Here is a 285,683-nt window from a genome sequence, read left to right as displayed (position 1 = left end):
TATCAAAATGTCATCCTACTTCTCTGCTAATGTTTTTGGTTTACTGGGATCTGGTCATCCTACAGCAGGAGGCTCCATACGTCCTTCATACCCGGTCTCTGGTGTTATTCAGTAGTCTTTCATTGTTAAAAATGAGGATGAATGGCAGTCACAAGCAGCCAAACAAAGCTGCACTGTTTTCCGTCATTTCACTAATTAGCTAATTATTTTAGCAAACAGTGAGGTGCGGACGACTTTTCATGGAAATAATCAATAACACTAAAAGTGTTATTCAGCCTCATTAAACCATGCTTTGTAATGAGCCTCCTGTACAACAGCAATTTGCTGTTTTCAGACCATTTCAGAATGAAATTCACAAACTGCATCTGCTTTGTCAATAATATTGAAAGCCTTTTTCACAGCAAAACTGCAAGATGTTACCCACCCACCACAACACAAAGCTGCACACAGCATGGGATTATTGTCATAGTAATCATCTTGTTTACTTGTAAAAAAAAGAAAAGAAGAAGAAGAAGAAGAAACAAGTAAAAAAGAAAAAAAACCACCCATAGCTATAAAACATAAATGGATAAATGTTTTGGATGAGAACTAAAAACAGAGCTCAAATACCAGTTAATGCACACTTTAAACCATTCTGTTTTGTTTCCTCCAGCAGTTTCTCTTGCCATTGAAAATCATACTAAGGTTTAAGCAGCATGTTTCACTTTCTACAGAAATAACAGTTTGAATAGTTACTTAAATATTACTTAACTGTATAGTTTCACCAAGTTTTCATGTCAGCTTTAATGTCCACAGTTGTCATGCTGCTCCAGTCTGCCTTGCTAAATGTTGGTCCCAGGCAAAGCAGGTTTATGATGTAACTCACACCTGTGACGATCAATGAACCTAGATCCCTACTGCTGTCTCTGAAAGTGTCACGGACCCGGTTCCGGGGACTCGGGGTTCGTGAACAGTGTGGACCTTTATTGTTATTAGTGTATTGGATGTATGTTTGCTGCACTGTGTTCTTGTGTTCAATGCTGGTGTGTGTATGTGTGTGAGGCTGGAGGATGAAGGACAGCCACCTGCAGGCCTGATGGGTGTGGCCCTGCCAGCTGCTGGTCACGCCTAGCTTACCACACACCTGCTTCTGATCAGGATCGTCGGGGGAGCTACTTAACAGAGCGATGGAGCTTCCTCCGGCGCAGGATCGTTGAGTTAGACTCCATGTCAGTGTTTCTAGTGTTGTTAAAGTGTATGCCTGCCGGAGTTGGTGCCATAACGGCTGTGTCTGTGTTTTTCCCCAGGAGGACAGCGGAACACAGGACTGCAAGACACACGGGGTGTGTGAAGGCACAGGGGCAGAGAGCACGGGATACCAGCACTTGGGAGAAGACACGTCACGGGAGTCGAGGGAGCACTTTTGGAGATTCAATGTGTGGTGTACAATTACCTCACTGTAAATAAACCCACTGTTCATTCCATTAAGTCCAGCGTTTGGGTCCTATTTCCCCATCTCCCCACGATCTGCCAGCCAGACCGTGACAGAAAGATGACTTATAATCTGATTTAGCACCATGTTGTTTGGTTAGTCACCCTTGACCAGACTGAACAACACCAGTAAAGCTGAAGTTAATTTACAAATACATCAGACATTCATGAAGCACAGCTGACAACAGGTCATTTTTGAAACTGTTGTTCACCCATGAAGCAAAGTACTGAATAGATGTTAAAAAATGTAAATGTTGTGTATCAGTTACTAACGATACAACCAAATCGAATGCCAAAAGTATGAAATCAGTTTCATACTTCATACTTTCATAATAAAATAAATGCATCTTTTTAACTCATATATTTTAGCCAACACATTTACTGAGTTTTCATAGTAAAGAAATATTACTTTAGGTATTGTGTGGCTTTCAGTGGCTAACTTAAATATAGACAGCAGCAGAATAAAAGTCATACAATAGCTGTGTCCAAATTCAGAGGCCGCATCCTCCTGAGGCTGCATTTGTAGGCAGATTATGTCACAGCGATGCGACAAAGGCTGTCCAAATTCGTAGACTCCGACAAATGCAGCCGACAAATGCGCCCTCCTTCTCCCCAGATTTCAACGATGGGCCGGGTGTATCTTTTGTGGCCCCACCTATCCCAGAATTCATAGCACGGACAAGCTAAGTTTTAATAGTTTTAATATTACTCTTTCTGGGTCACAAAATAAACTTTTAAGATATTTTCAGGCGAGGATGTAGCCGTGTAAACTTCAAATATCTGCTCGATTTATCAAGATATCACATATTTGCAAAAGTGCTCCGACGTTTTCGGAGACGTCTGTTACCCACCAGCTTCATAGGTGACCGGGAGGTCGAGGCTCACTAGAGGCGGCGAGAACAGTGAACTCATCATTTTCAAACCCCCCGCAGTCTTTCGCTACTCAGGTTAAACATGACATATAAGTCACTTAGATAACTTAAAAATGTTATTGGTTGGCTTTTTTTCAGTGTTTTATTTTGAGTAAATCAGTTTGGGTGAGATTACAGCTGAATAAACGTCAAACAGAAAACTGGTTAAACAGAAGTGTGAGATGGTCGAGAATTTACGCCATTGTCCTGTTATATTTTAGTTAGCAAGGAGCAGACAGCTGAGCTTATTAAACTCCACCGAGACAGCTGGTGATGCAAATCTGAAGACTAGACTGTCCAGTTTCACAGCAGATCACTTCCGGTTTTCTCAGTCTTTCTCAGCCCACGTAGACCACGAAGGCCGGGTTCTCCGAAGGATGCGGCCTCTGAATTTGGACACAGCTAATATGCTGACACAATAGCAAAAGCTAGCTTTCACAGCAACGGCGTTTGACTGAAAAAAAAAAAAAAAGATGAGTAAGAGTCACACGTGTCACTAAATTTGTAGACTTTTGTAGATGGTGATTACCAAACAAAAATTAAAGCCGAAATAAAGTTATGTTATGAGATATAAGAAAAAGAAGTGCACAACTCATAAAGGAATCAATTTCTCATCCACCACATGTGAAGGGAGCCATAAAGATCCATATGTGCACGCTGAAAAACATTCTGCACATAGAATGAACTGAAGCGCTACAAAGAGTATTGAAAGCACATGCTAGAGCCCTTACAGCAGCATCATGAATCATTGTGCAGCTTGTTCATAACACAATGCATTATTGAAAGCTAATAATAGCTTAAAGTACACCTTTATCCACGCACTGCATTTATTATTTGTCATTCTTTCAAATGGGACAGGTTTTTCACACAAATGACAGCTAAAAACTCCTCATCGTCAGTAAATGTTAATCTAACAAAATCACACATGAAAGTACATACATAGCACACCGTGCAGGTTTACTACCCATATTAATTAAAAGGAAAGCCCTTCTATGAGGTCAGTCATGGGCGATCAAAGAGGGAAGTGTTTAATTTGGTCTATATCGTATTACTTTGTCTTGTAAGAAGGGATCAGGGTTTTTTAAAATAGCCTTTAACGTGAATCCTCTTAAGCTCCCTCACTCCACTCTTAATTACAGAGGGCAGAGCATGTTTAATCCCTTCTTGATGAGGAGGAGCATTAGCTGTGGATAGAGGAGACTTTTTTAGAAATCAAATGAATTTCCCCATTGAATCCGTTTAATTAATTAGTTCATACCGGCAGAGAAACGATAGTATCACAAGTAACCCAAATACAGCAATATCAGCAAACAGGCAGCAAACAAGATATGAGCAAATGTTATATTCATAAATAGAGATCTTCCCACCAAAATAATAAAATAAAAGTAAACTTATTGTGTGTTTATTGTACATTTTTCTTATGAAACATTTGTGAATATCTTTGTCACAAAGTAGTACATTTAAACTTAAACTGATGAGCATAGTCATTTCAAGAATGCAGTCTGGTGATGAGAAGTTACAGTAGTCCAACTGTGAATGAGAAATAATTTTGTAGTGGTTTTGAGTATTTTAAAATGGCTGTGATTAGGTTGGGTTAACTGAAGGCAGCTGTATAATCACACACGTTACTTCTGTGCAGATATGTTATATACCCCAGACTCGAGATGATTAGGAATAAAAATGTTCAGTGAACAGTTTGCTTCTATTGTGTGATCGTATTTATAAGATGCAGAATATCTGTTTCTCTATTTTCTGTCTCTCTGGGCAAGCTAGGGTCGACATGTACCATATGCTACAGCCTAAGGGCAGAGTTGTAGTTCAGGGCATTGGGTTTGAGAGGACAACTGCTGTTGCCTGCTAAAGTTGTCAGCATGTGGAGTGTAGCTCATTTGTGGCATAGCTGCCATTTCCCTTGGACTGTATGTGTTTTTATCCCTTTTATGTGATGAATATTGTAGCTGGACTTGTTTCCCATTTCTCTCCATGATTTGATTCATTATAATTTAGCATTTTTACTGGTTGTCATCTTTTGCCCATGCCTGAGAGAGTTGGTCAGACCTAGATCTGTGTGGGAGATGAAGACTCCTCGTTGTTTACGTGAACACACTGGAATTAATCAGATAACTACACGCATATTTCCTTTAATAATGGTGTTCTGGCCTCTGTAGTAAAATGTTGTGAGCATCATGAGTGGAGTGCTCATTATGCTCACAATAATGAGCATAATGAGCACTGAGTTCTAGCAGGACAAGAACAGAGATGAATTCACAAGATACTTTGTAACCTTCACTGGTGCTTGTTTCTCTAGTATGATGAGCTCTAACTCCTGACTGAAACTCTTCAAATAAACAAAAGAAAGGTATTCAGAGGAATCATTCACCCTGGACTGGGGATGAACTAATAAGACACTACTTTAGAGTACAGAAAAAAAGATATGGAAATTCAGCTTGGAAAATTGTGGTGAAATAACTCAAAAAGAAAAACGTATCCTGTGTTAAGGAAAGATTTTTTATTTATTTATTTTTAAACATGTTTACGAGCTTAATTGGAGTGACAAATTGTTTTGTGTATTAGTTGAAGTTCTGATAAAACTGGTATGACACTCAGGCTTGAGACACAAATGATCTGATAGACAACCAAATAAAGAATATAATTATATACACACAGGATGGGCAACAACAGACAGCTAAATCAAATCTCTTAAGAGGACATGGGAAGTAAAACTAAAAGTAAGACACAAATGACTATCAAAACACGTCAGAGAGTAAAACAAAAAATGCATAATGGAGAGTAAGACTTGCCAACAAGATACAAGATGATAATTAAGAACTTTGAAGACAAGAGAAACAAAGACTAACCAGACGCTACTATTAAAAATAAATAGTGCTGTCAGCATTAATCTCGTTAAAATGACATTAAGGCCATAACCGCATTAACGCGGCAAAACTCTGTTAGCGAGTTAACGCGGATCGCCCCGTGCAATGGGCTGCACGATGCTAACGCTTTAAAGAGCTAACCACGCTAACACGTTGACACTGTGCACGGGGCAATCTGCATTAACTCGCTAACAGAGATTTGCCGCGTTAATGCGATTATGGTGTTAACGTCATTCTGACAGCACTAAAATACATAATTTTTTTTTAAAAACTACAAAATAATAAGTTCAACATCAACACTCAGATTGTAATTGTAACTGAAAATGCTAAATACTAAAGAATTTAAAGTTCACGAAACGCAAAACTTTGAGTTTCAAAACCAGGGCCATTGCATGCTGGTACCCTTTGGTACGCTGGTGCCTAAATAACTACATTTCTGTTAGATGACAGCAAAGCTAGCTAATATTAGCTTTCCAATATTTAGGCTGTAATGACTTCTTTTATCATTTTACTGCATCCTGCTGTGTGAGCAAACATTACTGATGTGAAAACTAATAGAATTAGTTGTTATCTAATCCCATCATTTCTAGATCCACGAATTGAAAATGTCACGCTTGGTTAATGTGAATCCTTTCATTTTTATAACATAAGCTGTATTTGACTTTAACAGCCTACTTCTCTTTTTGTATGCGTGCGTTTTCTGTTTGTTTTTTACATTTACAAATCTCACTTGTACATAATCAAATAAGTGTGTGATTTCTACATTTAATATCTGGTGCAGTAATTGTGCTTTTAAATTGTTTTTGTTGTTGTTGTTGGGGTTTTTTCCACAGTGGAAAAATTGATTTGTCATAAAAAGAAAAATCCTTTCCGCAGAGACTGGGAAAACTGTTCCACCAGGGCTCCACTCATAATATTCATATTACTGTACTGCAGTGGGTGGAAAAAATGAATTTATTTGCATTTCTTTTTGCCAGCTACATGAAAACATGTCTAAAATCTGTGCTATACTTGACTGGTCTCCCAGCGAGACATCCCAGTGAGCGCAGTGAGACTGTGGAAGTGACAAATCAACTGTGCACACAATGCAGCAATTTTGATTCTATGCCTGTGTGCACAGTTGAAATGTCGAGTGCAAAAAATATTGTCGGGGCTTCAGTGAGCCTCTCTCTTTGGTCTTTAGACTTTGAGTAAAGTGTGACAGGAAGTAAATCCATCTCTGCTTGTGATGTGATCAACAGTAAATAATGTGCAGGAAGCCGAGGGAGACGCACAAAGTATATTTAACATGCTGATCACTGGGATCCATCAATCATCCAGCACAAAAACGAAAATAATCTCTGGATGGCTGGAAATGTTTGCAGAGTCAGGCCAGTATAGCGTGTGCACTAGTATCCATTGTTTACTGCCGCTGGTACAACCTGCTTTGTCGTCTCCATGAGCAAACTGTGTATTCTACCAGTGTGGCACAAGCAGCACACGTCATAGTGAAGAACCTGTCCAACCAGCGAGCTGGCACTGTTGTGCTGTAGATCTCTGGTGCATCTATTAATATATATTGCTTGCTTGATTGAAATTCAAGTCCCCGCTCACCCACATAGGGCTTTTGAGATACTCGGCTTATCTGTCTTCTCCTCAGGTTGATGTTGGGTGGAGCAATTACGGGGATTAAGCAAGGTCATAAAGTTTGTGCAAGACTGATAAAGGCTTAATAAGTGCATCAAAACTGAGAGTATTGAAAGAAATGTGAACAGACACACCCTCCAGTCAGAAAGGCAAAAGAAATGGGGCAAAATAAGTGAAAACACCTGTTTGGGTGGAGTTTGGAGCAACATGAGTAAAGAATCACCTGTGTGACATTAAGGGAATTAAAAATAGGTTTGTACTGCAAGTCAGTACAAAGCACATTAGGACCACTTTAGCTAAAAAACAAAACAAAAACAACAAAATTGTTATCCTCTCTGCAAGGACAGTAGGAGGATCTGAAGTTTGAGTCAGCGTTAGAAGACTCATTTTATTGTTCTATAAGCATTAATATGTAATCATAATAGAGCATCTACTTTAGACATTAAATATTTAAACATTTTAAACATAATTTAATGAATTACTGGAATTAAAAAGAGTGAATGTTGTCTCCAGGAAGTTTAACTGGTTTAGAGTGGCAAGGTAGAGTGGGTTGTGTTCAAGTTAAAGAACACGGGTGCAGATTTCCAGTTAAGGTTGATTTATTCAGCTGTGGTTATCAGCAGCTTTATCACAGCCACACATGGTATATGGGTGGCACGTTTAAGGAGTGTCAGTGTTGACATGGTGATTTCAAAAATGTAGGACATATCAAACTTCTACAAAGAAAAGTCTATAAATGGATGAAACATACCACTATACACAAGTGATTGTGTGTTTTAATGATAGAGTTGTACCATTGATAAGACTGTTAACCCACACAGTTTACCTTTCAGGCAGCTTTTTTCCCACCTTCAGATATGTCAGACTTTTTTCATGTACCAGCTCTTTTCCAGTTTTATTGGCCAAAATATTTAAAGTGCACACTTTTAAAACCGCTGCTCTTTTTACTGTACTACTTTGCTTCTTTGTCTGCAGCTGCTGCACTGCTCTCAGTGTGTATTAATGTATAATCTGTTTAGATTGGTTCCCCCATGGTAGCTGTAGTTTATAGCTGTGTCCCAAAACGTAGGCTGCATCCTTCGGAGGCCGCATTTGAAGGCAATCACAGCCAGGCCACGAAGGCTGTCCCAATTCGTCGACTCTTTCAAATGTGGCCGACAAATGCGTCCTTCATTTCCCCGAATTTGAAGGATGGGTCGGGTGTGTCCTTCATGGCCCACCATATCCCAGAATTCATAGCATGGCCCAGCCAATTCCAGTTTCCAACAATGGTGGCCGCTACTAAGTTTTAATATTACTCTTATTAATCTTTCTGGGTCACAAAATAAACTTTTAACATATATTTTAACGTAAAAATTTAATTGTTTGGCTTTTTTCAGTGTTTTATTTGCTCCGGAGTAAATTGGTTTGGCTGAGATCAAAGTTATTAGATTATTAGATTAGATTAAATAAAACTTTATTAATCCATCGGGTGGGTTCCTCCGGGATTTTCACACAGCTGAATAAACGTCAAACAGAAAACTGATTAAACAGAAGTGTGAGACAGTCGAGTATTTACGCCAGTGTCCTGTTATATTTTAGATAACAAGGAGCAGACGGCCGAGTTTATTTAACTCCACCGAGACAGCAGTGACGCAAATCTGAAAGCTAGACTGTCACATTTCACAGTCTCGCACTTCCAGTTTTCTTGGTCTTCGAAGGACCCGGGCCACGTAGACCGTGAAGGCCGGGTCCTCCGAAGGATGCGGACTACGTCCTTTTCTTGCATTCATCAATGCTGGGTTAGTGAAAGATGGCAGCAGCTTCCACTCTTCTCTTAACTCCTCCATTAGCTTGTTAGCTTAGCATAGTTCATCTCGTGTTTCGCATTTGTCAGCAAAGCATTTCTCAGTGTCACTCTGACAGAGTATGTCTGCTTTAAACCTGAGTAATGCATAGCTAAAAAAAAAAAAAGTATTTCACAATGGGTTGGAAAGACACAGACAATCCCAAGAAAAAGAAGGTATGAAAAGGTGAACAGGGCTGATATTTTCATGAGCATCACAAACTGCTACAGTTTTGTTATCAGAATGTTATCTGTTCAGTCCATTAACATATGGGAAGCCCAGGAGAACCAGATGAATATTTTATTTTATCTGGTACACGCAGGCAGGCTGCCTGACTCAGCCTGCTCAGCTGGAGAAAGGCCCAAAAGTGCAGAACTCTGTGGAAACCTCCTGAAACATGGCAGACATTTCTCAGCGTATGCATCAGTGAGCAGCTCTGATAGGAAGTCATCCTGATCTTTGAATGTCATCTCCAGGTCTCCTTAACGCAGCCATGCTCTGTCTAATCAAAGGAGCTTTTACATCTGAATGTTGTTCAGGCAAAACAGGAAGGATCATAGTTGTGCGTCACTTCTGAGCGTTTAAAGGTGAGCACATCACATCCAGGGAGGAAAACTAAGAGAGCAAAGGCCATGAATTCTCACAGTAGTTGTCTGATAACAATAGTTTAAAAATTGTCCGTTTATTGTAATACTCTCTTTGGATTTCTGGAAAATATTATTGGGGTCAGTGACCACAATAAATATGCTTCAACTGTCATTGAGAATGACCAAACTGAACACCAGATAAGTGGCTCACAGAAGAGCTGGATTAGCTCCAGCTCTAACAAAATGTCAGCAGTTATGCAAAACAGCAAAGCAAACAACAGAAAAAGTGTCTCTGTGTCAGCCAGGATGCAAGCCTCTGCAGCTGTGTCAGCCTAATTGGACAAATGTTTGTCGGTGCTGAAGAAAAATCTTTGTTTTGTATATGACCTATGAAGCTTAATTCTGTAATAAAACAGTCAAAAAGTCCAAACTGGACTAAGAAACAGAGATTATAAACACCCAGAGGGCTTATTGCAAAATGAGAAATGGATAAGTAAAAAGCACATGTGAAATTAAACTAGTAACACTGATGAGATCAGAAGGGAAAAAAGCAGGAAGTAAAACAAAAACAAGATGCGTGAGGAAACTAACTTTCAGAGTAAAACAGGACGTAACCTTGTAACAGCGTTTGCCAGAAGTGTGAGATGAAGACCTAATGCCAACATGAAGACAGAGATGGGGGAACACAGAAGACGTGAGAGGAAAGCACTAAAAACTCAGTAGATATGACAGGGTGCAAAATTCAACCAAAAACAAGAGCTTGCTGGCTCAGAGATCCCCCTTTGGGATTTTGGATGTTTTGCAGTATCGATCACCTGAGGGAAGGTGTGAGTGCAGGTTGAAGCGCCTGGGAAGGGATACCAAGAGTCACCTCCACAAGGGACAAATTAGATGAATGAGGGATCACTTTTACAAATTTTTTTTCATCATCTGGCAACCACAACTCTCTATTTAAAGGAAAAAAATCAGGATGATCCACTGAGTAAATAGTGAAGTATTTCAGATCCTGGTAGATCTGCTGGCAGACGGGCTGTCATTGTCATCCCATGCTAAAAACACTCTTGACAGCGTGTGACTGTGTGTGTCAGAGAAAGAGAGGTTTTAAAGTTTAGTGGAGATGAAAAAAGCAGGTTGAGCCTCCAGCTATAGATGACTCTAAATCCTGAAACACATTAAATACATTAATGTATAATGATAGAGCTCTCTGAGGTCTTTAATTAACTACCCGTGATCCTGAGCACAGTTCGACAGGGGCAACAAAGTGGATGCTACATATTTCCAGTGACTCTAACCAGCTGAGGTGTCCCCCACTTCACGTTCCCCTGGGAGTAAAAAGTGTTAATATGGAACAGCAGTCCTACAGGAACTGCATGCTGTACATCGATCTGTGCTGCTGGAGTTTTGCTGGCCTGGAGCCTGACTCATTAAAGGAAAAACAAGAGTCAGTTTTACTCTCTCACTGCTGGTAAACGGTGAAAGTAGAGCTGTGAATGTAGCTCGAGAGAGTCAGTCTAACTGAAGAGCCAGAAAGCATTTCCCACACAGAAACAAGAAACGCAGTTTGTTTTCTACTGTACCAAAACCCTTCCTCTTCTTCATTCAGCTGCTTCTTTTCAGGTGTCGCCACATCTGCACATCTGAGCATCTGCTTCTATCTCACCCTATCCCTAGCATCCTCCTCTGTCACACCAATCATCTGCATGTTCTCTTAACTACATCCACGAATCTTCACCCTCTCCTCTTTGTGTTCAGCAAACAGTAGCAGTTTGCGGTGGCACCCTGATCAACTAACGATTGATTAGGGAATCACATTCTTCATGAGCTGCACGTTTGACTTGGCAAAGATTCTGTCCCGGATCCCATTTATCTGGGCTTGGGACCGACACTAGGAGTACACTGGCTTGTGCAGGTTTTGGGCTTATCCAAGGAACTTCAGGGTTTACTCTGCTAAGTAGGTGGTTCACTTACCAGACTATATCGCCATAGTACCTTTTGGAGCTGGTTAGGTTCCAGATTAGGGATCAACAGTCAATCCTCTGGAAAATAGCATCACCATTCCTGGAAGGTCTTTTGACCTCTGGCTGCAGAATAGACGAGTCTAAAGTTTTTCAATAGTGTCTAAAGTCTGTGTTTCCCTGATGAGCATCTGTAATAAATATAAATTCTTACACGCAAATTTATTCCTCGATTTTTTTTTTCGTTCTCCTTTTGGCTGTTCAGGATGTTGGGCTGTACAACGCATACAGAAAAACAGATAAAGTAAGAAGATGCTGTTCAGTGCATTGAGAGCATTTACATGATGAATATGATTGCTGAAATAAATCAGTGAGTTTACATGTACACAATCCACTAGGTGGTATACAATGCTTCAACCACAGTCTACAACTGCTTTCTTGTCTCATCGGTTCTTTGCAGTTAAATTGATGCTGCCTTTGACACAAACCATTAGAAAATCCCTTTCACTGGATCTTGTTGTAAATATAAACAGAAGTTTGGTAAACCACTGGTGTAATGTTCGTGATTGGTTTTCTAAACAGGCCACTTTTTTCTTTTTTTGTTTCTTTTTTGTCTGTTTCCAAAAGAACGGACAGTCTGACATCAGCGAGCACACCTTCAAATGCTTACACTAGTTATTTTACCCTGTGAAGCCATAGCACCATGTACACCATAATGGACTGGTGACATTTTTGTTTCAGAAATTTCTTGCATTTTGGTCAAATCTCAGATAAATCTGGTCCCTGATGGTCTACACTTTACTCAAAGACACCACTTTTCCGTGCTTTGAAAAATATGGCTGCAATGCTTCATATAATGCCGGTAAACTGAGCAGTCAGGTTACACATCACGTTACAGTGAACTCAGACTCTTGGAGGAGTGGTCACACAGTTTCTTTGGATTTCTGTGCAGCAGGTACAGTTCACATGTTCCATCCCAGTCCGATGTGCGTGGCCAGCAGGTAGCACATGCCGATCATGCATGTCATTATCATCATGGGGAATCCCAGCCTGTACAAAACAAGAGAAGAGCAAGTTAGTTGCAATGATCAGCACTTCAGTCAGGATTATTGGAATAAAAAGATTTACGGGCTGCAGTAACCTGCATGTGGGGGCCTGTCTCTGATCAGGGCATATACAGAAAGTCAGAAACAGCAATAAAGGAGGAGCAGGGGGACAGGTGGGTTGTCAAGTGGCTTGCAGATGTGCCCTAGATTAGCCATTTGAATTAACAGGATAGTATGAATTGTCCTGGACTAGATCTATGCTTCACTTGTTTTCTTTTGTTGAGATAAATATAGTTAGCCACTCAGAAAAGTCACAGAGCTCAACCTCCACCAATATGACCATTTTAAGGAAAATTATTTGGAGTCTCACCAAATGCTCCCTCTGTCCACCAACTCTTGTGTAATTTGTCTCTTGCCTTGGAGAAGGAGCTGGTTGGCAGTGTTTTTGTAGTTGTTGTCATCATCTTAAAATGTATTCATTGTTCCCATCAGTGTGTGTCTTCTATTATTTTGCTATTGTTGCATGATTCAATGGAAGCTGTTAGTTTAGCAGGAACGTAAGCTCCAGTACACACAGAAAAAGAAGTCAAGAAATGTTGTTTACTACTTTTATTATTTTCTACTATATACCTTTCACTCTTACTGAAGCAAACAGCAATTTGCTTCAATAAGTGTAAAGCATCGTGTAATGTCACATGAAGTCATAGCTTCCATTTATATTTATCCTGGTTTATTCTCTCAAATTTCTCCTTTAAAAAAATATATTACCAAAAATGGCATTAAAAAAATCCTGGCACTAAAGCTAGGTTTGAAAAAGTAATAAAAGACCTTTATCTTACAGGGATTTTTCTTCTCTTTATTATCACCTCTCTTTGTGAGAGACATATTTTGACCTTTGGCAGCCACAGACAGTCCAACTCCTCATATAAAGAAAACCAAATTATTGCAAAATCCAGTCTTATTGATGTGTGACACTTTGCTAAGCTCCACAACTTACTCTGTCTTCACTCAGCCTGCAGCACAGGGAGGTCAGAGCTGCACAGCCGCTCAGAGCCGTTAAAAATTCAGCGTCTTGATCAAGGACACATCAGCCTGCAGGTGAAGGCTTGTCTTCCTGCACGCTAAAGCTAGCAGATGCTCCGAGACATGCACATTGCGTACAACGGAACAATCTAAAAAGTCCTCGGCTGCATGCACACATCTCATTAGTCCAAAGTTGTTTATTGAAACAGAAATGGCTTCACATGGTGACATTTTTAAAGGCCAGCTTTCTTCTGAATGTAATGACTGAAATGTAGTCCCCTGGATGAAGCATTGGTGGTGACTGCTGCCATGTATGTTTCTGCTTCTCACCCCTGAATTAGTCTCCTTAATTAAAATGTGTCCTTAGATGACTCCTGAACTGCAGATGGCTCGTGTTTGGATGTCTACCATGTCCTATATGGACACATGGCAGCTCCGAGGGCCAGAGATCTGTTCATCCTCACTCTGTGCCACGGATCACTTTGGAGGACAAAAACTGCATGTATATTCAGCGTGCCAGCCATCAGTCTTCATCAAAGCAGAAAAGGACTAATTAAGACTAAAAAATAAGAGAACATATCATTAAAATATCATTGAGAGCAGATGTTGCTCTCACTCTGACAGCCTGAAGAGAAAAAGTTTGGGCCAAATCAGCCTGGAAAAAAAACATAAACATACAGCTGCTATATTATCTGTGTTAATCTTTATATTAGGATTAAAGACAAAATGATGACAGTTCATTCAAATGCAATTATTATGACGATAAACATTATATTTGGCTTACGTGTGGTTTTATGTGTATAAAGCACACAGATGCTTATATGAAATGGCAAGGTTAACCGTGCAAGTCTGATTGTCAGTGAGACAAAAGGTTACCTGTCTCTTTGCTGTGTGTATTTTCAGTTAACCTGGACATGACCTCTTCTTAGAGGATCTCAAGGAACTGAGATGACCATTTGGGTTCAGAATGAGTATCTGATGATCACTGCAGCTGCCCACAACTTTGTTTTCTTTTTCATTTTCTTATGTTTAGCTGCCTTTACGGGTCACTACGGTAGTCATATATGGTTGTCTGCTGAAGGCCAAGGCTTTTAAAGTTCTCATCAGAGAATTATCTTCCTCTGATGATGCAACTCAGAGAGGTGACACTGACCTTCAGCAGCTCATCAACCAGTTTGCCCATGCCTGCAGTGAGTCTGGGCTGGCTATCAGCATCAAGAAAACCAACAAAATGACTGATTATTTTAGCTGTTTGGGTTCTGTCGTCGCCAGCAGCAGCCTATAGTATCATTTACTAGGCAAAAAGACAAACAAGAGAGTGTGGGAGATCAAAAGAATCACCTAGAACCATTTCACCTTCACTGCCTACAGCAAATAGTCGCTAACATAACTGTGCTTAAACAAGCCAGCTCTCAGAGCATGCTTCTCCACCTCCTGTCAGTGTCGATCGGAGCCTATCTCGATCGACACGAACATCAGGTGACCAGATGTCCCCCAGCATCTCAGCAGGTCCTGTTTGCAGATGGGACCTGAACATCAGGGGAACGACACTAATCATCACAGTTTGGCGTCACAGTGCTGAAGGATTGAAGAAGGGCAAAACAAAAAAAGCTGCAACCAATAGCTAAAGGACAGGAGCCACAATAGCAACCAGAGACAAGCTCGAGCCCTTGATCCACACTTCAGCTATGTTTGCAGCACTTGCAAGGATCACATTACTGAACCACTGTTGATTCATGTTATATGATACTGCCAAAAAAACCTACATTACTTCTATGATAGCATGTAGGTATTTCCACCACACATCTAGTGTGTGTGTGTGTGTGTGTGTGTGTGTGTGTGTGTGTGTGTGTGTGTGTGTGTGTGTGTGTGTGTGTGTGTGTGTGTGTGTGTGCGCGCGTGTGCGCGTGTGAGTCAATGCAATATAAATATTTGCCAGTTCATCTACTGATTGAAATGAGACAGCTACCATCTATTTCCTGTTCTGTTCAAAAGCGTCTGGATGCATTTCTCTCTACCGAGATGGGTTTTGTTTTTATCCTAAAAGGGTACATTTTGTCAATTTAAGCTTTTTTTTTTGTTTCTTTGTTTTATATGTCCTCTTATAAATACAATATGGGGTTATGAGATTTGTAAATCATTGTGTTCTGTTTTTACCTGTTTTATACAGTGTCTCTACTTCGTAGGATCTGGGTTTATATGTGTAAGTGCCTGTGTGAAAACTGCAGTCAGTGTACCATGTCTGCTGCTCAAACTAAATTATGAGGTTTCCAGTGAATATGCTTGCAGAAATGGCAAATAAGTACTTGGACTGAAGAATATTAAGACTTTATAGGCACTTCAGCACTTTCGTGATTTTAAGACATTCTGCATTTTAAGTGTAACAAAAAAACAGTTTCAAAGTCTCAACTGAGTCATAATGGTCATTGTCATTTTTGAGTGATTATCATTATTTACGCATCAGTAGCAAAAGTGGGGGAACTGTGAAGAAAAGATGAAAATAATATAAGATTTACTAAAAAGATTTTAGATAATATATATTACGTTTAGAATTTATAATTTTCTTTTTTCTGATAATAAGTAAATAAGTAAAAGATCTACAGAAGAAAGCATCTTCTGTAGTACTGGTATCACATCTCTAAACTTTCAGTATGGTGAATGTCTTTTCTCTAGAAGGTGTAAGCATTTTGCAGTAGTAACATTCTTAGTTTCCTAACCAAACGTTCTTCATTTTCATGCACCTGAAAGGAACTGTCTTTTTCTTTTCTTGTCTACCATCGCCAGACACTGCTAGTTACTGTGGTGACCTAATCAGATGAAAAGCACCACCTTCAAGACACTGAAAACTCTGACTTCAGGCTCAACATATTTCAATAACCTATTAGTCTGTTTTCCTGTTGGCCCCCCAGCTCACCAGTGGTCCCTTCCAAGATTTAGATCACCATGTGGCGCTCTCAATCTTGGGGTTGAACTGCAGCTGCAGCTGCCAGAGTAGAGCCAGAGCCAAAGAAAATAGTTCCTTTTCAATGCTCCATAGAATGCCTTTCACCTTATTTTCCATATATTAATAAAGAGTTTCCTAAGTCCAGTCCTTTCTCATCAATTTAGGTTTTTGCACATGACAGTTTGCAATCAAGCCGTGGTAGATCTGCTGCATGAAATTCTGTCCTGATTAAACAAAGACAAAAGCAGCCGATGATCTGTGTTGAATTTGTTGATTAAAATGGAAGCTCTCACAGGTTTTATTAGCAAGCCAAACACACAAAACGTTTAGTGTAGCTGTCAATATGCACCCCGACAGCTACTGGAAATAATATTGTGCAAAAAGATGCAAAGTGGTTAATGCTACCTATTTTGTGCAGAGGTCAGCATCCTCATATGTTGATGAACCACAGAGAAGGCATGGAATAGAACAGGTCTGTCAGTGCTCTGAAGCACCTCCAGACTGGACAGTAACGCAGCATTCAGCTGCACAGATGTAGGGCCATTTCAGCTTTGGTGTTTATATTGATTTGTAATGTGAGAATTCAGTTCTTTGACTACACTGCTCGGTTTCTGTTAATACCACATGCTTTTCATTTAAACTACACTATAATCACATATTGCTTGTGGGAAAAATGAGCCTGTCTGGCTGTTATCGCTGTCAGACAGCCTGAGGTCACCTCTGCATGAGTGAATCCCTTTCTACGGAGCAATACCTATTTCCCGATCACAGGCACATCATGAGGGGACACGGGGCACATGAAAAAGACACCACAATATACCACAGAGAGGAGCAGGGTTCACCTTGTCTAAAAATCCCCATCAAACCTTGTGATCTCACACAATGACTTAATTGCATATGATGGGAGCTCTTTGAAAGTCCTGATGCAATCTCAAAGACTCTTTAGATAAACCAATGGGCCGCGCTTCTCTGACTGTGGAGGCTGTAGGACAGAGAGAGCAGCGCTGCTCCCCTGTGATAATGGTTGACCTGTTCTATTCAATGAGCACAAAAAGCACACTGGTGCAGTGTTTAAGCTGTGAAGCGGTACACAAAAAAACCTCCAAAAATATGTATGAGCGTGATTGCAGTGTTTATTAGAAATAAAGCTAAAACACCTGCCTCTGTAGTGCAGAGGCAGCTTTTCTGTATCGATTTCCTGCAGGTGACTGTACATGAGCAACATGTGGTCCAAAAGAACAAGACACTCTGAAGCACCTTACATTGTCTAATGTCATTTGTTTTTGTGTCTCAAAACTGTAGCAATTTGCTACATTGATAGGCATTTACAAGTACATTTTGCAGTGGGTCTATTCTAGAGTGCTTGTAATGCCACGGGTGCATTACAAGCACCCGTGGCAGTTTCTATTCAACCGACCAACATACAGAGCTGTTACTTTAGTGATGCACTTTAGGTTAATGGTTTGTGGCGAGGTGGATGATAAGGGCCTTGAGGCACGAAGGAAGCAACAGGGACCATGCTAACTGCTGAGCTATTCGAGGCTACTCATTTTCCTTTGTGATGGCTTATCAAAAAGGCATTTGTGCCCCCGTGGGCTCATCTGGCCCCTGAATTCATCCTCCTGATACAGCACTAGTCAATCCCAGCTGCCCAGACTTCGCTCCCCCTTGCCTGTCTCTCTGAACAGCAGTGACCCTTGCCACAGACATCCAATTACAGACAGTGCTTCAGCCAAGAGCAATGCTCCTGTCCAATAACTGTAAACACAGCTAGAGCGGGAGAGAAGTAGAGCTGACGGGTTGCAACTGTTCCCCTCCATTTCAATGAAATCCTTTGCAGACAGACGTCCCAGAGTCTTTTTAGTGCACTAAGAAATTTGTCAACGAGCTTTAACCAACTCTGACACATTTTCCACCAATTACTTCACTGGCTTTAGCGGCGTGTCAGAGCCAACTGAGCAGGTAACGAAGGCTGAAAAAGTAATGGTGGAATTTTCTTAATGCCAAAGGTCACCTGAAGTTGTTCTTTTTCTTCTCAGCCACAGTCTCATTAGCTGTAAATAGGAATATCAATGAAGCAACCTGCTACAGATCAGATTACAATATTAAAACGTAGTAGTAACATAGTAACATATCCTGTAGCTTAGGTATGTGGGAAGTACAATACTTCTGCAAGTCTTTAGAATAAATTACAACTCACTGAAAACAACAAATTGAGCATAGCGTTAGTTGAGTTAGGCCACAAAGTCACAATCCTGGCTGATCAGCTGAGCTGATTAGGGTGTGCCTTTCAGAGTGATGCTGTGCACAGTGTAGACTTAAGGACCCAAAATGCTGAACGCAGGAGGATTCCAACAGAAAGCTGATAGTAAAATCCACAAGGTAACAAAAAGTCCAAATACAAGAGAAAATAGACAGTGTAGACAGCAAGGCAAATACGAGGAGCCAGAGAATTTAAACAAAAGGTGAACAGGACAGCACAGAAGAAAACACACACACACACACACACACACACACACACACACACACACACACACACACACACACACAGGAACATAACAGTACAAAGAGGAAGTCTATTTATGGCCCTTGGTCTATTGATTGGAATGAGGGAAAATGGGCGAAAGAATTACAACGAGGTGAAGACACACAGGATAATCACTCAAGGGGAAGCAAAACCACACAGGGAATTGAAGAAAACTTTCACAGTAAAACAAGAGACCGGTACATGGAAACTAACTTCTAACAAAATATCAGACCAGGGAACACACTAAAACAGAGGAAGACAATGGGAAATGTAGGAGCCATTCTTGGGTTAATACCTTATGTGGTCACTAGAGGTCACCTTTTTCTGTTTTGATTATGTAATGTAAAGGTATTTAAGGTAGACGCACGTAATCGGCGTCAGGTGTGTCATTGAGAAGGCAAACAGTTTGTGACGTTGCGCTGTTATGCTAAGTCGATACAGAATAAAGACCAAAAAGGACAAGATATTGGACTGTGAACTTAATTCATGCATACCAGTGACATCGCGTCACCCCCGTTAACGACCACCTCAGTGGCTTCAAGCGTAGGCTTAGCCTCTACAGGAAACATCTGAGAACTAAAAGCTAGAACATTTGGTTGGTCCCTGTGGACCTATCCCTGACTCCTCCGGTCCACATCCTTTGGGCATTTAATGGTGTGAGAATGTGTGTGTGTGTGAATACTAGAAAGTACTGAGTAGAAGGCATTAATAAGTTCCAATCAATTTAGCATTTTCCTTAAAATCAAGCCAGGATTACACAACTTAAACAACTGCAGCATCTGCAAACCTCTTAGCAACCCATCTCTTCCTCAGCTCCTCCTTTTTATATCACAGAATTTTATCGCTGTTATATGATGAAGCCCAGTCTGTTCTGTCTGGGGGTGCTCGGTCCTGCTCTCCTCGTCTCCAGATTTTCACATGGAAGGACTGGGAATGGGAACATCAATGTTCTTTAGACTACAAACTGAAATGTCACCTTCACGGCGGCGCTTCAGAAAATGTTAGGTGGTAAGTATAGATAGAATATCAGTATAAATGTTGTCTGTGATTGATATGATGAAAGCACTGTCACTCCATCCAGTGAAAACACTTTCAGATCTTTGATGACAATAATCTACAGTAAGCCACAGACACCGCGTTCAGTCATAAGTGTCACAAGTTTAATGTTAAATCAAGTCTCTGTTCAAATCTGTTACACAAATCCCAAAAGAAATCCTCTGACTTTGTCTCTTTTCAACCCTCACGGGCATTACATTTCCACTGTTCCTAAATAAAATAGCGATGCAGTTCCAACCCAATGGCATATCAAGTCTAATCAGACTCATATTCATGCTTTTTTTCAACATAACTGACCCCTTCGGCTTCTCCAACATGCAAACCATAAAGCGTGTCTGACTGCTGTGTCGCCAGGGTGCAAATTATCAGTGAGCAGGTGGCAACCTGATAGGAAGCCTGCTGACCATCCAGCCTGCGATATAACCACATTTTCTGCCATTCATTCGACTTTTTTTCTTGTAACCACCCTAGAGTTCTGAAATCAGGCTCCACGGTTGGACGGTTTCACTCAGTATCAGTTCAATCAGTCACACATATGTTACACTGTTTATGCCTCTTTCATGGTTCAGCGTGACTGGGGGACTTCTATTTCTGTCGACATGAGAGAATATTGCTGCAGGTTGACTTCCTCCACACTCACTGTAGTAAACATTTCTCTACAGGGTCACTGAAGAGGACACAGACTCAAATCACTGCTTGCACTACATAACAAACCCGTGCGTGTCGTGTTGTTTCCTGGAGTCTGCTCACAGAACGCTGCACCTGCTGCACAAAGACAAACTAAACGTGTTCTGTCACATGATACTCAGTGCGACACGTTTTCTCTAAATGTTCTCAGGCTATTCATACACACTGTTGGCAATTTCTAATGAAACATATGATGGACATAAATGTGTAAGTAGCCCCTCAGGCTGAATAGCCTATCGTATTTCAGCACCACAAACCAAGAACAGAGGAACTTTTCAAACTTGCTGTTTATGACCTCTTTGTGCATGGGACTGCTTCGTGCTGTTAATGGCGCCTTTGCTTACTTGAAGAACTCCATGAAGGAAAAGCCATATCCATGTTGCTCAGCGATGCCTGCACACACAACGTTGGCTGATGCTCCTATCAATGTGCCATTTCCTAAACAGAAAAGAGAAAAAAGTCAGAGAAAACTTTTCTTTAATGTCAGGTGTGTTTCCAGAACCACTAAAAACTGTAATTAAACCTATACTGAAAAAGGACAATCTTGACAAGACACAAATGAGCAACTACAGGCCGATCTCCCATTTTTAAGTAAGATCATTGAAAAAGCAGTTTCTCAACAGCTCAATTACTTCTTAAAACAGAATAACTGCTATGATGCCTTCCAGTCAGGTTTTAGACAGAGCCACCGCACTGAAACCGCTCTGACCAAAGTGTTTAATGACATATGTCTGAATACAGACAGTGGAAAAATGTCAGTCCTAGTTTTACTGGATCTCAGTGCAGCATTTGATACAGTTGACCACAACATATTACTCAAACGACTGGAGAACTGGCCAGGTCTTTCAGGAACTGTACTAAACTGGTTCAAAACATACTTAGAAAACAGGAAATACTTTGTATCAATAGGTAACTTCACATCTGAGCAGACAAGTATCACATGTGGAGTCCCCCAAGGTTCCATCTTGGGACCCCATCTGTTTAACATTTACATGTCCCCACTGGCACAGATTATAAAGAACAACAAAATAAACTATCATAGCTATGCAGATGACACACAAATATATATCAGGCCCTGTACAGGCTCTTGGTAAATGCACTGAGGAAATCAATGACTGGTTGTGCCACAATTTTCTCCAGCTAAACAAAACTGAAGTAATAGTCTTTGGAGCCAAAGAAAAACGATTACAGGTCACCTTCAATCTATACACCTAAAAACCACAAACCAGGCGAGAAATTTGGGTGTAGTGATGGATGCAGACCTAAACTTAGAAAAACACATTAAGACAATAACAAAGTCAGCTTACTATCACCTCAAGAATATTTCAAGGATAAAAGATCTGATGTCTCAACAGGACCTGGAAAGACTAGTCCATGCATTCATCTTTAGTAGGCTTGATTACTGTAACAGCATCTTTACAGGTCTACCTAAAAAATCAGTCAGACATCTACAGCTCATTGAGAACTCTGCTGCTCGAGTCCTCACTAAGACCAAAAAAGTGGACCACATCAGTCCAGCTCTGAGGTCTTTACACTGGCTGCCTGTCCGTCAGAGGATAGACTTTAAAGTTCTGATGCTGGTCTATAAAGCTCTGAATGGTTTAGGACCAAAATACATCAGTGACCTCCTGACGCAGTATGAACCTTCTAGATCCCTCAGGTCATCTGGATCCGTTTTTTTATCAGTTCCCAGAGTCAGAACCAGACACGGAGAAGCTGCATTCAGCTTTTATGCTCCTTATATCTGGAACAAACTCCCAGAAAGCCTCAGATCAGCTGAAACACTCAGTTTATTTAATTCTCAGCTGCATTTGAATAAAACACCAAATCCACACTTTTAAGCTTAAAATTCAAAACTTATATTTTAACTACTGATTTTATCTACTGTTTTTTTGTTTTGTGTTTTTTCTCTGTAATCAATTTTAAATCGTGCTTTTTATTGTTTTTGTTTTTTAATGTCTCTGTAAAGCACTTTGAATCACCTTGTTGTTGAATTGTGCTATATAAATAAACTTGCCTTGCCTTGCCTAAACTGCTTTTTATTACTTCCCAGCAAACAGATAATGCTACAAAGCTGGACGCTCATATTAAACATGGCTAAAGTTGCAAATAAACAGGTCAGTGTCTCTGAAACGCTGCACTGTTTCACATCCTGTTTCAAAAACATTTTGTTTTCTATTCTTGGATCTGATTGGCATTAAATGGAGGGTCTCTCTTTGTACGGTTACAGAAGAAGCTCTGCTCTGATCACAGCACGCCCACCCACCTGCTCAGTCTGACTCAGAAATACTTCCATCAGTTTGCTTAAAAACATTTTTGGAGGTTGACCAGAAAAGAAAACTTGAAATACTATGCATTTCCTGAAGAAGTAGAGCCGTGGGTATTAGTTTTCTTTTTCTCAGAAAAAAAAACAAAACAGCTAAAGACCAGAAAGTCAGCTTCTGCAATCAGAGCCCACTATGAAGGTGGATCTTTAGCTGATTAATGTTAGAAGATGATGATTTTTTTTTTATCTGTAAAGGGAAATGAAGACGAGTTAGAAAAGCACATTTCAGTGATGTGTAAATAACCAATCTCTGAAATGTTTGTCTTGTATTGACACTTGAAACAAATCTCTACTGTAACTACTGTTTCAGAATGGGAAATTATGTTTCTCAGTTGGTTTCCTCTACTGCTGCAAGAGGAAGACACACTGCACAGAACCATCACAGCCTGTTTGCAGAAGCTCAATAGAAGTAACAGGAACGTGTGCTTTTAAGGAAGAGAGACCATAAAGAGACAGGATGCTTGTTTTAGGAAGAGAGTGGAGCGAGTGGCTGCATCAACGTTTAGTAGAAGATGAGTAAGGACTCATGTTCAACTCGTGCAATGCTGCTCTAGAAGAACCCAATAATAAAAATATAGAGCTGAGCAAAACACAAGTTAAAGTATTTCATCATTATGAGCATGAGTACTTTACAGTCTTATAATACTGTTGATCACTTTTCTGACTTAATCTCATAAAGCATTGCTTTAACAGTCAGCACGCGTACCCATCCTGCAGTTCAATACTGCCCACATCTCAAAAGGTGTCAGTGTGAGGATGGAGCTTGGCAGGGGCAACATCACACTGCCAGTCGATAAAGACCTGTCACAGTGCAGTTGATTAAACTGAAACACTATGACAGCTCTCTCTCTCCATTTGTGTCCTTCCCATCGGAGCAGAGTCACAGTCGGATGAAGGGCTGGCCACTGGGGCGCAGAATGAGCCTGACTGAGGCGATCTCTGAGAGCCCTGAGGCTGCTCCCACAAAGAGCGCAGCCTGACCTCCCCGGGGAGCGACACAGCTGTACAAAGTGTGGCTGTCACCTGGAGCATATGTTGTCTTCTTCTGGCAGCCGTCATCAATAAAGATCCACACCTTTCAAACAGGGATAAACTATAAAGTCCCTGATGTCTGTGAGGGAGTCTGGAAGGCTGTTGTGTATTTTTCCCAAAACTGACATGCAATGCACTATTTTTATAATACAGCATATGAGGCCCAAGAAGCAATACTTACCACCCAGACAGGCTCCCATAGCCAAAGCAAAGATGAGCGGTTTAACTGGCAGGTTCACATCTGCATCCTGACTCAGGTTGATGAGAACAGGAATCTGCAGAGACAGATTTAAAATCATGAAAACAGCTCTTTCTTGAAATTTTACATACTCTGTTTTTAATATGGCGAAATGTTTTTTTTGCTTTTTTTAACTACAAGAAGGATGTGTGTGTGTGTGTGTGTGTGTGTGTGTGTGTGTGTGTGTGTGTGTGTGTGGTTATGACGCAAGTGCTATACAATAACATGTTTATGGACTCCATGATGAATAAAGCCTGACTGTTCTCCTTTTGTATTATTATTATTGTAGTATTATTATTTCTCTGAATTCTTTCTAATACCCAGCAGGGGGCGACTTCTCCAATGTGAAAGTACATGTATATGAGAGTGTACAAAAGCAGAGGTGGGACCAAGTCATTGTTTTGCAAGTCTCAAGTAAGTCTCAAGTCTTTATCCTCAAGTCTCAAGTCAAGTCTCAAGTAATGTCAGGCAAGTCAGAGTCGAGTCTCAAGTCACTGGTGTAAAAGTCCGAGTCAAGTCACAAGTCTGAAACTTTGAATTTCAAGTCCTTTCGAGTCTTTAAAAAAAACAAACGAAAAAATAATGTTGCAGTTATGCTAAATGTAAATATTAGACCATGTAATTTTAAAATCTGTGTTTTTCTCAACACATGACAAAATAGTGAACTTAGAAAATATACACAAATTGTGAAATTGCACCTCTTTAAAATGCAGCTCAATTAAACCTAGCTCCAAGAATAATTTTCACCGACAGTTCTGAGATAAGCTGCATGTTATTCTTGGATGCGGTTGTAGGACCGGCTTTAAAATCGCATGACAAAAATATCATACACATTAAAAAAAACTGTATCACCAACGTAGCCTGGAAAACATTTGCTAGTTAGATGAAGTCAGCTATCTCATCGTAGCATATTTATATGCATATTTATAATCATACGGTTCTTGGAGTGAGTGCACACACTCATGAAGTTTAGTAACTTCAGGTCACTGCAACAAGCCCAGGTACAGTTTACCGCCGGATGGGTGCAGGACCTTGAAATGCACCGTGTAGAACGAAAGACCATCATACGTATCATAAGTTTACCAGTCTCACAAATCGTCTTCATAAATACACATTCGTTAACCGTTTATTAATATAACCTTTGAGCTCAACGGTAATTAATTAGTAGTGGAAATAATTTCTGGTAGCATCACAGAAATGTAGCATTGACAATAATACTGTATGCTGTAATCGTACTGGGCAATTAGTGATACAAAAAACCTGTTTTATCCTGTGAATAAAAGTATGTGTTTTTGTCAATGTACCATAATAACAGAGGCGAAACGCAATATTGTGTCAGGACAATTCACTATTTATGCACAATAAATAAAGGAGCATAGCGCGACAATTTCTGTTCAGCCCCAGACTTGCTTGTAACCTATATCACTAATTATGTTATGAAAAATGACGCATTAACTACAACAGCAGACTGACCTTTGTGTAAATGCTTGGAGCAGACTAACCTGTGAGCTGGAGTGTTCTGGGACGTTATATTTGATCTTTGAATGGCTGCAATCCAGGCCATCCGTCGCCTCTTTGTTACTTCGGAAACATGGCTGAACAATTTCTCTTCAACGACGTAATCCGATAACAACCGATCTCTTTACCCGTCGGCTTCCCGTGGCTGTCATGTGACCGGCTATTGCAGTTAATAATACAACAGCTTCTTGACATTTTTGTGTTTCTTTTTATCGCTGTGTGACTGATTTTAATTGAAAGCCTGCGTGCGCTAGTACCGCTTGCCACGAGTTCCCAGAATCCTTTGCGGTTCTACCCGTGAATGACGTCACATTTTCAATCTCCATATAATATGCATGTTAAATTTTATATTTGGGGTAAAATATCAAGTCTTTTCAAGTAAACCGGTTCAAGTCCAATTCAAGTCCCAAGTCATTGGTGTAAAAGTCCAAGTCAAGTCACAAGTCTTAGAACATTTTTTCAAGTCAAGTCTAAAGTCATAAAATTAATGACTCGAGTCTGACTCGAGTCCAAGTCATGTGACTCGAGTCCACACCTCTGTACAAAAGTATGAGAAAACAAACCTACGCCTGAGTTGAGTTAAGGCCTCCATATACCTCTAGTATTTCCTGATAGGATCTTATTTGCTGGTCTTATTCATTATTGTTCATATTTTGAAATATGTACCAGTTTTGACAGCTGCTTTATATCAATCTACATGTCTGCCCCTTGTTAGGGAAGCAAACTTTAAATGTATTTTTGCAGGAATGGGTAAAATAGTTTAAAAAAATGCATTTGAAATGATTATGAACAAACAGTTGGATGTTTTTAAGGAGAATATTTGTTTGTCCTCTTCCGATGTACCTCTTGTTTCGATGCTCTCACTGCAAGATCGGTAATTTTTTTATATACAGACATGAGTGAAGTATCAATAGTTTCCTGTAACTCTGGCACAGAAAGCAAATAAGTGTAAATGCAGAACTGTTGCTTTGAAAATGCTTCTAAATTGATTCATTCATACATAAATTTCCTAATCTCAATCACTGCGGACTGAAGGGGGAAAACAAATCTTTCCTCAGCCTCACTCTATTGTGCCAATCAGGACATCTTTCTTCTTATCAGCGGTGCACTGAATTGAAAAGTGACGCGCTTTGAAGTGCTCTTCTTTTCAGGTAGAGCAATTCTTGCATGGACCTGAAACTATGGGCGAAAAAAAAAAACAATCAGAGAAAAGGACATTTTCAAAAAACCCCATGGACACACTGACTAGTCAAAAAATGTGATGGTTTAATTCTCACAGGCAGCATCTCATTCTGTCAGTGGGATAACGTCTTTCTCCTTTCTCAGTGTCATTTTAATTGAGCACAGAGGCACTCCTCTGAAACATTGATCTCTGCTGAATCTATTAATTTGGGGGGAAAAGACAGCTGACAATAGACGTGGTGAGGCAGTAGCTGTTCAGACAGTTTTTACAGAAATAAACCTCCAATTATGAAATGATTAACACATGTTGAGCCTGTTTTTTTCCTCCCACATCTGATTAATACATAATACAGCCCTAATCCCTGGTTGCATCTCTGCCTGTTATGTATTTTTTAATAAGAACCCCCCCTCCCCGAATGATACACACCTTTTAACTTCTGTATCAGCATTTAATTGCTGTAGCTACACATTATAAATCGTCTCTCTTCCATGTCACAGAATCTGCATGTGACTTGTTTGTGTAAGAGTGTGATATGCTGCAGCTGTGATATCAGGCTCAGGGCTCTTACCATGGTGGCAGTGAAGGGAATGTTGTCAATGAGAGAAGAAGCCAGAGCCGAGACCCACATCACCAAGATAATGGCTATAGCCAAGCGCTGGTCTTCTGGCACCGCCTGACAGGGGAGATAAGAGTGACAGATAACTGCTACTTTTATTGCCGCTCACACGCACACACCCTCTCTCCGCCTTCGCTGATTTAAATCAAACACAACAATTATGTTCAGTCTCTGACACCGAACCCCTCCTCGGGGAGCAGAAGCTGAGAGGATGAAGCTGTTTGAATGTGTGACACAACCACAGGTGGTGGCTTTGAGTGTTATCTGTGCTGTAGGCGCACAGCGAGGCTGGTTCACCGCATGCGGTGTGATTTGAACCCTCTTCATGGCGACAGTAAGGAAAACAGAGTCTCCTCCTTTATTTCAGCTGTCCTGCAGCCCTACGAAGAGAGAAAGGCCATGCAGCTCTCACAGCATGTTGTCCATGGTTCTGGGACACCGAGTGGGTCACAAACCACAAATAGCACACTACCTGTCATGTGTCATTATTAGGCTCGCAGGGGCCCGCAGTCTAAACACAAGCTGACGTAGCTATTACTGGTGCAATTCTCTGCTAAGAGACACCTCGCTTGCATGACGCACAGAGGCAAGAATATGGGTGAAAATTACTTCAGACCCCTTCAGCTGCCTGCAGGAGTCAGATGCAAAGAAAATAATTGAATTCCGAGCCAGGCAGAACAAAAGGATCGATATGCATGGAATGCAATATCGCATCACCTGTGCCCAATTATCAGCGATGCCAGTCGCACAGAGACCTGAGAGATGACTGTAAAGGTTCAGAATCAAAGGGGAAACTTACTTTTATAAGCAGTGCTGTCTGTTCTCCGATATAGTCAATAAGCTGCAGCTGGGCTAAAGCCTGAAAAGGGAAGAGGAGAAGATTAATAAGGGAAAAAAAATCAGAAGAGAATCACTTAAAGGTGAGATTAAACCGAAAGAAGAAAAGCAATTTGGTTTCAATTTAGTGGCTATTAAATAGACAGAGACAGATGTATCCTTGTTATCATTCCTGAGATTGAATATTATTCATGTGCTGGTGAGCACTGCTTCACTGACTCTACACTGTGTTGTAGTTTTGCCCACAAAGAGAGAAACAACAAAGCCCTCACTGTGCTGACAGGACACTTTTCTTTGCATCCTTTCATTGAAGCTCATGGGTGAAAATACAGATAATTACTTTGCACATTGCGAGCTGACTGCCAGCTGCACTGTCAATTGAATCTATGCATTGATTCTGTTTTTCCTTAGTGTCCTGTGAAGCTGCTCGTCAGAGCAGACCCCAGCTAAACCTACATTTATCTTTGATCTGGATGCTTCAAGTGGCTCTAATTAAAAGTTGTTGTTTGGCATCAGTTCTTAGTTTTCAATGTTCAATTTGTGGTCCAAAATTTCCTTGGAAAAAAATAGAAACAAGCTTTCCGTTAAATGCCAGAAGCTTGGCCTGTATGTTAAATACCTCCATCAAAACGAAGAGGCCGGCAAAAAACAGCAGCGTGGCCCACTCCACTCGGTGCAAGATGATCTCAAAATCCTGAATGTCTGCCAGAACCAAAAGCCAGAGCGCACCCAAGATAGCGATCCAACCTGAGAGAGAACAAGAAACACCATCTGACATCTCCCTTTACAGCAGGAAAACATGTTCATATCCATAAAAACTCTGAGCACTGACTAGCAGATTTTCACAGATTTATATTAGCAGATTGCTCACACAGTAAAAAACAAAACCTTTATCACATGTTACACATGCAACCACTGTTTTTAAATATCTAGATAGATAGATAGATAGATAGATAGATAGATAGATAGATAGATAGATAGATAGATAGATAGATAGATAGATAGATAGATAGATAGATAGATAGATAGATAGATAGATAGATAGATAGATGCCATTAATGATTAAAAAAAAGAAACTAGCTGGTCTTCGACTTTCTCTCAAATGGATGAATTTTTATGAAGTTTGATGGATTTGTTTTTAAGGTCCCACCACAGGATTTCAGTCAGGCTGAGGTCTGGACTTTAACTAGACCAGCACCTTGATTCGTTTCTTTTTCAGTCATTCTGTAGAATTTTTGCTGCAGTGCTTGGGATCATTTTCCTGTTTCATGAATCGGTTTAGGCAAGTTTTAGCTGTCAGAAAAATGGCCTCATATTTGATATGAGTTTAGTACACTTTGGTATACAGAGTACTTCTTGGTCAGCGTTTGTAGTGTTTGTGTTTGTCCTGATATCATGTGTTTGGTTTACTTCAAACATGTTGCTGTGCACTATGGACAAAGATCTACACTTGGGCTTCATCTGAAATTGTTCCAGAAGTCGTGTTGTTTGTTTAGATGTAGCTTTGAGAGCCTAAGCCTTGCTGCCATGTTTGTCTTAGAGAGAAGAGGCCTTCTCCTGTCAACTCTTCCAACCAAGCCATACGTGTTCAGTCTTCTTCTAATTGCTCTGTCGTGGACTTTACCATTTTAAATGGCAACCAGGGCCTGTAGACTCTGCAATTAAACTCTTGGGTTTTTTCCAGTTACTCTGAGCACTGGACAATCTGAGCTTTTTGGTGAATTTATTGGGATGTCCAATTTTTTGGAAAACTGGCAGCTGTCCTGGATAGAATGAGCCTTATAACTGTTCACAGATTGGTGGACAGCAACAGTTGCTTGGCATGGTGTTAACACACACCTGAATGACCCAGACCAGCAAACCACCACAACGTCTGCTTTTATGGAGGTGCTCACGCTTACTGATGATCAATCAGCTGCATTTGATTAGCAGCACAAGGCTGCTACTTGCCCTCTTAATTCCTATGGAAAAAGTAAGGATGCACTTGGTTTTTCAGCACGTTGCAGAGTCCTGTGAAAACTACATCCACAGTAAGGAGACACTAGATCAGGGGTCCTCAATCCCAGTCCACGAGGGCCGGTGTCCCTGCAGGTTTTAGATCACACCTAAATCACATGATTAGTTCATTACCAGGCCTCTGGAGAACTTCAAGACATGTTGAGAAGTTAATTTATCCATTTAAATCAGCTGTGATGGATCAAGGACACATCTAAAACCTGCAGGGACACCGGCCCTCGTGAACTGGGATTGGGGACCCCTGCACTAGATGAACAAAACTGTCTGAGAATATTGAGAATATTTGGGTTTTGGCACATGTACTCAGTAGGATCTAATAAACAGATCATCGCAATGAAGTGCTACCCGCTGGAAACAAAGACCAAAGTATTTGGTTCGTCTGTGTGGGACTGATGAAGTGTTCATTATCACAAAAATGTCATTTCATGACATTGCATTCAGGTGGATGGGAGTTGGCACCAGCCTGCTGATATTTACAATCAGTGTTTCTGAATGAGGGAAGGGGGTGCATCCACTTGGAGAAAATTTGATTAAACAGGTGAGCACCAGTAATTGCCTTGGGTGAGGCCTTAGGGGAAATAATTTCACAACTAAAGGGAATTAGTGAAGAAGGAAGTGCCATGGAAGGACACAAAAGAGAAAGCAACAGAGGGTGGTTTATGTTCAGAGAGGCTGATAAGAAGATGGAAAAACAAACAATATTGCAGTTTAACAGCATGTTTACATGTTAATAACCTGCTAAATTTCTGTTTTTATCACCAATTTTAGTTCTCCAAAATGCCTTTACTCTGAAGGCAATAATAAAAATGAAAAAATCATCATAAAGTTAAAAATAGAAAGTGATTCTGAACAGCTGGGCAATGCGAAATGAGGTGCAGAGAGAAACATAAAAAGTTACATATCAATATTCAGTTTTGGGATTCGTAGCTTCTGTTTTGCTCAGACTGCACCCACCTTACATGTATAATCCATACACTGCCTAATTTATTTATTACATTCATATAGCCTTAACCAGAGCCTTTAATTCATACTTCAGTGGGGAAACAAAGAGACCCTGCAGAGGCAGGATGACCAAAGTTCATTAGGCAAATAGCATGAGTCCAAACGGGGTAAACACAACAGGAGGAACAATGAGTAAAGTGTACACAGGGCACTTTGGGAGATAACGATTTAACAGACTGAAAAAACACTAAGGAGAGGAGCATAACAACACACAGGAGACACTAATGAGAGCAGGAAAATGAACACAGGAGGGAAGTACAAACACAGTGAGAAAGACTGAAGGAACAAAGACAAAAAATAGGAATTTAAAATTAGCCAGAAGGGCAGAAAAACAAGTCCCGTATGTGAGTGACTGCTGTCTGGGGTTGTTTTACGCTACGCCTTTAAGCACTTCTTTTACCAAAATACTCAGGTACTGATGAATGCATTGGGGGGCTATTTGGGGTTCAATATTTTGCCCAAGGCCTTTTTGTCATGCAAACTGGAAATCAAAGCACTGATGATTGAATTGGTAGATAACCTGCTCTATGTCCCAGGCCACAGGCTCCCCCTGAGGTTCTGGCCTCTTCAGGAGTATCCTGAACTACCATCAGGCAGAGTTATGCGAGTCTGTAACAACATTACCCTGGCCGTGCATGTCAAAATCACATGAATGCCACGATCCACAGGGATGCTGGGCACTCATCAAGTGTTTCAGTGTTGCAGCTCATCAGTGTAGTTTCATTTGACACATTTTAACGCTCAGTTAATGAAAGTCAACTTCCGCCATAAACTTTAAACTAGCTCTGGTTCAGCTAACGGAAAATAATTACAACTCCACTTCATGAATTTCTATTTCTCATCACTGTAAAGACACCTTTGATTTCCTCTGTGCTGATTTTTACCTGATCTGTCTTCTGTACGGGAATAAGCCGCAGACACGCCTAAAGAGCTCTCCAATTAAGAAGAGCTTTAAGGTGAGTCTGAGCAGCTGACAGCTGCTGGGAGCACAGCGTCTGAGACAAGAAATATGCTGTAAAAACGTTTCATCACTGCTGTCTTTAAGGCATAGACCAAAGAAAGTGAACACAAGGCATCCTTTAAATGTTAGAATTTAACCAACATAAACAGTTTCAGTCAAGTAAAAAAAACTAGAAATTCTCATGAAATTATTCACAAATTACAGATGTAACCCACAACACTGCAGACACATTAGAGGGATCAAACGAGCAGCCAATAATCAGACTGAAATGAAATCTTAGCGTGTAAAGTTAATGAAGCTTTAGTGAGGCTCAATTTTTAAAAGCCATGTAAATGAACAGCCTGGGACTGCTGCAGTAGTCGAATCTGACTCTCACCTGCGTGTAATGAGAGCTGTGTTTGGACCTGCTCCTGTCCCTCCACGGGGACAGAGAACATGCAGCTGTGGGGTCATTCCCATTTAACAAATGTCGCGGCGCAGCGACCTGAGCAGCACCTGTAATTAACCGAGCGTGTTTGGTGGCTGAGTGGCCTCAGCGGCAAGGCGGGGGGATGACAGCAAGTGTATGATGACGGCCATCTTCATTTAGGGACAGTGTTAGCATTATTAAGATGCTGTTAAGATCAAGGAAGTGGGACAGAGGATGAGGGAACGTGGTGGGAAAATAGAAGAGAGAAAGAGAGGATGGGGACAAAACACATAACAGCAGTTAAAAATAAAAAGATACACACAGATATACAAAACACTGGGAGTAAAAAGATGTGATGGCAGATGATATGCTCAGTGCATCATGGGAAGCGCTCCAGCAGCCTAAGCCTATAGCAGCATGAGTAAAAGATGGCGCCGGTGAGGTCGGCTGCCGTCACGACTGCTCCGACCACTTTTTCTTTGTCTTTGTTTTTTAAGTTAGTTTTCAGCGTTTCTAAATCGGCAAAATCATCACCATTGGGTACATTAGGTATGACAGTGACACTCTTGTTTCTATTGGTATACAATGTACTCACAATTCGAAGTTTTTAACTCCGGATCCGAGCTGGCCGAGTGAGCTCTCGAGGGAGAACAAAGGGAAGCCGCGGCGGCCTAGAGGGAAGCGAGCCGGCGTCAGGAACAGGCTGAGAGCTCGTGCACACCGCACACCTCTGCCTAGCATCCTGCTCGCCAACGTCCAGTCACTGGAGAACAAGCTTGACAACCTCAGGGCCAGGATAAAGTTCCAGAGAGACATTCGGGACTGCAATCTCCTCTGCTTCACCGAGACATGGCTGAACCCAGCGGTGCCGGACCACGCCATCCAGCCGGCCGAGTTCTTCTCGGTTCACCGCATGGACAGGACACGGGACTCGGGGAAGTCAAGGGGAGGCGGCGTGTGTTTAATGGTGAACAACAACTGGTGCAACAGTGCGAACGTTGTTCCTCTCACACGCTCCTGCACACCAAATCTGGAACTACTGTCCATCATGTGTCGTCCTTTTTATCTACCTCGGGAATTTACATCGGCCATTGTAAGTGCCGTTTATATTCCACCACAAGCGGACACGGTCACCGCCTTATGCGAGCTGCATGAGGCACTCACACAGCACCAGACACAACACCGGGACGCTGCGCTTATTGTGACGGGGGACTTTAATAGCGCCAACCTCAAACGCGCAGCGCCGAACTTTTATCAACACATCACCTGCCCCACCAGGGGTGAAAGGACACTGGACCACTGCTACACTATGGTCAAGGACGGCTACAAGGCACAATCCCGCCCTCCGTTTGGCAAATCTGATCACGCCGCCATCTTCCTCATGCCAAAATACAAACAAAGGCTGAAACAGGAAGTTCCGGTTCAGAGGAAGGTCGCGCGCTGGACGGATCAATCGGTGGCCGCGTTCCAGGACGCACTCTATGACGCAGACTGGGGCATGTTCAGAAACAGCTCCGATGATGATGTCAACGTGTTTACGGAAGCGGTTGTGGGATTCATCGGGAAACTAGCGGATGATACCGTGGAGACAAAGACTATCACAACGTTTCCCAACCAGAAGCCGTGGGTGGATAAAACCATCCGCAACGCTCTGAGATCCCGCACCGCTGCCTACAACACGGGACTCACAACGGGGGACATGGACCCGTACAAAGCCGCGTCATATAACGTGCGGAGGGCGGTAAAAGAGGCGAAGCAGCGCTACGGGAGGAAACTAGAGTCACAACTCCAACAGAGTGACTCTAGGAGCCTGTGGCGGGGACTAAGGACAATAACGGACTATAAAGCACCAACAACCGGTATGACGAACGCGGCCGTGACTCTGGCAGACGAGCTGAACACTTTCTATGCTCGCTTCGAGGCTGCAGCTAAGGTCTCCAACAATGCTAGTGTTAGCGGCGGTAACGGCTGCAGACAGGAAGATACTGCCAGCACCGGAAACGTGCTCGTCATCTCCGAGCATGAAGTAAGGAGAGCCTTCAAAAGAGTGAACACCAGGAAAGCAGCAGGACCAGACGGCATCCCAGGTCGTATCCTAAGAGACTGCGCATACCAGCTAGCTCCTGTGTTCACTGAGATATTCAACATCTCTTTATCTCAGTCGGTGATCCCCACATGCTTCAAAGAGTCCATCATTGTTCCTGTCCCGAAGAAACCCCACCCTGCTTCTCTCAATGACTATCGCCCTGTAGCCCTCACCTCAGTAGTGATGAAGTGCTTTGAACGCCTGGTCAGAGACTTCATCATTTCTTCACTACCAGACACACTGGACCCACTACAGTTCGCTCTCTCATCTCCTCCACACATCACTCACTCACTTGGACACTAGAAGGGGGAATTATGTTAAAATGCTCTTCATAGACTACAGCTCTGCATTTAACACCATAATTCCCTCCACACTCACCACCAAGCTGGAGCATCTGTCATGGTCGGACGGTCCTTCCCGGAGCGACCTGTCTGTGTGTGTATGTGTGTGCTTCTCTCTCTCTCCTCCTCCACCCAGTGGCTGACACACCTGCACCTAATTTGCCGTCCAGCTGTCACTGATCATCCTCGTTGTGGACTGAGGTACTTAACTATGTGTCCGGATGGCAGTCGACGCTGGATTGTACTGGAGGCTCGGTAGTAAAGAGTGTTTTCTTACTTTTAACATAGCCTTAGCCGGCTACCCTTCTCACCTGTAGCTGTCGTCACTTGTTTATAGGAGGAAGTGATACGGAGCAGAAGGTTGGAGAGAAGGAGTCCGCTGGATTAAGCCCTCGGAGGAGAAACACACTCAGATAATCACTTGGGAGACTCACCTGCACACCACTGGGAATTTGGAGATGATCACCGTTGGATTTTTGTACTTCGCTTTGTGACTGTTTTTGAGCACTGTAAATAAACGCACTGTTTGCTTCGCATCCAGAGCTCCGCGACTGAGTCTGTATTTCCCCCATTACCCGTGACAGAACAATCCAGCCAGCTATGGACTCAGCGGACTCAACCCCCGTCCAGCGCGAGCTCGCGCTTCAAGCTGAACGGTTGGAGCGGCATGAACAGATGCTGCAGCATGTGGCCAGGGAGCAGTCCGCGCTACTACAGGTGGTATCTGAACTGAAAGGTATGTTGCTTGCTACACCTAGGGCACCCATTCAACCACCAGAGCCCAGTACACCACCACAACCACCAGTGGAGCTTCTAAATATAGCGGCGGCCTGTCCCCTTCCCCCATCTCCGCCTCCGCCTCAGCGAGAACACACGTTCCCTATACCTGAAAAATTCAGTGGAGAGTTGGACAAGAGCCGGGGGTTTTTGGCTCAATGCTCTCTGATTTTTAGGCAGCAGACTCGAGCTTATGCCTCTGATATCGCCAAGATCACCCTCATGGTGGAGCTCATGACCGGACGAGCGCTACTCTGGGCTCAAGCAGTCCTGAGCGCCCAATCCTCCATCTCATATAGTGATTTTTTGAGCAAATTTCGGTGTGTGTTTGACAAAGGCTCTAACCCTGACAGTGCTGCTCATCGCATGTTTACTTTAAAGCAGGGCTGGCGAAGCGTGGCAGACTTCTCCGTGGACTTTTGGATCCTGGCCGAGGAGACGGGTTGGGAGGAAAAGGCGCTCCGAGGAGCATTCCTAAACAGCTTAAACGAGAATGTCAAACGTGAGTTGGCCACTAAAGAGCTTCCTAAATCGTTAAGTGCCCTGGTTAACATGTGTATCAGTCTAGACGACCATATGCGGGAGTTTGGCAGGCGGACTGGAGATGGGCGACGGTCAGTAGGGGTCGTAGGAGTTTCGACTGGACTCCCCTCTCTCGAGTGGAGAGAGGAGGGAATGGACTCACCTGCTGACGAGGAGCAACCCATGCAGCTCGGACGGACTAAATTCACCCGGAGCAGAAGACAACTGGTGGGTGAGTGTTTTGTGTGCGGGAAGAAGGGGCATTTCGCGGACTCCTGTCCCTCACGGCTAAAAGACTCAGCCCGTCAGTAAAGGTGGGGATACTGACGGGTGTGCCGGTGAATACATTCCTCCACCTCAGCTGCCCTGCTAAATTATGGTTTCTTTCCCGCACCCATTCTTGTGATGCACTAATAGACTCAGGAGCTGAACAAAGTTTTTTGGATGAGGCTTTGGCCCACAAGATGGGTTTGCCTGTTGTTCCTCTCCCGGAAACACTCCAGGTGTCAGCGCTTAATGGCAGGCCTTTAGCCGCTGTCACTCACCGCACTCAAGAAATCACACTCACTCTCTCCGGCAACCACACTGAACAGATGTTCCTGTTTCTCTTCAAGGCACCTGACACACCCTTAGTTTTGGGATTCCCCTGGCTCCAGCGACACAATCCACAGATTGATTGGGCCAAGGGATGTATCGTAGGGTGGAGCACCCGTTGCCATGAGCAGTGTTTACGCTCTGCTGTGCCGGGTTGCATGTCAGACGATCTTGCGGGGCCGCCCTCTCGCCTCGACTTGTCAACCGTGCCAGCCGAATATCATGATCTAGGTCGAGTCTTTAGCAAAGACGGGGCCCAATCGCTGCCCCCCCATCGTCCGTACGACTGCGGGATTGATTTGCTCTCAGGCGCCCCCTTGCCCACTAGCCGACTCTACAGTATCTCGAAACCTGAGCGCGAGTCTATGGAGAGCTACATCACAGACTCCCTGGTAGCAGGCATCATCCGTCCCTCCACCTCTCCCTTGGGTGCAGGCTTCTTTTTTGTTAAAAAGAAAGATGCGTCCCTACGCCCCTGCATTGACTATCGGGGACTGAACAAGATCACTATCAAAAACAAATATCCTCTACCTCTGCTCACCTCAGCTTTTCAACTCCTTCAAGGAACCACCCATTTCACCAAACTTGATCTCCGCAATGCTTATCACCTGGTCTGCATCCGCGAGGGGGACGAGTGGAAGACGGCCTTCAACACCCATCTGGGCCACTTCGAGTACCTGGCAATGCCGTTCGGACTCACTAACGCCCCTGCCATTTTCCAAGCCCTGGTAAATGACGTCCTACGAGATTTTTTAAACCACTTCGTGTTCGTTTACCTTGATGACATTCTGATTTTCTCCAGGTCCAGAGCTGAGCATGTTAAGCATGTGAGACTGGTGTTGCACCGCCTGCTGGAGAATCGGCTGTTTTGTAAAGCGGAGAAATGTGAGTTTCATGCCTCAACTGTCTCTTTTCTGGGTTTCATCATTGAACAGGGCCGGTTGCGAGCAGACCCGGCTAAGGTCAAAGCTGTGTTGGAGTGGCCTGTGCCCGGCACTCGGAAGAAGTTGCAAAGTTTTCTGGGATTCAGCAACTTCTACAGACGCTTCATCCGGGACTTCGGTAAGGTGGCATTGCCTCTTACCCAACTCACGTCGCCCAAACAGCCGTACCAGTGGTCTCCAGCGGCTCAGCAAGCATTCGACCGTCTCAAGAGCTTGTTTGCCTCGGCCCCCATCCTGGCCCAGGCTGACCTCGCCCTGCCGTTCGTGGTGGAGGTGGACGCTTCTGATTCTGGAGTTGGGGCGGTTCTCTCTCAGCGCAAGGCAGGTAAATTACACCCCTGTGCCTTTTTCTCCCGTCGGCTCACTCAGGCTGAAAGGAATTATGACGTGGGCGACCGGGAGCTTCTTGCCATCAAGTTGGCGCTGGAGGAGTGGCGGCACTGGTTGGAGGGGAGCGAACATCCTGTTGTGTGGACGGACCACAAGAACCTCGCCTACCTCCAAGCGGCTAAGCGCCTGAATGCCCGACAGGCCAGGTGGGCACTGTTTTTTGCACGGTTTAACCTAACCATCACCTACAGGCCCGGGTCCCGGAATACGAAGCCAGACGCCTTGTCGCGCCAGTTCGCGCCAGACACGGACCCTGAGGAGAAGGAGAAACCCATTCTGCCAGCCTCATGCATCGTGGGGACCCTCACCTGGGAGATAGAAAGGGTGGTCCAAGATGCTCAGCGACAAGAACCCGACCCCGGCACCGGTCCAGCAGGTAGCTTGTACGTTCCCTCAGCGGTCAGGGGTAAGGTCATCCACTGGGCACACACCGCACGGTTTATCTGCCATCCGGGCAGGAACCGAACTGTCACCTTCTTACAAAGGCTGTTTTGGTGGCCCTCTCTCTCTCAGGACGTCCGGGAGTATGTGGCCGCATGTCCTGTGTGCGCCCGAAATAAGACGTCCAACTCCCCTCCACCGGGACTCCTCAGACCACTGCCTGTCCCCAGCCGGCCGTGGTCGCACGTCGCTCTGGACTTCATCACTGGCCTCCCTCCGTCCTCTGGTAAAACTGTTATACTCACCATCGTTGACCGTTTTTCTAAGGCTGCCCATTTTGTTGCCCTTACCAAACTTCCCACCGCTCTAGAGACTGCCCAGCTCTTGACCCAACATGTTTTCCGCCTTCACGGCATTCCTCTGGACATTGTTTCTGACCGTGGGCCCCAGTTCACCTCGCGGGTATGGAAGATGTTTTGTACCGAGCTGGGGGTCCAGGTCAGCCTGTCCTCTGGGTTCCACCCGCAGACTAATGGGCAGACTGAGCGAGCGAACCAGGAGCTGGAGGCCATGCTGCGCTGCGTCGTTTCCTCCAACCAGTCGTCATGGAGTGAGCAGTTGGCGTGGGCCGAATACGCCCATAACTCTAGCACGTCGGCCGCTACGGGTGTCTCTCCCTTCGAGGCGTCCCTGGGGTATCAACCCCCGCTCCTCTGCATCACGGAGGGAGAGGTGGCCGTGCCTTCCGTGCAACATCACATGAGGCGCTGTCGACGGATCTGGCGGGCAACTCGAGCGGCACTGCTGCGTACGAGCGCTCAAAACAAGAGACTGGCTGACCGCCGCCGCGTCCCTACACCGGCCTATCGGGTGGGCCAGCAGGTGTGGCTTTCCTCTAAGAACATCACTCTGCGGACTGAGTCCAAGAAGCTGGCTCCCCGGTTCCTTGGACCCTTTTCTGTGCAAGCCATCCTGAATCCAGTGACTGTCCGACTGGCCCTCCCGCGCAACATGAAGGTACACGACGTGTTTCATGTTTCTCAAATTAGGCCGGTCCGGACCAGCCCGTTGTGCCCGCCTCCCGGGCCCCCGCCACCCGCCCTGGATATCGCTGGCGCTCCGGCGTATTCCATTACTCGCATAATGGATGCCAGGCGCCGCGGTAGGGGCTTCCAGTTTTTGGTGGATTGGGCGGGGTACGGTCCGGAAGAGCGTTCCTGGGTGCCGCGGTCTGCGGTTCTCGACCACGCTATGGTGAGAGAGTTCCGCCGTCGGCACCCTGACAAGTTTCGTGGGTCGCCCGGGGGCTCCCGTTAGAGGGGGGGTACTGTCATGGTCGGACGGTCCTTCCCGGAGCGACCTGTCTGTGTGTGTATGTGTGTGCTTCTCTCTCTCTCCTCCTCCACCCAGTGGCTGACACACCTGCACCTAATTTGCCATCCAGCTGTCACTGATCATCCTCGTTGTGGACTGAGGTACTTAACTATGTGTCCGGATGGCAGTCGACGCTGGATTGTACTGGAGGCTCGGTAGTAAAGAGTGTTTTCTTATTTTTAACATAGCCTTAGCCGGCTACCCTTCTCACCTGTAGCTGTCGTCACTTGTTTATAGGAGGAAGTGATACGGAGCAGAAGGTTGGAGAGAAGGAGTCCGCTGGATTAAGCCCTCGGAGGAGAAACACACTCAGATAATCACTTGGGAGACTCACCTGCACACCACTGGGAATTTGGAGATGATCACCGTTGGATTTTTGTACTTCGCTTTGTGACTGTTTTTGAGCACTGTAAATAAACGCACTGTTTGCTTCGCATCCAGAGTCTGTATTTCCCCCATTACCCGTGACAGCATCTGGGACTCAGCTCATCTATGTGTCAGTGGATCTCCAACTTCCTAACTGGCAGACCACAGGCAGTAAGGATGGGCGGACATGTCTCAGCCTCCACCACTCTCAGCACTGGAGCCCCCCAGGGGTGTGTTCTGAGCCCCCTGCTGTACTCTTTGTACACATATGACTGTGTGGCCACTACCAGCTCCACCACCATCATCAAGTTTGCTGACGACACCGTCGTGGTGGGCCTGATCTCTGATAACAACGAGACGGCCTACCTGAAGGAGATTAGGAATCTGGAGAACTGGTGCCAGAGGAACAACCTCCTTCTAAACGTCAGTAAGACAAAGGAGCTGATAGTGGACTTCAGCACTAAGCAGGAGAGGAACTACCAGACCCCCGTCATCAACGAGTGCCCAGTGGAGAGAGTGGACAGCTTCAAATACCTCGGAGTTCACATCACGCAGGACCTGTCATGGTCCTGTCACATCAACACCGTGGTGAAAAAGGCCCGTCAGCGTCTCTACCACCTCAGACGCTTGAGAGACTTCCAACTGCCCTCCAAGGTGCTCAGGAACTTTTACTCGTGCACCATAGAGAGCATCCTGGCGGGAAACATCTTAACCTGGTTCGGGAACAGCACCATGCAGGACAGACGAGCTCTAGAGAGGGTTGTGCGGTCAGCTGAGCGCACCATCCGCTCCGAGCTCCCTGACCTGCACTCAATCTACAACAGGCGGTGCTGGACCAAGGCCGGGAAGATCGTGAAGGACCTCAGCCATCCCAACAACAGACTGTTCTCTCTGCTGAGGTCAGGAAAGCGATTCCGCTCCCTGAAGACCAACACAGAGAGACTGAGGAGGAGCTTCTTCCCGCAGGCGATACGGTCTCTCAATCACACCACCACACAGTACTGACCCACACATATGGTTCTTACACACACACACTGGACATTCTGGACATTGTTTTTGCACAACACTGGTCACTATATTCTTCATTTCCGGTTAATACTTGTACAGCTGCTGTTATTGTGTATATATTTATTTATATTTAGATTTCTTCATACATTCTTATATAGTTCTATATTGTGTATTGTGTATTTTGTTGTACAGTTATTTTATTTTCAACTTTAATTTATATATTTTATCTTATTCTTTCCCAGTTAAATTTACCCTTCATTCTAATTTGTGTTGTACAGTTATTTCATTTTTAACCTTAATTTATATTTTATTCCTTCCTAGTTAAATTTACCCTTTTTAATTTTTCATATTTATTTCCTATCTTATTCATAGACTTTTCCTTTTTTGTTTTCTTTAGGTCACGAGCAGTTGTCCAAGCATTTCACTACATATCGTACTGTGTATGACTGTGTACGTGACAAATAAAATTTGAATTTGATTTGATTTGATTTGAGTAAGGGATGTTTCCACAGCAGTGGTACCTGATAGCTGAAGGCTCTGCCTCCCATTCGCAAACTCTAGAAGCACAAATAAACCTGCAGTCTAAGAGAAATGCTCTGTTAGGATAATATGGGATCTTTAAAATATGACAGAAACTGATTATCCAGGAGAAAGGTTTTAAATTCAATTCTGGACTTAACAGGATGCCAGTGAAGAGAAGCCAGTATGGGGGAAATGCGGTCGCTCTTTCTACTCTCTGTTCAGGAGCTTTTAGTTACTCTGAGATGGGGTGTTTCTGATTTTGGCAATATTGCACGATTTTAAATGTATTTTTGATAGGAAGCATTTTTCATGTCTGTGGCTCTTCGGGGAGAACCCGGACATCCAAGTAAATTGGGTCTTTCAAAGAAGTGGTAGTAAAGGTGGTAATCCATGCCAAGCAGCACGAATCAGAATATTAGAGATGACTATTTCGCAAACTGCTGTGAGATTGTATTGAACTTGATAACCTGTTGGTGATAATCTCATGTTAACTCTACATGCTGCAGCAGATATTGGATACTGAGGAGCAAAGTCATGGTTTTCCTGTTATTCTCTTCCCATGTGTGCTGTACTCTCCTCTTTCTGTCTTTATCTGTCTTTGGGTTACTTTATGTTTTACGTCATCGGTTTGTTTTCTCGTGTGACTTCAAAATCAATGCCCAGCTCACATTAACTTTAATCTGTGATTGTATGCTTTCAGATTTGCATCACTGAAGTGTGGTTTTAAGCTATATTTTACACAGCATCCTAACTTTTTATTATTTTGTCTTTTCCTTTGATCTCGTCGGATTATTTGCTTGCCTTTCATGTGCTTTCTTTACTTGTTTCCTGGTTTCTGTTTTTACCTTTTGTAGCTGTTTTCTTGGACTTTGGTTCATCATTTTATTTTATTCTAAATTCTGGACCACGTCTGTACCTTTGTGCAATCTCCTAACACAAACAGCTGTAAGTGGTTAAAATTTCTTCTGGAAACCTAAAATAATAATACTTAATTTTTAAAGCAGCTTTTTATGTTTTTGGCTTTAAGGAAAAAACATGCAAAGCTGTCTCTATTAAGAGAAGCAGAGACATATGTGCAATTATGCATCTATGGAACAGCAGAGACAATCTTTCCAGCACTCGCTGTTGTTTAATCAACATTTTATAATATACTGAAACAGAATGGAATAGATGCAAGTCGTAGTTACTGCTTAACCCTGATCCAAATATATAACAGGCGCATTGGTTAGTCAAGCACAAACCCTGACCTGCAGACCTATTATCAGCATTGAAAGAAATGATCTTTGGAGAAGCTTTGGAAAAGTGAAAAATCCCACCGGGCAACAGAACCTTTCTCTTGTGACTGTGATTACACACCTGAGAGAGTTTTTAAAAAACAGAGAATTCAAAGGGATCGAGAAAGCCCGAAAAGAAAAAGGGATTTGATTTCCAGCAGTACGCCTGAACATGTGGATCCACTGGGACCCCGGGTTATCCGGCACTGCTCAAGAGGTGCAGTGAGAGCTACAGAGACAGAGATTTCCACTTGAATGAGGGAGAGAGCACCTCATCTAGCTGTAGGGGAGGCAGTGGGTAGCAGCTCACTATGAGAGCAGGGATAAAAGTCCAAGCCAGAGGGGGGGTGCTGGGGGTGGAGTGAGACCGCACCGCAACAAATCAGGATTCAGATTTGGGGGGAAAAAACTGAGGATTGTAGTGGGTTAAGGTCGTAAACTAGGCTTCATGGCTTAATTAGATAGAATAGCAAAATAATAATGTAATAGTAATATAATGGTTCCCTTTCAGTCGATTCACTCGGTACAACACATAAGTATGGGATATCACGCCCTCGCGTGTCCTGGCTGAAGAAACCTTTATTCACGCCTTTACGGCAGATGACGTGTGATGACACGCGCAAGGCCCCGCCCGCACATATAGCCGCTGCCATCACCGTCATCCCTCAGTTCTTACGCTCTTCACCTCGCTGAGAACACCTCTGCTGAGTTGGGCTAGCTAGCTACTGCTAGTTAGCTCCGTTGTCTGCCAACTTGAACCTAGCTTAACTGCCCCTGTTGGTGTTAGCCTCCACCGCCCAGCTGGTGCGTAGGCTGCCCGCGGAGCGCTATTTTCAAGTTTTTCTTGTGCAGCGTTTCGCTTTGCGTTTTGGGAATGGACTCCAAACCGAAGCGAGCAAAGCAGAAATCTTCTGTTCGCCCCTGTCCTCAGGGATGTGGTTTCTCTTTGCACGACAGCGACCAGCACGATGCCTGCCCTGTCTGCCTGGGGATCGTCCACGCTAGGAGAGCGTTGACGGAGCCCGAAGCTTGTGCGTTTTGTCGCCAGCTCCGACGCTCGACCCTGGAAAGACGGGTGACGTTTGTGGAAAGAGTGCTGGGACGCTCGGCTGTCGCACGGCATGACCCTCTTCTTTCCGAGTCTGGAGCCCCGGCTTCGTCCGAGTCCGACGACGAAAATTTTCAGGTCGATGTCCCCGCGATTAGCTGGGCTGACCACATGGAATACGTTGACGGGTTAGCCGATGACGGACCGGAACCATGCAGGAGCGCTGACGGGCTTCAGCCTGGGTTGAAGCCCGCCAGCGCTCCCCAGGAAGACGATGACGTGCTGGACATCGGCCTGGACATCCATGGTTTGTCGGAGGATGAGCAGGAGAGCTCATTGTCGACCCAATATGCCGCCGCTGCTGCGCCGGTCGGCCACGATGACACCTCTCTTTTCTCCCTGTTTCGCCGTGCCGCTGAGAAGCTGCAGGTGGACTGGCCCTCTCCTCCACCAGCTCGGAAGCCGTCGCGGTTTGCGGGTTTTTTCCTTCCACCGGAGCCCGCAACGGCCAAAAACTGCCTCCCCATGTTCCCAGACTTTCTCTGCGAGCTAACAGCGTCATGGGACAAACCTCTGTCTACCCGCGTCACTGTGCCCGGCTATGGACAGTACATGGAATTGGACGGCGCCGAGGGAGCTGGTTTAGCTAACCCACCCCCTATGGAGCCGTCTCTGGCTGCTTATCTGGCCCCGTCCCATAACCATGGTGTCGGTGGCCCCGCAACTCTGCCGTCCAAGCACTGCAGATTCTCGGCCTCGCAGCTGGAGAAGATTTATCGGGCTCAGGCCGGCACCGCTCGAGCCATGAGCTCCGTCACCATGCTCCAGACGTACCAAGCAATGTGCCTGGCGGAGCTTGGATCGCTGGTTCCGGAGGACAGCCCGCTGTCACCTCTTCTTAACGAGGTTAGAGTCACCACGGATTACATCCTCCGTGCGTCTCGCTGTGCAGCGCTCTCCCTGGGCAGAGGGATGGCTTCGACAGTGGTGGCGCAGAGGCACCTGTGGCTGACCCTCTCCGACGTCCCTGATAGAGACAGAGCTGTGTATCTGGACGCACCAGTGTCTGCGGCTGGGTTATTCGGACATTCACTTGAAGCCATTCAGGCTAGATTCGATCTGAGGAAGAAGCAGACGGAAGCTCTGCGCGACATCATCCCCAGACGCCAGCCCCAGCCCAAGCCCACTGCTAGCTCTCACAGGCCCGCCGCTCCTCTGACAGCTGGCAAGAGACCGGCGCCCACTGCTGGAGTGGGAGGGCCGCCGGCGAGAGCACGTACTCCGGCCCGAGCTCCACGCCAGTCGGCCTGGGGCAAAGGCCCTCCCCCGGGCCCCCGACGGGACCCGACGCCCAGGAGGAAGAAGCCTCAGCCCTCCTAGCTGTGATTGCGAGTGGGGAAGGGATCCGGCAGCAGGGAGACGCTGCTCTTACCCCTCTGTTGCCGCACAAGAGGTGCCGCTTAAGTTCTGTTCAGGTTGTCAGCCCCAGAAGGCGCTGCACTTCCCTATCGCGGTCTCCCAAGCACATAACCCCTGCACACGGTTCAGATGTGTTGAATGTTCAAGCGACCACATCGAGTGTTCCCGCTGTTTTTCATTGTTATGCCCCGGAAAAGGTGCACCCAACAAAATGTATAAATGTACATGTTCCCATGTTGCAATCAATAAAGAGTGTTGTTTACTCTCAAACAATCTCAAATGCTCAACCTGCAGGCGAAATGAGCCAGGTCAGGCAGGGGATGCAGTCCCCTGCAGACACACTGGGGGGCGACGGCGCCCCGCCGTCAGTGCTGCAGGCCAGCCGGCTGGCTGCTCACTTCCCTCAGTGGCGCGCTTGCGCCCCCTCTCCGTGGGTGCTGCAAACCGTTGCCATGGGTTACCGGTTGCAGTTCCGGGTCAAGCCGCCTCGTTTCCAAAGAGTCGTGAACACGATTGTCAACCCCGAGGCAGCCTTGGTACTCAGAGAGGAAATACAGGCGCTATTACAGAAGAGAGCAATACGGGTGGTCCCCGCTTCGGAGACGGACAAAGGTTGGTACAGCCGTTATTTTGTCATTCCGAAGAAAGGGGGAGGGCTTCGTCCCATCCTCGACCTGCGAGTCTTGAACACGTACCTGCGAACGTACAGGTTCAGGATGCTAACACTCAGACAGCTCCTGAGTGCAGTCGGCCCGGGAGATTGGTTTGCGACAATCGATCTAACAGATGCTTATTTTCATGTCGCTATACACCCGAAACACAGGCAGTTTCTGAGGTTTGCATTCGAGGGCGTAGCCTACGAATACCTAGTGCTGCCGTTCGGGCTGTCGCTCGCTCCCCGCACCTTTACGAAATGTGCCGAGGCAGCGCTAGCGCCCCTCAGGAAGAGGGGCATCCGCATCTTGGCCTACCTGGACGACTGGGCTCTCGTGGCTTGCTCCAGAGAACAGGCGGAGACGCAGCTGTCGCGGGTTCTGTCACACATTCAGACACTGGGGTTCTCTGTGAACTTTCAGAAGAGCTCGCTAATCCCAGGTCAACAGATCGCTTTTCTCGGTCTGGAAATATGCTCTCTTTCCAGCCGCGCACGGTTGTCAGAGCACAGAGTGGCCGCGTTTCATCGCTGCCTCGCTCAATTTCAGCTGGGACGCAGACTGCGTTTCCAGACGATATTGCGCTTGTTGGGCATGATGGCATCTATGATCGCCGTAGTGCCGCTTGGGCTGTTGAAAATGAGAGCGTTTCAACGCTGGACTCTCTCTCACCGTTTGTGTGCTTCGCGTCACCTCCGGAGGAGGCTGCCGGTGACTGCGTCTTGCATGCTAGCTCTCCGTCCTTGGAGGGAGCCCGGGCTACTGCACCAGGGCTCTCGGATTGGGAGGGTGTTGTTTCGCAAGGTGGTGTCCACAGATGCTTCCCTAAGTGGGTGGGGAGCGCTGTGCGAGGGTGCGTCAGTGAGAGGGATCTGGTCCGCGGCTCAGCGCCAGCTGCACATCAACCACTTAGAGCTGTTAGCAGTGTTCTTAGCTCTAAAGCGTTTCCGTCCAGTCCTGCAGGGCCAGCATGTCTTAGTCAGGACGGACAATTCAACAGTGGTGTCTTATATAAACAGGCAGGGAGGAACACGCTCTCTTCCCCTGTTGCAGCTGTCTCGCTCTCTGCTGTTATGGTGCAGTGTTCATTTTCTGACTCTAAGAGCCACCCATGTCCCGGGCCACCTGAACCTGGGGCCGGACCTTCTCTCCAGGGGGGGTCCTCTGGTGAGAGAATGGAGGTTACACCCTTCAATAGTGGCTCAGATTTGGGATCTATTTGGCGAGGCGCAAATAGATCTTTTTGCTTCCAGGGTGAATGCTCACTGCCCCCTGTACTTCTCCATAATCGACCACGATGCACCCTTGGGCTTGGACGCGCTAGCGCACCAATGGCCAGACGTGCTCCTGTATGCATTTCCCCCAGTGGAAATGATATCTCCAATTCTGGAGAGGGTGCGTCGGCATTCCCTCTCTCTGATCCTGGTGGCCCCTTGGTGGCCCGCGAAGTCGTGGTATGCAGAAATAATCAGCCTGCTTGCAGCAAGTCCTTGGCAGCTTCCTCTCCGCAGGGATCTCCTCTCTCAGGCGGGGGGGGAAGTGTTTCATCCGCGCCCGGATCTGTGGCACCTTCATGCTTACCTGCTGAGAGGTTAAACTTGGTTGCTAAGGGTCTGCCACCTAGTGTGGTAGCGACGATTCAGAGCGCCAGGGCCTCGTCTACTAGGGGCTTGTACGCTTACAAATGGCGAGCCTTCGAGCGATGGTGCCAGGACCGCCACACTCTCCCATTTCAGTGCTCTATGGTGGATGTTTTAACATTCCTGCAGGAGCTGTTGGATAAAGGCCTTTCGTTTTCGACGATCAAGGTTTATTTAGCGGCTATATCTGCTTGTCATATCGGTTTTGACGGGGTGACACCAGGTGCGCATCCCCTCGCCGTGCGTTTTCTGAAAGGGGTTCGCCGGCTGAGGCCCGTGCTTAAGTCCAGTGTCCCGGCTTGGGACTTGTCTTTGGTGCTGGAGGCCCTTTGTGGCCCTCCGTTTGAACCCGTTGAGTCGGTAGATATGAAACTTCTTTCGTATAAGACCGCATTACTTCTCGCTTTGGCCTCGGCGAAGCGAGTGGGGGACCTTCATGCGCTGTCTGTGCATCCTGCCTGCACACAGTTTTCTCCTGATGGCCGCAAGGTCGTATTGCGTCCGAATGCCGCCTATCTTCCCAAGGTCATGCCTGCATCTTATAGTTCAATGGAGTTTGAGTTGCTGAGCTTTTGCTCCCCTCCTTTTGAATCTGAGGAGCAGAGGAGGGTGCATTCTCTTTGTCCGGTGCGTGCGCTACGCACCTACATTGAGCGCACTCGGGATGTGCGTTTGTGTGACCAGTTGTTTGTCTGCTTCGCTAATCCGAATAGGGGTAGAGCTCTGTCCAGACAGAGGCTGTCCCACTGGATTGTAGAAGCTATCTCGCTGGCATACAGCACCGGAGGTTTTGCGTTGCCCCACGGGGTGGGAGCTCATTCCACCAGGGGGATGGCGACCTCATGGGCTCTTTTTAGAGGGGTGCCTGTGGCTGATATTTGTGCAGCGGCTAATTGGGCGTCGCCGCACACTTTTGTGCGGTTTTATCGGTTGGACGTTACAGCCCCTTCGGTGGCTCATGCTGTCCTTTCTGCTGGGTCTACCACTCACTAAGGATGTGGTGGTCCCGTTCCGGTTCGGTGGCTGCTCTGCGGGGCGTGTATATAGGTCCCATACTTATGTGTTGTACCGAGTGAATCGACTGAAAGGGAACGATTAGTTATGTCTATAACTTCTGTTCCCTGAAGGAGAGGAACGAGGTACAACACAGGGTGGCCCCACTGAGCAGTTGGCTCGGTGAAGAGCGGCTATCGAACTGAGGGATGACGGTGATGGCAGCGGCTATATGTGCGGGCGGGGCCTTGCGCGTGTCATCACACGTCATCTGCCGTAAAGGCGTGAATAAAGGTTTCTTCAGCCAGGACACGCGAGGGCGTGATATCCCATACTTATGTGTTGTACCTCGTTCCTCTCCTTCAGGGAACAGAAGTTATAGACATAACTAATCGTTCGCTATCACACACACACTCCAAAGGATGTATGAGCAATTACAGGGTTCAGTTTCTTGCGCCAGACTGTGAGGAGCCAGGAATCAAACCACCAACCTTTGGATTAATAGGTAATCTGCTCTCCCCTGTGGCTCAGCAGCCATTGACTCATGAGTCATCTGAAACAGTGGAGGGGAGTTTCCACAGCAAGCTCCTCCTGTGTGTGTCTGGGTTTTGAATGCTAGTTACTCAGAATCTGATGGATTCATAAAACTTAAAGTTTAAAGCCCAGATTCAGGGTTCCTGCGTGGTCTGCAGGTTCTGCCCAGACTATTAAAAAAAAAGGTGCTGCTGTTGGTTCCTTCAGCTTCTCCTCTGCTGCAGAGTCCATGAGAGTCATATATCTGCTTAAAAAGGCAATATTTGCTAAGCAGATGATGAATTGCTTTTGAACGAAATGCCACAGGGAGTTTGCCACACTGAGGAGCCAGTGTGACCAGCTAACTTACTTCCACCTATAAACACTTCTGCAGTAGACCCTCAAGAATAAAGTGCACAGTAAAAGTTTTACAGGTGGCATAGCTCCAGAATGCAAAATGTAACACAACAGCAGCAATTAGACTTTCAAAGCGATAAGTATTTTACTCTTTAGTAAATATGTATATGAGGACGAATCAGTCAGGGGTGAACGGTTCTGAATGTAAGCAAAGAGTGTTTCGAAATCGTATGATGCTTTACAAAATGTATCAGAAGAGAGAGATTTTCTGTAAAAATGACATGGGAGCTTGAACAAAATAGAGATTCTGACATATCTTTTTCAATATGTTACATCTAGTGGAGGTTTGTCAAACTTTGCACTGCCTATTTTTGCCCCAAATTTTGGTTGAGTGTCTTAAGACAGCCTTTTGCAGCTTTACTGAAATTTTGTTCATCAGTACAGGCTTAGAAGCTCGTGGAGGGATGGAACACGGTGGCCTTAATTGCAGCTTTGTAGCCATGTAATTTGTTGGTTTCATTTGCTAGTCAACCCATTATTTACTCTCTTTTAAATTGCAAGGGCAGAGGAAGCTGTGCTTCATAATTACATGACGGAACCCATAACCACCCAGTGATGCCCGTAACAACAGTGCAATAATGAGAGAGTGCGGGGCTTACCAAGATCGAGATGAATGCTGGGAACGAAGGAGTTGAGAAAGAACATGAAGATCACAACGGCAAGGACGGACACACACTTCACCAGCAGAACTTTGTCAGTAATTCTGTGCTGCGTAGGAGGAAAATGTATTTTTTGTGAATGGTGGAAAAGCTGATGTTATCAGAAGAATGACAGGATTTGTCTTAAGCGAACTTTCAAAGACTAGACCTACTTCATTACTGAGATTACATCAATGCACCAGTCACAGTGATTGAGGAAAATGTGTGAGGTGAAGAATCAAAGCCTACCTTCTTCTGCAGTTCTTGGATGTTTTGCTCCCAGTTCTTATCCTCCTGAGAAATTTGTCTGTCAGACACAACAACATTTAAATCTCACATTAGGCGAATGCACAGTGTCAAAAAACAAACAAACAAAAAATGGAAAAAGTATCATCTCATAGAAACAGGGTGCTTATTTTTTAGCAGTTTATAACCGTATGCTGAGCGTTGTGTAGTGTGAAGGATTTATTTCTGCATTTCCTGCCCTTCAAAATTTGTGTTTATTTTCTGTAATTGCTATGATGGTCCGGAAAGCAGGCACAGAAAAATAGGAACAGGAAAAAAAAAAAAAAACTATTTCTGGACTGAATTGAACATGTCATGCTTGGTGCCATGCTTGTGTTTTAAATAATTAGAGGGGACCTATTATGCTCTTCTCCAGCTCCATATTTCTAATGTTGGGCTGCTAGAGTTTACAGCTTTGTGTGATTCAGAATTAGGAATAATCCTCATTTGTTTGAGCTTGGATTTGGAGCAGCACCTAGTTCATCCAGTGTCTGAAAAAGATATTTAAGCTCCTCCTTCCTTTAGCTAACTTTCTTCCGATATATTGATATTGCACAGATCCAGGAGCAGTCTGAAGTCTGAGCTTCAGGGTCATGGGTCTAACATACATGCACTGACGTTAGGGTTGCCAACCGTCCCTTAAAATACGGAATCGTCCCGTATTTCGAAACAAAAGTACACGTCCCGTATTGAGCTAATAAGGGACGCACTTTGTCCCGTAATACAGTGAGAATCAAAAGTAGTCTATAACTTTTAATGGAATTAACGCTTTGTTTGAAAACATAATTCCCAGCCCCTCTCCTGCTTTGTGACCAATGAGCTGACAGCACACTTACGAGTATGACAATTCAGATTACCGCTCATCTCATTGGTCAAGGAAAGGTCGCTTACGGAGAAAATACCGGAAGACAACAGATGACCACAACAAGAAGCATGGCCAACAGGGAAACAAACGCCGACACTGCGGTGCAAGTCTTGGACGACAGTACACCTAAAGCTGGGCAAACACTGTGCGATTTTTTCAGTCACGTTATTCAGCTCCTGCTCAAACTGCACGATTGACTCGCAGGGGTTAGAAGTTGGTAGGTCACGATGCAGGTCTCACACTATACCGCCCGATGCTCTGATGCGACCTGAGTGCTCACACTGTGCCTCCATAAAATGAAGGTTATAACAGAAAATCTGTCGCGCTCTCTCTCTCCGTCTTTCACTCACACAGACACGCACACCACCACCATCAACTTTGCTAAATTGCTAATGAAAAACATTGATCGGGCAGCTGTGATTGAGCAGCAGTGTAGATCCAACTATTTTCACGGTTGTTGTGTCGTGATAATTTCTGAGGCCACATCGAAAAGGCTCGGATGAGCTTTCCAAAGTTCTACAAGTTGTACCTCCATCGCTTGTGTCCAGATCACACGCTGCACAGCCGTGCTGCTCCGTCTTTTTCGCCGACATTTGTGTTTGCGCGTGAGCAGTGTGACAAACTGCGGTGACACCCTCACGACCAAGCGATTGATGATCGGGAGCTGGTCGTGAGGTGTTAATCGCGTCTCGTTACCCCACGTATACTACACGATACACGACGCACGATGAAGGCCAAAATCGGGCCGATCGCCAAAACGGTCGCACGACTCAAAAATCGGCTCAAAATGGGCCAAAAATCGCACAGTGTAAGCCCAGAATTACACTCACACAGACACACACACCACCACCATCAACTTTGCTAAATTGCTAATGAAAAACATTGATCGGGCAGCTGTGACTGAGCAGCAATGTAAATCCAACTATTTTCACGGTTGTGTGCCTCCATTGCTTGTGTCCAGATCACACGCTGCACAGCCGTGCTGCTCCGTCTTTTTCACCAACGTTTACGTGTTTGCGCGCGAGCAGTGTGAGCGGCTGTGGTGAGACCCTCACGAGCGATTGATGATCGGGAGTTGGTCGTGAGGTGTTAATCACTTCTCGTTACCCCACGTATACTACACGAGGCACGATGAAGGCCAAAATCGGTCCGATCACTCAAAAATCGGCTCAAAATGGGCCTAAAATCGCACAGTGTGAGCCCAGCATTAGAGCAGCAATGTTTGTTCAGAGAAAGGGAAAAATGGGAAAAGGAAAACACCTGGCTGGAAAAAGTTAATATGGGCATGTGCAGTGAATATCAGTGCTATGTGGCCAGAAGTGTGATAATATAATTTATTTTGTGTAATAAACAACTGTAAGGATAGATGATTACAACAAATAGATGACTAATACATAAAAGTAATACATGGATGAATAATGATGATGAGTTAAGATGCGTAATCATGGGAACAAGCGGGTTTACAAACAGGAGCAGCTGATTAGCATTAAGCCAATTGTACTAAATGCACTAAATGTGCACTGTTACAAGAATGTTTTTCTTTCTATTGTTTTCTATTATTTTAAGTTAAGCAGGACAGAGTTCTTTTAAAGAAAGATTTACTTATATTCTCAAAAGTTAAGCATGACAGGCTTCTGTTTAAGAAGGAGACCTGTTTTATCGTGTTAATGTTGTCATTTTGAGCTAAAAATAAATGGCTAAATGATCATTTGTTTCACATGTGTTCATATCACAAAGAATACACATCTACTTAAATCAAATTCAAGTCAAATGGTTAAAAAAATAATTTCACACACAAAAAAAGAGCTAGAAAATTCACCACACTGGGAAGGGTGAAGACAACTGGGTCGCCCGGCCCTGGCCACGAGGTGTCCCTTATTTATTTTTCAGGGAGTTGGCAACCCTAACTGACGTTAGGGAGACACACTTCTAGATTTATACTTAATTTCAGAAGTAAAAACAAATGCCGTATTTTTCGGACCATAAGATGCACCGGATTATAAGGCACATTAAGCGAAACAAAACAGTCAGATAAGTCAAACTTTACTCAATTCATTATACTAATATAGCTGTGTCGCTAGCGATCACGTAGCACATCATTATATACCAGCTAGCCCAGCTTCAGTAACGCTACAAACGTCACTGCTGTTTAGTTTTCTATCTTCATTCATGTTGGAAGTGATAGCAGAGCTGTACGTTTTAATTTTTTCAGGAATCTCTCAGTCAGAACATGCAATATCATGTTTAGGTGGAAACTAGCGTGCTAACTTCCTGCTAACTTCTAACTCAGTTAAATTTAATAAATTCTGTTTTCATGGATGCCTGGATGTTAAACTTAATTGTTACACCTGGCAAAGTAGCAACGCTGATTAAAGATGAAAGAATTTAGACAGTTTTTAACTCTCAGTGATGCCGTAGTGTTCGTTTGACTTGGGGCCTGAAGCGGATGGAGTTTGGACTCAGATTACTCCACGAGGCTCCTGAGTACAGTAGCCATAACGCTCCGACAATCCATCAAGCGGTGTGGCTTCGTAGCTTACCAAAGTCAGACTAAAACATTTTTGACAGATTTCTGAGCGGCGTGTACTACATAAAATCCATTCGAGGTCTGTAAGCACAACCAGAATTCATACATAAGGTGCACCGGAATATAAGGCCCATTGTCAATTTTTGAGAAAATTTAAGGATTTTAAGTGCGCCTTATAGTGCAGAAAATACTGTAACAGTGGAAGTGGAACGTGCAGTTACAGTGTTACTATTGCATGCAAGAGTTTTATATGATTGCTACTTTGTAACCGACCACACATCGCGGTGCTATCGTGGCTATGTCACATTTCTAGGCTTTAATGAGCCTTTTCCTTTTTCCTTTGTTACTACAGCGGCCCCTTGTGGTCAAAGTCAGTCTTATTCGTCTGTTTTCTTGGTGGTCTCGATGTGTACACCAGCCAGGTTGCGTCAGTGACGTGTGTCATCATCCCAGGTCTTTTGTTTAGTTTTTATTGAGTTCTATCGAGTTCTTCTTGTGTTCTGTCACCTGTTATTATACAGTGGAACCCCGACTTACGAAATTAATTTGTTCACAAAGTATTTGCAGTGTGTGCTTTCAGTAATCACACCAGCCATGAATTCTCTTGTTAAATCATGTATTATTGATTAGTACTGATAACTGCATCTAGTGAAAAGATCTGTACGAAGCAATATACAGCAGGTTGGCTTTTGAAAAACGACATTAACAGTACAGACAATGTGATTCTTAATGTTCTGTGTTCTTGTGCTTTCTTTAACCTTTGGAAGGTCTTCATCATGTTTCGCAGCAGACTCTCCAGGTTGAGGACTTTTTGCATTAAAAGACATTTCACAGCTGTCTCCTCTCGGCTGGCGGGGTTTATGCGCTGAGCCGTTTGCCTCCAAACCAGGATCTCATGCTTGAGTTCTGCAGGGCAAAGAGAGAACAGCACCTGTTCAGTGCATGTACGACACACAGACTTCAAAGTTACAGTGATGAAGCTCAGCAGCAGAATGCAGTACGCTTATAACGGATATTTGTCTGGTAATATCTTCTACAGCTGAGAGAACATGGTGATGTTTTCAGTCAATATGCCCAATATGTGAGCCCCCACAGAGGGCCTAATGCAGCCTGGCGATGGGTGCATTGACCAACCCAGGAACCGCCAGTGCTCAAACACAGATACAGCCTGAGGATATGGGACCCTTATGTAGATATCAGTAGGTGCCATCCTTTTTCAGGAAGGTTGCTAGGTGACCATAATAGGATCTAAGCAGTGCAGGGGGAAAGAGGAAATAAAAACATTTCCTGTTAGCAAATCTGCACAATTACCAGCCGTGGCGGGGGGTTTGAGCTGATCCAGCCACATGCACTCTTAGCAAGACCAGGCTGGCAGGAGAAGAAGAAGAAACTCCACGGGGTCAGATTTAGGCCAGCATCGAACGGTCACCGTGGTGATGGGTAAAAGCTTGCTTTAGTTTGCCCGCTGCTCAGTGTGACAGAACAGCTCCGAACAGTCGGTGTTGCTCACAGCTTAAATGTGAGGATTGTGGTGACCACTGAGCAGCCTCATGGTCTCTGCTTCAATCATCCCATGCTGGGGTCATCTCAGAGGGGGGAAGTCTGATAGTGTGGGTAAACAATGATAGGAGGTGACTGTGTTTCCGGAAGAATTCTTAACAGTTTCAAACAAATATCTTTTTTCTTTTATTGTTGTTGTTGTGTTTTGTTTTGTATGCTTATTATCTATCTCCCCAGAGTCTTACAAGCCAGATCTACAGTAAGACAGAATGATGGAGGACAGTCATGCTCCAAACCACCACAGTCTGTCATCCTTTCTCTCTCTCTGAACATTGTTCCAAGTCTTCAGGGATGGCCAAATCATTTTCTTTCCTGTTGCTGGATAATTAAGAAGATACATAAAAGGGCTGTGGTACACCAGATTAGATGAATAGTTTTTTAATAGAAAAGAAAGGAGTCCCGTGTCGCTATCAGGCTGCTCTCTGGATGAGTGAGTCTGTTCACTGCCAACTAGTCAGAGCAACTAAACATCAGAGTAAAGGGGTTTTCTCACATGAGCCATGTGGTGTCGGACACACTGTGAGTCACCAGACCCTCGAGGGATGTTAGCTGGTGAAAAAGGAGATAAAGGCATTCTACCCCAGTAAATGATGTCTGAGTTAGGTTATCATCACAAATACTTTTGAATTTTAAAGGTCAAAAAGTTAGTTTTATCAAATTGATTGTAAACTTTGTTCACCAAGAGGCCCAAACTTTGGCATCGAGGCTCTGAGCTCATGTTTCCACCGCTGAATCCCGTGCAGGTGTGTTTTTAGAGTTTCTTTAACCTGCCTACATTTGAAGAGCATCTGCAAGCCACTTTGCAACGCATCTTCACCCCACTTCATGTCAAACCTTTATACTGCTGCACTCCCCACTTTCATGCTCATGCGTACACATGGAAGGGTCCCACAGCCCTATCACCAAATATACCGTTATGTGAAAAGGTTTTTCACAGGTTTCACAGTAGCTTGTAGATTCAGCTTTAGTTTTCTTTTTGTTAACTTTAATACTTAGCATGCTAACGCTTGGGGTTTTTCCAGTTTCTCTGAGCATTGCACGGTCTGATCTTGGGACCGTCCACTCCTCGGAAGATTTTGGGTTCAACAATCCTGAATACTCAAGAGCAAAAAACTGCACAATTTTTGTTTTTACAGAGGTGTTCACATTGTTGATGATCAGTGCACCTGACTTACCCTCTTATTCCCTATTCAAAGAGTAAGGCTTTACCTGCAGAGAGTCAGGAAAACTTTCTTTTTCACATATAAATGACTGCAGAGGGAAATGAGCATCTTTCAACTGTAGTGGTCCCGACTGAGGTAAAAACGTTGAAGACAGAGGTGGTGGATGGATCGAAGCAGCAGGCAGAGATGGAGGGCAGCAGCACTGCCACTGAGGCTTTAATATATGATGTGAAGAGATTGAAGAATGTTACACGTGCATGATGGGCAGCTTGGTTTGACTGTCGAACTGGATCACAGGCTTTGTTCCAATTATAAACTTTTTTTTTAAACCTTGACTGATGTGGAAATCTGTATCACCCGGCTCTGAAGACTACTCTTCAGCAAAAAGTATGAATATTTTACAATTCCACTCCCTTCTCAATAAGGCGAACACGGTACTTTTTTTGGTTATTTTGTATGTTTTTGTTTTTTGTTTTTAGTATAAAAAGGAACAGGGAGTTCTGTCCTGTGTTCCTAAATAACAAACCTCCAGGAGAGGCTCCATTGAGCATGACCTTTTCAGACCTCTCCAAATTAAGTAACCTACTTTAAATAATACAATAAAAAAAAATCACGCACACACACAACCATGAACTATTACATCACACACAATCTTTTTGCAGCAATATATGATCCAGAAATGTAATATCGGAGATGGCAGAGATATCTAACAGTGTGAGTGGAACAGTGTGGAAATTGAAAAAGTGAAAACTGAAGGCAGCACGCATCTCAAGTGGAAATTAGAGGGATGAGGCTGTAATGCCGAGTTAATTATGTTTGTGTGAGGCCAGTGCCTGAGAAGGTTTATTGGGAAGCTATTGTGTGCAAAGATGTTATTGGGAGTTAATACTCTTCTTAATAATACTCAAAAACCATCACAAATGATTTCAGGTTGTGCTGTATCCAGCAGGTAACTATATTTTTTATAACTCAAGTCCACTCAGCTTAATAACCATCTAAAAAAATATTTTTCATGTAGAAAAACATAAATTAACCCAAAAAACTACTTTTTAAACTGAAAAAATGTTAAACTCGGACATGTGACATCACCATTTTGATTGTTTGAAACCATGTTTGACCATAATCAGTGGATCTGACTGAGAAACAGAGGGATGCTGGTAGAGTAGCATCTTGTCAGTCAAAGCTCCGCCCTAAGACACCACAAGTATTATCATCTTTTTTTACTCTACTGCAAACATTAGAACATTAGAGCCAGAATTCATGAAAGTTAACTTTCTTACAGTGTTTAAAAAATTACAAAATTACATGTAATTACATGTAATTATATTACTTAGAATTTTTTGAGTATAGGTGTCACCCTCAGCAGTCTACAGGATTAGAGTATCAGTCTATGAAAAAAGCAGTGCTACTTACCAACTATTTCAATGGACTCTTTGTTGTAAAGTTTTTTGTTCCAGTAGAGCATCCGCAGGAAAGGAAATGAGGTAAAAAGGACGAGGCATATTCCGAGGAACATGTAGCCTGTGAAACTGGCAAAATCAATCCCCTGTAGGAAACATAATGAAAATGTGTTAGACATTTGCCGTCTGGTCGAATTTCACCCAAACGTGACAAACTGAGCCTGGGCTTAGGCAAAAAATGTGTGCATGCAGCGATGGACTTTTATGGAGAGACACAGTGTGAAAAAAGTCGTGTGGTGTTCTGAGGAAAGAAAACTCAGAGTTCAGGAAAGCAGCTACCTAAAGTGTCCTCCCACACAAGTGCATTATAATGATGTCAGACTATGTTCCTTACTATATAAAGGGCCTTGAGAGCACTGAACTCTTGAGGATAGCAGGAGGTGCATTCACACTCCAAACTGTAAGTATGAGCCGCACAGCGTACCTGGAATTTTTGATTTAAGAGCGAAATGACACAGAATTTGATTATTGCACACAAATCGGTGCGATCTTTCATGTTCTGTCTACACTCTCCTTTGTAATTCCTGCTGCTCTATTTTCCTCGTCGCTTCAGTTTCCCACGCTGTCAGATTCACTTCACTCATCAGCCTCTGTTCCCCGATCAACCCTCCTCCTTCCCGTCTCCACCTCACTCACTGCATTTCACTCTTTATCTCCATCAGCCATCTGCTCCACCACCTCTAGCCACTATCTCCTGCCTTCATTTGGGATTCTGCTCACTGATGGTCCTCTCATGTGACTCCCAAAAAATACATTTTTGGGATAAAATTTTCCTCTTTTTTTCCAAATGGTCTCTCCCTGTTGTAAGGAAACTTAAAGTGACAGAAAAACAACAAAATATAAATAAACACTTGGGTGTTTCTCATTGAGCAACATTTAAAGACACTGCAAGTAGCTCACGCTGCCTTTATTTCACATGCTTTCACAGTATAAAGAACACGTTTCTGATATTCAGTGATAAAACTGGTTAATAGTAAAAGGGTGATGCAACTAAACATGAGTGGAAGTGTCTGAATTATTAAACAGCAGATTTAATCCACATATTCCCTTTGGATCACAGAGTTAATTTTGTCACTTGTAGCACATCCCGGCTACATCCTGGTTTATGCGCACCCCCATGGAGACCTGCTTTCCATCTGCAGTGACCTGCAGGGCAGCCTGGTGGACTGAGAACAGCTGCTTGCATGAACCTGCTGTTTATGAAAAAAATTCACAATTCCTGTTAAAATCTCGGTTTCAGCGATGAAACTAAAAGCTGAAGAATAATAAAATGTTGTGTGCCCGCAGCCTAATGAATACAATATGTGCTTGCGACGGTCACAAGACCAAAAAGAGAGAAACTTAAACTTGTTGATGTGATTGTATTTCTGTTTGCAGCCATAAACTGCGACCCCGGTATGTCCATATTTCAGAGCCAATGTCAACGATTCTGGTTGGAGGGGATCCAATTGGCAAGGAAAGTCCCTCTGTGAAATGATACCAGAGTTTTCATATGCACAATGGTACCTTGGATTGCAACAAGCTAAAGAGACGGACACTGTGATGAGGAGCAGAACCTAAACGCATACACACTTTACGGACGTGCCTTTCTTTCCATCTCCAGATCCCTAAAATCCCCTCGCCACATACAAGCCAACAGGCAAACTAACTAACGGGTAAGCAGACCGCGCACGCACAAACAAGCTGTGCTTATCGCGGGCCAGACATGACTGAACGAGTGTGCCGTGGCTGTAACCCTGCAGTTCTGTCACCTGGGAAATGGAGCCAAGACAAACTGGACAGTGGGCTGTGGAAACCTGGCGCTACAGGAGCTACAGTAACCCGGAGACCACATATTGCTCGCGTCGGCAAAGGCCAAAATGTCACATGCACTGAACAGATGTCACATCAAGCAGTTGTGAAAATGTCATGTCTTGTAGAGATTTAGCATCATGCTCCTCTGAGTATACAAAGAGTGAAGGTTATGAGAGGAACATGCAAGTCAATGCCCTTTTCAGACAGCGACACTCTGCTCTGATTAGCTTAGTAAAATGTTGTCACTGCTGTTTCAGCTTTGTCCAAACTTGTGCAACAGATGACAACTTGTGTCTAAGTGGGTTTCCAAATGGCTGGATTTTAGTTAAGCCAGAACATGGATCATCATAGAATACAGATCAACTTGACAAGGCAGTACTGGTGTAGTACTGGGACTGCAGACTGTGGCAGCTTTTCACTGGGAGTGAAAAGCTGCCACAGTGATGGAAAAGATCATACATCAGAGGGACAGCTGAACCTGAAAGTTATTGGATGTTTCTAAAAGTTAGAGGCAAGGATGAGATAGTGTAACATGTGCAAAGGAGGGACACGGTAAAAGGAAGACTACAGAGAAGATTTATGAATGAAGGAGGAAGTAGGGCATGCAGGGTTGGTGTGACAGAGGGCTAGGATGAGATGGAGGCTAATGATCCTAAAGGGAGCATCCAGAGGAAGCAGAAGGAGAAAGTAGTTATAATGTGCTGTAGTAGAGAACTCCCAATTTCTAAAAATGGGAAAAGTTCCACTTTCTGACTTCTTGGGCTTTCCAGAATAAATGGAGCCCACAAAAGTAAAAACAAGGGTTAAGACAATTAACTTTGGATTTTGTACCTGGTTTTGATTGCAGGAAATACTGTTTCTGTAAGTATGAGGGACATAATCCAACCACAAGCCACGTTACAACATTCACAAAACAGGAAGGAGCAGAGAGTTTTCTATCAACAGCTACATGGCGCAGGTGTCCATCACTACAGGCTGCTACTTCCACACACGTGGAGGTTTCTGCTTTGCTTTAACCACACTCCTAACATCCTGTCATAAAACCTCACTACACCGATCAGGATACGTAAGCAGGATGCTGGCATTTCATTAGCAAAATCAGCTTCATTGTAACAGCAATCATCAATACCGATTCAATATGCTATATTCCTGAAAACCAAAATAAAATGTGGGCTACTTAATAGAAGCACTCTGATTCATTGAGGCCTGACTCATTGCAAATACTGCTGGTTCATTTTGATTAACAGGAAGGGAGCCGGCTCTCCGTGGATCTCTCAGAGGCTAAGCAGAGTGTAACAGCCACTTTTGAGGGGTTTCTGGTGCAGCCAGCAGATATCCTGCTGTTCATTCTGAACTTTATCCACTAAAATGATTTAGTTGAACTCAAACTGAAAGAGGGCTGCAAACCAGAAAGCTTCCGATACTAAAAATGTTTTCCGTTGACTGCAGATCCTGCATATCCTGACACATTAGCAGAGATGGGATGATTGAAAACACTTTTATAACACATCATCCACCACTGGAAAAAAAGCTGGGTGTTACATGGTTTCACACATTATTGCATCAGGAGTGGCAGTCTTCCTCACAGGTTTAATCAGAGACTAACCCCAAAGCTGGGGTCACATCACATGTAGATGGCTTTACCAACACACTGTAAGCTTATACTGCTACAAACGTCACAGGAAGGTGAACGAATAGAAGGTGTTATGCTACACAGCTGTCACAGCTGCTGCAAATGATTACATGTAAGAAAATAAGGGAAAATGGCTGTATGGACTTTCACACAAAACACTGTACATGTGTAAATGCAAACCTTTGACCAGGAACAGAAATAAAATCAACCTGTAACGCTGGTCAGCTGCACTGAAATAAGAGGAGGTAGCAGCTTCTTTTCCCACCGACATCTTGACATCTTTAATTCTTGTGATTTATGATAGCTGCTGCAAAAATATAAATTGGATTCATTGCCACTACATCTCCATTCATCACCTACACATCAACGTAAACAAGGGTCACCACTCACGACTGTATAAATACATGGACAGATTGCGCTAAACAAAGATTGCAGATGTACAACCCTGCAAACACAGATGATTACATTTGCTCACAGGACAGGAAAAAGTCTATATGTACAGTGTACATGCGTGTGCGTGCTGGAAATGCAGCATCAGGCTGTTAATTCTTCAGTTTGTATGAGAAAATATGAAGGCTTAAAAAACATGCAACCTTTAAGGAAACACTAACTGTACACAACTGAAAAATATTATTTTCATTATCATCTCCTGTAGATCGAAGTTACATTCAATTAAAAAAAATAATTCTGTCCCTTCAGACTGAATTATTGTACAGTCTAATACCAAGTTAAATATCATGACTGAATTTAGCAAACATTCTCAAAGCCTGTTTATAAAACCTCAGTATTCAGTCTGTTCATGCTGTAACACAGATGCTTTTCCTCCTCCGTGCAGAGATTTTACCTGCTGACTGAAATCCTCACAAGGTCCGGTTTGAAAAACAGATTTAAATAAAGGAAAAAGAACAGCTGTTCAATAAAATTTTAAAAAACTGATAATGATAAAAGAAAAGGTTTGTCATTATTTTTTAACCATTATTAATCATCATTTTTAATCATGAGCTTATAACTTAACTTTCTACCCCATAGCCCTCCAGTTGTGGTCCCCCCCAAATTCAGTTCAGTGGGTCATTCAGTAGGTCATTCAATGGGTCTTTCATTTGGTCACTGAGTGGGCCATTCACGGGGTCGTTAAGTTTATGGAGGAGGTTGAGTAGACATTTCCTGTGGTGATCATCAATGTTCAAGTGCATAGTGTGGAGGATGTCATGATGCCTTGAGGCAATCAGATGTAAAACACAATATTTCTGAGTGTTTTAAGTCAGATTTGACCCGAACACGACAGGGAGGCTAAGCTAAGTATGGTTACTTCAGGCTCTAAGAAGCCAAAAACGCAAAATGTGAGATTTGAAATTAGGAGTTCACAAGCCAGTGTGATATGCATCGTGTAAACTTTTACCAAACACTTGCAAGATGTTTAGCCTCAATCCTTTTTTCAGCCAGTACTAACAAGTAAATCTACCTGTCAGTGTTGTACACATCAGTAATGTCTTTGCTTTGCTAGATGATTACTGTATATTCGAGCTGTGAAGGTGCCTACTTCTCTGCGCAGGTCCTGATTTGATACTATAATCACATTGGGCGGATCTCCGACAGCTGTGGCGGCCCCTCCAATGTTGGTGAAGATTACTTCTGCAATCAGGACATGTCTGGGGTCTAGATTAAGCACCTCACACAACCTGCAAAATCAGACAGACAGAAAAGCCCTTTAGTCATGATTAGATTACAAAGGGTGGGGTAAATAGAGAAATATGAAAAGGATGTTGGTATTGATCCTTTAACCTTTTGTGCAGGACAGCCACACACAAACCAAGTGGACAGCAGTATGTGTGTGTGTGTGTGTGTGTGTGTGTGTGTGTGTGTGTGTGTGTGTGTGTGTGTGTGTGTGTGTGGAATGTATTCCACCTGAGAATTAAAAAAAAGGCACCTTATGGTGACGGGAGTAAAAAGCATCATAGTGGTCACGTTGTCCAGAAAAGCAGATAAAATGGCAGCAATGAGACAAAGGATGATGATCATGGGCCACACTCTTCCTCTGGCTAACTGGTAAGCCTGCCAAGTGGAGACAGATAATGGAGAGATGAGGTTAGGTTGTTTATTATCGGCACCGCCAAAACAGCTGACTCAGAAAACACATCCGGCACAGCTTCGGACCAGTTCTGACTGTTCTTTGGTGTGTTTAAAAAATCTAAAAATATGTAAATCTTTCCATAGTAGCACAAGATATAATATCATTAAGATTCATAAAGAACTGCACATGGATTCCCACTTTAAAACAGCACTCTTACATCACCAGGTCAGGATGGCCACCTTTCAAAGGTAACGGTGTGATGTGTGAGAGCTGCTGAGCTCTTCTCTGAGAATACATTTTAATTTGGCGTGGCTGCTTCTTCTCCAGGTCGCACTTAAAATTTACATGCTTGCATGATCTCACTGTTTTCCAGGACTCGCTGTACCTGACGCACAAAAGTGCGTCAGGCACAAAAGTGCTCGTCCTCGTTCACCATGTACAGCGCACATTCGGTATAAAAGATTGCTGTTTTTCTTTGAAAAGAGAAGACGGATGTGTTATCTTCAATAGTAGAGCAAAAGAATAATTTGAGAATGTGTATTCCTCTGTCATATGGAGGACAGATAGGACTGTGAAACTGTAGCGCTTTTTTTTTACAGTTGCAGTTAAAGAGCACTTCTTCCCGGAAAAAACCCCATAAAATCTGATTATTTTGAAGATTTAGTTTTCTGAACTTCACCTCGAAACACAACGAATGTCATCCTTGTCAGCCTTTACTGCTGTTACTGTATTTTTAGGTCAGGATGTAAAGATAGATTTGCAAACTTGATAGGTTGTCTGACATTGGAAAGGTCCTCCTTTGTGAACCTTTGTGACATTGGATAAGTCAAAATCAAAACTACAGTCGTGTCGTGTGTTGCTGCTAATTTCAGAAATAGCTCAAAGCCTGTCGAGACATCTCACAAGCGGGCAGCTTATTTCATACACTTCCGCTCAGCATCCTACAGCCCCTTAAATATCTTGAGGTTATTTTTTTAATCTAGCGAGCGCACACAAGACATTCATCAGAAGTGATCATCTTGTGCTAAAATTATCTTATGCAAAAAAAACAAGAAATATTTTGTATCGACAAAAACTTGTCACCTTCCAAATTTAAGTAGGTTGAACAGGATCCCACGTGATTGAAAGTAAACAGAAATTTAAAATCAATTCGATGCTGTATGTGGGCCTTTGTGTTCTTACTTACAGTCATGTGACAAAGAGAGTTGTCATCAGCTTGTGGAACCAGCAGCAATAACCTGAGGTAAATGTGACTTCATCAATCTCTTTTGGCCCGTTTTTCTTTGCAGCATCGCTTCAGATCATTGAGGATTGTGGATATTCATGCAAAGCTCATTTCTTTCAGATCGGGGTCCATTCTGTTGTACGTTTGCTCCTGTGCTTGAGATCAATGTCCTGTTTCATGACTTGGTTTGGGCCAAGCTTTAGCTGTAGTACAGAGATGGCCTCTTATTTGACTTTAGAATACTTTGGTTTACAAAGAAGTCCACGATTAATTCAATGACTGCAGGGTGCCCAAATCATTACCCCTCCACCACCGTGCTGACAGTTGGTATGCGCTGTTTGGTTTTCTCCAAACATGCTGCTGCACATTGTGGACAAACTTCTCCACTTTGGTCTCCTCTGTTCAAAGAACATTGTTCCAGGAGTCGTGAGGTTTGTTCAGATTCAGCTTTGCTAACCTTAACCCTGCTGCCATCTTCTCTTTTAGAGAGAAGCTTTCTCATTCAGACTTTTTCTAATTTTCTCATCAACATCAATTATTAATATTATCATTATTATTATCATAAATCAACTTACCTTCACTGCACAGTAATCGAAGAAGCCAGTCTCTGAGAAAATGGCCACCAGCACCATCTGTGTTGTTGAAAAGAAGAATTTTCCTTTAAGTAAGATTATATCTCCCTGTGAGATTTCAGAAACGGCCCCCTAAGATAATAAGATGCTGCTTATCTTGGATGAGATGGTCAGAATGAAATATGTGCCTGAGTTCCAGGGTTCATTAATACGGTACTCGTGTCTCTTTATTACCTTCCTTATTATCATCGCGATGAGTTCAAAAATGTTTTTACAGGTAAGTTCGAGGATTTGAAACTGCTTTTAAATGGATTCCAGAAATGTCTCAAACTCCCTCTTCATAATTTTATACCATAACTGACATATTTAGGACATGTTTGTTTCCATGGAGACTGGATTTTTTTTGTTGTTCGTTTCACTCGCCTCCATAGAAATGTATTTCGCTGTCAGACATTCAGAAGACTGATAGAAAGGGCGCAGAGTGCAGTTGAGAGAGTCAGAGAGCTCTTTTTTTAATGCTCTGAGATTTGTTGAGTCAGTGAACATGTGAGGAGTTAATCACCATGCCAAACAGAAGAGCCAGCGTCTCATAGTCGATCCACTCCACCACTGTAACAAGGCTGGGTCTCTGTGGGAGAGACAAAGAATGTAATTACACAGATTTATCAAGAATTTCTGGATCTGAAGGGGAAAAAACAAAAGGACAAGCTTAATAAATGATGATCAGACTCGTTAACAGCGTTAAACTTTTGGGTACGGCTGTGTCTGGATGCTGCTATAACTCCTCGCTGGCCCAGTTCCTGCTTCATTTGCCGAAGCAGACAAAAGCACAGGTGGAACTAGGACCACGAATGACTGCTCTGTTCCCAAAGCGTCCCGCTGAGGTGAAAATGTCCACTACTCTCAAACTTGGGCCAGTGACTACATTTGGAAACACATAGATGTTAATGAATGACAAACTTTGAAATTAATCATGACATTTCAGAAATTAATCCTGCAGTTTCCACTGGTTTTGTCTGTATTGTGTGGCACAAAACGTACTTACGCCTGAATAACTGTTCAACCATAACTCAAATACATGAATCATATGTTAAAGCGTTCATAATATGTTCTGAATGTACCACTGCATCCCTAAAAAATCAGTAAAATCAAATAACGAGAGAGACTTACATTCCCGATGATAGACAGAGCAGCTAAGGCTGCCAAAGATCCCAGCATGGCAGCCAGGGTGCGGTGCACAATCTGAAAGGACAAAACATTTACCACACTCACTTCTAAACAAACGAGCACTCACCTTCACATTAACTCTGTAAATATTTTTAAGCAGTGTAACATTCCTGTTCGTTCTGATGCCGTCTCAGTCATCTCTCGACTGATCTGTGAGGCATCTCTGGAGGAAGGAATGGTTTGAAAAAAAAATTCTGCAGCCATTTCTTGAAAACGTTTATTGTTATACAGTAGGAGTCACATGCCTGGCTCTTTTGTCCATCTGCATCACCATCCTCCTGTGGCTTTGACTAATGAAAATAATAATCCTAATGTGAAAAAAAACACTGTTTTTTAGGACATTTTAAATACAAATTAGTTTGTTTTGTTGGTAAATAAAATACTTCTTCATTTTAATTGTTTAATTTGAGGGAAAAGGGCAGAAAACAGTATTAGCGCTCCAAACAATCACAAATAGGCAGGCAAACACTGATAATTATTTACATCTGTTATTCTTGTGTGTTCTGTTTGATTTATTGTTACAGAGGAGGTCTTCTGTGAGGTTTTCTGCTGCTAGCATTACTGATATTATTCTGAGGACTATTATATATAAGAGAAAGCACCTGCGTGAATGACAGCTGCAGCGACTGGGACGAGGAGTCAAGAAAGTCTCGTGATCCATAAGATCTATGATGTTCTGTCATTTTCATCTATCAAAGTCCACAGTGCTATTCAGAGGCGCTCATTACCACACATGCAAAAATATAATGCATCTTAAAATGAGTGCGTGATGAGCACAGATGATCCTTTAACATTTCATGTTGTGTTCAAAGGAGAGACGCTTGTTATTTTGGGATTTAACAGTAACATTTGTGTGAATTATTTATTATGTAGAACAACTACTGTGTATATAATGAATATAGAAAGCAAACTGTTTAACGATGAAAACGCTGCTTTTTTTTAGAGTAAATCAGAAATATTTTACTGACACAGTAAAAGTGCATTCGTGTTGCAAAACCATCAACATTTGACTCTAGGCACAAAAAGAAATGAATGAATGTTTTTAAAAGTCAAAAAAGACATTTTGACATCTGAATTACTCTTGATTTTTAAGCTTTAATTGCATAAATTAATGTGAATTTAAATGTGCTTAACATTTTTACAACATTTTATGCCACTCTGTGTGTTTCTTGCACAGCGTAAGAGGCTTTCTTTAGTCTATTTTATTTCCTTTAGTTACCATGTTTTTATTGACAGATCTGAATCTAATTTTATTGGTAAAAATAAGTTAAAAACAACAGCATCACAGTCGCAGTGTCTTTAATGCATTACCGACCTTTGTGAACTGCTCAGCACTAAACTGGGTCTTTTCACTCACAATGAATAATAGCTCAGACGCTCTGTAGACATTTATAATCTATTTGTCTTAATACTTCTGCTTAAATAATGAGTAAAGTGGAACAAAAGCAGCGAAACTTTCTTCAGCCTCAGCCTGTCTCAAAACTGACAAAATAAAAATTACATCACAGTTCTTTACTTCAGATCTTTTAGAACATTTCACTGAAATGCCCATTTAAAAAAAAAAATCACAAACTGGTGCCCAATTACCAACACTGACAAATCCCTTTGTTTGAGCTCAGCATTCAGAATACCCTAAATGTGAGAGACTGCATATGCACTCACTCATTCGGAGGCTGCGTCAAGTTATCAGACTAGAGACTAAAAGCATAATTCTGTGGAGGAGTGAGACATTAGCAAATGGAGACCTGACAGCGCCGAAGTCAAACAGCATCCTGATGTCTGAGCGCTCGTGCACTGCATGCTCATCTCTTTCTGAGACGATCCCTCTGTCTTTGAATTACAGCTTCTGTGAGAGGATCTGTCAGTTACACAAGCGACGCATGAGCGAGCGTGCAGAGTAAAACTGCGCTGTCATCTCTCAAGGCCTGCGCTTGACTTTCATGTCCCAGCGACCCCGTCGGTACAGTTTAGTGAGTTCACATGCTCTCAGACAGAGGAGTCTGTCTGATTTAAACAAGCAAACGCTGAGTGGAAGTAAAACTCATATCTAAAGCCACAAACCAAGAACCTCCTCAAAGTGATAGCGGTTTCAGAGATTGATACTCATCTGATTATATAAGTCATATATTAATCATCCATTAATGATGCAGATCAGAAAAGTATCTGACTGCTGCCTGAAACATGCATTCTTCTTAGTGTCCAGCAGGGGGCAAGTGCTCTGGTTGCAAAAAGACTTGGTTGCGTGGATGTTAAAAAGCTCAACCAAAACAAGACATGATGCACTGCTGGTCATATCATATCAAGGTCTTGAGTCAATTTACAGTGTTTTGGGAGTTTTGTTTATCTAAATACTCTTGGTTTTCTAAGTGTTTGTATTGTTTTATGTATTTTTCCACTTAGTGCATTTAATCCGCTCTTGTTTTAGAGTTTAATGCATCTGTGTCAAGTCTAATGTTCACTCTCCCGCTGAAGGAGGGAAGCATGCAATCTGTTCTGTTTGTTTGTTTGTTAGCAGTCTATGGTCTACAGTTTCCAAGATATCCTGCTCAAATTTTGTGTGATGGTAGATATCAATAACAGCTTGAGCTGATTTAATTTTGGCAAAAATCAGGTCAAGGTCACACCAAATTTGAAATTCAGTACGAGCATTTGACCTTCATTATTAGCACCCAAGGTCAAAGTTATCCTTGGAAAAAAATTCAAGAAACCACCACTTAGTTTTTTCAATCCAATGCCCTTTGATGTCACAATGACTACAAAATATTGCAAAATCACACACTGGATATCTGAAAATGTCACGTTTTAACAGCTGAAGATTTCAGCCAATTCTGTTCCAATCATATGGGTAAAGATAATAAAATATATATGACTTTATTATGTAATGCTTAAAGCTCATAGGTCAAAGGTTGCATGTTAGCATGCTGCGATATAAACATTGTAAAACATCGAAGTTTTAGTATAGCCCTTGACCTTTAGGGGGAGCTCTATGAGCTTATTTCACTTCCTGCTTTATTTTGAGCTTCAGCGTTCCTTGTGCTTTGCTTTTGTCTCCTCTTCTGTGATTTAGTTCAGCTGTCTCTCGTTCTCCCCACCTGTTTCCACTTCCTCTACTGCCATACTGTGTGTAAATTTACAGTTGCTGCCTCCCCCTTTGTCAGAGCATCTGTTCTCCTTGGTCTAGTGATTCTCCTCAGTATGTTATCAGGTTTTCCTCATTGGGCTCTGTTTTGCAATCAATCAATAAATGACTTTCTTTAAGTTCAGCACAGAACAGAGTTCATCTTTTAGTTAAGTGAATTCTTATTGGAAAATACAACATATAATATGAGGAACACAGTCATTTTATAGTAATGACACAGAAGTAGCTTTTTTTAAAAACTAATAACATAGCTCCCCATTTCTGTTTGGCTGCTGTCATCTGTCTGATTTAATTGTGTTGGGAGCGGTCATCATTCAGTGTTGCCAAATCCCAGTCCAGTACTATGTGCAATCATAGACACACTTCAGCACCATTAACTGAGGAGGGCAAAGTTTAGTCAATTGTCCCGCTCTGACAGGTGCATCGAATCTAATAAAGTTAACACAAGTGGGGCGGCGCTGCCACTGAGGCACAGACTGCACATGCTCACTGGCAGAAGAAGTCTAATCAGGCGAAATAAAAACACCTGTGTGGCAATGAGATACCGGTGAGGCTCTTTTTTTTTCCATGACTTGGCAGAGTAGGAAAAGCACAGGTGCTGCTTATACCGTTAACGATTGCTCTGCTCTATTTCAAGTGTCCCTGCAGGCCATAGGAGTGTGACAGTGAGCCAGCATGAACAATACCAGGAGCCTGAAAGTGGAGCAGCTGAATGGAATTCAGCCATAATCAATTTTATAAATCCCACCTGTTTTCTTTTTCTCTGACAGTGAAATGTTTTTAATTCTCGGATTAAAAAATGATGTCTGAACTAAACGCAGCTCTGGAGATTCAGTTTCCCGGTCCTCATTCTGACTCAATGAGCATACTTCTGTTTACTTTGTGCTCGTAGCATAATATCACACATGCGGTCCAGTGTTCTTGTGTGAGTGTGTCGTTGTTGTTCGCGGGCCGCGCTGAACTGTGCGTTTCACATTTCAAACTCTTCCACAGACACCGAAAACAAGCTCGTTCATCACCCGTAGAAGAGCGTGAGCACCACAGGCTATTTACCTCAAAGATGATGAGAACATAGACCCCAGCTAGGATGATTCCAGCGATGGCCACCTGTGTCTCCACGCTGACGTAAAGCGGCTGGTGGGTCATGGATAGCGGCACCACCTCGTTATCCTGCAGGAACGCCTGAATTGTGATGGCGATGGGATCACTGTGCAAGAAATGAAATGGCAACAAGAATGGTGGGAATGATCATCTTTCATTGCTTTTGCTGGAATTACGACCGTCTGTCAGAAATCTATCAGCAAAGACAAAACACCAGAAACACCTTAAGTCAAGTTATATTGTTTAATTTGCTCCTTTTCGGTGGGTATCATAGCGCTTTCAAAATCAATGCCACCTATCAAACACATTTTATTCAATTAATTGTTTTTCATTTACATTTATTTCTGTGGGACTAATTCACAACACCAATCATTATAGTACATCACATTCAGTAAAGTCTTTATAAAGAGACAAAAGGACAACACGCTATGCAGAATTCCCTTTCAACAGGAAGAGACCTCCAGCAGAACCAGGCCCAGAGAGGTGCAGCCATCTGCCATAACTGGGGGGAGTGAGGGGGAATAGAAGAGGAAAAGAGGGACCACAAACAGCACAAAACTCGAGCTGCAGAAGAGAGAAGTTAATGACGACAAGGCGCAGCAGTGAAAAAGGTCTCAGTGCATCATGGGAAGTCTCCCACCAGCCTGAGCCTATTGCAGCAAAACTAAGGGATGGTTCAGCCATAAATATATGACCTTTATCAAAAAGGAAAGTTTTAAGCCTAATCTTAAAGAAGAGAGGATGTCTGTCTCCTGAATCCAAGCTGGGTACCAAAGAAGGGCCTGAAACCTCTAGGCTCTGCCTCCATTTCTATTTTTAGAAACTGTAGGAACCACAAGGAGCTTCTTAAAGCTGATAATAAAGAATTACATCAGTCCAGCATAGAGGTAACAAATGCGCGAAATACTTTTTCAGCATCCCTCTGAGACAGGATGTTTGTAATTTCAGTGATATTGATAAGATGAAAGAAGGCCATCCTACAGAGATTTGTTCAGTGTTTGAGCCCCAGAAGCCTCAGAGCTCAGACACCCAGGAGGGATCTAATCAGATGCTCAAGCTGGCTCCTTTTAAAGTGAAGGAGCAGCAGTTCTACTTCAAACTCTCCCAGAAACTCATCTCAGCCATTTGTATCTGCAGAGCTCCTGACCAAAGGAACGTAGATCAAGTCGAAAACATGTCCAGGCTTATCAAGCAAAAAAAAAAAAAAAAAAGTCAAAGAAAGTGACTTTAAAAAAAACCAGAACAGAGAGTAAAGAGTTGCTCTCTTGAACCAGCAGACTTGCTCGCTGGATATATTGTGCATGTCTCTGACACCAGTGGCTTCTAACTGGGATAAATGTTACACACTCTAAATGATAAATGCACACACAAAGAGTCAGAAATATGACAGTAAAGGTGGTAGAAAGCGTGCAAACTACACTGCTTTGAAAGTCAGAAAGGTTAGCTTTAAAATTATTATTGGTTTTGTTGTTTTTGTATATCACATAAACAACCCCAGTGATAACCAGAACTACTTTTAGGCCCATGTGACCATTAAAACCGAGGCGGTCATATCAATACACTGTCACAGTATTCTGAGTACCTGTTGAGCATCTCAAAGGTTTTTGTTTCCACTATCTGGTCGCTTCTTTCTGCATGTAGAGGGATGGTCCAATTATGAGTCACCTGTTTACAAACAGCACAATATAAACGAGGCAGAATCTCATTAGTGTAATAATACTGCGAGGAAGTTGGAGCTCGAGGCTGCTCTCACCTGCTGAGTCCTCCTCCGCCGCTGTCCTGGCTGCTCGGTCTGCTCTACCTGAATGAGGATGTACTCCTGAGTGGTCAAATCTATCATCCCCCCTGCAAAAGGCCCGGCCACCTGTAGCTTCAGTAAAGCATTGTCCCGAAAATCAGTCACATTCATTGCTGTGAGACGTGGGCGGTCAAGAGAAAAATCCAGACACATTGAATGTTTTGTGCATTTGAAATGAACGGGGGCATTAAATCCACACCTAGAGTGTGTTAGCATGGCTCATACTCGATGTAAAACAACCCTGCTTCATTTTCCAGCCCTCTCCTCTTTGCTGTGATCTCAGAACTAGTAGGGCATGTCTACGGTAAGTCACTGGAAAGGATACAGAAACTCTCTGTGGAAGAGACTGCCAGCATCCTCCAGGGGTTGTCTCGATCAGGATACATGCTGAAGAACAGCTGGAACCAGAATAAAGTCATCGATATATTTTATAAAGAACATATTTTAAACAGGATCATAGCAGGTAATTTTAGTGACGACACACTGTGCTTTATTTACAGTGTTTACAACTGAAAACAGCTCTGATGCTCTGCATGGCTGGAGCTGCACTGTCTCTGCAGACAGCTCCGCTTCCCCCCTGCATCCACTACCAGCCAGTCATCCTGCCACACCTCTCCCTCCTATAGCTGAGCCACAAACCACACCCTACCACCACAAAGATGCACTACACAGATTCAGTGAATGCAGTTTTTATGAAAATGGTCTAAAATGTGGTGTTTTATTTGATTTAATCCAGTGAAGAGTAAACAGACCAAGAGGTGATTAGCTAAGGTTAGTATTAAAAAACAGAGGAAAGCAGCTGACCTAGCTATCATTAACTTTCAGTGATTTCAGTAATACCAAACAGCTTTTTTTGTAGTAATTAGGTTTTTACCATGTTATACTTTCCATTTTATTATGCGGTGGTGTCTGTTCTACGGGGACATATATACTTACACTGCAGAGAACAACAAATGCAAAGATGGTGGCAGTTTTGGAGACTTTGAAGCAGCATCTGGAAAGACCAAAAAGTGGATAGTGAGTTAAATTGAATGAGCTTGGTGTGATACTATTGGTTTTAAACCAAGAGGCTCAGGCCCCATAAAACGGTTTCAAGATTAATCTGTAACATGATAATAATTATCTTTTTCCACTGGCCCTACTTTTCCTTAAGCACTTTTATCTGTTTCTCTGAGGAATAATGGCATCACACTGAGGGATCAAATGGAGAAAAGAAGTTGGGACTCACTTCACATTGCTTGTGAACCTGAAGCTGAGGTTGAGGTTGTCCAGAGGGTCGTACTTCTCCGAGGAGCTGGAGTGCGATAGCGACAGGCTGGTGACCTCGCTGCCCAGCCGGTACCGCCTCTCCACGTCCAGGGAGCCGTTGTTCCAGGGCTCCTCCCCTCCAACAAAGCTGGGGTCATGTAGGGTCATGTAGGTTATGCTGGAAAATGAATAATCACAGTCTCAGCCCCTCATCAATCACTACACCTCAATATAAAAAAATAAACACAACACTCAGCAGCTGCAGATCGCAGAGGTCTAAAATTAAAAAATGTTTCTCCCATCATCCCATAAGTCTGTTGTACAACCCTGTAAGAAGGGCAGTACAACACACTTGTAGGATGAGTCATTTCATTTAATACAACCACTAATGTTCCATTGTATTTGTGCCTAACATGAGGCATTAAAGACATACACACACATACACACACGCATGTTGGGTATTCATATCTTGTGGGGACATAATGCTTTCCCTAGCCCCTTAGCCTTAACCCTAGCAATTAAAAATGAATGCCTAACCCTAAACCTAACAATAACCCAATTGTAACTTGTCATTAAAACGACATTCTGAGTGTCAAAAATGCCTTCAAACTCGTCGGGACCGGGATTTTGGTCCCCCCACTCGTTGGTCCCCACAAGTATTCAATTCTTCACTTCAATTCTTTATTTATTTGTCACATGTAGTTATAACTAGTACAACACACAGTGAAATGTTTTTTCCGGCTAAAAAGTACTCCCCCCCCCCCCCCGACTGTGCATCTTACTAAACTTATAATAAAAAATATCTATATAAAAGTATAAAAATGTATAATATCGTGCAAAATATTACGCTGTAATAGTTAAGAGCTAAAGTGTACGTATTTACATAAATACAGATGTATATGATAAAATACAAATAAAAATAAGGATAAAACTCAAAGGAAAATTATATACTGTGTATGGAATTGTCCATCATGTTGTCCGATTTGTGTTTTGATTGAGGAGTCTCACTGTTTGTGGGTAAAAACTCCTCCTGAACCTTTCAGTTCTTGTTTTCAGGCTACAGAGGCGTTTCCCTGACCTCAGTGGCCTGAACAGTTTGTAAGCGGGATGGCTGGAGTCGTTAGTGATCCTGATGGCCCGGGATCTGCACCTTTCAGCGTAGATGTCCTGCAGTGTTGGTAAAGATGTTCCCATAGTGCGTTCAGCTGTGCGCACGACCCTCTGCAGGGCTTTCTGTTGCTGTACTGTGCAGTTCCCGTACCACACCGTGATGTTATTACACAGGATGCTCTCAATGACCCCGGTGTAGAATCTCCTCTGGATGTTCTTGGAGATCTTAAACCTCTTTAAACGCCTCAGATGATAGAGGCGCTGTCTGCCTTTGCTGATGAGGAAGTCCGTATGTGTGTTCCAATTAAGGTCCTCGTTGATATAAACACCGAGGTATTTAAAATTAGAGACTTTCTCCACAGGGTTTCCATTGATCTGAATTGGGGTGTGAGTTTTCTCGCCTCTCTGTCTCCTAAAATCAATCACCATCTCCTTTGTTTTGCTGATATTCATGGAGAGGTGGTTTGCCACACACCACTTTGCTAATCCGTCCACCTCGCTTCGATAGGCCCTCTCGTCATTCCCGGAGATGAGTCCTACCACCACAAGTATAGTAAACTTCCAATTTTTGGTCCCCACAATGATATGAATGCACATTCACTCACTCACACACACACACACACACACACACACACACACACACACACACACACACACACACACACACACACACACAGTCCCCTTTTAAGGAAAAATATTCCCGATTATAAAACTGCTTCTGTAAAAACCTTGGAGTTTAACAATGACAATTTCCAGATAACATATAATAAGACATTACAAAAAACATGTTTATAAATTTTTTTTAAACTTATTAGTCATTTAAGTGTGTTTTTTGATTACTAAAGCTTATTTTTCTTGAAGCTACAGCAGATCATCTGCCTCCACCTCACCGTATTCCAGCATCCTCCACTGCATGTCCTCCATCACTACATCCATTAATCTTCCCTGTGGTCTTCCTCTCTTCCTCCCTCCTGTTACACCTGTCTCCCTCGCATTCACACACATATATTCTGTCTTGCTTCTACTGACTTTAATCCTCTTCTCACCAAAGTATCCACCTCTACAGGCTCTCTTCCAGCTGCTTCCTTTTCTCACAACAGATCACAATATCATCTGCAAAAGTTAATCGTGACTCCTGGCTGACATCATCTGTCACAAAATGGGCTGCATGTCCACATCTGTGTAACTGTTTGTAGAAAGCAGTGTCACAAATGATAGATTCTGATATGACCGTTGTACAGGTCAGTAGTAGATGGAACAAAATTATTATAAGTGAGGTTCTAATATCTCAATTAGCTGCTCAGTATTAAAAATATATATTAACTTTTGCAGTATTAAAAATACTGAGCATGTCAATGTAGCATAAAACTTGAAATTTCTAATACATTAAGTTGCTGGCTGGTTGTATGTTGTCTGAGAAGCCTCCTTAGAAATACTGCATAAGTAACTCTGATCATATTGTCTTCACTCTGATGCTGACTGATAACCCAAGCTCAAAACTAGCAGAGTAAATTTGCACAAGTTTTTGTTAAGCTCAAATGAAAATGCTGGCTTCACACTGCATGTTTGTATGCGTCTGCGTGTGTGTGTGTGTGTGTGTACATAAACTATGAAGCATCAACCTAAAAAGTCAATGAAGCCCAACAACCTGCAGTTCCAGTTCTGTCCACTAGAGCTGGCTCCAAAGCTGAGCCAGTGCCCGCACACTCCCATCTTAAAATTCCTTTAAAAATAGTTTCATTCTACATGACAGCTGAACTGAACTGTGCCTGTTTGTCCAAATATCATCACTTCTGGCTTAAAATAAAAGCCTGACAGCAGCTAAGACTCACACAGCGAGACTCCACAATCAGGATGACCTTGTTTTGTTATAAACTTATATCCAGTTTATGACTCATGCACTGTAACAGCTAAGAACTGCTTGCTAACAATTGCTAAGTAGCTAAATACGGTGGAGGTTTTATAAGAATCAACTAAATAAACTGATTATTTATCTTTTTTACCTAATCCCACGTGTAATTATTATTTTTGTTTCATTTTGAGCATCTTAGGGTTTAGAGCAATATGCCCATGAAAAGCCTGAGGAAAGACTCACCTGTCATCTTGAGAGAATCGCAGCAGAGGCGACCTCTCTGTGAGGTTGGCTGAGTTAGTTTTTCCTCTGAGGATGTTGACAGCACTGAAATTTTTCCTGAAACTACAAATGCAACAGAATACAATTAGTTTTTTAAAAAAGGGGTTAGAAAGTAACCAAACAAAGCGTTTCTGAAATATGATCCATTGAAAGGCTTTATCACCCTGCTGCTGCATCCAGTAACCTCTTATAATCAACAGCCACGCATACACACTATATTTGTTTTCATCTATCATATTATCACATGCTGAAAGTGCAGCATCAGTGGTCAAGTTTAAAAAAAAAACCTGTAATCCACTGTTTCAGGGAACCTATGAGGTGACGGCTGTTATAATGTGTCCAAACTGACGTAAACCTTTGAAAATGTAAAGTCCCCCACAGCTAATCCTATAATCTTCAGGTATTTTAACCTTTGCTTGCCAAAAGTTTTAGGTGATTAAACCAGTCTGTGACAGAATCAAGTTCTTTTCTTTTATATAACAATATTTTTTTACAATGTAATGGGCATTGATTACTGTATTATTATAAGGCTCAAGAAGTCAGGCGTCTTTTTTGTGACATTTCTATTAAATTTCTATTGTACTGAGAGAGAATTCTCCAGTTATAAAATATACCTCCTGTATTTGTTGTTATTGAGTTAGTGGGCATCATTGAACTCCTCACAGACAGTTTTGTGAAGGTGTTTTGAAGTAATGAATGTGGCAAGTTTAGTGGATAAAGGACAAGATTACATCTGGCAAGTCCGCCCCATTAATCCCTCTGATACTTTTATACACCCATAAAGAGATTTACTGCATGTCTACAAATGTTTTCACCTCCCTTTTTTCCATATTTCCACTCTGATCCTGTCTAGTAGATGTGACTTAGCAGAAACATTTCCCTTCACTGCGGAGTATTTAAAGGATATTAAGCAAAAAATAGTTGGTCTGTTTGGAACACCTACAACCAACAGCCATCGTGACCAACTCACTGATGATACTAGACTTAATTTTCACTTGAGAAACTTCTACCATTTGAATTTCCTGCAAAAACAGTGTCTGTTTTTTCAACTTTGTCTAAACTATTGTTTTACCTTCTCTTTGGAAGTGGCTTAAACCTGTATTCTATCAGAAGGTCACTAGGGGGTGAGAGCAGATTTTGATCCTGTAGAAGTTTATGGGAAAATAAATTTTTGACCTCTGACCTCTGTAAACACTTTCCTCTTGAGTTAAATATTTTCTGTAAATTTTGGTCATACGATGTTTCAAAATAGGGGATTATCTATGATGTGAAACATCAGTAAGCTTGCAGGTTAACAGTTCCTCTTCACATTTTCTTTTTTTTCACTGCGCACATTTTTCAGGTCAAGAATTCAGAACACTTGTCCTCTAAATGAGCATCCCTTTATGTTCCCACGGTCTGTCATATTTCCTTGTTTTAGTCTCCCTTTTGTTTTTTCCTGTTTTATTTTGTCAGTTGATTTTCCTGCCTCCAGGAAATCTTTGTATTTCCTCTAATTCCTTCATTGTTTCTACTTGGGTGTTGTCCTACAACCTTGTGTATGTGTAGTGGGAAAAAAAGTCTGTCTAGTTTTTTTTTATTATTAGTCCTTTATTTAATAAAAAATAGCTCAGCTCACCATCGTCTTCTTATGTCTGTATAACTGTTAATACTAAAACTATAGCTAACTATAGTTAGCTTCGTAACCATTAAGTCATGTGGCCCGATCTGTCACATGACAGATGTTCAAACCTCAAAAAGCTCAGAGAGAAAGCTGCCCTCTGCTGGAGAGCACCACTTATTTTATTGAGCACCTACTGTCATGGTCCTGAGTCTTTGACCCATTGTTGTTGTGGTTTTGGACTTTTTGACTCTTTGGATTCTGGTTTATTTAGTATTCTAAAGTGTAGTTTATATTTCTGGCTTTGGTTCTTTTGCTTTGTGTAGTATTTGTATGTTCTGGTCTTTAGGTTTCTGTTACCATGCCTGCCCCGTGTTCCACTTTTTATCATTTACAACTTTAATTTGGTTAATGAAGCAGAAAAATACCTCACTTTAATCCCAATACCACCACAGCCACAGGTTTGAGATTAACCCCACCCCACCCCGGCTATTTTAGCTACCCACCGACACACACACGAAAATCAGGCCTTATACATGTATATTCATGCATCCATGAGAGGATTTGGCCAGCAGAGCATGTGTAATATGTTTCTGCATGTGTGGTTTAAATTCTTGTTATGTGTTTATTTCAGATAATCCAGTAAGAGAGAATGAGGGCTTCTGCTTAAAAACACAACAAACAGTCTCAACCTGAGAAACAGCTGATGAAAGTAATGAGAATGAACCAAAGTTAAAGTAAAGATGTGTCACAACCAAAACTGAAAGCTGAAAGATGCCAAAACACTCACTTGAGCTGAGGGAGAAAGCAGGGTCATATCTCACTGGTTTCAAAAGCTTCCTGTCTCATGTACAGGCTTTCATTTTGGCCTTGTCACCTTCTGTTTGTGCTCAGTGTGTTCAATGTTCCCTGGCTTTGGATTCTTGGTTTGTTTCCTTCGCCTGGTCTTTTTCTTGTTTTTTGTTCTAAAATATCTTGTTGGTTTTTCTAACTGAAAACCTGTTTCATCTTTTGATTGTTTGCTTGTTGTAAACAGAAGACTATTGGAGAGAACACAAATTTAAATGGATTAAATTCATTCTGCAAAGAACCGTAACTGTGGCCAAGTAGAATTATACCTTATTATTCTGTGCTGTAAAGCTCCATGTTACAAAACTTATCTTAACCTTTAATCAAAAAGCCTTGAGCAGCTTTCTTTCACTCCCTCTTTCTCACCTAGAACTTCAGTCTAGGGAAGGACCCCCAGCTAGACCCCCTACAGCAGAGGTAGGGAACTCCAGGTCACAAGAGCCAGTGTCCTGCAGGTTTTAGATGTGTCCCTGATCCAACACAGCTGATTTAAATGGCTAAATTACCTCCTCAACATGTCTTGAAGTTCTCCAGCTGCCTGATAATGAACTGATCATTTGATTCAGGTGTGTTGACCCAGGGTGAGCTCTAAAAACCTGCAAGACACCGGCCCTTGATGCCTGGGGTTGCCCATCCCTGCCCTACAGTATCTTTCCCCTCCAATGGTGGATGTAATTCATGAATGATCATGAGAACACAGTAGTTACCCGTCCTCTTGTCGAATGGGGACGAAGCCCTCAGTGTGGATGACGCATTGTCCTGCAGACTGCTGCAGCTTCTGGGTGTCTAGCCTCTCCGAGATGCCCTCCAGCAGACATAGTTCCCCGAAGTTCCCTGCCACCGCCTTCGGTGACCTGAGGCTGCTCCTGCCCTGGTGGCCTTGGGATGCCGTCTGAGACATTTCAATCTCCAGGCTGGTTTTGTTCTCCAGATACATGGTGAGACTGCTGCAGGGGGAAAACAGTGGCTTTATCCTTCTTTAAGATGCTGTGACTTACACAAAAAAGTCACCGATTGCTGTTCACTCACAGACTGTGTATATAAAAGAGCAACTCCTCATGGTGTCTCACAGCACTTCTTTTTTTTATTGACATATAATGATACAGCATTGATGTTTTTGGAGCAGAGAGTTTTCACTGTTGCCTTCTTAGCTTTTTAAAACCAGGTGTCAAAACCGTGGAGTCTGTCCAACAGTGAAACTGTAAAAAATGCAGTGTCAGTCTTAAGTTAGGCCAATCCTAAGGTATCCCCTGCTTTATGTGCATTTTTAGCTCTAATGGGGCCATAATTTCACAAAATCAACACCATGTTTTATTCAGTAAGGTTTGGAACCGGTGACTGAGACCATAAACGCAGCAAGAAAGAGTTTACTGTGCTCTGGGGATATGAGGGGTGCATACTGGCGACAAATTCTTCTTGCAACCAGAGGAGTCGCCCCCTCCTGGACATTAGAAATAGTGCAGTGAAACAATAAGTGGTGATCCAGGCCCTTCAAGGACTTTGACAAATGTTTTTAGGGCCTAAAATTGGGATGTGTCCAAACATTATGAAGGCCATGAACACCAACATTGCTCCTCAATTTTAAAGCAATATTAAAGCAGCACAATAACTCGTGCTGAGCAGCCACCAATCCCACGTGTTGATATGCTCCTTTGAATTTTTACCCAGAATGCACTTTCTGAAGGAAACAATGAGCTAAAAGTGCTTAAAGGTTTTAAAGAGTGAAGAGAGAATACACTGGTGTCATCACTGATTTAATGAAGAAGTGGTGATGTGAGCCATGCTTTTGTTGTTGAACAGCAGCTATAAAATCCCAGCAGTGATTGTGGTTAAATCTCTAAATTATACTTTGCATTCATGTGACGAAGTATTACATCGCAGCTTTGCATACCCAGACGGTTACATTTCCATTGCTGAGTTTCCTCTGTGAGTGAAAGGGACCAGCAGAGATCCTCAGAACTGCTTCATGCCAGAGTCTGATATTCTCTATGATGGACATTCAGTGGTTTTCATGATAGAACAACACAGCAGACACGGTCTTCATCCGTACAAAGGCTTCATGAGTTTAAGGAGATTATTTCTCACATCAAAGTCTACAGGAAGTCACATGTGACTTTTCCTGCTATAACACCACTTTCAAGGAAAGACTACACCACAGTCCTGCCACCCAAACACTATTTCATACTGATCTGCATTGACCAGTTGCATCATAGAATCAACAAATATTTCTATAACAGAACTAAATATTCATTTAAGTTGTTTGTTTGTTTTTTAGGGGGAAAAGCCAAAGGAGTCTGTGCATCTCTGCGACATTTTTATTATTTTTGATTGTGATCATTCCTGTAACAATTTTCCTCATTCTAAATTTGGACTAGAGAAGTATAGTCGGACGGTAACAAAGAGAGGGAAGGTAGTCAGAACAGAGGGGATTGGACTACCAGAAGGCAAAAGTTGAGGACAGGTACAAGTACCTAGGAACCCCACAGGCAAACGGGAGCCATGAAGAGGCCATTAGGAAAGCCACAACCACTAAATACAGTGGGGCAAAAAAGTATTTAGTCAGCCACCGATTGTGCAAGTTCTCCCACTTAAAATGATGACAGAGGTCAGTAATTTGCACCAGAGGTACACTTCAACTGTGAGAGACAGAATGTGAAAAAAAAAATCCATGAATCCACATGGTAGGATTTGTAAAGAATTTATTTGTAAATCAGGGTGGAAAATAAGTATTTGGTCAATAACAAAAATACAACTCAATACTTTGTAACATAACCTTTGTTGGCAATAACAGAGGTCAAACGTTTACTATAGGTCTTTACCAGGTTTGCACACACAGTAGCTGGTATTTTGGCCCATTCCTCCATGCAGATCTTCTCGAGAGCAGTGATGTTTTGGGGCTGTCGCCGAGCAACACGGACTTTCAACTCCCGCCACAGATTTTCTATGGGGTTGAGGTCTGGAGACTGGCTAGGCCACTCCAGGACTTTCAAATGCTTCTTACGGAGCCACTCCTTTGTTGCCCGGGCGGTGTGTTTTGGATCATTGTCATGTTGGAAGACCCAGCCTCGTTTCATCTTCAAAGTTCTCACTGATGGAAGGAGGTTTTGGCTCAAAATCTCACGATACATGGCCCCATTCATTCTGTCCTTAACACGGATCAGTCGTCCTGTCCCCTTGGCAGAAAAACAGCCCCATAGCATGATGTTTCCACCCCCATGCTTCACAGTAGGTATGGTGTTCTTGGGATGCAACTCAGTATTCTTCTTCCTCCAAACACGACGAGTTGAGTTTATACCAAAAAGTTCTACTTTGGTTTCATCTGACCACATGACATTCTCCCAATCCTCTGCTGTATAATCCATGTGCTCTCTGGCAAACTTCAGACGGGCCTGGACATGCACTGGCTTCAGCAGCGGAACACGTCTGGCACTGCGGGATTTGATTCCCTGCCGTTGTAGTGTGTTACTGATGGTGACCTTTGTTACTTTGGTCCCAGCTCTCTGCAGGTCATTCACCAGGTCCCCCCGTGTGGTTCTGGGATCTTTGCTCACCGTTCTCATGATCATTTTGACCCCACGGGATGAGATCTTGCGTGGAGCCCCAGATCGAGGGAGATTATCAGTGGTCTTGTATGTCTTCCATTTTCTGATGATTGCTCCCACAGTTGATTTTTTTCACACCAAGCTGCTTGCCTATTGTAGATTCACTCTTCCCAGTCTGGTGCAGGTCTACAATACTTTTCCTGGTGTCCTTCGAAAGCTCTTTGGTCTTGGCCATGGCGGAGTTTGGAGTCTGACTGTTTGAGGCTGTGGACAGGTGTCTTTTATACAGATGATGAGTTCAAACAGGTGCCATTCATACAGGTAACGAGTGGGGGACAGAAAAGCTTCTTACAGAAGACGTTACAGGTCTGTGAGAGCCAGAGATTTTCCTTGTTTGAGGTGACCAAATACTTATTTTCCACCCTGATTTATGAATAAATTCTTTACAAATCCTACCATGTGGATTCATGGATTTTTTTTTCACATTCTGTCTCTCACAGTTGAAGTGTACCTCTGGTGCAAATTACTGACCTCTGTCATCATTTTAAGTGGGGGAACTTGCACAATCGGTGGCTGACTAAATACTTTTTTGCCCCACTGTACCTACAGAGGGTCAGGCAAGACCTGAAGTGAATGGGAAAGATACAGACAATTGGCACCTATGCCCTGGCAGTGACCAGGTACACTGCTGGGATAATAAGCTGGCCAAAGGAGAAGACAGAAGCCACTGATATCAAGACGAGGAAGCTCCTGACCATGCATGGTCAGGTCCAGCACCCTGAGACTGTATGCTAAGCCAAATAAAGGAGACCAAGGACTGGTGAGTGTCAGAACCATGGTCCAGGTTGAGAAAACAAACATTCACAAATACATTAGGAAGATGGCCCCAACCGACCGCCTGCTCAGTGAATACCTCAGGCAGCAGAAACCCAAGAAAGAGGAGGAAGAGGAAAGACAGGCCCTTGCATGTTATGTACCACCAGCAGATAAGGGAAGTGGCTGACATCCAGAAATCCTACCAGTGGCTGGACAAAGCTGGACTGAAAGACAGCACAGAGGCACTAATCATGGCAGCACAGGAACAAGCTCTGAGCGCAAGATCCATAGAGAGTGGGGTCTGCCACAACAGGCAGGACCCCAAGTGCAAGGCTGTGTAAAGATGCCCCTGAGACAATCCAGCATATAACAGTAGGGTGCAAGATGCTAGCAGGCAGGGCATACATGAAACGCCATAACCAAGTGGCCGATATAGTATACAGATACATTTGTGCTGAAAATGGCCTGGAAATCCTGAGGTCAAATGGGAGACACCCCCTATGGTGGTCGAGAATGACGGAGCTAAGATCCTGTGGACAAGCAGAGGAAGATGGCTGTAGCGATAGTGAATAACAGCAACATCATGAAGAAGGAACACAAGAAACTTGAGATGTACCAAGGGCTCAGAGAAGAGCTCGAGAAGAAGTGGAGGGTGAAGGTAACAGTGGTCCCAGTGTTAATCGGAGCAGTTGGTACAGTGACTCCCAAGCTAGCAGAGTGGCTCCAGCAGATCCCGGGACTGCACTCCTGTTCCTAGGAGTGCAGTCCTAGGAACAGCTAAGATACTGTGCAGGACCCTCATGGCCTCTGGTAGAGGACCCGAGCTTGAAGGGTAATGACTGCCCACAGGGGCGAGAGTGGAATTTTTAATCAGTCATTTGGCCATTCAAGATATTTGGGTTGACTGTTTAAATCAGTTGATAGATTACTAAAATATGAATCAAAACTACAGTGAGTATCAAACCCTGGTATGACTTGAAACTATGTTACCAGCTCTAACCAATAAGATTGCTGGAAAATTCCAAAACATGTGATGGTGGTCAGCTGACCTCCATCACATGTTTACATTGTCTCCAGCAGTGTCTGGATTCAGACCTAACATTTATAGGAATTTTCTTTGTGGAATAATAATGTTTTGTTTTGTTTTTTAAAAAGAAGAAAGAAATCCAGCCAGGAAAATTCTTTCTTCTGGGTAGAACCAGAATTACTGCCATTTATTGTACATTTCTTTAACCCGTCTTCATCTGTCGCTGTTATATATACTTCCCTCACCCACTTAATACAGACATAAAAGGGAAAAGCTGTCAATGAACACATTCTAGATGCCAGTTTCTCATGGATGCTCCCATCTACACATGAATAAATAATATTCATGATGCTCACATCAGATTTCCTCTTAGTTTTAATGTTTCCATCAAAGAGGTGGCTCAGCCTTTTCGTGTTCAGTCATTTGTTTCAGCGTTAAAGTTCAAACTTGGACCACTTATTGTTCGCATGCATTTCCTATGCCTCATATTACATTTGTTCTGCTTGTCCCATGCTTGTGATGTGCCTCAGAGAGGAGAAAGAGACTTCTGTGTGACATCTTGCTTGCAGGCTGCATGTAAAAGCAAACACAAACTGCTTTCTTAAATTCTCCACCCTCGTTCACAGCAATTAGAAATTCAGCAGGACAGGAAGCCGTAACGGCACGGTTCTCTGACTCGGATGTTTGTTACTAGTGGTTTCTTTCAGTTGTAGTATTAGGTAATGTCTAAGCTGTGAAATATAAAAGAGCACGTTTCATCCATTGAGCAGACATCATTTAGAAATCAGTGGAATGACTGAGGGGATTTTTACAAAGCTACAGCACTACTTATAGAGCAGGATTAGGGCATGAGGCTTAAAGCCCTGAAACAAAGGCCAACACTGTAGTGTAACAGAGGCACATCCAGGCTTTAAATTCAAGCTTTTATTTTGTCAGGAAACAGGTGAAAAATGTCAACCTCACCTTGATGAATGAAGACAGAGAACGAGGACGAGGACTAAGACAAACAGGATGATGATGAGGAGGAGGATGGCAGTGCTCAGTTGATGCTGATGTTGAGCCAAAGAAAGCGGAACTCATTCAAACTGATAATCCGACAAAAGGTAAAGAGTGATGGTCTCACATCTGCTGGGGCTCGTTCTTTTCGATGTTATTTGAGCACAAAGACGTGATGGAAGGCTAGAGAGGCTGAGGTGTTTCGTGTCCTCTCGGGTGCTCTCCCAGAAAGGAGGGAGATGTTCCTGAGGCGCAGGCTCTAGAGGCGCTGAGGAGGGTGGAGGTTCTTAACAGAAAGCTTTCCCATTCAGTCGCTCTTACTCCAGCAAACCGCTCCCACCCCCCTGCTTCACATCCGCCCCGAAAGCACATCCGCCCCTGCTCTAAACAGAACTTGAAATGTGCATATAGATGTTTTAATGTTAATGCTGTTTTTGTGTGATAAATTATCAGAATATTTGCAGTTTTTCTTTTTTCTTCTGGGATGGGGGGGGGGGGGGGGGCTGTCATGTGGAAAGCACTGGGTCTAACTCATCACAGCAGGGAGCCTCAAAGCCATAGATTTAAGGTGAGGAGGGGTCAGCGAGGTCAGAGACGGACAGGATTCGGACAAACCCAAAATTCTAGTTTCAAAAACGTCATGTTCTTTGTTAACGTCATTTACATCTCATCACCCAAGAGAAAAAAAAATCTCAAAAATTGTGGCGCTGCGGCTTCTATGGTGGATGTTTATGACTAAAAAATGAGAGAAAATGGCTTTTTTTAAATTATTCTTTTAACAAAAGAGAGAAAATGATTTGAACTGTTTGTGAAAGTGGAGAAAGAAAAACTGATTAATTAAATATCATTGAAAATGGTTGCTGACGCGAAAGGTTACTAACATTCCTTTTGTTAGAAGTCAGGGGTTTTTATATTTTAAAAATGGGAACTTTAATCAATTTAAATGAAAACGCAGAATTTAAAAAGACAAAAGAGAGAAAAAAGATTCACAATAAAACTTGATGCATCTGAAGCTTTTTTTTTCTTTTTCATTGTGCTAAACAGCATCTAAGGTCAGGACTGGGCAGAAGGATCTGATTTAAAAACTTTTTTTTTTTAATTTCATCTCTTTGTTTTGTGACCTTGTTTTTCTACATTTTTTCTCTTTATTTAAATAAAGAAAATTGAATTTTAAAAACAACTGAGGCTTTTTAAAATTCAAGGATTTGCAGAACGCTTCAACAAAACCAGGGACTGTATCTTTAATTTAATCTCTTAATATATTTGCATTTGACCCAACACAGCTGAGCAGATTAGGATTTTAACATCCTGCCATCCATGAGTAAAAGCTAGTGAACCAGACTAACAGGACCTAAGTAATTAGAAACTCCCACCACTAAAACCTCCAGCCTATAAAAATGATCTGTTCAGTGAACTGAACACAAACAGCGATACAAATATATTTCTCATAAGTCCCCAAAAATGACCTTAAAGAGTTAATTCTCAGAAGTCTGAAGACAGCGTCTCCCATTGAGCGGTCTGAGTCACCTGGTCTGGACTCGGGGCTGCCTGTGAGGATAAAGCTTGACAAAGAAGATGTCCCGGGGGGGGGTGAGGGCGGCTACGCTCTGGTCTTGTGGGCTGATGTGAGATGTCGTAGTGAGAACAGAGAAATCACATGAACGACAGAGAGGAGAGTAAACTGGGAGTCTGACGGAGGTTTAACCGGCGTCACCGCGGCGTCAGAGTGAAGGAGCTTTTCGCTGCTTTGTGTTCATCTCATCAGGACTGAGTGCTGGATGCTGACTGGTCATGACAACGGAGTCATGTGATGCAGGCTCACACAAAGCAGAAGTTAATGTGAACTCGCTTTAGTTACACACTCATGTCCATGAGCCCGGCTGAGCAGCAGGCGTTCAGAGATGTTCAGCTGGGATAAATCTGCCTGTTCACTCAGTGCCTTGATCTGAATGCTTGTTAGCTGTCTGCTGAGCCAGAGAAGGTTTCTGAGTTGGTGGCACATGATCCTCTTGATCTACAGAATACAAGAAGAGTAAAAACAGTGCAGGCCTCTGAACCGAATGTGAAGACACTATCTGATTGTCAGCACTCTGCTGAGGAGCCTGATGATGTTCAAGTGAAATATCTAAGGGTCAAAGTTCACTTGTACACTGTTGAGGCCATTTAGACGTTGCTCTAATCTGCAGCAGTTTGAATGTATTCTTCTCCTCACTTCCTGTCACGTATCTCCTGTTTCACCGGTGGAGCTTCATATTAGACAAAGTTTCTCATGATGAGGTCAGTGTGTGCACAATATTCCCTGTGAGCTGCAGACTGCTCGAAACACTCAGTTTATCCCAGTTTTTTTTTTTTTTACTCTTTGCCGTGCATGAATTCAATCTCAGAAACCTCTAAAAGGGTGACCAGCCTCATAATCAGAAGACAGTTTCTCAAAGAGAAGCAGAGAAGTCAGAACAGCTTATTTAAATTTCTGGGTGAACTAAGGGGCTGCAACGAGGCCCAGACAAACACCCGAGGATCCAAACATTACTCTTGTATAAATGTTTTAAGATTTAAAATTTTAGTTTGTCTTTTTGGGATGAGGTGTAAAGTTTGGATTGTAATGAGAGAATCAGAAACATTTAAAGCTTTCTGAAACCAAGGAATGAAAGGAAGATATTTGGGAACTGAGGAAACCAGGTAGTCTCTTTAACAGTCAAACCTTGTTAAAAGAATGCAGCACGGCATCCAATTCCAAATGAGCTTTTCTTCTTCGAAAACCAGCCTCATTTCTCAGTTTAACATTTGGTACTTTGTCTTTGGCAATAAATTTTTTGCAGATCATTTCATTCTGTTCTTTCATGTGACACAAAAACGTAGTTGTATGACCAGTATGGAGTTTTTAATGTCACTCCCCACCCCAACACTCTTTCATGTGTTGCCTTTCCAGGAATTTTTTCTGGTTCACTGATCCACATGACTTCAGCCACTTTGAACACGTACGTTAGACTGCACCGATCCGCTCCGTTCAGCTGAAGAGACTAATTCACGTGTTTGTATTCGGCATGTCTGACTGCTTTGATGTTTTTTCACCAGTTTGTCATGTGTCATTCACACACAAAGCATTTCAAACTGCTCCACCCTGTATGAAAAGTGACATGCCAGGAGTACAATTTGGCGGTTTTGTGGGTTGAAAAACAGGAAAGTGCTCCTGACAGGAAGACTACGGCACAGAAACGGCCCTCTTATTTTACAATGCTTATTTACAGTGATGAGTAAAAAAAAGAGGGTTGGAGATGATAAAAACCTTTGCCACCCACATGCAGTCACATGGGCTGCCTGCTCACCCCGAGCAGCATCCCTCAGTCCACATGATCTAAATACAGCAGCCAAAACCTTCAGCCCTCTCCTGAGGAACCTGCTCCCAGTTCAGGAGACAGACATCCTCTTCACTCTTAAGATCAGGCTTCAAACTTTCCTTTTTGATGAATTTTGTAGTTCCTTTGCTTCCATCTTTTCACTCCCTGTGCATTTATATGACACCACTGCATTCAATGATTCAGTTTCATCTCGGTGCAGGTACCTGGGGCTTCTTCTTCACTACAGTGTTGCCTCTACACACGACTCGCTAGGTTTCCCATAATATTATGTCTTGACCTTACTGTGTAAAGTCCTGTGACATAACTTGCGTTATGTTTTGGTATTATAGAATTAACATTAAACTGCTTAGCATGATGATTTGCGGAACGCAGCGCACGCTCTCACATGACCACGGGAACCTTTTTTCTTCTTGCTGAAACCTAAATGGCTATACTTAGCTGTAATTCCCCAGTAACAGGTTAAAGACTGTATCCAAAGATGGACATAAACATTACCTTTTTGCAGCCTTGAGTGTTTCGGTTGAAACAGTACATCAGAAGTGATGTCATTCACAGGCCACACCCTAAACAATCATTGGTTCATCTTGTCTTTTACACTGCATGTTCTGGAATTTACGGACCATTCTAACCAGTTAGTGAGTTGAAGTCCCACTAACTCATCTTGTATTACCTTCCTGTGGATACGATTTTATCGTGCATCATCACAATGGACGGGTACTTATGCGTTTCTGCTAGAAGCCTCATTCACAGAGTCATACAAGCAGTACTTTCAGTACCGAAGCACTTTATCCAACATCCACTCGTACTCCGACAGATGCACTTTCAGTTCAGTACTTTGCCCAATTCAGCTGTGGATCGAACCACCAACCTTCCAACTGGTAGGCGACAAACTTTCTCCTGAGCCGCAGGGTGCAACACTGCAGCCTTGAATGAGGCGCAGTAGTTTTTTTTTTTTTTTTATTGTTCTGTTTTGGTTTTTTTTAAAATACTTCATCCCATTATTTTGACATCGTTGCACTGAAATGATAACAGAGGGCTGGTGTCACCCCAGGTCACCCTTCTGCTACTCCCCTAGATCACACTTCTAATTCCAGTCCTAATAATCCCTTGCAAAGATTTGAAATTGCATTTATTCTTATATAATATTAAACAAGTTTGCCACTTTTGCCTGACAGGACACTTTTTCCACAATTGAGGCAGGAATCTAATCTGAAATAACCAAAACTAAAAAACAAAAACACATTATGACTAAAGTGCTTTAGTAGAAATATGGCGTTTCCAGAAAGTAATCCGCTTGAATAAAGGTCATTTAGGGGGAAATATTAACCTCCACTTATGTTACAGACTATATAGGAAACAGCTGGAGATGAAGGGCTCAGCCATCCTCCCTCTCTGCCTGAAGCCTGGACTGTAGTGAAAAGCACCTGACTCCCAGCAGAGTACTGTACGTGGTGAAAAAAAGGACTAAGTCCACAAAGAATGCTAATGATTTCTAAGGCAAGCCTTCAAGGCTTCATAAAACAGAGGCCTTTTTTATTATTTTTTTTACCTCTCGTGACTCCACTTAACTGTGCATGATTATGCAAGGTGGAAGTCAAAGCCGAAGACATTTCAGAGCGGTTACTGGAGCTAAAGACACCATAAGGAGTCTGTACGATCGTGTCTGATTGCCTTTTTCCCAGGACATGAGAGAGAGGCGCTGCTCTCCCGGTGCTCAAGCAACAATCCCCCACAAGTAATCACGGGAGACTTCTTTAACACTCCGCCGCCATCAAGCTGGGATGTTTGTGCCGCATATGAAAACGGATTCTTCCAGAAATCAAAGAGAAAATCTGATCGGCTTCTAGCTAGAGCACCTCCTCTTGTAAGACGAGGACAACAGAAAACAAAAGGATAGAGCGGTTTCATTAGGGCGGCCTTCAACTCTTTCCAAACATGACATTTATGCAATAACCTTAATCTGCAAAACGATGTCTGACAGGAATAAAACTGAGAACTGAATGTCATTTTGATGTGAGCTTGTAGTGATTTGTGTTTCACACAGAAAACATGGGATTAATCAGATTACATTTAATAAGCAGGAATGAGACCTGTGAATACATGGCACAGTCGCATTATGTACATTTGTTAAGGAGATGGTGCACAGATATGGTTGTGGGGAGGGGCGGGGTATAGGAATCTTAAAATGACCCTTCAGTGGGCTCGGACTGAGCCTGGTGAGAAACACTGACTTTAAGTTAAAAACTTTTTTAAAATTTATTATAAAGAAACACCAAGAAACAAAAACACTACTGTTTTTCGCACATGAACGTCTATATACACCCTACGGAGAGGAAACTCACACAAACCAGATGGGATCTACCACAGTGCTAGGCTAGAGCCTGTTTTTTTTTAGTTCAGCTGGAATAATACACAATTCTGTAACACAACAATCAGAAACTAACCCAGAGTGAGGCCGTGTTCGTTCCTCTCTTTAGCTTATAACGCTTTTAAAGCTCATTGCACACCCCCGCCACCCCCACACACAGACATTTGTGTCTTTGCAGTGTTTCTATGTATGTGTGCATCGACACACGAGACCAGCAGTCTCTCTGCGGCCCTTCAGTGTCCCGTTAAGTAATCCTGGGTGGAGTCGGACGCAAACGAGTCTGCGTCCTCGTTGTCGGAGTCCTCGCTGCTGTCGTCGGCTGCGGGCTCGCCGGACAGGGCGATGCGGGCGTAATCGTCTGTGTCAATGGACTTGCAGAAGTGAATGGCGTACTTCAGCTTCTCTTCCAGGACCTGTTTACACGAGTACCTGGGCAGCTTGAGGAGGAAGAAACACGTGTAGGACTCTGGCAGGAAGTGGTCGGGGGGGTTGTACTTATCCAGCACCTGAAGACAAACGCGGAACATTAGTTTTATATTTAGAGCTTTATTTTATGTATTTGAATCAGGGCGAGAGATGTTTCTGCTGATTCTTTAGTCGAGAAAAAGTAGTAGTAGAAAAAAAAAAAAAAGTGAAACAATTTCAAGAACAACGTTAAACATAAATGTTCATCTTTGCATGTGCACATGCGTCAGATTAGTTGCAGCCTGGCTACATGTCACGGTTACACGTCAGTTTACTATGACAGTATACAGTACGACATTTATGCAGGTAGTTGGTGACGCAGAGTCAATCATTTCACTCACGAAAAGCGTGAAAAAGAATCAGGGGACAGCTTTTAGGTTTCTCACCTGGACCACAAAGTCTCTTCCTCGGAAATCAGCGATGGTGCGCGGCAGACGTGTGCGGCCCCAGACGAACCTCAGGAATAGAGACCTCTCTGTGTTTGAGAAGGACTCCATCACGTCCCAGAACCACTGAATGAGAGGTGCTGTCGGCTCCACCCCTTTATAAGTGGCCACTGACTTCAGCAGGTGCAGCGGGATGTCCGGGCTTCCGCACACCTGCGAAGAAACAAACGCACTATAAAATCTGCACACAACCTGGGGACAGATGTGGCTTCACAGCCTAGAGCTGCTCTCCCTCACCATTGTTTCCAGCTCGTAGCCAGTGAAAAGTGACAGCAGGGGGACGGGGACCACTCGAGCCATTCCCTCACGCACTGCAGACACTTGCTCATCGAACTCGTGGAGTCTGCAGGAAGACAGAGGGAAACTCAAACAAATGCACAGCTGTTTTCACACATGCACTGCAGACCTCAACGTTTATAGGCCTTAGAATGATGAGACATCAAGCGACCTTTAACCTGCCAGCTACCCAGGGCATCAGTTCAGATTTTGGTGCATTAAAACTCAGTGAGTGGGCGTCATGATTCACTTTATCCAGAAACCTCCATCACCTAAACCACACAGTATTTCCTGCAGTATGAACAAGTCTGAAGCAGACTACTTCCTGCTGTGGACTTAATGTGAGAGAGGAGAGCTGTGGGAGATTTGTTAACCTGATGCTCTAGAAACTGTCCAGAGCTTATTTGTGAAAGTAGATTATTTGTATGCAGTGAGCATGTTCTCTTACCTGTAGTTGATGGCCAGGCGGACGTATTCTGCGCGGTTCTCCAGGGTGATGTGGGAGTATTTGGAGCTGAGCTGGATGTCTTGGCCGCTAGCATTGGGCACGGTAAAGGGCAGGGTCAAGGCCTCGAACTCCTCAGGTGTGGCCTCGTTGTCCCGAATGTACATCAAGCCAGGAATAAAATCCTTATCAACCTGGGGGGAAAAAAACAGAGCAAATCACTGCTGGGGATTTGAACTAAACTGAGTAATAAACGTACAATTTAGCTGAACTTTACGCAACATTTATCCGTGTGTGTGTGTGTGTGTGTGTGTGTGTGTGTGTGTGTGTGTGTGTGTGTGTGTGTGTGTGTGTGTGTGTGTGTGTGAGAGAGCATGTGCCCACATCTCATTAACACAACACAGTTCCCGTGAGCGCTGGAGTGATCCATTTTTTGGAGTCTTGTGCTAAATTCATTTCCCAGCTAACCTTTCCAATATCTCAGGGGCAAAACCACAAAACAAGGGCAGCTTTGTGAGGTAGAAGCCCTTTTTTCCACTCCACTGTTCCCCCAAAGACGGCTCAGGAGCTCATGATCAGAGTTTAAGGGCAGGAGTCGACTCACACCATCTCTGAGACAAAAGCTGAGGTTATGCCTCGCGACATTCTTCACTTCAGCAAGTATAGATTCTAACCTTTCTGAGGAGCAGCACAGTGTGAGTTTCGAGAAACATCTAGAGAGGTCCGTACCACTGCAGAACAGCGGAGGGGCTTAGGTTTTAATCTCAGGAGGAATATATACGAGTGGGTTTCTCCTCCATGTTATAATGCACGTCATGTGGTTTGTTATGTCAGATATTATACAACATTTTCAGTCTTTCACCTTTCCAGCTGCAGGGAGGAGGAAAAGCTGAATTCTGAGCTTCTGTCTGAGTGTTTTGTGGGTACCGGCTCCAAGAAAGAATGGACAATATGAAGCTATAATACGCTTTAAATGGCCCTTGTGTGAGATCATTTTAAATGCTCCTGAGTGTCCACGCTCTCTGCTCTGAGTGCATGATCACTTCAAATTCACTGTGGTTTTGCTTTTGATCTCTTTACTTTCTCCTTTTCCCCTTTGTCGCTTCCTTCGATGCAGACTCTTTCCACTTCTTGCTCTAATGCTGGGTCAAATTTACTTGCTCTATTGATAATTACATCTGGAAAAGAATTAGTAACTACAACACCGTCATCATTTTAAGCCTTTTTGTTGAGAAGCATTACATTTTATAGCCTGCATGAGTGAAATGGTTATTGTCCATGTCTGCACTTCCTTTACTTCACTAACCTTTACTTCACGAAACTATGTTCCCTTTCAGTCGATTCACTCGGTACAACACATAAGTATGGGATATCACGCCCTCGCGTGTCCTGGCTGAAGAAACCTTTATTCACGCCTTTACGGCAGATGACGTGTGATGACACGCGCAAGGCCCCGCCCGCACATATAGCCGCTGCCATCACCGTCATCCCTCAGTTCTTACGCTCTTCACCTCGCTGAGAACACCTCTGCTGAGTTGGGCTAGCTAGCTACTGCTAGTTAGCTCCGTTGTCTGCCAACTTGAACCTAGCTTAACTGCCCCTGTTGGTGTTAGCCTCCACCGCCCAGCTGGTGCGTAGGCTGCCCGCGGAGCGCTATTTTCAAGTTTTTCTTGTGCAGCGTTTCGCTTTGCGTTTTGGGAATGGACTCCAAACCGAAGCGAGCAAAGCAGAAATCTTCTGTTCGCCCCTGTCCTCAGGGATGTGGTTTCTCTTTGCACGACAGCGACCAGCACGATGCCTGCCCTGTCTGCCTGGGGATCGTCCACGCTAGGAGAGCGTTGACGGAGCCCGAAGCTTGTGCGTTTTGTCGCCAGCTCCGACGCTCGACCCTGGAAAGACGGGTGACGTTTGTGGAAAGAGTGCTGGGACGCTCGGCTGTCGCACGGCATGACCCTCTTCTTTCCGAGTCTGGAGCCCCGGCTTCGTCCGAGTCCGAAGACGAAAATTTTCAGGTCGATGTCCCCGCGATTAGCTGGGCTGACCACATGGAATACGTTGACGGGTTAGCCGATGACGGACCGGAACCATGCAGGAGCGCTGACGGGCTTCAGCCTGGGTTGAAGCCCGCCAGCGCTCCCCAGGAAGACGATGACGTGCTGGACATCGGCCTGGACATCCATGGTTTGTCGGAGGATGAGCAGGAGAGCTCATTGTCGACCCAATATGCCGCCGCTGCTGCGCCGGTCGGCCACGATGACACCTCTCTTTTCTCCCTGTTTCGCCGTGCCGCTGAGAAGCTGCAGGTGGACTGGCCCTCTCCTCCACCAGCTCGGAAGCCGTCGCGGTTTGCGGGTTTTTTCCTTCCACCGGAGCCCGCAACGGCCAAAAACTGCCTCCCCATGTTCCCAGACTTTCTCTGCGAGCTAACAGCGTCATGGGACAAACCTCTGTCTACCCGCGTCACTGTGCCCGGCTATGGACAGTACATGGAATTGGACGGCGCCGAGGGAGCTGGTTTAGCTAACCCACCCCCTATGGAGCCGTCTCTGGCTGCTTATCTGGCCCCGTCCCATAACCATGGTGTCGGTGGCCCCGCGACTCTGCCGTCCAAGCACTGCAGATTCTCGGCCTCGCAGCTGGAGAAGATTTATCGGGCTCAGGCCGGCACCGCTCGAGCCATGAGCTCCGTCACCATGCTCCAGACGTACCAAGCAATGTGCCTGGCGGAGCTTGGATCGCTGGTTCCGGAGGACAGCCCGCTGTCACCTCTTCTTAACGAGGTTAGAGTCACCACGGATTACATCCTCCGTGCGTCTCGCTGTGCAGCGCTCTCCCTGGGCAGAGGGATGGCTTCGACAGTGGTGGCGCAGAGGCACCTGTGGCTGACCCTCTCCGACGTCCCTGATAGAGACAGAGCTGTGTATCTGGACGCACCAGTGTCTGCGGCTGGGTTATTCGGACATTCACTTGAAGCCATTCAGGCTAGATTCGATCTGAGGAAGAAGCAGACGGAAGCTCTGCGCGACATCATCCCCAGACGCCAGCCCCAGCCCAAGCCCACTGCTAGCTCTCACAGGCCCGCCGCTCCTCTGACAGCTGGCAAGAGACCGGCGCCCACTGCTGGAGTGGGAGGGCCGCCGGCGAGAGCACGTACTCCGGCCCGAGCTCCACGCCAGTCGGCCTGGGGCAAAGGCCCTCCCCCGGGCCCCCGACGGGACCCGACGCCCAGGAGGAAGAAGCCTCAGCCCTCCTAGCTGTGATTGCGAGTGGGGAAGGGATCCGGCAGCAGGGAGACGCTGCTCTTACCCCTCTGTTGCCGCACAAGAGGTGCCGCTTAAGTTCTGTTCAGGTTGTCAGCCCCAGAAGGCGCTGCACTTCCCTATCGCGGTCTCCCAAGCACATAACCCCTGCACACGGTTCAGATGTGTTGAATGTTCAAGCGACCACATCGAGTGTTCCCGCTGTTTTTCATTGTTATGCCCCGGAAAAGGTGCACCCAACAAAATGTATAAATGTACATGTTCCCATGTTGCAATCAATAAAGAGTGTGGTTTACTCTCAAACAATCTCAAATGCTCAACCTGCAGGCGAAATGAGCCAGGTCAGGCAGGGGATGCAGTCCCCTGCAGACACACTGGGGGGCGACGGCGCCCCGCCGTCAGTGCTGCAGGCCAGCCGGCTGGCTGCTCACTTCCCTCAGTGGGTGCTGCAAACCGTTGCCATGGGTTACCGGTTGCAGTTCCGGGTCAAGCCGCCTCGTTTCCAAAGAGTCGTGAACACGATTGTCAACCCCGAGGCAGCCTTGGTACTCAGAGAGGAAATACAGGCGCTATTACAGAAGAGAGCAATACGGGTGGTCCCCGCTTCGGAGACGGACAAAGGTTGGTACAGCCGTTATTTTGTCATTCCGAAGAAAGGGGGAGGGCTTCGTCCCATCCTCGACCTGCGAGTCTTGAACACGTACCTGCGAACGTACAGGTTCAAGATGCTAACACTCAGACAGCTCCTGAGTGCAGTCGGCCCGGGAGATTGGTTTGCGACAATCGATCTAACAGATGCTTATTTTCATGTCGCTATACACCCGAAACACAGGCAGTTTCTGAGGTTTGCATTCGAGGGCGTAGCCTACGAATACCTAGTGCTGCCGTTCGGGCTGTCGCTCGCTCCCCGCACCTTTACGAAATGTGCCGAGGCAGCGCTAGCGCCCCTCAGGAAGAGGGGCATCCGCATCTTGGCATACCTGGACGACTGGGCTCTCGTGGCTTGCTCCAGAGAACAGGCGGAGACGCAGCTGTCGCGGGTTCTGTCACACATTCAGACACTGGGGTTCTCTGTGAACTTTCAGAAGAGCTCGCTAATCCCAGGTCAACAGATCGCTTTTCTCGGTCTGGAAATATGCTCTCTTTCCAGCCGCGCACGGTTGTCAGAGCACAGAGTGGCCGCGTTTCATCGCTGCCTCGCTCAATTTCAGCTGGGACGCAGACTGCGTTTCCAGACGATATTGCGCTTGTTGGGCATGATGGCATCTATGATCGCCGTAGTGCCGCTTGGGCTGTTGAAAATGAGAGCGTTTCAACGCTGGACTCTCTCTCACCGTTTGTGTGCTTCGCGTCACCTCCGGAGGAGGCTGCCGGTAACTGCGTCTTGCATGCTAGCTCTCCGTCCTTGGAGGGAGCCCGGGCTACTGCACCAGGGCTCTCGGATTGGGAGGGTGTTGTTTCGCAAGGTGGTGTCCACAGATGCTTCCCTAAGTGGGTGGGGAGCGCTGTGCGAGGGTGCGTCAGTGAGAGGGATCTGGTCCGCGGCTCAGCGCCAGCTGCACATCAACCACTTAGAGCTGTTAGCAGTGTTCTTAGCTCTAAAGCGTTTCCGTCCAGTCCTGCAGGGCCAGCATGTCTTAGTCAGGACGGACAATTCAACAGTGGTGTCTTATATAAACAGGCAGGGAGGAACACGCTCTCTTCCCCTGTTGCAGCTGTCTCGCTCTCTGCTGTTATGGTGCAGTGTTCATTTTCTGACTCTAAGAGCCACCCATGTCCCGGGCCACCTGAACCTGGGGCCGGACCTTCTCTCCAGGGGGGGTCCTCTGGTGAGAGAATGGAGGTTACACCCTTCAATAGTGGCTCAGATTTGGGATCTATTTGGCGAGGCGCAAATAGATCTTTTTGCTTCCAGGGTGAATGCTCACTGCCCCCTGTACTTCTCCATAATCGACCACGATGCACCCTTGGGCTTGGACGCGCTAGCGCACCAATGGCCAGACGTGCTCCTGTATGCATTTCCCCCAGTGGAAATGATATCTCCAATTCTGGAGAGGGTGCGTCGGCATTCCCTCTCTCTGATCCTGGTGGCCCCTTGGTGGCCCGCGAAGTCGTGGTATGCAGAAATAATCAGCCTGCTTGCAGCAAGTCCTTGGCAGCTTCCTCTCCGCAGGGATCTCCTCTCTCAGGCGGGGGGGGAAGTGTTTCATCCGCGCCCGGATCTGTGGCACCTTCATGCTTACCTGCTGAGAGGTTAAACTTGGTTGCTAAGGGTCTGCCACCTAGTGTGGTAGCGACGATTCAGAGCGCCAGGGCCTCGTCTACTAGAGGCTTGTACGCTTACAAATGGCGAGCCTTCGAGCGATGGTGCCAGGACCGCCACACTCTCCCATTTCAGTGCTCTATTGTGGATGTTTTGACATTCCTGCAGGAGCTGTTGGATAAAGGCCTTTCGTTTTCGACGATCAAGGTTTATTTAGCGGCTATATCTGCTTGTCATATCGGTTTTGACGGGGTGACACCAGGTGCGCATCCCCTCGCCGTGCGTTTTCTGAAAGGGGTTCGCCGGCTGAGGCCCGTGCTTAAGTCCGGTGTCCCTGCTTGGGACTTGTCTTTGGTGCTGGAGGCCCTTTGTGGCCCTCCGTTTGAACCCGTTGAGTCGGTAGATATGAAACTTCTTTCGTATAAGACCGCATTACTTCTCGCTTTGGCCTCGGCGAAGCGAGTGGGGGACCTTCATGCGCTGTCTGTGCATCCTGCCTGCACACAGTTTTCTCCTGATGGCCGCAAGGTCGTATTGCGTCCGAATGCCGCCTATCTTCCCAAGGTCATGCCTGCATCTTATAGTTCGATGGAGTTTGAGTTGCTGAGCTTTTGCTCCCCTCCTTTTGAATCTGAGGAGCAGAGGAGGGTGCATTCTCTTTGTCCGGTGCGTGCGCTACGCACCTACATTGAGCGCACTCGGGATGTGCGTTTGTGTGACCAGTTGTTTGTCTGCTTCGCTGATCCGAATAGAGGTAGAGCTCTGTCCAGACAGAGGCTGTCCCACTGGATTGTAGAAGCTATCTCGCTGGCATACAGCACCGGAGGTTTTGCGTTGCCCCACGGGGTGGGAGCTCATTCCACCAGGGGGATGGCGACCTCATGGGCTCTTTTTAGAGGGGTGCCTGTGGCTGATATTTGTGCAGCGGCTAATTGGGCGTCGCCGCACACTTTTGTGCGGTTTTATCGGTTGGACGTTACAGCCCCTTCGGTGGCTCATGCTGTCCTTTCTGCTGGGTCTACCACTCACTGAGGATGTGGTGGTCCCGTTCCGGTTCGGTGGCTGCTCTGCGGGGCGTGTATATAGGTCCCATACTTATGTGTTGTACCGAGTGAATCGACTGAAAGGGAACGAATAGTTATGTCTATAACTTCTGTTCCCTGAAGGAGAGGAACGAGGTACAACACAGGGTGGCCCCACTGAGCAGTTGGCTCGGTGAAGAGCGGCTATCGAACTGAGGGATGACGGTGATGGCAGCGGCTATATGTGCGGGCGGGGCCTTGCGCGTGTCATCACACGTCATCTGCCGTAAAGGCGTGAATAAAGGTTTCTTCAGCCAGGACACGCGAGGGCGTGATATCCCATACTTATGTGTTGTACCTCGTTCCTCTCCTTCAGGGAACAGAAGTTATAGACATAACTATTCGTTTTTTTGTTTGTTTTTTTTGGTTTTTTTTGTGTCCCGTTTGGATCTTTAGCCTTCAGAATTGTTGTCTTAAGGCCAAGAAAGAAGCCAAGCGGATTTATTTTACCAAGTGGATCATCATGGCCTTGCCATATTGGTCCATTTGATTGACCTTTATTATAATTATGAATTTATTTTATTTTCAGTTGCTACAAACGGGACAGACATGACTGGGGGATAGGACAGGGAGAAAGAATGAAAGAAAGAGGGAGAGAAAGAAAACCAAAGGGGAGAAACTATGTTAAGGGAGGGCAGCCAGTTTGCTTCACAGGTGAAGTCAGAACTAAAAACGGCCAATGAGCTTCTCCTGCATTTTTGTTATTTTTAAACTAACCACTGGTTATGTGGAAACCTGCTACATCCCCTTTGCCTTTTTTGCCTCCTCAGACAGCAAAACTCTTTGCCCAGCTGTTCTACTTATTGCAGCATCCATCCTTCCAGCTTCAGACAGATAAAGAGCAAAACAGAAGCACGGTCCTCTTTTGGTTGTGGTCCATGTAAAAGGAAAGACAGTGACAGCAGAGGGAATCAATCCAACTCTTAACCTCTTAGGACCTGGCGTCCACATATGCGGACATCACATTTTGGGTTGTCTAGACCAAAATACTAATGGAATAGTTCGGGTCTTAGGAGGTTAATAGTGTCTTTAAAAAAAAAAAAAAAAAACAAACCAAAAAAACTACAAAGTATACTTATTTATTTTATAATAAGTTAAAGCAAAAATGAAAACAAACACGCCTGTGAGGGGGCTGTGCACGTACCTCACTGAGGTCAGCGATGGTCAGATTCATGCCTGCCAGCTGTTTCCAAACAGGCTCTGCCAAATTCAGGCTAAGAGGGCTTCCAGTCCGGATTGCAATCCCTAGGAGCACTCCTGCAGACGCAGCAAGGCAGAGGACATTACCCACAGATCAAACATGAACACTGAGCTGTGCGAGGACGCGTGAACCAATAATAAAAATTATGTGTACTAAATAAAACAAGCCAGGTGCTTTATCAGTGAAAATGCAGATGAAATATTTACACTTTTTATACTAAAAGCATATTTTCAGAGTTGGTTTATCTGGGATTAACACCCCAGTCCTGACTGGGAGATTAACTGGATTATACCTAGGAAGCGGAACATGCTCATGTGAAGAGCGGACTTGGCTGCGGGGTTTAGCAGGAAGCAGTCCCTGTTGGCGCCCGACTCGTCGCGGCCATTTGGGGTGACAATGAGCAGAGGAGTCAGTGCGTTCTGCAGCTCCTCGCACATTTCAGCGATGGACTCGCTGTAGCCTCCACCGCAGTCATCCACAGACTCCCCTGAGAAAATAGGTGCAGCGTATTTAAAACAAGGGTAAGAAAAAGTTTCTGACAGTTCGGAGTTTAAAGGGAGGCGTGGGCATCACAGCGTGGACACATACCTACAAATTTGACCTTCCACACGCGATGAGGAAGCAGCAGGCTGTCGGGGCTAAAAGAGCTCATTTTGGCACACATCTGACCAAACACAGACTTTGTTCCATCAGGACCTGCCAGACCTCCTTTGCTACGGGAACGCTTCACCTGTGGGGTGAAGAAGAAGGGGAGGAAAGAAAAAAAATAGAGATTAGTTTGATCTGGTTCTGTTGTGGGCTTAACAACTTCCTGCTAGATAGAGAGGAAGTCCTGATGTGCATGACCAGCTCGTTATGACAGCTCCCACTACAGATACAACTCAAGTTAGATGAAGGGGAAAGGGGTGGAGGAGGAGGAAAGACTCCCTACAGACAAACTGGAGAGCAGATCACACACCATGAAACAATCCCCTTATGAAAGACATCACATGTAACAGTCAGGAGCCAGTCTGGAACGCAGCCTCACAGGGAAAGGGAACTACAGTAAGGGGGGCCGGAGACTTGAAAGTAGACCAAAGTGAGTGATTATGTGAGCTATATGCATGTGTTTCTAAAAGTACCTGTATCCTGTTCAGCTCCACCACAGGTCCGTGCTGTCTGTCCCTCACCATCGTGGCTTGAACTACCTTCCTGAAAGCCGCTTCCTGTTCAAATAATTTAAAGAAATGTTTTAGTGCCTGTCACATCATGGAATTGGTTTCTCAGTACCGTGCTGTCCCACCTTGCCCTGGGAGATGAGAATGCCCCTGAGTGTGTCGAATCCCACCGAGGGGCCATGGCCCGTCTGACCGAGCCGGCCCTCCAGGTCAAACATCGGTATGCACGGGCAGAAAAGCTCTGAGATGTGATGCAGCAGCACCAGCCTGTTCCTCAGGGCCATGATCGGGATCTCCTGCAGGTGGTTGTACTCCATGGGAACCTGAAACACAGCACACGCTCATCTGGTTGGATCTGGCTTTCATTTTTTTTTTTTAAATATATTTTTATCTGCACAACTTTAATGCCATCTACTGGAAGCTGAAACCTAATTTTTTTTACCTCAGTTTCTACCTTAAGTGAGTGTAGTACCTGGGCAGGCAGCTTTCCTGCATTAGTGGGCTTGCTTGTGGACCAGGCCAGAGTGTGAGCAGATCCACAGGCCACCCTGTTGATTTTCTTGCCCTGCAGTGCAGCCACCAGCCGCGGCCTCTGGATGGCGTTCGTAGTCCCATCTCCAAGTTGGCCTTCATCGTTGTCACCCCATGTGTACACTTCTCCTGAGCCAAACAAGCAACAAAACCTTTTGTGAAGCTAAATCTAACTCAACATAACCGATCTGCTAGGTTTAATGATAAAGAGAATTTGTACCAAAAAAAAAAAAGCACGATCGCACAGAAAACATTCTTCCTACCATCCTCTGTGCAGCACACACAGTGAAGGGACCCCGTAGCGATGGCGATGACTTTCTTCCCTTGTAGCCCTTGGACCTGCCTGGGCCTTCGAACGTGGTCATCAGAGCCATGGCCCAGCCGATGGTAGTCACCTTTTCCCCTTTAAAAGGACACATTAACACACCACGATGAGCCACCTCATCACAACCAAATACAACACCTGAACTTGACAGCTCGTCTCTGTACTTACCACGTATACACAGCTCCAGACTTCGTGAGAGCCACAGAAAACTGCGAACCACACTCGACTTTGACCACTCCAAGGCCGGTGAGAGAGTCAATCTGAAAAGCAGAGGGACAGGTTAACTTTCAATTTTTCAGCATTGAAACGTAACTCACGTTTGTGGCTTTTAAAACACCTTGATAAGGTCTTCCTCTGTAGAGCCGACATTACAGGAATAAAACGCAGAACTACGTCATCATTTCATTTGCACTCTGCCACTGTTTCTATCCTGTTCTGTCATTATGAGTGAAACAGTGAAGCTGATCATGTTAGGGTGAGGAGCCGAGAAATCCTGTTACATTTACTGAAAAACAAAAAGGCGACAAGGCCTCAGAACCAACCTGTGTCTGTACACACAGAGCTTTAAAAATAAGAACAACGCTACATATGTCTAAACAAGCAAAATACTCATACATTAATATAACGCAGCACATTACATTTTGGTTCCCTGTCCTTTTGTGTTTACAGTGTACAAATATTACCAAACAGAACAACAAACCCTTCCGTAAATTCAAAACAATTTCGGTAATGAAAAACTGCAAAGCTAATTCTGGATTCAAAAATTTTTTGTGTACCAATTTTCTCATGATAAGTATGGTCAAAGGTTTTGGGGTTTTTATTATTTGAAATTAATCCATCCATCCATTCGCTTCCGCTTATCCTTTTCAGGGTCGCGGGGGGCGCTAGAGCCTATCCCAGCTGTCATAGGGCGAGAGGCAGGGTACACCCTGGACAGGTTGCCAGTCTGTCGCAGGGCCAACACACAGGGACAGACAACCAGTCGCACTCACATTCATTCGCACATTCACACCTAGTGACAATTTGGATTTTTCCAATTAACCTATCCCCACAAGCTGCATGTCTTTGGACGGTGGGAGGAAGCCGGAGTACCCGGAGGGAACCCACGCAAACACGGGGAGAACATGCAAACTCCATACAGAAAGACCCCGGCCTGGTGTTGGAATTGAACTCAGGACCTTCTTGCTGTGCAGCAACAGTGCTATCCACCGTGCCACCGTGCTGCCCATTTTGAAATTAATATTATTTGAAATTTAAATTATTTTTATTGAAATTCACAATCTTTAAACTGTCACGTTCAGCAATTTAATAATTATGTGGAAAAACAAAAATAAAGATTATTAAAGCAAGTTCATATCTCTGACCCTTTGATATGATCTCAACTTTCCAGGGTGGAGAGTCAGAAACAGAAAGTTGTGCTTCCATTACAGCCTTTTCATGGTCTTCACCCTCAGGACCTTTTCTAACAGTCTTCATCTTTGCATATCCAGGTGGTGCCAGCATAACTGTTGTACACCATGACAGGTGACACCATTCTCTTGCCGTGGCCTTTAAGTCATCTTCAAAAGCCAATCTTACCACACCAAAGAGAAGATATTTGGCAGCATGACACACCCTTCTATGTATTTAGCAAAGCTGCTACTTAACAAAATTGGTAATACCTAAAAAAGTGCAGTCTGGCCCCATTTTACATGAACCTATTTATCTATTTTTTGGGGGCACAAGAATTTACAATAAATACCTTTAACTAAAAGTTGTGTATACTGACTTTACAAAGAACAGAAAACTGATTAGGTGATTCAGACTCTGGTCTCCCACATGAAATAACTAGAAAACTGAGGTATAACTGATGCCTCTGTTCACCTCCAGTACACACTGCTCTGTAATCCTTCTTACCTTCATGGGGATTTTGCAGCCATCACTGCCTCCCCGGCCCAGTTTGCCATAGTCCCCATCTCCCCAGGACCAGACCATGTCATCATCAGTTAGACATAGTGTCTGGGCATCCCCGCTGCCGCAGGCGACATCAATGACTCTGTGACCCTGCAGTGCATCCACCTGGATAAAGCACACACAGTTACTCTTTACAAGTTAAGCACATTTTATTTTTATTTTTTTTTTGAGTCTTGTGAGAAACTGAGTCGAGTGACCACAGACCAGCTTGGGTTTAAGCTGGTCCTCGCTGTCTCCGTGTCCCAGGCGTCCATAGCGACCCTTGCCCCACGTGAAGAGCTCTCCGCTGGCAGTGATGCAGGCACTGTGAGCTCCTCCGGCTGCAATATCCACCACTTCCACTCCCCTCAGAGACTCGATCACACGGGGACGGTCACAGGGGCTAAAGACAAAAGGACGCACAGTTAGCACAAAAATTTACTTTACTGTCCAAATTTTTGAGTGAGGTTTAGTTTTATATATATGTATGAACTATAAACTTAATATGAAAGAGGTTTTCTTATTTTTAGTGCATGTAGTCTTAACCTTCTGTTCCCATGGCCGAGTTTCCCGTCCTCAGCTTCACCCCATGAGTAGACTTCTCCCTCAGAGGACAGTGCCAAGCAGTGCTTTCCTCCAGAGTTCACAGCCACCTTTCTGATGAACACGTGCTGAATCGACTCCAGCAAGGTTGGGGTCGACACAGACTCAGTGCCACCGATACCCAGCCTGCCCCCTGCACCATATCCTGTGGCATAGAGCTGAGCATCGACAGAAAATAAACTGGTGTTAGAACCCAAAGCAAAAATAAAGGTTGAGCTGACTTTACGTACACAGTCTGTCGTATATTTAATCAAGCCATGCATTTTTACATGACAAGTACATGACTTTAAATTGCGATACTTTGAGTATAAAATATCACACGATTAAAAAGGCTGGTTCTGTCCTGGGTGTCAGACTGGAGAACCTGGAGGTGGTGTCTGAGAAGAGAATGCTAAAAAAAGCTTCTTTGTATCATGGACAACCCCTCCCACCCCATGCACGCCTCCATGATGGACCATCGGAGCATATGCAGCAAAAGACTAATCGCCCCAAAATGCAGAACTGACCGCCACAGGAAATCCTTTGTGCCGGTGGCAATAGGACTGTACAACTCATCCTCGCTAACAAAGTTATTCTGTTTCCATTCAGACCGTGCAATATCACCCAACAGTTTTTCATCGAACGTTTGTTTCATCTCCCCATCATAATGCTACTCTCTTTTATTCATTTGCACAATACTATGCTACTTTTAGAATCACCTTCACTGATAGCTGAGATATTTATTTTTCAGGATATCATTATATTGTTACTTGTTAGAGTTATTTGATATTATATTTTGCACTATCCTACTGTATATTACTGTATACTAGTATTCTATTGTATATCCTATTCCTCTGTCCCTCTTGCTGCATTGAGCATGTGTATGACAAAAGAATTTCCCTCGGGATAAATAAAGTTCTTCTTATCTTAAAATTTTCTGCACAGATTAAGTTATGAGAGCTCAGAAATGTTGGGGGAAAAAAAATATATTTTTGTACTCTGAGGAAAATATTCATAGTATTAATTTACTTCCTTGAACGGCTTCATTGAATATACTAAAGCTGGGGGAAAAAATGTGCTAAAGTGGGAGGTAGTGATGCATTTTTATGAATGACCCTACAGTAGTCGTGCAGCAATGGTTCAGCTGATATTGTCGATGTATGCTCTGTGAAGGGTTACTGGCACAGAGGTTTTCATGACAGGTAAAAGCAAACACACCTTTCCATCAGCAGTGACAGCAAACAGAGTCTGCTCCCCACCAATAAGCTGGATTGGCCGCAATGTGGCGAGGGCTTCTGTAGATGTAGGTACTTTGACTTTTGCCCCCTCAATGCCCCCTAGCTGCCCTCTGTGGTTGTGCCCCCAGCCGTAAATGGTGCCACTCCCCCCGGCAGAAAGCGTCCAGTCATCTGGGCGCCGGTTCATCCACTGCACAAGCTGCTCATCGTGCTCGCGCTTGAATAAGTCGTGACTCTCATGCAGGGTGTTCATGCTCTCGTGATCTGCCATGAGCTCGCGAATTTTCTTTGTAACCTTTAAAAGGTGAAGGAAAATGGATTAGAGAGATTTTCAGGGCAAAATGAAAGCTTGCACAGATAACACAGCTGTGCAGACGTACCTCATCCAGGAAAGGTCTGGGTAAAGATGTTCTCTTATCTAGAGCCACAGCCACTCTGGAGGCAGTGCAATATCGGCGGAACCAGGCCCACTTATGTGTCTCCGCACAGCAAGGTAAGGTATCGAGTTCGAGGTCACAGGCAAGAGCAACCAGTACCTGGGCAAAGTGTTAAAGTTATGCTCTGCAAAGGAAAACTATGGTGTTACCGTGTATTTAAGAGAACAACTGCGTGTATACCTTGAAAAATGGACTGTGAAGCAGCTGTTTCCCTCCGCGGACAATCGGGTCTTCGTACTCATACTGCCTCTGCAGAGCCTCAGGCAGCCCCTTGACCAAAGCAGCCAGAGCACTACCTGTGAAGCTCTGAAAAAAGAAAGGCCATCGGTCAGTCGCATGTGCTGAGCAACCACATGTATAACTAACACTCGTCTTTTCTTCAGGAAGAAATGTTTTTTCTGGACTTTTTCTTTTCTTTTTTTTTTAGCTACAACATCTTCACGAGAGTCAAATATTTTTTAGCTCTCTTTTACAGGCCAATAATTTACCTTAATAAATGGATAACAAATATTCCAATTAAGCCATCGGGCAGATATCTTAATTATGACAGTGTACTCACCATAGAGCGAGCCTCTCCTTCACTGTCGCCCAGCAGCCTGTTTATGTTGATTGACTGACCGAACTCTGTGGTCAGAAGCTTCCGTAGCCTCTGCAGAGCCCACATCCTGTGACCAGCAGCTACACAAAACAAATTTAGTTCTGTGAAAATTTATTTCGTACTTTATTAAGAAATAACCTGGTGAAGCAAGAGCACAATTCTGTACCTAGAGCACTGAGCTGAGCACAAGCAGCAAGAGAAGCGGCTAGACGGGGCACGATGCTCCTATTGGATGCAAAGTTGAGCCTAAAGTCCAGGAGACATATGACCAGATCCATGGAGGGGCAGGACAAGATACAGCGATCAGACAGCAAGTCTTTGGGACCTGAAGAAGAAGAATGAAGTCTGACTGTCACAGACATACACTTTAAAAAAATACCATCATATTATCACCAACTGGTTTCTGGACTCTACATTTTAAAGTCTCAACATTAGCTTTTGGGTACCACAGTGCTGTTGTTTTTGGGCCATATTTGGATGAGGATGGAGGTCCACATCAGCTGACACCAGAAAGCCTGGTTAACAGACTGCGTTCAGATCAGAGACTCTGATTGGCAGAGCTGAGGCCTGACTAGAGCTGGGCGATAGAACGATAACGATATGTATCGCGATATAACTTTTACTCGATAGAGAAATTAAGCTATCGCGATAGACCTCGTCGCTCTTGTCCTCTTAAAAAAAAAAAATTTAAAAAAAAAGATCAGCCAATCCAAATTAAGTAGCGCAGAGCCGAACCAATCACAGCCGCAGCGTCACGTCGCGTGACTTGTTACGTACAGCACAAGTGCCAAGCCGCACGTGTGTTTGTTTGGGAAGCAGCCAGCGGGTAATGGAGGAAATGAGTGTGCCGACTAGAAAAATCAACCGAGCGTGACCGAAGAGAAAACAGATGATGGTTCCAACGCCGGAGAGATTGTCGAACGGAAGAGCCATAGAAGTTCCGTAGTGTGAAGGTATTTCGGCTATTTCAAGTCTGACAAAAAACAGAGTAGCGTGCACTGTAAATTGTGCCGAAAGCAAGTCTGGAAATACAATGAACTGGTGCATGCGTCACACTGTGCGCCACGTTATTGTTTCGGTGAAATGAATTTCTACAATACTGTTAATTCTACTCTCTGCAGTGTTTAAATGTTTACATATACACACAGTTACTGTCCCGCCACACATACGACTCGGTTCTGCTTCTATGCCCCAGCTTTGTTTACTTTTTCCCACCGAGGCTTCTAGACTTCTGATTGGCCAACATTTCTGCACGGTTAGGAATCTAGCGCCACCTGCTGCTTTGGCATGTTCATAGCAGCGTTTTCCTTCATTTCTGCCTTTATGTGTGGACGGGATTATTTTTGAAAACGGAAAATCTCCGTTTTCAAAAATACCCGTGTACGTGTGGACGTAGCCTCAGTCTCTGACTGGAAGCGCCAATTCGTCATTCGGCTTTTGTCAGACTAAAGTAACTGTTAAAACTGTTTGAAAAGCTAAGCTATACAACAAGGAGAGATTGAGAATTTCCTTTTAGTTCTCAGTTTATTTGATATTGACAAAAGTTAGTCAGTTTTGTCTGTTCTTCTGTAACACAAACTAAGATTTATTTTTAGAATTAATATTTTGTTTCTAAGTGGAATTGACAATTTAGTCTGTTTCGTTTGTTCTATTTTGAAACTTAAACGCTTTAGCGGCTGCCTTTTGTGTAGTTTGCAATATTTGCCTTTATTTATCTGAAAAAGTCTCATGTTCCTTAAGTACATCTACCCTGTTGAACTTATTATGGGAAATAAATATTTAAATAAAAACAAGCTGCTGATTATTTCACATTTTACTTGTGAGCAACGGCACATTTAAATCTTACAAATATAGTTATTTGGCTTATATCGTGATAGATATCGTTATCGCCTGAAATGAAAAAAACATATCGTGATATGAAAAAATCTCATATCGCCCAGCTCTAGGCCTGACACACAATTAGTAGCTACCATCCACTTGTTGCTGAAAAATAAAATCAACGCTGAAGTGCCAAAAGCTAAAGTTGTTCAAACGTCCACTTGAAACTGGCACCAGCAATGAGTGAGTCCCTACTGACACCAAATAAAAAACAACATGGGTTTCCATCCTACAAAAAACATGTTTAGCCTATAAAGCTATTATAAGAGCTGTACAAGGTGGAGGCTGCTGCTTGGGCACACACCATGACAGTGTTTGTTCAGCATCAGTGCAATAGTAAACGTTTACAACCCTAATAATAAAGAACTATTATCAGAAAAGTTTGTTATCCATCATGTCTTACCCGCTGCAGGCATGATGGGGTAGACTGTGAAGCGCCAGCCCCACCCATTAACCGACCCATCACTGGTAAACTTCCATTTGAGTTCATCTCCGGGGATCCTTAATTCACTTGACCAGTCAGACCACTCCCGACCTGAAACGCAAAGCTACATTAATTTTTCATTTCTTGTATTTTGCGAGAGTAAAGTTTAATCTCTTCCCCTCATCACCTGATCTGACAGAGACAATCCTGTTGGCTCCATCCATGATTGTTAGCGGGTCGTGGCGTCTCTCGGTCGAACACTGTCGGTCAAACTCTATCCTCAGACCCTCGGCACCTGAAGAGCAAAACAGAAGTTGCTGTTTATGTCCGAGAGAGTGATTTTACTGAGATTCAATAAGACCCTGATAATGATCTCTGCCTTTCAAAGGTCTTTTTTTTTTTCCTAACCTGGGATCTTTACGGTGCCGCTGGTCGATGTGTCGTCTGTGTAGGGATGGCTGCTTTCTACGACGACTGGCTGGGAGGACAGACGGCCGCTCTGAGAATCTGTAGCAACATCCTCCAATTCAGTGACGCATAACTCCAGCAGCATGTCAGCAACCTGCAAGGACCCACATACAGAATGTTAACAATTTGCAGAGCGATGCACGCACAGCTTCCAGGGAATATATGACAGTACCTGTGGATACGCTGTGCCCATGCCAGACAGCACTGCAGACAGGACCTCCTTGCCTTTCTCCCCAGAACGACAGGATACTGCAAGCTTCAACACGTCCACCATTACTCGTGTGTCATCCGGCACAAGCAGACTGGTGAACTCATCCAGGTACTGAGGCTCCGGACCAACCACTTTGCTCTGACTCTCAGAGTCCTGAGGAGAAGCAAACAACAGAAAAACCTTTAAGCTAACAACACTTGGCTCAGGGCAAAGTCTCTGCTTGCCACCAGACTGACTTACTTCTTTGGTCTTCGCCATGGTCTCAGCTATGATGCTGGCTGCTCCGGGGTCATCAGTGACAGGGATGAAAGGACGTGAGGAGGCTCCACAGGCTGATGGAGTTACTGCTGATGACGGGGTGATAGCGTCTTCAGATGAGGGAACCTGTTCATACACACCAAATTCACCCAAGTTCACCAAACGCCAACAAACAACAATATTTACTGCACACGGTTAACAAGCTCCCACTAAGAATCTTCATATCTGAGAGTAAATATACATCTAATATACTGTTTAAGGTCACAGACATTCCAACTTTTCCAAGTCCTATACTGCCTCGTTCTTGAGTTACTGTGTTCACAAAGTTGGATGTCCACGCTGCCCCTGTGAGGTGACGGCAGTATCCCATCAGCTTTTAACAGCTCAGGGGTAAAAACCACACAAATCTGTTCTCCATAGAGAAGGGCCCATCTGGGGTTCAAACTCAGGACCCTCTTGCTGTGTGGTTAGGCTGTGAAAAAAGTCAGCTTCACCAAAGTCTCAGTGCTGTGAGGATCAAAAGAAAACTATCCACCCCAAAAAGTCACAGGCCTGTTTGTTATAGGCCTGTTTGTTGCGGGTGACTACTACATATTTCAGACACACCACTCTCTGAGAGGAGGGCTCTTTGCACAACAAGGAAGTTTAAAAACATGGATAAGTAATGGTTTCAGGTTGTTTAAATGAAGCTGGATCATGCTCAGAGATAACCATAACAGTTATCTTTAGAAAGAACACCAAGAATGGAAATGTTTGCAGAAACTTAAAGTCATAACTCTCATCAAGGTCCTGTGAGAGCTCCAAGATTGGACCCAAATGCAGTTTGCTGATGACTGCATCCCCACACCTGGTTGTCATGGACAAAAAATGCACACTGAGTGTTTTTACAATTTAACAGGAAATCAGCAGAAAGTCCAGCTGAGGCAGCGCTTCAAAAACCCAAACAGCACGAGAACAGCCTCACTGACATTTACTAAACTGTGAGGTTTTTAAGAGGCAAGGTGTATTGTGTTCCTGACCTCTCCCTTCTTGTCTTGCCAGGGATTTGGGCTGACTCGCTCTTCAGCTTCTGGTGGAACGGGAGGATCTTCTTCATCGCTCACGCTGGATGAGGATGAAGAGTCTGATGGGGGAATAGGTGAAGAGGAAGGACACTCTGTTGGCAGGATCATGCTGGCCGGCATGAGTGCACCCACCACTGCATCTCTGAGGGAACACACAACACAGTCTATCAACGTTTAACGCCAATTAATGATGACGACTCCTGCCAGTCAGATACTTAATTTATTCAGAAACATCATCATCTTCTCCTGTTTAGAACGGAGTCAGCCAGTTTGGTCATACATAATTAAACGAACAAGATAGAAGTTACAGCATTCAAGCCCTGAATAGCTGCAGGATATAAGTTTCATATCATGTATTGTTAGTTGAATTTCTTTACCCGTTTTCTTTTACTTCTCACATTTCTATCATTTAAGGAAAGTACATTTTCCATGCAAGTCTTCCTGCACATTAGAAATAGATTTTTCAAACCGTGCACACAGCCTACCTTGCATACATGATTTGAAGGGCTGACAGCACATGAGACAGAGCCTGCTGTTTGGCCAGGTTTCCATCCAGACTGAGGAGAATTTTGGCCAGTGAGGGTCGATTAGACTTCACGCTGCTCTGCCCACTCAGCTTGTTACTCACTGATGATGAGTCACTGTCTGACTGGACACCTACAGAGTACAACACCAAAACAATGAGACGCACTGTCATTGATGGGAGGCAGCGTAAAATAGCTCCAGCTTTACTTCCAGGCCTGTGTTTTCTACCACCTGCAGCTAAGAAAAGTAACTGCTGCTGAAGCCTGATGCAGATGTTGATATGGTCGTGTTTGGGTCCTGCACACAATGAGGGAGACAGACAGACTCTGTGAAAGATGGATGTTGAGAGCTTCCAGATTGAAAAGCAAAGGCCGTACAGAAGAGAAATATATTGTTAATTTATTGCTGTGATGACCCATACTGCCCGGACGTCCTGAAGGTTGTGCTTGTTTTATCTCTGTTGTGTCGTTCTTTGTCGTGCAGCTCTTGATCTGATGGTAACTAGCTAAATGAGCTACACCTGGGCCCACTGAGAGAGACCATAATAGGAAATGAGTTTGCTTTTTAGTTTCAAATTTGAGTCAGCTCTCAGATGGGTAACCCCCATTATTTCAAGTGTTAGACAGTCCTAAATCTCCTACAGCACAAAAAAGGTCCAGAGATGCAGTTCAGGGACTCCATTAGCCGAGGGGCAGCCTAGCAAAAAGCTAGCAGCTAAAACCACAAATGTAACCATTCGCCTGTCAGTCAAAGTGTGATAAAGCAAACTTTAGGCCTTAAGCCAATTTAAACAGGTGAGTTAAATAAAAAAGTCACGATGCTATATAATTGTTAAAAAGCATAAAATTAGATGGACCTTTTAGCATCTTCCCCTGTCTATGGGGGACTGACTGACATTAAGAGCCTACTGTACACAGAGGAACTGCAGGCTTTAGTGAACTCAAGAGCATCCATCAGATGTTTTTTAATAGCATATATTTACCTTAAATGCTGATTTAAAAAAAGACTCTTTAAAGCATCATTGCTGAAAAATTGCTTGGCTGCACTGAATGACTGCACAGCTCCACCTTGTGGAGAAGCTGCATGTAAACAGCAAGGCTTACCCAGGTATGACGCTCCGAGGGAGTCCCTGGCTGTCTGGAAAAGAACTGGCTCATGAACAGAGGGGGTGGTCACATCCACTGTGGTCCAGGCCACACTGTGGGATGAGCCACATGCCACCCGAGTGATTTTCTGTCCCTCCAGACCCTGAACCAGGGTGGGCTTCCTGTTAACTGTGGTAGTACCATTTCCCTGCTGCCCGTGGTCATTATCACCCCACGCATACACCTGACAGAGAAGCATAAAGCCTTTAATTAGATGGAGTTTTTATTACACCTGTTATTCGTGTATGTCACAAACAAAAGGTTACGAGATACCATCAAACATTTCACACCACCTTAGATTTCTGTACATTTGACACATTTCTGAATCGCTTTGTTTCCTGTAAAGTGAAGGCTCAGCGCCAAGCTTTTACTTTCAACAGTCTCTTAAAAAACATTGACCAGCTGCCTCTTATCATTGGAGGTGATATGTTAGTATAATCAAATTTGTACTGAGGAAAACTATTAAACAAGGTGAAGAGAGAAAAAAAAAAAATCAGTGTGAGAGCAAAAGGTCAGAGCTAACTGCTCAATAAATCAGGTCTTGCTGCAGGAACACAAACTCACATCTGGAGCAGAGCCACGGCACTAAATGATCAGACTTTGAAGGGTGTGCTCTGGTTTCTAACACCATTTGTTGAGGTCAGTACAAACCTGTCCTGTGTCTGTGACAGCCAGACAATGCAGCGCTCCGACAGCAACGTGGACAATCTTTTTGCCCCTCAGTCCCTCCACCATCTGGGGCTTCCGCACATGGACGTCGGTGCCGTGGCCCAACCGGAAATAATCGCCTTTGCCCCTGTTTGGAAACAGTTAACGGTCAAAGAAAGCCTGAGGACAGATAATGAATGATAACCTAAACGTGGAACACATTCATCTCACCAGGTCCACACCACTCCAGATTTAGTGAGAGCCAGGGAGAACTGTGCTCCACACTCAATCTGGCAGACGCCCTGCCCGTTGAGCCTTTCGATGTTCTGTGGTACGTTGCAGCCTTCGCTTCCTCCACGACCCAGCTTCCCAAAGTCCCCATCCCCCCAGGAGAACACAAATCCTGAAGAAAAAAACCCCAAAACATTACGGACTAGAAACTGGAACCCAATTGTGTCAAAAAATTTTATTTATTTATTTTTTTTTACTGGAACCATTTAAAAGTTCAAATTTTGCCTCTCCTGTCAGCTTTAGCACTAGTGATAAAATAACCAAATAAAGACAAGAAAAAGACTTAACAAGACGAGCCTATAAAGTTTGTAAAGCTTCTCTTGGCAAAGCAAATGGGTTTGGCACAACAGAGCACTCTGGGGATGGTTCGCTTGCTAAAGCTGTCGGACAAGACCGTTTTAAAAAAAAGGTTAAAAGTTAAAAACACTTGCATGAGTGTATTTTTTTTTTTAAGAGGAGGCTTGATCAAAGTCTAAATGCTGCTCTTCACTGTTAGTTGGTCGTATTTTGCTGATAGAAGAGAACAGACTTCACTGATCCATTACAAAGCCAGAAAGAGCTGCTGGGATTTCTGCCTGTTGGACAGTTTTTAAATGACAGAGGTGATTGAAGATAATATAGTTACTAGTTATTTTGTAATCCTTTACAGCACTTTGGTTGATGTTGCTTTATACAGCACATTAAATGTGCTGTATAAATAAAAACAACAACGATATTTTAGTTTCAATCCAATTGCATTAGTCGGCGACAATCACAATGTCAACAGTACAACGTGACTATGTTGCCAAATCCAACAGCTGTTAATCTGTAGGGCTACTTTTAAGGGCAATAAGAGAAATACCTTCATCAGTGAGGGCTAGAGTTTGAGCATCCCTGCTCCCACAAGCCACTTGGATAACACGGTGTCCCAGAAGTACTTTCACCTGAACGACAGACAGAAGAGTAAGACAATCAAATCACACGTCATGCAGTTAAGTCTGTATGTAGCAAGCAATCTGTCTGCTGCTTCAAAGCTGTGAATTCTACTGTGTAAAGTGTGTGAATTCATCATAGACTATACTGGATGCAAATTTCATCTTTCTTTGATCAGCTGATGACACAATGGGCAGCCATGTGTGTAAAGTAAACAAAGGCTGAGCTTACCAGTTTGGGCCTCAGCTGAGTGGTGTTGTCCCCGTGTCCGAGTCGGCCATATTCACCCAACCCCCAGCTGTACAGCTCCCCGCTGGATGTGATGGCAGCGCTGTGAGAGCTGCCACAGGCGATGTCACGGATGCGCTTCGTCTTCAGCGCCTCAATAAGCCGGGGCTTGTCACAGTTCCTAAAGGAAAAAATAAAGCAAACAAATAAAAATCAGACTCTTCTTAATAGTCCTTACTTATTTCTATTTCATTAGAAACTGCTGTCCATGAAGCACATATGACGATATAAAAAATTAACTACACATCTCGCTGACACAGCCTGCATCAACTAAACTGCTTGGAACATTACGTGGTAGAGGAGTTAAAAGGAGTTTACGGTTAGGTCATAAGTTGCGACATAGACTTAACACAGCTTTAGCCCCTGTTGGCCTGCCTTCACTACAGCATATATCTGCACCCAACAGCTTTAGCTAACGTTATAAAGAAATGCCCAAACTGACTGACTCCATTCTAAACAAGAGAAGATGATGATGTTTCATGACAAAAAGGTGCATTGTAAGTGTAATCATCATATTGTGCTGACTGTCTTTTTTTTTCCCCATAATCAGTGCATGCAACAACTATAATTAAGATTTAAAGCTGATAAATCATGAAAAGGTTTATTTAAGAATAAATCCCAATGACGATTAAGGACGAGTACAGCTACAAGACTATATGAAGGCAGTAAACTGTCAAATCAAACTCCTGAAGTTGGAACACAGCTTGTGAAATCATGAGCTCAATTTATACTTCAACCTTACACTGAAGAAGATCTACAGGACCTTCAAAGCTGAAAAGATAAAAGCTATTACCCTTTTAGGAGTGTTTTATTATAATTAAACTGAGCCAATCGGCGTGTAGCTCCACAGTGTATGAGCTGTTGACTGACTGTTGACTGTCTGAGAAACTACACACATTTTTGTTATTTCTTTTATTAATTCATCACTTCATGTGGATATTATACAAGTCATAGTTTGCTAAAAATACACAGTGAGTTTAATAAAAGGTGCGTTAAGTATCTGGGGTGTGCACAGTGGCCACATTCAATGACTTACATTCTACTAAAGTGCCCAAGCTTGCCGTCGTCTCCTTCGCCCCAGGAAAACACCTTCCCGTCCACAGTCAGGGCCATAGCGTGGCGTCCTCCTGAATGCACAGCGACCTTCTTTATCACGTAGTTACTGAGGGCGGTGATCTGACGGGGGATTGGGATGGTCCCACTGGAGAGGCCCAAACCCAATCTGCCATTAGTTGCCTCACCACATGCGTAAATCTTCCCCTCGACAGTCACTGCAACGACGACATATCAGTTACACACTACTGTAGCACAACACGTGTGAATGGACAGATCTTCAAAAGCATTTCTATTCATTCCTCACCTGCAAAGAGGCTTTTGGAGCCACCAGCCACTTGCACCACATTGAGTGCAGACAGGGTTTCGGAGAAGGATGGCACTTTGATCTGTGAACAAACCGAAAGAGATTAGAGAGTGCAGCTCACTCACACCCAAAGGATGTTTTCCTGTCCATGCTGTGTACACACACACGCACACGCGCACACACACGCACACACACACAATATATATCTGGAAAAAACAAACATCAGATGTTAACGTGGAGGGGGAAAAAAGTTAAAATTTGAAGCGTGTAAATCACTGGTTAGTGTTCATACTACATAGTTTTTAATTTGGGACAAAGGCACACAAGCCCTAAACTTTCAATTACTGATTCATTAGGAGAAACGGCACCTTGGAGCCTTTGAGTCCTCCCAGTTGGTCCTTGTCATTCAGACCCCACACAAAAACTTTGGTCCTGATGGTGGCTGCGGACTCCAGTCCTGACGGCTTCTTCCGAGCAAGACTGAAAAGTAAAGCGAGAGAGGCTGAATATGGATTCACATTTTTCCTTGTTTTAAAATAATAATAAAAAATTTTAATAAAACATTGTTGCACAGTTACGTTTGTCACAAGTTTAAAACCACTATCAGGGAGTGCTGGCAGACTGAAATAGCTGCTAAATAGAATTTGATAGTAACAAAGGTCTTACTCTTTTTAACCAGAGCCTGAGGAAATAACAGAATCACTGCCACAGAGCACAGTAATGGGATGCCCTGTGATTCTAAGTAGCACTTATGCCATTTGTGCTCATGTAGCTTGTGAATGGCGCTCTAACACACTGAACAGTGTCAATAACACTATAAAGGAGCCCCAAGCATGCTCAGGTTGATCTACTCAGGCCAGGGCCGAAGAGCTAGCCTCTCTGGGTGGACGTGGAATATTTCCCCCTGTGCCTAAAAGTCTCTGCACAGTAGCAAAGGCCATGGTGAGCTGAAGAGCAGCAGCTGAAAAATTTCTGCCAGCCAGTGTTTACCTGGCCTAGTGTGGGCGCCTGTCCCTATCTGGCCAAAGCTGGGGGAATGAGGGCCACTGGGGGAAATGTAAAAAGGAGGGTCCTTGGCCATTCGTAAGCCCCCAGTGTGGGCACTGAACACGCTCCACTTACTCAAAAACGTCCACAGGCAACTGAGTGAACTGCAGCCAGATCTGCTTTACTGCTACAGTCTCGAGGGCAGTGGTTTTTTTCCTTTTTTTACCAAAATCCATGGACAAGTTCAAAATTCTCCAAACACAAGTCGCTGTCAATGACTATAGATGACTGCTGACTAACAGTCAGTGGGCCAGTGTGTGTAATCTACGTGACCTCAGATCCCCATTTCTATTGATATAAGCCATAACAGTGGAAGCATCTGACCTCACTAAAACATGATGCCCTTTCAGCCAAGAGAGCAAATGTTTTAGCGACTGATAAACTGCCAGCAGTTCCAGACAGTTTATGTGCATGAACTGTCTGTGGGGGGCCTAACGATCATTCACTGTTCTCCCCTCATAAGTTCACCCTGGTCCACAAGGGAGGCATCTATGGAGACCACCTTCCTGGCTAAAACCATGCCCAGAGTCTGACCTGAGCAGTCCATGGAGGGAGTCACGATGACGGTCTAATCCCAGTGAGGCCACTCAGAGCTGAAAACCTCTCATGTACCCAGCGGTATCTCTGCTAAAGAGGAATCCATCAGGCTCAGCAGCCTCTGGCACTGTCTGAGGGTAACAGAGCTGCCCTGCAACAAAGAGCTATGGTTGACTGCATCGTCACCAGTCTGTCTGGAGAAAGTCTTCACTGGAGGGCATCAAGTCTGAGCGCTGTGAAGTTAATATGTTCAGTGGGTCTCAATACGCTCTGTTCCACATTTATCTGGAAGTCTAAATTCTCTTCCTGTTGACAGGTAGGAGCTGGCAGCAGCCAGTTTTTGATGTGTGCTGCTACTCAAATGTCCTTTTGCTGAGTAGTACCCACTGCTGCCTCAGTGCATCTCACAAACATCATTGGGTTCGGTGACAGGCCACATGGTAGAACCACAAACTCACAGGCTATCCCCTGGAAAGCGAATCGCACATATGTATGATTGGAACCTGGAAATAATTCTGCCTCATCTCACCTCCCAGCTGCAGTTTTTTCATCATCCTCTTCTTCATTGTCAGAGGCCAGGAAAGGGACTGTAGCCAGGTCTTCATCCTCAGCTCTAATGCGTCCCACAATGCCGAGTCCGTGAATCTTGCAGTCGATACCAGAGCTGCGGCATTGCTTGATTGCAATCTCAATGTACCTGTGATACTGTTGGGGGTGTTTATATAAAGTTATTACGACACTTGAGCTTAGGGGGAAAACAAAAACAATTAGAAGCAGTCAGTCAGTTATTGAAGCAGACAAACCTCAGTGCAGTCACAAAGGAGGAGGACAGTGGTGTCAGTGGGATTGATGTTAATTGTCTTGAGTTCAATTAAGTTGTTCAAAGAGTTTCCACCTGCGTGATAAAAATGTCAGAATGATCAAAATGCTAAAAAACAAACAATTGGTCTCAAAGTTTAAAATTAAACTGTCATCTGCTCAAACAAAAGGGAAAAATACTAAAATCAGTACAATTTTACATAAAACAAAAAACATCTGAACTCACCTGACACCACCACTAACGAGGGCATGTAGCTGCTGTCCGCCGGGTCTACGATCATCTTCAGCCTGTGAACAAGAACGTCTGGGAAAAGCTCAAGACGAATCCAGTGCTGCAAAGAAAAAGAAAATATTAAACGTTAATAAAGCAAACTAATCAGGCTGTCATCCGGCCTATTAGACTATGCAATTCGCTCTTACCTTCCCCTGTGAGCCAGAGGACTGCCAACACTGATCACTGCAGTCGATGAGGCGCGAAGCCTGGTTAACCGACGACGACACGTTGAGGCTCTTGACGGCTCGAGACCAATCGTCAATCAGCATCCCACGCTGGCTGCTGTGGTGCTTCTTTAGCTGTTTTCCTGAACGCCCACAGAAAGCCGGAGACTGGCCTGTTTGTGGAGAAGGTGGAGGACAGGTTTATGCACACGTACGTAGAACCACCACAGAATTTTATGTTGGCGAATGTAGGACTAACCAGGCTCATTGATCCTGCCAAAGGAATGTCTGGTGTTGTGTTTGCGTGTCTTGAAGCAGTTTTCACAGAAGTCAAAGTCGTCACAATTTTTACATTTAAATCTGGGGCCATTAATAGGAAACATCTGGCAGCCGTCACATCTGGAGAAAGCAATAGGGTTTCATGTAAAATGTTCAGTTCAAGCAAAATCTAATTCACCTATTTTCCTTATGGGTCTTGGTCCATTTATTTCACTGCAAGTTTCTTAGCTTTGAAAGCAAACTATAGACCTCCCTCTTCTTGAATATACTCACTCTGTGCTGCTCAAAGCATCAAAAAATTAGATCTGAATACCTCAGCTTCAAATGTACCTTTCCAGAAATAATGACTCGGTTACTCAAAACCATGTGCAAAGACTACAGATATATTTAAAATAAATAAAAATAAATTCCCACGTGAAACTGCTCAGAACAAGGTAAGTGGATCTTCTAGAAATATTGGCCTCGTTGCTCAGAAGGAGACTTTCCTCGCAGGTTAATGCTGAAACACCTGTGTGGGATGTGGTTACTGCTCAAGTACAGTGGTCATTTTATTCTGATGATGTTGATTTTCAACATCTGCAGGAACTTCATGTAGCTGTGATCTGCTTGACTGACCCCTTCGTCTAAAGCTTGTTAACAAATTGACACCAAGCTAGTGGTGGATGATGTCTTAGCAACTGTTAAAATATAAACAATTAGTTTAACCAATAAGTATTTCTGCTACTAAGCAATATATAAAAATCTGGACAACTAATCCCTCACATTGCTACTCACAACATACTAAGATACCAATTTAGTACATCTTTACCTCACTCCAGGATGAACACTGGGGACCAGTTCCATCTCAGACAACAAACCAGTCCAGTGGGACTGCTGTGGAAAGTCGACAATCACATCTTTTCCATTGGCACTGAAAGCTAAAAAACAAACAATGAGGCTCTATTAGCACAATAAACTGTGGATTCAAGTTACAATAACAGAAGAAAAATCTGTTGTTGTTGTTGACTGAAATAAAATTTTCAATTCAATTCAAAGAAAAACAGATGATACTCTGTCTTAAGACTGGAGTGACTCTGCTTACCTTTAACCACCCCCACACTCCTGTGTGTGACAGAGCCCCACTTGTACTTTGGTGTTGTGACTGTGGGCTTCACCCTCACTTTGTCACCAATCTTTATGTGAGAAGGAGAACTCTGTGGTGGGAATCCTGAAACGGCAAAATCAGAGACACGGGTTTCTTATGTCTATTTACTTCCTGTTATTAGCATGCCTGCAAAGCATCACATTAACTGTTATCTTACCAAGCAGCTCGATGTGGATGTAGCGAACCCAGTATGTTCCTCCTTTATTTTGCCAGTCACACTGCACATTCAAGTCATGAAGCCCATCTCTGTCCAGCTTAATCACTTTGCCCACATCGCCATCATACACTTCCTCGTACGTTCTGCAGCACTTCACCATCATCCCCACCTGTAGGGAAGCCGCTGAGTCGTAACACCAATTCATCATGTCTTTAAGGCAGATTCAGAAAACATACAAAAGCAAACACTCTCACCTGAATGTTCTCTCTCACATAAACAGCGTAATCATCGTTGCTTTGGAAATCAGATCTCTTCTTAAATATCTGGCTTTCAGTCACAACTGCACCTGAAGGCTAATGTGACAGACACGTATTTTAATCATATATGAAGGTATTAATAATTGAATCTGACAAGCTGAGGGACAGGTAACTGTGAGGGTCACACCAGAAATAAAAGAGTAAGGAACACACCACAGAGAATGCCGGCTCTGCCTCCTCCAGCTCCTCCAGCACCTCCTCATCTGAGTATTCATCAGACACAGTGTCAGCATCTGACAGCTCAGTGACATGAACGTCTGGATGGTCGAGCAGCCAGCTCACCAGAGTCTCAACACCTGATGGATATGCTCAGTTACTCTCCTGAGGTAAATGTCTAAACATCATGAGGCAAGCAGGCCTTGTTTTATGAAAAACAAATCTGTATCTCATACTGTATCTTTTCAAAATCAGCTGTTTGTTTTTTTGTTTTGTTTTTAAAATGCACAAGAACTTTAATATATATTTAATGGATCCACTGAAAAATGTTACCTTCATATTATTAACATTTCCTGACCTACAGGCCTTTAATGTACGTGGGTACCTTTTCCAGATATGTGTAATTTCACATTAAATTATCTATAGCGCTACCAAGCACTCATGTGATAAGATACCTGGGATACCGGAGGCATTGCCTGTAGTCCCAGACAGAGATTTCAAGGCAAACTCGATGTTTTTCCGAGGGAATCCCATCTCCATGAGCTGGCCAACTATTGGTAAGGGCGGGATAGGGGAGGACTTCTGTTTCTTCTGTTTGGGTGGTCTGATGTGCTGCGTGGTGATGGGTGTGGTGGCTTCACTAGAGCTGCTTTCCTCAAACAGCGGCGAGGATGGGTGGGCAGATTCCACAGCCAGGTACTGACACACTGCCAGAGCTGCCGCCTGCACATACATATAACGTCAAAGTCACACCGAATACATCAGCAACATTACCGCTGACACCAGCTGTCTGCAATCAGCTAGACTGACATACCTCCATCTCTTGCCTGTCAAAAATGGCTTTGATGGGAGAAGGCTGTGTGGCGGCAGAAAGCAGCTGCTGCAGGAGAATCAGTGGAGGCAGAGGTCCCTCAGGAGACAAGTCGCCCACATCAGGAGATGAAACCACTGGATCCTCTGCACATAGAGAGACAGACAAGTTCTGGACAAGATCTAGATTGAAAAAAAAAAAAAAAAAAAAAAAATTCTGGTGGCTACCAGTGGTACCCCTCAGCCTCATAGTAGATGCACCTATGGTAGAAATTTTAAAATCCTATGTTGCCTATTTCTCAAGTTATTGCATTCACAAGATTTTCCTAAACTTGATCCGTGCCCTCGACCTTAAGGTTAAATCGAACTCTACATTTTCACTTCAAAGGTAAGCAAATAAAGATTTAAACTCTGATCAGCAACTTGCTGTACATTTTAAGAAAACACCCACAGTGTGCAAGGCCTTCAAACCTTAAATGGCTAGAATTTGCTCCAAGTATGGAAACACATCTGATATCTCAGTAATGTCCTGTGAACTGAACCTTGAAATCACTAAACTGCATCAAACAGCAGTAATAGTCCCTAATGATCAAACTTCCTCAGTCCATTTTTAAGATGTACTAACCTAGCCTTTCACTGGGTGAGGTCTTACCACTGGGATTGGGTCCTATGTCCACCACTGCAGGTTGGGAGAGGATCTGCCTGAGTTTGTCCTGATGAGACAGCAGGGCCCGAGCTGCCTTTAAAACATAAAGCCTCAGCTGCTGGCACCGCAGCAAAGAGAGGTCCACCTGGTCGGCTGGAAACAACAGCATTGATTACACCCACTAAACTTTCAGTCTGTGACCAAACAAACGCTTTCAGTGTCTCAAATATTGCCAGAATACTATAAAACATACTGCTGTAAACAGAGTCGATGATTTTTCTTAAAAATTGTTCGTTTGTTTATTTCAGTTACATGCAAGGCAATCAAGTCTGCACCTGTAAGCCCTCGGCTAAGTGACTTTTTCATGCGTTGTTTTTCCAGTTTGCTTCCAGCCAGGCTGACCAGCTGGGCCCAAACAGCCAACATGGGTTCAGTGAATGGCAGGTTCTGCACACTGAAGGATATGGCAGGAAGCTAAAGAGTAGAAACATTAAATAAAGTCAGACTGCTAAGTGGAGCCAGTTTCAATGCATCTGTGAGTATCTGAGCATTCCCGCACCGTTTTAAGATGGCTGAGCAAGCAAACTCTGCAGGTTCTCATCTCATGAAACTGGACAGTGATGCGCCCTTTTGGGGTGATGCGTGTGACCGTTCCCTCTCCATACTCCTCGTGAACGACTTGGCCACCAAGCCTGAGGCGCCCGTCGATCCCACCAATCACCGCCAGCACTGCCATCAGACTGCCCACTCTGGGACCCTCCAAATCAGGGAAACACTCCTCCAGGAAACACTGACAGTTCTGGACATTTATAATTATCGCTTTGTTAGAGCTGACTGGCAGAATAAAAGCACTGTTGTAAGTTAACATTTAAGCAACACGGTAATTGGACTCATAATGCCACAATAAATCTTACCACTTCAGATTGGCAGCTTGCCATAACATCTGCGATGGAGCTCAGCTGGTTGTTGATGTAATCATTTATCAGGCTGTTCCACTGACTGAGAGAGTGCAGAGTACGCAGGACAGCCACAATCTCCTCTGCCAGCGTGCTGCTGTGAGTGGCTGTTAGAGACGCCTGTGGGCGGGACTTCCTCCTTCTCAGGGAACCTTCTGAGAAGGAACAACCAATTAAAAATACAATGACAACAACAGCATTGCATTTGTTACTTTAAGCCTGAACCATTGCAGCACCTCGGAGGAGTGGCAGGTCTGATGAGCAGGTGCTCAGCAAGCTTCCCAAAAAGCCAAACAACTTCTCCACCAGGAACTTCATGTCCTGAGAGCGCTCCGTTTTGTCCCATGAAGGCAGGACCGCCTGAAGGAGACGTAGTGCCAAGATCTGGAAACACAGGGTGAATGAGAGAAAAGATGACACCTCCATTCAGATTGTGTGGCTAATTTACTGGTTGATCAACAAAAATAAATTATGTGCTTCTGTAGAAACTACAAAAGCTGTTTCTTTAACTTGTTTTTGGACTGTAGGAGTGAGAAGAAGCAAAACCTTTCATCTAAACTACAGTTAATGGAAAGATTAACTGTAAATGTTGAGAATCTAATTCTTCGTGATTTTTCTCTTAGTTTGACAAACTGCAGTTAACAAATCTCTGTTTAGAACCCAAAATAATTTAATAATATGCTTCCTATAACTATATTTAACAATGAACAACACATTTCTCTACGTAACAGGATAGAGTTTTCTAGTACTAAAGAATGGCATCATTAATAGCAGAGGAAGCAAATCCTGGTACTCAACCTGTCTCTGCAAGGTAATAGCATTGAAGGACTGGTGTCCCTCAACAATTCGGATGAGCAGTCCGATCCACGCAGAGGTACTGAGGGTGCTGCACATCTGCGGCATGAGAGCAATGCTGCGTATGAAGCCGAGGGTACACCAGCTCCTGTGCTGCTCCCGAGACACCAATCTGTGCGCGTGACAGCCTGACAGCACAGAGGAGGTCAGGTTAGAATAACATGCTGTTCAATATAAGACCTTAGGAAAAAGAAAACGGCAATCCAATTACCAGACTTGTCATTAGCGCCACTTTCCACAAGCATCCTGAGAAGGCCACACAGGGTCCGTGTAGCATCTGACTGAAGCACCTCAGCATGGATTCCAGCTGAGAGTGACAGTGTCTTCAGCAGGTTGACTGTGCTGGTTAGCATCATTGCCGTAGGATGGCTGCTCTTCTCAATCAGCTCTCCCTCTGTATAAAGGACATAACAGGTGATTACTGGAACATCACACTTTACCTGTAGCTGTGAGGATCTCTACTGAGCCTGTCCTTTAAACTGACCTGTGTCGTCCTCTGTGTCCGAGTCCTCAACAGGGGGCTGTGCTGCTGGTGGTGGCTCTGCAAGTTTAAGGTCATACTTTCCCTCTTTGCCCATCCTGTAGGAGTTGGTGCTGCCTGTATCCCACTGAACCCTGATCCAACCGTCCTCACCCAGCTCCCCAATGACCCTGCCAAGACCTGGTGCTGGGCCGTCCTGGACAGACCACGCACATAATGTTAAATATGTCCATAAAATAAGCAGCTAGAGTAAAAACTGATTTAGGTACCTGATCGCCCCATTTCCAGTCGACTCCCCTCATGACTCTGGTACCTATCTTCATCATGGCAGCCAGCTCTGGGCCAGAGGCAGGTAGAGGGGCGGGAGCTGCCTCTTTTCTGGACTCCTCCAGGACTGTCGCTGAGCCTCCATGTGCACATAAACTCAGGTCCTCATCACTGCTGTCTGTACTCGGTCCTGAAGCGTCAGAAAAGAGGCATCAAACACCGAACAAACAATATGTACACACTTCATTTCATTCTGGGTTGCCTTTGACTGGACACTACTCACCTATCAGTCTGAGAATACTCTGAGTGAGGGCCAATATGCCTGAATTCAGCAACAGACTGAGACTGTTAGAGCCGTGTTTCAGGGACAGCATGTGTATCATGGCCAGAAGGAAGCGGGCCTGCGGAATGGTTCCAAGGCTTGGTCCCGCCGGGTTCTCGTTTGTGATGGTTTGTAAAGGAACTGGCTGCACACCTGGTCACAAGAACAGGTGGTCATTCAGCTGGTTTGTCTACAACAGGTCAAGAATAGTGTGAAATGAATTAACCACTTATTTTTCAGCACTCACCTAGCTCTTTGAAGCGAGCGCTTGCTTCAAGCAAGATGTTACGAACGTTCTGGATGGCCCAGGAATACAACTTTCCAAACGTCACCTCCAAAAGCATGCGGTTGAAGGGAGGGATCAGATCTACATCCTTCAGGCAATCAGACAAGGGCTCTCTGAGAAAAAAAACACAAACACAAAAATTGCACCAGGATTACATCATTAGAATAACTGTCATGTGATTATTACAAATAACTTCAAAAGAAACAAACAAGAAGTGTAATTTTAACATGGATTTGAACCAGGTGATCTACCCAATGTTGGTCCCTTCTGGTATGATTCTTTGCCAGCCGCAGAGCATTGCATACTGCACAGACGGCAGCAAGAAGCTTTTAGAGGCCAGCTTCAGCATGGTGTCAATGCCTTCCAGTCTCACTTCAGCCCTCTCCAGCTATAAGGAAACAGAATTAATCAAATTTCCGCCTGTTTTATATACTCTGCTTTAAAACATTGTCACACACCGACTCCCACCTGCTTGAGAAGACACTTCCTCATTTTCTCCACATCCAGTGGCTCCTCTTTCAGTGCAAAGTCCACGATGGTGGCCATGAGGCTGGACTGAGAGAAAGCACCTTGAACGCTGTGCTTCAGCCAGCGATACTTCTGGACGCTGGCCACAGTGTTAAGAAGCGGCTGCCACTTGTCTTGCTGCCAAGACATGCAATAATAGGTTGACAACAAACTCTGTAGACACACACACTCCACTGTCCTGCTCTGATATTTTAGCTACAACTGCAAGGGATGAAAGTGCAACATAAATGTACATAAATAAATCTACAAATTCAGACTGAGCCAAACTTTCGTTGTGTATGAAGGTGAATAGATTTTAAACTGAAGCCATCTTCTTTATAATTTTTTTTATCTCATGAACTAATCCTGTTAAACTACCTTGGCTGTTTTGTCAGTGGGTGATTTCCTGTCAGCAGGAGCGGGGCTGATGTGAACATTAAGTTCCTCTTCATTGGTCCCTTCATTCTCCAGCTTTGGCTCTTCAATATCAGCCGACTCTGATTTCTTAGGCACTACAAAAAAAAAAAAAAGGAAAAAAAGATAACATTCACATTCAAAAGGAGTAGATGGATTATAAATTAAAAAACCTGTTACCCTGCAGTAGATTCTTGATGCCCCACCTCTTTTTTTCCTACGATCCCTGATGAGCTTCTGGGTGATGCTCCTCCAGCGTGGCTGGGAGCTCAGCAGCTTCAGTTTGGACACTATAGACAGGTCGTTGCTTACAGCTGGACGCAGCTCATTAAATAAAAAGCGCAGACGCTCAATAACAGGGGCGCACACCTCCTTATAAGAGCGGCCTTGGTCCTGATGGGTCTATGATAAGACAAAGCAATCATTGCATTAGCATTTCCGTTCATCTTCCTGCTTCCTTTTGCATCACAGCTTAACTGCGCATAACGTGTAAATATTTCACAAGCAGAAAGCATACCTTAATTAGAGAACACTTTGCCTGGTAGACCATGCGGCATACATCAATCACAGATTTAGGGAGGGATCTCTGCTTTCCTTGGTCCACACCCAAGGCACATTGACTGACAAGTGAGAGCGCAACGTGACCTGTGACAGGAAAGATTTTTATTTAAAACTTCACATGCAACTCACCATCGATCAGTTTCATTAGGAAATATCTTTGTGTGGTATTAGCAGTGTTACATGAAGGAAACTCATGTGAATCTCAGTATAATTAAATACAAGAAGAAAAAACACATTTTAGTGAGCCATAATTAGCCTCTAATTTCTCCTCAGGTGACCACTCTGGGTTCAGTTGCTAAGTTACCGAGGTCTTGATGCTTGAGGAGGCAGCAGAGCAGCAGGCGACCAACTTCTTCCACAGGGTGCTCTGGGAGGAAGGTGATGGGCGCAATAAGATGGTACTGCTTACAGCAGCGCTCTATTTGGCATAGGAAGTCCTAAAATATTCCAAACAAAAAGCAAAACATGACATTATTACCCATCAGCCTCCTTCTCACTGTGAAACAACCTCTTCAGGCATTTCTGCCTTGCTTGTACCTTCACAGTATGGTCCTGAGTGTTGTTGTCAGCAATGGCCTGCAAGAAAGGCTGTGCGTGATCGCTGAGAGTTATTCTGCGGGAATAAAGTTTGGTCTTATCAGGAGTGGTTGTGCCCAGTGAGCTGCAGTGGTCTTCGTCCTTCTCCTCATTGTAGTTGTAGTGGATCTGACTGGTCTGCAAACCCCCTGAAAATATGGAGGACTGGAGCCATTCTGTGCAGAGAGCAAACACTTGTGTTAAATTAATTCCAACCTGAAGTGTGAATTTTTAAACCAGGCTGATGTAAAACCATTAAACCTACTGGCACATTCAATCTCCATGGGGGACAGGGCGGTGCTCTTGGCCAAGTAGGAGGCGTGCAGACCCAGGAGCAGTCCCATGTTCCTCTCAGTGTCAATAAGTGGAGAAGAAAGGCTGCTGAGGTCTGGAGTAGTGACCGTCTCCTGGTTAGGCTGAAAATGATAAAAAGTCCCAATATCAAAGGCTAAAGCCACCAACAAAGAAAAGAAGTTGTGTTTAAAATAAAAGTACAACTGGTACCTCCATATATTGGCCAACGCAGAAGGCCTGCATGGACTCTCTAGTGTCTTCAAACTGCAGAGCAGCTTCCAAAGCAACCACAGGGTCCTCTCCTGCAAACTGGGCTGTTAAACCGCAAAGAACAAATGGCATGAGTTCTGACATCAGTTCTCTTATAACCCTTTGACAAAGTCCAGCCTCTGAGCTTCCATGTTTACAACACTGAGCACTTAGGGTGTCCCTGTGTTATTTTAAATAATCCTGGATGTCACATTACATTCCAAAACTACTGTTTAGTCTTACCCAGGACACTGTTTCCTGTCAGTGACTGGGACTGGGCCTGAAAGTCTTTGATGTCATACACTTTTCCATCTATTACAGTCCAAAAGCCACCATCTTTGTTGTGATTCTCCAGGTCAGCCTTGCGGATGAGTGAAACCTCCTCATTGTTCTTGGAGCTCTGCCCTGTAAAGAAAGACCCTGCCAACACAGCAGAAAGTCTAGTTACAGTCTAAAAAGAAACGCACAGAGTAGCATCTCATCTTTGCCCTAAAATTTAGGATGTCACTCAAGTAAAACATAGATGTTGTTTTACCCATAATTCCTGGCCAGGCCAGATCCTCATTATCGTCCCTCTCGTGTCCTGGAGCCAGGTGGTTGAAACGGTCCAAGTGTTCCAGGAGTCCAGCCAGGAGAGGGATCGAGCCGGTCTCCTGCATCAGACCAGCGTCAATGGTGAGGAGAAGGATGATGGACACCACCAGCTCAGGGAGAAGCACTCCTACCAAAGAACAAACAGTACAGTATTCAGTACTGTGTTGCAAACATCTCTAAAGCATAAATATGCTGGAAATACAAATCTGAGGGAAATTTTTTTTTTACCAGTTAGATCTCCTTCGATGACACGAGAGACCTCGGCAAAGTGGCGGCAACCAGTAGAAGCGATACTTATTGCCACTGGGAGGATGTCTCCAATGTGAGTGCACAACAAAGCGATGTACTTTTTTAACAAGGAACCAACACCCAGGAGCTCAGGATCTAGAAAAGCACCAGAGAAATCACACACTGCATTTCTGCAACTCATTCTTAATTAGCGGTGGGGACTAAAACCATTAAAACAATTACTGTGAAATAACATTTCCTCAATAGATATGAGATAGTTAACAAAGTCAAAAGCACTCATCCCATGCATGTTTGGACACCGGGCACAGTGCCGAACCAATCAGCTGGTTGGAACAGAAGGCACATCAGGTTAGGTTGATGTCAGATTTATGGCCAAACCACACATTGGATGCATATGAGCCTCACTGTCCACCTCACTGAGACAGCACTGCTTTGCTTGTAACCTCTGTCTACACAAACAAAAGAGCTAGAAGAGACTTACTGTATCCATTAACATTTTCTGTGCCATTGACTCCCAGGTAAAGCTTGCTGACCAGCAGCCTCTGGAAGCGCAGCAGTAGGTCCAGAGATGCAGAGCGCTCCTTACTGACATGCTCTGCCTCCAAATAGTTTGAGATGCGACGAGCAACATCTTTTAGCCTTGCAATGGTCTGGGAGGCGATGTTTCTGCAGAAGTTAAATCCATGAATATGCTAGCAGGGAGTGAAGTATTATACCACATTATAGGAGTATATGCAGCACAATTTGTGAAGGTACCTCAGGAGTTGCTGTACAAGCTGCACAAGGGGCAAGCTTTGCTTCCCTGCCGACTCATAGATGCCCGTGTTGATGAGGTCTTTGTCCAGCATGGTGCGACACCGGTGTATGGTGGAGGCATTAGCTTCCTGTTCATCAATCTCCTTCTCTTTCTGAGCCTCCTTCTTTGCTTCAATGTCCTATCATGAAAAAAAATATAATACACAAAATTATTACCATCATTTAGGATGTCAGGGAGCACATGGAGATGTTCGATGGGCCGGTTCTGGTCCTTGGTCACAAATTTTGTCCATGTGTGCTCTAAAGTGGGATTTAGACATTGTTAAATGTATGCCACAGGCAAATTGTAATTACAAGTGCTTTTGAAACACTACGCTGTAACCTGATGTGCACCTCCCCAGAAACGCAATTACGCATTGTGGCAACACAGCCTTCAACAACTGTCAGAGGCCCATAAGGTACCATTATTTCCTTCTATGCACTTCCAGCTACAACTTCTGCTGCCACTTTTCACACTGAAAAAAAAAACAAAAAAACAAAACTAAAATCGCATTGCACTGGCATTCTGTGCCGGGGGTGCCAACAAATGAGTGAGCCTTGTGTCACATATACAAATATCAGTCAAGAGAGAATTTACTCAGCGTTTCAAACAGACAACCAAGTGCTGACTCGTGCATTTACTACACTGACCTGTATCTCAGCAGTGATGGCTGCATTGAGTGCAGACTCCAACCCTCCATCAGCCATTAAGCTGCTGACCAACAGGTCGATCATGAAGCGCCGGCCGGGACTCACACTCATCTCATTTCCAGATGCTAGAAAATAAAAATTAAAAACTCAGCCTTTGCAGGCACTTCCATCAAACCGATCACAGGTAATGGACTATTAAATGTTTATTTTCATACTGAATCAGTGTTACCAGATGTTTTGATTTGTACTCACCAGCATTAGGCAGGAGTGAGGACAGAGCCCTTGCCCTTTCCTCAGCTGTGGGTAGCAGCACGGACCAGCCGCTCTGGAGGACAGCCTGGGCAGCTGCTTGAACTGTGTTGAGCACCCCAGCATTGCTAGCTAGGACCACCACTGTTTGTTTCAGGTTGTTGAGCAGCACACTTCCAAGGCCCAGCCCCAGCTCCTCTGGATCCACCTGATTACTGATGGCTGCATGCAACTGAGGAAAAACAGTGAAGGTTTAGGGCTGCAATAAATAATTATTTCCTTTCATTTCTTTGATTGTTCAGTTCGTTGATCATTTAATCTTTGAAATGGGAACCACAGGACAGAAGTATGACCAAAAAAAAGAAAAATAAATAAATAAATAAATAAAATTTGGGGAAGTCTAAGACAAATTTGGACTTTTCACTGAATCATCCCTTTAAGCATCTCAAGAAAATTTGAACCAAGTCCAGCACAACATGACTCAGGCCCGACTATCAAAAAAAAAAAAACCCCAAAAAAATAAATAAAAAAAATAAAACTCACACAGTGAAATTCTTACTAAAGAGATGGAGTCTTCTTCCACTGCAAAGTTATTAATGTTAACTAAAAAGTAAATGCAGATGTGAAAAAAACAGAACTGCTGTTCAAAAACAGCACATACCCACCAAAACAATTCTGTTCCTCTCCAGTAATATTGTATGATATAGACTTAATATCAAATAATTTGCTCCATCACAAAACAAACATGCAGAGGAAAAATTCTACTTCTACAAGCATTTCCAATCAAACCACACCCGTTCAAAGGCCGTTTCCTACCTGGAGCCTGAGCAGGTTGAGTGTGGCGACTACCATGCACTCCTTCTCCTGCGGAGGGGGCCAGTCTGAGCTGCCATCCATGCCCTCGCTGACCTGCCGCAGGAGCAAGTCCAACTGCTCGAAACTCATGGGGCAAACATCCACTACGAAGGGCACACGTTTCCCCACAGACCACTCTGAGCTCGAGGACCAGGCAAAGCTCTGAAAACAAGCAAATGGTAACTGATCTGTGTCTCGTTCTTTACTAACATTATGAGACCAACAGTGATGGTATCTTACCTGTCCGGGTCCACAGGAGATTCCAACTATGTGTTTGGAGTTGAGCCCCGGGAGAGCTTTAGGCTGCTTCTTATTGGAAAAGAGCGTATCAAAGTGCTGTAGCTTGTCATTGCTACCCCAGCTGAGCACCTCTCCATCATCAGTGAGGGCCAAGCAGTGTGTCGACCCCACAGCTACGTCCACAACTTTCTTTCCTGATTGCAAACAACACGTTTGTTGTTGTTTTTTTGTTTTTTTAGTTTTTTTAAATAAGCTTCTGAAAATCAATGTTAAGGTCAAGCTCACTCACCCTGTAAACTATCAAGCAGCTTTGGGTATCGGACATGCTCATCGGTGCCGTGACCAAGGCGCTGGTTGTCTCCCTTCCCCCAGGTGTACACCTGGCCATCTTTGGTGAGGGCTACTGAAAACTGGCTTCCGCAGCACACCTTTACTATGTCCAGATCCTGCAGCTTCTCCACCAGCTTGGGTGTCTTACAGCCGTCACTGCCTCCTCGGCCCAGTTTACCATAATCTCCATCACCCCAGGACCACACCTGACCTGTGGTAACAGATTGAGGAGCTAAACGCTGTAGCCTGGGTGATTTCTAGTGGCTTCTATTATTAAAAATCAAGCTAAAAATGGCCGATATGCTGGCTACCAAGAAGCAAGAAACACACCAGCTGCTACCGTTGCTAATGGTTTTGTAATAGGTGACACAGGTCGGACACAACAACACTAAGCAATTCACATGAAACTTTAAAGGGGGTTCAATTATTTAACTAACAGACATTTTAAAAACATTAATTCCTGGATTTTAATTCCAGCATTTTTAATCACCCACAGGAAGCATGCTTACCATTCTCTGTCACAGCAAGAGTTTGGGCATCACCACTACCACATGCCACATCCACCACCTTCAGCCCTTTGAATGCCGTCACTACCATGGGAGTAGTCTGGTCCTCACTGGAGCCTAGAAACACCAACAGATTACAACTAATTTTAGTAAAGACAAAGAGACCAAAAAAAAAGTCAAGAATATCTATCAGGGGCAGTTGATTTGGAGCTCACCGTGGCCAAGCCGACCATAGTTCCCTCTTCCCCATGTATAGAGCTCGCCATCAGCAGTGATCGCAGCACTGTATGTGCTCCCACAAGCAATATGCACCACATGCTTTCCGGCCTGTTTTCCATTGAAGGTTCCAATCATTTTAGGTTCTTCTAGGTATCTGAAATAAAGTAAAAATAGAAGGCTAAATTTTTCAGGAAGCTCATTACCATTAATAATTATCATTTATATTTTTATTTTCATTATGATTTTACTAATAACACAGATTCTTTTAAAATGAACTGGCAGGGTTGGGGGATTTCACTCTATCATCAGAAGCCTTTGATTCTGTCTCTGGCCTACGAGCACAAAACATTAATAGAAATGTCCCAGATTTTGGGAAATAATGCACCACCTGTTTCATCAATAATTTAACTTAAACAGATCTTCAAAATCTAATTTAATGCTCCAAAAACCTACAACTCCACTGTTATATCTGTAATAGACAAACACATTCAGTGTAATAAAGTGGTAATATAACAGCGACTGTCACGAGGCTGAAAATGCAGCAGCTCGAGTTCAAGTCCAACCTGATGCCCTTTGTTGTATGTCTGTACCTACATACTCTCCACTAATACACCCCCCCAAAAAGGTGGAAGCACAAAATGTGTGTAAGCCTTTTTAAAAGGATGGACATGTTTTTTCTCTGGTTGCTTACGTGGTATCTCCATGTCCAAGCCGGCCACCATCACCGCACCCCCAGGAGAACACCTCCCCGTTGGACGATAGGGCCAAGTAATGCTGCCCATCAGGATGAGCTGCAAGTTTCACAATCTTTCTGGAGCTTAGAACGTGGATTAGCATGGGAGCCTGCAACAAAACAATTCAGAGTCTCAACCTGCTGCAGATGCAGAGATGAAACGATCGACCTCAGAGAAACTGACAGAACTGACCAGGGTTGTGCTCTTGTAGTTCTGGCTGTAAACAGCACCGCTGCTGGAAAGGATAAGAAACCCCTTTTCTGAACAGACAATCTGTGTGACCCCGAGGCTCGACAGGGCTTTGCACTGAATGGGTGCATTAACATTGGCATAAAGTTTCCAACCCAAGAGGCCCCAGGCAATCACTTCCTGCAAGGTTCCCTGGAACAAAACAAGACAGTATTGGTTTATGCTTGAGCATTAACTACTTAGGCAACACATATTCAAGTCACATATTCAAATCTGAAGGTGGGGGTCTGAATAATGCTCGTAAAAAAGACAGATTTAAGTAATACTTAAAAATGTAAAAAACAACTGAACCAAACACTTCAGCAGTGACAGCTAATAAAAAGAGGGGTCACCTTGTGTGACGTAGGCGAGTTGCAGTGTGGAGGGCTGCAAGGAGAAGCTAGGCGGTCCAGGTGAGCCATGATTACTACAGCAGTCTGACGAAGATCGATAGCCAGGTCGTTATCCTGAGGCAACGTCAAGTATCGCAGGAAACTCTCATTTGGACTCAGAGGGGCTGTGAGGATCTGGAAACCACAGCAAAGATCCATGAAATATTAATTAGCTTCATTCTCAACCATGAATGGAAAAAAAACAAAAAAGAAAAACAGGGCATTTTAAGACGTGTTCCCAAGAGAGACGTGAATCAACACAATTTATATCGATAGCACTTTATCTGTTCTTATGGTCTCGATTTTCCTGCATGTTGTTTATTATAACAGGGTTATAATTTTTCTCCCCCCGTTTAAAATAAATATAAAAGATCTACCTCTCTAAATCAATGAATTTCATTTAGTTTTTCATCTGCCCTCACACTGCTTTTTAATGCAGATTAAATAGGTGCTGTTTGGAGATGGAGGCTGGCACTAAATCAAAGTAAAAACATGAATTATTATTCATTCAGAGCCAATGAAAAGGCAAAACTACAGGTTGTGCAAGATATTTTGTTAAAAGTCCAATTTGAGAACATATATTCAAATTAAGCAAAATATAGTTCTGAGCTCTATGATACTGCAAACTGGACAAGAAGCACAGTTTGAAGAGGAAGGCAGGAGATTTAAAAGCATCCCAGAGGACAGCAGGACGTGTGAACTATGTGAATTAGTAGCAGTTGAGAATGGATTACATTTTTTTTGTGTAATTTTCTGATTATGGCATATTTTATGAAATATCTGAGACAGTTTGACAAACAAATTGGTGCTTTTAAGTTGGCCGTTTCCATTTCAGTGCTAGGGAAAGACTTCAAGTTGGGTTATTTGTTTCTGATCTCTCCTTTTACTGGTGTCATGTTTTATGCATGATATGGTAATAAAATTAAAATTGAAATCAATCTCCAGTCAGCCCATGTCTTATTTTCTTTTAGAAACCAGCTGGGAAAAGAAAATTTCCACCTCAGCTTCCTCTTCAGGAACGGGCTCCTCCTTGCTGCTATGTATGTTCTGAAAGCGCTGCAGGAGCGGCAGTAATGGAGCACTGGTTCCCTGCGTGGAGCGCTCATTGTCCATCTCTCTGGTGCCACTTTCCCACAGACGCAAAAGCAGCAGAACAGCAGACAGCAGCTGACTGGTAGGACATAACAACAGATGAGCAGAAAAGTTAGATTTGGCATTAACAAATAAACAGGTAATAAGGAGATCTGGTTACCTGAGTGTTCCCCTCTGAACAGCCAGCTCCAGCAGGATGGCCAAGGCTAGATGTTGATCCTGAAGGGGAATGTTACATTTGATGCTGGCACTTCCATGTACATCACTGTTCACAAAGGAGACAAGAGATGAGAATCACACAAAGTTATGCAATTTATAAGACGAGATGTTATTTATCTTGCAAAATTTGGGGATTAAACATTATGTACAACTGATAAAACAACAGACCTCAAGAACTTTGTGGCCCTCTCGACAACCTCCAGCCACACTGATGACACAGTTCCCTCATCAAACAGTGTCGCCTCGGGCAGCGCTCGCAGGGCATCCAGAGACTCCTGAAGCAACTCACTGCAAAGATCTGCATCATCTCCTGCAAAGACAAAAATTTTCATGTTTAAAACACTGCAGAGTAGCTACATTATACAGTACAGATTAAATATAAAGCAATAAGAAGGACAGAGCATTTGTAGCATTTTTTTAAGCTGCAGAGACGTGCAATTTCCAGTGCTTTCAAATGTTTAACTATTGAGGAACCAGGCCACCAGAGTTGTAACAGGGTCTAAAATGTCAGTTTAAACACTGAGGTGACCCAAACTGTGCACTCCCAGTGCGAGAGGAACTGAGGCTCACTGGATTACTGGCATTTCTGACAGCAGCATACCAGAACTATAAGAAAACCAGTATATGTGCAATCAGCTAATGTGCCCAACGTTGACATCCGTTAGCTTCCCAGCGTTTACAGACTCTAGTCTGATACAGCAGAACTCACAGTAAAGCTGTTCTTATGTACCGTATTTTCACAACCATAAGGCGCACTTAAAAGTCTTAGATTTTCTTCAAAAAGTACGGCGCGCCCTATAGCGTGTTGTAAGGAGGACGTAGTAGAGAACACCATGAGAACGCTAAAGGGTGAAGTGTGGGCGTTGATCGTATATACTGGACAATCGCACATACCTGTCTAAAAGGACAGGTATGTGCATTATGTGGAACATCGTTGTTTTAACAACCCTGAAAATGGCAAAGAGACACGCTTATGAAGCACAGTTTAAACTGAAGGCCATCAGCTATGCGGAGGAACATGGAAATCGAGCAGCCGCAAGAGAATTTAAGATTAACGAATCGATGGTTCGCAAACGGAGGAAGCTAGAAAACAAGCTCCGGCAGGTCAAGAAAACGCAGCTGAGTTTCCGCGGACATAAGGCGAGGTGGCCCGAGACTCGAGCGGTGGATCATTGAGCAAAGAACGAGCGGGAGAAGCGTTTCGACGGTCACCATTCGGCTAAAAGCAGTTTCACTAGCTGAAGAGATGAAAATTGAACATTTCCAAGGAGGTCCGTCTTGGTGCTTTCGTTTTATGAAACGGTGCCATTTTTCCATCAGGACCGGGACTACGGTAGCGCAGCAACTTCCAGCGGATTATAAGGAAAAGCTGGCCATCTTCCGCTCTTACTGCAGCAAACACATCGGCGACAAAAACATCCAGCCCAGCCACATCACAAACATGGACGAGGTCCCGCTCACTTTTGACATCCCGGTGAGTCACACTGTGGAGAAGAAGGGGACCAGCATGGTAGCGATACGCACAACGGGGCACGAAAAGTCTTCTTTCACTGTTGTGCTTGGCTGCCATGCTAATGGACAGAAACTGCCGCCTATGGTGATTTTTAAGCGAAAGACTTTGCCTAAAGAGAAGTTTCCAGCAGGAATCATCATTAAAGCAAATGAAAAGGGCTGGATGGATGAGGAAATGATGAAAGAGTGGCTGAGGGAGGTGTATGTAAGGAGACCAGGTGGTTTTTTCCATGCATCACCATCGCTCTTAATCTGTGACTCTATGCGTGCCCATCTCACAGCCAATGTGAAAAAACTAGTGAAACAAATGAACCGTGAGCTTGCTGTCATTCCGGGAGGCCTGACAAAGGAACTCCAACCGCTGGGCATCGGTGTGAACCGCCCGTTCAAAGTAAGGCTGCGAGCGGCCTGGGAGCGATGGATGACCGATGGAGACCAGTTTCACCTAGAGTGGAAGGCAGCGCCGGGCGAGTTACGCCACAATTTGCCAATGGATTGTAGGTGCTTGGGCTAACATGTCTGCTGGCACTGTTGTTCGAGCTTTCGCAAAAGCCGGCATCATTTCCGAGGAGCCGCACGGCACGGAAAGTGACTCTGACAGTGAAGAAAGTGAACTTGGCATGTTTGATGGAGATTTAGCGCAGCTGTTCAATTCAGACACAGAGGATGAGGACTTCGATGGGTTTGATTGATGATAAAAATGTGAGTACCAAACTTTGTTTTGCTCCTGCTTTATTTTTAAATACAGTGGGGCAAAAAAGTATTTAGTCAGCCACCGATTGTGCAAGTTCCCCCACCTAAAATGATGACAGAGGTCAGTAATTTGCACCAGAGGTACACTTCAACTGTGAGAGACAGAATGTGAAAAAAAAAAAATCCATGAATCCACATGGTAGGATTTGTAAAGAATTTATTCGTAAATCAGGGTGGAAAATAAGTATTTGATCAATAACAAAAATGCAACTCAATACTTTGTAACATAACCTTTGTTGGCAATAACAGAGGTCAAACGTTTACTATAGGTCTTTACCAGGTTTGCACACACAGTAGCTGGTATTTTGGCCCATTCCTCCATGCAGATCTTCTCGAGAGCAGTGATGTTTTGGGGCTGTCGCCGAGCAACACGGACTTTCAACTCCCGCCACAGATTTTCTATGGGGTTGAGGTCTGGAGACTGGCTAGGCCACTCCAGGACTTTCAAATGCTTCTTACGGAGCCACTCCTTTGTTGCCCGGGCGGTGTGTTTTGGATCATTGTCATGTTGGAAGATCCAGCCTCGTTTCATCTTCAAAGTTCTCACTGATGGAAGGAGGTTTTGGCTCAAAATCTCATGATACATGGCCCCAATCATTCTGTCCTTAACACAGATCAGTCGTCCTGTCCCCTTGGCAGAAAAACAGCCCCATAGCATGATGTTTCCACCCCCATGCTTCACAGTAGGTATGGTGTTCTTGGGTTCAACTCAGTATTCTTCTTCCTCCAAACACGACGAGTTGAGTTTATACCAAAAAGTTCTACTTTGGTTTCATCTGACCACATGACATTCTCCCAATCCTCTGCTGTATCATCCATGTGCTCTCTGGCAAACTTCAGACGGGCCTGGACATGCACTGGCTTCAGCAGCGGAACACGTCTGGCACTGCGGGATTTGATTCCCTGCCGTTGTAGTGTGTTACTGATGGTGACCTTTGTTACTTTGGTCCCAGCTCTCTGCAGGTCATTCACCAGGTCCCCCCGTGTGGTTCTGGGATCTTTGGTCACCGTTCTCATGATCATTTTGACCCCACGGGATGAGATCTTGCGTGGAGCCCCAGATCGAGGGAGATTATCAGTGGTCTTGTAGGTCTTCCATTTTCTGATGATTGCTCCCACAGTTGATTTTTTCACACCAAGCTGCTTGCCTATTGTAGATTCACTCTTCCCAGTCTGGTGCAGGTCTACAATACTTTTCCTGGTGTCCTTCGAAAGCTCTTTGGTCTTGGCCATGGCGGAGTTTGGAGTCTGACTGTTTGAGGCTGTGGACAGGTGTCTTTTATACAGATGATGAGTTCAAACAGGTGCCATTCATACAGGTAACGAGTGGGGGACAGAAAAGCTTCTTACAGAAGACGTTACAGGTCTGTGAGAGCCAGAGATTTTCCTTGTTTGAGGTGACCAAATACTTATTTTCCACCCTAATTTACGAATAAATTCTTTACAAATCCTACCATGTGAATTCATGGATTTTTTTTTCACATTCTGTCTCTCACAGTTGAAGTGTACCTCTGGTGCAAATTACTGACCTCTGTCATCATTTTAAGTGGGGGAACTTGCACAATCGGTGGCTGACTAAATACTTTTTTGCCCCACTATATGCACACTTGTATGCTTGTGTGTTGTTGATGATGACGATTACCGGTAATAGAAATGTGAGTAAGGTACCGAACTCAGGTTTGCTCCCGCTTTATTTTTAAATACGCATACGGTACTTGTATGCGCCCTATGATCCAGTGCGCCTTATGTGTGTGTTAAATACAGTAATGGCACACATAACTGAGACTGCGCCTTTTAGTACAGTGCGTCTTATGGTCGTGAAAATACGGTAGACATTTCCAGTTTTCTTTGTTATGGGCAAGAAACGGTGAAACAAAAACCTCTGATTAAGAATGTAACTCAGACATTCCTTTAAAACTATTTCCTTTCTCCTTCCCCTCGCTGCTAAAATCTGATTTTAAATACGCAGCTACCGACATTAAATAGAGTTTATCCATATCTTAATTTGGCTTATTTCACGTGTTTAATGACCACTCAGAGAGAAAGCTGTGATGTCACCTACCAAAGTCCTGTTTCTGTAACCCTTGACCAACATGAGCCCCAGTTTGAAGCTTAAAGTAGTTACATATCACCTCCTTCCACTCAAAATGTTACTGTTCAATTTAATTGAAAAAGAGCAGTTCCCTTTCAGTCGATTCACTCGGTACAACACATAAGTATGGGATATCACGCCCTCGCGTGTCCTGGCTGAAGAAACCTTTATTCACGCCTTTACGGCAGATGACGTGTGATGACACGCGCAAGGCCCCGCCCGCACATATAGCCGCTGCCATCACCGTCATCCCTCAGTTCTTACGCTCTTCACCTCGCTGAGAACACCTCTGCTGAGTTGGGCTAGCTAGCTACTGCTAGTTAGCTCCGTTGTCTGCCAACTTGAACCTAGCTTAACTGCCCCTGTTGGTGTTAGCCTCCACCGCCCAGCTGGTGCGTAGGCTGCCCGCGGAGCGCTATTTTCAAGTTTTTCTTGTGCAGCGTTTCGCTTTGCGTTTTGGGAATGGACTCCAAACCGAAGCGAGCAAAGCAGAAATCTTCTGTTCGCCCCTGTCCTCAGGGATGTGGTTTCTCTTTGCACGACAGCGACCAGCACGATGCCTGCCCTGTCTGCCTGGGGATCGTCCACGCTAGGAGAGCGTTGACGGAGCCCGAAGCTTGTGCGTTTTGTCGCCAGCTCCGACGCTCGACCCTGGAAAGACGGGTGACGTTTGTGGAAAGAGTGCTGGGACGCTCGGCTGTCGCACGGCATGACCCTCTTCTTTCCGAGTCTGGAGCCCCGGCTTCGTCCGAGTCCGACGACGAAAATTTTCAGGTCGATGTCCCCGCGATTAGCTGGGCTGACCACATGGAATACGTTGACGGGTTAGCCGATGACGGACCGGAACCATGCAGGAGCGCTGACGGGCTTCAGCCTGGGTTGAAGCCCGCCAGCGCTCCCCAGGAAGACGATGACGTGCTGGACATCGGCCTGGACATCCATGGTTTGTCGGAGGATGAGCAGGAGAGCTCATTGTCGACCCAATATGCCGCCGCTGCTGCGCCGGTCGGCCACGATGACACCTCTCTTTTCTCCCTGTTTCGCCGTGCCGCTGAGAAGCTGCAGGTGGACTGGCCCTCTCCTCCACCAGCTCGGAAGCCGTCGCGGTTTGCGGGTTTTTTCCTTCCACCGGAGCCCGCAACGGCCAAAAACTGCCTCCCCATGTTCCCAGACTTTCTCTGCGAGCTAACAGCGTCATGGGACAAACCTCTGTCTACCCGCGTCACTGTGCCCGGCTATGGACAGTACATGGAATTGGACGGCGCCGAGGGAGCTGGTTTAGCTAACCCACCCCCTATGGAGCCGTCTCTGGCTGCTTATCTGGCCCCGTCCCATAACCATGGTGTCGGTGGCCCCGCAACTCTGCCGTCCAAGCACTGCAGATTCTCGGCCTCGCAGCTGGAGAAGATTTATCGGGCTCAGGCCGGCACCGCTCGAGCCATGAGCTCCGTCACCATGCTCCAGACGTACCAAGCAATGTGCCTGGCGGAGCTTGGATCGCTGGTTCCGGAGGACAGCCCGCTGTCACCTCTTCTTAACGAGGTTAGAGTCACCACGGATTACATCCTCCGTGCGTCTCGCTGTGCAGCGCTCTCCCTGGGCAGAGGGATGGCTTCGACAGTGGTGGCGCAGAGGCACCTGTGGCTGACCCTCTCCGACGTCCCTGATAGAGACAGAGCTGTGTATCTGGACGCACCAGTGTCTGCGGCTGGGTTATTCGGACATTCACTTGAAGCCATTCAGGCTAGATTCGATCTGAGGAAGAAGCAGACGGAAGCTCTGCGCGACATCATCCCCAGACGCCAGCCCCAGCCCAAGCCCACTGCTAGCTCTCACAGGCCCGCCGCTCCTCTGACAGCTGGCAAGAGACCGGCGCCCACTGCTGGAGTGGGAGGGCCGCCGGCGAGAGCACGTACTCCGGCCCGAGCTCCACGCCAGTCGGCCTGGGGCAAAGGCCCTCCCCCGGGCCCCCGACGGGACCCGACGCCCAGGAGGAAGAAGCCTCAGCCCTCCTAGCTGTGATTGCGAGTGGGGAAGGGATCCGGCAGCAGGGAGACGCTGCTCTTACCCCTCTGTTGCCGCACAAGAGGTGCCGCTTAAGTTCTGTTCAGGTTGTCAGCCCCAGAAGGCGCTGCACTTCCCTATCGCGGTCTCCCAAGCACATAACCCCTGCACACGGTTCAGATGTGTTGAATGTTCAAGCGACCACATCGAGTGTTCCCGCTGTTTTTCATTGTTATGCCCCGGAAAAGGTGCACCCAACAAAATGTATAAATGTACATGTTCCCATGTTGCAATCAATAAAGAGTGTTGTTTACTCTCAAACAATCTCAAATGCTCAACCTGCAGGCGAAATGAGCCAGGTCAGGCAGGGGATGCAGTCCCCTGCAGACACACTGGGGGGCGACGGCGCCCCGCCGTCAGTGCTGCAGGCCAGCCGGCTGGCTGCTCACTTCCCTCAGTGGCGCGCTTGCGCCCCCTCTCCGTGGGTGCTGCAAACCGTTGCCATGGGTTACCGGTTGCAGTTCCGGGTCAAGCCGCCTCGTTTCCAAAGAGTCGTGAACACGATTGTCAACCCCGAGGCAGCCTTGGTACTCAGAGAGGAAATACAGGCGCTATTACAGAAGAGAGCAATACGGGTGGTCCCCGCTTCGGAGACGGACAAAGGTTGGTACAGCCGTTATTTTGTCATTCCGAAGAAAGGGGGAGGGCTTCGTCCCATCCTCGACCTGCGAGTCTTGAACACGTACCTGCGAACGTACAGGTTCAGGATGCTAACACTCAGACAGCTCCTGAGTGCAGTCGGCCCGGGAGATTGGTTTGCGACAATCGATCTAACAGATGCTTATTTTCATGTCGCTATACACCCGAAACACAGGCAGTTTCTGAGGTTTGCATTCGAGGGCGTAGCCTACGAATACCTAGTGCTGCCGTTCGGGCTGTCGCTCGCTCCCCGCACCTTTACGAAATGTGCCGAGGCAGCGCTAGCGCCCCTCAGGAAGAGGGGCATCCGCATCTTGGCCTACCTGGACGACTGGGCTCTCGTGGCTTGCTCCAGAGAACAGGCGGAGACGCAGCTGTCGCGGGTTCTGTCACACATTCAGACACTGGGGTTCTCTGTGAACTTTCAGAAGAGCTCGCTAATCCCAGGTCAACAGATCGCTTTTCTCGGTCTGGAAATATGCTCTCTTTCCAGCCGCGCACGGTTGTCAGAGCACAGAGTGGCCGCGTTTCATCGCTGCCTCGCTCAATTTCAGCTGGGACGCAGACTGCGTTTCCAGACGATATTGCGCTTGTTGGGCATGATGGCATCTATGATCGCCGTAGTGCCGCTTGGGCTGTTGAAAATGAGAGCGTTTCAACGCTGGACTCTCTCTCACCGTTTGTGTGCTTCGCGTCACCTCCGGAGGAGGCTGCCGGTGACTGCGTCTTGCATGCTAGCTCTCCGTCCTTGGAGGGAGCCCGGGCTACTGCACCAGGGCTCTCGGATTGGGAGGGTGTTGTTTCGCAAGGTGGTGTCCACAGATGCTTCCCTAAGTGGGTGGGGAGCGCTGTGCGAGGGTGCGTCAGTGAGAGGGATCTGGTCCGCGGCTCAGCGCCAGCTGCACATCAACCACTTAGAGCTGTTAGCAGTGTTCTTAGCTCTAAAGCGTTTCCGTCCAGTCCTGCAGGGCCAGCATGTCTTAGTCAGGACGGACAATTCAACAGTGGTGTCTTATATAAACAGGCAGGGAGGAACACGCTCTCTTCCCCTGTTGCAGCTGTCTCGCTCTCTGCTGTTATGGTGCAGTGTTCATTTTCTGACTCTAAGAGCCACCCATGTCCCGGGCCACCTGAACCTGGGGCCGGACCTTCTCTCCAGGGGGGGTCCTCTGGTGAGAGAATGGAGGTTACACCCTTCAATAGTGGCTCAGATTTGGGATCTATTTGGCGAGGCGCAAATAGATCTTTTTGCTTCCAGGGTGAATGCTCACTGCCCCCTGTACTTCTCCATAATCGACCACGATGCACCCTTGGGCTTGGACGCGCTAGCGCACCAATGGCCAGACGTGCTCCTGTATGCATTTCCCCCAGTGGAAATGATATCTCCAATTCTGGAGAGGGTGCGTCGGCATTCCCTCTCTCTGATCCTGGTGGCCCCTTGGTGGCCCGCGAAGTCGTGGTATGCAGAAATAATCAGCCTGCTTGCAGCAAGTCCTTGGCAGCTTCCTCTCCGCAGGGATCTCCTCTCTCAGGCGGGGGGGGAAGTGTTTCATCCGCGCCCGGATCTGTGGCACCTTCATGCTTACCTGCTGAGAGGTTAAACTTGGTTGCTAAGGGTCTGCCACCTAGTGTGGTAGCGACGATTCAGAGCGCCAGGGCCTCGTCTACTAGGGGCTTGTACGCTTACAAATGGCGAGCCTTCGAGCGATGGTGCCAGGACCGCCACACTCTCCCATTTCAGTGCTCTATTGTGGATGTTTTAACATTCCTGCAGGAGCTGTTGGATAAAGGCCTTTCGTTTTCGACGATCAAGGTTTATTTAGCGGCTATATCTGCTTGTCATATCGGTTTTGACGGGGTGACACCAGGTGCGCATCCCCTCGCCGTGCGTTTTCTGAAAGGGGTTCGCCGGCTGAGGCCCGTGCTTAAGTCCGGTGTCCCGGCTTGGGACTTGTCTTTGGTGCTGGAGGCCCTTTGTGGCCCTCCGTTTGAACCCGTTGAGTCGGTAGATATGAAACTTCTTTCGTATAAGACCGCATTACTTCTCGCTTTGGCCTCGGCGAAGCGAGTGGGGGACCTTCATGCGCTGTCTGTGCATCCTGCCTGCACACAGTTTTCTCCTGATGGCCGCAAGGTCGTATTGCGTCCGAATGCCGCCTATCTTCCCAAGGTCATGCCTGCATCTTATAGTTCAATGGAGTTTGAGTTGCTGAGCTTTTGCTCCCCTCCTTTTGAATCTGAGGAGCAGAGGAGGGTGCATTCTCTTTGTCCGGTGCGTGCGCTACGCACCTACATTGAGCGCACTCGGGATGTGCGTTTGTGTGACCAGTTGTTTGTCTGCTTCGCTAATCCGAATAGGGGTAGAGCTCTGTCCAGACAGAGGCTGTCCCACTGGATTGTAGAAGCTATCTCGCTGGCATACAGCACCGGAGGTTTTGCGTTGCCCCACGGGGTGGGAGCTCATTCCACCAGGGGGATGGCGACCTCATGGGCTCTTTTTAGAGGGGTGCCTGTGGCTGATATTTGTGCAGCGGCTAATTGGGCGTCGCCGCACACTTTTGTGCGGTTTTATCGGTTGGACGTTACAGCCCCTTCGGTGGCTCATGCTGTCCTTTCTGCTGGGTCTACCACTCACTAAGGATGTGGTGGTCCCGTTCCGGTTCGGTGGCTGCTCTGCGGGGCGTGTATATAGGTCCCATACTTATGTGTTGTACCGAGTGAATCGACTGAAAGGGAACGATTAGTTATGTCTATAACTTCTGTTCCCTGAAGGAGAGGAACGAGGTACAACACAGGGTGGCCCCACTGAGCAGTTGGCTCGGTGAAGAGCGGCTATCGAACTGAGGGATGACGGTGATGGCAGCGGCTATATGTGCGGGCGGGGCCTTGCGCGTGTCATCACACGTCATCTGCCGTAAAGGCGTGAATAAAGGTTTCTTCAGCCAGGACACGCGAGGGCGTGATATCCCATACTTATGTGTTGTACCTCGTTCCTCTCCTTCAGGGAACAGAAGTTATAGACATAACTAATCGTTTTGGGCCCAGAATAGTGGCTAATTTTGAACATAAAACCTGTGTTTGAAGACCAACCACCAGTTTCTGCCATCTTGCCTTCACCACAGGATAACTGTGATGCAATGTGGTGGGAGAGCAGACCTGTGCTCTTTGAAAGACTAATTGTTATCCCCCAAGAAAGACCTGGTCAGAGACGCTGAGGGATCTGAGAGTATAAGGAGACCATTATTGATCATTCCACAGGTTCACCTGTGAAATCCTTGTAAGATTTACTTCCTCTAGTGCAGCTATTCTGTAATGTCATACCAAAACGAGTTTGAGCACTGGGCTAGGGAGGTGATCAACTCACTGCTGCAAAGTAAAAAGGGTGTGCTTGATTCGCAGTGGAGGAGGAGGAAGGAGGAGGAGGAAGGAAGAAGAATCATAACAGAGATTAAAATTCACCCCCCCCCCCCCCAAAAAAAACCAAACAAACAAAAAAAAAAAAATATCCAAACAATCAAAAAAAAGCCCAAACAAATTTTTTTTATTTTTTTAAAAAGTGTGTTACACTTCATTGTTCCTAAAGAGTATTTCCAGGAACACGGCTAAAATGGGGATAGGAGGTGTCCGTGTGTGCGTGTTGCTCATGTTACAGGAGGGCTATGGAGGACAGGGAGGCACTTTGTTCCCACCCAGTCCCCGTGGACACAAAGCCCTCACAATGTTAACAAAAACAACACCTCCACTAGCAAAGCTGAAAATGAAGGGAGTGAATGAATAACATGGTCAAAGATTTACGCTTGAATAAACGTAATCAGAATCTGTGACTAATTTACATCAAAATAAAAGTTAATAACTGAATATTATTAGTCATTTTGAATTTATAGCCTGAGGATGATGATTATAATTATCATTATTATAATACATGAGACTAAAGCAAGACACTCGATCCTGATTTATCTGCCTGTAATGGAGACCACGCATGATGACAGAGTTACATTTAACGACATCCAAAACAGCTATTTTGGATTCATTCTTGTGCCAAAGCAGCAGGATTGCCTCCTTGGCCCTCTTCTGTCAGTCTGTCGTCTAGCAGCACGACTAAAAACACAGCCTTGCGAAAGATGTTTGGTTGTTTACGACGAGCAGCTTCTAATGTGGCGCAACGCATTCTTCAGCAGCTGTTAAGCAAACTTGCACCACCATGACAACACCTATCATCACCGGCGCCGAAGGACAAAATGTCTTCACTATCAGCACTTCTTACCTGATCTCCATGCCCGGCGAAGGAAAGCAAAGGCAAAAGAAAGAGCTGCCCTGGAGCCGACTCTGGCCAAACCTTCCACCCCTTTACTGGCTGGACGAGGGCTGAAAAGAATACGAGCACATACGGATCAATTAAATATCATCATATTATTATCATCATTGTAAAAACCATACTATCAAACAGCCAACTGAAGCCCACATACAGAAGATGCATTGGATTTCTTCTGTCTGTGTGTGACTTTTACTTCCTTTAGAGCCTTGTGACAAAAAGTTTCACCATCTTAGCTCAAGCTCAACTGAAGAGGTAGGGAGGCTTCGGAAAGGATGAAAAATCCACTACTGTACAGGTTTAAGTCCATTTGATTTATAACACAAGGAAAATTAAGATTTTGTCACAAAAAGGAATGCCTAAGAGAGATCATTTTAAATTACAATTGTGTTCCTTTCATAAATGCTGAAAGCCAAAAATCTATTTAAAATTTGATGAACGGTTCACCCCTAGTATCATCGCTGTGATGCAATCACAGGGCAGCAACAGCAGATCCTAAAATGAGGTTTTCAATTAGAAATAAAAAAAATCAAGTCTGCTCCAAATAAATGCCTGGAACTAAAAGCCCTGCACAGTAAATATGGAGCACATTTAGAGTACGGCCTACATTTACTATGCATATGAGAGACCTATTGGAGCATGCCTAAGAGGCTTACTTAAAGAAAACACAGTGTGCACTTACACTGAGCTGCAGGGTTTAACTTTCAGTGACTGGATAGACACACCATAATAGTTAAGAGTATACAATACTGTTTACTCCTACTCCACTTCCCCATCAAAACAGAAGCGAGACTTCAGAGATGGGTACTGGCTATGCAGTCTCAGGAGGATGAAACTGCTCCAGCTGAAGGTTACAAAGCTACTGGCACAGGCGGTGAGCACTGATGCTCGCTTAGTGACTACTACTGAGTGCCGGGTTCCTTATGTCACCCAGGTCACATGTGTTACTTTCTTGGTACTCTGTCTCAATCTCTAATCATACGATGGATATCCAGCTATTTCACACCTCCTCTGGCAGTCAGGAAGAATGAAACAGTAAGTTTGACACAGTTTCTATTGGCCCTACAATAATCTACTTTATCCCTTTATGGCCCATTTTACAAGCACTTTAAAGCTTTAAATGACCACAACTCCCTCCCTCTGGTAAGGAAGCTAAGATAAATTCAGTTATGGTAAGAAGAGAAGGAGGACATTATGGGGATAATCATGATAGGATAAGGTATTCATGGTACACTGCTCTCTGAACATGGACACACACACACAAAGAAAAAATTAAGCTCCATCTAGATCATGAGTGGGGGAACTCCAGGCCTCAAGGCCCAGTGTTCTGCAAGTTTTAGATGTATCCCTGATCAAACACAGCTGATTTAAATGGCTAAATGACCTCCTCAACATGTCTTGAAGTTCTTCAGAGGCCTGATAATGAACTAATCATTTGATTCGGGTGTGTTGACCCAGAGTGAGACCTAACACCTGCAGGACGCCAGCCCTTGAGGCCTGGAGTTGGACACCCCTGCGCTAAACGTTGCCATACTCCTCAACCACTGTGGGCTAGAGAGAACATTAAAAATGGTTGCTGAAAGTTGAGGATTATTATTTTTATTCCATTTTTAGTCCATCAGTCATGTATAAATGTTGGCACAGACTCAGAATGCCTCATTCATCGACTTCAATCGTTGCTTTAACCTGCAGCATGTGCTGTAGAAGACATGAGTGTATAACCTTCCAGATTACTACACTTGACTAATTGCACAAACCCGACGGACCAGTTCACTAGTCCAATGTGGCTTTACAGCTAAGGATAAAAAATAAAAATAAACAAAAAACAAGACAAATCTTAAATAACCACCACCCCCACCTCACTCCAACTCTCTAACTCTAAAAATATTCATAGTATGAAGGTCAAGTTTTGCAAGGCGTCATTGTACAAAAAAGATCAGCTGATTCTGAAGAGGTCATAGAGGAGCTCATTGACTCTCCATGGAATTACCCAGTTTCTAAATCTGCCTCTGTTCTCTCATAAGACCAATGTTTTGTGCACAATTCCTGAGAAAGGAAACATTTTTATTTACCTCTTGTTGTCAGCAGCTGGCAGTGGTGGGCTGGGCGGAGTCTTCCAGCGGACCTTGTACTTCTCCTCCATCATGCTGTGGCTGAGAGAGATGAGATAGCGCTCCAGGATGACGAGACGCTGGCGCAGACGCTGGGCAGACAGGGTGCTTTTGGCCATCTGAGCAGAGAGCTTCTGCTGGTCCTCAACCAGAACCATCAGGCAGTCCTTCAGTTCCTTGTCATCTACACACACACACACACACACACACACACACACACACACACACAGGGTTCAAAGAAAAGAATAACATAGTAAAAATAAGTGAGTGCACTGGCATGTCATTTGTTTATGACCAGAAACACTCAATTTGCAAATAAGCTACAGGAGTGAAGTCACTAGTTTTGAGTGATAAATCTGCATATCAGCTAAAAAGAGGTCATAACATACTTCCTGGGATTTCCCCATCTTTGGTCCATTTTAATGGGTCTTTTTGTTTTTGTAAGAGCTGCAGAGCTACACACCATGTAATCTCTCTACAAAGTACCTGCTCAGCAGCTTACCTGAACGATTGAATGAGTTGCTGTCTTGTAGCTAAAGTCATATCTACTACATACATTTAGTATGCCATTTTATTATGTTTTTGCTTGATTCATTTATTTAGTTACTTTACCCTAAAAAGATCTGCTTTACTGTATGAGATTCAGCTTTTTTGTTGTTTTGGGTTGGTTTTTTTTTTGGTTTTTTTTTCATTTTTTGGGAAATTAGTTGCCATCTCAAGTGTGAAGGAGTTTAAGTAGGCTCTCGTTCACAGTAGGGGAAGATGGAGTAGGAGACTGGTGGATTGGTGTGACATCTGCAGTGATGTTGACACTGTACTGATCTGTTATGAGGCTCAGTGTGGAAGTAAAGCTGTCAATTTATTCATCGATCTATGTTCCTACTCATACCTATGGTGACAAGCTGATAAAAGTGGCGAATATCAGCTTAGTGTCTGGGCTCAGCCTTAGAGAGGAGTTGAAGAGCCTAGGTGAGGAGGCTTGGGAATGCTTAGGCAACCCTTTGCAAGAGCTGGAGAAGACGGCCAGGGAGAGAGGTCTCCGTCTAGGCTGCTGACGCCAAAACACAGACCCAGATAATTGCTAGAAAATAGATGGCTGGCTCAATGAATGGACTAAAAAACAAATAACACTGAAACTAATAAAAAAAACTTAAGTGAAACGAGCAAATGGACTCATTGTCTAATAAGTTAGTTGACAAATCATCAGGCAATAAACATCCTGGATAATCATCCTTTTAGGCCCATCGAATGACCATAATTTACAAAAAACAAACATGTCGTACTCATCAATTACCTGAAACGAGCAAAAAACTAAACTCATCAGGAAGTCCCACCCTGCTGGACATTTAAATGAATGCAGATTTAAGACCCCACTTCCAACCCCGGGTATAGCAACCTAAGCTTTTTGGTTAGATGCTTCAGGGTTGCTCAACTAAAAAATAAAATAAATTTTGTCCCACTGAGTTTCATCACAACAAGTCCTGAGTTCTGATCTGACTCAAAAGAAAACCTTTTTGTGTCTAAACCACAGCGCTGCAGGGAAGGCGAAGTGGGCCAAAATAGCAGTTCTGAAATCCACTTAAGCTTTATGTAAGCCAGACTGTCCTGAGGTTGTATGAGCCACACAGCAGTCAGCTGTGCTCAGCTGTCAGAACAGATATGGATCCTAGTCAGACTCTCTGCTCAGTCTGCATTCCTCACAGCTGAAGAAATATTAGACTCACAGGAAATTATCACATCTTTAATAAAAATCTAACAAGGGACAGAGAGGAAACCTGCAAAGATCTCACATGTCAACATCCTGGCTTCAACGCAGCAGCTCGGGAAATTACAAACATCCAATGGGAAAGCAGGAAGTGTGCCGTTTGAACTTTAAGCATCAATGACAGAGCACTTGTCCATGCGGCGATCCAGTTACACTCACTGTACACACCAGCCCAACTTCCTGTCTCAGTCAATAATAAAAAAAAAGGAGGAAGCAACCAGGCAGACAGTATCAAAATCTGTATTAACTGGCCCGCCTGCTCGGTGCTTATCTCCTGCCACCATGAACCGTCCCACCCAGCCCCACCAGCAAACAAACTGGGTGAGAGTCTGTATCCCGCTGTGAACCAACGTAATGCCAACTAAGATTAAACTCTGCAGGGTAAAAATAACCACTCAGACCAGCAGCCTTTAGGTTGTCATTTCAGTTTCCACACCTCACGTGCCAGCAAAACACGCACACATCAACATGGCCAGACACCGCCAAACAGTGAGAGATGAGCTGTTAGCTAAAACGAGATTTATGTAGTTCACATGTAGGTGTTACGAAACCCTCTGCTCTCAGCGTAGTATTAATTACCCTACTTGGAAACAGAAAGGCGTAAAATGACAGGAGTCACAGGGGGAGCACGAGACTGCAGCAGGAATTACTGCAGCTAACCCGACTTTTAAACTCACTCAGGTAGTTTTCTCACCTGGCTGCCGTCCCCAGTCCCATGTCTCAATGATGGAGTGATGCACCGACGTCGACGTCTCCTCCTCTTCCTTCTTCTCTTTATCATTGGGCTCATCCTTCTTCTGAGCTCCAAAACAGTCAGTGCAGTCTTCTATAAAGAGTCAGAAGAGATTAGGACGTTAACCTTCATCCTCAGCAGCAAGGTTAAAGCACTGCTGTCTGTCCCAATCTCAGGTATCAATCCTCAGACGGCGTGGAAATAGGTGTCACATGTCACACATAAATACCTGGGTGAGCTGATTCTTCTCCGTTGAATGTTATCTCCTCATCTTTTACCATCTCATTCCACATCTCACTCAGACCCTCTGGAGAAAAAGCCCGCTGCCAGAAGGAAGAGAAACACAATCAGTGCAGTGCAGAACAGAAACCTCTGCTTTTATTAATGCTGCATGGAGACATATTTGACACCACCTCAAAGGTTTTATCCACAGCTAAAGGAAAATTTCCAGCAGTGAAGTAATTTATTCGAAAACAACAATTTCTACTTACATACTGTGAACCCCCCCACAAAAAAGTCCTGACCTGAGCCACACAGTGGTGCGTATTAATAGCGTTCGGTTTGTTCTCTAGTCACTTCTGCAGACACATTTCCATCACGTTATCAGAACACAACAGCTAATATGGATCCACTCTGATCATTCATTGATCCAAAGTTTTTCCTCAGAGGGTCAGACACTGACTTGGATACAGGCTGAGTTACATGCTGAACGAACTGTGATAACAACAGAAATAATATCCTACTGGATAATCCTCTTATTTTGAAAATTCAATTGCTGCTAACCATTTTCTTTAAGGGTGCTCAAGGTCAGCTCAAGATGGCCAAGAGCATTATTTTCTCCATAATCAGGTCATTCCACATCATTTCCCTGAATTTTATTCCTCACTAAAGAGTGTACACAGAGGTCCTTTCATCTATCTGTGCAGCCTTCACAACTCAAGAGTACCAGAATAGCTGTTTTATCTCAGAGTATCAACCGACTGAAGAAAAAAACCATTTGTGTGTCATCCCCTTAGTGCTACAACACATATGCATGACATTGGTTTGCTCTGAAATATTCAAAAGCTGAAAGCCAAATGTTTCCTCATTCTTAGACAGATTTGAACCCATGTTAGCTCAGAGACTGAGCAGACAGATAACACTAAAGCTGCACTTCCTTCAGTGCTGAAAGAAGCTTTTATGGTGGGAAAATGGTGGGCCCTAAAATCAAGTCCTGATAGGATGATCCAAATTAATTTTCAAGTTCCAGGTAGAGAGACTGCAGCCTGTTAAGTCTGTGGTGTATTCACTGAAAGAGTTCATAATTACTAACAACAAGGGTTTGTTTGCACAACACAGACATTCAAAAAAAGAAAAAAGAAAGATTTTCTGGTGATGTACTTTATTACAGGCTGAACCAGAAAAACAATAATCATCTGCATGAGGTCTGACGCAGATATGTAATCAAGGCTTCTTGTAGACTTCGACCTTCATAGAAATTTTCATAGTGGCCTCTATAGAGCCATTTTGTATCCTACATGCCTCGGACCTAAAATCAAAAATGTAATTTTCATCCATTCTGATGCATGTGTGAGGCACAAATTAATATACAGAGCAATTCCACTCAAGCCCTGAAAATACAAATACAGAGGAAATGTCTCTGGTTTTAGTCAGAACTAATCTCGAGAGGCTCTGCTGCAGATGTTTACTGCCCTGTGAGCCAACTGTCTGTATTATTGTAATGCACCGTTTTTCCTGTTTTGAACCTCTCAAAATTGGGCTCCAGAAAAACACCAACTATTACATATAAAAGAAAAAAGTGACACAAACACCGAAACCAGTTAAAAACTCAACTAAGTCTGAACATTTCTTAAGAATAAAAAACTAAAGTGAAATGAAAAAACCCTCTCTGCAAAGTAAGTGAAATTAAACTTAACTGAAAACTAAAGGTTTCAAAATATAAAACTCTACTAATTCTGGTTCTGACATGACAGCAGTCAGTCATGTAAAATACAATCAATAAGGCACCACGATTCTGAAATATTTAGAAAACAAAGAAACAGCTAGGGGACAACAGTGAGTATGACACACTGACATGGGGTAACGTTTTCCCAGTTAATCTGGAAAATTGATCTCACAGCTGAGGTAAAGATAAGAAACATTACAGATCATCTCTTCTCCTCAGTCACTTGACAGATCAAGTGACTGGGGGGGAAAAAAAAAAAAAAACAACCAAAAAACAAAACCCACCACGATAAATATTATTTTGTGCCACTGCCTCCTTCTCGTGTACATACCTGCAGGTCTATCTTCAGCCATTTGTCATGAAATCTCAGCTGAGCATCAAGGGTAAATGATGGAGAAGGCATCTTTCCCTCTCCTCTCTGGGCTGCAAACGCAGCCAACCTGCAAGAAAACCATGCAACAAGGAGTGCTATAAAAAGACAATTTAATAAAGTCACTGCAAGGTGGGAATCCACAAATAATGACAATGTAAGTACATGAAAATGGACTGAGCTTTATGACCATCAATTACAAACTTTACTTTCCAGGTTTGTTTCAAGTTTTCCCTTAATATGCTACTTTTTAGTGACTTCATCCTAGGTAAAGTCAGTAAAATCATTAAAAGCATGTCTGTTTTTATCCTGACGATTATCGCTCAAGTGAAGACAATTAGATGGATGAGCTCAGCGAGGTAACGAAGAACCAGAGGGAACACAGTGAAAGCAGTTTGATGTGCTTCAAGAAGACCTTTCTAGTAGGGGTGGGCGATATATTGAATATAATGGATGTATCGCAAGTTTTTCTGCGTATGATGGCTATACTCAATGGTTTTATCGTAACCATCGAGTATAGGTTGCCATGGAAATATTAAGCTGTCTGCATGAAATTTAATATGTTTTTTTCCCTTCCACATGCCACGAATGCATTGATTCCCATTCCCAAGTGGAAGATTTTGGTCGGAGCGTGACAAAACTTGCAGTTTTGAAATCTGCAAGATCTCTGCTTTTAGACAATGCACAATTTGCTTCGTTACAAAAAGTCAAGTGAGTTTGTGGCTTTGTTTTCTGTGTTTAGGGACATTTTGCAAAATTGCGTAACTGCTCTTTTAATTGTTTGTAGTTTTCACAGTGTTTAGTGGTTGTAGAAATGGTTCTCATGAGCTTTTAACCGAGATTCTGAAGTTTCTGTGGATACCACACATGCCGATCTTTACATGAAAAACTTGATTTCATGAAGGCTTAAAACTGCAGCTCACCCCCTTAGCCCACGTTACCACAGGTGCTGGGGCTCAAGACATATCGTGATATATATAGTGTATCGCAACAAAGCCAAAAAATTTTGTGATATTAGATTTTTCTCATATTGCCCAGCCCTACTTCCTAGGCCACAGTAATTACTTCTATTCTAGTTTCCAGGTGGAAAGGAATGTGAATCTGAGTGGAATTGTGCTGCTTGCGATGTGGTATAATCTCAGACATTTTCATGCAACGCAGTGTCTCTGTTAGCTGTTTGAATGTGTCTGTGTTTCTTCTCCTCCATCATGGCTATTCAAATTCAGTTGGAATCGTCACACTATTTTGATTCCTTCACTGTTTGATGCAGAAGTCATCCAAATAACTGTGGCTGTGGATAATACATTGACCACTCTCTGCAAAACATCTGTTCCTCTTGTGCTGCCTGATCCTGTAATACCTACACTTATCCGTTAGATAATCCATCAATATAATGGTGATTTACACTGTTGCTCATATGGCTGATACACAGGTATATGCTCCATTTAGCCTATTTAGTAACAAAATGCATTTCTTTCTTTAGATCAAAGAGTCCAGATCTGAAGCTCTTATTATTCCTTCCATATCTGACCTGGAACCTGAATAAAAACCTTGAAAATCTGCCCTCAGCATCAATCTGAATGTGATCTTTGACTTTGAGCTGTGCTTTCACACACAAATTAATAAGGCCGTACTGGCTAGCCTTCCCCAGCGAAGAAATACATTTAATAAATTTTTTTTTACATCTCTAACGCATCTTGATAAAGTCATCAACTCCTTCCTAGCATCAGGTTTAGACTTCTACAATTTCCTCTACTCGAATCTGTGCCAAAGGTCCCACATCCACCTAAACTGCCAGAGATGAAACCACATCACCATCCTCGATGCCCACACTGGCCAACTCTTAGGTATCAGATAGATTTTAACTTAAATTACTTTTAAAGCCTGCTTATGGATTTAGTCAAACCTTATGAACCTCACACCCTCCTAACTGCTTCTAAAGCTTGTCTCATTAGAAATGGTATCACCGTTTGCTGTTAGAAAAGGAACTGAGACAAACTTGGGATCTACTATAGATTACTGCCATCACACAGTAGATATTTAGAAGAAGACTATTTTTCTTCTTCTTTTAGCAGTTACCACATCATATCACCTGCATCAACCTCGCTCTATCCCTAGTATCCTCTGTCACACCAACCCTCTGCATGTCCTCCTTCACTACATTCATGATGACGTCACTTGGGGTCCTTATGCCAGACAATTTCATCTTCAATATCCTTTGTTCAATATGTCCACTAACCACTACAGCAGTGGTTTACATATTTGTCTGACAAGATCATTGGATGGTCCCAGGAGGAAAATTTGGGCTGCATCAGGAAGTGCATCTATCATAGAAATCTGCAAAATCAAACGTGCTTAACATGCTTAATTATATTAATTTTTTGTTATTTTACCCTACTGGCCATGTTTGTCATGCTGCATTTATTCTACTTTATGTAAGCCCTGTTTTTACGACTGTAATTCAGTTTTGTTGGCTGTTTGACACAGAAAGTAGTATACAGCAACGACTATACTAGTTTAGCGTGTTAATATCATGTTAATGTTACTTCGTTTTATATAAATATTCGTCTGTGTGTGTAGAGTGACAGTAAGGAAAGCTCTCCATAGTCAGGTAATATGAAAAGGCGTGTAAACAAATGGGAAACTTGGACTCGAATATTCACTGACAGATGATGCATAAAAATGTGATTAAGCAGTAAGTGGGTTGAGCTTTAGCAGCTGGGTTTGAAAAACAACTTTACATAAGACAAGAAAGACTCTCATCCATAACAGGGGTAGTAATAATTATAACCTAATCAGAGCCTAAATAAGGCGTTGAACGACGTTAAATAACATGAAGGCGATTATGATTTGGGGCCAGAAATGTTTCAGCTACATAAATCGCTGGGAGGAAAACAGCAGATCGCAGCATTGCATGCTAGCAAAAGCAGTGATAACCTTGATGTTTTGACGCTATTTCCCCACACATGATAACAAACAGCAGTCAGAGAACACCGCACACTGACACAGCATCACTGAGCTCATAAAGCTGTACCTAACGCTGGGCAGCGTTAGCTTGGCGCTAAAGCTAATCACTTAGCCTGCTAGCCAGCTAGCACTAGCCCGTGCTAAAGCAGCTCTCATGCAGGCGCTGATAAACGAGCTGCTGTGAGCTGACACCGAACCGAGCGACACGCAGCGGGTCACGGAGCTCAGTAACACAGACAGGAACATGTCAGTTTTCAGCAACAACGCTGTGAATTACCTGCGGTTTCTTCTCAATCTGCTCTCGTCCCCTCAGCTGCTCTGCTGCATTAACTAGACCTTCATTATGGGCTTGATTGACGGATCGCGAACTAGTGCACGAGACATGGAAACAAATTACGTAGTTTTAACTGCCTGCTTCAGTGCGATGCATGTGTATCACCACAGCGTACCCACGGGCGGGGTTTATTGCGCAAGAGGCGGTAATGTTGATTCCACTGATTCCAGTGCGGCCGCCCTGCGCGCGCAGAGCGGTGTTATAAAATTAACGCTACTTTCAGACTTGAGGCGGGACATAGGAGAGGCTGGGCTGACCTGGGGTGAAGCTGAGATGTCCGCTGGGTGTCGCTGTGGCTCAAAGAAACGGGAAGTAAACAGAGCAGCAGTAATGGCCTCTGACTCAGGACTACCGGCAGTTTCTTCTCAAAATCTGGGAATAACAATAGCTATAATATCAAGTTTCATTAATGGGTCGACATTTGTGCTGCAGAAAAAAGGGATACTACGTTCCCGCCACAGAGGTAAAGCACAGAAACAGTAAACGTGGCTGTTTGTGGATTAATAGAGACTGACTGAAGTTTTGAATGTTCTCCAACAGGAAGGTCGTACCTCACAGATGTGGTGTGGTGGAGTGGGACACTGTGTAGTGAGTATCATTTACAGACTTGGTGTGTTATTTAGAAAATTATATGTCTCACACACCTGTCTGTGAATCTCTGCAGTGATTACGGGTCAGGTTGGTAATTTCCTGGCATACAATGTGGCCCCTGCGGTGGTAGTTACTCCTCTGGGAGCCCTAGGAGTGCTGTTTGGGTGAGTTCAGTTGCTCGTCATTTGGTTGTTTGTTTCTTAAGTATTCAGCTCCACGTGGAATCTTTTTGGGCTAAACTACAAACATCATACAGAAGTTTTAATCAACTCCTCATGGGCATGAATATCATGGTCATTTTGAGCTATATATGTACAACATACGTCTTTAATGTCTTTATAGGTCCAACCATAAATCTATATAACCCCACTAATATTTTGTTTAATTCTATATAGTACCAAATCAACCACTCTTCTTGCTATATTTGGTAGAATTAATTTAAGCTGCTTTATTTCCTGGCACTGACCCCGCTTTTAAGTGTTATCCACTAATTTTCATTTAGGATTGTGGTTCCAAAAGCATTTCCAAAGCATTATGTTATCCTGCTTTAGTAATTCCAAGAGCAGTTTTAAGTATTGTAACGTTCACAAGAACCAGACGGTTGGGGTCTCAGTTTGTCCGTTTATTTGGCACATAAGCCAGCGGGTTGTTAACTCAGGGGGAAGCGCTCTCGAACTCCACCTCTCTTCAGCCTGGCACACACACAGAACAACCAGGTCCTACCCACCCCTTCCTGTACACCACAACCAAACATGAATCTTAAAGGAACAACAACAGTGTGCAGAGATCACCAACATGTCACTGTACAATAACACTTAACCATCGTTACACTGCCCCCCCAGCAATAAGTTCCTCGTCCCCGAGGGAACGACACAGTCTCTGAGGCGGGGTGGTAGCTTACGTTCCCTCCTTGACCTCCTGAGCCCCTGAGGTGGACGCGGAGCTTCGGGGCTTTGGGGTGGAGAGTCCGAGGGAGGGGAACGCAGCCCCGGTCGGGGGTCCCTCTGAGCAGGGTCACGGACGCTCTGTACACGTCCCTCTGGAAAGGAGGGGAGGGACTGCCCTCTGTAGGGGGCCATCCGGTCTCTGTGCAGCGCTACTATCCTCCCCCTAGGAGGCAACTGCACCCTGTAAACAACCTCCCCTACTCGCTCTAGGACGCTGCAAGGCCCCACCCAGCTGCTATCCAGTTTAGGACACCGTCCCTTCTTCCTCTTTGGGCTGTAGACCCACACCAGCTCCCCAGCATGGAAGTGCCTCCCCTTAGTGGTGATGTCGTAATTCCTCTTTTGGCGCAGGCCTGCCTTCGCCAGCTGCTCTCGGGCGTAGGAATGTGCAGAATCCAGCCGGTCCTGCAGCTTCCTTGCGTAGTCCCGGCCCGGTGGTGCCTCTGGCGCGTCCGGGGGCTTCCCAAAAGCCAACTCTGCAGGAGTTCTCAGCTCTCTCCCTAACATGAGCAGGGCAGGCGTACATTGGGTGGAGTCCTGTACTGCCGACCTGTAGGCCATGAGGGTAAGGGGAAGATGGTAATCCCAGTCCCGTTGGTGTTCTGAGGTAAGGATGGCTAGCTGCTGGGCCAGCGTCCTGTTAAACCTTTCCACCAGCCCATCGCTTTGGGGGTGAAGTGGGGTGGTGCGGGTTTTCTTAGTCCCAAGGCGTTCACACATGGCAGCAAATACCTTGGACTCAAAGTTACGCCCCTGGTCACTGTGGAGGGTCTCTGCTGTTCCAAAGCGGCTGAACATCCCCTCCACTAATACATCAGCGACCGTCTCAGCCTCCTGATCTGGGATGGCGTATGCTTCCGGCCACTTGGTAAAATAGTCCATGGCCACAAGAACATAGCGGTTTCCTCTGTCTGTGCGAGGAAATGGGCCCATGACGTCCACAGCTACTCGCTCCATTGGGGCTCCTGCTGGTTGCTGCTGAAGCTGAGCCCGGGACTGGTCCTGTGGCCCTTTGTGTGAGGAACATGCATCACAGCTGCGGCAAAAGTCCTCCACGTCCCTCCGCTGTTGACCCCAGTAATAGCCCTGGCGGAGGCGGCGGAGAGTCTTGGAGACCCCAAAGTGGCCGGAGCCAGTGCTCCCATGGCAGGCTTCCAGCACAGCTGACCTCAGCGACCTTGGCACCACAACCTGCCACCTCTCCTCCCCCGTGGCAGGATCCTTCCAGGCACGCTCCAACACCCCCTCCTTCAGCCTGAGAGCTGCAAACTTGGCCCATAGCCCCCTGGTACAGATGGAAAACCCAGTGACCTCATCCCAAAGGGGTTGCTCCCCCTTCTCCAGCCACTGCAGGACCGGCAGCAGGTCCGTGTCTTGTTCCTGCCGTGCCCTCCACTCCGCTGCATCCACCATCAGAAGAGCCCTGCAGGCGAGCTGTGCTGCTCCGTCTATTGTCGTGAGTTCCCGCTCTATTTCCTCTCGCTTCTCACAGTAACGGCAGCCAGCTGCAGCACATGGGCGACGAGAGAGGGCGTCTGCGTTAGAATGGTGCGTCCCTGCTCTGTGCTCCACAGTGAAATTGAAGGCTTGGAGCTCCTCCAGCCAGCGAGCCACCTGTCCCTCTGGCTCCCTGAAAGACATCAGCCACTGAAGGGCAGCATGATCAGTTCTGATAACAAATGCTGTGCCGCACAGGTAGTACTTAAAGTGTCTCACCCCCGCCACCACAGCCAACAGCTCTCGTCGTGTGACACAGTAGCGCCGCTCACTCCTGTTCAGGACCCGGCTGAAGTACGCCACCACCTTCTCCCCTTCCGGCCCAACCTGCGACAACACCGCTCCCAGCCCCACATTACTTGCGTCAGTGTCCAGGACAAAAGGCAGGGCGGGGTCAGGGGGGGCAAGGACTGGAGACTCTGTCAGCGATCTGCGGAGGGTGTCGAACGCCTGCTGACAGTCCCGGGTCCAGATGAAGTCACGGTCCTTCTGCAGCAGGTGGAAGAGTGGTGCGGCTATGGAGGAAAAGCCCTTCACAAACCTCCTGTAATAAGACGCCAGTCCTAGGAAGCTTTTGAGCTGTTTCTGGTCTGCTGGTGTGGGCCACTCGGTAATGGTGTGAATTTTTTCCTCCAACGTGCTGATGCCCTCACGACCCAGCTTGTGGCCCAGAAACTCCACCTCCCTCCTCATGAAGTGGCACTTGTCGGGGTGCAGCTTCAGGCCTGCAGCTGCCACCCTCTCCAACACTTGTCTCAGGGCATCCAGGGCAGCATCAAAGGAGCTCCCGTGCACTAGAAGGTCATCCAGGTAAACCAGACACCGTTGCCGTGGGACGCCAGCCAGCACACTGTCCATAAGCCTCTCGAAGGTCGCAGGAGCATTGCAAAGACCAAAGCTCAGGACTTTGAACTGCCATAGTCCCCTGTTAGTGCAGAAGGCTGTCTTCGGTCTGGATTCCGGGGACAGTGGCACCTGCCAGTAGCCACTCCGCAGGTCCAGGGTGGAGAACCAGGAGGACCCGGCTACTAAGTCGAGAGACTCATCAATCCTGGGAAGGGGGTAAGAGTCCTTCTTCGTCACTTTGTTGAGTGGTCTGTAGTCCACACAGAAACGCATCCTAGGACTTTTTTTCTTAGGCACCATCACCACCGCGGAGGCCCACGGGCTATCAGATGGCTCTATGATGCCCGCCTTCATCATTTCACACAACTCTCTGTCCGCAGCCTCCTGATGAGCCAGGGGCAGGCGGCGTGGGCGCACTTTAATAGGCTGGGCATCCCCGGTCTCAATGACGTGCTCTACCAAGTGTGTCAAGCCAACATCACTTTCTTTCAGGGCAAAAATGTCACTAAACTCTTTTAGTACCTGCCATAGACTCTCTTGCTGCTGTGGAGTCAGCCCCTCACAGTTCTTTGACCAGATACTCCTCACTGCTAAGAGCCTCTCCTCCTCCTCCTCCGCTCGCTGTTCTGCTGGCGGGTCTGCAGCGGTCTCTGCGGTGGAGGTGGACGCCGCGGCAGATGCTGTGCAGACCAGGGGAGGAATAAGCGGCACCTTCTTCCCATCAGGGGTTACGAGGAAGCCTTTGCCTAAGTCCAGTACACCGCCAATGGCTCGTAAAAAATCCAGCCCAAGGATGCAGGCGTCCTGCACGTCAGCCACCCAGGCAGCATAAGACACACCGAGGTCCCCCACCTTGAACTGGAACACTCCCCTCCCTCTCATTGGGGCCAGATCACCGGTCACAGTCTTAAGTTGCACATTAGTCGGTTGCACAGCAGCTCCGGTTGGGACAATATCGGGTCGGACCAGCGTTGCATTGGACCCCGTGTCCAGCAGGGCCGTACAGGACACCCCCGCGATCGTCACTGGAACATGGCAAAAGCCGCCAACCTGGGTCCAGCCCACAGCGATGGCCGCACCGGGTGGAGGTGGCGGTGGTGTGGGGATGTCGTTCTCCCAGGCCCGTGTACTCCCGCCTACACGGGCCCGTGGGCGTTTCCCTGAACCGCTGCAAGCTTGGGGCACTGCCTGATGAGGTGTCCGGGTTGTCCACATCCCCAGCAGCTCTGTGGTCGGCGGTGTGGGCCAGCCCGAGGGGAAGGCGACTGCAGCGAAGCCGCCTGCACCAAACTGCACAAGCCCGCTGGCGTCTCCATCTGTTCCACAGGTGCTGACACAGCCCTCACCACGTGTGCGTCATCAGCGCCCCCAGAGGATCCTGCAAGCATCTCCCTCTCCAACGCTAGCTCCAGGGCTGCACTGAGTGTGGCTGGCCGAGCAAGCTGAGTTTGCATACGGAGCTCTTTAGGGCTCAGGGCCTGCAGGAACTGGTCCCGAGCTAACTCCGCTTGCACTGATGGTGGCATGCTGTCATACGCCCTCCGGCAAAGGCACTCGATTTCATGGGCCAAAATGCGGAGGGGCTCGCCTGGCAATCTGCGTCTGTTGTGGAACTCCGACCTCAGCAGCACTGGTTGGTTATACTGCCCGAAGCGCCTCTGAAGTGCTCCGACCAGAGCATTATAATCTCCCCTCTGCTCCTCGGTCAGCAGCAGCAGGCATGCAGCTGCATCCTCACACAGACACAAAGCCAGTTGGAGAGCTTTATGTTCCTCAGACCAGCCAGCTGCGACAGCTAACAGCTCGAACTGTGCGATAAACACTTCCCATGGCGTCTTGCCGCTGAACTTAGGCGTTTTTATATTCGCTGCAGCTTGCTGGGCGCCGCCATGTTTGTTTACATCACGTGACGGCGCGCCAAGCGAGGTCGACTCCTTCCCGCCGGAATCGCGGCCGCTGTGCGAACAGTTCCTGAGCCTAGTCAAACCTGGAGAAAATCCAGCCTCGGCAAACAGCCGCAGCGCCGTTTCCCTCACTCCATGGGCGGGCGAGCGCGGACGAACCTCCCTCTCCTCCGTCTCCTTCTTAATCTTGCCCGGCAACATCCTCGTCTCGTAACGGCAAGCGTCGCCAGCAACAGGGTGTCGGGCGTTCTGGGGTTCTTTTTTTTTTCTTCACTTCTGACACCAATGTAACGTTCACAAGAACCAGACGGTTGGGGTCTCAGTTTGTCCGTTTATTTGGCACATAAGCCAGCGGGTTGTTAACTCAGGGGGAAGCGCTCTCGAACTCCACCTCTCTTCAGCCTGGCACACACACAGAACAACCAGGTCCCACCCACCCCTTCCTGTACACCACAACCAAACATGAATCTTAAAGGAACAACAACAGTGTGCAGAGATCACCAACATGTCACTGTACAATAACACTTAACCATCGTTACAGTATTAATGTGTGTTTGGAGCATTAACTTTTAACAATCGAATTGGGGTTAAGATGAAGAATTTGGAGGTAGTCGGTCTTCATCATTAGTCAATCCACTTTTTGCAATCTACCAGTACCGTCGAAGCAAAGCAGCCTGAGAGCATGATACTACCACCACCATGCTTAACAGATCGTGTAGTGTTTTTAGGTTTGAAGGACTCACCTTTACTCCAAACATACCTTTTGTCATTTGTTAAAATAGATAAAAATGTTCTTGTCTGACCTTTTCTCCAGGAAACATTTGACTTGTCCACCTGGGCATTTGCAATTTTAAATCAAGCTGTTGGAGGTTTTGATTTTGGAGCAGGGGTTTCTTTCTTGGTGGTTCCCTCTCAGTTCATGGCGATGTAAAATTTGCTTCACTGTGTACAGCGATGCTGGTGTTACAACAGGTTCCAGCTTATGGCATGCTTGAGCCTTGATGGTTCCTTGGTTGTTCCCCAAAAATACTTACCAATTTCCTCTCATCCAAGGGAGACAGTTTTGGTCTTCGTTCAGACTTTAGCAAAGTGGTGATATATCTGAGTAACTTGTACTTATCTACGGTTGTTTGAATTGATAATTCTGCAGTTGCTTAGAAATGGATTCAAGAGACCTTTTCAACTTGCGTAAAACTACAATTTTTATTCTTAGATCTTCACTGAGTTCCTTGGATTTGTTCTGAGTATTGGTCAGTCTATTGAGTGTTGTCAAACAAATCCTTTTTAATGCTGGCAAACAGCAACAACCAAAGTCAATCATGACCACTAACAAGAAGTTAACAGTCCTTGGCCTTGTCAACTTCGTAAAACCTGCAGCATCACTTATTAAAAAATTAAAGTGAGTGTGTATGTTTATTTGTGTTTGTATCTATATTTTTGACTCTGTCTGGATTACAGAAAATCCAAAATAAATTCAAACTTGTGCACCCAACTCTTCTTTTTTTGAAGTCGTTACAGATTTATGTTCAAAGAAATAATTAAAAGTCAACGATCGGAGCTGAATCTGCCCCTGCTGATGAGAAGCTAGATACACCATTTCATTTACCCATTAACGCTTAAATTTAAGTTAGATTTGGCTTTTAGAATTGAAAAAGTGAAGAGGATGGGGCCTAGTAGTGAGCTATGCGGAACACTTCCTGTGACTCACCACAAAACCAGACCAGATGTTCACACTTACAGCATCGTATATTGGCACACATTTATTTCAGTAAAAACAAATCAAAAACTGTCACGGGTCACTGAGCAGATAAACAAAAAAACTGACACCACACAGTGTCAGATCTCCACCCAGGCAGTGGGACATAAAGACAGCACTATCAGTTCCCTGCAGCCAAATAATGTTTGTTTGTTTTTTGAGCATCACATGATCTTGCTGTGTGGCGTTTATATCGTGTCTTATGTTCCTTTTCTTTTGCTGTTTTGTTTGTATACACTGAGTAACACGTTTAAATCCCCTGCTTTCCAATGGACAACAAAGTTTTCTGATTCTGAAATGGTTTTTAAGGTATAACAGTGATCATCCTTATTTCTTTTTGTCCACTGATTGATTATTTATTTGAGACTTGGGAAAACGGTTATTAAAAGACAGAAATCACAATTTCTGACAGCAGAATGTTTGTGTTACTTTAACCTGAGAGGATTAAACTTCTCGCCCTGTTGAATCAGTTGTTTCTGTTGCACTTGAAGACATAAATCCTTATATCCTTATCACTGCCACACCTCTCATCTGACAGGTATGTTACCTGAAGTTGTAAATCTTCTACTTTAGGTAACATGCCTGAAGTTGAAGATCAACTGTAAAAAGCTGATAATTTTTTTGTTATTTTAAAAATAAAATCATGTCTGTCAGTCAACGCCAGCATCTGTAAATCATATAACTTAATGAAACTGGATCACCGGTTGTAGGTGTGTAAAACTGTCGGGACACAGCCAATAAATCTCAGCCACTCCTTTCAGTAAAGGCCCTCTTTATTTGCTGATGGGAGTCAACAGTATGATTAATATTTACAGCCTTTAAACTGTTGGTAGTATTAGTGAATGGTTTAAATGATACTGCTGCATCATTTAAACCAGGGGTGGGTGAACTCCAGGCCTCAAGGGCCAGTGTCCTGCAGGTTTTAGATGTGTCCTTCATCCAACACAGTTGATCTAAATGGCTTAATTACCTCCTCAACATGTCTTGAAGTTCTCCAGAGGCCTGGTAATGAACTAATCATTTGATTCAGTTGTACTGACCCAGGGTGAGATCTAAAACCTGCAGGACACCAGCCCTTGAGGCCTGGAGTTCCCCACCCCTGATTTAAGCTCTACAAGAGAAGAAACTGTTTAAACACTTTAATTTCTTGAACTTTTGACGGTGTGTGTTTGGGTGCTGCAGGGCTGTGTTGGCCTCCTGGATCTTGAAAGAGCATTTAAGCATCCTGGGGAAGCTCGGCTGTGTTTTATGCTGCTGCGGCTCTGTGGTGCTCATCATTCACGCCCCGACAGCAGAGGCAACTTCAAGGCTCGAGTTGGAGGAGAGGCTCCTCGACCCAGGTAACGCAGAGGGGCTCTTTATTTGCTGTTTCCTTCACACTGATTATGCACTTAATCAGTCATTCTGTTTTACACCAACATTATGTATATGTGTATATACACTTCCTCATCTGACTGATCTGTTGTGTCCAGAAGCTTTTCAGTAGGCCATTAAATACCAATATACACTCCTTTACTTTGCAGACAGTAAAAAGGACTATAGTTAGTGTGTAATACAACTTCTCTACACCTGCTCCTAAAATAACTCTTGGTTTCTCTTGTTGTCCTGCAGTGTTTGTCACGTACGCCCTTGTGGTGGTCCTGCTGCTGATCATTCTCATCGTGTGGGTCGCTCCGGCTCATGGCACATCTAACATCATGGTGTACGTTGCCATATGTTCCTTGCTGGGAAGCTTCACAGTGCCGAGCAGCAAAGGCCTCGGCTTGGCGGTTCCGGACGCATTCGGCGAGGGCCCGTCAAGCAGCAGGGCTCGGGTGCTCTTCCTGGGCTTGCTGGGCACGCTGGCTGTCAGTATCCTCACACAGTTCTTCTTCATCAACAAGGCGCTGGAGTGTTTCAGCTCCAACATATTTGAAGCGATTTACTATGTGACGTTCACGTCCACCGTGATTTTAGCTTCCGGTCTTCTCTTTAAGGAGTGGACCGCGCTGACTATAACAGACAGCCTCGCCATACTGTGTGCTTTAACCACGGTGTGCGTCGGTGTTGTTTTACTGCACATTTCCCAGGAGGCGCTGATTACGTGGAAGAAAAAAGAGGAAAAGTCAGACTGATTCAGATGCCTTTTAATCCTTTACATCGCATCTGCGCCAAAGTTGAGTTCCTGAGACTTTTTCCTACCTCCAGTTTGAATGACCAAAACAACATAAGATATATAATTAGTTTATTTTATCTTAAATATGTTTGAAGTAACACTAGATATGATGTTAACGCTTTCATCTAGTTAACCCTCAATCAGCTGAATTATCTTATGACACCTTTTATTTTAAAGAAGATTATATTTTTAATGTTTCTCTCTGTGTTTCTAATGCCTTTATCTACGACTGAGTGAACTTTAACAAACTCTAAATCATCTGGTTTGGGGATATGGAGTTCAAAGATTTTGTGCAGAAACATTAAAAATCAGGGGTCCTCTTTCTCCTCTCCATGTGTTGTCCAATGTAAAATATCACAGTTTAATGAAAAAGAAGCAGAAAATTTCAATCATATCAAAGCCTGCAATGTTAAAAACCACTTTCCATTCTCCTCATCGCACCAGTGGTCCAAATCCTGTTTTTGTTTCTTTTGTTTTTTTAAAATGAAAAAAAAAAAAAAGAAAAGTTGGAGGACGTGTAGACTGATAGAACATTTTCCTGCTTGAAAAACTCTAAAGAGCACTGGAATCATAAATGAGGCATTTCATTACAAGCTTAAATGTGGTCTGAGGACCGACAGTTAATTTGTCACTGTTGTGTAAATAACTTTCTTCCTTTCCTCCAGAGTCTTGCCCATCAGGCTTTTACAGGCTGTCTCAGTTCTTAGAATCACCTCCGTGAGTTCAGGCCGCCTGTAAATTATTGAAGGTAACTCCATAAGCTGCCTCTTCAGCTGTGTGGAGGACGACTGAGTATTCTGTGCAAAGGAGAATTTTGTAACACATTCCTTCTCTTCTGTGGCCACTCGCTGTTTACACGAATACATTAAAACTTGAATAAATTAATTAATGTTCTACTTTCATGCCTGGTTATTTATATGAGTCATTCCTCCTGAGATTACTAATGCACAGACTCAGAGCAAACATACCAGCATGTGAACATCATCAGAAGCTCTTCACGGAAGAACAAACACACAAGTGGACGTAAGATGTGCCTCCATCAGTGTCAAACCCTTAATTTATATCCATTTTAAATGCAACTGACTATAACTCATAATCCTTTAAAAGGGAGATTGATTAATACTTTTAAATCACACAAGATAAGCTAAATTCTACTGAAATAGCTTACAGATTAGCTTTTCATTGTCTTCTGTTATTTGGAGGGAAGGAGGCTCCAGTCCAAATATCTCACATGATGTACAGCACCAGTCAAAAGTTTGGACACACCTGAGGAGCTTGGATGTTCCTCTGGGACAATTTGAAAACTGTGAGGCACATAATGAATCTCTCTGACTATCACACCAGTGAACACAAAGTCTGGGTGTTAAATTCAGCTTATTGGAGGTCACTGAAGACGTCAGCAGATGTTTCCTGGCTGTGACTTTATTGTTATCATAAACTATTAAGAGTAGATCATGAAAAATGATAAACATGACGAGCACATCCACACTTATGACTGTCTTCTAATCTTCCCTTTTAACTTAAACGGGCCAATAAACTTGTTTACTTTGATTATAATGTCTGAATACAATTGAATGAATATTACATTCATGCTTGAGTTTGTAAGCTGTGCTATAATGCAGCTCAAACATGAAATTTTGTCTCATAATCTGAAGATTTCAGGAGACGGTCTGAATAGTTTGCATAGACGATCAACTGAGTTGGATATTATTTTAGTTAGTCAAACATAACAAATATAAACTACATATTTGAATAAATGAATAAGTTCCTTCCGTCTTTTTAAACTGTAGTGACACTTTCTCATTTACTGTTAACTAGAGACTGACCCAGCATGGTCAATTATGACTCCGCGCATATTTATGGTTCCCTGTTCTGCAGTGAACCATGGTGATCAGATTTCCTGCTGTAGAGACCTCAGATCTGAGTCTTTTTGCACAAACTCTTTGAAATTTTCCACATTTCCAAACCAGATTTTTGAAACTGAAGCAGCCAAATAACAAAGGATGAAAAGCACCCTGAGTGTGAGGACTTTAGTGCAATCACATTATTCAGTTTATCTCAAGTTTGGTGCTCAAATCAGACCAGCATACTGTCTATCTATAATTCACTCAAACATCGAGTTAAAAAAAACTGTTTAAAAATGTTTAAAATGAAAAATTATACGATTCTGTTCACATTTTTATACCCAAATTCAAGCCAGCACAATAGACTCCTCGGAGAAGTCAGAAATTATCTGAGCATAGGATTTAACCACTAAAACTAATTTTTCTGATCAGGAATGCAAGAAAATAACTGAAATTTGGCATCCTTACAAATGTTTTATTAGGTGTTGTAAAAGAACACATTTTAAAATTAATGAAGAAAAAAATATTTTTAGTGTTACAATATTATTATTAAACAGCCTGCGTATACTGGTGGATTACTTATTAGAAAAACATAAAAATGATTTTGGTAAATACCAATACTGTTCATTTATGCCAGCTGTGGCATAAACCTTACCCAGGCTGGTGGTTTAATGAACATTGTTAAGCACTGAACTGCAAGTTTTTATGTCTTTATTTCAAAGACAAACATTTGCATGCTTTTTAAAACCGCTTAATTAATTAATAATATTAAAACATCTATAATGTCTGCCACAGATAAGCATATATAGGTATGAGAAACAAAAACAGGCCATTCAGGTTTCAAAGGATGACATTTAAAATACATTGTTTTGGAAAATTACACCAAAATGTTTTGAAGTGAGACCTGTCTGATTAGAAACCAGATTTGCAATAAAATGTATTATTTAGGAAGTATAATTTGTTATTTTTTATTTGGGATTTTTATTTCATTTTGACTTTTTATTTTTAAATTCAGTTTGGTTTCAGTTATTTTCCAGAGTGCTTATTTATTTATTTATTTTGCTTCAATTTAGTTTTTAATTGCTTGAAAATCTTTTGTTTTAGTCTTTCTAATTATGATTGTATGAAGCAATGACTGTTTTCTAGTCATTGGTATGAAGGGCATAGAGAGGCATGCCCTTTTGAAAGCAGCTGACTGACAGTCTCAAAAACATTACCCTCAATACCAAGTGTAATAAAACTGTGATAAAACGAATAAATGCTAAATCATAAGGATATCTATATTATTATTTTATTTTTAGTGCGTTTGAAATCTATCTATCTATCTATCTATCTATCTATCTATCTATCTATCTATCTATCTATCTATACATATATACATATATATAGATATTACATTTAGTTTTAGCAGTTTAGTTTTACTTAACTATCATAACCTTAGTAACCACTGATTTTCTTTTTAATGATAAAGCGCTGCTAGGTTTCCCCGGTAGACCCGATGATGGAGATGGAGTTTCCAGTACGCCTGCGGTTCCGGGTCCAGGTGGTTCCGATGTTGCGTCCCGCCTGCGGTGCTGGGTCCCGCCGGCGGAGGGCACACCGCTCCGGCCGCGTGTCCTGTGCGAGGCGGAAGGAGCGGCGCGCAGTGCGGCAGCAGCGTCTGGAGGCTCGGCGTGTGCGCGCTGGTTGAACGCGGAGGGAGCAGTAGGTGATGCGCAGCCACGGAGCCGGAAAGCAGACTGTTCATCAGCGAGAACCTTCTTGTGTGTGTGGAGCTGAGCAGCCCGCGGTGAGCAGGTAATAATCCGAGCTCTGTGCTCGTTAAAGGCGGCGCAAAGAGACTCTCAGTGGCTTCATTCACTCTGCGTTAGCCAACCAGTCAGCCAGCTAGCCTCCGCGCTAATGAAGCTAATGCGGCTAGCGGCGTATAGCAGCATTTACACGCTTTCTTTATTTCTGCCGGTGAGTTAAAGCACAGATTAGTGTCCACACAGGGAAGACTCAGTTAAACACCAAAGCAGCCCGTAAAAAAAGAGACCGCCTGAGGCTAACTCGACATTAAGCCTCACCTATCGCGGCCAGGTGAGCCTCCCTTTCGTATCACTTCCTGAATTCTTGAGTACTGGAGATGGGTGATTTACATAGCAGGTGACTTAGTTGCACAATGCTTTTGAATGTATCTCAGTACAACACCCAGAAACCCTTCAGGTTTTACCGAGAGTCACTCGGATGTGCGTGAATGGGAGCAGACTGTAGGTAGGAAGGACAGCAGGTAGATGGATTCCTCCAACTCCTCAGGTGATGCTTTTCCAGGGTGTAGAGTGGACTGTGGTCACGGTAGGTTCCTGCTGGGGTGCTGACGTTAAACACTGGTCTTTATGAGTCTCTCACTCCAGCCTGTGGTCTGTTCTTCTGCTGTCAGGTGTTTGGGTCGGACAGAACTGCACCTTACCGGGTCAGCACCTGCGCTGTCAGCTGGTAAATGTGACAGACCGCATCAACACATCCAGCCTCACTATGGCTCAAGACAGGGGCAAATATGACTTCTACATTGGCTTGGCGCTGGCTGTCAGCTCCAGCATCTTCATCGGAGGCAGTTTTATCCTGAAGAAGAAAGGACTTCTGAGGTTGGCGAGGAAGGGGTCCACACGGGCAGGTAGGGGTGCTTTTTTCTGAGCATCGATGCTGGTTACCCCAATCCTTGAGGGGACCCACACTTCAGTCTTCTTTTTCTGTTTGTTTGCTTGTCTGTTCCCCCCTCACAGGCACTCCCTGTGAGGGGTGTTTCCACACATGCTTATCCATTGTGACATTTCAGGCTTGTCAGGTTCTCCTCACCTGTGCAGGGTGTGTTTAAGTGTGTGTCTGCATGTTGTTTGTGTGCATGAGTCATGAACACTCTTAAATCCTAGCAATCATTAACTCCAGCGCTCTGCTCGACCTTCAGTTCACGTCCATCGCCTGACCTGCAGTCAAAGCGAGGAGTTGCATAATTCAGGTTTTGCTTACATGCAAGTGACATTGAAATGAGGAATCACGTGGAAATGAAAACATTTCTTTTGCTTTTCAGGGCAGGGAGGTCATGCGTATCTGAAAGAGTGGCTGTGGTGGGCAGGTTTACTATCAAGTAAGTGATAACGCTGTGGCTCAAAATGAAATGAGATCATTCAGATGCAGGTGTAGCAGACATTCTCCAGAGTTGGTGCATAACATATTTGCATATGTTGAGGTCACATGTGGTTTCAGGAGCTGGTATTTGTCTTTGTGGATGCACCACCTGGGCTCATGCTGATTGCTGATGCTGTTTGAAGGAGACCTGCTGCTGTTGTTATTTTGACACATTCAGGACTTCTTTTGCGTCTCCTTCACTTTTGTTATCGTTACAGAAAAGCTCAGAATTGGTCTTTGGCAGATTGAACTGAAGAAAACCTGCCCAGATTTATTCTTTCTTACTTATTTAATTCCATTCTCTTGAATGACAATTCAAATTCAAGGAAGAACTTTTTTTTTTAATATTAGATATTTAAGTTCTCCAAGGACTGATTAACCATGTTAAGTAATCACGATCTCAGTCTTACACTTGATTTTAAAGCAAACCTTGTTTTTTTTCTCTCTCTTGTCATCCTTTTCCAGTGGTGGATGTTCATATTAAACATGTCCAAAGTTTCTAATGATGAGCTCAGTGTATTTACAATAATCCTTCAAAGCTCAGACTGCTCCAAACACTCAGTTTATCACAGATTTGTTTCCTACTCTGGGATCAGAAAGTCTCCTTAAAGGGGCTGAAACGGCTTATTTCAGGCAGTCGATGAAGTCTGACTACACAAGTGAGATAAATTAGGATTATTTTGAACTGTGAATCATGCAGGGCTACTCTAGGAAAGTCCAAAAATAAAAACAAGGACCTGGGAATGAACGAAAGTGTTTGGTAATAACAAATGAGCTAAATGTAATCTCATTGTTGAATCAGATGGTATATTGGTGCATGTATTTCATTATTACAGATGTAATAATCCAGCTTCATCTCGCTAGCTTTAAGATATTTTGTCACTGTCCCATTGTCAAACCTTTCTTTCTCTACTACCTCTGTTGCAAAATGCCCTAAACCTCAGATAGTATTACAGTGTTTGCATGTCTCTGTCACAGGACAGTTCTACTTTCCTTCATGTGTGGAAATAACTGTCTGTTAACCTTTTGCAGTGGGGGCTGGGGAAGCGGCCAACTTCGCCGCGTACGCCTTTGCTCCTGCAACGCTAGTCACACCGCTGGGAGCCCTGAGCGTGCTCGTCAGGTACTGATGAGTGCATGTGTCTCATCCACCTCAATGTTTTGATTGTGTAAGAGTGTGTGTGACCTGAAATGAATTTATTTATTTATTTATTTTTGGTCGCAGCGCCGTGCTGTCGTCATACTTCCTGACGGAACGGTTAAACCTGCACGGGAAGCTTGGCTGTCTGCTCAGTATCCTGGGCTCCACCACCATGGTCATTCACGCGCCGAAGGAAGAGGAGATCAGCAGCCTCGAGGAGATGGCGGCCAAGCTGGTTGACCCAGGTACAGAAAAAAATTCTTCTCTGTAGATCGTGTCTACAGATATTTCCTCCAAATATTCATCTTTGCTTCACAAAACATGATCATGCCTTACATGCAAAAGGTCTCAGGTTCGATTCCTGAAGGCAGCACAAACCCAGCTTCAGGGGATCACAAGCCACTATACTCCCAACACCGGTCCCGGGCGCTAACAGAGATCTGCAGATTTTCACTGATCAATACAATGTACAAAAAAAAAAACAAAAACGCAAGTTGATCTTTCAGGAAACTTGTTATCCTATTTTGCATCGTTCTTCTGTTTCACTGAGGAAACTGGCTCCAGGCAATCAGGTGGAAGAAATGTTCAGTTTCTTTGTTTACCAGCAGCAGGTTTCAGTGAACCACACCCTCTGAACAACTAAAGCGTGTATTTTCACTTTTGTGAAAGCGCATTCAGCAGATGCTACAGTGGGGCAAAAAAGTATTTAGTCAGCCACCGATTGTGCAAGTTCCCCCACCTAAAATGATGACAGAGGTCAGTAATTTGCACCAGAGGTACACTTCAACTGTGAGAGACAGAATGTGAAAAAAAAAATCCATGAATCCACATGGTAGGATTTGTAAAGAATTTATTCGTAAATCAGGGTGGAAAATAAGTATTTGGTCAATAACAAAAATACAACTCAATACTTTGTAACATAACCTTTGTTGGCAATAACAGAGGTCAAACGTTTACTATACGCCGAGCAACACGGACTTTCAACTCCCGCCACAGATTTTCTATGGGGTTGAGGTCTGGAGACTGGCTAGGCCACTCCAGGACTTTCAAATGCTTCTTACGGAGCCACTCCTTTGTTGCCCGGGCGGTGTGTTTTGGATCATTGTCATGTTGGAAGATCCAGCCTCGTTTCATCTTCAAAGTTCTCACTGATGGAAGGAGGTTTTGGCTCAAAATCTCACGATACATGGCCCCATTCATTCTGTCCTTAACACGGATCAGTCGTCCTGTCCTCTTGGCAGAAAAACAGCCCCATAGCATGATGTTTCCACCCCCATGCTTCACAGTAGGTATGGTGTTCTTGGGATGCAACTCAGTATTCTTCTTCCTCCAAACACGACGAGTTGAGTTTATACCAAAAAGTTCTACTTTGGTTTCATCTGACCACATGACATTCTCCCAATCCTCTGCTGTATCATCCATGTGCTCTCTGGCAAACTTCAGACGGGCCTGGACATGCACTGGCTTCAGCAGCGGAACACGTCTGGCACTGCGGGATTTGATTCCCTGCCGTTGTAGTGTGTTACTGATGGTGACCTTTGTTACTTTGGTCCCAGCTCTCTGCAGGTCATTCACCAGGTCCCCCCGTGTGGTTCTGGGATCTTTGCTCACCGTTCTCATGATCATTTTGACCCCACGGGATGAGATCTTGCGTGGAGCCCCAGATCGAGGGAGATTATCAGTGGTCTTGTATGTCTTCCATTTTCTGATGATTGCTCCCACAGCTGATTTTTTTTCACACCAAGCTGCTTGCCTATTGTAGATTCACTCTTCCCAGTCTGGTGCAGGTCTACAATACTTTTCCTGGTGTCCTTCGAAAGCTCTTTGGTCTTGGCCATGGCGGAGTTTGGAGTCTGACTGTTTGAGGCTGTGGACAGGTGTCTTTTATACAGATGATGAGTTCAAACAGGTGCCATTCATACAGGTAACGAGTGGGGGACAGAAAAGCTTCTTACAGAAGACGTTACAGGTCTGTGAGAGCCAGAGATTTTCCTTGTTTGAGGTGACCAAATACTTATTTTCCACCCTGATTTACGAATAAATTCTTTACAAATCCTACCATGTGGATTCATGGATTTTTTTTTCACATTCTGTCTCTCACAGTTGAAGTCTACCTCTGGTGCAAATTACTGACCTCTGTCATCATTTTAAGTGGGGGAACTTGCACAATCGGTGGCTGACTAAATACTTTTTTGCCCCACTGTATATTTGGAATATTTTCATTTCCATCAGACAGGAAATGGAAGCTGGAATTTACCTGCGATAACTCAGGAATTGTTTGAGTCACTTTCTGTTGTTGTAACACAAAGTTCACATCTGAAGCAAAAAAGTATTTAGTATCCACTGTTAGTTTCATTGTTAGCATTACTCTTTCTGATTATTTGAATGTGGAGAATATTTGGTCAGGAGCAAGATCCAATCTTTATAATACAAATCTAACACTTCCTGACTTAAGAGTCATGTGAGAATAACAGGTCATGGAAAAACTTTAAAATAACTGAAACAATAATGTAATCTCTTTCTTTCAGCTGGTTAAGATGTTTCTTTCTGCGAGTAGTTTTAGTTATCTAACTACTCTCATATGAACAAATGTGTTAATATGCAAAATATGAGGGAAATAAATCTGTTTCTATGGTTTTGAAAAGCTAAACTTGTGTCATTCTGCTTCAGTCGATTTGTTTTAGCTCAAAGACGATGTGAAAAAAACCTCACAAAACAGACTCCTGCTCTCTGGAAGTAAAAAAAAAAAAAAGATTTGTGTGTCACACGTTAAAGTTGGAAGGGCTACATTAATTTTAACTGTTAAACGTTTGTATGTTCTCCCTGTGTGTGCGTGGGTTCTCTCTGGGTACTCGGTGGGGTTGGGTTAATGATTCTAAATTGCCCATATGTGTGAATGTGAGTGTAAATTGTTGTCTCTCCATTAGTCCAGTGACAGAGTGGCAACCCGGAATTAGATAAGATTGGATTTATTGAAGTGAAGGATGCTGAGAATAGTGATGGTTTGCAGATGCTTATTTTCTTGAAATGCTCCCCGTCCCACCTCTTCTCCTTTTCTTTCTCAGGGTTCCTTGTCTTTGCCACCCTCGTCATCATCGTTGCACTCATCTTCATATTTGTTGTGGGTCCCCGCCACGGCCAGACCAACATCCTAGTCTACATCACCATCTGCTCGGTAATCGGAGCACTCTCTGTGTCCTGTGTGAAAGGACTGGGCATCGCCATCAAGGAAGCGATCGCCGGGACGAGCGTGGTGAAAAACCCGCTGGCGTGGATCCTGCTCCTGGGTCTAGTGGGCTGTGTGAGCACGCAAATCAACTACCTGAACAAAGCTCTGGACATTTTCAACACCTCCCTGGTAACGCCAATCTACTACGTGTTCTTCACCACGTCCGTGCTCACCTGCTCTGCCATCCTCTTCAAAGAGTGGGAGCACATGGGAGCGGACGATGTCATCGGTACACTCAGTGGCTTCCTCACAATCATCGTGGGCATCTTCCTGCTCCACGCCTTTAAAGACGTTAGCGTGAGCCTGGCCACGCTCGCGGTGTCCATGCGGAAGGAAGAACGAGCGTTTCCCACAGCCAACGGCATAGCATCTCACACCGCCTACGAACTGCTGGACGAGAAGTCGGCCGGAGACTTGGAGGAGCGAGACACGGCTTCGCATTTCGACAGCGTCTCCAGAAGGAATGGCACGATGACGTCCTTGCTGGATCACTAAGGACCTCCCTATTCCAGAAGACTCGGCCGCGGCTCTGATGTAGACGTGGAGCGCGAGAATGAGACAATCAGCGATCTGGGGCGTAAACAGACCAGTGGATTGTAGTTAATGTTTTAATTTGCCTTACTTTTCTTGGAATATGGCTCATATTCATCTCTAGTTAAACTTAATTTCATTCCTGTGTAGCGCTGTAAATAAGTTTTATAAAAAGGTTTTATGGACATGCACCGACTTCCTTTCTATGAATCAGATGAAGTTTTAATATATATATATATAAATATATATATACTTTATGAAGTCCTGCTGACAATGACTACATTTGATAGGACGTTCTATGATTTGAGTTGTTGTCATACTTGAAGGTAACGGCAGTTAATGTTGGGAGTTCTGAACTTTTTCTTTGCAGTTTTTACATTAAAAGCTTGACACAAACCAACATTTGTTACATATTTATTGAATTAAATGATTAAAACATAAGGCACAGTGAATAAATGCTGAACATGAGCTTGAGCTCTGTTACTTCAGTTCCACTTAAAATGTTTAGCATGCAAGTTGAACAGTGTAGAAAATATAAATTTACCATCACCCACACTTAAAATAGATTAATGCTCACCCTCAAACACCCGCCACCGCAAACCCTTAAATACATCAGATAAAAACTACTTCCTCTCTCTGATCTACTTCTGTCTGCAAGTATAAAACAAAGAATATCCAAAAAGGGGAAATATTCTTTTCTGATAAGGCACAAATGAATACAAAAAAGAAAAAGTGGCCCAACTTCTGACACATGATGGTCCTCAGACCTAAAGGGCGATATTTGTGGTGATGCGGACAGTGTTTGAAACTTCACGCTGGTCCACAGTGTCGACGGCCGCCTCAGCTGCTGGCGAGCGACTGGTGTATCGGAGGCTGGAAGCATCGCACGTGCTCGACCGGCATGTTCTCGCCGTCGCCAGACTTCATGTACTTGTTCAGGATGGCGAAGATCTCGTTGTTGAGGACTTGGAATCTACGGATTCTGTCCACCATCTTCTTTAGAGGCTGAAAGGGAGACAAACACGGGAATGAGCTCAGAACAGGTCCCACTTAATCACATTGCTGCTTTTATGTCAGATCCTATTTCACTGGTGAACGTTTATTTTAAACGTGGCCACAGTTTCTAATAGCACATAAAGCCAACAGCTCAGACTGTGCTAAACGCTCAGTGTTACACAGTTTTTCCAACTCTCCATTCTGAGGTCACAGAGAGAGCAGGGTGTATTTATAGTACCGTAGGTCAGCCCTGAAGTTGACAACACAATAATTCCCAACATTATTTTTCTTAACCCCCCCTACGGGCTTTTGGATCATCACAGGAAATAACAGTTTGTGATACGTTTTAGCCAGATAACTTTTCTCTGCAGTTTCTCAAGAGTATTTGCATCAGTTGCATAAAAAAAACAAAAAACAAAACTGAACTTCAGACATAAACATTGCAGTCGTGGTGGCCATCAATGCCTCTGAGCTTGTGCATTTGGTGGGTTGGAGTTTGCCTGACATCTTCTGCAGTCTCATTTAGTGGCTTGTTGTAGAACATGAGGATGTTCTGAATGAGCAACTTCAGGAAAAAATGCCAACTCTTTCTTGGGCTTTAGGATTTATTTCTGTGGAACTACAGAAAAGCCCCGCTGACCTGCTGTTTAAACCTTCTGTTTATCTGGGACAGCCAATTATAAAAAGCTCCCATAAAGGGGGAGGAGCTATAAGAGCCTGTTTGATATTTGGTGTTTCCAAATGGCAGTGGAAGAACAGGAAATTGTATGCAATTGTGTATAAAACAGCTTATTATGAACTTTAACAGTGTTTCAGTTCAATCTGAGGATCCAGCTGGGAGATGTGAGCTGAGCACCAAGAAAACGGGACAGTTAGCCAGGCTCATTTCAAGGTTAAATCCAGCTCCCGGCAGTTCTAAAACAAACTCATCTGCTTAATCCACACAAATGCTGAAGAGTGTAACATCGCGGAGGGTTACCTGCAGCGACTATCTGACGACTTCAGAACCTCATTCTGTGTTTTCATGTGCAGCCACGCTGATTAGCTTTCTCCCCCCCCCATGTACTCAGTGAAACCTGTGGGTTTGGTTCTCAGTGACCTACTTATCTGCCCATGAATGCATCACAATGTTGCTGGGTCAGTGTTGCCAACGCACAATACTCAACAAAGAGTTCATCAACAATCACGGAAAACAAAACGCAACAAAAATTCCTGAGAGGCAGGTAAGCTCCTAGCAAACAGAACCATCACGCCCATTTCTCTTTCATCGTCCTGCACTTCACTCCCAACTGATTCAAAACTCTTTCATAGTCCGTGAGGGAAAACCCCCCCCCCAAAAAAACAAAAAACAGTCCATTTATGATTCAGTGGGTCACCCTGAAGCCTTTTGTGCTCTTTGCTACATTCTGAGGGGATACACTCAGTAACAGATTTCAACATAAATTATTCAAGTATTTTTTTTTGACAGAAATCCGAGTTCTGATTTCAACTTCCCTGCGCTGCCTCCGCAAGGACCAGAGTGCTGCAAAACTGAAGAAAATGAACACCTGAAGCCGCTCTTGTGATCGCCAACACGCTTGTGCTCATGAAGCAGAAGGACGGACGTCTGCAGATTCACGCTGAGCTGTATTTAGCTTTCTGTTAGCAGTGAAATTCATAATTCATAATTTTGGACTCAAAGCAGAAACACAGCATTAGAAAACAAAAACAACAGTTCAGTGTGGTTTGCTCTCAGTAATGTACGAAGTTATTTTAACTGTTGAAGTCTCACACCTGAGACGGATCTTGTTTAGTGACTTTAAACGCTGCGACGTTATTGGCTGCTCCACGACAAAAATTAGAGGTGGAGGATCTGAAACTCATCAAGCTCATCTTTCATGCTTCATTACCAGTTCTTACTGTGGTTTTTTACAAAGTATTTATAGAAAAGTATCACTTATTTACAGAGGTTAAAAAAGGAATATAGCTTTTTAAATCTGAGTCTCATATGATCTGGTGTGACTGAAGCCAGATTACATCATTATCAACACCCTAAAGGCTACAAAATGACAACAAACAGAAGTCATGTGAACCTAAACTCACCTTGATAAATTCCATACGGGTCATAATCTTTATTAACTTTGCACGTCACGTCACGCAGGGCGCCATCAGCAGATTTTATTATCTAATGTTCAGAGTTCAGCCGTGCGTTTAACAGCCTGTTGTTGAGGTTTCAAATCATATCAGCAGGTTATGGCATGAAGCAGAAAAGTCAATCACATTTTCTTGATGTGTGTCAAAAATAATAATTAAAAATGAATAAAAAAATCTAACTGAATTGAAGACATACGCAGGTCTTTACTTATATTCTTGGTACATTTGCTATTTGAGATGGTGTGCTCATTATTTTGGATGCAGTAACTGGTGGAGATGCTCGGGGACGTCAGGTGAGGGAAGATGCGTTAAATCTGCACCTTATGTATGCTGTATTTAACAGCCGTGCTCATGTCTTTCAAACTCACCACGCTCTTGATGATCTCATCCTTCCCGTCGTGCTTCTGCACCTTGAGGAGGTGGTAGCTGAAGTCAAGGATGTCAAAGCGTCTCTGCTGTCCCAGCAGGGCGATGATCATGCAGCCTGCCCAGTGGAGGCCGTCTCCAAAGCACTGCCTGGAGGACAGGAAGAGGGTGTGTCAGTAAATATTAGGTGAGAGGAAGCGTGTGCGTGTTTGTGTTCGGCCACACTCACTCCACTGTGAACTCGTGGGCTCCCACAGGAATGCAGTACACAAACTGCATGGCGCTCCAGAGGCGGTGGAACTCCACACACTCGTCCACGTGCATCACGCCGTTGCTGGGCAACGGCCCACGCCACACAGGGTCCTCCAGGAAGCCTCGCACACGTGTGAGGATAACCTCAAACATGGACAGACCGCAACACAGGCGCTCTTTGGTCAATAGGTCGCCCTCACGAGCGATGGCTATTTGCTGAAAGAGAAGTAAAAGCATTCAAAAGATCGTCTACCGGTCAGCATCCTCCATAAGTGTCACATGACACAGGAGCAACTGTAGCTTATCTCTGTCTTAATGGTGTGTTCAGAGGGAAACAAAATAAGTTGGTTTATTGCCTGATGTCATCCTCAGGATAAAGTCCACACGATGAAACACATTTATATGGCAGCAAATTTGTTCATGAAGTCCTCCTGGAGAATTTATTTAAGTTCTGAAGATGTTTTAACTCCAGCTCTCAGCTGTACTGAGAAGAAAGTTTCCTCATTGGTTGTTAGAGACAAACATCAGCTGGTTTTGAATTGGCCCTGAAACACTCCAGCATTTGTATTTACATAACTAACCCGAGGGAAAGTGAACACACCATCCGACGGCTCTTACCTGTGGTGTGCCGAGGCGTTCTATCAGGGGAACCATATGCAGCGCCGTGTATTTGGCCTCCAAGCGCTTCATCTTGGCGTCGAGGCGCTCCCCCTCTACACAGACAGACAAAGAAATGCATGAAGTTTAAGTTGAGGATTGTCAACCAGTGGAAATTTGTTCTTAAGAAAGAGGTTTAAAAAAATAAAAAAATAAAAGCTTACAAGAAATAGAAAATTCAGACTAAGAAAGGAAAAAAGTGAAAATGTGCTCAAACGCAGTCCGACAGAGTTGTTACTTGTATAACAAAAAAAAATTAAATAAAACAAAAACTTCTCACAATCAGCTGTTTTGTTTCTACATTAACTTTAGTAAATTTAATGAAGCCTGCCAGAATTTGACCTTCATATTAAGATTTTTCCAGATTACCAGGTCCTGGAAATACACAGGTTGTGTAACGGAGCTTTATGACACCAGCAAGAAAGGCAAAAAAAAAAAAAGAAAAAGAAAAAGAAAAAGTGTGATCAACATCAAGTGGAAAGTAAATGCACAAACCGCACCTTCGTGCATGGGCTTACTCATACTGAACATTTAAAATAAAACATTAATGGAAAAATATTATCACACAGATGGAACCACAGTTAGAAGATGAGCTTTTTATGAGCAACCACCGATGATTCATCAGAAACGGATCAAACATCCAGGGTACCCTGTGGCCGTTTATGCTCCTCTACGTCACAGACGTTAAACTGCTACAGCTTATTCAAACTACGATTTACAGAGAAAAACAAAATCGCGCCGAGCAAAAATCGGATTTTGTCATCGATTTTGACACGAGTTGGGTATAAAATTTATTTGGTTGCAGTTCATGTAAACAGACAGTAAATGTGTTTTTCAGCTCTTAAAATTTCTTCTGGATATTTCTGAATTATGAGGGTTTAAAAAGATGTTGGAAAAAGAAAATTAAGAATGTGCCAAATTTCTATTAAGCCCCAATGCAAGTCTGGAAATATTCAGAGAATGAAGGTAAAATTTTGCTTGCCTGGAATAAGCTAAAGTTATTGTAAACATCAAAAGAAAAAAAAAATTGAGATGAGAGGCACAGATCGAGTTTGTTATTAATAGAAAATCAAACGCACACATGATGGCTACAGCATCCAGTTTGGGTTTATAAAATTTTAAATTTATGGGATTTTAATATTTAAAAACAATCATAAAAATTAGCAATATTTTCAGCCAGAACAAGATGCAACCTCTACAATGTTCTGCAACCCATGAAAACATATCAGTAAACCACAGTATGGCACGCTGGTGTCTCTGACACACACACACACACACACACACACACACACACACACACACACACACACACACACGCATGCACACCTGCTGCAGATAATGCTGCGCTGGAATAACTGACTCTCTGTAATCCCGGCTGAAAACCGTACCCAACAAAAGCACTCTTGACTCCCGCTGAACTAATGTTTGCTAGAACACAGCACCCAGCTGTTTTCAAAATTGTTAAGCTTTTCCTAAAACAATACTTTAATGATGGAAAACAACTGAGTGCTGCATCTCAGCATCTCACCCTTGAGCGACGGGAAAAACCAAGGAGGAAATTTACATGGAAAGGTTTCGTTTTTTCAGCTGGTTAATGAGTCTCATTGTTAGTCAACTTTGGAACCAAAAGATGAGATCATGAATACACGCAGATGAAATGAGCCTCTATTTAAACAAACTTGTCTTTGGTTAGAGAAAAAAAAAAAAGGTGGGGGTTCATACAAATAAAATAAGCCTTATCCAGAACAAGCTCAGTGCAGCTGCTCCTTCATGTCAAAGCAGACAGACATCGAGAGGATTCTGGTATCTGATCAGGATCCTTCCATCCAAAGGTAGAAAACCCAAAAGGAAGCACAAGAGATCATAAATCTCATGTGGCCAGGAAACACTTCAAGTTCCTCCAGGACGATTTGAAAAATGAGGCAAATCTGGATAAATCCTGCTGCCAGAATGATCTGAGCGGAGCAATAACAGCAGAGCATGGACGGACAAACGGATAAAAGGGTCAATGTGATGAAGTCCTTGTGACCCTTTTTAGATTACTTAAGCAGGATGCAATGAGCTTAAGGTCGCATGAAGGGAAATTAAAGAGTTTTGTGATTTCGGGTTATGGTTAAATCGCTGGGAGTCACCCTGGCACCACCAGAATCCGCCTTTTATTCAACAGCGAGCAGAGATTTCAGACGCTTGAATCATTGTTTTGGACCCAGAGCAGATAAAGCACGGAGACAGTTTATTGATTACACTGTATGAACTGCGCAGAGCAAAGAGCACAAAGTTATCAATAGGAACCCATCTGCCTGTTGACTTTGCCTAGAAATTTGTCCATAAAGTTATAAACAAGTCCAACCCTGCCCAGGAACAACTGTGACTTGTGCAGGGACTACAAAATATTACACATTCTTACTTTGTTTATTAAATTTAGGCCGCTTATTCAAGTGGACGTTTTAGAGATCTGGGATGTTAATACATGTGTCTGAACTGGAAAAGTTTTTGGGTCCCTCCTGCTGTTTTGACTGTGCAAATAAAATTGACTTTTCCTCTCAGTATTTACCTTTGACATGGACTCTGGGAAGAATGTTCTGGAAAGGTGCAGCATGCAGCAAATCACAAACTTCTTCCTGTGACTGGAGGGAAAACAGCAAAACTTTAGAATAGGAGGCGACTGCATGAGGAAAAAAAATAATGAAAACATCTGCGGAGCATCTTAAAGTCGCCAGAGGCTCCCGATGACCCCGCGACCCGTACCAGGCTCTGCTCACTCAGCATACAGAACAGGATGGCGTTGCCCACCTCCCTCAGGTTCTGGAAACACACAGTCTTGAGCTCAGCGTACTCAACGATGTCCTTCAGCTGGTGGTGGAAGAACTCCAGGATACCTGAATGGAATTACACTGCAGTTATCACATATCTGCTACAGATAACAGCACTCAAAAGTAGATTACAGCAGGTATGCAGCGCTCCCTGATAAGCACATGAAGGGCAGGTTTTGTGGGCTCATGTTTGTTCTGTTGCTGCTCCCTCAGTGGAGTAAAGAAAGTCAAGATAAAGGTCTCTGTACTGAAACGTGTCCACCGCAACTCTTTGATTACTTTTTTTGTGCCTCCTCTTCCTGGTGAACGTCCACTGATACTTCCTTTCCCATTAAGGAAAACCTTTACGCCAATCAGTGTTTTGCCTACATGTCAGACTAGGTGCTTCTGGATCATTGCTGGATACACGTAGATGTGACGCAAATCTTTTGACTGAACAAGGTCATCTAACAAAAGGAAATGTGACCAGTTTTTCTCCTCACATTTGAAAGCTTTGATTAAAATGTTAAATACGACTCATTTCCAGCAGTTTGCTTCATTTGAATGAAGCGTTCGCTCCTGACTCACAGCTTCAGATTTTACTCCGACTTGTTCTGCAGATTCAGTCTGTGCGGCTAAGACCCTGACACGACTGACAGAGCAAATCCACTGTGCTCAGAGGTTTTGCCTTTTCTACCAGTTAAAATGAAAGTCAATAAAATGCAGTTTGAACGCTAACACACAAAACAAGCAAAATCCAGCACTGAGACCAAAAAGCACCAGATGTCTCCACGCAGTGGCTTATATTCACATGTATGGGTGTTCTTTGACTCGTATCAAATATCACTGTTATCTTTTTCTACATGTGCAGTATCTGCTGAGTTTTTTTTACTGCTTGTATCAGACCCAGACATTGTGTATCAGCTGGCTACACTTTGACATACCCGGGGAACCGTACTCGTAGCGTGGAAGTCTGCAAATCTTGGGCATCACCTCCATCAGGGTCTTCACATACTGCATTATGGTGCCCTGAAGCTGTAGAAACAGAGAGCTTAACTCCACTTAAAGGGAAGTGAACTCACAAAGAATGAAGCACAGTAGCATCATGAAATCATAGCTCCTGCACATCATTACACACTCACCAGGCTTTTGACAACCTTCAGCAGCTCCTCCATCACCACAGCAATGCCCTGGTAGCCCAGCAGTCTGCACATCACCTTAATGTGTGGGGGGCCCAGAAAGTTTCTATAGGAGCCAAAAGTGCTGCTATAGGCCAGGTTCAGGGTCTACATGCAGAGAAAGACATCAAAAGACATCAAAAAGGTTAGTATGAATATTGCACACCACCATGCAGGGACTTTGTTTTGAGATATTTAAAGGGGGGGATGGTGAAGCTCTGAGAAAGCAGTCCACCAACTACTCTTTCAGAGTCTGCTTCTCTTTAAGGGAGTTCTTTGTCCCCACAGTCCCCAAGTGCTACGTTATAAAGCAGCTTAATTAAAAAGAAAAAGCCAAAATAAACCCAAAGAACAGCTGAGGCCGGAAAAGAAGGTCATAGTAGAGGAGAGGGTAAGTTTTCCTCTTGTGTCATCACAGTGTTAAACATTTGAGAGGATCACAATAATCAGACACACTAACCTGCTGTTGTGAGCTGATGCGTTGTAAATAAAAGTGAAAGGAATCAACGAATGCTTACATTAAATTCCATGGCACTTTTAAAGCGAGTAAAATGGGAACATTTTCCACATTAGGATTATCCTCTGGGGACCACGAACAGCAATACGACAATCTGGCCGCCAGTTGTTCAGAGCTTTTGCTGTGGAACAAACAGTTAGGCAGATGGTCTCGCCAACTGAAGCACATTTAAGCTCCAGTGTCAGATATACAAGATACTCTGACATAAACCAAAGTGCTGCCCGAAGGGGAAATAACGATCAATAACACTATGATGTCTCTGCATTAACTCGCTGGCATGGAAAACAAAATCAAAGCAACCAAATTTGCTAACATATAAAGATTGATTTGTCTGCACTGTGCACTTTTCCCTTACATACACCACAGATTTTTAGTCCTCCCTCTCTCCTGTCAGCAGTGAGGTGAAGCTCTAATCCAGCAGCAGCGGCGATGAGGACACACCGATCTCTGCGTCAGTACTGAGGTTAGAAATCTCCACAGCAGCACGCAGCATCAGAGCGGCGACACAAGAAAAGATTTTTTAAGTGAGTGACGAGCAGCAGCAGCATTACGGGATAATCTGAGCAAACACCAACATGTGCTGGCACAGGTCTCCCGGTAAGTTTCCGTTTTATGCTTTGAATTGATGACGGTGGTCGTACTGGTTACTTGTTACAGCCAACAGTTATAGAAACGTCAATAACAAGATGCTTTTTTATGACACCTCTGAAAAACCACAAGATTTCTTTACAGTTGTAAAAATGTGGCAAAAAGAAAACAAAATGAAACCTGTGAGATTAACTTTGTCTGAAAAGCACCAGTATTTAGGAGGGTTTAAAGCATCATTTGTCATCAGCATTTCTTTTAACTGAGCCTGCAGTGAGCACCAAACCCACCCTGCACTGGTTAAGGGCAAAGTGAAAACTTTTAATCATTTTTACATTTGGGTGTCATTTTATTCAATGCACGTAAAATATTATTCAATACTGAAGATTAAGTTTAGATTTTTAAAGCAAAATAAACTCTTGCAATAGTTAAATATGTCAGCAGGTGCTTTGGGTCAAAGTGTGATTTTATAAAATAAATTTCAGGATTTATTAAAATATTGAAATAAAAAGCTCGTAAACTGGACAGCTCAGAAAAATAAATTTCCATTATGCAATTTGCATCATCTGTGCATAATCTCAGCTCCCTCCCACCCATCTGTTCCAGATAACTCTTTGTACAATGCTTATTATCCTCCGACATTGCTTTGTTTCCCCCTCGTTATGCTTTATATAACATGGTGAGGATCGGCTGTGTGGTCATGACATTTTTCATTATGCTAAGCTCTGTGCATACTGCAAATGGGAGCAGGATTTAAAGTCAGGAAGTAATTAGAGCTTTTATTGAAACCATAAATTGGTGAGTTTTTGGATGCGTTTTTGCTCACTTACGTCAGAACAGTCCTAAGACTTAATGCTGCTTTTCCACCAACTATTTAGAACCACCTCCATTCACTTCTATCTGAAACGCAACAAAACACTGACATTAAAGACCTGAGACAAAATCTGGAACCGCCGACGACGGCGACCAATATCAGCATCAAAAGTACAATTGCATAGATGCTATAAGCATTAAATAAAGAACAGCCACTGATATCAGTGTTTACATTTTTAGTTGTTATAGATCAAAGTAAAGCAGATGTGTTATTCCCTTCTATAATCCTTAAAGGGACAACAGTGGCCGTGCAGTTTGAGCATGTGTTTAACTGCTAATTGTACATAAATAAAATGTGCATGGGTAGGTGTATGAGAGTCAGGCCTAATTCATAAATTCTTAACTTGGATCACGTATGTGGTAATTCTCTGGTATTTGTCCGGCATATTATTATTGTTTTCATTTTTCTTTTTTAAATTTAGTGCACACGTTTTTTTGTTTTTAGCCTCAAACCTAGTTGCGACATAAATGGGGGCTCATCCGGGATCTTTGGGACTCTTCTGAGGGGACTGAACATCAGGTTTCTTTCTCCTATAAGGTGCGTCAAGCTGACTAGGTCTTCCCTGTGAGCGAATTCAAGCATTTCAGCTCTTTAGATGTGCTGCCTCCACTAAAACATTTACTTACTTTGTTTACTTATTACTTAACGCTGTCTCGAGCCTCGGATGCCTGTTTTTGTGGAATAAATAATGGTTGCTACTTATGTTCTAAGGAGTAACTGGATTAAGAGCTTGAGAATCACTTCTCAAATCTGGTTAAAAGTGCTTTGCTTCTTAAAGGGAACAAAAGTGCTGATCGGTGGAAAAAAAAGGAAATGGGTTAAAAAAATATGGGTGGGAAGGAGCCAAAATTAAGAGTAAAATGTGAAAGCTTCTGTTGTGCAACATAACTAGGATGGTGACTTATTTAAATGTTATGAATCATGACCAAATGGCTCACTGAGCCAAGAGAAAGCTTATTATTGATGAAGTCTTCTTATATTAGCTCTTAGATGGGGAAAGAGCACAGAAATACCTCACCCTGTCATCTCAAATTAGTCCTTTCAGTGTCTCACTGTGTTCCCATCTTCCTTTTTTCCCAGCTCAGTTTTACATCGCAAGCATCAGACAGCTGCAGTAACTGAGGATGCACTTCATTCCTGCAGACTCCATCTTCTCACAATGGTGATTGCAATCTACAACATCTCCTCCACCTCAGCCAGGGTGAGCTGGCCATCCTCCCCCACCTGCATTGACACCTTCTACAGCGTCATGTACGACCCCAACTGGAACAGCCTGTTCATGGGCTACAAGCGCAAAAGCTTCATGTATGAGGATCGTATCCCTGTCAGTCAGACCAGCACACACCTGGCCAATCTCCTCCCTCAGACTGCCTACTTCTTGTGTGTGACGTGTCAGGCTGCCAATCCGGTGCGGGAACAATGCCAAGTGTTCAGCACTCTGAGCGACAGCAGCGAAGGTCACGACAGAGCCGGCTGGGAGCTGGCAATGGCCGTATGGCTCATCTGCTGCATCTTGCTCCTCGTCATCGCCAGCATCCTGTTGTGGAGCTGTCTTAACAACATCTGTATCCTCCCCGGCCAGGCCGCAGCCGGACACCCGGTGGTGACCAACTCAACCTGTCAAGGCATGTCCACATCTGGAGCGCTCTACACTACGAGAAGCAGCAGCCAAGACAGCATCAAACTCTCCAACATCATGCAATCACCCCACCTCTCGGCGCAGCCTACGGGTCACATAATTACCCAAGACCATGAGTTGAGGACGCTGGCTAAGCTGTCCGGCAGCGAGCCAACATGAATCAACTGGATTAAGGTCATCACAGCATTGTTCAGATTCAATTGTCACCGAGTATTTTCATCCACTCACAAAATCCTATTTGTGTGTTTTTCCTCAGAGGAAACATTTCCAACCTATTACAGCAAGGTTTCAACACACACGCACACATGCACACCATTTTAAATAAAAAGATTTATGCTTTTAAGACCTAAAAAAAATTACAAACCAAAAATTAAATATCATTAATATGGCACTCATCTTTCTTTTGGCACTGACAAAAATTTATCCATGTAGAAAAATAAAAAAAATCTGTCATTTAACGCGTCGCCTGCGTGTTTATAGAACGGGCTCAGACAGAAACAAATGTTGTCTGTTTAATCAAAGCTTCACTATCCACAAAAACATTAAAAATAAATAAAATTGTTTTACTCATAACTCTGTAGATCATTCTTTTATATTCATGTCATTTATTTATGTCCATAAATAAACCAAAAATATATTTTTTAAATGTATTTTTTAACCTCTCCTACAGTGAAATTACAAAACCCTCTCAAGCCATATTTGTTCTCCCAAAGTAAAAACAACAACTACTTTTGGACATGTCTGGGAGTGATTTTGATTTATCCAAGTATTATTTACATTATTTTGATTGGATATCAAAGTATTCTGCAGTCCAATGAAAAAAGACAAAATCCTTGATGTGTGATTTATAAAGATGATATGAAAAGTGGATTTGAATTGCCTTGGGAACCCCCCCCCCCCCAAAAAAAAACATTAGTAGCCAAAGAGTGTTCAGTCAGCGTCTGTCATAGTCAGATCCGCCCCTCTCTCTTCACGTCTGGCTTCAAGAAGCGATGGTGAGAACGGTCACCTCGATGCTTCATAACAGGACTTCACCGACCAGTGAGTGACATCACAGCGGCCACGTCCATCTTTTATACACAGTTTCTGGTCTTATTTTTAGACACAGGAACACACAGACATCAACATCATGAGTGTGAGGACTGAAACAGTCTGACAGCATCATAGCTACACTATCAGGTTAGCGCCCCCAGCGTGTTGGTCCACATAACTACACGTTAAACAGAAGAACATGTGATTGACTCATGTGCTGCATGGAGTTTTCACATTTCATGACATTTAAGGCATTCATTTCCTCCGAGGGGACGTCTGAGCACGTGCACACACTTCCCAGAGTAATGCTTTCACCCTTGTATTCTGTGGATACAGTTTGACAGCGTATACTGAATATCTGAGAGTCCACCCCTGTAATATGAAAAATGTCCTGACCTTTGACCCGTACAGGTACTGAGGCTGAGCGTTGGGTGGTTTATCCCTCTGGAACTCCTGAGAGAAGGGCAGGATGGTGCGCACAAACCTGAAGGCAGAGTTGGAAACATATCTCCATTAAAATAACATCGGGATTGAAAATACAAGACCCACACAATTACTCCCTTTTCCCCCCTAAACCTTTGAGAAGCACAATCTGATATTTTATCTAATAAAACTATAAAAAATAAAATAAATAAACAGCTGTGAACGTTTATAAGAAACTGCCTCTTAGTTTTAGCTCCAGCTACTGGCATTAATATATGAACATTTTGGTCTTTCTGTGACCTTCACCGTGATTTTATTCTGAAATGTCACCTGTTGGTAGACCCGTTGTAGCAATAGTTGGGTAAGAAGTCGTAGTTGAGCTCCCAGAAGACGTGCAGTGTTATCCTGCCATAAGGGGCCGACACGTTGTGGTTGGCTTCGCGAAACATGGCGTCAAAGCTGTCCAGAGTCAAGAACTTGCTCAGGAGCTTGTGCGTCATGCGGTTGACCTCCAGAAGGCCTTCCAGCTCCTTTAAACAAGTCACACACCACCAATATATATTTTTAACTAAGTCAAATGAAAAACCCCAGGAATCATCAGCTAAATTAAATTACAACTACATACCATGATGGAGGTTAGATCCTCACTCTCGAAGCGACCGATAGCCAACTCCATAGATTTGTAAAGAGCAGCAGAAACCCTCTGAGTGATGAGTCTGTTGAGATCGATGGAGCGGCCTAGAAGCTGAGGTTCACAGCCAGTTAGAGACAACATGAAGGTGGGAGTACAGCGAGGTGGAAAGCACGACAGCGTGCAGCTTATACCTGGACGTGGCGTTGCTTCAGCAGAGTCTCGTAGCGGTTAGAGGACGGCCAGGGAATGTTGGCTCCTTGGTTCTTGCAGTCAGATCTCAGCCGTTTGTCAAGCAGAAGACTGAAAGAGGATTCACATAAACACAGAGAAGTCAAGGTTTGTAAAAATCACACCTTTAGGCCTGCTCCTTATTTCCTGGCATGTATATCTGGTTCACTTTAATCATGACCAGAGTTTCTAATGACGAGGTCAGTGTATGTACACAAACCTCTGTGAGCCATAAGCTCAGACTGCTCTAAACGCTCAGTGAGGGGCAGCCATTCAGAACAGAGATGGCTTCAATGGGGAGAAACTAAAATAGTTTGCTTCAGAGACATAACACAGGGGCTCCCCCGAGGTCCAGTGTAGGATAAAGGAGGATTATTCTGAACTGTGAATTATGCAAAGCTATTGTGATAGAACTGGAAGTGAGCCGAGTTTTGAACCGTTCCCTCGGATCCCCACAATCCTGGAGGGTAGAGGTGCATTTGAAATTGTCCAACTATGTCCTGTTTGTGTCTGTCATATTTGACATTTGCAATATTACAAATATTAAATAAATAATTTGTACCTAAGCACATGTGCTATAGCACCTTTATCCCCTTCATCCTCCCACAGAGTTTTTTAATACCCTCTGCTACGTTCACACTATCACTCTAGCTGGACGACAAATAAGCTAGCTGTCGTTGAGGCCTTGACAACGTAAAAACATTGGAAAAGTGATCCGACTGCTTCTCAAACTAATCATGCTACTTGATTACTACTGGAATCAACACATTAGAAAACAGACGAAGCAATCAAATCCTTTCTTATGAGACTGTGTGTCTGCACATAAGGGGGAGAGGGGTCGACGTACCTTCCAGCTAGAATCTTGTAGTACCCAAATATCTGATCAGCAAGCTTGTAGACAAACTGATCAAAGCACAGGTTAACCTGAAGAAAAAAAAAATGTTTAAAAGTTTCAACATAGATGACCAATGAAATAGTACTTTCTTCTGGTTTAAGGAGAAAAATTATTTTCACAGATTTTTGTAAAGAACCGAGCCACATCCATTCTACATGCACATTAACAAAGCTCTGCAAGCGGCTACATAATGAATAGAAATGCAGCTACTCAACAGCTCATGAAATGGACAGGAAACTGAGATTAATGAGGTGACTATAGGAGAGCTTGTAAGCAACAAACAGGATATTTAGGAAAGCCGTGCAGTCAGAGGCATTATGAGCGCGGTGATGCAGCCGCCACATATCTGAGATCATGATCCTTTACCTCTGCCTCTATTTCATCGTAGAGGAACTGCTTCTTGAATTTGGTCAGGGCGTAGTGTGCGCTGTCGTTGTACAAATCCAGAGGATATAGCACATACCTGCAGGGGATTAAGATGTTATTCTAGAATTAAACACACCCTGCAACCGTGAGAGAATTAATCTGTTCAGCAACAAGGATAAAAGCTGAGACGTGTAAAATAAGAAGCTTCATTTAGCTGCAGCAGCAGTTGGTTAAAAAAGGAAGCGTTACATCAAACTCATCAGTTCGATCGTGTTCACTCGAGGTTAACCATCGTCGTTCAGCGCCGCTCTTTGGAAACTAGCAGAACTGATACGCGCCACACAGACATCTGCTTAAATATGCACGACCTGCACAAAACACTTACTCTCCATAGTAAATAAGAGTAAAACGGAGAGTTTTTCTTTTCTTTTTTTCCCAAAAATTTTGGGTGAATATTTGAAGAATTACAGCACGTATGCTTCCTGCCAGCTGATGTGCTTAATGGCTTATGTAAAACCTGCCTCGTATCAACGTAATCCTGCAGCAAAGATTTAAAGCAGACACGAAAACATTCACAGATAATCCCAATTTTTAGGATTTCATCCAGGGTCCTATTTGAAAATGGAAGATGAAAAGAAACGAGCGCTGAAGTTGTCAGAACGCATCTGTCCGATCGCAACCGCCAATCGCAAAGAGCCAGACTGTGACTAAACATGAAGTTTAGTTAGAGAAGGACAAACGCAGTCCTCCGTTTTTGCACCAAGTTGCAAATTATACCATGGAGAATATCTATTTCCACTGCTGTGAGAAGAACACCAAACAATCAGCCCATCTTTCACATAGGATGAAGAACTTAATAATAAGAATGGGAGGGAAACTGTCCAGTAGTTATCAGAGTTGGTGGTAACCAGTGGAAATAAATGTTCTTGGTTACAAAAGAAGCATATTTACTCCATCATTGAAGCCTCCTTAGTCTCCAGGATGTGATCGGTGAGGATCCAGGGCATGGACATCTCGATGGGGAACTGGATCCTGCGACCCATGGTGAGCTCCAGAAAGAACTCTCTGAACCACAGCTGGGAGAGGTCACAGCACTGCTGCAAGGTCTCTGAAGGGAAGAGAGGGGAGATGGAAGAAGGTTACATCAGAGTCCCCTTCCAAAAGCTGTCAGGGGTCTCGGGCTGGTGATGATATTTATCGTTTGCTGAACAAAATGATTTGAGTTTTAGACTATGACTTTCTGAGTGTGTGAGTGATGAGATGTGTGTGAGTTGGTTGCACTTTTTAAACAGAGCTTCAAAGTCCTGTACTTGAAGTTATGAGTGCTCAAAAATTATGACTTTTCAAGCCAACCCTCTAATCCCAGAAATGTTCATTAAATATCGTTAAATATCCAAAAGTCGTAATAGGAAAATAAAATAAGAATCATCTTATTCTAAGGGAGGCAGAGATGAAACGTTCTCAGGTGTGACTGATTGCATCTGCCTCTTACCGCTAAAGTTCAGCAGGTGAGTGTAAAAGAAGGACTCTCGGTGAAATCTCTCGATGTCCAGGATGGTGGGGCCCTCCAGGCCGCTGCGCAGAGTCTTCTTTGAGCCACTTTTTTCAGCAATGAGTGACTCCAGCATGGTCCTCACCATGTAGAGCTGCATCAACAAAGAGAATTGAGTAAAGGAAGACCTCATTAGTGCCGGCGCCCTGCTGACTGTACTCACAACCCTGCAAACACTAATCTCATTACAGGTGGGCAGCCGGTATGAAAGCTCCGTGTTGCTTTCAACATTTTCATCATCTCAGTCATTCCATAGTGGTGTGGAAAAGTGTTTGCCTCTTTCCTGGTTTCCTAGTGTGTTGCATATTTGCACCCCAGGGTGTGGTCCTGTCAGAGCGCAATGGATCGGCGCTTCATCATGTTTATTTTTTTCCTCTTAAGCTAAGGAATAAAATACTGTAGCAGTTCAAATATTCCAGGTAACTGCTGTATCCATCTCAAATTAAAAGTGCTTTAGCATGGATAGAAACTCTGTTTCTTAGCAAGGCTTTTATTTTGAAAGAAACATGTTCGTTTTATTTAAAATACGGTACATGAGATTATCTATGGTGTCATCCTCTGACATTTCTTATTAATTCCCATGTTAATTAATAAAGAATAACTGAGGACAGGATGTGAGCGGTCAGTTATTATGCAAAACTGCCTCCACAGGAAGCAGAATTATATAATCCTGGAAACAAATCAAAAGCTAACTGTGCTGATGCGCTCTGGTGCATAAACAAATAGTGCCACACACCTGCACACACCTGGAAAACAGATTAGTTCTTGGAAATGACCCCTGAGCTGATAAATCTGTCTGCAGTACAGAACATAACAGATGGTACTACTGAGTCTGACATAAAACACAACTTTAAACCCAGCACCACACAGGATGAATGGGTATAAAAAGAACCCAAGGTGAGGTGTGCGGTGTAACTGCCGATGGTGAAAGCAGAGGTCTCAGAGCCACAAACTGAGTACCGTAAACCCAAAAAACGTCTTAGTCCAATCCCGTAACACCTTTTACACAGAAGATTCATAATTCATTAAAAAAAAGTAGAAAACAAAAAGTAACCATCTTCTGAAGCTTTCATACTACAAAATATCAAAAGCAGGTAAGAGGATCTTTGAAAAGCTAGTAAATCCAACATCCCCTTCCAATTCTCAGTGAGAGGTGGTGATAGCTGGGCTGATGGATGATGGGTTTCCAGGTTAGGAAAAGTGCTGGAGGATCACCTACAGTGATTTACTATGCTACAGTGCATTTATGTACTTTTGTAACTTTTTTGCTTTTCACTCATTCATTCAAATATGCAGTGTGAAACATTAGAAACATAATATAGAATTATACAGAATATATACAGAATTATTGTGGATTTTGATTAATTCGTCACCATTTTATCCACATTAAAAAGGCTCCTTACAGTAAATACCCTCTGCAAATTTTAATGTCAAACCTTCACCACCAGGGGGCAGTGCTCTACCCGTGGGTTTGTTGCCGTTTTCAGACGTAACCTTTGATATCTCGTTTTAGTCCTACTTGCATTTTCTCGAGAGGCTTTACTTTATGCCGCACACCTTTTCCTGTGTTCTTAATAACTTACACCACTGTGTGGTATACACTGGTACTACATGAAAATGCAGTTCAGCCAAAATGTAACTATACGCAAAACGTCTATGTAGCATCCTGCATCCTCATACATTAAAATGAGTTATGATAAAGAATGTCAGTGAGGTGAGACCTGCGTGCTGGACGGCCCCACGGCGCGGCGAGGAACTTTAATGTCAAAGCCACCCTTTGGATCTTTTTCTCCACGGAGGGCGGGGTCATTGTGAGGCTCCCGGCCGGTCTCCCAATCGCACACGGTCTTTCGGATGGCCTGGAGGACGCTGCAGAAAGAAGGAAAAACAAAATACTTTTGAATGAGACAGTTTTACTTTGTGTCTTCAGCCAAAAGGAAGACGCACTTAGGCCTTTACTGGAGCACCAACGAACCGAAAATGAGAATGTGTATAAATGGTGGTTAATGCAAAAACCACAATATTTCTATTCAATATGTTAACAAATGTAGTCTCAAACACAACTTAATAACAGATGAGCTAAACATGGTAAATAAATTGACATTAAGCAGGAAATTATTTAGGCAAACAGGTTTTACTTGAGCAGGATGGCCAGATATTTGAAGCAATAGTTTGCCAATTAATTTGAGCATTTTTAATTATTATTTTTTTGTCCATCTCAGACAACGAAGCAGCTCGCAATCAAATTACTAGTGAAGAGTCCCTGCACTCTTATTTTGAAAGCTAAGTTCAGCCCAATGTGTCCCTGTGGGCTCACTCACTGGCTGGATCGTTACTGAAGCGGTCCTCATTATCAGTTAACCGCCTCTCCAGAGAGAGCTTTGTGTCCTGTGGATGGATGATCTGCAACACAAGCTTTGTTCTGCTCTGGAGATCTCTAAGGACTGTGGGGTGGAAGTCCAGCACAGGATGGTGCAATCAGCTGAGTCCCCCATGTTGTTTTATTTGCATCACAAAGGCAATTTAAACATTTTCGGGGGGGGGGGGGGAATCAGCGCTTTTTAATAAACCATCACATCTCCCACAAACTGGATCTAAATCTGAGTGCGATCTAAATCTGACTGTAATGCGATTCGAACCTCTGGATGACATTTTTCTTCTTCTTGATAGCGAGGCGCAGCGGATCACGCAGAGTGACCTGAGCAAAGTCCTGCAGAGCTGAGTAGATGGTGTGACGGATGGCGTGGTTGAACACGCTCTCCATGCGTCCCATCAGCACCTGCAGTCCCTTTATCATTGCAATCACCTGTAAAAGCACAACAATGGATCAGGGACAAGAATTCAAGTGGATCAAAAGACCAATCTTGTCATTCCATGAAAAAAAAAAATCAATCAGCATCCAAGTCCTGATTCCTTCTGGCTCAAAATCTGCTTCCAATATATTCATATTTTAACACTCTGAATGCAGCTTATGTGAAAATGAGGAACAAAACTGTTGTTCATGTATTCTCTATAACAGCTTGGACAGATCACATCCACCAAGAAACTTAGAAGGACGCTATGTACAGTGGGTACATAAAGAATACACTGATTCTGGTAGGTTGCAGTGGGAATGTTTTTCCGGTCTGAATGATTTCACATGGAGTGACCATTTAAATGTGTGCACTGATGTGACAGACCTCTACGAGGGCAAACTTCTCCTCGCTGGTGTAGTTGTATCTGGTGGCCCTCTCGTACTCCTCGGCGTTGTCGGGGCACTCTTTATTGGAGTACTTGTCTGTGGGATGTACCAGTTTCCAGGAATACTGCAGGAAGAGTTGGGAAGGGGGGAGGATTACTCTTACTTTTATAAATACAAACATCTCAGCTGGAATCACTCATCATGCGTTTTCTCCTCACCACTTCCATAACATGAGCGCTCCACTGTGAGAGCAGCTGCATGCCCTGCAGGGCCAAGTCAAACAGCTTCCTGTACTCAGTGTCAGTCTTCTGGGCTTCCTGACGCCCTGACCCGGTCACCACCTACATCAGCACACAAACAAACGTCATTTAAGGCTCAATCCACACAATCCTGACTTTCTCACAGTATAGATTAGTGCTGAAAAAAAGAAAATCAGCATAAACCTAAATACCAATAAAAATGGCCCTCTTCGAATTTATCTTTCCTGCCCTTATCATTCCTGTGTTCAGTGTATTTCTGACCCACAAGTCAGTTAAATTCCCATCTCAGTCACCCTGAAAATCCGCCGGGTTAAGACATCTGCTGAAAAGCCTCTTACATCACAGCTGGGAATTTAAACATACCAATGAACATAAGAAAGCTTTAAAAGCTGGAGTGTGTTTCTCTCTGGTGAAATAAAGGTCAGCGGGATACTGATCCTCTACAGCAGCTTATTATGACAATAAACCTGCACCGCATTCAATCCAATACCTCGCCGATGATCTTTAACATCCGAGGGAAAGCCACACTAACCTCACTGTTGCTGTAGCGAGCGAGCTCGGAGATGAAGCGCATGTGATCGTCTCGGATCTGAAGCATCTGCTCACAGATGTTGTACTGAGGGCTGCTGGATATGGACGTGCAAGTCCACCTAAAACATAAGAAAGAGGAGAGAATCAGAGCAAGGAATTATGGGATAAATGAGTGATGATAAAGAAAAGCATCCATAGGAGAAAAACAGCTTTAGGTGCCAGCTGCTAAGATTACGCATAAAAACAAATGAAACCCGATAGAGAGGTGGTGCATGGATCGAGTAAAAATGTCATTTTGCTGCAGCATGTTTGTTTTAAAGGAGAGCGTGAGACCACACGCCTGCCAAAGTTTGCCAAAGTTCAACTCGATCACAAAGATGAAATGCTACAACGCACCGACACCACGTCAACCCTTCACACTGACTTATGAAAAAGTCACATAGTAAAAACTGTGTCCGTGCTGTCTGCAGCTGCCTGCTCCTACAACAAAGCACATTCCCCGCCTGGGGGGGACGACAACATTCAGCTGAAGCAAAATCATCAGTCCAACAACTGCTGAGAGATTTCACTGAGACTACAAGACAAGAAATCAAACTGTGGCTCACATATTTTAGACAAACTGACATCATCGTCCCTACAAATATAGCGGACCAGGTGCCCAGACCGCATTTTTATCCCTTGTCCCATTTATCGGGACAATGTCCGACATTTTGATTAACTCTAGTAGAAAAAGTGGACACGAGCTTCAATAAAAGTCTGCAGCTCACAGTTTAAAGGGAGAAATCTGTTCTGAGCAGCATTAAACTGCTACACTTTATTCAAATTAGATCCCATCATGCCGACGGTCACAGCTGGTTGGAGAAAGAACTGCGATGAACGAAAAGCAAATTTCGTTTTTGACTGTTCACGTTTGGAGCGGGAGAAAAGAAAAAGAAAAATCATAGTTTTAACAGTCTGTCAGCTCCTAAAATTTCAGCCACGCAGCTGTCTTCTGCTCTCACCTGGACTTGTTCTCTTCAAAGTGAGCGCTGGTCTTGATGTACCGGGACAACTCAATCTGCATGTCTCCAAACAGCGGCACCACCTGGAGTTGCTGCGAACACCAAGAACACACGAACCATTTAAAACCGTGGACAGCAACCATGATGACAACCACAAGGTGGAAACTAGCATTTTAAACACCGATTTGACGATCGATAAAGCTAGCATTACCATTAGCTTTTTACATGTGGGATTTTATTCCATGGTTTGAAGTTTTGGTATTTATTTCCTAAATACATCAAACAGCCGTAAAAAGAAATCTTATATAACGTATCACTCATCATCGGTTTTTTGTTTTTCCAGTCAAGAACAGATGTGTTTGTGTTTTTTGTTCATGTCACACGTCCCGCCGTACCTTGAAAAACTTGTCGATCTTGCTCAGGTTTATTCTCTTCTTGGCATCCAGTTTGTAGATGTTGCTGCTGTTTCCATCCATGAGGTACAAGCCGAAGCCCATCACCTGGAGAAGAGGAGAGCTGTGGTTATCCTGTGCACAGCGCTCTGGTTTAAAACGAGCCTCCGCAGCGTCACTTACTTTGAGCAGCATGTGTTTCTCGCTGGGAGTGAGGTACAGCTTGTTGTCGTAGTAATCGGCACACAGGTTCACGATATCCGCCAGCAGCTCTTCATATCCGTGGATCACCTCCAGCTGCTGCTGCAACGACTGGCAGAGGGTACACAAGAGTTTAATATTAAAGAAATATTTACTTGTCAAATCCTGTGTGCCAAAGAATATGGAGAAATGAGATTTGACGTTATGAATGCTGCAAAGAGTGTTTTACACTCTTTAGACCAACCTGGGTGATTTTGTTGTGATTAGCCAGAAACATGGACAAATTCTGAGACTCCTGAATGGACGAAGGCTCCGACATCTTTCGGAGAAACTGAGCGGCTCTGAGCAGAGGAGAGAAACGGTGCATTCGTTTTAAAGACCAAACACAGCCTCTCTATACCAGAGAGAGACGTGAACACATACGTGAGCTGCGCTTGAAATTCCCAGAGATCAACTTATGTATTTTACATCGAGAAGAAACACTGACGGGAGTGCTACCCCTGAAGTCAAGCTCGCTGAGATTCAAACGTGACGGAGACTTTTACTAGATGCACCTATGGTATCAAATCGAGACATTATATGACGCGTCACTTTGTTCTGGCATTATTGCATTCACAAATGTGACCGCCCGCCCAGTATGGAGACAATAATACCCATCAGCCTTTTAACGCTGAGTGTTAAAAAGGTCATCCTGAGAACTCCCTGATGTTAGGCAGGCAAAACTGGACTGATTCATTTTCCTCAAACATCCTAAAATGTGGCTAAAAAGCTGAGCAAGTTAAAAGGGAGAAAAAAAAAAAAATGAACATGAACTTTTATCGTGTTTACTATGAACACTTTGACATCATACTGAAGCTCTGAATGTCTGACCGCATGTGGGAAGCTCTTTTACCGATTTCTGTTCAGACACTTTGCATCTGTAAACCTGCAGACACGCAGACAAATAAGTCAAAGCAGAAGCAAGGAGGGTCGAATGAGCCTCTGCTCTTTATCATACTCCATATGATTAATTCCATATATTCCAACACCGAGATCAGGAAGGGGATAGTAAATGGTTTCCAGGTTGCTGACTGATGCTGCCATCTAGTGTCTGTGGGGCTAACTGGCCTCGTGAGTGCAGGAGAGCGTGTGTTTTATGGAGTACCGTTTGTACGCCGAGTGGTCGTTTTTGACGCTGCACTTCATGTTCTTCAGCTCATCCAGCACGGCAAACATGTTGATAAACTTCCCGAGGGTCAGCAGGTACGCCTCGGAGACAAAGTCCTTCCTGCGCTCGGTGTGACACAGACGGCGGACCTCGCCGCAGAAACGATCGATGGCTGTGCGCTGCGGGAAAATAAAGCAGCTTTAGAGGATTTAGAGACGGCCGGTCATCATCAGTATCTGCTGATCAAAGAATTGATGATACCTGGAAGTACATGAAGTTCATCAGTTTGGTGACTTCAGGCTCCAGCACCTCGACAGTCTTCTCATAGATCTCCACTCTGTTGGGCTGCTCGTTGCATTTCACCTGAGAAGAAAGAAACAAACGCAAAGAGCAGCGTTCATCTTATGAACCAAAGAAAAACATGACCTTTTTCTGACTGGGTCCTAGTTACAGCAGATTCAGTAAGTCGAATGCTCTCTGGAAGCTGAGACTTCTCTTAAAGAATCAGCAGAGACAGAACAGTCTGACCCTCCTCCACCTCATCTACTCTACTAAAGTTAACTCTTTTTGCCTCAGTCAGCCCTCTGTTGCATCGTCAGCGTTAGCACCGCAGTGTCACAAACCAACATCCCAGCTTTAGGTGACCATCAGATGTGCACAATGCAGTTTAATCAAAAGGCTCGACTATGAAATTGGTTGTTGTTTTTTTTTTTTTAATGTTTTACTGTTCACGTTTTCATCATCCAATCAGTTTAATGTTCATCAAATAAAAAGAAATTTCAGCAGAAATCAACACAAAAATAAAAACAATATCATTACATCACATCTATGATCAACCTGAAATCCACTACAAGACACCAAAGACAGGAATTAAACAAATAATGATTCCGTTTTTGTTTTTAGTTCAAATGATCTGGAAAAAACCTAAAGTCCCAGTTAGCATCAAAATTAATAATAAGCATGAATTAGGCTGCTGGGGGATTCCCATGATGCATTGAGTTTTTCTTTTTCAGTCACTATGTATTAACAGACCTCTCTGCACTGAATCATACATGTTATCAATCTCTGGCTCTCTTCTACAGCATGTCTTTTATCCTGTCTTCCTTCTGGCCGCCCCTCCCTGAGCCTGGTTCAGCTGGAGGTTTCTTCCTGTTAAAAGGGAGTTTTTCCTTCCCACTGTCGCCAAAGTGCTAAAAGGGGGTCATATGATTGTTGGGTTTTTCTCTGTATGTATTATTGTAGGGTCTACCTTACAATATAAAGCGCCTTGAGGCGAGCGTTGTTGTGATTTGGCGCTGTATAAATAAAATTGAATTGAATTAGTTCATTGGCAAATGTGACAAACTGATATCTCAGCTTTAAGCTGCATCATCACTTATTCCTCTGCTTATTGTTAAATATTTTCTCTTTTTTGTTTGTTTTTTGAAATTGTGAAAAATAATAAAAGTGTGACGATGAAACAAACAGAACAGATAAAGGAAGCAATTCAACAAACAACACCCAATAAAGTTCCTGTTATACTGATAATAAGGTATATAGTACATTAACTATTAAAATACATACATTTAAACTGGAACATACAAAGGTAAGAGGAAAAAATGAAAAAAATATGGCATTAATAAAAAGGACAAATTAACCCAAAAGCAAATTAGAACTACAATATCAAACTTTTTACTCTTTTGTTTTTGATATCTACAATTATTTTGTACCTCTGTTGATGAATTTACCAGTGTGCATATATTAATTAGATCATTCACTTATTCATTCACTTTTTTCAGCACTCCTCCTTGTAGAGAAAAACAAAAATAAATACACTTAAGATGTCTGATGTCATTTTCTCTCTACACACTGACTCACTGCCCTGAGAACAACCAAAGCAGTAACGCGCTCTGTGGTATTACCTGTGGTATTGCACGTGAGCAGCTCCTCCAGGTGTAGAGCATGACAGCGTATTCCTGCCCCTCCTCCAGCATGTCGTTCTACATGAAAAAAAACCAGTCACATCAGCGATTAAAGAAACGATCTACAATGATTCACAACAAAGCATGCATGCATTGAAACCCGCCCTGCCTGCACGCAGAGACCCCGAACCATCATCCCTCGCTAATGGGACACAAAGCATCGTCTGTCCCCGGGTCATTTCCTTCTGGGTTTGGATCCTGTTTGTGTTTGCCTGCCAGACAAACACCAAATGGTGGGAACCTTCCCAGGCCCCGTTTCCAGCAGGCCTTTGACCCAATTCTGACAGATTTATTTTTCCCAGTAAGTCAGAAGACAAAAGCGAGCAATCTGAAATCAGAGCGAGTGTGAACAATGTACTGTACCATGCTGGAGTGGATGGTGGCCTGCTCGATGTACGTGGCGATCCCGGTGACGAACGCGTTCCTGTCCTCAAAGTTGGTGTTGAAGTTGGGCTGTGATGGAAAGATGGAAAATGAAAGGTAAGCATCGTATCACAGCGCTCACACGGATAAAGAACATCTGTATACTGAAACCAAATCACTTTCGATTTCTTCTCCTCTGAACTTCATGTTGAACACTTCACAGCTGGCCACAATAAGCCATCATTAGCTTAGATAATTATATCTAACGGGGCGATTTCATCGTATTTCTGGAATCTGTGGAGCTTGCTGATACACCTTGCTGGTTCTCACAGCGGTTAAATGTACTTCACTGAGGAATCAGTGGGTTAAATGTGTCCATAAGGTATGCTCATACACTGCACATGTTTGCACTTACATGTGGGTGTATGTTTATGTTTGTAGTGACCCAGCATCATTCCTATTATTTATGTTAAGAAGTGTGCTTCAAGGTTTCCTGAGTACTGACCTGGTACATGACGGAGGAGGGGAGGGGCTCGATGCATGGCTGCTGGTCGGGGAGCGGCAGCTCCTCCAGCAGGTCCACGTTGGAGAGAGCATCCTCTAAGGTCACTGCAGTCGTCATGCTGCTGAAAAGCACAAGAAAAGAAACAAATTTACACTTTGGACATAATTAGTAAACTTAAACTGCTGCTCATTATAACATCTGTGATGATTTCAGCTGAATCAGGTCAGAATATTTTCTACCTTCGAAGAACTCCATGTGGTTCAGCCCAGTGATGTCGTATTTTAATATTTTTCTCACTTTAAAAGAAGTTCAGTTTGATTTATTCCAGGCTTAGTTTTCCCGTTATTATAATGTGGGGCAAAAGATACGATCAGAGCTGTTATTAACATTAAATGTCCCATAGGCTTCAACGCTCAACCAAGTGCAACATTAGAACAACCAAAGTAAACCCTCAGAGTAAAGAACATCTTAATCTTATACCGTTTTATGTTTTTTAACAGCCAACACTTTAGCTACACAGGAAATAAGTCAAACGTGCCATTGCCTGTTACAGTAAATACTTCTACTGTTTTATGCTGGTTGCACATATTGACACCCTCTGTAGCTCATCACACTGTTACCAACCTGCATGCAGCTGCAATGACAATAGCACTAAAACAAAAAGTAACACTGAGGCTGACGTGACTCATGACGTGACCCCCCCACCCCCAACAACAGCATCCAATACACACTCAACACAAGGCTCCAGCCTGTCTCTCTCAACCACCCAGCTTAGGAGGGAACTGAGGAGGTTTAATGGCAAGAAGGCAGCGGGCCCAGATGGCATCAGCTCGAGGGTCGTCAGGTCCTGCGCGGACCAACTGTGTGGGGTGATGGAGCACCTCTTCAACCTGAGCCTGAGGTTGGGAAGAGTCCCACAGCTCTGGAAAACCTCCTGTGTTGTACCAGTGCCAAAGACTTCACGCCCCAAGGACCTCAACAGCTACAGGCCGGTGGCTCTTACATCCCACCTGATGAAGACCCTGGAGCGGTTGGTCCTGGCTCAGCTTCGGCGCCTAACAAGCTCATCACTGGACCCACTTCAGTTTGCCTACCAGCCTGGCATTGGCGCGGATGATGCCGTCATTCACCTCCTACATCGTTCCCTCGCTCACCTGGAGACCGCTGGAAGCACTGTGAGAATCATGTTCTTTGATTTCTCCAGTGCCTTCAACACTATTCTTCCCTCGGTTCTGAAGGACAAGCTGGAGAACTCTGGAGTGGACCATCACCTCACTACCTGGATTTTGGACTACCTCACCGACCGACCACAGTATGTGAGGACTCAGGGCTGTGTGTCGGACAGGGTCGTCTGCAGTACGGGGGCCCCACAGGGAACGGTTCTGGCTCCGTTCCTCTTCACCATCTACACTGCAGACTTCTCCCACAATTCCACCCAGTGCTTCCTGCAGAAGTTCTCTGATGACTCTGCAATAGTCAGCCTCATCACTGATGGGGACGACAAGGAGTACAGAGGACTGACTCAAGACTTTGTGGACTGGTGCCAGCTGAACTACCTCCAGATCAACGCCAGTAAAACCAAGGAGCTGGTGGTAGACTTCCGCAGGCACAAGCATTCTCCACTGCAACCACTGAACATCCAGGGTATGGACATTGAGGCTGTGGACAGCTACAGGTACCTTGGTGTTCATCTGAACAATAGACTGGACTGGACTCATAACTCAGACGCCCTCTACAGGAAAGGGCAGAGCAGGCTGTACCTGCTGCGGAGACTCAGGTCGTTTGGGGTGGAGGGCCCACTCCTGAAGACCTTCTATGACTCTGTGGTGGCTTCTGCTATCTTTTATGGTGTGGTCTGCTGGGGCGGCAGCATCTCTGCTGGGGACAGGAAGAGACTGAACAGGGTGATCCGAAGGGCCAGCTCTGTTCTAGGATGCCCTCTGGACCCAGTGGAGGTGGTGAGTGACAGGAGAACGGCGGCTAAGCTGTCATCCCTGTTGGACAACGTCTCCCACCCCATGCAGCAGACTGTGACAGCACTGAGCAGCTCCTTCAGTGGGAGACTGCGGCACCCACGGTGTGGGACGGAGAGATTTCGCAGGTCTTTCCTCCCCACTGCTGTCAGACTCCACAACAAAGACTTTAACTGAACAAACACACACATCCACACATGTGCAATAACACTAAGTGCAATAATCTTTTCTGGCATCGTTGTATTTTTACTCAGTTGTATATAGCATTCGTATTCTATTTTTATCTTATTGTATATTTTTATTCTATTTTATTCTACTGTATATAGTATATTATTTTATTCTATTCTGTACAGCTGTGTACTGTATTTATTCTTATTGTATTCTAATTTTTGCGTCATAACTTTTGCACTGTCCACTTCCTGCTGTGACAAAACAAATTTCCCACGTGTGGGACTAATAAAGGTTATCTTATCTTATCTTATCAGTTTCTCAAGTCACACAAACTGTTAATAAAGTGCAACGTGACATGAGTTATTGTTTCGTAATTTAATTTACCCTGAGAGAAACATGAACAGGCACCGAGCGTAATGTCAGATGTTTGGCTGCAGATTACAAACGTTAGTCTTGCACTGGTGCAGGTAGAAACATCATCCACCAGGTCACTGGTGGCCCATGTAGGGTTCGAGGTGGAGTTTGGATTCAGTCCGTTAAGAGCTAAAAGCTGTGAGACTTTAAGTCTGGATTTTGTTTTACCCTCATGCTAAAATAGGCAAATGTTCAAACTCTAAACCAAGACAGATGTTGAGAGGCCAGAGGTAAACTAACCTACTAACCCACAGTGCATTCTCTAAAGTAGCTCCGCTAACACGGCTTAAACTAAGACAGCAGAGATTTTATTTGCAGGAGGCAGCTCAGGTGCCAGGTATTAACCTGTCGGCCGGTCTGTCAGCCTGCAGGCAGCAGAATAAGGGAGGGGTGGGGGGGTTGCTAAAGTCATACTGAGGACCTCAAACACAGTGAAACGATGCAGCGGCAGACAGAGAAGCTTCACACCATGTTTAGATTCCCCTTTATGCAACAGCCTCAGACTGTCCGGACACTTCCTGTCCAAAGCCTCAGCCAACGAGGTCACTGCTGAATCATAACCTCAGCACTGCTGAAAACAACAATCTCACTGGGCTACTGGGCTATTACGTTCAACTTCAGTCACTGTCTCGGCTACAATGACAAACGTGTCTAATGTGAAAACGAAATAATGGAGATGAAAGTCAGACTGTTTTACCACATTCAGTTTTACAATGATTCTCTCGTTCGGCCTTTCAGCGCAACATTTCCTTTTTCCTCTCCACAAAAGTCCATCGTCATTCTGTCCAGTTTATGCAGTTGAATCAAAGTTTAAGTAAATAAGATTAAATAGCGACGAGTTTCTCCTTTTTTAAAGTTTAATGAATCTACTATTAGTACTGACCAAAATTCATTTCTTTGGCGATGAGCAGCCCCCCCAATCTGACAGCAGCTTTTTTATTTACCTGCTAATCTTGGCACAATTTTCCTGCCTCAGTTCCATTCAATTTTATTTATACAGTGCCAAATAATAACAACAGTTGCCTTAAGGCGCTTTATGTTGTAAGCTAGAACCTACAATAACACAATCATATGACCCCCTATGAGCAAGCACTTTGGCGAAAGTGGGAAAGAAAAACTCCCTTTTAACAGGAAGAAACCTCCTCACCCATCTGACCACAGGACTGTGTTTCATGAGCGCAATAGTGTGCCACATGTCCCAGTTATTTTTTTAAATACATCATCAATGACTGCACTGGCTGCTCATTTCTTTAAAGATATTTTTTTATTGTTTGACCGTTTGCTTTCTGACAAACTCTGGTTCGTCAGAGCCCGTTTCCTTTTTAAAACTTTTACAGACGTATTTAGTGTCTAATTTAGTGCTTTCTGAGAAATGTTTTTGATTTTTTATACTTTGAGCTTATTTCTGTGTTGTTCCCAAAACCTTCAAGTGTATAATTATATTTCATTTATTCTGCTGATGCCTCTCGAGTTTTGCGTGTCACTTTAATCGATTCTATAATTTGAATTCATTCTATAATTTATTTTTGAAAGATTTTAGGCTTATTTTAATTCTATTATTGTGTATTTAGTGTTTTTGTGATGCATCCTGATGCTGCATGTGGTCAACAGATTTAGTTTAAAAGTGGACAGATGAGCTGTATTAGGAGTAGAGCTGGGCGATAGAACGATAACGATATGTATCGCGATATAACTTTTACTCGATAGAGAAATTAAGCTATCGCGATAGACCTCGTCGCTCTTGTCCTCTTAAAAAAAAAAAAAAAAAAAAAAAAAAGATCAGCCAATCCAAATTAAGTAGCGCAGAGCCGAACCAATCACAGCCGCAGCGTCACGTCGCGTGACTTGTTACGTACAGCACAAGTGCCAAGCCGCACGTGTGTTTGTTTGGGAAGCAGCCAGCGGGTAATGGAGGAAATGAGTGTGCCGACTAGAAAAATCAACCGAGCGTGACCGAAGAGAAAACAGATAATGGTTCCAACGCCGGAGAGATTGTCGAACGGAAGAGCCATAGAAGTTCCGTAGTGTGAAGGTATTTCGGCTATTTCAAGTCTGACAAAAAACAGAGTAGCGTGCACTGTAAATTGTGCCGAAAGCAAGTCTGGAAATACAATGAACTGGTGCATGCGTCACACTGTGCGCCACGTTATTGTTTCGGTGAAATGAATTTCTACAATACTGTTAATTCTACTCTCTGCAGTGTTTAAATGCTTACATATACACACAGTTACTGTCCCTCCACACATACGACTCGGTTCTGCTTCTATGCCCCAGCTTTGTTTACTTTTTCCCACCGAGGCTTCTAGACTTCTGATTGGCCAACATTTCTGCACGGTTAGGAATCTAGCGCCACCTGCTGCTTTGGCATGTTCATAGCAGCGTTTTCCTTCATTTCTGCCTTTATGTGTGGACGGGATTATTTTTTAAAACGAAAACGGAAAATCTCCGTTTTCAAAAATACCCGTGTACGTGTGGACGTAGCCTCAGTCTCTGACTGGAAGCGCTAATTCGTCATTCGGCTTTTGTCAGACTAAAGTAACTGTTAAAACTGTTTGAAAAGCTCAGCTATACAACAAGGAGAGATTGAGAATTTCCTTTTAGTTCTCAGTTTATTTGATATTGACAAAAGTTAGTCAGTTTTGTCTGTTCTTCTGTAACACAAACTAAGATTTATTTTTAGAATTAATATTTTGTTTCTAAGTGGAATTGACAATTTAGTCTGTTTCGTTTGTTCTATTTTGAAACTTAAACGCTTTAGCGGCTGCCTTTTGTGTAGTTTGCAATATTTGCCTTTATTTATCTGAAAAAGTCTCATGTTCCTTAAGTACATCTACCCTGTTGAACTTATTATGGGAAATAAATATTTAAATAAAAACAAGCTGCTGATTATTTCACATTTTACTTGTGAGCAACGGCACATTTAAATCTTACAAATATAGTTATTTGGCTTATATCGTGATAGATATCGTTATCGCCTGAAATGAAAAAAACATATCGTGATATGAAAAAATCTCATATTGCCCAGCTCTAATTAGGAGGCGTTTGGTATGCTCTGCTTTGCTTTGCATTCTCACTGCTGCTGACTGTCTAACGTCACTGATACCCAACAATCAAAAGACCTTTTGCAATCAGAACTGACAGCGAGTCCAACAATTCACACCAACTGACCACCAAAACAAAAGCTCAGCGGTCACAGCGTGTGCGGGATCATCGAAGGGGTCACCGAGCTGCTGATCAGCAGATGGAAACATACAGTGGGGGAAAAAAATACGCAACTAAATAGATTTTTAAAAGTCTGCATCAGCATAAAAATCAGCCGATTCTTTGTGTACGGCAACTTGACTGCATTTCTTTGTGCCATCCAAAAGTTTACTTTCATTCGATGAATACTTTCCAGGTTACACGCCTCAGAGCATCTGCACATGAAACTTTCAGGGCTGAAAAACTAATTTAAGCTCCATTAGAAACTGCAGCCAAATTAATTTTAAACCCACTCCAAGAGTCACAATCTAAACACTAAATCTGGTTTTAGTTCCGCATGTTTTTCCCCTCTAACCACCTCAGAGTATGATGGGATGTGTTATCACCATCATCATCATCATCATTTCAAAAGGTAAACCTTCAAGCCCAACATCACAAATGTTCCATATTTTATTGATTTTAGATGTAATGACACCCCCACCCAAAACAAATCATTTAAAATTAAAGGCTGAAAGTATCATCAGGATTTATGAAATGACTGTTTGGGTGGTGATTTGGGAAATAACTGTCAGCTGGGGTGGTTCGTCTAAATCTGTAAACTGTTCTGGTGAGCTGGAGCCACGGCCCCACCCGTATGACTCATGGGATATTTGGTGGTTGATGCTAAGAAAAGAACATTTAATCATGGCTTCAGTGTTGTCATCCAACACCGAAGAACAATAGAAGCTCATTAATCTTAATACAGTCAGATACACAAAATTATAAAACAACTGTGTCAGAGTTATCATCTCCTTTGGTGTCATTTATTGAATTTGATGTTTGAAGTCTAAAGAAACAAGACATATTCACAATTTATTCAATTAAAAGGCCTCAGCAGCATATGGAAGAACCATAACAACCGTGCACCTCTTCCTCATGCTGATCACTAACTTGGTCACCATACCAATAAACGACACCAAACACGTGTCGGTAGCAGAATGAGCTGTTTAGCATTGGCACAGCCCACTTAACTCTGCTGCTCAACCCACAAATGAATTTTCAAACAACATATATTCTTAGTTTTTGTGATAAGCTTATATTCATCATCAAATGCATACCAAAGACCTGGATGGTGGAACACAAGCTAAGGCATGCACTCCATAGTGATATCTATAGAACATGTGCAGCTGCTCTTCTGATGCACATACACAAATAGTTGCTTGGCACTGTTTAGACTTCCTCACATTAATGAGACTGCATAAAAAGTTTCACAACAAAACAAAACAAAACAAAAAAAAGTGTCTCTTTGAAAACATTTCACCTCCACTTTTTAAAAAATGTTTAACTATACAATAGCTTTGCATAATTCACAGATCTCTCTCTCTCCCCCCCCCCCCCCCCCCCCAAAAAAAATCCTCTTTTATCTCAGTGGAGCCTCAGTGAGTGAAACAAACCGTTTGAGCTCCCCTTCCTTCCCAGAACTGGACTGCCGCTAGTCTGGTTTTGGTGAGTTTGGAATCCCCGTCTTTAAACTAGCTTTATTGTGACTGGATGCCTCTGACAAATAATTTGAGTAGCAGGAAAGTGGAACTTCTGATCCTTAGATTACCACATTAAACATATCAGCTCTCTCTGACATCACAGAGATCCAAAAAGTAGAGCAAAATGTGATAAATTGGGTGCTCAGAGCAGTCAGGGATTACTGTCCAAACACTGAGCTCATCATTAGAAACTTCTGCCATGGGAAGAGGAAGAGGCAGACAGTTACAGTCTAGATGGTGACACGTTGTCTTTTCTTAAGAAATCTGAGACGACAAAATGACTGAGGTTTGTGACATTATTGCAGTTTTTATTAAAAAATAACTGCTTTCAACATAGAACAAAATATCTGTAAGGCTGACTTTTGCAATAGCCAGCAGTCAGAGTTTGAATTCATATTGACTGACAGCATTGATTTTCATTGATTGCACTGCAATCTCACAGTCATTTTTTAATATCAGAGCCAACCAACGCAAAAATGCAGTCCTGTTACTTTAGCTACACTGAGGTGGAGCACAAGAAATACATTTCTATGCAACTTGTGCTCTTATTAAATGTTTTCTTGACCTGGGAGTAAAAATAGATTTGGCTCGTTGCAAAACAGTTTTACAAAAAAACAGAAGGAAGTCAGCTGGGAATAAATGCAAAGAGCTGATGATTTATAAATTAGCCAAACAAAGATGAACTGCCAACAGTTAAGTAAGCACCATTACAGACTACAGATCAGTCATCAAAAACTGGCAAAACAGGGAAGTATAAACCACAGAGAGAGCATGTGATGCGTGGTCGACTTCAGTACGGGGGAAGAACTCCTAATTTACCCTCATGTCCACTAAAATCGAAAGTAACCAATAAAAAAGGAGATGCAAATTTCAACAAAGATCTTTTTTTTTTTTTAACTGAAAAACTGCTGCAGAGGGAAAAAAGATGTAAGCACAAAGAACAACTGCTGCTGAGTCTGCTGATCAGCTTTAACTCAGGAGGGAAACCATGTCCTGTATGTAAGAAAAAAGGAACCTTGACTTCAGTGCACAGTTCCTGTTAACATGTCTAGAGTTATGTCCTCATACAAGCGTTATTTTAGCCTGTTAGTTTGTGAGCTGTTGCACACACTCCTGAAGCTGCACACCATGTGTCTGCAGGCGTAACAGCGCAATAAGAAGATTAAAACCACCATCAAGCTTGTGGCCGAGGTGCGCCAGACAGACGCAAACGCAAGCTAAACATCAGCCGAGCAATTATCATAAACGAGAAAAGAATCAAGAAAGAAACAAGAGGTACAATCTGGCAAAGTGCTGATCCCAAAGAAAACTGCCTGTATGTTTGAAGGGCAAAGAGCAACTGTAGGTGGGCTGTGCATGAAATTATAAAAATTCACCGGACTTCCTACAGCGTCACCGCAGTTTTTTCAACTCTCTAACCTCCGAGGTCACAAAGAGGGGATATCCCTAATACGATCATCTCCCTCCCACTCACCAGCTCTTTAAACCTTCTGCTTGTGAGAGGCAGCCAATCAGAATAAAGTTATCTTGGGGGAGGGGGGGCTAACGGCTCATTTTACACAGAGACTGAGATTAATGCTAAATTATCAGATAAAGGAGGATTATTTTGAGCTGTGAATCAACCAAAGCCACTCTAGGAGATGCCAACATAAAAATTTAGAGGTGGAATTAGAAGAAAAGAAAAGTGGAAGTATGTGTTTTTCCTGTAAAATTACCTTTTAATGTTATTTTCTGCAAACAGCAGCTGTGCAGCCTTCTTTTTTAAAAGAAGGAAGCATCAGTTTCTCTGACTGTATGCTTGGCACTGCTGGAGTGTAATTGTCACACGTCACATAAAAAGATAAAAACACTTTAAACAAAGAGCAGCGGATCACACTCTCAGAGGATTTTCACATCAGCACGCAGGGAGGAAGCCACATACGCTTCATATTCCTCTCAAGTGAAAAAACAAACAGATGTAAATCTAAACCCTGCACAACATCAGGCTCACATGTGTTTCCAAACATGGCAACCAGGCAACACAACACAGCTGCGTCGACTAACGCCATTCGCTGGGTGCATGAAACAGTACCAGCCTGAAGGAAGTCAGAGATGTTTTTCATGACAGAGGTGTGAAAACAGTTTTGCACTTTCTTATTTGCAGGTTACAACACAAAGCTTTTGGTTATCAGTGCAGAATCAATCTGGCAGTCGAATTAGCTGATCCATCCGTCCAAGCAGCAGGGGCGGATCTACTGTGGGGCCAGCAGATAATCGCTTGCCACCCAAAGTGCCACCCTCATTTTGCACATGACAATGTTGTTTATTACAATAAGCTAACATTAACCCTTTGAGCCTAGCTACAATTAACAATGAATATAAATGATAAAACTAAATATATTGCATACTGCCCCCCTTAAAAATGGGAAACAGCTTTGTTTCTTGTTGTCAGTAGCAACCGATCGTGCAGATTTCTGATATTTTGTGTAAACGTAAGCATGTAACAATGTAATTATTTCTAATAAAAGATGGTGAAACTTAAGTTAGACTTGTGTTTCTAACTGGTCCACCTCATGTTGTGTAGCTTTCTGGATTTTATACTTACTGGGCTACATAGTAACCTAAAAATTTGCATTTTTTAATGTAACTGACGTGTTTAATTATTGGGGCTAAAGCCAATATAAAAGTTACAGGCTAGGTTTATATGAAACACATGTATATGTGTATTTTAACCACATATTAAAGAATCTAACATTTTCATATGTGTAACAAAAAAAAAGGGCTTTGATTTTGCCACCCCATCTGATTTCCATACCACCCTCAGAAAATTTCTCCAGATCCGCCCCTGAAAATCATCTTTGAAATATCCTCGCTGCACGACACCTACAACATCATCCCGACCCAAACACGGCGATCCTCGTGTCTGTGCAGGCTGGATCGTGTTTGTCTTCTGTATTTTATTTTCTGATTTCCTGATAACCTGCTTTTTGTTTGACTTACAGAACTTTGCAAAAATCGCGAGTTAATCTTGATTCTTGAGTAGTGTCGTTATGATAAGTTATTATGACTAAGGAAAATACTTGTTACCATTTCTATACCACAGGGTAAAAACATTAAAAGATAAATAAATTAGAAGGCCTTTCTAACCCTAACCCCCTGGCCAAATGGTACAATAATCGTCATTTTTGGGTACAAAGGTAATCGACTACAGCAATCTGTAAAACACAGTGGTGATAGCGATGTTACAGAAAAGTCCCATCACATTATGATCCACGACGGAGCATCTGGAAAGTATCTAATTTGCAACGGCTTCATCAATTATCCCAAACACACTACCCTATGCAGCGAAAGCATACCTGGATAGAAAAAACACAGGGGAACACTATCAGTCATGAATGGGCCTTCCCAGAGCTCAGACCTCAACATCACTGAAGCAGTGTGGGATCATCCTGACAGATAACAGAACAAAAGGCAGAAACATCCAAAGAAGAGCTTTGAATGTCCTTCAAGAAGCCTGGAGAACTATTCCTGAAGATCCTCACAGAGAGCTGCTCAGAGACTTAAGACTCTGCTGAAGGATAAAGACGCTCAAACCAAAACTTGACTTCCAAGCTCATTAGAATTACACAAACTACGTTTTTACCTTATATATTGTATTTACATCTATGGTTTTCACACATTTCACTGCCCCCATTTCCAGTTTTACCAGAATGAAGGTCAAGCCTCAAACTGCAAACCCTACTTACTTGTTTACTTTTACAAGCAAAAGATGGAGAGATTTTTTTCATAAAGGTGATTCTGTCTTAAGAGGGCCAACAGATTCACATCTGCAGAAGTTAACAGATATAAAACACAGAAGCCTCTCAGCCGCTTCCTGCTATGTTACAGTGTGAACAGTTTGCTATAATCTATTACCTGAGGTTTATTATTTAAAGGCTTACAGGATCACAAAAATAAAATAAAATGGCAGCTTCTACCAAAACAACATTAGATGTAGTCTAACTCACACTATCTTGCCTCATCACCAGCCCTCCCTCCCGCTTGCCTTCCTTCCTTCCTTCCGCCACATCTTCCAGCACACACTGATAAGTAAAGCACTTCATAAAAAGAGTAATAACAAAGCTGTGACAAACAGGGCAGTTCTTTCTCCTTACAAATCCTAACAGCACCCCCCCAATGTTTTAATATTCCCAGTAAAGCCCTTTCAATGGCTTTAGAAAGGTGCTCTGTTATACGAAGTTCATCCCACAATACACACATATCCAGTCATCCACCCATTCACACACACATTCACACACTGGTGATAGCAAGCTACATTGTAGCCACAGCCACCCTGGGGCGCACTGACAGAGGCGAGGCTGCCGGACTCTGGCAGAGACACAGACCTCTGACCACCACCAGTAGGCAACGGGTGAAGTGTCTTGCCCAAGGACACAACGACCGAGACTGTCCAAGCCAGGGCTCGAACCGGCAACCTTCCGATTACAAGGCGAACTCCCAACTCTTGAGCCACGATCGCCCCCACGATCTGGCTCTCTTGCACAGCATGTCTTTTATCCTGTCTTCCTTCTCTCACCTCAACCGGTCGCAGCAGATGGCCGCCCCTCCCCAAGTCTGGTTCTACCGAAGGTTTCTTCCTTTTAAAAGGGAGTTTTTCCTTCCCACTGTCGCCAAAGTGCTTGCTCATATGGCGTCATTTGATCGTTGGGTTTTTTTCTGTGTTTTATTATAGGGTCTACCTTACAATATAATAAGTGCCTTGAGGCAACTGTTGTTGTGATTTGGCGCTGTATAAGTGAAATTGAATTGAAATAGATCTGAAAATTACTGTACGATTATATGAACTTTCTATAGAAAGTATTTAAATATAGATATAATTTCTATATAATAACCGATGTCCTGTAACCGATGCCCTGTTAGAATGCCAGGGTTTTGTGATGTAAAACAATGACAACAAGATACATCACTTCAGGACCTTTTCCACCATTAATGTGACCTTTAACCTGTACAATTCAACTAAAAAAAAAAAAAAAAAAAAAAAAAAAAAAAAAACACCACACAAAACAAAACACACACATAAGGAAAAAAAAAAAAAAAAAAAAAGAGTGAGAAACTTCAATAATAACCTAACGGCATAAATACGAGGATCCTTAAACAGGAACTGTGTTGGGCAACTGATTTTATTGCAGAATTCAGCGCATTTTCTTCAGGTCCCTCCACAGAAGAGCATGACACTGCCTCCCCCGTGCTTCACCATAGGTATGCTGTTCTGTGGTCATGTGCAGTGTTGCTTTTGAACCAAACAAACCATCTGGAATCATATTTTCATCAGTTTTTAGTTGTTGGTGAAGTCACTGTTGTGTCATGTTTTTTTCAGGTATTGATGACCATCTGAGAGCAGCAAAAAATTGATTTTAAATCAGAGTCAATGTCCTCTGACTATTTGGCATTAATCTGAATGTGCTTGGTTAATTATCCCCACCCATATCCACATTTATAGGTGGGTGCACACACTTATGCAAACATATTATTTTAGTTTTTCTACTTTTATCTCCACCCCCAAAAAAGGTTTCAGTTTGTTTTTCTGTTGAATTGTGTAGGTTAATGATCACATGTAGGGTTCTGAAGTGATTCATCTGGTGTCATCCTCTATGATGCGGTTTTTATATCTACTTTATCTCAGGCATGGTGCAAACGAGCGCTTTGTTTTTGCTTATTGGTTGCTTCTTTTGAATAAAATAGAAGCTCAAACAGGAAGGAGGGCCTGACACTGCAGAGTATTAAAATATGTAATATAGTTTATAGCTTAGAATGATTTTTTAGCAAGTATTTATATTTTATGCTGTCTTATAGAAATAAATATCAAGTTAAAAAAATAATTTTGTTTATTTTGTTGTCTGATAAAAAATTCAACAAAATTAGAAATTTGAGTAAAGTTAAACTCACTGTCTCTGCAGAATGTAAACTGTACATCAACTGTAGATCAAACTCCAGCATCAGTTTGAGCAACCGAGACATCATTTCTCTTTCAACACATGAACACAGCAGTGAGTGTCAGCACAGTTGGGGGGTATATTCTGGAACTTTCAACTTTAGTCTCCAAACGCCGAATAAACCAAAATACCTAACTAAAACGCGTTCAAAGGATGACTGAGTTGATTTACTGGACCGTGAATGCAGCATCAGGACACAGGGGAATACAGATAGTTCTTGAACACACCTCTCCTGACTGTAATTCCCAAAGGAAAAAACAGAAGAAGAAAAAGTCGAGAAAAACCCCAAATGTTAAGCCTCGCGTTTTAAACTCGGCGGTTTTTAGTTTGAAAGTGAAAAACTTTGACCGTTTTAAATCTCTGACCCCGGCTCTCACTCCCGGTGCCTCTCTCTGAAGTCCAGGTGTTACTTTTATCAAGTAAAATTAACTCGTCGGTAATGAAACGCGATGACAGTGTGTGATTAAAGCGGTTCTTTGGTGTGAGGCTGTCCTGCCTCCAACAGGACTCTGCGGTAAAAATGGCTCTTCGTGCCGTGGCCTGAGATTAGTCACAGCTCGGGCCTCGAGCAGGAAAACGGCTCTGCGACAAGCTGTTCACCTCCTTAGAGCTGATTATCTTTAGATCCGAGCCTGTTTTTACCGCATGGAGCCCCAACAAGGAGGAAACTGCCGAACCGAAGCGGCACAACTTTTTCTTTTTCCAGCCGTGGGCGAGTTAGCTGGAAACCAACTCTGCGATCAATCGTTTCTACTCACCCGGAGTTGTTGGTTTGCAGGGAAAACTTGTGCCTTTATAACCCGACTACAGCGCCATAAAGCTGGGAAGTTATCCCTCTCGCGACCCTGGAAGTCCCGACTTTGGACGGCTTTAATCCAAGAATCGCGTCCTGCCCTCGGTCCGTGTTATTATCATGGGCGGGGGACAGAAGCAGAGCTGGGAGTTCCTGTCCCTGAAACAGGGAAACTCAACAGGAAACTGAAAGAGCTGCCGTGCTGGACTCCTCCGCTAGGGCCGAAACTCCGAGGATAAAAGGTGCAGTCGGAGGAATGTGCCGTAGAAGTCTGTCAAAGTATGGAGGGCGGTTAGTGCCACAAGACACAGCCAACAAGAATCTGCTCGAAGTATGGTGGGTGGTTAGTACCCCAAGGCGGAGTCGATATCAATCTGTCAAAAGTAGATGGAAAAAGTGTTTGTGTAAATGGGCGAATAATACACGTTGAATAAAATGCTTTGAGTGCTCAGGCAGAGTAGAAAAGCGCAGCATAAGGACTTTTTCCGTTTATGGAGAGTAGTTATTACCACAAGATACAAACAAGAAGAACCTGCCCAAAGTACGGAGAACAGTTAGTTCCAACAGAACGAAGCCCGTGGAATGCTGTAAGAGCCTGCTCCAAGTATGGGGGTTAGTTGGTGCCACAAAATGAAGCCAACAAGAACCTTCCCCAGTAGGAAGTTTTTGTGACTTTTTACGGAATCAAACTCAAAGTAATGTAAGTACTTCCAAGCTTTAGCTCTTCTGGACTCCATTTTATTATTATTCTGCAAATGGACACAATTGAAGTAGAATAAAATAAAATAAGCATAGGAGTTTGGCTGTGTATAGAGAGCGACTAGTGCCAAAAAATTATCACATTGTGGTAATATACCAAAAGAGCCTTGTGAAGAATGGAAACCAATTAAAAAGGTGGAGCTTCAGAAATAAACTAGAATGCTCTGAACTCTTTAATGAACTTACCAAGAAGGTGAAGACTGACAGAGTGAGCCAATCCTGAGCATGACTTTCTTCAAAGCAGAAGGAGAACATGCTCCCGCTTTCTCACCCAAAGGAGGGAGCATGTTGATAAATTTGGCAGTGGTCATGTGAAACTAAAGTTTGACTGGCTCACGAACAAAATCACTAAATGTAACACAAGATCTGAATGCCTTCCAATAAAATATAATGTTCTCTCTCTCTCTCTAGGATTATATATCTGTAAAGGATTTCTGGATATCAGCCACTTCCTCTGCCTGCCGGTGGTACATACCGTGCATGGGCCTGTCCTTCCATGATGGTCCCTTAGGCTGTGCAAGGATGCCCCTGAGACAATCTAGCACATAACAGAAGGGTGCAAGATGCTAGCAGGCAGAGCATAGATTGAATGCCATAATTAAGTTGCCCTGGAAGTCCTTAGGTCAAATGGGACACCCCCCTAGCGTGGTGGAGAGTGACCGAGCTAAGATCCTGTGGGACTTCAAGTTAAAGACAGACAACCTGGTGATGGCTAACTAACATGACTAGCAGAGGAAGAGGACCATAGTGATAGATGTAGCTATACTGAGTGACAGCAATATCATGAAGAAGGAACACAAAAACCTGGAGAAGTACCAAGGGCTGAGAGAAGAACTCGAGAAGATGTAGAGGGTGAAGGTAACAGTGGTCCCTGTGGTAATCGGAGTATTCGATGCAGTGATCCCCAAGCTAGGCAAGTGGCTCCAGCAGATCCCAGGAACAACATCAAATATCTCTGTCCAGAAGAGCGCAGTCCTAGGAACGGCTAAGCAACTGGGCAAGCTACCCTCAAGCTCCCAGGAGGACCTGAACTTGAAGGATAAAGACCGCCCAGAGGGGAATTTATTTTTAATATGTGTGTGTGTGTGTGTCTCTGCTGGATATTGCCTCTAGCCAGTATCAATAAAGACTGTTGGCAAATAATTTCATCAAACATTCATCTTACATAATTACTTTTTCTAAGGTTCAATTCCTAGTTAACTGTGTGGCCCTAATATTTACAGTTACTCACACAGTACAGTTGTGTGTTTTGAGCTAAGAGTGGACTTTTTGCCAAGTGTGAGGGACCAAGCAGCCAAGACATAGAGGACAGGAAAAAATGTCTTCAAAATGGGTTTTCTTCATTTTAAACCTCAAAAAAAGTTCAAAAGACAAAATTCAAAAATATAATTAGCGGGCCCATAAAAGAGGTCAACTAAATATAACTCTACAAAAAGTAATGTTCAGAAACTTAAAACAAAGTGGACACAACTTAACTCATAAACTGACCTAATTACAAAGACACAAGAGGGTAGCTTTTATAGTGGTTTGGCCAAACAATTTACACACAATAGGGGGGAAACAAAAACAAACACTAATACTAACTATGCACAGAATAACGTGAGTAAACCTAAAACACCCCTGTTCCTGATAAGCACGTGGTTGGTCCTGCTGAGCAGGCATTTTGTTCTGGGATTCCTCAGCCACGCCTTTTGCCCAAACAGGAAACAGCCACTGCCCAAAACCAGGTAACTCAAAGAAAGAGAAACATAATTAATATAACAGAAAACATTTTTAGAAAAACCACACAATGCTATTATGCTCATAATATCAGTGTTAGGTTTAAATAAAATGATTAATGAACTATATTAATGAAGAAAACTGTAAACCAAACTAATAAGTGAACAAATGGACTTGTTTTACCCATGTGTGGCTGATGCCATCACACCAGGTGAAGTGGTCTAATTTGCCAGATCTGTTTATTCACTTTTAAAATAATAATAATAATAATAATAATAATAGGGCAGCACGGTGGTTAGCACTGTTGCTGCACAGCAAGAAGGTCCTGAGTTCAATTCCAAAAATCAGGCCGGGGTCTTTCTGTGTGGAGTTTGCATGTTCTCCCCGTGTTTGCGTGGGTTCCCTCCGGGTACTCCGGTTTCCTCCCACCGTCCAAAGACATGCAGCTTGTGGAGATAGGTTAATTGGAAAAATCCAAATTGCCGTTAGGTGTGAATGTGCGAGTGAACGTGAGCGCCATTGTTTGTCTGTCCCTGTGTGTTGGCCCTGCGACAGACTGGCGACCTGTCCAGGGTGTGCCCCGCCTCTCGCCCTATGACAGTTGGGATAGGCTCCAGCGCCCCCCGCGACCCTGAAAAGGAGAAGCGGAAGCGAATGGATGGATGGATAATAATAATAATAATAATTTGTCCAGTGAAATGACGTTGTTAGTGTGAATGAGATGAAAAATAGGCAAATCTATTAATCATTTGCACCGATTTTATACATCCAGCGTCTAAAGGTCTTTATTTAATAAACTAAATGCCCTCTCTTGTTGGAAATAATAGATTATTGAATTTGATATTGCCATGTCTCAACAGTGACATCTGCTGGCTACAGGAGCTAGTACTTCCATTGTTATTTTCTTCCTTATGTTTTCTTTAAATTTAATACCTCAGCTAATTAATTACCAGGATACATGTCGACATAAGAATTCCAATGTTCTTTTAAAAATGACAGAAGATTTATTTTAAAATGATAGTAAGGTTTGGTTAAAAATCTTTCCAGTTTTTTTTTTCACTTGTGTGTCAGAAAACTCTTCTCGGGCATCACATTATACACTAAAAATATATGAATTACAGTACACAATTATAAGTTATTGCAATTAAAATGACAGAAATTCATACCCACATACACCATGGACTTTTCTTGTCAGTTTTCTCATTATGCCCCTCAGTAATATGATGCAACACAAGACACAGTTTGGAGTTTAATGTAGATGTGACCAGAGATGGGCAGTAACGTGTTACTTGTAACGCGTTACTGTAATCTGATTACTTTTTTCAAGTAACGAGTAAAGTAAGGGATTACTATTGCAAAAACGGTAATTAGATTACCGTTACTTTCCCATAGGAACGCTGCGTTACTGCGTTACTAAAACCGTGATTTTTTGCGAGAATGTCTCACGACAGTGACGTAAGCGAGTGCGCCATTAGTGACAACAGCTGTGTGCAGATCAACAATGGATCACATATCGATTGTGGGAGAGAGTATGAGCGTGCAGTGTTTAAAGCGTGGAAGTACTGACCTTACTTTGAGTTTGATTCCATAAAAAGTGACAAAAACATTAGCGTCCGTTGTGCGTGGGAAGAAAACTTCTTTTTACAGCGAAAAAAACCCCTAAACTTCCGAGCAAGCACCGAGTGCGCTATGACGTAATGGGAAATTCACAGAGAAACTCACGGATTCTTCAACTGACCACGGCACACCTGCACCAGGGTAAACCTCCGCCTACCGCAGTCCTGCTTTACAGGTAAAAATAGAGCAACAGGACCACTGAGTCTTTGACTTTATTTATTTTCTGCTGTGTTTTACTTACATCTATTTGAAAGAGTGAGTGTAAACACAAAAAATATTTTATTTTATGTGCTGGAATGTGCAGAAAATAGGTTTAAATGTTAAACTAATTTATTCAAGTCAGAGAATGTTGCATATAATTACATTTTTGCTTGATGCATAAAGTTAAAAGATTAAAACTGATAAAACAAGTTTTAAAAAGGGACTTTTCCATTTGATTACATTTTGTGTGATGGATTATGCAGAAAAAGTAGAATTGGGCTGAAAGATCTATTGCTTTATCACCTCTTCAGGTTGTAAATCGTGTTTTTAAAAAGTAACTAAGTAACTAAGTAATTAATTAGTTTTGAAAATAAGTAATCAGTAAAGTAACAGGATTACTTTTTTGGGGAAGTAATCAGTAACTAATTACTGATTACTTTTTTCAAGTAACTTGACCAACACTGGATGTGACAGGTCTGTCATTTCTTCACATGTTAAAAATACTTGCTCATCTGTTTTTTTCTTAGACTTTCAAATGAAGGTTGTAATGAAGCTTGATAAGATAACTGAAAACCAAGAAGAAATCTTCCAGAAACATTCCCAGCAGAAAATATTGATGAACCGTGTTCATCACTTAAACAGCTCTAAGCTGGAGGATGTATCAAAGAGAAGAATGGTGGATTACATTATTGGGCTCAAATAATCAAATATGTATTGTTTTCCTTGCATTTTCCTTGTGTATCATTTATATGACGGACACACTAAATTATCCTTTAAATGTTTTTTTAGTTTCTGTTTTTGAGTTGCATTATTTTTTTTCTTTTCATTATTAAAACCACTATAAATTTGTCTTTATACACAGCAAATTCTGGTCTTTGGAATAAACTCTCAGGGAGTTCAGATTAACTGCATTTGAGTGTACATGCGTGACCATCGAATGAACTCTAGTGCAGAGTTAGAGTAACTCTTTTCCGGGAGTTGATTTTTCAACTCTTTATAGGAGTTAAAACTAAACTCTCACGGAGTGAAATTTCTACTACCATATAGAGTAAAATTTAACTCATAACTAGAGTTAAGTTTGATATTAACTCTTTTGTAGTGTTACTCATCAATTGAAAAAAGTTTTAGGTTTTTGGTGCAAATTACTACAAAAACACAATAGTGATTATTATGAATGTATGGATTTTATTTATCAAAAATAACATATTCAAATATGAATGCTGCATGGATTAACATACATTCTGTGTAACAGTACTGTAATAGCATAATATCCACCATTATTGGCAGCTAAACAGTTGAGGTCAGAAAGGCCTAACATTGGGCGAAAAGAAAAAAATTAAAGGAAAAAAATGACTACAGAATAAGCACTTCTTGTAATGCAGTGTTAACATGAGGAAGACTCTGTAAAGTCTCCATCAAGCCAACAAATTAAGTAATGCAACTCTCTCACAGAACATAAAATTGTGAATCACACCCATATGACATTTGGGCATCAAAACATTTGAAATGTCTTACTTTCTCCCTTTCTAGGACCAGTATCTTCTTAAAAATGGTTTCATTTACCTGAAAAGCAGGACACTGATCATGGAAACACGTTTCATGGTTAACATGCATAACAAAAACAGAGAGAGAGCGAGAGAGAGAGAGCAAGTCTTATTACACACTACAGTTGCAGAGCAAACTACATGAAATACTATATTAAATTATTTTTCTCTAATCTTTTTTATCTTCGTGTTTAAGCTTTTTCAAGTAATGGCAACTAAAGAGTCAAGTATAAGTCAATTAAGTACTGTATCTACATTTCTTTCATGTATGCTGTCCAATAGAGGCTGAACCATTTGAAGTCCGGCATCACTTGTGTCACTGCTCTGACTGCTGGTGGTTGAGACAGACAATGTATCTGTTAGACTTGGAGAGGAGGGCTCTTCCACATGTTGCTTCAGGACAGTCAAATCTGAGGGTGACAAATAAAAATATTAGAATACAAGGTATATACAATCAAAAACACAACACAACAAAGATACCATTTATGCACACAGGGCCAGTAAATTGCACGGTTTGATTAAATTATACTTTCTCCCAGGAGAACAGATGGTTATTTTGTATTTTATTATGGTAATATACAATTTACATACCACAAGGTGTGAGTGTCACATAGTGTGTTAGGTCTGAGCAGTCACGCAGCTTCTTGGATGATTGTGTTTCCAGGATGTCTGAAATGCATGTGATAAATCCAACTTACTGTTGAGCCATGAAAACAGCATTTTGTGATTGTTACCACAGGATATTAGACAAATTAAAAATGTTTATTTAAGAGTAACTGTACAAATCAAATCCTTCAAAATCTATCAGAGCATATATTTACTTACCTTCAGCTGTATAGATGACAAAACACACCTCTTTGACTGCTGCAAGTTCAGGAAAGATATCCTCATCCACCTCTATACCCTGCTCATCCGTGACTTTCAGTGCTGCATTTTCTGGTATGAGAAACTTCTGCTGCACTGAAGTAAAATCATCACTTAGTTAATAACAACATTATCATTTCTTCTTTAATGACTTAGTACAAACCATAACTTACCTGCTCTCACAAAATCTGTGAAGCTGACTTCTTCCAATTTTGCATATTTCTTTGTCTCTCTGTGTTTTACTTTTATCAACATCTTGGCCACCTACGGAAAAAAATACCTTTACTACTATGAAACACAACACAAGAAGAAGAGGTTGTTTATGGTAACTCTATGTAAACTGTGTATAACTTAATCAACGAACACTGTCTTACATTGAGTTAGCCTGTCCACACTAAATATTGCTTAAAATCTATTTAGCTAGGCTGGTTTAGCAGACAATGTGACTGCATGTTTGCTGTGTCCTTGTCTTTACAGTTCTGGAGACAGGGTTGTGTGCATGTCTCAGTGTGCAGCAGGACTAACTAACTGATGTTAATGGTACCTCAACATCTCATCAGTGCAGGCTGCACCTCTCTTTGGTTAAATACGGCCATTACCATGAGTCTAAACAGAATATTACTGTAGTTAGCTAACGTTAAATTAAACGTTGGTGTTAAAATTAAGAAATAGAAATAAACGTTTTCATTGACAACGTGAAATGTGTATCTTAAAATACAGTAAGATAAGTAAGTTAGCTAACTTTTGACTAGCATTAGCCTAGCTGCTATCTCCAAATCAGCATAACATACAGAAAACACATGTAGTGCTAGTTAGTTAACTTTATATTTTACTTGTGCATCCATGTAACTGAATATATATATATAAATAACATCACTACACTCACAGAAAATTCCAAAGTAAATAAAGTATTTTTACCTCCTACATGTCGGAGTCCAAGAAAGAAACACAGATAGGCGCTGTAACGGTCGACAGACAAACAACACCAGCAATGTGTTGAATTAGACTCCTTAGCACCCAGTGAATGAACACCTAAATATTACACCGCTTTAGAGTACTCCCCAACACTGACTGTAGTATAAGGTGAAAAATAAACTCCCGGAATGTAACTCTTGCGCACTTTTATGCCTAACTCCAGAATATTTAACTCCAGTGATTTGCTGTGTATGAAAAAATATAATATCATAATAAAAAATTATAATATATAAAATTTTTTAGTAAGATTTACTTTTTCTCATTTTCCTTTTCCCAGTGAGAACACCACAGTATTATATTATTATATGTTATACAAAATATTCCAATAGCACCATCTACTGTTCAACAAAGTTTTTGTTTCTTTCAATTTTCTTCACGCTTGATGGACAAAGTATGATCATCACAGCATTTTGAGATAATGCTCATGGTAATATATGAGGTACAGAGTCTTACTAAGCTGAAGTTTAAGTTATTCCATATTAATCTACGATAGATTAAGAGACAGGATAAGAACTGCTTGAAGCAAAGAAAGGAATATGTCAGGTAACATTTTAATGTTTTAATTTAAAATGTGATCTAACTTCATAAAAATGGCATAAATTAAATTATATTTCCTCCTCACTGGGTGCTTCTGGTGGTCCTCTGATGTGTGACAAATCAGCAGTTTGGTGTTTTTTCCTTTAACAACTATGACATGAATGACTATCCAAATGTCCCAAACATCTACACAGATATATATATATCGATCTTCCTTTTTTAGATCAAAAACATTCTCGGGAAAAAGAAATTAGTTTTAACCTCCTAGGACCTGGCGTCCACATATGTGGCCATCACATTTTTGGTTGTCTAGACCAAAAATACTAAATTTTGCTCTACAAGGGCCTGATATCCACTTACGAGGACATTATACTGCCTCTGTTTTATCAAAATTTAAAACGAATGTCCTCATATGTGGCTCTCACTTTTCTTAGAAACAAAAATCAGGTAAAAAAAAAAAATCTGGTGATTCTTTGTTTTTACATTCATCAGGTCCTAATCAGCTCAAATGTCAGAGAAAGAGGAATTAAAAATCCATGCCATGAAAGAGTTCGGGTCTTAGGAGGTTAGCCAAACTTAATAAATGGTCACCATTAGGGGGCAGTGTTTGACAAGCTGTTTTAGCATAGTTGCCTCTGTAGTGCTTGGGCTGAGATCAGGGTGGTGCAGTGGTTAGAACAGTTTCCTCACTGAATGAAGGTTCGGGATTCAAACTTCCTGGTTGGCTGGGGATTCTGTGCAGTTTGTGTTTTCTCCAACAATTCAAAGATATGCTTGTGGTCGTAATGAAATTATGTCGATTGACACAATTAGTGTGATATTAATAAGTGATTATAAATGGGGTTTTAAAAGTGAAAGGTTTTCAGTCTCTCTGTGTTAGCCCTACAACACACTGGAAACCTTTGCCGGGTGAACCTCTCTCCCCTCCCACTCCAGCTCTTGCTTCTATTTTCCAACCCACAGCACACAGTACTTACAGTAAGTGAGATAACTGCAATACTTCACTTTTCAATTAGAGTATCACTTACTGACATATTTCACAGAGGTTGCGTGAAATGTCAAACTGAGTCAAGATGTTCTTTTACACTGTCATCTGTCAGGAATGATTAAATTATGTCACGCCTGAAGCTCGAAGCTGTGGTTTCTTTTATCTGATTTTCAGAGATTTGTGCAACTTCTGTGCCGCATCACATAAATGTAAATGCTTTCCAGGCAACAGAATTACAAGAATTACATTTACTGTACAAATACCCACAATACCCTTGGTGTATTGTTGAGAAAGGTGTTGTAGAAAGAGAAGAGAAGATAGAGAGAAGAGAAGTCTCCCTGGTTTACCTCTCATTACATTTGAGAGAGGGTAAAAAGGCTCAACATCCAATCATTTATGTGCTAAAACAGAGTCTCTTTGTGTGCTTTTGCTAATCATCTTTATTCTTAATTAAAGATAAAATAAAAGTTTGATCAATATGTTAAATGGAATGTGAAGAGATGTGAGGGACCAAGCAGCCAAAGCAAAGAGGACACAAGCAAAAATATCTTCAAAAAGGGTTTTCTTTATTTTAACCCTCAAAAAGTCCAAAATTCAAAACCATACTTAGCAGGCCCATAAAACAGGTCAACTAAATATAACTCTACAAAAAGTAATTTCCAAAACTTAAACAACAAAGTGAGACACAACTTAACTCACAAACTGACCTAATTAAAAAGACACATGAGGGTAGCTTTTATAATGATTTGGCCAAACCATTTGAACACAATAGGGGGAAAACAAAAACACACACTAATATTAACTAAGCACAGAATAACCTAACTAAGCCTAAAACACCCCTGCTCCTGGTAAGCCCATGGTTGGTCCTGCTGAGCAGGCATTTTGTCCCCAGAGTCCTCAGCCACGCCTTTTGCCCAGACAGGAAACAGCCACCGCCCAAACCCAGGTAACTCAAAGAAAGAGAAACATAATTAATATAACAACACATTTTAGAAAAACCACACAATGTTACTATGTGCGCGCCTCATAATACCAGTGTTAGGTTTAACCAAATGATTAATGAAGAAAACTGCAAAGCAAACTAATAAAGTGAAAAATGGACTAATTTACCCCTGTGTGGCTGATGCCATCACACACCCCCCCTCTTCAGGACTCTCGCTGGTACAGCGAGAGAGGAAGTCGGCGGTAACGTTGTTCTTCCCAGGAATGTGCTTGATGACAAACCGGAAAGGTTGCAGAGCAAGGTACCATCTTGTGATCCTTCCGTTCTTATCCTTCATCTTTTCCATCCACTGAAGTGCACTGTGATCCGTCTCCAGGGTGAATTCTCTTCCAAGAAGGTAGTACCTGAAGGAATCAAGGGCCCACTTGATTGCAAGGGCCTCCTTTTCCACTGTTGAATATCGAACCTCTCTCGGGAACAGCTTTCGGCTGATATAAGCAACAGGATGACGTTCTCCTTCCAAACCTTGAAGTAGCACTGCTCCCAGACCCTTATGAGATGCATCCGTTTGAAGGAAAAAGTGCTCATTAAAGTCTGGACTGTACAAAACTGGTTCGCTACTCAGTGATTGACTGATGTCCTTGAAAGCTGCTATAGCCTCCTCTGTCCAGTTAATCTGATTAGGACACTTGATGCCTATCAAGTCCGTTAGTAGAGCTGCTGGTGGAGAATCGTGGTATGAACCGACGATAAAAGCCTGCCATGCCCAAAAAGGATCTTAGTTGCTTCCTTGTCTGTGGGAGAGGACAAGACTCAATGGCTTGGATCTTACTGACCTGAGGCTTGATCACCCCATTCCCGATCACATGGCCCAGGTACGCAGTCTCAGCAGAGGCAAAAACACACTTAGAGGGGTTCACCGTCAACCCAGCAGTGCCAAGACGGTCGAAGACAGCATGCAGATGTTCCAAGTGTTCCTCCCATGTGGTGCTGTAGATGACAATATCATCAAGATATGCAGATGCAAAATCTGAGAAACCACATAGTACTTGGTCCATTAATCTCTGAAAGGTTGCTGGAGCCCCATGCAGCCCGAATGGCATCACTGTAAATTGGAAGAGACCCCAAGGTGTTCGAAAGGCAGTCAACTTCTTTGATCGCTCCGTTAGTGGCACCTGCCAATATCCCTTGCACAGGTCAAGTGTGGTCAAGTACTTTGCCTTCCCCAGCCGTTCCAGCAAATCATCAATGCGTGGTGTGGGGTATGAATCAAACAGTGATATTGAGTTTAGGTACCTGAAGTCTATACAGAACCTCATGCTTTCATCCTTCTTTGGCACCAGGACCACTGGATTACACCACTCACTCTTTGATGGCTCAATGATCCCCAAGGACAACATGAGGTCGATTTCCTTCTTCAGGGATATTAGCAGACGTTCAGGGATCCTGTAGCTCAAACGCTTTACTGCGACGCCCTCTTTAATGACAATGTCATGCTCAACAATATCTGTTCGGCCAGGATTCACTTGAAGCACCTCAGAGTTGCATGCAGCTCTCACCTGAAGCTGTTTATCATCTGGCAGATGACTAAGGTCAAAATCTACCACATCAGCAGAAGGCAAGTATTGCTCACCAACCTCTTCTTCCTCTGGCACACCCCTTATGAGCATCACCTCTGCTGTCTTTTCAGGGCGCTGCGCCCATTCCTTCAATAGATTTATGTGCAGAACCCTGCTGGAGCGTGGCTTTCCAGGGATGAACACTTGGTAAGTAGTGGACCCCAATTTCTTCTGAACCTCAAAGGGCCCTTGCCACTTAGCCAATAGCTTGTTGTTGTCAGTGGGGAGGAGCACCAACACCTTTTGTCCAGGACTAAAAGACCTCTGACGAGCTGCTCGGTCATACCAAAACTTCTGCTTCTGCTGGATTTTGGTCATATTTGACTGAGCAAGCTCACTCATTTTCTGCAGTCGCTCCCTCATCTGCACAACATAGGAAACAATGTTAACAGAGTCCATCTTTTCCTTGCCTCCCTCCCAGATGTTTCTTAGCAGGGCTAGAGGTCCTTGTACCTCATACCCATACAAAAGTTCGAACAGAGAGAAACCAGTGGAGGCTTGTGGCACTTCCCTGTAGGCAAAGAGAAGATAAGGAAGCCACTGATCCCAATCAGCACCATTCTTATCTACCACCTTCCAGAGCATCTGCTTCAGAGTCTGATTGAACCGTTCTGTTAGCCCATCAGTCTGAGGATGGTATGGGGTGGTCCTCAGGCTTTTAATGCCCAGCAGCTTGTACACCTGTTTTAGTAAGTTGGACATAAAGTTACTCCCCTGATCAGTCAGTATTTCCTGTGGGAACCCTACTCTTGCAAAGAGCTGTACAAGGCAGAAAGCTACTGATTTTGCCTTGATGGATTTTAATGGGAAGACCTCTGGATATTTAGTTGCATAATCAGTGATTACAAGCATATAGCGATTCCCTGACTTACTCTTCTCAACGGGTCCAACAATATCCATTCCGAGGCGCTCAAATGGGGTACCAATAATAGGCAGTGGTTGGAGTGGAGCTTTGGAAGGGACTTTGGAGGATGTCATCTGGCACTGAGGACAGCTCTTACAGAAGTAGGCTACATCTCTATGGAGGCCAGGCCAGAAAAAATGTTGTTTAATACGAGCTGTGGTTTTGTGCTTACCAAGGTGGCCAGACCAGGGAATAGAGTGTCCCAAATTAAGCACGGTTTCTCTAACTTCTTGGGGGACCACTAGCTTCAGAAGTGAGCCCATCTGATGGTAAAGTATGCCATTTTGCAAGACATAGTCACTTTTGTTAATGCCTGCCTCCTCTACTTGGTCCTTGTCTATTGCTCGCTGAAAACAGGAAGCTAAACTAGGATCAGTTTTTTGCAACTCTATTATATTGCCAGGAATTTGAAGTCCCAAAGGCAAGTCTGGGTCAGTATGCATTTCTGGGTGTACTATAGTATGCTGGAACTTCTCCTGTCTCCTCTGTCCGCGACTTTTCCGAGGCTTCACAGGTGCAACTTCCCATTCCTCATTAAAAAATGGCAAGGCACTGAAAACTTCTGAGGTTTCACTAGATTTTTGAGCTTGGGCTCTAGTAACAGCCACATTGCATTGATGATTCTGGTCTGACTCCAACAAATCAAAAAGCACTGGAAAATCTCGTCCCAGAATAGCTGAATAAGGCAGGTTATCAACCACCCCAACATTTAAAAGGTATGTCTGTCCATTCACTTTAATGTACATGTCAGCTGTTGAGTACATCTTCTCATCTCCATGCACACAACAAATGGGGATGGTGTCACTAACACGGACAATATTGGGGGGCACAAAATCTCTATGTATCAGTGTACGAGAACTGCCAGAATCAAGCAAAGCTCTTAAAGTTGTTCCATTAGCTTCAATTTTTATCATTTTAACAGTCTGGTCACACTGGAGCCCATGTTCAGCATGTGAACGTGGCATGAAACACATTTGAACCATCTTAGCTGAGGGTTTTGGGCACATTGGCTTTGTGTGGCCCTCTAACCCACAGAGGTAACAAACAATCTTTTTTGAATTTTTTAATGGTCTGCCAGCAAACTGGTTCTCACCCACAGGAGTTTTTTTCTGCTGACAATGGCCTTTGATGATACATCTGGGCTGATTTGGGGCCTTCCTTTGGCATTTTATTTGCATTACAGGTCCAAGGTTGCCCTTTCCTCCTGGCAGCTACAAACACTTCTGCCAGCTCAGCTGCCTTCGCTGCAGAAGACGGATTGTGCTCTCGAATCCAAACCTGTAGCTCAGGGGACAACATTCTCAAATATTGTTCAAGGATGATTATTTCACCAATTTCTTGGTTCGTTTTACCTTTTGGCTGAATCCATTTCCCGTACAGATCTTTAAGTCGAGCATACAACTCCTTAGGGTTCTCATCAAGCCTGACTTCCAGTGAATGGAATCGCTGGGTTAACATCATATTTGGACAAAATTGCAGCTTTAACTTTGTCATAGCTGAGAGAGTCATCAATATCCATATGAACGTATGCCCCTCTTGCCTTGCCCGTTAGCAGTGGTATTAATCGAAAAACCCAGTCTGTTTTTTCCCAACGATATGCTAAGGCAATGCGTTCAAATGTAGTCAAAAAAATGCTCAATATCATCACTATCAGTCAACTTTTCCAGTCTGGGTTCATGCAATGAAAACTGACCTGATAATGACTGACTGGATTCAGCTTGAGCTTGAGGAGAACTAGGAATGTGAGGTAGTTCCCTTGACTCTGGTGACTCTGTGGTAGGTAATGGTAGCTCTGGTACTGGTGATGTCCGGGACTGCACCTCTAACTGTAAAAGCTGAAACTGATGTTGCAATGCTTTGAATTTTTGTTCTTGTCGTGCAGTTACCTCTTCTTGCCTTGCTTCCCGAGCCTCCTGTTGACCCATATGAGCTTGCAATATTGACATCAGATCTGACAGAGATGGCTCCCTTTCTTCAACCTCAGTGCTCTCCACCATTTCAGAGACTCCAATTTCCTCCTCAGCATCAGCTTCCTTCTGAACAGTTACTCCTTTCTTCTTTTCCACCTTTCCTCCACGATGCATTTCTTTTTTTTTCTGGGGGTGAAAAAGCCTCAAAGAAAAAAATACTGTGTCCTCAACTGGCAGATCCCACTGCTGCCACCAATTGTGAGGGACCAAGCAGCCAAAGCAAAGAGGACACAAGCAAAAATATCTTCAAAAAGGGTTTTCTTTATTTTAACCCTCAAAAAGTCCAAAATTAACAAAATTCAAAACCATACTTAGCAGGCCCATAAAACAGGTCAACTAAATATAACTCTACAAAAAGTAATTTCCAAAACTTAAACAACAAAGTGAGACACAACTTAACTCACAAACTGACCTAATTAAAAAGACACATGAGGGTAGCTTTTATAATGATTTGGCCAAACCATTTGAACACAATAGGGGGAAAACAAAAACACACACTAATATTAACTAAGCACAGAATAACCTAACTAAGCCTAAAACACCCCTGCTCCTGGTAAGCCCATGGTTGGTCCTGCTGAGCAGGCATTTTGTCCCCAGAGTCCTCAGCCACGCCTTTTGCCCAGACAGGAAACAGCCACCGCCCAAACCCAGGTAACTCAAAGAAAGAGAAACATAATTAATATAACAAAACATTTTAGAAAAACCACACAATGTTACTATGTGCGCGCCTCATAATATCAGTGTTAGGTTTAACCAAATGATTAATGAAGAAAACTGCAAAGCAAACTAATAAAGTGAAAAATGGACTAATTTACCCCTGTGTGGCTGATGCCATCACAAGAGATAAGAAATGAGTCTCCAACCTATCATCATATATGATTTTGAATGAGAGAATTGTTGTTAAGTGTTGCAATTATCGAAGATGGAACCATAATTCATATGTGATTTTGCTGATAGTTAGTTATGTCTAATAATGTTCAGAATAGCAGCACTGATGTTCTCCCTGTGTGGATTGTTTACCTGGTGATTAATTGTGATAAATTGTCTCTAAATTGTCTGTTTCTCTGTGTTAGCCCTGCATCTGTTCTGCTTTTCCCGGAACGATATATAATATATAATATAATACAATATAAGTGTGTTTAAGTTTAACCAATACAATGCATAAGAAAATATAATAATGATTCCAAGACAGGCCTAACTGAGAGGATGTGTAAAAAGCAGCCTTGAAAAATAGGATCATGTTTGTGGAAGGGGGGAAATGAGTGAGAGTGACACACAGAAGTCACTACTCTCTGAATTTATGTGGAGACGTCAGATGGGAGGCTGATAAGGGCGTGGCTATACTTCGGATGATATTATGTAAACAACATGACTGAATGTTTAGATACGAGGAGAGGTGGGTAATGGGCACTTGGCAGAGTATAAAGGAGAGCGCCCAGGAACATCCTTTGTTCTTCCCTTTGTCTTCTGTGAGATGAGCAGTTCAGAAGATTGGATTTCAGAAGTTCACCGTTGGATATTTCAGCAGAGATTCCAGAGGCTGAACCGTTGCTCAAACTGTAAACTTACAAATTGGTTCTGTATCTTTTTGGTATTTTTTTGGCAATGGTTGGTTACGATAAAGGGCCGGAGTAACCCGTAAGAGTGATTTACCAAAAATGAGTTAATACTCAGATTTTTACCTTTACCATTTCCCAAAGGGTTAAAAAGGGAATGTCCATAATTTAGACTTTCATTGCAGGAAATTTTATTAAAGCAATTTAGCAGCAGTAAAGCCGAGGAGGTCCAAATTGACCCTTGAGGCCTACTGTCCAGGCCCCTAAAATTAAACCAGGTATTCTGAATGCAGCTCGTGAGGGGAGCTGGTGTAACAGAGGTGGCAGGGAAGACACCTGGACTTAAAACTAGGTGAGTCCCCTGAGGGTCCATCTAAGCTTTGCATTGCTGGTTGGTTAAGACCCATAGGATCAAATATTCTGGCTTTTTTAAACAGAAAGCCAAACCAGACTTCCTGTATTGGGGTGTTGGTCCTGGAAATTGAGTATGTAACAAACACCCAGCAACATGCTGACATTGTTGCAGTCCTGAGTCGGTGACCCAGTGTTTTGAAATATTTGTAGTCTTGGATTTCATTGTTATTTATAGTTTCTAGTCTCTTGGTTTCTGTCTCTGTGCTTCCCCTGTGTTCCTTGTGCCACGTAGTCAAGTTATGTGTTCATGTCTGTGCCTGTCTCATGTTTCCTGTTTTACTTTGACAGTATCATGTGCTATGTTAGTGTGATTTCTCCCAGCTGTGCTCTCTTCCTGTGTCTCATTCCCTCATTATCCCTGTGTATTCAAGCCCTTTTTCTTCCTCTGTTTGTTGATGGGTTGTCTGGGTATTGCCTGCATTTCTCCATGTTCCAGAGTCTCAGGTTTTCATGTTCTGTGCTTGACATCTCCTCTCAGGTTTTTAGGTTTTTAGTTCCTTTGTATTGCTTTTGTAGTTGCCTCCCAGTTTAGGTTTTTTTTAATTTAGTCTTTGCCACTTTCTGATTTTTGTATTCTGTCCCTGCTGCTAATAAAGGTTCACTCACAGTTAAGTCCATTGTCAGCATCTGGACTTGGGTCCCATCTTTCTACACTCCACACATCTGCAGAGACAAAGATGATGCAGATAAAGAGCCTATGAGAACTACAGACTCGGTACAAAAGATGAACTTTTCTCCCCAAATATGGTGCAGAGAATATGAGCCAAAAAAAAAAAAAAAAAAACTAATACAAAAACAAACTGCTGTATTTTTTGCGGTTATCTTTGTCTAAAGCCAGAAATTTGAGTCAGCAACATTTTCTAGATTATTAAACAAGACTTTTCCAATCAGTACATTAACAGATGTACTGATTGACTAAGTGAGTCTTAGTCTTTGCATTTCGTGCCTTCAGCTGTAATCAGATCTGATCATATCTGTGACTACATAGAGGAAGCAGCCCGGTGACACGAGGGTGACTCGGGGGCAAGGTCTTTGAAGTACGTAAACAGCTTAGAAAAGTAACACTGAATACACACAGGTTTTCGTTAAAACAGAGACAATGTGTTACAATATCATAGTATAACCTTCTGAGATTTAGACACACACACACACACACACACACACACACACACACACACACACACACACACAGCAGATGCAGCCTTAAGAAATTCATCAGGTTGTAGAGGCGGGCAGGAGTGAAATCAGTTCTTTAGCTACCAATGACAGGCATGAATAAGAAAGAGGTGACATTTGTATGATGAAAGAAATGACACAGCATCTGATATGGACTTTTTCAAAAAGCTTTATCAGACATCTCAGTGAACTGAATATTAAATAGCATTTTCTAATGGCCGACGGGAGGCACCCTCTCCACGGGGTAATAAGATTTGAAATATACAGCACCAGCATGTACACTTAACGAGCACACGTACTTCAGTATTCTTAAAAAATACTAACAAAGTCAGATTAGTGTTGCAAACACTAAATGAGTGATACATCAACAAATGTGAAACTTTGAAGACCTGTGTTGTTCTACTATAGTAACATCTTATCTTCATGCTTTGGTTTCTATGGTTTATGTAGTTTGCTGCAGAACTCCAAGATAATATCGTTTAAATGTGTCACGTCAGACATCAGCGTTTAATATGTGAGAAAACTAACTATCAACTCTGTATCATCTGCTGGATATAAGTAAAAATATTCATATTGTGTTTAGTAGAAGGATGAAAATTATGTTTTTGTGATTAGGATAGGTGTATTAAACAAACCAGACTTATTTCTAACAAACACAGAAACTGGACATGGCTGCTCAATGAGCAGCAGCTACAATTGTAAAAGAAATACTTATGCAATCAAATGTAATCCACTTATGATGTTGCCTCTAGATCTGTATGGTATGTGCACTAACTAAGCACTGGTAGAAACAATAACCAGTAATAACAATAAAAACATACATCAACATCAGCATCATGCCAAAAGCAAAAGAAATCAGTTAGACTCAAGAAAAAGAATTGTTGATGCTCCCAAAACAAAGCAGAAGATGGATATACAAAGTTATCACAGCTTTTCCGTGTGTTAAGAACTGGACTGAAAAGCATGATCAAGGATGATCCAAGAGAGCCATGCAGTACAGAACAAGCTTGGCAGAGGTAGGAAGTGAAAAACTATGCAAAGAAAACCTAGTGAGAGATGTATCTAAAGACCCTAGAGGAGGGGTCTCAAGCTTAAATGAGCTGTGGGCCACTGGCACTGTCATTTCATTGGACGGCCACTTTAGTGTTCAAGCAGTACAAAAAAAAAAAAAAGCAAACAAACATCAAGAAAACACTCACAAATATTATTTTTTAAATACTGTATAATGTGACAAAACTGCAAACGTGAATGCAGTTCGCCCCCCCCCCCCCCCCCCCCCCCCCACTCTTAACTAACTGAAGCCTTTCATTGAACTACCAAATAAACACATTGGTACTTAGTCTCTGGCCAGACACGTGGCAGCACTTCTGCTATCATTGTGCTCATATTTAACAAAATAAAAATGCAGACATAAGTGTACACATTAGTTTTTGAATCTCTCACTGAACCAACACAGCTAGTGCCTCAGCATCTTTGCACTCTCTGCTCATATTGCCTTCATATTAAAAATCTGTTTGCTTTTTAAAAAAGTTATTTTAACATTGTACTCAACAACAAACAAATCCTCAATAAAAAAAAGTAACTTCGAGGGCCAAATTGCATTATATTTCTTCACATCAATATCCGGTTATTATTGAGTGATGATGTTCGAAAGCTACTTCTGTGTTTATTAAGGCTGTTGTATTTTTAACGTATTTTAATGCTTTGTATCTTGTTCTATTTAATCTGAACAAGCCCCTAAAAAGTCAGTGATCACTGTCGCCCTCTATTAGTTTTTATTACTACTATTCATCAGCAGCACGTTTTAAAGCTCGGTTTTTCAAACCTTATGATATAACTATGGCCCAGCCCATGCAGCAGTGTGTTAATGACTAACCTCTATTGTGGATGGATTATCTCAGTTGTTCAACTGACTGAAGTTTGGTCCATTTACAGCATCTTTTTCCTGCCATGCAATTGCATTTGTCCCTAACCATCGGTAACCTTTGTGTTGACTTTTATTGAGTGGAAAAAACTTAGCGTTCATCCTCCAGCTTCACTGTGCTAATGTGTTTATATTATGCTAACCATAGTTATGTAGCTAGTACCACATAGCACATCATGATATACCCTACAAACACCACTACTGTTTAGTTTTCTGTCTTCACTTATATCTGAAGTGATAGCAGAGCTGTATGTTTTCATTTTTTCAGAAATCCCTCAGTCAGAACAAGGTATTATGGAGGAATGTGACACACAACACAGGAGCTCTAGTTTTCCACTCCAACTTTATTCACCTCCATACACTGACTGAGCATATCGCGCCCAAACACAACAGAACCCCTCCTACAAGCTTGGGTGTGAGTGGAGCCCTCTAGTGGGTCGCCACAGTATGTCATTTTTAGATGGAAACTAGCGAGCTAACTCCCTGCTAACTTCGAACTCCATTAAACTTAATAAATTCTCTTTTCTTTGATGCCTGGATGTTAAACTTAATTGTTACACCTGGTAGAGCAGCCACACCGATCATTTTATTAAAGATGAAAGAATTTAGACAGTTTGTAACTCTCAGTGATGCCACAGTGTTGACTTTGGGACCTGAAGCGGAGTTTGGACCCAGAAACGGCTAATGATGTCAGACTTAAAAATGAGATACGGGCTGCAAGTAGGGGTGACATGGGCCGCAAGTGGCCCCTGGGCTGCAAGTTTGAGAACCCTGCCCTGGAACAACTGCCAAGACACAAGTGAATGACTCAGACAACTCAGGAATTGAAGTCTCAAAGAAGACTGTCACCAGAACACTGCACAAGAATTGACTTGCAGACCAAGAAAAAGAGAAACTTTCAAGTCAGACTGATGCATTCTAAGGACAAGCTGAAAAAATATTATATATACTTGAAGTGCGTCCTTTGGTCAGATGAGATGAAAAAAAGAGCTCTTTAGGCATCAACAGGGAGACACATTCGGAACCGGGGATTTCTTCAAGGAGGAAGAAATCATGAAGAAGGAAGATATGTGAAGATTTTGAAAGAAATCCTCAAGCAGTCAGCAGTAAAACTGGGTCATTGTCATTGCTTTGTCTTCCAGCATGACATCGACCCAAAACATACCCGGTCAAGAACTGCTTTCAAAATACCAAAAGGAATGTTACTGACTGGTCTGCATGACGCCCTGACTTTAAAATCTGTGGGGTGAACTGAACATCAAGATCCATGCCAGAAGACCATAAATATGAGAAACCTTGGTGAGATCTGCCAAAAGTAGAATGGTTGGGGATTCCTCAGCAGATAAATATAATACTTGTGAAAAATACATCAAATGACTGCAGGTTGCTATCAGCAAAAAGGATAAATAATTTGTAAAATAATGTGAAAGGCTTTTGTGAAGAATTTTATTTCTGTGTGCAAAGCAGTGTGTTGCTGACTGATGATGCACTGTACTTATGATAAGCAAGACCATGCAAAGATAACACAAGTTTCAAATAGGCAAAAATACACGTAGCAAAGGAAGTGGTCAAAAGGCAAAAAATGACAGATGATAATCATACTTGCCAAAAGGAAGCTGCTCTATAAAAGGCTGAACCTGAGACTCCTACAGTACAAACAAAGGCTAACCATTTTGCTTGCATCATGTTCGGTCTGCAGAAAGTTCTCCTCCTCCTTGTTCTGACCTGCTTTGGACAACTCGGTAAGAATCACAAGTCCTTGTTGTTATTCTTCAACCATTTAATGAGGCATCCATTTAATTTTCCTTTTTTTCTTTTACTTTATTCAGTGCATGGGGGTGGCATCATACATGGAGGAAAAGCACCGGAGAGTTCAATGCGATATATGGTCTCTGTGCAAAACAACGGCGGTCATGTGTGTGGAGGGTTTCTCATCACTAATAACTTTGTGGTCACTGCCGCACACTGTTTTAACGAGTGAGTAATCAAACATCTTCTGCTTAAGTCTCTTTCCTACAGATAATTCTTTGCCTTTATTGGATAGTGGAGCAGTGAAGATTAGACAGGAACATAAGTTGAGAGCAGGGAAAGATGCGCAGCAAAGCTCTGCTCAATTTCAGTCATGTGGCATATGGTTCACTGCCAAACCAGTGACCTCCTGCTTCAATCTCTGATTCATGTCATTAAAACAGATTTAGAAAATGAATTGAAAACCTCTTAATGATTATTCCTTCAGCTTCCCCACGCATGTTGTTCTTGGCAACCACAATCTCAAGAATGGCCAAATAGTAGAGATTAAAAACAAATTCGTCTATAGCAGTTACAACACACCCGAGAAGGGTGATGACATCATGCTCCTACAAGTAAGTACATCTTTATACTGACAACAGTTTCACATGAAATATATTTGTGGTCTTATTTATATTTTTACTTTTTATTGTGTGTGTCCAGTTGGCAACCACAAACGATCTACACGATGAAATTCAACTTCCGCATGCTGAAATAGATCTAACAGAAAATGAAGTGTGCCAGGTGGCTGGATGGGGAAAAACTATGAATGGTGGTAAAACTGTTGGTGAGCTGAGGGTGGTGGACGTGTCTGTCATTAACCCACAAGTCTGTAAGAATCAATGGCCTCAACTTCCTGCCAATGTTATCTGTGCAGGTGGATATGGCACAAGCAAAGGATTCTGTCAGGTATGTATTCTGTCCAATGTCAGCAGGTTTCTTTTTGATAAATGTACTGTATTAAACACTTACTATAAACTGACCAATTAAAATGCTTCCTCCTCACAGGGTGATTCTGGTGGTCCTCTGGTGTGCAAAGGGTTTGCTGTTGGTATCGTTTCTTTCAACCACAACAGCAATTGTAACTACCCAGATAAACCCAACGTCTACACGGACATCACAAAATACCTCCAATGGATCGACATGATTCTACAAAACCACAAAACATTTTGAGTAAAATCCCTGAAGTTTTGCTGTTATTGAACAGCATTATTGAAATGTCAGCATTTCTGATTGCTCTGTCAATGTAGCCGAGACAGAAATTAAAAATATTCCCCGCATGAAACTGTGGTTTTTCTTCTGTAACAGTGATCATTTTAGCATTTAGCTCAATTTCCACAAACTGAAATGGAATATTTAGATTTGTAGTGTGAGGTCATTGTGACATCTACACTTTTCCTTGATTCAAATCAGTGAACCTGCATGAGAAAGAATCACTGTGACAAATTAAAAATTATTAAGAGTCAATATTGATGAGGAACTACTGTGATAATCATTTATGAACAAATACTAATGTGTTTAAAAGTTCTGGGGCATAAAAAGCACAAACATTTAAATCTGGTTTTAATAAAGTGTCCTGTTCTCCTACTACATGTGGATTATTACCTGTGTGTATTTTGCAGTATAAAAAAATCCAAGCGACACACTGAGTCATTTTGCTGAATTTTTCAAATCCCAGGTCTTAATCACCCATAACTTTCCCACTATACAAACATCAAGTGGAGTTGGGACAGCCAAGTATTCCATAATTTTGTGTTTATTCTTAAAGGTAGCAGATGAAAGAACAAGAAGAAAATGATTTTCCATTAAAAACAAGATGAGTTAGTCTATTAAAATGGTATTTTCTAAAGGTTGATCAGTAAAGTCCTGACAAAAAACTCACTCTTGAGCATCAGAGCTCAAATCTTAATCTGGAAAATGTGGTTTCTGTGGTTCATCTTGTTTGCTGCAGGTAGTGTCATTCCAACACGTTCTCATCCCAAAGCGTAACATTTTACGCTAGGTTTTTGACTGCATCAAGTGTTTCCACAGTGAGGAAGGTAGTGCCTTTCTATACTTGTCAGATACAGTACTGTATCTCAAACAAAATATAAACAGGAGTCAGAGAAGTAAGAACGCAGCCAGGCCAATGATTGCCAGCTTTGAAGGGTTACATGGATGATTTAATAACTCTTCTTCAAACATCATTTGGCTCCTGGAAAGGTTTGAAGAACTTCACGCGTGGACCAGGATTAATGTTAAATCGTCCAAATATCACATTCTCTCCATACAGAAAGGTGGCAGGGAAGAACTCATCTGTTTTACAGTGGATGGAGAGAGGATGCCACTGTTATTGTTCATATATTCTCATGAATTCTCTCTACACCCACGACTGCAGTTCGACCCACAACAACACTCTCATCATCAAGTTTGCTGATGACACCACGGTAGTCGGACTCTTCTCGAAGGGAGACGAGGCAGAGTACAGAGAGGAAGTCCTGAAGCTGGCAGCATGGTGTTCAGAAAACAACCTGGCACTGAACACTAAGAAAACCAAAGAGCTCATTGTTGACTTCAGGAGACACAGCACCGACTTGGCCCCCCTCTAGAATCAGAATCAGAATCAGAAAGGGTTTTATTGCCAAATGTTGAGCGGGTTTACAACATTAGGAAATTGCTGCGGTGCTTCAGTGCAAACATACTGTTATAAATTAAGCTTTAATAGACATGAAAATAAAAATGAGAATAAGAATTAAAAGTGCTAAGTAGATAGATAGATATATACATGATATATACATGAGTGCAGGTGGTGATCAGTGCCAAACATGGAATGATGCAGTGAACACAGCGTAGGGTCATGTGTTAGTGGTGGGAACAGTCATACGGTTATTGTTCATGTGTCCAACAGCAGAGGGGAAGAAACTGTTCTTATGGCGAGAGGTTCTGGTGCGAAAGGACCGGAGCCTCCTGCCTGAGGGGAGCAGGTCAAACAGACTGTGTCCAGGGTGAGAAGGGTCATCTGTGATCCGAGCTGCACGCCCCAGTGTCCTGGAGGTGTACAGGTCCTGCAGAGATGGGAGTCTGCAGCCAATCACCTTCTCAGCAGAGCGCACAACACGCTGCAGTCTCTGTTTGTCCCTGATAGTGGCTCCAGCGTACCACACGGTGATGGAGGAGGTGAGGATGGACTCGATGATTGCAGTGTAGAACTGCATCATCGTCCGTGTTGGCAGGTTGAATTTCTTCAGCTGCCTCAGAAAGTACATCCTCTGCTGGGCTTTCTTAATGACGGAGGTGATGGTGGGCTCCCACTTCAGGTCCTGGGTGATGGTGGTACCCAGGAAGCGGAATAAGTCCACAGAGGTGATGGGGGTGTCAGTCAGGATGATGGGGGGGGAGTGGAGCTGTGTGCTTCCTGAAGTCCACAATAATCTCCACTGTCTTCTGGGCATTCAGCACCAGGTTGTTGTGGCTGCACCAGGACACCAGACGTTCAACCTCCCTCCTGTAGGCAGACTCATCCCCATCCGAGATGAGTCCAATAACGGTGGTGTCATCTGCAAACTTGATTAGCTTGACAGACTGGTGGGTGGAGGTGCACCCACCAGTGCACCTCCACCCAGTATACAGGGAGAAGAGCAGGGGAGAAAGAACACAGCCCTGAGGGGAGCCGGTGCTGATGGTCCGAGAGTCCGAGACATTCTTTCCCAGCCTCACATGCTGTTTCCTGTCCGCCAGGAAGTCAGTGATCCACCGGCAGATGGGATCAGGCACATTCATCTGGGAAAGCTTGCCTTGGAGATGGTCTGGAAGGATGGTGTTGAAGGCAGAGCTGAAGTCCACAAACAGGATCCTGGCGTAGGTTCCTGAGGAGTCCAGATGCTGCAGGATGAAGTGTAGGGCCATGTTGATGGTGTCATCTACAGACCTGTTGGCTCTGTATGCAAACTGCAGGGGGTCCAGGAGGGGGGCCGTGAGGGTCTTGAGATAGGAGAGAACCAGGCGCTCAAAAGACTTCATGACCACAGATGTCAGAGCCACGGGTCTGTAGTCATTTAGTCCAGTGATCCTAGGTTTCTTGGGGACAGGGATTATGGTAGAGGACTTGAAGCAGGCAGGCACATGACATGCCTGCAGTGAGGAGTTGAAGGGGAGTGTGTGGAGAGGGTCCACACTTTCCGGTTCCTTGGTGCAATAATTCAACTGTATATACATAACACTATTTATTACATATTACTTATGGCTTGTATATTGTACATTTTATATATATATATGTTTTTCCCTATGTTAATACTGTCCATATGTACATAGCGCTGCAGAACTTTACCCCCCCCAGCATGTTTACACTGAGTAGGAGATGCTCTGTATCTCATTGTACAACTGTATAGTGACAATAAAGGCATTCTATTCTATTCTATTCTATATGATTATAATCCACCAATAAGGAGAGGAAGGAGCTAGTCATAATTTCGGTAGCCTGGATAGAGGAGGTATTAAATCAGAGCCCTCAGCCAACAACTGATCATGGCAGAACTCACTGTCCAGTGGAAGGGAAGGATGAAGTTACCCTGTGAGAGAAAGAAGGACTCGTACCTTGATCTGACAACTGAGTATAGAGAAGCATGTGGAAGTCAGCTGTAGAGTCTAGAAGGAAAACTTGTTGAGGGGAAGACTAGGGTCCTATAGCTGCAGGGGGTGCAGGGAGACATTCCTGCTGTTGCTGCACCACCAGATGTTCCAAGATTTCCTTCAATTGAAAACATTTTCATCAGAACACACAAAACATTCACAAAAGTTCTCAGAAATTTTTTTAAATGGATTCTTTTTTCTATTTTCTTGGATTAGTTCTGTTTTCTAAGAACCCTGCACTGTGAGTGCGTCTGCTTCTACACACCCACCCACACACACACACACACACACCCACACACACATAAGTATGATTTAGAGATATATACAGAAAGTCTAAAATGTTCAACTATCTTAAAACGACTGAGCATCAGACGCCGTCTCCACATATTTGGGCTATACAGCACCAGATAGCTAATGAGCACATGAAGTACAATTATTTTTTACAGAGTAAATATTGAATAACGAAGTCAGATTTGTGCTTCAAACACTAAATGAGTGATACATCAACAAGTGTGAAAGTTTGAAGACCTGTTTATGCACATGTTGATCTACTATAGTGACAGCTTATCTTCAATCTATGGTTCATCTAGTTTGCTGCAGAACTCAAAGATGATATCATTCAGCTCTGTCACGTCAGATATCTGCCTTCTTTACTTGTGAGTATAATTAAACAGAAGAGATTGAAAATAAGAGAAATAAAGAAAGGAATTTTTGTTTTTATCAATTATACTTTGCATACTATTTGCTTAATCTGCCATATCAACAGTTCTACAGTCAGTTGTTACATTGGCTGTTGTTTAAGGATTCATACAACATGAAAGAAAACATACAATATCACAGAGTATATCTACAGAGAATAGTTTAAAGTTTCAATATTCAATCCACTGATTACATAAAAGTTTAAAAAAAAATACTGCAGGGAACATTTGGCTCGAAATATGGTGAAAAAGTCCTAACTATCAACTCTGTGTCGCCGGCTGGATATAACTGAAAAGTCAAATTACTCATATTGTGTTTAGTAGATGGATTACATTTTTTTTTCTCCATAAAACCCAAAATAAGTAAAAGATAACAGCTGGAAATCATACATACGAAGGTATTTAACTTCACAAAAATTGAGAAGCTCTAAGGTGCAAATAAGAACATTTAGACCAAAGAAGAAGTTGATAAATGACAGTGAGGTACAACAGCAGCAAGTGGTGCAAAATTAATGATGAATAATCATACAGTAGTGAATGTATTTCAGACTGATGAGGAAACAATATAAAGATAAAGTTGCAAAGATAAGTGTCAAACAGACAAACTTACCTTGAATAAAGGATGTGGTTGAAAGTCAAAATATGGTAGATGATAATCATACTTGCCAACAAAGCAAACCGCTCCATAAAAGGGTCCCCCTGACACCAGTACAAAGAAAAGTTAACCATTTTGCTGACATCATGCATGGTTTTGTCTCCTCTGTGTTCTGACCTGCTTCACAATTATTCTTCAACCATTTAATGACGCAACAGCTTATATTTCTTTTTTCTTTTTTTTGTACTTTTTTCAGTGCACGGTGGTGACATCATACATGGTGATTCTGGTGGTCCTGTAAAGGATTAGCTGTTGGCGTTATTTCTTTAAATAAATAACTCTAAATATATCTTATAGTTTAGATTCCTCAAAGTAGCTACCCTTGGCTTTGTTGGCACATATGCTTGGAAGTCAGGTTGGTACACAACTGACAGCCTTATTTGACAACTGTTAGAATTCATATTATGGCAAGAACCAATCAGCTAAGTAAAGAGAAACGACAGTTCATCATTACTTTAAAAACTTAATGTCAGTCAGTCCGGAAAATTGCTAAAACTTTTAATGCGTCCCCAAGTACAGTCGGAAAAACAATCAAGTGTTACAACGAAACTGGCTCAAGTGAGGACAGGAAAGGAAGACCAAGAGTCACTTCTGCTGCTGAGGATAAATTCATCCGAGTCACCAGCCTCAAAAATCGCAATTTAGCAGCACCTCAGATTAGAGCCCAGATAAATGACACACAGAGATCCAGTAGCAGACACAGCTCTACATCAACTGTTCAGAGGAGACTGTGACAATCAGGTCTTTATGGTCAAATAGCTGCTATTAAACCACAACTAAGGAAAAGCAACAAGCAGAGGAGATTTGTTTTTGCCAAGAAACACAAGGAATGTAAAATTAGACCAGTGGAAATCTGTGCTTTGGTCTGATGAGTCCAAATTTGAGATCTTTGGTTCCACCCTTTGTGTCTTTGTGTGATGCAGAAAAGTTGAACGCATGGTCTCTACATGCATGGTTCCCACCTTGAAGCATGGAGGAGGAGGTGAGATGGTGTGGGGGTGCTTTGCTGGTGACACTGTTGGGGATTTATTCAAAACTGAAGGCACACTGAACCAGCATGGCTACTACAGCATCCTGCAGCAACATGCCATCCCATCCAGTTTAGTTGGGCCATCATTTATTTTTCAACAGGACAATGAGCCCAAACACACCTCCAGGCTGTTTAAGGGCTATTTGACCAAGAAGGAGAGGGATGGAGTGCTGCGCTAAATGGCCTGGCCTCCACAGTCACCTGACCTAAACCCAGTCAAGATGGTCTGGGATGAGATGGACCGCAGAGTGAAGGCGAAAGGACCAACAAGTGCTCAGCGTCCCTGGTAACTCCTTCAAGACTGTTGGAAAACCATTTTAGGATGACCACCTCATGAAGCTTATCGAGAGAATGCCAAGAGAGTGCAAAGCAGTAATCAAAGCAAAGGGTGGCTATTTTGATGAATATAAAATAAAAATAATAAATGTTTTGAGTTATTTCACACTGTTTTTTCATTATCACATAATTTCACATGTGTTCGTTCATAGTTTTTATGCCTTCAGTAAGAATCTACAATGTAAATCAGGGGGTGTCCAAACTCCGGCCCGCGGTCCATTTTTAATTGGCCCACAAGTAATTTTATAAATAGAATAGAATATGGCCCACACTTCAACTTTTGCCTGAGTGTATTGCACTTCTCAGTTTTAACACCAGGAGGAGCTACTGTTGATCAAGGCAGTTGCTCCACCAAAAAGGACAATCACAGAAGAAATTTACCCCAAGTTACCAGGGCTGGACTGGGACAAAAAATCGGCCTGGGCATTTTGACTAGAGACTGGCCCACCAGGTATTATAGGAAAAACCATAAAGCCTTTGAATGAAAAAAAAACCCCCGCTGTTGTCACAGTGATGTACACTGTCTTGTTGGTATATATGTATCAATCTAATAAACTTAAACCTACACCATCCTCCCTATTCTGGTATTCTAAACAGTACCCAAAAGTAGACTGCTTGGTCGAGTTAACCTCCTAAACTATCTAGAACACATGGTGAAAACCTGAAATTAAGACAGAGAAGACTAGAGGTGAGACATGATCATTACTGACTACTGATGACAGATTTAGATATATTTTCATAAACCATTCATTTGCCACATCAATAAACAGCATGGCAGGGCAAAACATTTTTTCTAACATGGCAACCTTTAAAAAGTGAAAGGAGATAGAAAGACAGGTAAGGAAGAATAAAACCTAATTGACTTTTTGATGGCATTTTACACACAGTACTGGTACAGTATCTAGAAAATGTGGGAAAATACTGGCATCATATACAGTACTTACTTCTGAAGAAATTATGTTGGGACCCTGAAAAAATTACTATGTACAATAATGGATTTCTATACATTTTACATCAGATGAAAACGTTTGTTGTAAGATTCAGATAATTATTTATTCAAAGTTTTAAATGACATAACAAAGAGAAGTATTTCTTTGTGCCCTCCTTTCCCTGTTAATGCCACATGGCCCCCCTGGCAAAACTTTGCTAGACCCGCCCCTGCACAGTTACCAGCTGTCAGCTACTTAGAAAATGATCCTGGTGTTATTTGTCTCTCAGAAACTGTTCATAACTTCCCTTCCACTCATTCGTGTCACCTAAAAGGTAAACCTGTTTCTCCATCACCTGTTCAGCTCTGATGATCCAGTAAAGACAAACATGAAGATGAAACCAGGCCTGGTTTCATCTTCATGTTTCCCTCTCACCAGATAACCAAACCGATATCATGACCAGCAGCTTTTATAGCTGTGGCTCGGCAAACCTCAGCTGATACTAGAAATTAATATTAAATAAATTCTAACAACAGCTGATCAAGCTTAAATGTGCTGCTGTTGTTTAGCACAACATCCGCCGGTTTCCTCTTTCTGGCGCCAAGTGGGAGATAAACAAACAAGAGAGAAAAGCGATCAGCTGATCATTGATCAGTTTCGTGATTGAACAGGAGAGGAAGGGGGGAGAATGAGAGAAGAAGAGGCAGCTGTGCAGCAAAGACACAGAATAACTCCAGCTTTGTGTCTTTTTCATTGTAGCTGAAACAGCAGTATAGAAACTCCATCATGCTAGCTAGTACGCAGTACGAGTTATTGTAACTGACTGTAAAAAGCCAGCATAACGAAAATAAACTCCACCTAAACTTGGTTTATATCTGACCCAGATAGACTGCAGGTCATAACTTCTTACCTGAAGTTCAGTTCACCGCCTCGGGTCTCTGCTCCTCCTGCCTTTCCGTCATCCACCTGCCAGCGTGTTGCATCTGCTGGCCTCCACCACTTGCTAATGTTACTGAATCTGTGGAAGCTCCGCAATAGCCCCATCGGCCCATAAAAACGAAAAATCACCATCGGGCATACCGGGCAAATGCCCGATGGCCAGTCCAGCTATGCAAGTTACTAAACATGGCAGAACCAAAGAAGCGAAAGGTAGAAAGTGAATGCAGAAAATTTCAGACACGGTGGGAGAGTGAATATTTCTTCAAAGAATTCAAGGGGAAGTGTGTCTGTTTGATCTGCGGGGTCAGCAACAGTATTTTCTTTGTGCTCAAAAGGTCCAGTAAAAGGCTACAATAGCCAGCTATGAAGTCGCCCAACTCATCGCAAGACATGGCGAGCCTTTTTCAGATGGAGACCTCATAAACTCATAAAACACTGCCTCATTAAAGTCACCAAAAATAATGTGCCCGGAACAAATTCAGGACTTCAACAACGTCAGCATGTCCAGAAATCCAGTTGTGCGACGCACTGAAGACTTGTCAGCCAACATTAAACTGCAACTATCTGATAAAGCTGTGCTTTTGATTTTTACTCCATCGCATGCGATGAGAGCACCGATGCCACACACACCGCACAGCTGCTATTTTTTTGCGGGGAGTGGACGAGAGCACGAGCGCTTTAGGTGAGTAAAAAATATATTCCACAGTACCCGTGTGTTAATGTGCAGGTACACATGCTTCAAATATCAATTCTGTCACTACCCTGCTTTTGCGCACCACTTTCTTATATGCGTTTTTCTTGTTAACACACAGAGTACACACCGCTGTGCACAGCGCGCGATCGCCGCGAGCGGGTTCATATTGGAATGAACATAAAAACGTGGAAGGGTACCTTAGGCGTCAGCATGAGAAGTTAAGGGACGTGACAAATCGTCATTATTTTACGCGTCGGGAGTGAGAACGGGTTGTCTCAGCATAAGCTGCTGTAAAGAAGAGAGACGCTTTACACACGTGTGTGGAAAGTGTCCATGTGGATAAATTAAGAATGTGAATGAAGAGAAGCTGTGTAGTTGAATAAAACTCACACATCAGCCTGCTGAGTTCATCCTGCGGCAGTGCATTGAAGGCATCGTCGTTGGGAGCGAAGAAGGTAAACACCTTCTCCTGGTTCAAAAGCTCAGTCATACCTGCTGTCTGGATGGCACTGACCAGCATGCAGAAACAGCATTAAATGATGTCAGCTTGAATAGAAACTACACAACAACACACTAACACCTCTGTTTGCTTTCAGTCCATATGCTACACCTGTGGGAAGCAGAAAGCTTGATGTGGTCTGCAGAGTTCATTACTAAGCAGACAACCACCACAAACCAGACCTGGGACATGTTTCCTTTAGTTAGTTTGCCAAGTTCACACAACACAATACACAGCAAACTACCACTGAAAAAAAAAAAAAAACTATTTAAAATATTTTAAATGAACTAACTGAAGCAAAATTGACTCCAAAACAACTATAAAACTATAAAAACAGACGATTCTGTCCACGGGTGCAAGAAGAACAACCTCAGTCCTTGAAATTAAAACAGGAGTACCAGAATTAAAAGCCAAACATCTAAAATCTTCAACGTAAAAACCAAAAAACCAACAGGAAGTATAACTGAAGAAATCGACTTTCTCCCTGGAAGGGCAGGAAAAGTCTCCTGTATCGGTTACCTGTGTCCTCTGGGCTTTGCTGCATGTATTTAGTGATTTCATGCGAACACGAGGAACAATTATTGTCCTGTGAAGGTCTCTGTAGCTTACAAAGAAAAATGAATTAAAGAGACACACACACACAGAGGCAGCTAGACGAGGTAAAAACACTCCTTGTTTGTGTGTGTGTGCGTGTGTGTGTGAGAGAGAGAGAGACAGAGAGAACAGGTCACATGACAGCACAGCATTTTCTACCCACAGTTTGAACTGAGTAAGAAATAACAAATGTATTTATTCAACTTACAGACAATAAAAAAAAACAGAAATCAGTGTAAAATTTAATAACTTTTATTGATAACTTTTTTAAAAGTTATTAAAAAGAAAACCCCAACAGAAAAACCCCTCTGAGCAAGCACTTGGCGACAGTGGGAAAGAAAAACTCCCTTTTAAGAGGAAGAAACTTCCGGCAGAACCAGGCTCAGTGAGGGGACAGCCATCTGCCGCGACCGTTCCAAGGGGTTATCACAATTTTTTCTACAGTGCATCAGGGGCGATCGTGGCTCAAGACACTTCACCCTACGCCTACTGGTGGTGGTCAGAGGGCCCGGCGGCGCCAGTGTCCGGCAGCCTCGCCTCTGTCAGTGCGCCCCAGGGCGGCTGTGGCTACAACGTAGCTTGCCATCACCAGTGTGTGACTGTGTGTGTGAATGGGTGGATGACTGGACGTGTAAAGCGCTTTGGGGTCCTTAGGGACTAGGAAAGCGCTACACAAATACAGGCCATTTACCATTTTACAGTGCATCAACCTTGTTTTGTCTCCTGGTGAAACAAAACAGTCGGCCTATAGATGAGAAAAACCGACGTATGCAACTTGGCTTCTTCGAGAGTTTGGCTGCCTCTTCTGTGAAAATTTTAACAATCGTATTGTCGACTGTTGGGTCATTTAATTCCATGTTTCGCAGAACTACTTCTGCCTCTTGCCACTGTTTACACAGGGCTTTGAAAATCACCTTCTCAAAGTTTTTGAACTTCCTTAAGGGGATTTGATCAATTTCATCCCCGATCTTAGCCCAGATCTTTTTGCTAAGCCTCTTGTAGATGGCTAAAACTCTTTCTGGACTTATGACTTTACCTGATTTTTTTATAACCCGCTTAACTAGTTCTTCCATACATATTTCCACAAAAAATCGGTATTTTTCTTTGTTTTGAGGCAATTCCTCCTTTGCTGCCAAAGGGTGTTTTTTGAATTGATTTTGCATGCTGGCTTCATGTTGAGCAGAGGATTTCTTTGGGGTTACATTATTTTCCAAAGAGGTTCCTGCTTTATCTACAGCCTGCGTGGTGTCACGGTTTTTCTTGTCTATTAGAGTTCTGGGCTCGTCAGTTGTATCAATGATATTTGTGGCAACATTTTCTGCTGTGTTGTTCATGTTGTCTGTTGTTTTCTGTTGTTCAGGAGCTGTCTGTGTCTCCTTTGAGGCCACTGTTGTTGTGCTATTTTCCCTGATGTTGAACAAATCCCTTGTTTTCTGTAGAATCACAGCCTGAATTTGATCTGCCAGCGATGCATTATCCTCTGAGTTTTCAGGTCTTTCCATGGTATTTTGGACATTAGTGATAAGTGTGGCACCAGCGGAATTTTCTGCTGTGCTGTTCACATTGACTGTTGCTTTCTGTACAATAACAACTGGCACACAGATTCGATTTTCCATGATGCGGTCAACTGTGTTAGAGGTCTGTGCATGTTCAGGAGCTGTTTCTGTCTCATTTAAGGACACTGTTGTTGTGCTATTTTCTGGGATGTTGAACAAATCCATTTCTTTCTGTAGAATCACAGCCTGAATTTGATCTGCCAGCCATGCATTATCCTCTGAGTTTTCAGGTGTTTCCGTAGTATTTTGGATATCAGTGATATATGTGACACCAGGGCAATTTTCTGCTGTGCTGTGCAAGTTGACTGTTGTTTTCTGTGAAATATTAGCTGGTATTTCCGTGTTGCGGTCAACTGTGTTAGAGGTCTGTTCAGGAGCTGTTTCTGTCTCATTTGAGGCCACTGTTGTTGTGCTAGTGACAGCAGTGTCCTGGCAAAACCTCATTTCTGCACCTGCCGACAGTGAGCATAGGGCTATGACATTATCTACAAAATTACACAGCCTTCCTATGGTGGCATTTTCGGCGTAATCAGACCGCAACTGTTGCCACTGCTCATGTGTAACATTATTTAGCAATTCCTCTAGCAGTGGCCTAACATCATCTGCAGGAGTGGAATCACTCCTGACATTGTTTGGATTGCTACTAGCTGTTAACCCACAGGCACACAACCCAAGAGACCTAAACTGATTAGTATTGGCTTGCTTCTATCACTAAACATCACAATCACTAATACTACACGATGCAATCTGTTTGTAGTGGTGCACCTTGGGAAAAAAATTGCAAATTGGTGAAATTGGTGCAAGGCGCCATTTCCATTGAGAAAAATGGACATTCAAAGTTTGAATTTAAAAAAAAAACAAAAACCATGGCTTGAAAAGTGAAAACTGCAGTAATAAAGGCCCCAAGTTGAAAAGTGCCAGAAAAATAAGTTTCACTATGTACTGCAACTTTACCAGTGCTGGCTTAAAAGAAAGGATGGTACATATTCGAAGAGGTAAACATGTTGTTCCCACATCATAACTGGAAAACTGTTCAATCGTACAGTCTGGTCCTGAGAACCTGGGCCTTCTTTGAAAGGCTGTTCCTTTTGAGCTCCATAACCAGTTTCTATAATACCTCGAAGGTATACTTTTCCAGTGGGTAGGTGAGGTTCAAAGTGTACATTAGTCCAAACAGCATTGCAGCTGCTAGGGTATAGTTATCCAAATCCTGCCAGACTCTCTGGCCTTCAAGGACTATCCCGATGTCCTCAGGGCTGCCATTGGCATCTCTTGACTTTATGATGTAAATTCCCATGGTTGTTTCCTTATTAGATCGTTGGACAATGGCTTCATCTGTGGCCTAGAAAATGCAGAATTCCAAAATTTAATTAAACAGAACACTGGTCAAAGAACATTATACCAAATCTTATTTTAATCTGTGTCACTATTCCAAAAAATGTTAACATTAACACATTAGGTGAACAAAAATGGATTCATTACAGCATGTGATTTGAGTCCTCAGAATGCTTAAAAAGGTAATGCATGAAGTGAAATCTCCATGCAAAGAAGCAGAATACTGTCAGAGCATAGAGAGGTGTTCAACTATGAACTCCACACATCGTTCTGATGCAGGTAAAAGAAAAAACAAAAACAAAAAACGCACCCATGGTAAATTGTGAAAATCCCAGGTGATTTTCAACATACTCCTGGCATAGAGTGACAAGCAGCATTTTGTTAAAATTATTATTTTCCCTAAAGTGTATACACAAATTATTTTTTTCTTACCTGGGCCGTGGGCTCCAGAATGTTCTGCAGTCTTCTTCCTATTTGTCCTCCTCGCCTTTTGAAGACCTTTATGAGTTTGTCAGATAGCACATCTATCTGCGAGAGTAATCTGGACTGCAGTGGCATGGTGGTAATGCGCTTAAACTCTGCATTTATCTAAAAAGACAAGTTGTCACATAAAAATGCTGTCAAAATCTCAAATCTCACAAGGTTACATCCACACAAAGTTGTTATTTTTTGTCATGTTACTATTTATTAGCTATGGGTCCCATGTTGCTGAGCAGTTCCATAGTTGCCCTTACTTCCATACCACCCAAAGCCTGTTTGCAATCACAGCAGTTGCCTCCTTCTGGCCATTTTGCAGTTCTGCCAAATGACCCAGAAACTACATCTATTATTGTCATATACACATCAAGGTCTTTCATTAATACTTAGTTAAATTAGTTAATTTGACCTTTCCAGAAAATTTACCTTACAGAATGTGAGATAACATATGCAAATCTTCACCCCCCCCCCCCCCCCCCCCCCCAACAGAGCCCACCCCATGGCAAACTAGCTTATTTAACTGTTTAACTAAAACATTTTAGGTACAACCAGTTAACTAAATGGACACGAGTTTGTTAGTCTGTATTCACTGAGAAAAAACAAGCGAATGTGACTGGGCACACACTGAAAAAAAGCTAATGCACATAATATTGTCCTGCAGCTTAAGCTAGCATTATCGTTAGTTAACTTAAGGAATGACTTGTTTTTTCCATTATGTTGCTCAACAGGAATTCATGAGAAAAACTTCCCCATATAATGGATGTTCTCTTCGTTTCCTCTCAAACATGTAGTTTTCAGTTTACCTCGACAAAGTAAAGCTCAGCACCAAACGTAAACGAAGCAACGACAAAAAATGGCGGACCGCCACAGTGAATTTTCCCTCGCAGAACACGCCCTGGGGGGGTGGAGTTTCAACAGAAAACACAACTATTTTCTGTTATTTTGATATGACTGGTTTTAAAAGACTGAACATCCTTCTAAATCAAGTGAAAGGCGTGAGACTTAATTATGTTTAGACCAAAAATATAACTGATTCATGTTGGATATATTTACTGTATTTTTACTAATTTAACAACGTCATCATTGCATTAGTCGCTTTATGCTATAGCATTACGCTTACATTAGCTTGAAGCTCAAGGTCGTCATTTTATTTAATTTCTTTTTCTGGGCTTACAAACAGGACACACAACATTTAGATAACCGTTACACTGAATCTTGGGTCTGTGTTGAGTCTTCCAGCTGCTGACTACAGAAGCTAGATTGACCTTTCAGCATGTTTATAGCGGCTGTGGCTATGTGCTGGTAATGTTACCGTGTGTGAGCAGTCACATTGGCAGCAGACATGTTTCAACAAACTAGTCATATCCCGGCCCTACATTAGCTTGTTTAATGGTTAAGACACTGCAGGTACCACCACTTACTACAGACACCGATGCAAGTTTGTAATAGTCTGTTAATTTAGACTGAAAGAATATACAAACAATATTAACTCACATTATATATGTTAATTACTAATTTGCTTATCGCATAATTTCGGTTACCATTAGCTAACTGGAGCCTAACATTGGCCTTTCATGGTTTTCGATAAACAGCCCACATACCTGTAAAATAACAACACCCCAGTAAAAGTCCACATATATAAAGGGTCTACACTCTTTCTCACTGGTGTGTTAGCTTTAAAATCCTATTTACCTTCAAGTGTAAAACTCCAGATGGTAGTAGATTTTCCAAAGCGAGAGACAAAAATGGCGGACAGTGCAGCCGATTTTTCCTTTCCAGGGGGCGGAGCTTGAGGATAAAACACGACTAACTTGTTTCTTTTCAACATGATTTGTTCTAAAAGAATGAATATTCTTAAAGAATATGTGAAAATTAAAAGACAAAAATATGTTTAGATGTGAAATTTAAATTAGTCATGCTGGATATATGAAGTAATTCTATGCAGATTCAACAACCACCCTATTGCATTTTTTTCAGTGTAGATACAGCTTACTTATTACTTAAAAACTTATCTGTGAGTTCACGGTGGCTTGTGAGGCACAAAGTCTGAGGCTATGGTCTGTTGTAATATTTATGGTACAGTTACCAGTGCAATTAGTACCCAGTGCACATTACACAGAGAGTAGAGTCTGATAGAATATCTGATTCACTTCATGAATCAGAGATCCATATGCATACTGACCCAAGACGCATGCAAAATTAAAAAGGTGAGGATGGAAAAAATGCGAATCAGCTGTAAAACTATTCCTGTTTTGGGAATTGTCTCATTGTTGCCACCTCTAGTGCACCTGTTGTTAATGTAATTCTTGTTTTTTCTCAGCTGTCTGCTGTTTAACAAGATGCAAAAATAAAACCAAACTTAGAGTTGCTGTATTTATTATTAAGTTTTCTCAAAGTTCAATTTTGCTTTGGAGCTTTATTTTTTTTATTTAATGAACCAACAATAAAGAACTTTTTTGTCGGTGTTCAGTTGAGCTCACCACAAACATGTTGTTACTGTTACTAAAGGGATATTCTCTCTTCCTGCCATTTCTCAAACATCACATTTCTGATTCTATAAATGCAAAATCACAGGAAGTGCATTAATCAGTTTCCTACAGTTTTTCGGGAGCATGCATCTAAAATTTAAAATCTTATGCATGCAGCAAGAAACCCAGTTTTAGGTTAAAGCAGAAGTATTTTTGGGGTGTGGTATATTGTGCTATACAAAATCGCAGCGTTTCTTAAGAGCACTCTTTTCAACACACAAAAGGGGAAGTGTAAGTATCCCATATTACCCGTAACTACAAACACTCAAACACAGACTTATTAGTGATGTGCGATACCACTTATTTCCTTTCCGATCCGATACCAAGTAAAATTCAGGGTGGTCTTGACGACACTGATCGGATACCGATACGTTGCACAAAAACTCAGACAACATCAGAGTACTTGTTCTTATTGTTTAGTCATGAATATTATCATATAGAAATAAAAAATCTGAAGTTGTGTGTTAATTGATGCTATTTGAACACGTATATCTTGTCATTTAACATTGCCTGGACATTCCAACAAAAATGTCCAACATTCACACTTTCCCTCATTCACAGTAGTGCTGCGCCACACTACAAATTTTAGTATCGATCTGATAACAAGTAAATACAGAGCCAGTATTGCTGAAGTTGATTAATGAGATGAATTCTCAATTTGCAAATTCTGAACACATTTTCATCATCACTATATAAGTGTGATTTTTTACTTTCCACAATAACTAGTTAACACAACAAAACACACCTTTGAGCTTTTCATGTGTTTTAAAACTGGGTTTTTGGAGACCTGGAATCTACATTTTTCTTTCTCTAACGCACACAAAAAGATTCTGACATTTTTCACAGTGCATGTTTGAGGTTTATTTTTTCCAAAGAAATAATTAACAGAGTTCAGCGGGCTACACGCTGAATTTCGATACCAATACTAGTGTTGTTATCGATGCTGTCGATACTTGAATCGATCCGTCCACCTCTAGTACTTGTAGTTAACTGCAAACTAGAATTAGGGAGGAACAATTATGAACAACTAAACTTCCTGAGCATTGTGTGCATCTAGTTACAGCTCAAATACCACTGCCCGTTAACATCAATTATGAAACCTTGTTTTGTAATTTTTACCAAGACCTTTACAAGACACCTTACAGCATGTTAGCAAACACACTTAAGCAATACAAAAGAACATGAAAAGAGACATTTGCTTCCCTAAACTTTAGTGCGGATTTCACCAGTGACCATGGTAGCCAGATTCTTCCTTCTGCTGTTTGTCCTCAGTGGTAAGCTTTCATGTCTTTCTGATAAAAAATAATCTAAAATCTGACAAACACTGTGCATATTTTTATTTGCTACCTATCCTACTACTAATTACATATTGTCCTGGATTGCTATAAACAAATGACGTCTTAGTTTGTGTTTCAGGAGCTGACGGTTCTCGGATTATTGGAGGCCGAGACGCTGCCCCCCACTCACTCCCCTACATGGCCTCAGTGCAACTTCAAGGTCGCCATTTGTGTGGAGGAGCACTAGTGAGAGAGGACTTTGTACTCACAGCAGCACATTGTGAGACACGTGGGTACGAATTCAGTGTTTGCTTTAATCGGCAGCATTTGCAGAACTGACAAAAAAACCCCTCTATCAGTTTTTCTCAATATCATAATAGGTTTCTTCGTTATGGAAGAAAAATTATTAACTTTGGATTCTTGATAACATAATAAATGTTGCTGCAATTTGTAGAATACCCACAGTCGTGCTGGGAGTTGATTCCCTGACGGGTACTGAGCCAACAAAGCAGCAATTCCTTGTGGTCAAATCTTTTCCGCATCCAGACTATGATGGACACAAAAATGATATCATGCTCCTCAAGGTGAGAACAACAGCTGTCTGCTAACATGATCATGATCATTTCTAATTTGCACAGAAACATAACTTGTGATGTTAAGGTTATGCAAATACTAACACCGTTCAGCTTTTTAAAGTATTTTTCCTGTTGTTGATCTCCTTCTCAGCTGAACCGGAGGGCCCAAGTGTCTCAAGCAGTTCAGGTGATCTCTCTGAAACCTGGCAGGCTGAATCAAATCAGCCAGTGCATCACAGCAGGCTGGGGCGATATAGGCGATAACAACACCTTACCAAAAACGCTTCAGGAAGTCAACGTCACCACTCTGCCACAAATGATATGCAAAAGGAGATGGGGACAAGTTCCCATCACACAGTCGATGGTTTGCGGTGTGGGCTCCCACAGCCTTCAAGGCTTCTGCTCAGTAAGAGATTAAAGTGTCTGAGTACTGGAAAAACCTGAAAAACCTGTATTTTAAACAAAGCATAAGTGTACTTAAGTGTACTTTATCATTTCTCTTCAAGGGAGACTCAGGTGGACCGCTGGTGTGCGATGGAGATGCAGCAGGTGTTATCTCTTTCTCTGGGAGGCGATGTGGAGACCCCCAAACCCCCGATGTCTATACACGCATATCTTCTTTCCGGGCATGGATTCAAAGGGTGTTGAATGACAATTAGGCCAGTTAGACTAACTGATAATGTGTCGCAACGCTTGATTGGATTATGGTGCTGTAGCCTTGATTTTTGTAATTCTGCACTCATCACAGATATCCTTTTGCTTTAGGTGTGCCTTTCAGATGGGTTAGGAAAGGTTCATGCATGCTTTTCTCTTCTTCTTTGCTGTTGGTGCACTTCAATGTGTTTCAAATAAGAGCACAATCTAAAATAAAATACTTTTGCTCGAGAGTTATTGTACATTGTGGTTTTATTTATTTATTTTGAAAAAGCTGGATGGCGTACCGAACATTACACTAAATATTGAAACACTCAATTCATGCAAATCATTTTCCTCATCATGCAGTGATACTAGTATAATGATACCTCACGGAAGAGTTAAAATATTTAGCATGAAGCACAGGCTCACTGAATATCTTTGTCATTCTCAGTCACAGGGAGGCAGCTGCATCCTGTTCCGGTTGTTTGTTTGTTTTTGTTTTTTTAGGTATTACAAAAAAAGAAGGCCTCCAACACTGTCATATTCATAACTGCTGCATTTCAACCATATAACATTTTTGTCTCTGCCGTTAAATATTGAAAACTCACTCCACACTGAGCCTGACTATATTTGTTCCTCTCTAGAATATTTTATTGGATACTATTTTTTAATTAACCTCCAGTTTTTACTTTTTAAAATGTGTTTTTGAAATTATGCTTGACTGACTTTTAAAAAATATATTGAAAAATCAAATAAACAAACCAAAAAAACCCCAACAACAACTGCAGTACTCTAACATACCTTTAGGGGGAGAGCAGCTAGTAATGGCTTTATGGGAAACACTACAAAGCTTATATAACATCATACTGAATATATGTTACTTGCTCTGTGCATATGTTAAAATAAGATTAAGATTGCTAAGATTGATTCAGATGATTAAGGCAGCCCAAAACATGAAGGTCACACTATGCAAGTGTCCTTGTCATGTGTCTAATATTTGTCCACACCTATTAACTCCTAATTCTAAGCCGGCACATTTATTTTTACAATATTTTAAGTCCATCTAATTAAAACAGCTTCCTTATTGTTATAAAGTATTGTTGTAAGCTTTAAATTCCCATGTTTTAGAGTAATATTCTAATTTTACAAACTAAATGCTCTCACAGCTCAAACAGTGACGCCAAAAAACTAAAACAAATACCGTCTGTCCCTTTAATTGAAACCATAGGCAACTCCTGCGTCATAGAAAATTCTGACCTCATTTTTCCTGCTTGTTGGCTGTGTTGTGTAGCTATCTTTCTCATATTTCTAAAACACACGAGCTGACAGTATTCACGAATCACTGTCTGAAACTGTTTATGTTTTGTGTAAAAAAAAAAAAAAAAAAGTCAGTTTCGCGGAAACCAAAACATCATTTCCCATCACTCCCCGCGCCCTGCTCTCATTCTTCTCTACGGCTCTGGTGACTCACGGCTTGACGGGATATAGAGTCTTCTCCCCCCTCCTTTCCCTTTCCCACAGGTTTCGCGAGATTTTACATAGGCGGGTTGGTGTGTGGCAACATTTCTCTGCCAGACGAACTGCACAATGCTGATATGAAATCTGCTTAAAGGTAATGAAAATATGTTCCACATAGAGAACAAGGCTGTAAACACACAGTTTTTAGCTGTGTTTGCTAGCTGCCATTAGAGACAACGAAGAGTGTGCTGGATGTATGTGTCCGCCTACACTTACCTACAGTAACATCTGCATTGAGGTAGAGCTAAGACTGTTTCCGATAACCTACAGAGGCGTTGTGCTGGCTTTAGTCCAGGACAGGTAGGGTACATGTGACGTAAAGGGTCTAATGGCCTTGCCAGTCAGCTTTTATGTGTAACTTGGTGAGTCCTTTGCGCCACACTGTAACCTTCTAACATTAAATCCTGTAATTTCGCACATAGCAGTGAAACGGCTTTTCTCAAAGTTGTCAGTCGGTTTTGTTAAGACTTTGTGATCCTAAGATGAGGGGAGGCTTGGTGTCAGCTATAACACACACAGTCTTGTCTTAGTATACAGTGACCTCTATGGTAATGTTGTGTCAATAAATACCCAGGAAGTTATTCCGTCATGCAAATTCATTGGCTCGAGGACTTGTCCGTCTGTTGAACAGGCAGCATCTGTTTCATAAATATATGTGTGTGTGGCATCTCTTACTGTATAATCATCATACATGTGCTTGTCAGTTTGGCAGCCAAACTAATTGTCCTGTCTTTCTCTTAATTAGTAACCTTTGCATTTCTGGAGGCATGTCCAAGAAAAGGGGCAGGTATGTCGATCTGCGTCTGCTGTATGTATTTGATGTCACATTGTGCCGTCGTTGTCACAAAGAAGTCACTGCAAGAAACCCCCCAAGTGTTTTAATCACGTGGAAGCCACAGAAATGAACAAATAGCTGAGAAATGTGACAAAGGTCATACTGTATTTTGACTCGGGTGCATTTTTAAAAGAGCAAATTAGGTTAGGTTGTTGGACCTGTGTGTAAGGCTCAGGCTCACAGACTTGCATCTTCGTCTTGTTTCTACCAGAAAACGGAGCAGCGGGGAACTGAGTGACGCAGTAACCCCAGACCCCAACTACATTCTGGGAGTCCGCATTCAGCATAACTGGCGTGAGAGGGGGAATCAGAGCAAATGGAAGGGCACAGTACTTGACAGAGTTTGTGTAAATCCTTCCCTCTTCATGGTGAAATACGATGGCTTTGACTGCGTCTATGGCATTGAGCTGTTCAAGGATGAGAGAGTGTCCAACCTACAAGTGTTGTCAGAAAAAGTTGGTAAGTCAGCGTCTGCCTTGATCAGTTCATACTTCAGATTCTGGAGTTACAGCTGGGTCTGTATTGTTCTCTTTCATGCTTCTGTCTCCACAGTAAACAATAAAGTCAAGACACCTCCAGGGGCGGAGGAGTTGGTTGGCAAAGCGGTGGAGCATTTATTTGAAAAGGAAGATGGAGAGAAGAATGAGTGGAGAGGCATGGTCCTCTCCAAAGCACCAGTTATGACCAACTGGTATTATATTACTTATGAAAAGGACCCCGTTCTTTATATGTACCAGCTGTGGGACGACTATGCTGAAGGAGACCTCAGGATTCTGCCTGAAGCAGGTATTGCTAATTTCTGTAAAAATTTATAAACACTTTTGTCCTATGGCATTAGAAATGAGTTAAACTGGGCCCATTTTATGTATATAAATCAATTTTACACTTTGAAGATCATTTGATACATTTTTCTTCTGTTGGGCATGAATACCATGTGAGCTAAAAAAACAAACAAAAACATGATCGGTGTCTGTGTTCATCATCTAATCAGTCGTATTTGGGGCAACCATGGTTCACGGGGTTGGGAAGCTCGTCTTGTAACCGGAAGGTTGCCGGTTCAATCCCCAGCTCCGTCCGTCCTGGTTGTTGTGTCCTTGGGCAAGACACTTCACCCTACCTCCTACTGGTGTTGATGGCACGATACGGCAGCCTCGCTTCTGTCAGTCTGCCCCAGGGCAACTGTGGCTACAACTGTGGTTTGCCTCCACCAGTGTGTGAATGTGAGAGTGAATGAATAGTGGAATTGTAAAGCGCTTTATAAATGCAATCCATTATTATTTACTTACAGAAGCACTCTGGCAGAATGACGCGTTTTGAAGGAAGTGAGCAGCATTTCCCTACTTTATTTCCCTTAAAATAAAGTATTTTGAGTTAAATTTGAGTATTACAGATACCTAATATAGCTGCCATGCTGTGTAAATAAAGCCCAAGGATTGAATAATAGTATCACTAAACGACCATTTCCAGCATGTGAAGAAATTTCCACATCTGATTTGTCAGAGATAGGTATTCACATTAACTTCAAGTGAAGTTTAATGCAAATAGAGAGATCTTTATGCAAAATGCTTTGACCTTTATAGTACGAGTATAAAAAGCCAAGTATAAAAACAAAGTAAGTTTTTTTTTTAATTTGTGAAAATTATGACAATGACACCATTATTTTTTTCTTTTTATCAACAGCTTTCACCAGCAGCAGGATTTTATTTTACTCTTCATCTCTTCTGTAATTATAATCTTGGTGTTGTAATGATTAACCTCTCTCCACAGAAAACAAGCACCTGTTGCCTGCAGACAGGAAGCCAGGAGAAGAGACGGAGAGTCTCGTTGGGAAACAAGTGGAGTACGTTACTGACAAGGGTGTGAAAAGAACAGGCCTGGTCATCTACCAGGTCCCGGCCAAGCCCTCTGTCTACTACATCAAATATGACGATGACTTTCATATTCATGTCTATGACCTTGTCAAAACCACCTAGAGATAGTGGACACTTTTATCTAATTCCCCGACATCTCTCCACCTGCTACTGTTCCACTCATTGCTACAATCTGTTATTCAAAGCCTAGACAGGGTTAAATAGCTGACATGCTTTATTGTTCAGAAGTCAGTGCAATCTCTTTTCATTTCTTTTTTCTTTTTTTATTTGTATGCACAGCATAACTGTAGCACTGCTATGCTTGGCTGTTTTGCAGAGAGAAAGTTTTTGTTTTGTTGTTGCTGCTCTACTTTAAATACAACTTTAAAGTCTGGACAAAGTCAAAGATTGCACTGCACAACATTTGTGCAGCACTTTCACGTCTGTCCCCAAAAGTGCTCCTCTTAATTAAATTCCAGTGACTAACGAAGCTGCTTAATATCTCCTTTCAAAGGGCACTTTATGTTGGCTTATCTAAATTGACGATAAGTGTTGACACACACCTATGGACTAGGTGTTTTCCACTGAGGTAGTTATTAAAAGAAATGGGCAGATGCAAATGTGTGTGTGTGTGTGTTCATCAAAGAATATCAAATTAACTTAACACCAGAAGAGATAAATGGAAGTTGCATTGTAAAACCATCTTAATTGAGGCCAATTCTTTTTAAAAGCCAACATATTCCTGCACCTTTGCACCACGTGAAGTATTTCAGCTTTCATAGCTGGATGAAGTGGCTGCACGCTGCATATGCCATTCGTGCTGAACATGACCTTGAAGGAAGGTTTCTGCACAGGCCCTAAATCCTAACATCAAGAGTGCAAGTATCATGTTTGTGCTGGTAATTAAAGTACTAAATTTGCATATGAATTTGATCCCACTGATATCATAAAGTGCCTTCCGGCTTATCATTTTGCAATACTGTACTTACCATTTCTCTGACTGTGCTCTTAATTAATCTTTGCCCAGGGAGGCTGCTATTTGGTCCTCATTTCAAAGTGGTAACACTGACAGCTGGAGCAAAGTTTTAAAACTATCAATTTGTATTAGTGATGTGTGTGTGCTCTTAATGCAGTTTGAAAAAGTTCGTCAAACATAATGCACATTATCATTGGTTGTATAATCTCACTGTTGACATTGTGGGGAGCACTTTATTGTATAAAGTTTACATATTTAGGTAATGGTACACTTTAATAGTTTCCCCCAAACGGTGTTTCCTTAAATGCTAATGTGGCAGAATTTTGCTTTAAGATACACGCATGTAAAAGAAAAAAAATAGCTATAGTACATAATGACAGTATTTAATCTACGAAACTTGTGTAAAATTACTTGTAATGTTGCCTGTTGTGATTACTTCAGTTTATTAAGAGTATCTCATTAAAACGCCACACCAGCTTCTTGTGAAAAAGTAATGTACATTAATTAAAATATGAATATTTAAAGATTGTAATCAACTGATTTGTTCAGTGACTAATCTCGACTCCTCCCTTTGGAACTCATAGTCTTGCAAATACGAGCAGCCAGTTTCCCACTCATGGATTAAACATAGTCCTAAACTTAAAGAAAAATTCAATGAAGAGCTTCACTGGGATCAGAAATTTATTTTAAGATTAGGCATAATCAATGTTTGGGAAGCTAAGGCTCTTCGCTTGCCACGTGGACGTCATCTCGCTTTCGTTACCGTGTTGTAGTTGCTGAACTGGCCTCAGTCTTTTCAGCCTTTGCCTTTTTTTTCTGCATGCATCATATCTGATCAGTGCCTCAAGGTTTATAAACTTTATTTGGATGTGAAGAAGTGATAACACGTGGCAGAATGGGTAATGTTTTCTTACATTTAGATTTAAAAAAAAAAGTTGACACTAAACATCGCCGCTCGCGGTGCTGTGGAGTGTGTCTGCATCGTGTACAGTGGAGTCAACCGATCATAAATGGCTGCGTGTGCTCTTCCTCACGCTTTAGGTCATCTCCCCCTCTTTTCAAGTTGTAGCAGAATCAACAGTGAACTGTGTCATTATTATTGTCATGATTAATAAAGATTTTTGCACATTTGTATGGTCTTACACTTTTTGTCGACCGAGTACTATATGTGATATGACTTGATAGATCAAACTAAAGATGAGACAAGATGTTTGAAGATTGATATATTGCTCACAAATAGTGAAATTGCATATATATACACACACAGATATTCTTAACATTTTTTGGGCAAGGTGAGGGCAGAATAACACTCTCTGCTGGACAGTGCCGATAGCAACTATTTGGTATACACAATTTTGAGGTATACACAAAATGAAAGATTGCCTTCTTAAAAATAAAATTTCCTTCCCATTATGTACATCTCCCATCAAAGGCCACTATCAGTTAGAAAACCACAGTACCCATTCAGCAGAGTAGCCTCCTTGCTTTTAATCTTTTAATCTAGCAGTTTTCTTTGATGTTGTGTGTTGCATCATTCTTATGGCAGGGTTCAACATTTGAAGAAGTAATGTCATTCTGAAGTGCAAAAGTCAAAAGGACTGATAATGTGAGGCTGTCCAGAGAGTTCATGTTCACTTTGTGAGGTCCTTCAAGTACTGCAGCCCCTGACTTGTGTATTCAGTGGCTTTTGTCGGGGCCTCAGAAAGATTTGAAATCGTCCACTGTACGCCTGCAACAAAAGAAAAAAAGAGAAGTTTAGGTTTTAGATAGTGAAAAATCAGGGTCAATATAGGATCTAGACCAAAAGTAATACCAATGCCAAAATTATTTTAAAACAGACTACTGCCTCCAAACAATTTTAAAACTATTACTACATGTAACAAGTGAAATACACAAAAGAAAGTCTGTGCCAAACTTGTGACCACAGCAAAATTTTACCCTTGCTTTTTTAAAAAAAGGAACAAATAATTGAATTCTTACCAGAATTCCACGCGTCAACAGGAGAGAACTCAATCTTAGGTATGGTTGGAAGCTGAGCCTGACAAGAGGGATAGGGTGCATTATTTTCTGTTAACAACATATTGGAGCTGGTATACAGACTTTCTATTAGTATAGGTGAAAACACTCCTTGTAAGGTCTAATTTATCTTAGGTCTGATTTAGAAAAAGATAAAAAGTTTAAATAAGTAAATAAATTTTGAAAAGTGTTTATTATAATTGGACAATACGACTACTATTCTGTCCAGTGCAAAACAGTAATAAAAAAAAATAAATGAATAAATAAACAAATCAAGTTTTAAAGTAAAATCATGAAGAGCAGACGCATTTATACACTGTTTCAAGTGAAAACTTGCTTGTTGGAGTTTGTGAATAAATCACCTGAACTGGTTTGTCAGCAGAACTAGGACCTGTACTATGAAGCAATTTCAGCATTCCCTGGATATCTTTCCATTATCTGACTTCAATTAAAATAACACTGAGAACCAAGATAAGCAGAATTACAAAGGTGTTTATCGACTAAGCCAAGCCAGAGTTTAACAATCTAGCTAGGAGTGTATTCAAATAGATGTTGGCAGCAGTCGACCAGTCAAAAACATGGGCGGATCTTACAAAGCTACAACTATGATATCTGAAACATTTGAAAAGATTAAATAATACAGACATAAAGCAACAGCAGTGTTGAAGCTAAAGGAGCGGTGTGAGTGTGTGTGGGAAGAAACAGCCAGTCCAGTAGTATTAAAAGAGCATGAGCACTTTAAGCACTTTGGTCAGCAATGCTGGAAAAGATATTTACTTTAATAAAGTCTCAGTCCTAAATCTGGTAAGTCTCAGTTACCAGACTTAATGCACAGGAGAATCTGAAGAATTGCTATTGACTATATTTTCAACCTGATGATCTCTAATCTGTAACTATGTATGCATTAGAGCGTTTCTGATCTCATAAGAGAAAGGCTAGAAAGCAAAAAGAAATTTCTACACATTTATGGTACAAGTCATCAAATTTGCTGTCTGCAGCACTGATCCATTTAATGCAACGACTTTATAAAACCATTTTACTTTCTGTTGTATTAGGCCTAGTGGCACTGATCCAGGAAGACCTAGTTGTTTATAACGTGCATCTTCTACCTCCACACCAAAGTACTTCATCCATTCCTCCATGGCAGGTGGGATTACTGCTTTGGCCTTACGCAGAGCCTCTGAGCCCTGTTCACTGTTCCCCAAGAGACCAGAGTCATAGGCAACATAGACAGCTCCTCCTGCAATGGTCACCTTGGTGGCCAGTCTGGAAATGAAAGAACAGATGCAGTAATGCAATTAATCTGAAATACCACAATTTCCCAACAGGGCAAACTGAAACTACAGACACACGTCGTTGTTATCAAAGTAAACAACAAATTATTCTTTGATGCCAAGTTAGCAGTTAATAGTTGGGAAATTTACAATCGCCCACATAAGCTCACGTTATTTCAGAGAGTTAATATATCAGCCCAAGTTTAACTCCATAAAGAAAAGCATATTTTAAGTCTTAAACTTGGAGCTAAAACGAAATCAACTGAAAATGACCTGGTATGACTGACAGCTAGCTTAGCCTAAGTTAGCTTAATTACCAATAAGAGCATTTAGAGCAGTAATAGTATAGGGAACCGCGGGAGTTGAAATAAAAATACTAACTTCATAACAGGCCAAATCCTCGTCGCCATCGTTCAGCGCGGTCTATTCTCCTTTAAGAAGCTGTTATTACGAGAACTCCGACAATGAGCCGTAGATCAGGCTAGCTGGTTAGCTGTACTGAAGGACAACCCTGCTTGATGATCCGTGTGCACCAGCGTTGTGTAAATAAAGTTGCTATTTCAAAAGTAAGGGCGGATGTAATTTCAGAGGCGCAGATTCGTCAGCCTTGATTTTTTTTTGTAGCAATAGTAACAATATACTATAAATGTATAGGCAAATAAATTAAAGATTTTGGCGCTTCGATAAATAAAAAAAAATAGATAGATTTTTTTAAAAGTATTAAAATAACAAAAAAATGATTTGTGTCCATGAAAGAGGGCAGACCTATCTGACCAACCCCCGCCCCTTACAAAGTGGAAGGAGGGGCTTAGTTTTCTCAAACTGGGATTGTGAAAGTTGGCAGAAACTTCTAAAGCTTAGCATTTCCGATCAGTTGCTACCAAACTGCCATAATGGGCGCTGTCACAAAAATTCTTTTAGCTAGTATATGTGTTGCTTTCCTGGCTGCCAAATGGACTTCACCCAGATTTGATGCTGGTAAACTCTGTTCTTTGTCATTGTGAGAAAGTACTTGTTTGTTTTTAGTTGCAAACTTGCAGCAGGCATGCAGGTTTGTCCAGCAGACAATAATGTGTTAGGTGGTGTTGGACCTACAGTAGAGCTGGGCGATAGAACGATAACGATATGTATCGCGATAGAAATGTTGGCCAATCAGAAGTCTAGAAGCCTCGGTGGGAAAAAGTAAACAAAGCTGCGGCATAGAAGCAGAACAGAGTCGATAGAGAAATTAAGCTATCGCGATAGACCTCGCCGCTCTTGTCCTCTTAAAATAAAAAAAATAAAAAATAAAAAAAAGGTCAGCCAATCCAAACTAAGTAGCGCAGAGCCGAACCAATCACAGCCGCAGCGTCACGTCGCGTGACTTGTTACGTACAGCACAAGTGCCAAGCCGCACGTGTGTTTGTTTGGGAAGCAGCCAGCGGGTAATGGAGGAAATGAGTGTGCCGACTAGAAAAATCAACCGAGCGTGACCGAAGAGAAAACAGATAATGGTTCCAACGCCGGAGAGATTGTCGAACGGAAGAGCCATAGAAGTTCCGTAGTGTGAAGGTATTTCGGCTATTTCAAGTCTGACAAAAAACAGAGTAGCGTGCACTGTAAATTGTGCCGAAAGCAAGTCTGGAAATACAATAAACTGGTGCATGCGTCACACTGTGCGCCACGTTATTGTTTCGGTGAAATGAATTTCTACAATACTGTTAATTCTACTCTCTGCAGTGTTTAAATGCTTACATATACACACAGTTACTGTCCGTCCACACATACGACTCTGTTCTGCTTCTATGCCGCAGCTTTGTTTACTTTTTCCCACCGAGGCTTCTAGACTTCTGATTGGCCAACATTTCTGCACGGTTAGGAATCTAGCGCCACCTGCTGCTTTGGCATGTTCATAGCAGCGTTTTCCTTCATTTCTGCCTTTATGTGTGGACGGGATTATTTTTTAAAACGAAAACGGAAAATCTCCGTTTTCAAAAATACCCGTGTACGTGTGGACGTAGCCTCAGTCTCTGACTGGAAGCGCTAATTCATCATTCGGCTTTTGTCAGACTAAAGTAACTGTTAAAACTGTTTGAAAAGCTAAGCTATACAACAAGGAGAGATTGAGAATTTCCTTTTAGTTCTCAGTTTATTTGATATTGACAAAAGTTAGTCAGTTTTGTCTGTTCTTCTGTAAAACAAACTAAGATTTATTTTTAGAATTAATATTTTGTTTCTAAGTGGAATTGACAATTTAGTAGTCTGTTTCGTTTGTTCTCTTTTGAAACTTAAACGCTTTAGCGGCTGCCTTTTGTGTAGTTTGCAATATTTGCCTTTATTTATCTGAAAAAGTCTCATGTTCCTTAAGTACATCTACCCTGTTGAACTTATTATGGGAAATAAATATTTAAATAAAAACAAGCTGCTGATTATTTCACATTTTACTTGTGAGCAACGGCACATTTAAATCTTACAAATATAGTTATTTGGCTTATATCGTGATAGATATCGTTATCGCCTGAAATGAAAAAAACATATCGTGATATGAAAAAATCTCATATCGCCCAGCTCTAATATCCAAGCATTTTACTAGTCCAAATGAAGAGTATGCATTTTGCAATTTCTCAAGATGGAAAAGTTTCAAATGCCCTTTGACCTGAAGCAATATATGGAGGGCTAAGCTTATCTTATCTTTTTAGGGTTTATATCTGCCTAAAGAATGATTCTAGATAAACTAACCCATATGGAAAAGAAATAGTAAAAACTTATATGATTTACTCATGAAAGTGGCCACTTTCTCATTACTTTCATATATTGTTTTAGTAAGTATCCAAAACATACAAGTTTCATTATATAATTCTTCAAGGGATCTTATATCTGTTTTCACTCTTGTATGCTTTTCATACAAGTTTCACACAAGACAGATACAAACTTTATAAGATTTATATATATCTTTTCCATATGGGAAACTATTTCATTGTCATCAAGTTCACTTAAAAACTTTTTCTGCATGCATAGACACATTAATAATGTATGCCATAGTTACTGTGGTCATTTACTCTATTTATTGTTGACTAATAGAAATAACATATTTTTGTTGTTTCTATTAACCTTTCATGTATTAAAACAATTCCATTCCGTGTTGAATACGGTAAACCTTTGTTTCAGATTCTCTCAAAGGGGCTAGGGTACTGGTGACTGGGGCCAGTACAGGTATTGGTGAACAAATGGCGTATCATTATGCCCGCTTTGGAGCCAAAATTGTTATCACAGCAAGGAGGGAGAAAGTCTTACAGCAGGTCAGTTTACGTAATAAACTGTTGAAATTCTGCTCATAAATTGCCATTTACTTGTGTTGGTTTGTGACAGTTATGAATAGACACATTCTGTAGTTCTCTCAATTAACTAACCATGTGCATTTTTAATAATTTTGGCCTTTAGGTAGTAGAAAAATGTCTGAGTTTAGGAGCCCAGAAAGCTTTTTATATAGCAGCAGACATGGCGAATGAGGCTGACCCTGACAAAGTGGTGGATTATGCTCTGGAGAAGCTGGGAGGTTTGGATTACCTGGTCCTCAATCACATTGGGCCTAGCCCCTTCAGCATGTGGAAGGGAGATGTGGATCACACCAAATGGCTGATGAAGGTAACTGAGTATTTTGATGGTCATTCAAAACAGGAAATGGAGAGACTATGCTGATTCATGAATGTTTCTTTGTGAAGGTCAATTTCTTCAGCTATATTCAGATGGCCTGGAAAGCTTTGCCCTCCCTTGAGCAAAATAAAGGATCGCTGGTTGTTGTCTCATCGCTCTTAGGTAGGTTTATTTTTCTTCAGCATTTTTATACTTTATACTTTTTTATGCAGATGATGACAAACTATCAAATACAAATTGTGTGTACACATATATACCTCCTAATACTTTCACCCACCAGATACAATTAAACTGACATTTTTTAAAGGCACTTTCTACTGCAACTGATAAATAAGTACAGTAATACAGTAATTAAGATTAACTTAATGTATTATGATGACAAGAGTTAATAAGCCACTCTGGAGCTTGATTGTGTGCACCAGGTGGCTGGGCCATAAATTCTTGTGGAGCTCAACTAAAACAAGCCCAAAAGGTCTATTGTACCATGGGTCAACTATCTGCAGGAGAATCTGTAGAGGGAAAGTGTTTTCTGGATTGGGCGCCAGTCAAAGTCACAAGTACTGATAGTCTAGGTGTTGGCTTTTTTGCTGTAAGGGACGTGGGGACATCTTTAATGGGGAAGGAGCCTAAGTTTTGGTAGGAAGTTGAGGAATATGAAGCATGAAAGTGACCACAAAGCTGACCGCAGAAGCAAAGCTGTCGATTTCCTGGTCAGTCTACCTTGTTATGCTCGTTTATTTATATGGGCTGGCGGTAGTGACCAAAAGAATAAGATTTGCAGATACAAGTGGCTGAAAAAAGTATCCTTCACAGGGTGTCTGGGCTCACTCTTAGAGATAGGGTGAGGACCTCAGTCATTTACAATGTGCTTTAAGTAGAACTCTTAAGTAGACCTCTCCTGGCATGTCAGACTGGCAGGAGGCCTCAGGGCACACACAAGTATGACAGGAGAAATTAGATCTATTGGGTACCATGGGAATGCCTGGGTATTCCCCTAGAGCACAGTTGTCAAACTCCAGTCCTCGAGGGCTGTTGTCCTGAAACTTTTAAATGTGTCCCTGCTGCAACACACCTGAATAAAATTAGTAGGTCATTAGCAAGACTCTACAGAACTTGACTGGATGTTGAGGTGGCAATTCAGCCATTTGATTCATGTTACAGCAGCTCATGAGTGAATGAACATGGTGCAATAAAAGTACTTTAAGAAGTACAGTTTCCAAAACCATCCATTGTGGTTTGTGATTCAGGGAGCAGTTGAAAGAAGCTTTGTTAGAATAAAAGTGACCAAAGTTGAAAAGTGAACTAAAGGTCAGTATATTAGAATCAGCAAACTCTAAGAAAAGTATTTTACCTGCATCAAGTTGGTTATTTTTTCCTGCTCATTACCTGCCCACCTTCCCTTCTGCAGTGGCGCTGGGCCCCTCAGCAGAGCCCCTTAACACAGTTTGAGAACAGCTAAACTAGACCAAAAGATGAAAAGTTGGACTTCCAGAGCTCAGAGATTTGAAATGGCCAAAGGGGAAACAGAAGTTACACCAAACAACTGACATTCAGTACAGACAAATGAATAGAAATTTGTGAATCATATACAATAACAGACGATTACAAGAGCAATATTAAACACAGGCTTGAGCAAAAGAGCAGTTCTCTAATGCGTTTAAAATGGACTTTGACTCCCCGTCGTAACCAGTTCTGACAGTGTTTGAAAGCTCCAAGAAAGCTACTGAAGACGCTTCTCCTACTCTAACAGTTGTTGATGCTTCACAGGTAAAATAACTTCTCCTTTCGTGGCGCCATATTCCTCAACCAAATTTGCCTTGAACGGGTTCTTTGGGTCTCTTCGTCATGAGCTGGCTATGAAGAAGAGCAACGTGTCCATCTCTGTCTGCACACTCGGTCTCATTGATACCGACTCAGCTATGGAGAAAGTCCGGTTAGTCAAATATATGTATGCAGAAATATTTGACATTGTGTATTTTGAGATATTTTTGAATTAAGTGTAAGAATTTTCTCTATCCTAGGGGCGTCACTGATGTACCAGCCTACCCCGCCACAGATGCTGCATTGAACATCATCATTACGGGATCTACAAGGCAGCCAGAGCTTTTCTACCCTTGGTTCACATACTTTATAGTTATCACCAAAGACTGGTTTCCTTCTCTCACAGATTATATGACCCAGAACTCCTACAACTACATCCCATGAAGAGCATTTATTCAGCACAACTGAAGCACAATTATACATGTTCCTAATTATAAATATCAACATTTAATTTGGATTTTGGCCTAGCTCTTTGACATTTTGATGCACCCAGTTTTGCGGGAACATTTCTGACATTTCAGTTTCCACTTTTCTCATCATTTCTTTGAGAACAGTCCAGTAATAAAATGTATACAGATAGAAAAGCTCAGGACTTGGGATTTTACTTTTTAGGCTACTATTTTAACATTTTAGACATTAGTGTCTGTGTCAATAGTACAGCCACTGCTGTCCAAACATTATTGCACTAGTACTTGAAAACTCAGAAGAAAAAAGTCTGATTTACTACTGATAAGACAACCTCACCCCTCCATTCAGCCCTCCCACACACAGACACAATACCTCACATGAGATTTGGTTATGAAATAAATGAATACATTTCGTGTTGCTGCTGTTGCTGCTGATAATGAACACAAAAAAATAAACCAGCTTCCTCCTGACATGTTTGTTGGTGTTAATTGTGGTTAATGAAAGGAAGGAAAGGTAGATCATAATAACAGACCACATAAGTCATCCATAGTCTGACAGAAATATCTTTTTACCATAAAATGCAGTTTAGCATATTCCAGGTCAGTACAGCTTAGTGGAGAAGAGCAGTCAGGAAGCTACTTGGGTGACACAATAGAGAAGCCCAAAGCAAACAAAGTCAAGAATGAAATAACGTGAGGTATGATAATGCACATAAAAGCAAATGGAAAAAAATGTTTTTTTTGCCAGTGAAATATTTGTTCTGCACCTTGAAGGTATGAAGACCTAATAACTTTAAATTTAGATTTTTTCTTGTATGTGCTAACCCCAATGCCACTATTAGTGTTTAATTATGGAGCTACAAAAAGGTTAGCCTACTATTGCAATTGTCTGCTTTGACTGACAGCCACAGGCACAACGAAACCTAGGTCATTTATACTGCGCCAAATCACAACAACAGTCAATAAGGCACTTTATATTGTAAGGTAGACCCTACAATAATACATAAAACAATCATATGACCCCCTTTGACAAAGCACTTGGTGACAGTGGGAAGGAAAAACTCCCTTTTGAATAGGAAGAAAACTATTTGAAGCTCTGAAACCTGACTGAAACTCTTCAAATAAACCATATTATTTAAAATAATGATTAATGATACTTGTTATGTGGTCTGTTGATCCAAGTCTGCAGCACAAGTTGAAAGGAAAAATCAAAAAGAATATCACAAGGAATAGTAGTACAAGACTTATAGATCAACTTTAATGTAAAATATTCATATTCAAAAGATCCAGAGACTGGTTGAAAGAAATTGACCAAAACTAAAGTTTCACCGTAGCTTACCAGCACAAGGAAGGAAACACAGAAAATTTGCAATCTGTTATATCAGTATCTTCAAATTATAAAATTGATGGAAAGAATATAGTTTTTGATTTTTTCCCCCTGCAATTCTTCTCTCCACACTCCAGTCCATTAGGTGGCAGTAATGGGCTTGTGCCTTCCCACATGGCTAGGTTCAGTGGTTGCACAATGAGAGTGTAAAAGGCAGAAAGTCAAAAGAGCACCGAGATTTAAAAGGCTGATTAGCTCACAGAAGGCAGGCAAGAAGGTGACTGCACTGGAGTAATGATGTCAGTACTGGCAGATGATGGTTTATGACTAAACCATCATCTGCATCAGCGCCCAAATAATTGGTCACATATGTGCACGTTAAATTTCACTGGTAAATGTGAGCCACCTGCTAATGGTTCAGAACAGTATATATTCCTCAAATGTTTGTTTTCTGCCATTTTATTCTGTATTTGTCTTTTCAGACCTCTAACAGCAGCATGTTTACGAGGAGAAGGTTCTCACAGACCAGCAGGAGAGGAACTCCAGTCTGGACCAGGATGGCCCAGAGCCTCCACAGATTAAAGAGTAACAGGAGGAACTTTGTAGAAGTCATGAGGGCGAGCAGGTTGGACTGAAGCAGGAGACTGATACCTTTATGGAGATTCCTCCTTATGAGTAAAGTGACCACAGCTCTCCTGAAGCAGAGAGCCAAGCTCATAAAGAAAGCCAGCATGTGGACTCGGGAGAAATAATTAGAAATGCAAAACCAAAGAAAAGGAGACTTAACAGAAAGCAAAGTAACAGAAAGAAAAGTCTCAGCCCAAATTTTCCAGTGGTACAAACCACAGGCAGGTGCCAGGTTTGTCCCACCAGGAGTGATTCAAAGATTAGGAAGACCTGTGCACAATGCAAGAGATATATCTGCAAGGAGCATGCACACACTCTCTGCACATCATGTGTACAGTAATGCAGACAAAACACTTGACTGCTGGACAAGAACATTTCCATGTTCTGACTATTTCACTGATGTTGGTTCACAATTGTATGTGAACCATTGCCTATGATAGTAATATTTGAGGAGAATATGAGGGTTAGAGCTGCTTTAATATTGAGACCTCAGCACCATCTAGTGACAGTATGGAGGACTCATCAGTGGCGTCGTTAGGCCTATTTTAGGGGTGCTTAAGCCTCCCTAAAATATTCTTAAGCCCCCCTAAATAATTTGGTGTTTATTTATTTATTTATTTTATTTATTCAATTTTTTTTTGCAATTGGATCCCCCATAGCTGTTGGTCTCAGAGCAAAGCTCTACAAGTTCTCAGCAGTCTATGCACTACTGATGTTTCTGTCTGTAACCGAAGGACTCCACAAATTCCTGCAGAAAGAGACTTTAGACCTGGCAGAAGCTTTTATCTGCAAACAAGCTGTGTGTGAGACACTTAAGGGCAAACACTCAGATGCATTTGCTACAGAGCTGTATGAGAAAACCAAGGCCCTGTGTAACACCCACAGTATCCCTGAACCAGGTGCCAAGACAAGGCACAAGCAGAGGAAAATGGAGGATTTTGTCCTGGAGGCAACTGTGGGTTCACGCACTGAATTGAACAACTCAGACACATTGAAAAGAGAGTTACTTTTCCCTTGTGTGGATCGGATGGTTGGCGAGCTTGATCAAAGATTTTGCAGTGTAGACGCAGGGCTGCTAAAAGGCATCCAGGCATGCAGTCCTAAATCTGAGAACTTCTTGAGTGAACCACACTTGAATGAACTTGCAAAGCACTATAGACTTGACCTGAAAAAAGAGGAGGTTCTGGTGGCCAGAAACTTTCTTACCCGGAAAACAGAGGCTGGATGTCCACCCAAAAATATGTTGTCTGTGTACAACCTCCTCGATTCAGACATGTTTCCCTCTCTGAAGGCAACCATCCAAGTTGCCCTAACAGTGCCTGTCAGCAGCTGCTCGTGCGAAAGGTCCTTTAGTGCACTGCGTCGGCTGCACTGCGTCGGCTGCACTCCTGGCTGCGTCAAACAATGGGTCAGAAAAGACTTCACGGTCTTGCAGTCATGTCTATTGAAAAAGACATGAAAAAGCATCTGAGTCACAACAGAGTGATTGACCGATTTGCCACTCTTAATCAGAATCAGAATCAGAATCAGAAAGGGGTTTATTGCCAAATGTTGAGCAGGTTTACAACATTAGGAAATTGCTGCGGTGCTTCAGTGCAAACATAGTGTCATAAATAGCACTTAAATAGACGTCACTTAAATAGACGTCATTCTTTGATGCTTCCACCCACCAAGTAACTGGTGATTGCAGCCATAAAAATGATGTATTTTTTTATTTTCAGTTTTTTTCTTGTTATTGATGCAGCAAACACATTTCTTCTGTTTTCTTGTTGTACTGTATTATAAAACAGACTGAAATAAAACAATAGATCTATTGGTGGCCTAGGATGTTTAATCTGTCCAAAAAAGTAGGAAAACAATTTCTCAGTCTTGTTTTCTGTTTGTGAAATTTTGTGCTCATTCACTACGTTCGTTCATATCGTGTGCATCTCTTGGGGGCTAAGCCCCCCCTGTCCTTAAAACCTAGTGACGTCCCTGGGACTCATCATATCTGTGGTGACTGTTGAGTAACTATGTATACCTGTAAAGCTAGTTCTCATTCCTTCTGAGTCCCTGTTAGTATGTTAACTAATAATTGATCAACAAATTGATTTACTCTGCCTGACAGAAACCTGTTTACAGCAGGATGATTATGTTAGTTTAAACGAATCAACACTAATTGTCAGAATCCTCGAAGCTCAGGCCGAGGGTGCAGTGTGGCAGCAATTTTCCACACTAGATTATTAAACCAAAATCAAAGACCAAGACTGAGTTTGAATTCATTTGAAAGCCAGATGCTTAGCCTTGTCCACCCCAACTGGAAAACTCAAAAACCAGTCTCATTTGTTATCATCTATCATCCAACTGGGCTGTACACAGAGTTTCTGTCTGATTTCTCAGGCTTTTTGTCTGATTTAGTGCTCAGCTCAGATAAATAATTATTGTGGGTGATTTTTTTTTTAACATCCATGTAGATGCTAAACATGACAGACTAAAACTGGCATTTGATGTCTTATCTTTTTGGATTTATTTATTGCTAATTAAATCAAACACTGTGCAGTTTATTAAATAAAAAGTTAAAGCTACTGTAAGGAAATGTGTTGATAAAAAAGCACTTTCTCTTTGCATTTGAGGGCGGGCCTTATTGAAGTTCACCACTTTTGAAAACACGCCTCCTTACAGAGTGACAGGAGGAGTGTGAATGGGATGCGGTTGCATAAAAGGCAGTTTGTGTCCTCAAACGTGAACTGTCTAAAGCCCAACACTTCAAAACAACTAGCAGCCAGCTGTTAAAAATGGAAGCTTTCATAAAGATTATTTTAAGTTGTATATTTGTTGCTTTCCTGGCCATCAGATGGACCAGCAATTTTGATGCAGGTAAAGTACGATTATGTTTATTGTTACTGAGTGCAAGTATTAATCTATATTTATCTGTAAACTTTGGTTCAATGACCTAAAGAGCAGTTCTGCTGATAAAAGACGGTGCTATTAGAGCTACAGGTTGCAACAGGCTGGGGTGTTGTTTATGGAATGAATGGCGTGAAAACAGTGTATGAAAGCATTTTAAAGGAGTCTGCATATGACATTTACTTAGGTTAGACGTTAAAGTTAAAAGATTCATACGAGGTAAAAGATCATTGCACTCTGTAGTTAATGTTTGACTGATTGAAACAGTTGTGCGGACAATAAAAACGTGCAGTGCCTTCCAAAACTGAAGTAGTTATCTTTTAACTCATGACCTTGCTTTTGATTTTGATTGAGGCTTAAAAGTAATCTCTAATAAACATCTGTACGTTGACGTGTGCATCAATTAAGCAGATAACAGGTCTGAAGTGACGTTCAACTGTTGAACTTGCATTCAAATGGTTCACAGGAAATAACATGAATCTAAGACTGCTGATAGAAATAGCAGGAGGAATTCTGCTACCACTTGTCAGATTCAGTTAAATGCTGCAAAACTGATGGCACAGAAGTTCCCATTACAGATGAGTAATGATCCAAACACACAGCAAAAGCAAGCCAAGTGAATGAATTTGTGAATTATATATTCCTGTATTCTCCTCGTCACCTACTCCCAGATATTATAGTTTGCATTTTCCGTATCAAATGTTTGCCATACAGTCAGGACTGTGAAACTTAAGCTCATCCGAATGAAACATGTAAAGTCATTACACATAATAAATAAACTCATATAATATAATTTTCTGATTTGCATGGACCAAACATATCTCTTTAACAAGGATAGTAAAGGTTTATTGTTTTTAGGATATTTTATGAAAACAGTAAGCAATTTAACGACTTTAAAGTGCAAATGAAATCTGAGTGGAATGATTTGCAACTCTCAAAACCCGTATTTTATTCACAATAGAACATGGAGAACTTACAAAAGCCGGGAAAATTCACCATTTTAAGAATAATATTAGCTCATCTTGAACTTGATGGAAGCCACATGTCTCAAAAATGTTGGGGCAGGGGCAACGAAAGACTAGAAGAGTAAGTGGTACAAAAAGAAAAAGCTGGAGGAAAACGTAAAATAGCAAAAACTTGAAATATCCTATCACTGACATTATATAACGTCATCAAAAGATTCCAGGAGTATGGAAAAGTTTCTACATGCAAGAGATCAGGTGTCTCTGCAGCATTGCATTCTGATTCTGTTTGATTGTAACGGTTATATTTATATATGGTAAATGGTAAAGTTCTTATATAGCGCTTTTCCACTCTTCTGAGCACTCAAAGCGCTTTACACAACTTGTGCATTCACACCCATTCGCACAAGCACAACTGACATTCACACTCCGATGAATGCATCGGAGAGCAATTTCGGGTTAGTATCTTGCCCAAGGATATTTGGCATGCAGACTAGGGGAAGCCGGGAATCGAACCACCAACCTTCCGATCAGTAGATGACCTGCTCTACCACCTGAGCTACAGCCACCCAATATATATCAAAATAATAATAATAATTCCTCACTCGCCCTGCAAGATCAATGTTATTTAAATAGTATGTTCTCTCACTTTAAACATTTGATATGTTTTCTGTTTTCTATATGAATAGAATATGTGTTTATGAGATTTGCACCTCGATTTTTACAGGCAATGAATTTGAATTAATCTGATTTGTGTCAATGAACTGTTGGTTATGCCCTTGCACATGACATGTGCTCCATTCAACAATTACAACGCTTTGCATCCAGCCGGTTTACAACCTACCACACCTTGTATATCACTCTGGCATTTTAAATAAGCATGTTTCACAAATGGACAATAGCATTTAATTTGTTTCCATCTGTAGATGTTAGGTTAAGGCTGTGTGCAGGCAGGAATAGGACCCAAGGTGCAGACTCCGGAGACAGACGTGAACTCAAAAAAGGCTTTAATTTAATACTCAAAATATAACATAACTGAAAAAACTCAAAACAAACTTAAACTAGAGAAATGACAGAACACACAGCTAGGAAAACAGTAGATTGCGACACAGACACAGAGAAACACTGGGCTTAAATACACAGAGGGAGCAATCAGGGAATGGGTAACAGGAGGGAAACAGCTGGGGCAAATCAGGCCTAACGAGACAAGAGGAAGCAAAACCAGACACATTAACATCAGACATGGACTTTCAAAGTAAAACAGGAAACACATAACACAGACTGAACAAAGACACAGACTCATATGCAGGCACTACAAAGGGAACAGAGACGTGGGAACAGGGCAGACACAAACACTGACTGAACACGGGGATATAGGAACTTAGGATACACAGACGCGAACTAGACAAGGGGATGCAGGTGATAGGGGAGACATAAGCCATAAGACGGAACTCAAAGAAACCAAAAACTAGAAAGTATAAATAATAACATAAACTCAAACACCCTGGGTCAACGACCCAGGCATCCTAACAGTAGACATTTGCAGATATACTGATATCTGATATTCCCAAACTTCAGTTCTGTATATTTCTCCTTTTTGTTAATGTGTGGAAACAAGACTTTAACTATTATCAAGCATGAGGGGTGAACACTTAAAAAACTGGATGTCAATGACATTAAAAGATAAGATAAGATCTCAGAATCACTTCAAAAACAAAACAGTGTTTCTTGGACAAAGAGAAGTCCCTGAAAAGGCAGATTATTGATTAAGCACAGTATATGACTTTTTAACCACCTCATACATTACTGTCAAGGCCGAAACTTTTCCAAATGTCCTTCAACCTGAAAGTTTCAGGTTGTGTGGTGTAGGGGTTCCAAATGCAATACTTGGGCGGGCAAAAATAACAAAGTGCAATCTTTTTATTTGGATGGTTGCAAAAAGTCAAAACAGACCATAACACCAAGAGCATATGAGGACACAGTTTTGGCTTGTATTATATTTTATTTATAAAGTGACAATTAACAGCAAGGATTGTTTCCAGGTCGTTGAACACATCTGCATTATTCCTATTAAATGCTTCACTTACACCTTTACCATGTTTGTGTATTAGTATAATGACATGCCATTAGTATAGTATATTTAATCTTTGCCACAGAATCTCTCAGAGGTGCCAAGGTATTGGTGACTGGGTCCAGTAAAGGCATCGGCGAACAAATGGCATATCATTATGCCCGCTTTGGAGCCAAGATTGTTATTACAGCAAGAAGCAAGGACACACTGCAGAAGGTCAGTCAATACAAACTACTCAAAATCTACTAAGATGCTGTCATTTAGTTCTAGTGTTTATGTAAGTCATGTCAGGGATGATATTTTAGAAATCAAGCAGCTCAGAAGGCAGTATGAGGTACATGAGGATATTCTTTAGTTCTTTGGAGTAGCAGTTTTAGCTATATGACTCATGCCATTCTTATTGATTGTGACTAACAGGTAGTAGAAAAGTGTCTGAGTTTGGGAGCCCAGGAGGCTTTTTATATAGCAGCAGACATGTCCAATGAGTCTGACCTTGATCGAGTGGTAGATTTTGCCTTGAAGAAGCTGGGAGGTTTGGATTACCTGGTTCTCAATCACATCGGCTCGACCCGTGTCGCCATGTGGGATGGAGACGTAGAACATGCCAAGTGGCTGATGAAGGTAACGGAGCGTTTTGATGCTCTATCAGAAACATAAAATGAAAGGAATGCCCTCAGTCATGAATGTTTGTTTGTGTACAAAGATCAATTTCTTCAGCTATATTCAGATGGCCTGGAAAGCTTTGCCCTCCCTTGAGAAAAATAAAGGATCGCTGGTGATTGTTTCCTCACTTGCAGGTAGGTTTGTTTTTATAGTTCAACCAAAGCACAAAAACAGTCACCTTAAGCCACTTTACATCGTAAAGTAAAGACCATGCAATAATTCGGAGAAAATCAAAATTTCAAGTTTTAATTAATTTAGCCACATTAGTGATATTTATCACCTTACCCATCATATGTGTTTTTGCCTAATGTCCTGTAGTGGACCATCCAGTTTTCCTGACACATTCCCTGAGGGGATCCAGTGTAAAGAAAGAAAAAGCTGCCTAGTCAAGCATGCGGAGCGACCCGCTGTGGTGACTCCTTGGTTATCGAACCGCATAATGGAGCAACCAAAAGCAGCTCCAAGAATCGATTAGCAGAGGAAAGTCGAGACATGTTAAGTTTGAAAACTCCAGAAAATTCCTAACAGCTGTTGATGCTTCACAGGTAAAATGCCCAGTCCCTTAACAGCTCCATACGTCTCAACAAAAAGTGCCTTGAATGGGTTCTTTGGGTCTCTTCGTCATGAGTTGGCTATGAAGAAGAGCAATGTGTCCATCTCTGTGTGCACACTGGGGCTCATTGACACCGAAACAGCTATGAGCAAAGTCAAGTTAGTATGCATAAAAAGATTTGCAGTCAAATCATTTGTGCTGTTTACATGAGTTAATTGCAAGAATTTTTTGTGTCCTAGGGGAAAGGTTAACATGCCAGCCTACCCCGCCACAGAGGCCGCCCTGAACATCATCATCACGGGAGCTACGAGACAGCCAGAGCTTTTCTACCCCTGGTTCACATACATTTGGACTCTCACCAAAGATTGGATTCCTTCTTTTACAGACTATGTGGTCCAGCGTTCCTACAACTACAACCCATGAAGAACATTTATCTAAAGCACAGTTCTACACCTCTTTAATTAAAAACACAGAAATTTGGCTTGGATGTTGGCTTACAGCTTTGCCATTGATTTTTTTTAAATGTTGATGTACACACTGGGCAGGATTATACCATGGACAGCTCGTCTGTAGCCGGTGTATGTCACTTTCATTCCTCTGAATCTTAGCCTTCATATTTTAATACACCCAGTTTTATGGCATAATCTTTGACTTTTCCAGTTTCCACTTTTCTCACCTTGCTTTTGAGAGCTGTCCAGTTATGAAATGTCTACGGGGAAAAAAGCTTACGGCTTGAAATTGTTTCATTTTCGTCTCCCTCAAAGAGATTAGCTCCTATCTGCATAGCACAGCCACCGCTGTCCAACCGTTACTGCACCACTAAGTGAAAATTCAGAAAGAAGGCACCTGATTTACTACAAATAAGACTATCTCTGTCTCTCTCACACACTTTCCTTTCATGATTTTCAGCCATGAATGGTATATTAGAGTTTCACATTTCTGCTATTCACTAATAAAAGATGAAAAGCAATAAACATATTCTTTCCTCTCATACTTTAAATTCAAATTCAACTTTTATTTGTCACACACACAAACCATACACAGTATGACATGAGGTGAAATGCTTATTGCTGTGCAATGCTCGACCATTAAATGACAGTAAGAATTTACAGATTTTAACTTAGAAATTTACAGTAAAAATGTGCAAATAGCAGTTCATGTAGGAAATTATTTTAAAAAAGAAATGATAAATTATAAGAAGTGTGCAAAAAGAAAAACCAGAGTGCGTGTGGTGATGCGATGTGTGTGTGAGAGTCCAGCCCTACACCTGATTCAGGGCCAAAATAGCCTGGGGGAAGAAGCTCCTCCTCATTCTCTCTGTTTTGGCCTTAAGGGAGCGGAAGCGCTTCTTATTAATTCAATGTTGTTTGTTTTTTTAAATAACTCTACATTTTTTATTTGATAGGACAAAAGGACAAAAGCAAGTGACAACAAACAATATAAATAATCTTAAGTCTTTGTTTTCCCTGCTGAATCCTAAAACCCTACAGTAATATAGCTGAGTGGATATGTGAAGTGAAGGAATGGATCTAAGCCCAAAATACACACACACACACACACACACACACACACACACACACACACACACACATAAACGCAAAGATAACACCATTTTGCATTAAAGAAGTGCAATATTTGTTCTACTTCATCTTAAAGGTAACAAAAAGGTTTACACAAACCTGATCAGTACTTTGAATGTCCACGTGAGGGCAGTAGTGCCAAACCGTTGAAGTGTCTTAGCTTCAAGCACATTAACAGTTAAGAAAAAAAAAGCCTAAAAATCAGAGCAACAATTATTTGATGGCAATGAAACAAATCAATGTCAAAGATTTTATCTTTAATAGACTTGTGTTGAATTTGAATTTTGAGATTTTTAAGCTCCCATCAACATATCAATAGTGACCCTCTGTGTTCCAAACCCTGGATTGTCCTCCTTCTCCTTTCTTTTCCATTTCATTTAGTTTCATCTTCCCAAAGCTGGCCACAGTAGGTGCAGACTTCCTATAGAGCGGGACTTTCTCAGTGGCTTCCTTTGTGCCTTTGTTCATCATCCCCAAAGGCACCACAGGCTTCCTGTGAAGCTGTTGGTTCAATCCATCCTGGTGGTCTTTCTCTATTGTAACACAACCTAGAAGTTGTCCCCTGCTGTCAAAGCAGTTTTCTACTGTATACCAGGAGTGAGCTGTCCTTGTCACAAAAAAGACTCACTAAAAGTAGTTTGAAAAGTTGAGAAACAAACTGTTCCTTTTGAATATATTTACACGAAA

General features: G+C 43.0%; 13 protein-coding genes and 1 long non-coding RNA gene across 21 annotated transcripts; 8 read left to right on the top strand and 6 right to left on the bottom strand.

Moving 5' to 3' along the window:
- Positions 1-11,472: 11,472 nt before the first annotated feature.
- Positions 11,473-86,691, bottom strand: oca2 (oculocutaneous albinism II). The gene is made up of 24 exons (XM_014414231.3): positions 86,282-86,691; positions 80,641-80,880; positions 77,446-77,547; positions 74,221-74,418; positions 73,929-73,986; positions 73,318-73,390; positions 72,948-73,105; positions 72,777-72,859; positions 71,147-71,300; positions 66,898-66,969; positions 66,290-66,355; positions 65,731-65,787; positions 63,787-63,911; positions 63,400-63,538; positions 58,386-58,518; positions 55,008-55,155; positions 50,822-50,879; positions 50,534-50,642; positions 28,904-29,031; positions 28,247-28,306; positions 27,400-27,504; positions 24,074-24,167; positions 20,879-20,972; positions 11,473-12,301 (listed from the first exon to the last, which is right to left on the bottom strand). Exons 2-24 carry the CDS (start codon positions 80,868-80,870, stop codon positions 12,214-12,216), a joined length of 2,532 nt encoding a protein of 843 aa, XP_014269717.2. The 5' UTR covers positions 80,871-80,880; positions 86,282-86,691; the 3' UTR covers positions 11,473-12,213.
- Positions 86,692-91,728: 5,037 nt separating this feature from the next.
- herc2 (HECT and RLD domain containing E3 ubiquitin protein ligase 2) lies at positions 91,729-158,896 on the bottom strand. Of its 4 annotated transcripts, none has more exons than XM_004552801.6 (91): positions 158,763-158,896; positions 155,480-155,588; positions 153,433-153,526; positions 153,165-153,296; positions 150,667-150,889; positions 148,547-148,647; positions 137,391-137,532; positions 137,164-137,268; positions 136,911-137,082; positions 135,873-136,046; positions 135,484-135,672; positions 135,249-135,400; positions 134,554-134,711; positions 134,342-134,455; positions 133,792-134,043; positions 133,503-133,696; positions 133,224-133,424; positions 132,411-132,639; positions 132,159-132,283; positions 131,469-131,647; positions 131,194-131,378; positions 130,692-130,847; positions 130,405-130,590; positions 130,113-130,289; positions 129,831-129,934; positions 129,592-129,742; positions 129,288-129,502; positions 129,055-129,187; positions 128,707-128,834; positions 128,396-128,591; positions 128,154-128,287; positions 127,737-127,913; positions 127,520-127,656; positions 127,230-127,381; positions 126,944-127,135; positions 126,663-126,850; positions 126,397-126,589; positions 126,124-126,309; positions 125,856-126,040; positions 125,294-125,441; positions 125,016-125,212; positions 124,661-124,900; positions 124,437-124,575; positions 124,108-124,254; positions 123,460-123,602; positions 123,101-123,368; positions 122,643-122,785; positions 122,427-122,525; positions 122,173-122,341; positions 121,953-122,078; positions 121,680-121,788; positions 120,852-120,991; positions 120,575-120,765; positions 120,381-120,486; positions 120,139-120,230; positions 119,865-120,040; positions 118,120-118,231; positions 117,752-117,833; positions 117,428-117,662; positions 116,335-116,512; positions 116,033-116,114; positions 115,132-115,303; positions 114,904-115,048; positions 114,211-114,436; positions 113,068-113,239; positions 112,538-112,724; positions 111,501-111,644; positions 111,222-111,413; positions 110,990-111,143; positions 110,769-110,876; positions 110,561-110,692; positions 108,446-108,604; positions 108,241-108,359; positions 107,862-107,987; positions 107,625-107,780; positions 107,225-107,539; positions 105,971-106,185; positions 105,650-105,827; positions 105,389-105,550; positions 103,661-103,752; positions 103,431-103,570; positions 103,109-103,296; positions 102,762-102,959; positions 102,601-102,684; positions 102,068-102,209; positions 101,772-101,966; positions 101,423-101,535; positions 93,677-93,867; positions 93,190-93,295; positions 92,893-93,105; positions 91,729-92,547 (listed from the first exon to the last, which is right to left on the bottom strand). In XM_004552801.6, exons 2-91 carry the CDS (start codon positions 155,549-155,551, stop codon positions 92,275-92,277), a joined length of 14,502 nt encoding a protein of 4,833 aa, XP_004552858.2. In that variant the 5' UTR covers positions 155,552-155,588; positions 158,763-158,896; the 3' UTR covers positions 91,729-92,274. The 4 variants fall into 4 exon arrangements, with proteins under 4 accessions (XP_004552858.2, XP_076736534.1, XP_012774980.2 ...); XM_076880419.1 differs by having other exon boundaries at positions 125,016-125,209; XM_012919526.5 differs by having other exon boundaries at positions 126,124-126,306.
- A 147-nt stretch (positions 158,897-159,043) lies between these two features.
- Positions 159,044-169,411, top strand: nipa1 (NIPA magnesium transporter 1). Its single transcript, XM_014414245.3, has 5 exons — positions 159,044-159,282; positions 159,360-159,407; positions 159,484-159,574; positions 167,543-167,700; positions 167,972-169,411. Exons 1-5 carry the CDS (start codon positions 159,093-159,095, stop codon positions 168,472-168,474), a joined length of 990 nt encoding a protein of 329 aa, XP_014269731.3. The 5' UTR covers positions 159,044-159,092; the 3' UTR covers positions 168,475-169,411.
- A 2,521-nt stretch (positions 169,412-171,932) lies between these two features.
- On the top strand, positions 171,933-178,828 carry nipa2 (NIPA magnesium transporter 2). 2 transcript variants are annotated; one of them, XM_004552787.4, is made up of 6 exons: positions 171,933-172,156; positions 172,782-173,015; positions 173,430-173,486; positions 174,560-174,650; positions 174,753-174,913; positions 177,734-178,828. In XM_004552787.4, exons 2-6 carry the CDS (start codon positions 172,877-172,879, stop codon positions 178,390-178,392), a joined length of 1,107 nt encoding a protein of 368 aa, XP_004552844.1. In that variant the 5' UTR covers positions 171,933-172,156; positions 172,782-172,876; the 3' UTR covers positions 178,393-178,828. The 2 variants fall into 2 exon arrangements, with proteins under 2 accessions (XP_004552844.1, XP_004552843.1); XM_004552786.5 differs by lacking the exon at positions 171,933-172,156 and adding an exon at positions 172,521-172,696.
- cyfip1 (cytoplasmic FMR1 interacting protein 1) lies at positions 178,827-219,293 on the bottom strand. 2 transcript variants are annotated; one of them, XM_004552795.6, is made up of 31 exons: positions 219,099-219,293; positions 205,090-205,210; positions 204,585-204,674; positions 204,162-204,239; positions 202,522-202,623; positions 202,258-202,439; positions 201,358-201,454; positions 201,096-201,224; positions 200,916-201,020; positions 200,521-200,612; positions 199,521-199,638; positions 198,947-199,069; positions 198,727-198,852; positions 198,187-198,353; positions 197,269-197,416; positions 195,488-195,641; positions 194,947-195,103; positions 193,996-194,092; positions 193,582-193,658; positions 192,698-192,806; positions 192,498-192,617; positions 192,203-192,402; positions 191,846-191,933; positions 186,767-186,910; positions 186,569-186,659; positions 185,581-185,711; positions 185,387-185,459; positions 182,794-182,888; positions 182,153-182,391; positions 181,926-182,073; positions 178,827-179,433 (listed from the first exon to the last, which is right to left on the bottom strand). In XM_004552795.6, exons 2-31 carry the CDS (start codon positions 205,204-205,206, stop codon positions 179,269-179,271), a joined length of 3,762 nt encoding a protein of 1,253 aa, XP_004552852.1. In that variant the 5' UTR covers positions 205,207-205,210; positions 219,099-219,293; the 3' UTR covers positions 178,827-179,268. The 2 variants fall into 2 exon arrangements, with proteins under 2 accessions (XP_004552852.1, XP_004552853.1); XM_004552796.6 differs by having other exon boundaries at positions 205,090-205,207.
- Positions 186,976-191,063, top strand: fndc9 (fibronectin type III domain containing 9). Of its 2 annotated transcripts, XM_012919534.4 has the most exons (3): positions 186,976-187,916; positions 189,223-189,315; positions 189,859-191,063. In XM_012919534.4, the coding sequence occupies exon 3, from the start codon at positions 189,938-189,940 to the stop codon at positions 190,574-190,576; it is 639 nt and encodes a 212-aa protein (XP_012774988.1). In that variant the 5' UTR covers positions 186,976-187,916; positions 189,223-189,315; positions 189,859-189,937; the 3' UTR covers positions 190,577-191,063. The 2 variants fall into 2 exon arrangements, with proteins under 2 accessions (XP_012774988.1, XP_023011305.1); XM_023155537.3 differs by lacking the exon at positions 189,223-189,315 and having other exon boundaries at positions 187,767-187,916.
- Positions 219,294-224,615: 5,322 nt separating the features above from the next.
- Positions 224,616-226,998, bottom strand: LOC143415136 (uncharacterized). Its single transcript, XM_076880581.1, has 5 exons — positions 226,756-226,998; positions 226,011-226,101; positions 225,799-225,933; positions 225,565-225,642; positions 224,616-225,383 (listed from the first exon to the last, which is right to left on the bottom strand). Exons 2-5 carry the CDS (start codon positions 226,090-226,092, stop codon positions 225,208-225,210), a joined length of 471 nt encoding a protein of 156 aa, XP_076736696.1. The 5' UTR covers positions 226,093-226,101; positions 226,756-226,998; the 3' UTR covers positions 224,616-225,207.
- A 7,275-nt stretch (positions 226,999-234,273) lies between these two features.
- LOC101487938 (duodenase-1) lies at positions 234,274-242,207 on the top strand. The gene is made up of 6 exons (XM_076880167.1): positions 234,274-234,424; positions 240,543-240,585; positions 240,673-240,820; positions 241,080-241,206; positions 241,295-241,540; positions 241,640-242,207. Exons 1-6 carry the CDS (start codon positions 234,335-234,337, stop codon positions 241,802-241,804), a joined length of 819 nt encoding a protein of 272 aa, XP_076736282.1. The 5' UTR covers positions 234,274-234,334; the 3' UTR covers positions 241,805-242,207.
- Positions 242,208-253,228: 11,021 nt separating this feature from the next.
- On the bottom strand, positions 253,229-256,913 carry LOC143415062 (uncharacterized). Its single transcript, XR_013095676.1, has 3 exons — positions 256,674-256,913; positions 254,937-255,092; positions 253,229-254,511 (listed from the first exon to the last, which is right to left on the bottom strand). It is a non-coding gene; the product is annotated as an uncharacterized LOC143415062 (long non-coding RNA).
- Positions 256,914-258,683: 1,770 nt separating this feature from the next.
- LOC101487647 (serine protease 57) lies at positions 258,684-260,252 on the top strand. Of its 2 annotated transcripts, none has more exons than XM_004552783.3 (5): positions 258,684-258,783; positions 258,926-259,079; positions 259,241-259,370; positions 259,513-259,767; positions 259,868-260,252. In XM_004552783.3, the coding sequence occupies exons 1-5, from the start codon at positions 258,744-258,746 to the stop codon at positions 260,018-260,020; spliced, it is 732 nt and encodes a 243-aa protein (XP_004552840.1). In that variant the 5' UTR covers positions 258,684-258,743; the 3' UTR covers positions 260,021-260,252. The 2 variants fall into 2 exon arrangements, with proteins under 2 accessions (XP_004552840.1, XP_012774966.1); XM_012919512.4 differs by having other exon boundaries at positions 258,720-258,783; positions 258,914-259,079.
- A 1,201-nt stretch (positions 260,253-261,453) lies between these two features.
- On the top strand, positions 261,454-266,308 carry LOC101486886 (spindlin-1). The gene is made up of 5 exons (XM_004552781.5): positions 261,454-261,609; positions 262,261-262,302; positions 262,562-262,809; positions 262,903-263,136; positions 264,118-266,308. Exons 2-5 carry the CDS (start codon positions 262,283-262,285, stop codon positions 264,321-264,323), a joined length of 708 nt encoding a protein of 235 aa, XP_004552838.3. The 5' UTR covers positions 261,454-261,609; positions 262,261-262,282; the 3' UTR covers positions 264,324-266,308.
- A 76-nt stretch (positions 266,309-266,384) lies between these two features.
- On the bottom strand, positions 266,385-269,022 carry micos13 (mitochondrial contact site and cristae organizing system subunit 13). The gene is made up of 4 exons (XM_004552782.3): positions 268,848-269,022; positions 268,302-268,458; positions 267,157-267,214; positions 266,385-266,905 (listed from the first exon to the last, which is right to left on the bottom strand). Exons 1-4 carry the CDS (start codon positions 268,874-268,876, stop codon positions 266,808-266,810), a joined length of 342 nt encoding a protein of 113 aa, XP_004552839.1. The 5' UTR covers positions 268,877-269,022; the 3' UTR covers positions 266,385-266,807.
- Positions 269,023-269,279: 257 nt separating this feature from the next.
- On the top strand, positions 269,280-274,798 carry LOC101486317 (hydroxysteroid 11-beta-dehydrogenase 1-like protein). The gene is made up of 6 exons (XM_004552778.4): positions 269,280-269,444; positions 271,614-271,744; positions 271,887-272,090; positions 272,168-272,261; positions 273,867-274,032; positions 274,121-274,798. Exons 1-6 carry the CDS (start codon positions 269,360-269,362, stop codon positions 274,302-274,304), a joined length of 864 nt encoding a protein of 287 aa, XP_004552835.1. The 5' UTR covers positions 269,280-269,359; the 3' UTR covers positions 274,305-274,798.
- Positions 274,799-278,968: 4,170 nt separating this feature from the next.
- LOC101486610 (hydroxysteroid 11-beta-dehydrogenase 1-like protein) lies at positions 278,969-284,394 on the top strand. The gene is made up of 6 exons (XM_004552779.4): positions 278,969-279,137; positions 282,286-282,416; positions 282,618-282,821; positions 282,904-282,997; positions 283,409-283,574; positions 283,656-284,394. Exons 1-6 carry the CDS (start codon positions 279,056-279,058, stop codon positions 283,837-283,839), a joined length of 861 nt encoding a protein of 286 aa, XP_004552836.2. The 5' UTR covers positions 278,969-279,055; the 3' UTR covers positions 283,840-284,394.
- The last annotated feature ends 1,289 nt before the right edge of the window (positions 284,395-285,683 follow it).

The sequence above is a fragment of the Maylandia zebra genome, linkage group LG23 (assembly GCF_041146795.1).
Source record: "Maylandia zebra isolate NMK-2024a linkage group LG23, Mzebra_GT3a, whole genome shotgun sequence".
NCBI classification, from domain to species: domain Eukaryota; kingdom Metazoa; phylum Chordata; class Actinopteri; order Cichliformes; family Cichlidae; genus Maylandia; species Maylandia zebra.
This window is presented reverse-complemented; position numbering and strand designations above follow the sequence as displayed.

What these genes read in the sequence shown, in the direction of transcription:
- LOC101486317 (XM_004552778.4), top strand. Translation starts at nt 269,360, where the DNA reads ATGGGCGCTGTCACAAAAATTCTTTTAGCTAGTATATGTGTTGCTTTC. An exon ending in TTCACCCAGATTTGATGCTG is followed by an intron (nt 269,445 to 271,613) that starts GTAAACTCTGTT and finishes CCTTTGTTTCAG; the next exon opens with ATTCTCTCAAAGGGGCTAGG. An exon ending in TCAGCTATGGAGAAAGTCCG is followed by an intron (nt 274,033 to 274,120) that starts GTTAGTCAAATA and finishes TCTCTATCCTAG; the next exon opens with GGGCGTCACTGATGTACCAG.
- oca2 (XM_014414231.3), bottom strand. Translation starts at nt 80,870, where the DNA reads ATGTATCTGGAGAACAAAACCAGCCTGGAGATTGAAATGTCTCAGACG. An exon ending in CTCTTCCACAGAGAGTTTCT is followed by an intron (nt 73,106 to 73,317) that starts GTATCCTTTCCA and finishes CACGTCTCACAG; the next exon opens with CAATGAATGTGACTGATTTT. An exon ending in ATGTTCTCATCATCTTTGAG is followed by an intron (nt 66,970 to 71,146) that starts GTAAATAGCCTG and finishes TTGTCCTTTCAG; the next exon opens with ATTGTGCACCGCACCCTGGC.
- fndc9 (XM_012919534.4), top strand. Translation starts at nt 189,938, where the DNA reads ATGGTGATTGCAATCTACAACATCTCCTCCACCTCAGCCAGGGTGAGC.
- LOC101487647 (XM_012919512.4), top strand. Translation starts at nt 258,744, where the DNA reads ATGGTAGCCAGATTCTTCCTTCTGCTGTTTGTCCTCAGTG. An exon ending in GCACATTGTGAGACACGTGG is followed by an intron (nt 259,080 to 259,240) that starts GTACGAATTCAG and finishes TGCAATTTGTAG; the next exon opens with AATACCCACAGTCGTGCTGG. An exon ending in GCCTTCAAGGCTTCTGCTCA is followed by an intron (nt 259,768 to 259,867) that starts GTAAGAGATTAA and finishes TTTCTCTTCAAG; the next exon opens with GGAGACTCAGGTGGACCGCT.
- nipa1 (XM_014414245.3), top strand. Translation starts at nt 159,093, where the DNA reads ATGTCCGCTGGGTGTCGCTGTGGCTCAAAGAAACGGGAAGTAAACAGA. An exon ending in GTGGAGTGGGACACTGTGTA is followed by an intron (nt 159,408 to 159,483) that starts GTGAGTATCATT and finishes GAATCTCTGCAG; the next exon opens with TGATTACGGGTCAGGTTGGT. An exon ending in GCCCTAGGAGTGCTGTTTGG is followed by an intron (nt 159,575 to 167,542) that starts GTGAGTTCAGTT and finishes TGGGTGCTGCAG; the next exon opens with GGCTGTGTTGGCCTCCTGGA.
- micos13 (XM_004552782.3), bottom strand. Translation starts at nt 268,876, where the DNA reads ATGGCGACGAGGATTTGGCCTGTTATGAA. An exon ending in TGAAGTACTTTGGTGTGGAG is followed by an intron (nt 267,215 to 268,301) that starts GTAGAAGATGCA and finishes CCCTCTTGTCAG; the next exon opens with GCTCAGCTTCCAACCATACC. An exon ending in TGTTGACGCGTGGAATTCTG is followed by an intron (nt 266,906 to 267,156) that starts GTAAGAATTCAA and finishes CTTTTGTTGCAG; the next exon opens with GCGTACAGTGGACGATTTCA.
- LOC101486886 (XM_004552781.5), top strand. Translation starts at nt 262,283, where the DNA reads ATGTCCAAGAAAAGGGGCAG. An exon ending in AGTGTTGTCAGAAAAAGTTG is followed by an intron (nt 262,810 to 262,902) that starts GTAAGTCAGCGT and finishes CTGTCTCCACAG; the next exon opens with TAAACAATAAAGTCAAGACA. An exon ending in CAGGATTCTGCCTGAAGCAG is followed by an intron (nt 263,137 to 264,117) that starts GTATTGCTAATT and finishes CTCTCTCCACAG; the next exon opens with AAAACAAGCACCTGTTGCCT.
- LOC101487938 (XM_076880167.1), top strand. Translation starts at nt 234,335, where the DNA reads ATGGTTGGTCCTGCTGAGCAGGCATTTTGTCCCCAGAGTCCTCAGCCA. An exon ending in GCCGCACACTGTTTTAACGA is followed by an intron (nt 240,821 to 241,079) that starts GTGAGTAATCAA and finishes TTATTCCTTCAG; the next exon opens with CTTCCCCACGCATGTTGTTC. An exon ending in CAAGCAAAGGATTCTGTCAG is followed by an intron (nt 241,541 to 241,639) that starts GTATGTATTCTG and finishes TCCTCCTCACAG; the next exon opens with GGTGATTCTGGTGGTCCTCT.
- cyfip1 (XM_004552795.6), bottom strand. Translation starts at nt 205,206, where the DNA reads ATGACGACTGCAGTGACCTTAGAGGATGCTCTCTCCAACGTGGACCTG. An exon ending in CCACCATCCACTCCAGCATG is followed by an intron (nt 204,240 to 204,584) that starts GTACAGTACATT and finishes TTTTTCATGTAG; the next exon opens with AACGACATGCTGGAGGAGGG. An exon ending in CTCGCTACAGCAACAGTGAG is followed by an intron (nt 199,070 to 199,520) that starts GTTAGTGTGGCT and finishes GTGCTGATGTAG; the next exon opens with GTGGTGACCGGGTCAGGGCG.
- LOC101486610 (XM_004552779.4), top strand. Translation starts at nt 279,056, where the DNA reads ATGGAAGCTTTCATAAAGATTATTTTAAGTTGTATATTTGTTGCTTTC. An exon ending in GATTGTTTCCTCACTTGCAG is followed by an intron (nt 282,998 to 283,408) that starts GTAGGTTTGTTT and finishes GATGCTTCACAG; the next exon opens with GTAAAATGCCCAGTCCCTTA. An exon ending in ACAGCTATGAGCAAAGTCAA is followed by an intron (nt 283,575 to 283,655) that starts GTTAGTATGCAT and finishes TTTGTGTCCTAG; the next exon opens with GGGAAAGGTTAACATGCCAG.
- nipa2 (XM_004552786.5), top strand. Translation starts at nt 172,636, where the DNA reads ATGGATTCCTCCAACTCCTCAGGTGATGCTTTTCCAGGGTGTAGAGTG. An exon ending in GAAGGGGTCCACACGGGCAG is followed by an intron (nt 173,016 to 173,429) that starts GTAGGGGTGCTT and finishes TTTGCTTTTCAG; the next exon opens with GGCAGGGAGGTCATGCGTAT. An exon ending in GCCCTGAGCGTGCTCGTCAG is followed by an intron (nt 174,651 to 174,752) that starts GTACTGATGAGT and finishes TTTTGGTCGCAG; the next exon opens with CGCCGTGCTGTCGTCATACT.
- herc2 (XM_004552801.6), bottom strand. Translation starts at nt 155,551, where the DNA reads ATGCCTTCTCCATCATTTACCCTTGATGCTCAGCTGAGATTTCATGAC. An exon ending in TGCTCAGCCATCTTAAAACG is followed by an intron (nt 124,576 to 124,660) that starts GTGCGGGAATGC and finishes TCTACTCTTTAG; the next exon opens with CTTCCTGCCATATCCTTCAG. An exon ending in CCATGGCGAAGACCAAAGAA is followed by an intron (nt 111,414 to 111,500) that starts GTAAGTCAGTCT and finishes GCTTCTCCTCAG; the next exon opens with GACTCTGAGAGTCAGAGCAA.
- LOC143415136 (XM_076880581.1), bottom strand. Translation starts at nt 226,092, where the DNA reads ATGTTGATAAAAGTAAAACACAGAGAGACAAAGAAATATGCAAAATTG. An exon ending in TGTCATCTATACAGCTGAAG is followed by an intron (nt 225,643 to 225,798) that starts GTAAGTAAATAT and finishes CATGCATTTCAG; the next exon opens with ACATCCTGGAAACACAATCA. An exon ending in TGTGACACTCACACCTTGTG is followed by an intron (nt 225,384 to 225,564) that starts GTATGTAAATTG and finishes TGTCACCCTCAG; the next exon opens with ATTTGACTGTCCTGAAGCAA.